General features: G+C 42.6%; 1 protein-coding gene across 1 annotated transcript; it reads left to right on the forward strand.

The window, feature by feature from the left end:
* The first annotated feature begins 15,660 nt into the window (after nucleotides 1–15,660).
* On the forward strand, nucleotides 15,661–152,525 carry Lmx1a (LIM homeobox transcription factor 1 alpha). Its single transcript, XM_042677367.1, has 8 exons — nucleotides 15,661–15,736; nucleotides 17,928–18,114; nucleotides 108,188–108,420; nucleotides 142,896–143,068; nucleotides 145,096–145,173; nucleotides 147,149–147,218; nucleotides 150,358–150,528; nucleotides 152,365–152,525. The coding sequence occupies exons 1-8, from the start codon at nucleotides 15,661–15,663 to the stop codon at nucleotides 152,523–152,525; spliced, it is 1,149 nt and encodes a 382-aa protein (XP_042533301.1).
* The last annotated feature ends 135,833 nt before the right edge of the window (nucleotides 152,526–288,358 follow it).

The following is a 288,358-nucleotide window of genomic DNA, read 5'->3' on the forward strand; positions in this document are numbered from 1 at the left end:
CTAAACCTGGCACTGGTGGCTTACACCTTTAATCTTAGTTACTTAGAAGGCTGAGATCTGAGGATCAGGGTTTAAAGCTAGCCAGGGCAGAAAAGTACCTGTGAGACTACCTCCAATTAACCACTTTAAAACTGGAAGTACAGCTGTGGTTCAAAGTAGCAGAGGTCTAGCCTTGAACAAAGGAGTCCAGAGACAGTGCCCAGGCCCTGAGTTCAAGCCTCACAACTGACCAAACTTCCCCCCCCCTCCAAAAAAAAAACCAGTCCCAGGCAGGGAAGAAGGTTGTGTTTTGTTTGTTAACTCCAACTGGGTTAAGGTGGCTGCTTGGTGTTCATGTGGAGCAGCAATCTGTTGAGATATTCAGGAGCAGGAGTGAGAGAGAGCAAGAAAGAGAGAAAGAGAGAGGAGGGAAGGGAGAGAGAAGTTAGGGGGAGAGGAAGAAAGAGTAAAAGAGAGCATGAGAATGCACATGAAGGCTGTAGGACAAAATAATTTATATGGAGATTTCCAAAAGTCGTTATGTTTGCTGACCCAGGAACAAGAATCTGGGAGAGAAGATTCTGCAGTTTTTCTTTAGCTCTGTGTCCACTCACTTTGATTCAGTTTCCTACATACCCACACTGTCTGCTTTGACAGCTAGAATAAAGTAGGGTATTTGAGAACTACAGTCATTCCCTTCAAGTTTCTTGGGAACGGGACTAAAACATAGAAATTGAGTCGCATTGTTTATTAGAAACCAAAATAAATTCTTGAAGCAGGAATCCATACTTAAGTCATCCAGGGCTGGATTGTGTATATCCAGACACACACCATTGTCCTAAGCTTCCAAAAGATCTGACAATGGTTGACCAGTTGGCTATTCTGCTCCAGGGCCCTCCAACCTAACATGTGTTGGGAGAGTGGGCCTTGATTTCTTCAGTGTAGGTTCTGTGTCTTTCTGTAATACTATGAAGTATTTGTTCCATGTGAATGGACCCCATCCTTACCCCATCCATCAAATTCATACAATCACTTCCCTGGCAGCTCTTGAGAAACCAAAGTTTGATATCCTTCCAAAAGAATGATGACTGATGTGGGGTCATGCAGTTCAGGACCCATATGGAAAAAGCTGGATAAAAAAAAGTCAAAAAGAAGAGACAGGCAAAGATGTCTGTTTAACCTCACAGGAGTATGGTCTGAGCATGGGAAGATTTAGGTAAAGCTGCTGCGCACACACTTGGACATCTTGGCAAGAGCGGCCTCATGTCTTTGCAGGTATTGGCCACCAGGGGGCACTCAAGAGCACACTGGTGTCCCAGTGTCCATGGCATTTGGGGAGAGAAAAGACAAAGACTTCGTTAACAGGAATTCCAGTAAAATTATTTAGGATTGTCTGCCCAGGTTGTGTTTCCTGAATGGCGTGACAGGCATGATTTGGTACTGGAGGGAAGGGCTTTAGCTGCATGGCTTGGTTTAGACACATCCTCTTCCTCTCCTTGCTCCTCAGTCTCTGCCAGCCTTCTCTTCCCTGTCCTCCCCCTGACTGCACTGTCCAAATCTGCCATGGAATATTTTTCACCAGGTTCAGCTGCCAGGAAGGTAAATTCTGTGCCCATGTCTTCCATGTTCAGATCCTCAGAGTTAAGAGATACCTGCCTGACCAGAAACATTTTCAAAAAGGTCTGTCTCACTCCTACTCACCAGGCCATCATTTTTTCTGGTTTCTTTTGCCTGGTCCAGCAAGAGTTGGCAGGAGGAATAAAGAAGAATGTGTGCTAGGGAGGGAGAAAACCAGCGGGTCAATAGTGTTCACCATCCCACAGTGCATTCATGAAGCTTCAGTGACCTGGTCATAGGCCTCAAGAGTGTGGTACCCATTCATCAGCTCCAAACCTAGCGCCCTTCATGTGTAGATGTACACTAAGCATCTGTAGACTGAGCTGTCAGAGGGCCTGTGAGCTATTAATCCTAATTAAAATCTCCTTCATTTTAGATCTGAGAAGTTCTCTAGGTGTTATTTATTCTGCTAGGAAACAGAAGCTATTCTGGTGACTTGGACAGAGATAGTTGAATTACTGGGACAGAATGCTGTAAAACAAGGTAACTGATAACGTAGGGAATCCTGGTCCCACAATATGGATCTCAGGTGTTCCTCAAAGGCACCCATCACATAGGTTTGGCTCCCAGCTTGGTGCTATTGGGGGGTCATGGAGACTTAGACAGGTAAGAACTTAAGTCATAGGAGACATGTCTGGTAAGGAGATGGCTAGAGAGGGAGACTCTCCTCAAAGAGAACTCTTTCCTTTAACAGTCTTTCATTTCTGGCCTTGAAGTGAACAGTTTTGCCCCACAATCTGCTCCTAACATGATGGCCTGCCCCTCCTCCACAAGGCCAATGCAAAGAAGTCAGTTGGTCAAGGACAGAAACTTCCGAAATTCCGAGCCAAAATACACCTTTTCTCACTATGAATTGATTTATCCCACCTGACCAACACAATGATGTCCCTACCAATGCAGCAATTGTGGGAGGTCCTCCCACCTCTAGGGCTGGGAGGACAAAAAAAGGAGGTTGGAATGGTGAAGATTAGCGGCTTGGAGGTGAAGTCTTGGGACCCAGATCTCTGGACAAAGATGAAGCCATCTGGTATGTGTCTCTGGTGTGGGTATATGGAGCTTGCTCTGCTCACATGGATTCAGTAGCTGTCAGGGGAATGAGTCATTAATTCTGAGGTGAAGAACATGCCTGGATATTGCTCAGAGCAATAGGTAGAAGTAAGATGGCCCAAAGAAGCAAACTTCTAGGAAAAGGTAAATCCCTTTGTCCACCCTGATGTTGCCGATCCTACCACAGAGTTACATTGTAAAGTAGAGGTGTGGTTTGCAGAATGCAGGCATGGAATTATAAGGCAGACTACAGAAGAACAAGTCAGAGATGGCAGCGTAACACCTGGTATCATGTGCTTGGCTTGAACAGCAGAAAGGAGTTTAGGAGTGGACAAGAAGAAGGTCTCAACCAGTATCTTTTCCTTTTGTTTTTAAAAATTCTATCGCTTTAAGAATAACAGAATAAGATGCCTTTGTTCTTCATCAAACTGGAGAAAGCTGGGGTGGGGGGGGAGGGGCGGGGAGAGGCTGCAAAGCACTCAGGTCTGCAGGCAGCCCTCCAAAGCAGGAAGGCCACCAGAAAAACTACAAACAGGACAGCGGCTGCCCTCTTGTGGACACCTGTGGTTCTACAGGGTGGTTATGCCCTGCCACAGGCAGGTGATGGTTGGCCTATTCATGTGCCCTTCTTGAACTCCTGGAAGGACCAGAAAAGAAAGGTCAGTTTGGTCCTCAGGCAGATGATGGAGCTCTTAGAGCTGGTTCATGGCCTGAAGAAGCCATGGACCTTCCTGCAAAAAAAAAAAAAAGGATGAAATTCTCATTGCTGAATCCTATTTGGCCAGTTACAGACACCTAAAGCAGAGAAGAAAATCCATCTCATAACCTTAGAATATCCTATGGAACAGAGTTTGGCTTTTTTTTTTTTCTGTAAAGGACCAGTCATTAGATATTTTAGGCTCTTGGCTGCATAATTCCATCTACTCTGCTCTGTAGATCAATGGCAGTTCTAGACTGTAGATAAATAGAATATGATTGTTTTTTGTACTACAAATGCTAACATTTACATTTTAAATAATTCTCACATGTCATGAAGTATTATCTTTTGATTTTTAAACATCGTGAGTGTGCAGGGTGTTCAGAAAGAGGCTACGGGCTGGAGTGGCCTAGGGCTGTGGTTGAAGGAACCTGACTGACAGCTGTCCTCAGGTAAGCCCATGGTGATCGGCAACCATAAGGCAGCTTCTCTGCTTCTCTGCCAAGCCCTGTGAATTGCACATGCACACACAGAATCTGGCTCTCTAGAGTCTGTGGAAGCTCCTGGCACTAAGTTTTACCTTTTTCTCTCACCGTTCAGAGAACCTGTTTTAACCAATTTGAGGTGGAAACAAATCTGAGCTTCATCAATAGTAGGGAAATAGATATAATTCCTCACTGATGAGAGAAATCCCTCCTAGAAGTCTTTAAGGTGCACCCGCTCTGCAATGCCCTAAAAATAGGACCAGTTTAATTTTTTTATGTGACTTTTTATTGTGCACAATTTCTGAGGAACTCGATTAGTTTTTAAAAACAAGCTGCGTTGAATGTGTAGTCGTACGTGTCTCATAGATAGACGTGCAAGCTGGTAATTTAAATGGAGAGGATGAATTAGGAATTTGAAGGTTTTAATGAATGTATATGTATGATTTTATTGTTATTGTTAAGGTTTTGTACAGAGGGGCTATCATTTCAGAAGGCAGGTAATGAGTATATTTCTTTTTTTGACAATACCACCCCTTCGTTTTCCCTGTCTAACTGGAAGATGGTGTTATCTTTTGGTTTATAAAGGGGGGATGTAAAGGGCTTATACTTACGTTTGCTCAGAGGTAGATAATAAACGGCAGAGTAGGGGGGATACCTAGGAACCCAGAACCAGGTACATATTATGTTGGAGAGAGGCACCCCTCTTTACTCCCCGATTTTGTACCCTATCTCTCTTGGCCTTTCACTACCTCTTTCCCAGTCTGACACCAGTGCCTGACTCTCCAGGCTGAGGACACAAAGCTGTTAGGACAGAGACCTATGTAGTTTTTTTTTTTTTTCTAAAGGGAAATCTGCAAATACTGTGTCATACCTGCTGACCAGCCTCTGAATGGATCAACAACCAAGCCAAACCAAACAGAAGAGGTACTAATGGCCTGAGGGCCGACTGACAAAGAGAAGGAAGACTGCAGGCTGCAGATATAGGACCTGCACCCAAGCACAGAGCTACATCTGGGAAGTGGCAGGAGAGTGGCCCTGGTGAGGGTAGAGTGCTGAGTGATTGGACAATAGGAGAGAGGAGATGGGAGATGAGGCTGAAAATGTTATTTGGGGTTAGTTGTACAGAAAAAAAAGTATTGGACACAGGGATTTATTGGTCCCTGGCTTGGATGTCTGGACCACCTGGGATCAGCTTATTGGTCCACCTGGGATCAGCTTTTCATGACTACCCCTTTCTTCTGTTTTGCGATCTGTCTATCCAAGGAAGGACAGGAGGCAAAGGCCGGGCCCTTTCATTAATGCCCTGTGGTGTAAGGAGATAAGAAGTGTCTTTCTTTGATACCCGGGGAAGCAGATGCGGCCTGGGCCATGGCCTGGGCCTGGGAAGAAGGATGAACTGTGGAAGTAACTCTGATAGTGGTGCTCTCCCCCCACATCCAGATGTTCAAGGAGTCTCTGGCTGAACTCTGGGCCACACCCATCCCTATTCCTGGCAAGCGCAGGAGGCACACAATGTTTTCACTACCCAGCCTGTACCCATACTGGTCTAGCCCCCTGGAGAGGGGCTGGGCTGCCCGGTGTGGGCACTTGCAGGTGGGCACCCCGTTGCTTGCCGCCAGGGTCTTCAGGGAGGTTTGATCACTGGAACTTGGCAATTGTACACAGGGCAGAGCAGTTCTCAGCTCACATTCAGGGTGGACCTCACTCCACTTGCATATGAAATCAATGAGATAATGGATGTGAAAACATTTGGAAATGTCACCAAGCTTCTTAACTGCACCCACTGTGTCTTTGCATCTTCTTACTCCTGTGATCCCACATCTGACACTGCCCTGCCATTCCTAGCCGGCTTCCATGGTGCCTTTTCCTTCTTCTTCCTCTGCTCCTAACTAAGCTGTCTCATTTGCAACTCTCAGTTTTGCTTCTGATGTTCTTGTTGTGAATTTCTTTTAAAACAGGGCCAGTGTATGTAGCCCAGCTAGCAATGAACTAGAGATTCCTCTGTCTCAGCCTCTCAAATGCTGGGATTATAGGTATGTCACCAAGTTCTCAAACTCTAGGTGGTCTAACTTATTCTAGAGTAAGTTTATCTCTTCTACTTCTTCCTTTGACATCATCAGTCTCTGACACTATACTCATGGTTCTTTTTACTTTTATTTTTCCAACCTAAAACTTCCAATTGCTTTTTCTTATCTCCAGAACAATAAACTCCATTGTCTGGTTGCTCTACTTCCTTATGTCTGTTGCCATCCTGTAGCTCACTCAACCATTCTATCTGCCTGGACATTTTACCTCTACCACACTTCTGACCATTGTCCTCTTTGAAATTTAAGGTTCCAAAAGGCTATAGATAAATTATTGATGCTAAAAAGGGAGAAATGAAATCATGTAGTGTGTGTGTGTGTGTGTGTGTGTGTGTGTGTGCTGGTCTTGGGGCCTGAACTCATGGCCTGAGTTTAAGCTTTTATGTTCAAGGCTGGTGCTCTACCACTTGAGCCACAGCTCCACTTCTGGATTTTTGTTGGTTAACTGGAGATAAAAGAGTCTCACGGATTTTCCTGCCTGAGCTGGCTTTAGACCATGATCCTCAGATCTCAGTCCCTTGAGTAGCTAGGAATACAGGCACGAGCCAATGGCTAAATCGTATTTTTTAAATGATATTGCGGTTTGAACTTAGAACCTTGCATTTATTGGGCAGATGCTCTACCACTTGAGCCACACACCCCCAGCCCTGCAATGGAATTACACTTCAGATGCAGCAAAGAATGAAGGTTTTAAATGTTATTAATATGCTCATGAAAAAAATATACAGGTTTTACAAGGTCCTATGTGGGGACTGGGGCAGAGCCTGAGTAGGACTCAGTTTATATCCATGCAGGCCCAGAAATCTAGAGCTATGAGAATAAGGGGTACTTCCCCCCTTCCTTTCTTTTCTCTTTCCTTCCTTCTTCACTCCCTCCCTTCCTCTTTTCCCCCCATCTCTCTCTCACACACACAAACATAAACATACATAGGCCCCGAAATCTAGAACTGTGGAGCTAAGGGTCTTCCCCCACCCCTCATTGTTTTGTGCTAGTAGCATGGCTTGAACTCAGGGCCTTATACTTTGCTTAGCTTTTGTGCTCAAGGCTAGTGCTCTACCTTGTGTACCATACCTCCATGTCTACCTTTTTGTTGGCTAATGGGAGATTAAAGTCTTTTGGATTTGTTTTCCTCAGTTGGCTTCAATATGAGATCTTCAGATCTCAACCTCTTGAGTTGCTAGAATTACAGGCATGAATGATCAGCCAGCCCCTGGTTGGGGACTCTTCTTTTTTTTTAAAATTTGTTCATTCAAATTCAGTTACAGCTCCAATATCTGTAGACTATTTCCCTTTTTTAAAATGTAATTACCAGGAAGCTCAGAGGCAAATTTGATACTGTGGAATACCTTGCTAAGTTAAAATATTCTCTATCACAGGGACCAATTATGTACACAGAACTATGTTAGACAAAAAATTGTTTAACTCCTAGTTCCCATCAACAGAAAGAACTCAGTTATATCTTCATTATCCACTTAAATCTATTCTTCATTTTGTAGTTGTGTGGATTTGTTGCATATATTGTTAGCTTTATGCTTACTAAAATTCTTCTTAAAAAGAGATGAGATATAGTCAGTATGTCAATTAAAAATATTTGAACACTGTTAATGAGGTCATAGATGGAATGTCCATTGTTGCAAGATGTATTTGTGTTCTTTTATTACAGACTATCTCCTGAAGGCTACTAGATATGGTCATTATGTTACAGGGCTTTATTTTATTTTATTTGTGTTTCACCTTGTAAACACACAGTGACATTTAACCTTGATCAGTATTCAAATGTCACTCTCAGGTTATGATTAGTGGTGTGGGGGAGAAGGCGGTGATTTGCATTTCTGCTCCTAGAATGTAACTTTAATTAAAAAAATTCAATATCGGTAGTATTTATCTCAAATCCTATTTGGAAACCAGATGAGATGTATTGTCTATATAAATGAACCACTGAGTAGCATAGCCATCAGAGGAATGTGAGTGTGTGTTCACAGGAAGGGTCTCCATGATCCCCGCAAAGCAGAACCTCTAGTCTCAGGGCGAAAAGGAAGAGGAATAAGGAAAGGGCTGAGCTCCATAAATCGCTTCAAGTGTGCACCCAATGACCTAAAGACCTCCCGGTAGGCCCCAACTTTTAAAAAAAACTTATAATTTTATTGTTATTATAAAGGTGTTGTACAGAGGGGTTACCATTTCATAAGTCAGATAATGAGCATTTCTTTTTTTTTTCTTGGACAATGTCACACCCTCCTTTGCTTTCCACTAGTTCCCCCCCCTCCTTTCCCTTCTGACAGATTACATAGGTCATTTTCCACATAGTGTCTACTGAATAGCATGATTGAATTTGTTTACCCTCCCTCCAGGCCCTGTCTTTTAAAGGTTCTACCAATAATGACTGCAAGTAAAATCTTCACCCCACGGGTCTTGGGGGGATATTATAGATCGAAACTACAGCAGCTGCTTTACCCCATCAGTGGACACCTCAGCTACTCAAAAGGCTTTAGCCAGGAAGCCACAGCTACGCCACTGGACTTTGTGTCCGGGGATAGTGCCTCATCCACTTGACACATTCACTTTGCAGTAACTGAGGTGTGGCAGGTACGTCAGGCCCTGGAGCTAACAGACCTTAACTGTTCCCAGATCTTTCCTCAATGAATCAGGGCCTGGAGATGTCATTCTTTGTGTTTCTCCTTTTTCTGCAGTTATTTCCAGATTTCTGGTGTGAAGATTCAGGTGTGGAAGCCAAAGGCAGTGTCTGTCATTCAGAAGTAATGAGTTCATGTAGGATGGCAGGATACCTGAGCTATGGGAACTCCTTATAAGAACATGGGGTGTTTTTTTTTTTTAAATAATAGGAATAATAAAATCTCAGGTTGCTAATGGAAATTAGAGCCAGACAAAATACCACCTTACTTAGTGCCAGTGACTATTTTCATTTTAGTTTAATTCAAGATACATTCTCTTAACAGTTATGTCCAACTGCTGGGTATCAGGACTACAAATTTAAACAGCACATGATCCTGGAGGAGCTACTACCCCATATGATGATGATAATGACGATGGTCTCAAGTCAAAATGCATTAAATTCTTACTATGTCCTGTCACTGTTTTGGGAATTTTGTATGCCATTCCATTAACTGCCCCCTCCCCTCCACACTACTGCAAGTTTCCTCAATTACTAAATTTGGGAAATTGAAGCTCGTCAAGATTAAGAAACTTGCCTAAGACCATTGCAAGTGAGAGAATCAAGGACTAGTTCCTGGTCAGCTTGACCCCAGGGCCCATCCTCTTAACCTCCTGCAGTGTCTCCAGCACTGGCCCGCCCAGTCTCAGTTACACACATAGTGACAACTGCTGCTGTTAGACACATGGACTTTGAATGCTGGCATCATTCCTGTTTGCACACTGGAGGCCGGCAAAGCCAGAGTGGTCTCCTTTAATATCTATACCCTCCTTTTCGTGGGAAGGTTAGAGGGAAGTATGGAAGACATGTGAATATTAAGTTGACCAGATTAAGAGATATTTCATATCCATCATCTCTATTAACTGCCACCACAACTCTCCAGGGATATCTTCTCCCTTTCCTTGTACAGATAAGGAGACCGAAACATGGAGAAGTTAAATAATTTGAGGTTAAAAAGCTTACCAATAGCAGGCGGGTGTTTGACCTCAGGCCTCTCTGTTTCCAAAGCCCACCTCTGCTCCTTCTAGTGTACCACATTCTGCTATAGTAGACACATCGTCAAGGCATTCACTATTTGAAGGGAACAAATAAATGTTCAGCAGTTCTCTTTGGTGTGTGAGGCATTGCGCTGCTCACAGGAGAATCGTAGGAGACTCTGATCTGGGTGTTTTTCTTAAGGCACTCATGGTCCAGCAGGAAGAAAGAGTGGGAATGTAGATCATTCCACTATAAGTTTCCTGAACAATGGTGCTTTAAATGGCACCTTTGTGCGCTTTTTTTTTTTTTTTTTTTTGCATAGGGCTGTTCCTTGCTGCTCTGGAAGAAGAATCTCATGAATGTTAGGAAAGTATTTCACATTTTCTTTGCCTGGTTTCCTTCCTATTCCAGAGGCTGATTTAGGATATTCCCTTTTCATCTCAAAGTTTTGGGGCAGCTGTTCCTCTGGCTCCATTAAGAGACCTGAATGTTAGCACAAGACCTGGGGATTCATGGGAAAGTAATGAGAGGTGAGGGGAGAGCACAGTTCAAGGGTGTCCTCCTTCCCCTCCCCAGGCTCTGGCTGACCCCCATTACAGCATTGCTGTCTCTGTCTAGGCAGCAATGTTTCTGTTTCTTTTCCTCTTCCTTGAAATGCACATTGACATTTTTTAACAAATAACACAATTTTCCCTTTGTGTTTCCCTTAATAAAATACAGAAATGAGAGCAAGAAAAGGAAAGTAAAAAAATATGTTCCTGTCATCTTCACTCTATAGTAGGACATCTGTCCCCCCCCCCCCCCCCCCCGTGCCCCTCCTCCCTCTCACTGAACATTGGTCTCTGACTTCTCTAACATCACTCCTCTCTCCAAAGCTAAGCCACAAAGATTCACCACTCTGGTACTTTTATTTCTTTATTTCCTACCTTAGATGGGTAACTCTACAGCTGATCTACAAGTCTCAGCTCATCTACAATTCGCTGTCTGAAGACAGATCATGGCAAAGGACCACAATAGGATGAGGAGAAAATCCCATGTGCAGAAGTACCTTCAGGTTACAAGGTCCCTGCACAGAGAGCCTGGTGAACAGTCCTTCACTGCTCCTTGTCTCCAGGGAGAGCTGCTTCCAGATCACCCTGGAAAGGGTGGGATTTAGAATGTCTCCCAGAGGCTCAGGTGTTGATTGCTCAGTTGCTCAGACCACAGTGCTCAGACCACCAGAGTTAAATCTCATCAGTGGATTGACAGTTAATGAATGGGCACAGCTTAATGGGAATTTAGAAGCATGATCTAATTAGAGGAAGTAGGTCACTAAGGCCTGATGTAGAAGCATCCTCTCCTCCTCTTCCTCCTTCTCCTATCCTTCTCTAGGCTCCCTTCTGTTACCATGAGGTGAGCAGCTTTGCTCAGTATATCATGGTATGATATACTGTCTTACCATAGGCCTAGAAATAGTAAGGGTCAGCAACCATATATGGAAGCCTTTGCAACTGTGAGCCAACACAAACCTTTCGCTTTTTCTATTGTTTTTCCTCACGTATTTTGTCATAGCAACAGCTGCCTCCCTGCCCCCCTCCCCCCAAAAAAACCAACCCTAACACAGACCTATATTTCTTCCTAAGGGCACATTGCTAGGCCAAGACAGAATCCCCGGATCTCTTGGAATCTGCCTGAAGTGCCAATATTCCCTGTGTTTAAGATGCTGCCCATGCCTTAGCAGGGAAAATTGTAGGTTTCACATTAGGATCCAAACACCAATTGTACAGTAACTCCAACTTTATGATGATACAATGTGGCAAAGATATGCCTTACTAGTACTCTGTAGTACAGAAAAGGACTCATGAGGTTTTTCTATGAGACTCGGCTTAGCTAGAAAGAGGACAAGACAGTGAGGGCAGCTCTGCCTTCATCTGAAGGTGTTTGGGAGCAGGTTTTCACTTTCTGAATCACTAGCCCCAGATGAATCCAGGCCTGCCTTGAGGGCAGGTCTATGTAAACAAATTGTGACCCACCACAAAACCAAACCATTGGACCAGATGAACTTACCCATTACCTCCAACTCTGAAAATATAATTTTTTTGTGTCCTTTCTGAAGCCTGTCTACCTCCCACAATTTCTCAGAAAGTATTTTTTATTTTTACTGTCAAGGTAATGTACAAACAGGTTACCGTTACATAAGGTAGTAAGTACGTTTTTGTCAAACTTGGTACCCATTCCTTCATTTTTCTCCCACTTTCCCTCCCTCCATCAGAAAATATTTTTAAAGGTGAATATAGCCTATCTCTCATAAAGGCTTCTGATAGTGGCTCTGTGGCATCTTGTTCTCTCATTAAAAAGGCAAATATCACTATTGGAACTTAAAATGGGAAGTCAGAAGGTGTGTTCTCCCTGTCCATCTACCATCCATCCAAGTCTGTGAGGTAGCTACAATTGAATTGATGCAGTCCTGGGGTAGGAGTGAGATACATGATTCCCAATTCATAGGGAGAAGCCAAATGTTCAATCAAGATGTTGTACCTTTATTGGTCAACATACAACACTTAGATCCATCAGTGAAGATTATACCTAGCCAGCTGCTGGTCAGCATACTCCAAGGATCTGCTGGTGCTATTAGACCCACTGGCATGTTGATTTTCACAATGCTTAGACTCAAGGGACCTTGCAGACTGAATAGCACAACAGCCCTTTTACTCCAAAGAGGAAGGTGTGTGTGTGTGTGTGTGTGTGTGTGTGTGCTGGTCCTGGGGCTTGAACTCAGGGCCTAGTTACTGTCCCTGAGCTTTTGTGCTCAAAACTAGAAAGTCTACCTTTTGAGCCACACTTCCACTTTGGCCTTTTTGGTGGTTAATAGGAGATAAGTGTCTGATGGACTTTCTTGCCCCAGCTGGCTTTGAACCTCAATTCTCAGATCTCAGACTTCTGAATAGCTAGGTTACCGGTTTGAGCCACCATGGATGGTGCCTGGATAAACAGGAGGTTTTGATTCCTGGGAACAGGGCATAGTCCTTCAGCACTTCCTATCTCTCCTGAGAGGTCCACTCACCCTTGGGCAAATGAATTCTACTGCCAATCACTTCTCTGTGCCTAATTCTGCACTAAGATGGTAGGGCTTGTCATAGTCCTTATCCTTAAGTTCCCAAGCCTGATGGGAGAAGACAGTCCCAACACAAACTTGTGTAATCTATATTAATCAAGCTGCCTTCCACATGCAAAAACTGTTGGGAAGAGTCTGGTCTCAGATCACTCAGATCAAATGAGACTCTATTAATTTTTGAAGTATACACACACACATCTGCTAGGTAAATATATTTCTTATGTTCAAGGCTTTTAGTGAAACTAAAAGTCTGTTGGCCACTTAAAAGTATTCCTTATGGTTGGATTTTCTCTGCTCATTCTTTTGCTCGCTGTCAAACTTCTATTTTTTTCCCCATCCTGTCTATCTGGGGGTTGGCAGAGAGGACAAAGGCCAGGCCTTGGGAGATATGCCACTAGCACCTGAGTAACATCAGAAAAATCTCCCACATGTCCTGCCCCTCACAGATTCATCTGGAACAATGGATAAAACTATTTGCTCTGCCTGCCTCACAGGTTTGTTGTAAAGATCAAGCAAAATCACACATGTGAAACTATCCTGAAAAGAATAAAGCAGCATTCAAATCTACGGTATTAAACGATGCTCTTCTACCCTTACTTTTCTCAAGTTGTGCTCTGTGTTTGTGCCTATTGGTGGAAAGCACTTATAATGGTAGGAGGGAGTCATTGCTCCCAAAGCACACTGGAGCAATTTGCTGCCAGTGTTTTTTCTTTAAAATTCGGACGTGGTCCTGTCCTTAGAAAAAGTAATGGAAAACTCTTGCTTCAGGGAATCTCCTCGGCCTGGATTCACCTGGCCAGCAGGCCTGCCAGTTCCGACTCAATGTTCAGAGTTCAGTGTAGTTACCGAGAAGGTCCCAGGGAATCCCATTGAATTGGGCCTTCTTAGAGTATTCAGATGTCCAGCATGATACGCAGCCTGTTTCCTTCACTAGTAATAAGGAGCCAAGAATTGTAAAGATTGAATGAGTTAACTTGTATAACCAAAGCTGGCACAGAGTAAGTATCTAATCAACGTTAGTCAGTGCTATGATCGATTTATCGAACCACCTGGGGTCAGGCACTTCTTGGAATTCAGAGTTCTGTGAACCCGGTTCCTGCTCCTGGAGAGACAGAAGCTGGCATTATCAGCTCAAGTTAGGAGAGTACTGGGAGTTAGCATTTCACTCTTCTCTCCGGTCCCTGCCCTTCCCCCCCACCCCCAACTTCTTCCCCTTAGCTAAATTTCTCCTCATTGCTATTGTCAGTTTACGGTCTAGGGATGGGATCCTACCTAGTCTCTCCGGAGAGTCTGATTCAAGATGCGGCCGTGGGTCTTGGTAGAGCCGCACATCCCATCAGTGAACTGGCTACGTTCGGTGCAAAACGGTGAACAGGTTTTGGAACCTAAAGGAAGTTGGGACGTTGCAGGAACCCTTGAGTGATGAGGAAAGGTCTGAGCCATTAGAGCTGCGGGGATTTGGGGTGGGGAGGTGGGATGCGCATAATTACCGACGCTGCCCAGGTGAAGACTGGCGCGGAGTGACCGCTTGCAGTCGGGAGTAGAGAGCGACCCCGTTTGCAGCCAGCCCCGCGGCGCGCGGTCCAGGCGGCGGGCGCGCAGATCTCCGCGAACTCTCAGGCGCGGCTCCCCAAGGTACCAGCTCCACTCGGCCGGGAGGAAAGTTCGTGTGCCCCGGAGGTCACAGCAGCAGAGGGGCGCACCAGGCGGCGGCCACGAGGTGGGCTGAGCAGCCACACTGGGAAACCCAGCACCTCGGCCCCGCCACGGGACGCGCTCCCAGTCCCCCGCCCTGCGCACCCCACCCCCTTCGCTCTGCGGCGCACGCAGCCCTGCGGCCCCTGTCAGAAACCGCGGGATCCGCCTCGGAGAAGCAGAGCCGACTTGCACCCAGGACCCCAGGCCTCTGTCTTCCCGAACTGCCAGCCTCGGAGTTGCATCCGGCCTTCTCTTCTCCCCGCACAGCAAAGCGGGCTGGCCGGACGTCCCGAGCAGGCCACGTCCCGGCCCGGCCCCTGCGCGCTGAGGAGTGGAACCGGGGGCCGGCGTTCACTCCTGCTCTCTCCCCAACGCGCCAGAATCGGGGCTTCTGCTGGGGTTTGCAGCCGCGGGGGTGACGCCTTCCTCCGCCGGAGCTTCCCGCGGCAGCCCGCAACTTCCCTCTGCTCCGGAGCCGGGGAGCTGGCTCGCCCATCAGGTAAGGAAGGCTGCGGGCTCCTAAGCTCCGGCTCGGGCGGGCGTGTTTTTTGAAAGTTGATTTGAAATGCATCCAAGAGTGAGCCGGGCCAGTCGCGGCTCCTCCCCGAGGCGACTTCTTTGCTCCTGCAGACATTCCCGGCCCTGGCCGACCCGCGCGAGGACCTCCCCGCGCGCCCCGCACGCCCACTCCCGCGCGCCCCCCAGCAGCGCGCGCGCCAGCACGACGGAAGCGGGCGGGACGTCCCTCCGCTTCATTACGCTGCCTCTCTCCCAGCCCAGGCAGGTGAGGGCCGCGACACGGGGTGACCCGGACCTCGGGGTATGTCCTGGTGTGCTTGGGCCCAGACAGGCGGGGAAGAGCACCCCCTCTTGTTTTAAAAATTGTTTTTATTGCTGTCGTACCCAGTAGCTGAGTCCCAGAAGAGACATCCCCAGGGCCCACATTACTACAAGTTGGGCGGAGTCGATCTCAGGATGGGAAACCTGCGGACCGGCAGGGTAGGGGTGGGGGTGGGGGGCAGGAGAAACACCGAGGGGGTGGGGGGAGGAGGGAGGCCTAGGTACTTAACGCGTTGACTTCAAGTGAAATCAGATCAGTCAGAGCAGTGCGCTGTGCGACTCGTCTCTCCCCTCCCGCCCCGTGTTTCTCTAGGCGGGACTCGATCCTCCCGGTTCATTCGGGTCACCCTGGACACTCCCTTCGTCCTTTCCCAGGAGTGCGGTCCCCCGAGAGCGCCGAGTCCCTTCGGGCACGGAAGTCAGTCACATCCTTCCCTCTCCTCTACAGGTCCTCCTGGCGCGGTCCGAACATGCTGGACGGCCTGAAGATGGAGGAGAACTTCCAAAGCGCCATCGAAACCTCAGCCTCCTTCTCCTCATTGCTGGGTGAGTGATGAGGCCCTGTGCCCTGGGGCGCACCCAGGCCCAGGCGGCTCTGGAAACCCTGACAGCGACCTCGGGAGCTAGCATCCCGCGCCCCGTGCACCGCACTCCTAGTCTGTCGATGTCCGTCAGTCCTCTTGAGTCGTCCCCGTCTAAACAAAACCAGTAAACCTCCCTCAGGCTTCACAAGCCGGGCATCGAATTCCCTAAAGCCGCGAGGGGCGGGCAAGCGTGTTCGCCGGCGCTTGAGTGGCAAGTGATTAAAAACTACCCAGGGCTGGATTTTTTAATCACGGAGCTGATCGACGGCTCATAAATGCCACCCGTTTCTCTGCGGCCTCAGAGCAAGTACCCGAGGCCTGGAGCACCCAAGTTCGAGGCGGTTTCTTGCCCCCACCAACTCTAACCCCCTTTCCAGTCTTGGGCAAGGCCGAGGGACTTTTTTTTTCCGGGCGGGTGGGCAGCGCAACGCGGGGATTAGGCATCCCTGCGGGGCACTCGCCCAGGCTTTAATTAACTGAAGCCGGATCCTAGGTTCCGCGGGTCCTTTCCACCCCAGGCCCTTCTCGCCCAAGCGGAGCAACGGCGGGTCCACAGACCCCAAGAATACAGGTCTTTCTGAAAATCCGTGTAGACATTCTTGTTAGAGATCTTACCCACTTTACTCTTAGTCCTTTTCAGATTTGAATAAAAGGTGTGCTTCTTTCTTTCTTTTCTTTCTTTCTTCCTTTCTCTCTTTTTTTCTTTCTTTGAGAAACTTTTCGTTTTGTCATCTAAGCCCCTCTCCCCTTTACTTCTTTGAAACCGCTACAGCGGATTGAAGGCAGGGGATGGGACGCTTGGACTGGAGAAAAATTCCCACCCCCCATCCCCCAAACGAAATCACGCACTCTGGGCTCAGCTTTTCAGCCTCGGTTCCTAGAGTGTCCAGACACCCCCACCCCCACCCCTGTCCAGCTTCCGAAGAGTAGGCGGGCCAGAGCCCGCACTGCGCAGGCTGATAGCGGGTTCGGACTGAAGTCTACACGGCTGGCGTAGCGTTTTGCCCTGTGTGGGGCCCGGCCTACATCCGCTCAAACGCCTGGAGGTATGGCCTGGGATGCCGATCAACCCAGAAAACAAACAGAACTTTAAAAATTGAGAACCATCTCGCTGCTTTACCCAGCCCTTCCAGCCTCTTTCCTAAAGCGACTCAGGGGAAACTGAGTATCGCAGGGACACGGAAGAGGGCCAGTCCTTTGGGACACCGCGCTCAAGCGTGTGATCGTGGGAACGGGACTTCTTTAAATAGTTATGAAATGTGCCAACAAAGGCAACCAGGCGTCATCCATGAAAAAAAATGGACGCTTAGGTCTGCAAACTAAAGGGGCAAAAAAAAAAAAATACATAAAGGCCCAAGGGTATGATGGAGCGGGTTCCCCGATGTTGTTGAGTAGTTGGGGGAGATCTTTCTCCGCGCACCGCTCCTGGGCGCGCGTCGAGTACCCAGGCCTCAGCATTGAGTACTCAGTGCCCACTGTCTCCTTGGCGCTGCGATTTTAAATTCCGTCTGTTTTGACACTTCTTAATTATGAAAAGCCCATCTGCGATTTGCACGCAAGCCAAAAGATAGTATGGGTTCATTGGTTTAACCAATACTACGTTTGCCCAGGGTGAGACTTTACCCATGGGACTTTTTAGGAAAAGAGAAAATTTCAAGTTTCCCTCTTAAAAAAATGAAAACAAAACAGTATGATTGTGTTTTAACAAAGAAAAAAGCAGACCTGGTTTTTGCTCGTTCTGTTTTTAAACGTTTTATCATTCGTTTTAAACAGCGTTTTGCTGCTTAATTGGAACGTAATAAACTCAGAAACACCCTTTTATTTACAACCTTAATTTTACAGAATGTAAATCCGCTTGCGCTCCTACTTGACTATATTTGATAACTAAATGCCACCCGAAGATTTCTGCCTCCTCCTCTAGAATTTAAATTTCCATATACAGTCCCTGTTTATGAGAAAACGTCACCACTTATTTCTGTCACTTGGCTTGATTCCCCCTCCCCCCCTCAGGGCTGATGATGGCTGGTGTCAGGGTGCTTCTTCCTGGGGTGGAGGGTCCCCTGGAAATCGATGGGTGTGGAGCGATCGCAAGCGGGTTTGACAGGGTTGACCTGCGCCAGCGGCTCACTGGCGTCTGTCTGTTGCGGCTGCAGGCAGAACAGTGAGCGCAAAGTCTGTCTGCGAGGGCTGTCAGCGGGTCATCTCCGACCGGTTCCTACTTCGGCTCAACGACAGCTTCTGGCACGAACAGTGTGTGCAGTGTGCTTCCTGCAAGGAGCCCCTGGAGACCACCTGCTTCTACCGGGACAAAAAGCTCTACTGCAAGTATGACTACGAGAAGTAAGTGGCCGCGCTGCTGGTGCGCTCCCTTGCCCCCGCGCGCACTGGCCTCGGTGTGCTCGGGGGACTTTTCTTCCTTCATCCGCATCCTCTTCTGGAAGGCGTAGAAGGTACCCACCCGGAAGCCCACAGATTCTGGTTCACCCGGGGGTGGGTCTTCCGCACTTTCCCCAGGCGGTCGGCTTCTGCGCCTGTGCGCAATACCAAACCAGAAGCGCGCGGGAAATTATTTCTTTCTTGATTTTGTTCCCAGTTTTAGTCTTCCCAGCCCCCTTCCCTAAACCTGGCCATTCCCAGGGACCACTCTCTGTGGGCCTGTGACGTCCTCCGAGCTTGGTGCCTGTCCTCTGGGCTGTCAGCGACCACTGGGCTGTCAGTGACCGATGTGGCTTTTTTTGGTTCCCATACAATTTTACCCAGGTGTGTTGAGCCTTTCTCGTGCGTGTGCCTGGGCTATGAGGTTGGATGGAGCCACGGTTTATGTTTCCTGCTTGGGTTTGTACACTGGCGACAGATTGGGCTTGGAAATGGAACTGCTGCTGCTCCAAGTTGGCACACAAGTTGGCCTTTTCTCTTCCAGTATGCTTGGCTTTTGATAAGCCCTCCAGTGAAGGAGTTAGGGGGCCAGAAATTGGGGCCTGACTTTCCTAAAGCATATCCTCACTTAAGTCTAGTCTTGAATATGCTTTCTGCTACACAGCAGGTTCGATTCTCCTCCTGTCGGCCCGAATCTTCTGTTTTCTGGGAGTTGGGCGGCAAGTATTTAAGCGACTGGTTTATTTTGAAGCTAGATTTCTGTAATTCCCAAGTGAATGTGAGTTTTCCTTATTTTTGCTGGGCTGGGCAGACCTGGAGGAGTTCAGGGAAGTAAGGAGAATCAATTGCTTTCCCTCAGGAAAGTGGCTAACTTAGGAGCATTAGCTTCACAGTACTGTGGAGGGTTTGGGGAGAGAAAAATGGTACAAAAGAGTGCTCTGTCTCTGTACATTAAAACTGGTATTTATATTGACTGTGTGGGTGTATGCATCTGAGAATTCTGCATTGGTCATTGGTGAATAAAGTGGACAGCATTATTTGAAGCTAATCCAAAAAGGGTTTGATGTGCCTAAAAATGTAGTTTCTATGATGTTTTTAAAAACAAAATGAAAGGGGACGTACTGAAGAGGACTAAGCACCACACTAAGAAATGCCAGCGATATCTTGGTGGTCATGTTGTCTGACAAATGATTAGACTTAGTAAACACACACACACACACACACACACACACACACACACACACACACACACACACACACACACACACACACACACACACACACACACACACACACACTCTCTGCTAGTCCATGTTTCCTTATCTTAGAGAGAACAGGACACATATTTGTTGTTTTAAAAAATACATTTTCACAACCTTATGGATACTCAGTTTTAGATGAGTTGACCAATACAGAATTATACCAAAAAATGAACATCCTGACCACTGCAGGAAATGACCCTTATGATTAACATTTGGAAACACGTTTGTCTCTGTTCTGGGTTTTTGTTTATGGCCACAAATGTCTGAGTAAAAAGTAACAATTTTTAGGAAATTAAGCAGATTTGGTCTACACAATTTTAAGTATTACCTTGAGTTAAATGGTCTGGTTGATTGCTTGTCCTCGCCCTCCCCTCCCCCTGCTCTCTTTCTTGATTTTGGTATTGTATGGATCCAATCTTTATCTTTCTGTTTATAGATTACTGAAATGTCCACATCCTTCAGCCACAACACTAGCACATTTCAAAAGTATTGGAGCTTAAGAGAGGATTTGGGTTGTGAATTTCTATTCTGTTTGTTAAAAAAAAAAAATCAGGAATCAAAGAAGGCTTAAGGGTCAACACAGCTGTCTGGCCAGTCAAATCTTCTTTAAGGAAGTCAGGCTGTGTCAAGAGGAGAAGAAACAGTTGTTGTAAAGTACTTAACACCACAATGTGCCTTCCATTTCAGCCCTCCAGGTTTGGTGGGGTTTGGGCTTATTAGCTGGTGAGGGTCAGTTCTCCCCTCACAAAGCTATTTCTGCAAAGAGAAAATTGCAGGGATCAACTTGCCAGCTGTTGGCCAGAACCAAGGAGATTTTGCAGAGGAGGGGGTGTGTGTGAACTGTATGTATTGTTCAGAGAGGTGTTGGTAGAACCATGGAGGTTTTTAATTTAAAAATATCTATTGAAACACAGATATTTACAATCAGTATGCTGTGCTCTTTAGTTTCTAGCGTGTTCTCAGTATTGGTCAGCTCAAGGGTTGCGTTTTAGATTCATGTATTCTTTTTTCCCCCCCAAAATCCTCTGTTCCACATTTCAAACATACTCTTAGAACAAAGCATACATATATATATATATGTCATATATACATATGTATATTTATCTGAAACTCTTGATGCTATTACTCTGTAGAATACTTATGGTAGGAGAAAGTGAACTGATGATTTAAAAAAGTAGGCTTAAGGACAATTTCTTTATTCAAGACACTGGACAAAGTAAGGGAAAAATGGCCAGAAGAATCTCCCAGCCTGCCTTCAGGAGGCTTATAGCCTAAAACTTTCCATCTGTAATCTTACCATCAAGAATTCCTTGAAAACTTGCACACCTGAAGTGCAGGACTTGATATTGATCAGAAACTGTTTGGAATGACCAGATATTTATCACTCAGGATAGAACTCTTATTTGGAGAGTAGTACTGAAAGAATTAGAGAACACTTTCTATTACATTAGTAAACATGACTTTGCTTTCTTGCTTTTTTTTGGTGGAGTTGTGGTCCCTTAAAAATTGAGATGCAGAGAAGGTAAATTGTGGAACATTTCATGAGGGAATGTTCAGGCAGTACTTTTTCTTCAAAAGTCATGAAGTTCAAATGCTGTTTCCACATGTCTAAGTACAATGCAACAGTCACACACATTCATGAAGTTGGGGTTGTCCTGCTTATTTTAGCCACTTGTATGCATCCATGGCTGATGAGGAGATTTTTGTCTTTGAATTATTAGCTGTGAATAGCTTGGGTCAGGCAGCCCCTTAAAAGGTGAAAATACCATCCTGTCCAATAGTGGTTACACTTTCCTTGAGTCAAACACCAACTTTTTTTTTTTTAAAACCAAAATTTTAAACCAAAATTTTCTAATTAAAAAAACTGAAATGATGATGTTTATTTAGGTACAACCATTCATTTGAAATGTCAGGATATTTTACTCTTTGTCCCTAATACTTTGACACCTTGAGGAATACTTGATCTTCTGACTTCCCCCCAAAAGAAATAAGCAACTAAGGTCAGGATGTAAATACTGATTTATGAACATTCCAAAATGAGAAATTTTGTAACTCAGGAGATGTCTCCAAATAAAAACAACTAGTTAGACATTGATCAAGCTGTGTTCTGTGATATCAAACATTAGGGATACCTAATGTGTAGATTTTTATAGACTGGATCCAATTGTCTTCAGGGGTCCTGAAAGCTAGCAGACAACCCACATATTTTCCAGCCTAGAAGATTTCTATTTATATAACTGTTGTTGCTGATTTAACTGAGTCCTCTATGATCTGGTTAGTTTGGAGTTTTCCCTGAATTTGTTCCAAACAAATGCTGTAGTTGGACTTCAGTCAGAGACAGAAGAGACTGCTGAATAACGGGAATGTGGTAATACAATAGATAATTAAGCCTTCTGGAAGGGATCCCACATTTAAATCAAGTTTATATTGTTTCTTTCATGTGCCTGGCGGCTTGTTGGGTCAGGAGGGGCCCTCTCCCTTCACATATGAAGTTTATCATTATCCCTGGGATTGTTCTAGACACCCTAGGAGCAGTGTGGGATAGTTCTGCTGTCATCAGGACTGTTCTCACAGCATCATAACTCCCCACATGTCAGCAAATCGCAGGCCTTGGGAACCCTTCTCTCAGAGGGTCAGTTGGTGTTCTCTTCCCTTCTTTTTGGAGCAGATTGATTTCTAAGGAAAGGGACTGAAATGGGGGAAAGTGGATATGATCACACTTAAAGAGATTTTTTTTTTTATCTTTCTTTTGATCTGCTGATTGGCAGCCCTGAGACAAGAAAACGACTTAGGTAATGCTGTCTATTAGGACCAGTAATGAACTAATTCTGCATTTTATCAAGGGTAGTATAGGAGGTGGTGTTGTGTGTGTGTGTGTGTGTGTGTGTGTGTGTGTGTGTGTGTAGGAGGGGTTAGTTTGATTTTATGACTGTGACATTACTTGGGCATGCAGTTCCTCATAAAAGGAGCCCCTAGATGAAATTAGAGGCAATTGTTAGATTTTTTTTCTCTCTACTTTAACTTTTGTTGGCCCCAATCCTGGCACAATAAAATTTAAGGAATATAAAAATCAAACACAGCTAGGTAATAAATTGATGTCTGCGTTAAATTATAGGGGCTTAGCCTGAAATTAGCAGTCTAAGGGCTGTGGCTATGTTTACCCAGGCGGACTACCTTATTTATTTACTTTTCTGTTTTAATTTTCAAGGGTGGTTGAAAACATACCCTGCTCAGAGGTGTTTTCTCTTTGTATAAGTATCCAACCTTGGACATGACTTTCTTGGATTCTAGGAGTTTTTGAAAAATAGTTAGATAGCGGGAGTGGATGCTAGTAGTATTTTGGGAATTAGAATACTAGATATGAACATTGCCCTAAAAACAGAGAAAGGTTATGGGGTTATTTTGGTCTTTAACTAATTGGGACATAATTTAAAGAGTTAACGTATCCAGTCTGGTTTTAGGTTCTGAACAATCCTAGTGCTTGTGTTTTCTAACTGGCTAGAAAATAGCTTTTGATATTCTGATTTCAGAGACAAGAACTATCTGGGTAGGTTGTTATTTATCTTGCTGTTTAGTTTCATTTTTATTTATAACTTTTGTATTAATGAAAAGACGGTTACTAATTTCAGAGAAGTCTTTTCACTGTTTAAATTATGAGAAAGTTTTTGAGGATAATGAGCAGGAACTATTTCTCTAATAAGTACAGCTTTGATTATTAAATCATTAGCCAATTATCTTCATTTTCATCACCATCATCATCATCATCAGCCAATGAAATTACTTGGGCTTTAAAACTTAGAATAAATAAGACTTTAAACTATTCATTACAGGACCAGAAATTGCAAAGCATCTTAGAGTGAATGTGTATTAATAAAATGTGGTTGTTGAATGTTATCAATGCCAAAATATCAAATATCTAATTACTTAAAGCTGATTACAAAGTACAGTTGTACAATACTGGGAAATAAATTATGGAAGAAATTATGGAAGAATAGCTACAGGAGAAAGATTTAAAAATCATTTCTGCCTAAGCTATAAAATCTTAGTTGTATTTTACTGATGTTTGCTTTTTATTATTTTTCAATAAACTCTTTGGGATCTCGATTTTTAAATGCTCTTTCACATCTTTAGAGAGGGGTTCTGAGACAAGCCACTTCAGGGTAAGATAAAGAGGATGAGGCACCCTGGGGGGTGGGGAGAGTCTCTCTTACTCCTACAGAGCAGAAAGGTTTCTTTGTGTGAAGGGTGTCTTATACCCATCATGCCTGCAACTCTTCCTTGGGAACACCTGATGTGTTTTTCTGAAGTTAATTGGGGACTTAGAACAGTGTGGTTGCCAGGTACATTTGCAGATTTGGTTTGGGGAAGTTGGTAATTTTGTAGGAAAGATTCTGGAACAAATATCACAAGGGATGGAGAAAAGATCCCCTTGTGTCCCTTCCAGTGGTATATTTTCCATTCATCGTGGAAAGAGAATCTGTCCTGGGGCTCCTTAGGTTTTACATTTTCTCCTTAGTCTCTAACTGGCATGACATAGGCATTTAGTGTATTTATCACAATTAAAATTAGTCATGTTATCTCTGGCCGCTGCTGACTGCAGCTTTGTGTCTCTTTGTTATATCTTAAATGAAACCTAAATCAACCATCTTGCAAGCATCTTCCAAATGTCAGATTGTTATTTTAGTAAAGCACAATGATCCGTCTCTATATTTTTAACCAAGGTGAAATTAATAAAATCACCATGGCCCTGGCATTAATTAGCAGGAGGATTAGAGCAGTAGCGGCTAAAAAGGAGGTGTAAACACTGTAATCTTGCTACATGTTTGTTTTCACACTACTGAAAATAAATAAAATGAGACTTAGGAAAAGGATTAAGTTTCTTTTGGCATTAGATAGCAGATGCTATTGGAATGCAGCAGAAGTACTGAAGTATTAATGAAGATATTATATAAGGAATAAAAACAAACCTCTGTTTCTTTGCTACCTTATGGGAATAACTTGGTCTCCTCACTAGTAGTAGCCCCTGTCTGCATAGTTAAAAAAGGATTTAAAAAAAAATCTCCCCTTGTGCTGTTCTTATCAGTGGTGAGTAAGGCCCACCAAATCATCTGTAGAGCTTGTCACCTGGCTGGCATGCACAGATAACCTAGAATTTAACATCATTAGGTTCTCCATTATTGCATCCAAAATGTCATAACAACTAAAAATACAAAGTAGACTGTGCTTTTCCTAGTCCTGCAACTGAAGTCACACGGAAATCTCTTCTAGCCTTTCAAGGTTCCAGTTTGGGAATACTATTTTTGGATAACAGCAAATATGTCTGGCTCTCCTGACTCTCTAGGCCTCCAGGGTTCCTCTACACTATTAGATACGTGTCTTGTCATATAACAGATGAGTCCTGATAGGTTTCTGGCCATTATGGATTGGAATGTGTTTGTTTGACCTTCCTAATAAACTCTGTCCATATAAAAAATGGACTCTGTGCTGTATTGGACTTCACATCTAGCCCTGTCCTACTCTGCCTCCCCTCAATCCCCTTTTCCCCATGGAACTCTATTAAATAATGTGACGCGTATGCATCTTATCGACTGCCTCTTCTTCATCCTTAGGTATTCTTGTGATCTGTTAGTATGCTCTCCATTTCCATACATGGAGGGACCTTTTGGATACACAAAATAATAGCTCTGCCACGTGACCATCAAATTGTGGTGTGGGGCTCAGGTAAATGGTTGGCAAAGGACATTGGTCGCAGAGTTGCATGGTTCTGTGATCATTACTCTTTGGTGACTGTTATTGGACCTCTGGAAACCTCTGAGTATGCTGGCACCCTGGTAGAGGCTGGGTTATATCTTACTACTAAAAGGGGATGTCTTTTGGTGCAACAGAGAAATACCTGAGTCTGGTGCTGCACAAGTCCATGGGGAGAAGGAGGAGTGTGGTGAGTATTCTGACAGGCTATTATGCCTTACCCCACTCTCACCCTTTGCAGCTTCCCTGGATATAGCATTTCTCCATCCTGGAAGGACCCATCTCGTATCTCTTGAGTGCCAGTTCTGCTGCAGGAGGGACTGGTGTCCTTTGGAGCAATATCCTGTCTTCATTCCTCTCTACCCCTGCAGTTACAAGCAGCTACTCCTTGACTCACAACTGGATTGACTCCTCCCTATCAAGCCTCAGGAGTCTTTAAAAGGATTTTTCAAAACAAAACAAAACAAAACACCCCCTCCTGAACTCCAGATTAGCCTCTTAAGCTCATTAAAGTTCCTTTAAATACCAAAATGTTGGGCTCCTGGGGACTATCCCCCCAAACCATATTTTCATTCTTAACATTGTTGTCATTCACTGTGCAGCAGATTAGGCCCAATCCCTCTGGACCCAAGAAGCAGCCCCCCACCTCCTCTCTGCAGGAGGGTCCCAATATGTCTTTGTTTCAGCATCTAGGATAGCCTGAGGCTGAGTAGGAGCTGATGCCAGCTTGGGCTAGGCCTGTCAGCTTCAGAGTAGAGAAGTGGACATCTCTCCTCAGGATGGGGCCCAGAGTGGAGAAAGGTGTAGCTTTTGCAGTTGCTCTGGAGCTTTACAGCTATTGAGTCTCAGTCACTGGACAGAACTAGGAATGGGCTTGGATTTATAGAACTCAGGAAGGCTTTGGGGGTTCTTTTATCTGGGATGGGCAACAACACCGGAGCTCAATGTTAGTGTGTGCCTGGTCCATCCCTGATCAGAGGGGGATTATGCCGGTTCTCCTCTCCCATATTTCATGGCATCTACCTCCTCTTTGAGCCTTCCTCCCCTAATGCTAACTCTTGGGGAGAGTTTTCTGGCTTTGACAGTGGAACAAATCCTTTTTAACATAACCATCTAGAGTTCCCTCCCCTGCTGCTGGCCTCCCCTCTACTTTCTCCTCCTGATGCTCCTCCTCAAGTGATCGCAGGAGTTCTCTTTGTGCATGTGTCCCCTATAATGACAGCCACCATCTTCCCAGGGATTCAGACACAGCTCTTCAGTGCCAGGAGACCCTTTCCCTGCCTCTCTGGCTGGAAGTTGTGGTCCATTGCATCACTGGCTTTCTAATTCATTGTTGGATCTCAGCTGAGCTACGCCTTCTTACTTGTCTTGTGCTCTAAACCCATCTTGTGACCTTTTGCATTCCAAGTTGTTCAGTGCCTAGACTAGAGCCTCATTCTGAATAGTTGTCAGATTGGAGAAAATGTTGTGATATAATTCACCCTGGTGTGTGTGGGGGTATGTGCATGGCAAGGAGCTGTTCTTCTGAAGAGTCTTCTTAATTGGAAGGATATTCAGTCAAAAGAATGATCATCTTATTGTCAAATTTTAAACCCTAGAATGGGTAGAGGGGATAATTTTAGGGTCTTCTTTGATTGCCTGTATGTGAGGTTAGCTGTGAGTTTTCACCTACTCCCTTTCTTATAGGTTTTAATTTCTTTGTGTTTAATTATTGGTTAGGGTCTTTTATTTCAAAAATCCATAGCCATAGGTGCAAGAGGATGGACAGATGAGTATGAATGGTTTGGGCATTAAATGACTCTGTATAACTGAAAAAGATAGTTTGAAACATGTGTCTTATTGTCAAGGGATATGTAAATGACAGTGTTCTTATCAATACAAAGGAGAAAACACTGGTCATGATAGCATAAGGGTTTTGTAAGATAGCAAGCACAAAAAGCCTAAGTAAGTAAAAATGAAAAAGATAAATGAATTAAAAACTAAATGGGAAATGTGGAGTACTAGAGAGGATTGGGTTTTATTTTACTGTTTTTTTCCCCCTTAAATATGAGCAAAAGCCTAAATGCATTCTTAGGAGTATGTAATCCATAGACACATAGACTCAGGGGTCAATGTGTGTATGGTCAAATTTTTGCTGTGTTGCTTATTAGCTGTGTTTGCATGGGTAGGTTCTCTTTCTTATTTGACATCTGTTTTTTTCTCCTTTGGAAAGGGGATAATCATAATTGCAACCTACTTGGGTCATTTTGGGTTGGTATTGTAAAACTTGTAGATCCAGTAAGACTGACAGAAAATGCCACATTAGTTATTGTGAAAAAAAAAAAAAACAGCAAAGGAGAAGTTTATGGTTTTCTTCTCTGCATTTGATAGCAGAGGAAATTGAGGCTCAGAGAATTTAAGAACTTGCCCAAGGTCATGCTGCTAGTAAAGAATGAAGCTGGAATACTCTCCTCAGCCCCTGACCACTGGTTCAATGGCCATTCCACTAAATCACACCATCTGCTGCTTGAATTTTGGTGTTCACACCCCAGTGAGATCACAATTCTCAGTTTATCCTGTTGAACAAGCTCTTGGAAAACAAGTCCCCACCTGCTGGATTCTTGAGCTATCAGGCAGCCTTCCCAAGGGCAGCTGTTCCGTTGTAAAGGAAATTTTGTAGGATTTGGGAATTGCCTAAGTGATTGTATGTGTGTAAAAGCTGCTGGTATAAACTCATCACTCCTGCTTGTCAAACTTGCCCATCCCATCCTCTCCAATCATTCCATCTGTGCTACCCCATTGTTCATCTTCCTGTGCCTTACCTGTCTACCCCCCTCCCCCAAGAATAGTAAGAGACAAGCAGCATATATTTGCCTTCCCTTCATCTTCTCAGGCTTTGTTATCAGGGACTCTTATCCTGTGAGCTGGACTTCACATTTGGCAACAGACTGTTAAAAGATCAGATCCAGAGCCTTCCAGACATAGCTTCCATTGGGACCGGCAGCAGCTGTCCATCTATTGCTTGGTTAACTCCCTTTCCAAGTTTCCTTCTGAACTGTGCTGTATTTGCAAACAAGTCCCAGCCTCAACTAGAGAAGATTCCCCTGGGTTCCACGTGAGGCTGTTTTCCAGAACTGACGACACATTCCCCTTCTCTCTTACAGGATGGCACTTGGCCTGGCTGGATTGAAATGGTTCTAGAACCTTTCTCTCTCCCTTTCTCTCTCCTCCCTCTCTGTTTCTCTCTCTCTCCCTCTCTCTCTAGTTAAATATTTTGTATTGTAATCTTTTCTCATCATTGCAAACATGTTGCCCTTTTAACTAGTCCACTTTTAGAGAGATGAAGTGTATGAAGTGTATTTCAGAATGTAATCTGGTTCAACTTTTGTTTAATACAACTAGAGATTTCAGGTAACACATGGACAGTTGGAATGCATTTTACTTAGTTGATATACATTTCTCAAATTTAGTATTAAATTGACTCTTAACAATGGGCTCATTAATTGTCATCAACTTTAATCAACAAATAGACATGAAATTCTTATATATGTCAGATGTTTAAAAAATGAATGAAACAAAGCATTGCTGGATGTATTAGCAATCTAAGATTCTGTTCTGAAATTCCAATTTTTAGACGCTTAAAAAAGCAAAACTGTTCAAAGAGAGGCAGGGACAGAGGGACAGAGAAACACCTTATGCAGGCATTTTGCTATTGGGGTCACTTAGATCATAAACTATGAGGGAAGGGTTTTTTTTTTTTTGTTAGTTGCGGGGCTTGAACTCAGGACCTGGGCACTGTCTCTGAGCTTTTTTTTTTTTTTTTTGGGTTCGGTCGTGGGGCCTGAACTCTGGGCCTGGGCGCTGTCCCTCAGCTCTTCAGCTCAAGGCTAGCATTCTACCACTTGAGCCACAGCACCACTTCCGGCTTTTTTCTTTTTGCTTATGTGGTGCTGAGGAATCGAACCCAAGGCCTCATGCATACAAGGCAAGCGCTCTACCTCTGAGCCACCTTCTCAGCCCCTCTCTGAGTTTTTTTGCTCAAGGATAGTGCTCTACCACTTTGAGCTACAGCGCCACTTCCAGTTTTCTGGTGGTTGATCAAAGATAAGAGTATCCCTGACTTTCCTTCCTGGGCAGGCTTTGAACCTTGATCCTCAGATCTCAGCCTCCTAAGTAGATAGGCTTATGAACAGCTGTTTTGTTTTTAATTTCAAGCATTTTGCACAGTATGTGATCCAAGAGGCACCCAGTAAAGACTTGTTAAATAAATTCAGAAATGGCTTGCTTGGAGTTGTTGAAGAACGTCATAGAATGGGTGACAGATTAGCTGGATCTTGGAGAATGGATGGGAATGTAGGCAAAGGGGACAGGGGAGAGACTTTCAAGTAGAGAAAGAAAGATGTGAAATGGAGTCTTGGAAAGGAAGTGTGGTGGCCCCTGGGGCCACTTGTCACAGAAATGGTGGTGTTCACAGCACGGTAGTCTGGTTGTGGACTACAGTGTAGTGCCAACCAGTGAGGTACACGTTGTGTACCATGTGGACTTCAATCACATCCTGTTTATTACCGTAGAACCATAAGGGGTTTCTCAGCAATGGAAGAATATGACTATTGTTTCTCACAGAGGCAATTCTGGTAGCAAACTGGGGCACCAATAGGAGCCTGGGTAAAGGCTAAGCAGAGGCAGTAATCAGATAGTTGCTACTATAGGCTTTGGGAGATTATAATAAAGATGTGAATTAAGATGGAGACATTGGGACTAGAGAGAATAGAAATGATCTAGAAAATATTCCTGACATAAGTTGAACTTAATGACTTTGGGGAGAGGGAGGATTTGAAGATGATCTAGCAGGGGTAAGGTGACAGTCTTAGCAAGCTATACCTCATACAGGAATTGAAGAAATGGAGCAGAAATTTGGGACAAGCAGAGCTAGAAAATGAGAATAAATGTGGATGTGCGGAGTTCACTGGCGAGATGCTCAGGGGGACTGTCCAGGAGGCAGCTGTGAAAGAACAGCTGAGAGCTAACCTGGATTCAACTCTTTAGGCTACATTATTACAAAAAATATGTAAAGGAGAGAATACCCAAGGTGTTAGTAATACACTGAGAAGATGGTCAAGGATGGAGCTTTGGGAGAGCATTAGCATTCAAAGCCAGGAAAAAACAAATGTTACAGAATGACAGAAGCATGAGAAGACACAAGGGGAGTGGGGCTCTGGAAACATGATGGGGGGTGGGAATTTTCAAGAAGGGCAGCTTCATTGCCTTTGGAATTGTAAGGCAACCATTGGGCAATCTTATAAAGACTAGTTTTATTAAAGGTACAGGGAGTTGGGACAGGATTCTATCGTGAAAAATAGGTCAAGATGAGAGGGAGGGATGGTGGCCAATTTGGAAGGATGAAGATAGCATTTGGGGTGGAGACAGGGAAAAAGGGAAAGTATTTTAGGATTCGGTCATTTGTGTCTACCTGATGGTTAGAGCGAGTTTAGCTAGGAAAAGGGAGGAGGTTGAAGATGGAGTATAGGTGTACACCTACTCAACAGGGAAGTCATTTAGGAAAGGACACAGAGTCTGATCTAGGTTTAAACTTTCCCAACCATTTATTGCCTTTGTTCTCTTGTGCTGAAACTGATCATAATCATACAGAGGCTGGAGAGATAGGTCAGCTTTTCTCCACTCCTCTAAGACACAGAGTCTGATCTAGGTTTAAACTTTCCCAACCATTTATTGCCTTTGTTCTCTTGTGCTGAAACTGATCATAATCATACAGAGGCTGGAGAGATAGGTCAGCTTTTCTCCACTCCTCTAAGACTTTTCCTAGGTGGCTATTGTAGCTCCTCAGTCTTTTCCTAAGGCCACTCCGGTTCATGTCCTGGGAATGGGAGCAGTGAAGACCCAGCCTGTTTTGTTTCCATCTTCAGATAGTCTGTCTGTGTAACAGCACCTTGTCTGTCTTCTTTCATTTCTGCTCCTAATCCATGCAGAGATCTGTGTATTCAAAGGTACACCACTGTGTGGACAATTTCTCAGGACAAGTCTTAGACCAGGCCAGGAACTACTAGTCAACCATGTTTCACTAAAAAGACCATCCACACTGAAGAGTGTTTTCTCTGGCGCTTGAAATATCTCTTAAGACAAAGGAGTTCAAGATTTGGATATCATCCTCTTGTTGGTTACAAAATGGTGGCTGAATCTCTCACTATCTACTGTTTTATAGTTTGGTCAATTTGCTTGTTGTGGTAATCTTCCTTTGGTTGCTATCACAAAGTGTTTGACACTGGGAACTCTATAGAAAAGAGGTTTATTGAGATAATAGTAATAGAGACTGAAAGTGCACAGTCAGGTGATTCCCTGTCAGCGTCTGGTGATGGCAGTACAGTGGTGGAAACCTGTGCAGAAGATGATTTACTGAGATAGGAAGCCAGAGGAATTCAGAGGCCAGGCTTGCTCTCTTGATTACAACTTGCTTTTGTGGGAACTAACTACCTCCCCTCCCCCCCACAAGAACCAAATTCATTGCTTCCAGGGGAAGTGCCCACATGCCTTAATTGCCTCCCACTAGATCTTACTTCTTAAGGGTCCAACCATTCTAAACATCCCTTTACTGAGGACCAAGCTTGCAGCCTTCCCTTTGGGGATCACATGCCAACCAGATGTAAATGATGACAGTTTGTTCATAGGCTTACTTTCTTAGACTGAGGGGTTGGGCGGGGGGTAGAGTGACATTGTAGACGACAGTGTGTTTTCAGAATCCTTGGGGCTTTAATCCTGTCTTTGTCCCTTTGTGGGCTGGGTTGGCCTGGACAAATCACTTAGCCTCTTTGAGCTCATTCCATTTGCCAAAGTGCTTGAGCACTCTGAGGTGTGGAGTGTGATCAGGAACAGTGTGACTTGTGCAGTGCAGTGGTACATGGTAGATAGAAGTTCTTCCTTATGTCTAGGCAGTAGATTTCATTATTATGTAGGGAAGTAGAGGAGACAAGGTTATAAGGGGCCAGACCTCTTAGCTCAGAAAGGAATTAAACTGAACTAGGTGTTGCCAAAGAAGCTGAATATTTTCCAATGGCTCTGCCTCTGTGGCCAGTAAATTCAGTGGAAAATATATTAGTGATGGGTTATTTGATATCATAGACATCCAGCTGATTCATGGAATGAATTTTTCTACTTTTCAACTGGTAGTTAGGGCTTAGTTTAGTAGTGCTAGAAGGGGCATTTGGGCGGAGAACTGTAATACAAATTGTAATACTTAGTGATGTATTATTTTCCAATTTCCCTGTTGACAGTTAAAGAGCAAGGGCCAAATGGAATGCACTCTTTTAAATGGCAACACGGACTCAGTGGGATTGTTGGAAAGCCATTAGTAGCCAAACCTAGTTAATATCAGCTCAGGTAAATGCTCTCCACCACTGGCTCCTTTCCCCAACTCAATTATTAAAGGATTAAAAGACTTCCCCAATGAACTCCCTTAAAAATTTAATGACATTCAGTCTTGTAGAGGTCAAACTATTATGGTGAAGTGATTTCAGCTTTGCCCTGACCTTGCTGGTTAATCAGAGACGAAAGAGGTTCTGAAGCTCACATTACCTGTAATAGGGTCAGACTATCAATAAAATCACTTGCTGTGGAATCCAGGGAACTCAGGTTCTTGATTTTACCAGGTCGTGCAAACTTCTAGTAGAAAAATAGAGGGGAGGGTATGTCTTACTTCAAGCCTTTTAATCAGTGTGTGTCGGTCTAGATGGTACTCTGTCTTCCTTAGAACTGGAAGGTTCTGTGTCCATATCTTGCTTTGATGTTGTAGCTGTATGTAAGAGTCACTCAGTCCTTAGCAGTCACTTCAAGGCTCCTTGGATATGCAGCATGTATTTCAGTTGTTTCATTGCATAAGCATACACAAATGTGGACACGAGCTTGGGGCTCTCCGTTCTCTGGCGTGACAGAGGATGTTTATGTGAGATCAGTAAGGAAAAAAGCTGGGATGCAACCTGTGGCTAGGGAACCAAGTCAACTCCTCTTGGTTTCCATGGGAACCAACCTAGGTTCTTAGATCCACCAGCTCCAGGGGATTAGTAACTGAGCCAGTCACTCTCAAACAAGTCAAGGACAAGTAAGTCTCAAGTCTCAAGGACAGCTGTGCACACTGGTGCTCTGCAAATCTAAGTGAGTAGTGGAAAGATGCGGTGAAGGATGAGGGTGTTATAGCACACCAACCGGTACCATCTTTCTAGACTGGTGTCCACAGATAAGCATGAGCCATTATCCCAGCTTTAATTTTTAAATAGGGTCTCACTAAGTCTTTATTTCCCCACATGGTTTAGCCTTGAAGCTTGATCCTCCTACTCTGTATTCATTCTTACTCCTGTAACATCTATATATTTCTTCTGTCCCCAGACCACCAATCACCTCCAGCGTTATGACTTAGCTTCCTTCTCTAGCATGTCAGTATATTGTCACTATTGACAAACTCAGTGAGTGCAGGACCATTGTTGGGTTCATGTTGGGCCATTGGTATTAGTGCAAGGCCTGGAAGAACTGAGTGGAGGAGGAAAGGAAAACAAGCTCTGTAGGATGATTCCAGGATGTTTCATGTGAGCCCGTTGTATGGTAATGGCCATGCTGCTGTCGGCATGAATGCAGCAAGGCTACAGGGGACACTGAGACCCTTTGGGCAGTGGGCAAGATGATAGTTTACTTGTCATTTGTATTATTTATTCTTTGTAGAACTTCCATAGAAGCCACAGAATGGAGGGGAAAATGTGAAGGAATCAACAAGTGAAAAATCCGCTCACTGAAAATAGGTGGGGACTGTCTGGAAGTGTATTTTAAATTTGGGTTTTGCTTTAGCTAATTATAATTCTCTAGAATTGTTTTCGACAAGTGTTATGTGTTTGTGTGTACATGTGTGTGTCCATCTGGAAAGAGAGGATACATAGATTTTTTTTTTTATTAGAACTCAGGAGTTGCTTGTGATCCCCACATGGTTAAGAAGTAGTGATCTGGAAGATGCAGAACACATGAAATATGAGGCAAATCCTTACATGGAGATAATAACATTGTGAGATTAAAAGGCAGGAAGACTCACCAACAGCCCTTGTCTGTTACTTCCCCCCCTCCCTTCCCATTCACACATGGGTTCATATTCCAACTCTGACAAAATTCAAATAATCTAGCTTCTTATTTCTAAAGGTCAGGAACTATCTCTTTACATAGCTTTGTAGGGATTATAGGATATCTGTGTTTATAAAGTACCTAGTGAAGATCATCAACAAATGGTAGCTAACTATTATTATTTTTGTGCTGGTACTAGTGCTTGAACTTGGCCTGGGTGTTGTCCTTTAGCTTTTTTTGCTCAGTGTTGGCTGGTACGCTATCGCTTGAGCCATAGCTACTTTTCTAGTTTTTTGGTGGTGAACTGGAGAGAAAGGTCTTACAAATTTTTCTGTTCGGGCTGATTTTGAACCATGATTCTCAGATCTGACTCCTGAATAGTGAGGATTACAGGTGTGAGCCACTGGTGCAAAAATGGTAGCTAATTATGCTAAGTATTTATTTACTAATGTTTAGCAATATTAGCCTATTGCAGACTATTGCCCACATGGGGAACATTATTCTCTTGGCAATGGTTTGTTTCTTTCATTACATTTAAACCTCAGCAGTATGAAATTCTCAGTGGATATGCCTAATATTTTAAAAGGATATATAAGCAGGTGGATTGCTTTGTAAAGTAACACCACCACACAATCAAATTCAAGATAGAAAAATCAAGAGATACTTGGTTTGAGAGCCAGGAACTTTAACACAGATGGAATTTACTCATTTTGGTTGGTTTATAGGAACTGACAAACCTCAGCTATAATCATGTGTATTTATCTCTTACATGGATCTTAAACTGAAAGTTAATAAGCAGATTTGTTAAGTGGGCTTATGTTTCCTCTTGTTAACTAAATTGTAATCACTTGTTGATAACTGAAGGTTGAAATAAGTTGTACTGTCTTGGTTGTAGCTGTCTTGGTTGTAGCTGTTGGGAAGAAATGGAGCATTTAAGTTTCACAAATGTGTAAACTTTCTAGGTGGGTTACAGAAGATCCTCAGTCTCCATGGGGATATAGTTCAAGGAGACTGCCGATAAGGAAAACCCATGAGTGCTCAGGATGCATAGAGTTCAGTGCTCTAGAATTACTCAAATTTACCCATGTCACGTGTACAGGAGGTCTGAGCAGCCATAAGGTGAAAAAGCACATGAATCAGGCTGTCAAACACTAGCTCTCATTTCAGGCTCTTTATCTTGCATACTGTAGCTATTTGATTCATTTTGTTTCACATAATGCCACCCAACCTCTGTCAGGCATGCCACCTTTCAACAAATTGAAAAATTTCACTTTGTCACTTTAGTTGAGTATATTTGATGCTCTTTTGGGCTTGGTGGGGGGATTACTATAACACTTACCTTGCTTTGGAGTGCACCGCTTGCTTGGGGAAGCATAGCTCACAAAACTAAGGGCAGGAAAACACTGAGTCGATCACACAATAATTTAAACGCAATTGATGATAACTCAGGACTGACTGAGGGGCCCCCCATCAGCCGAGGCACGAGCTCATACCTGCAATTCTAGCGACTCAGGAAACTGAGATCTGAGGCTCAAGGTTTGAAGTCAGCCTGGGCAGAAAAGCCCATGAGTCTCCTATCTCTAGCTAATTATTTACCGAAAAGGTAGAAGCAGTTCTGTGGTTCAAGTGGTAGAATATTAGCTTTGAGGACAGCACCCAGGCCCTGAGTTGAAAAACCTGGTAGTGCCCAAAAGATTCATAAAGACTGTGAAATTTCTCTGGATTCTTTGTTATTTAAATTAATTAGCTTATTAATTAGTTTATTTATTTTGTTTGTTAAAGCTATGTGTAATGAAGCCATAAGACAGGTTTATTGGAAAGGAGATCTTGTCTCTCTCAGAAGGCACACATAGGGTAAGTTCTTTCATCAAAACCACAGAGTGGCTCACTTGACACTATGTTAGATATGAACTTATGTGAGAGGAGGGCTGGGGCAGGGCAGAGTGGGGGAGCTGAGAGAAAATGAGGGAAGAGGCCACACTGTTCAAAAAGAAAACTCCTCATCATCTGACTTACATAACTGTAACCCCTCTGTAATCACCTTTACAATAAAAATAGTAAATAAATTTTAAAATTTAAACAATTTCAATAAAATGCAACCTGTGCCCTAAAAAAGAGAAAAAGATCACAGTGTGGGTCTAATTAGTCCATTTAGATCATTTGGTGAATGGATGTACACCCTGATTTTTGTTTCTAATTTTTTTGTGTGCCAGTCCTGGGCTTGAATTCAGGGTCTGGGTCCTGTCTCTGAGCTTCTTTTGCTTGAAGTGAGTGCTCTACTACGTGAGCCACAACACAACCTCTGGCTTTTTCTGAATAGTTTGTTGGAGGTAAGAGTCTCACAGTCTTACCTGCCTTATGCTGGTGTCGAACTGTGGTCCTTAGATCTCAGTTTCTCGAATAGCTAGGATTACAAGTGTAAGCTACCAATGCTAGCTGCATCCCAATTTTTAAATGTTCCAGTCAAATCATTCATTATGTATTTTCTCTTCTAGAAGAGAGTCCAAAGTCTTTTTAAAGTATTGACTACAGTTCTCTAAGTTGTTCTAGGATTTACTTTGAACATACAATGCAAATTAGGAGTGATCTTTATTGAGTGCCTAAAAGAAAGAAATGTCAAATTTTGGATACACAATGTAAATTTTTGTTCATAATTCACATCCAGTTTTCTGTCTTCTCGGTTCAGAATCCAAAGTAGTTTTCAAAAAAAAGCTTCCGTCCAGATGGGAACATCAGTAGTAAAATCTCTGTCAACCAAAGAATGGAGTGCCAGTGATTCAGTCCAGGTAAAAAAACTCACGACCTGTGGAAGGAATTGGCCTTGGGGTGCGCTGTAGGATGGGATTGCCTTCTTGGCCAGGCACAGAGGCAATGCTGGACCTCCTAGGACCAGCCTGCCCTGTGTGGTCTGCGGCCCCCAGACCCAGTGGCCAATACTGGGCATGCCTGGAGGGGGTTATGCTCCTTTCAGAAGATCAAGAGAAGACCTGGCTGCAACACTGCCTTGTCTTAGACATGCTGGGTACTAGGAAAGAAGAGGGAACTTCTCTTTTCAAGACCAGGACAGCTTCAGCATAAACGGATTTAACTTAAGCATCCCTGCTGTGCTCAGCTTTCCCCATAGCTAGTCATGCAATCTCATGTTTTTTGGGTCTTGATTAATGACAGGCTTTTGGAACTGAGATCTGTGTTTGTTTCCTGGACCTATTATTTATCAATTATGTGATTGTGTGTGTGTGCGTGCTCACGCGTGTGCACTCATGCACATTTACACAATCATTTCTGGCTTTAAGAACTATGAAATTTTGTTTTGGTAGTGATGGTACGTAAAACTAAAGCATGTAGCTGGGCGTAGTGATATAGTTCTGAAATTCCAGGAGGCAGAAACAGTAGAATTGGAATTCTTCACCAGTCTGGCCCCAAAACATGCTAGGTATTATAGTACATACCTATAATTCCAGATAAGAGGATTGTGATCTGAGATCCTCCTGGGTAAACTTGTCTGAAAAACCACTAAAGGCAAAAGGACAAGGGATGTGACTTGGGTGGGTACAGTGATTTCTTAACAAGTGTAAAGCCCTGATTTCAATCCCCAGTAGTTAAAAAAAATATTTTTTAAAAGAGAAAAACTAGAGCCAGGAGCCGGTGGCTCACACCTGTAATCCTAGCTACTCAGGAGGCTGAGATCTGAGACTCTTATCTCCAATAAACCACTAGAAAACCAGAAGTGGTGCTGTGGCTCAAGCGGTAGAGTGCTCGCCTTGAGCTGAAGAGCTGAGGGACAGCACCCAAGCCCAGAGTTCATGCCCCACGAGCGACACCCCCCGTCCCCCCAAAAAAAAGAGAGAGAGAAAAACTAGAACAAATAATTATTGTAATGGAGAAAATTTATTTTGCATTTGATTTTATGAAGAAGAGATGGATCCTTCCTGAAAATGAAAGGAGGATCACCATGAGAAACCAGTGCTAGGACTGAGCCTAACAGTAGTAGTACAAATAGAGAAGAGAGGGCAATCCAGGCAGGGAGGAGAAAAGAAGGCCTGAGGGTCTGAGGAAACTGGTTCATGGAGTCATCACTGTGGTTTTTACTAGAGATAGGAATTGAGCCTCAAAGAGAGGAGAGTTGATGGTCCCAGTGTTTCATGGTTTTGAAGTGGTGAGGGTGGGAATCAGGCCAGGCGTTTTAGTGGCAAGCCAGTGCTCTCTGTACTGTGCCACAGCTGCTTTGTCTCTCAGGCAAAGCCCCAGAGAAGCTGTCTGTTCCAGTCAATAGGCTATGTGGAAAGGTCATGCCAGTCCTTTCCAAAAAAAAGAAAATGCAAGCAGTTCAGGGACAGTTCTGGTGTTGATCAGATAGGTTTAAGTCACTCTTCAACACAGTGACCCCCAGACTCCATATGATTATTTGACAGGATGAATGTTGAGTAAGAAACAAAATAATCCGTGATGACTTAGAAAATAGCCTTTCTAAAGTTTCTTCTGGGTTTAGGCACATACTGATTTCACCATTAATTAGTGTGATTATAGCCTGAGTGTAAAAATATTTATATATTATATTATGTATGTAGCTATGTGTGCATATTCATCTCCACATGGAATCACTGGATTTTAGAGATGTAGGGTATGTCATATATTATATATACATATAGTATACCATTAAATAATGAGAAATATACTCCTTGATTTCTACTCTTTAATTTTGGAAGTACAGGTAGTACGGAACTGAAGTCTTGCTTTAAAAATCCATTGTAACAACCTCTATTTTAAGTTTCTAGTCTGTTAACATTTAGTGTAATCATTGATATAGCCGGACTTAGGTCTACCGTTTTGCTATCTTTTTTTCTGTTTGTATACGTTGTTTTTGATTCTGTTTCTCCTTTTATACCTTCTCTTCATTAATGGATTTTTAACTTGCTGTCTTTTTTTCTTTTTTACTATACTTCTTTATAGTGTTGCATTATTTTTAGTAACTGTTCCCACGATTACAATATATATTCTTAATCACTTGCGTATATCTAGCATTCATGTGTTACCACACATAAGACTGAACACTTCATTCTTACTGAACATATTTATCTTTTTATCCTTGAGCATGCTTATTATTGATGCTTTGAAATCCAACATGGAGGGGATTGGGAGGAGAGGGAAAGAGGGGAACAATGAGGGAGGGGTTAACAAGTTAGACAAGAAATGTACTCACTACCTTACTTATGTAACTGTAACCCCTCTGTACATCACCTTGACAATAAAATTTTAAAAAAAAATCTAACGTAGGTCATTTTCAGGTTGACCTTGGTTGATTACCTTTTCTCTTGAGTATGGATCTCATTAATGATTACTGATTGGATCTTGGGAATAATTCAGTATGAATAACATGAATTTGCATATTCCTGAAAAGACTATTTGGATTTTATCCTTTTAAAGTTCCAATGGTTAGTTAACTTTCCTTAACTCATCTGCAGACTGCTTTCCTGTGGTGGGCTGCTCGAATCTCAGTCCATTCCTTTGGTTCTTAATTGGGCAGCTTGGTGTCTACCCAGCGTGTGTGTGGCTCAGCAGTCAGCTAGATATACCCAGGATTTGGGGTAAAGTTTATACCCAAGATTTGGGGCCTCGCCTCTCTGGGTCTTTCCCCTCACTTTCTAGGTGTTGTAGTGTCCAAATTCTGTCCTCTTGTTTCTTCTAGTCACTAAGGCTTTCATCTCAGTTTCTTGGTTCACAAGACTAAAGGCTATGAAAATGGAAAATCACAAATTCTAATCCTATCTTCCATCCCTATCATCTTTCCTTTAGGCATCTGTCCACAATGTTCACATAGCTGTATTTTGTCTGGAGTTATAGTTATCTGGGAGTGAGAGGGCTGGTCTCATACAGGCTATTCAGCCACTACTGGGGAAACTGTTTCTAAGGTTCACTCAGAAACTGGGAGAGCTTCTTAGTAACCTCTTAAGCCCCAGATCTTCATCTGTGAAATAGGGATAATACCTACCTTATTGAGATGGTTGGGAAATGAATTATAGGTAGAATTTAAGAGTTGTTTCTGGCATGGAGTAATTGTCCTCCATTAGCTGTTGTTACTAGAACTATGAGTTCTATTTTCTCATTTTGCATATTTGGATGTTACTAAAACCCTAGTCCCTAGTGGAACCATCAGAAACTCTTTACATGTATGAAAGAAATCAGTTGGTGTTGGAGATAGCCAGGCCCATTAGTAACCTTTCTGGTTGTTTCATGTGTTATAACTCTGTAAAGTAGTTTGTGTACCATGGTTTTTGATTTCTTGGGAGATGGATGAGAGGACAATTTGTCAAGTTTTACTAGTAGCTGATTTTTTCTTTTTGAAATCTTTTATTTCCTGCCCCTTTTACAATCCTTTATTCACTTGCCTCATCTTAAAGCTTTTATTTGTGTGGCGGGGAAGGGGGGGGCACTTGGTTTTTTTTCCCCCTGCATGGTGGGCACTTTGTTCAGTTTTCCTTTCCAGTGTAGGGACAAATGTTTGCACTCTCTTCATCCCCAAGCCTTGGTGGGTGCCCTTCGCTGAATAGCTTTTGGGGGTTGTTGTCATGTGTTATCTCCTGCTTACAGATTGTTAGTCCATGTTCTGTTGCTGAAACAAACTCGATGAAGCAGAGTTTTACTTAGCTTACGGTTTTGAATGTTGATCACTATGTGTGGTTGGCAGCTTCTGCTTGGCTCTGAGGAGGGCCTTGTGACTGATGGCATCATGGTAGAAGGAACATGGGTGGGAGGGAATGATTACACAACAAGAAAGCCAGAGGGTGCAGAAGTCAGGCAGAGTCTTTTCTAATAACCCACGCTTGCGGGAACTATGTGAGGTTCCAGGAAAACTACATTAAAGAGTTTCAGAAGGCAGCACCCCCAATGACCAAATTACCTTGCATTATATCCCTCCTCTTAAAGGTTCCATCATTTTTTTTTATGGGAGCCAAGCTTCCAACACAGAAGCCATTGAAGGGGGACAAACCACATCTTCATCATAGCAGACACCAAGCCCAAGTATTTCAATATTTTGCATAACATCTCTGCATGACCCACTAGTGCTCAATTCTGTGTTCTCTCTCAATAGAGAAGCAGGCTTTTCCCAGATGTAACTTGGTGTAGTCATGAACATTATTTTGTATTTTGAGATCTCTGCCCCCAGAGATAAAAATACCTTCTTTCTTGACAATTTGATGATCTCTGGAAGCCTTGCTCTTTGCATGTAGAATAAGATCCTTAGCTAAGATTGGAGACTCAAGACAGTGAGGGACTAAGACATGTTGTTGTTCAGGAGGAAACCCAGAGCTCACTGGAAAGCTGTGATTGTCTCATGTTTTATTCTAGTTGTGTTTCTGTGAGTATGACTGAGTTGAATGGGAATGGACGGCTCCCTTGATCCACTTCTCTGAGTCCCATTTACACTGCTGTTGCCTCCAGCAGGATAGCAGCTGTCATGGGCACAGGTGTACAGGTGCCAAGGTAGCCCCACTGAGTGAATCACTTACTTGGATTTTTGCCAGTATTCTGGCCAGGTACCAGGAAGGACTTGCAGGTGTATAGAAGAACTGCAATAGAATAACTGGAGCTTGCTTCTCAGACCTGTAGGACTTGTGTTGGTCATGCTTGTACCTCCGGGTTCTCTTTCCCCATGTGGATGTAGCGCTGGGAGACAACGTTCATGCCCAGGGACAAAATGAGAAGTGTGAACATCTCTGTGACCTGCCTCAGTCACAGGCCAAGAGACTTGCTGGAGCTAGGCTGCGATCTAAATGAGTGGACACACCGTCCTCAGCATGAGCACATACTTGGCCCATAAGCAGCTGATCAAAATATAGAGGTTTCTGTGGGGAAACGGAGAAAGAGCTAAATAAGGATGCAGCGTGGTGCTTTTGTGAGTTTTTTCTTTCTCCTGGTTTGTCTTAGTTTTTCTTCCTTCCATCTCCTTTCTGCTCTCATCACTCTTCCCTCCCCCCTTCCCCTGTTCCAACTCTAGAGACAGCACACAGCTACGCACTGCCCCAGTTTACCTCTTAGATGGAAGGAAATATTTTCCCATTAGTGTTCCTTGGACTCTGTAAGAAGAGGTGGCGACTAGGGCAGCTTTAGTCTCTCTCTACCTCTGAGAATTCCCCAGGAAAGGCCTCTTGGTGAGAAGGATTTACAATTGAGACAATGCTGCTTTCACAGCTCTTAATTACACTTGACTCCTTCTGAAGCCTCCTGCTGGCAGTAGCTACCTTGTTGAAAAGGGACTGGATATGGGCGGAGAGTGTGTGAGACTCTCCCTCCCCAGCTGGACAGTGTGTCCAGACCCTGATTAACTCCACAGTCTGGTCTCACTAAGAAGGAAGTTCTTAGCTACAAAACTTCATGTCTGATAGAGTTTTTCTTGTGGGTTCTGTGTTCTGATTTGGGGTTCAGGACTTGAACTTTAGTAGCCCAGCGCTTGCCTCTTGGTGTTTCTGTATTGTAGGAGCCAACAGGATCATGGCCCAGCTGCTTGTTGTCAGGGTTTGGATGACCTAGGGAAGACTCTGGGAGTTCATATCTGCAGCAGTAGCCCCTAGAAACACCACCTAGGGCTATGGTTGGTTCTGCAATATGTGCTATGGTAAAGTTAGGTTGGACTGGATCTCCTCTCCTTTTGCCACACCTCTGTGGCCCTTTCCTTTCCTCTCTCCTCCATGCTTTTTCTTCTTGTAAACAGAAGTTCCCCACGTTTCAGCAGGCTCTCCTAGGAGAGTGACTTTTGTATGCCAAATCTACCAAGACCATCTTGTATTCTCAGCTGCCCATTGAGGAACGCTGAAGGTAACTGAGTTGACCAGCTAGTGTACTGACTACTCTGTGTAATATAGTATATTTAGCAGCATCCTGGACTTCATCTACTTCACCTGCTAGTTGTGACCTTAGTCATGACAACTGAAATTCTTAGACATTGCTAGATCTCCTTGTTCCTGAATGGGGGAGGCGGGGGTGGGTGGGTAAAAAAATCCCTTCAGTTGAGACCTACTGGGGCTTAGTGACACTAATCACTAAGATAATAACTGCAAGAAAACTGGGCAAGTTTCAGGGATATAGGTGAGTTTTATACTTACAGTGTTGATAGCAAATGGATGAGGAGGAATGGGGACAACTGGGGAAGAAAAAGATGCAGACACGTGTACGTAGAAGCAGTGCTGGAGATCAGAAGGCCAGGACTTTCATCTCAGGGTTCTTTGACTACCTGGTTCAGCCAGATGACTTCATTGGACCTCAGTTTCTCCATCTATTGCATGGGAATTTGGCCTACATGGAACATGAAACTCTGCTGCCTTGTAATTCCTTCCTCCTTGTTTAATAGCATTGAAAAGTTCTAAAAGGCCAGTCTGCATAGACCGAGTGATCCTTTTAAAGGGAAAGCATGCAGGAGAGAGGAACATGCTTGCTGGGACTGTGGAAAGAGGTTATGGTTAATATCATCTTCAATTGTAGTATTCCTAGCTGATCCTGGAGAATGGAGAACCACCCCTTGCCTGGAGGATTCAGAAAATCCCCAGCCTCAGAAGCCATGGTATGGAAATGGATCTCCCTGCCAGTTCTAGCAGGTCCAAAATCCGAATATCTTCCCTCTCATCTCATCTGCCCATCCCTCTCCTCCCTCCTTTCAGTTTCTTTCCTCATTATTCTACCCCCCCCCCCCACCTCCTCCAGCCTATTGGAAAGAGCTGGGAGGCTGGTGATGGATTTGACTGAACAGTGTGTAATATAAAAGGGCAGAGCTGAGCCTGAAGGGACCGGGGGCTGCACAAGCTCCAATATTGCTTCCTCCAACAGGGCAGAGCTGGGGAGTCCCACTGGGATTACTCACACAATATTACTGCCACTGGTGAGGGTGGGGGGGGAGGGGGAGGCAGACAGGCAGGGATGGGGGGTAGGGGAATCAAGGGGAGGGTCTTTAAGATAGCTGCAGATGAGGCCAAACATCAGAACAACAATAATAAGGACAACCTTTTAATAATAGTAAAAATAGCAATAATTGTGTTTTCCAGGTTTATTAACTTTGGGAAGTCTGGTTTATTAACTCTCCTGGCTTATTAACTTTGAGAAGTCTTTGCTTGCTGCTGCAGATGCCTGAGGCTTGCTGGTGTGTTTGAGTTTATCAGTCTCAGGCTCTCAAAGAGAAAGAGGGGCACCGGAGAGAGGGGAGGAGGAGGCGCGGTGATATTTGAAGTAATTAGATGTTATTGAAATCAAATGCACAGGCAAGAAATGGTAATTAACTGGGGGTCGAGGATGCTCTGTTCTTGCCTATCCAAGGACTGTGGGGCTGTCACAGATAATCCTTGTCGTGGGGCACTGGATAGCTTGTGTAAAGGCAGTATTGGAAAGAATATATGTGTATTTTACATAGAGTTCTGAATCAGACAATACATGAAAGCAGGCAGAGCTGTTTACATCTAGTTGTCATTGCTGTAAAATACACAAGGGAGAAAAATTTAAAAAAAAAGATTTAACTCCAAATTGTAGTTCCATCCCCAAACTAGTACAGATAATCCAAGTATGAATAAGAAGGAAAAAAAACCCTCACTATACATGACTAGGGAGAGAGCTTTTGGTAAGAATTATAGTGAAGAGCAGGATCTTAAGGGTAAATTTTATTCTTTTTGAAACTGATTTAATGGTATTGGGATTAAGAATCTGGTATATGGAGTTGTTTTTAGTTCTTTTGGGGGCTATATAGCAAGGGTTTTTGATGGCTCTGGGGGGTACACTTAGAGGAAATGATTCTTTCATTATGATTCTGGTGTAGAAGGCACCTAAGTATTTTTCTTACATTAAACTTACTTAATATCTGCTATAGTTCAGTACAAAGACAAACTCTGGATTAAATGTGTGATGTTGGCAGTCCAAGAGTTCTGGTTTGGCTTTATCAAAACCTGGATGTAATATACCCTTTCAACCCTTTCCATCTCAGTTTCTTCCTTTGTTAAAAAAAAAAGGAAATGGACAAATTGTGTCTTGATATAGGGTTTGATACAAAATTGGTATGGAGGATGAAATTTAGGTAACAGCTGTAGACCTTTTAGGGCTATAGGCTATTTTGTTATGGTAATTATTTATTGCTGTTTTATGACTAGAAGGCACTACCATTCTGCAGCTACATTCTCTTTTTTTGTCCTTGCATCTCTGGTGGTTTTGTTTCACGTCTGCCCTCTCCGAGCTGGACGGTAAAGAGCTGCTCTGTCAACATTGACACAGGGATTGCTCTGTGTCTGGACGTATTCAGTCAAGTAATTTCACTTGCAGCTTCTTTTGTCAGTGCTTTGAGACTCATGGCCAAAATGTACTGCGGACACGCAAAGGCTCTCCTGTATTATAGGGATTTACTTCTAATTAGGAGAAAATCTTAAAGTTGAGGATGAGGCCTCTCATCATAGAGATGCTCTGAGACTTCTGGAAGGAGGCTTTGACCAGAGCTTGGGGTTGAGATGTGCAGTCCAGGCCTTGATAAAACTCTGCCCCAGGCAGACATTAGTTTTCTTTTTTGGCGGGTTCATTACCTTCTGTAAGTGGTCTGTTCATGAAGGGCATAAGAAAACATCCCATCACTCCAACTATCCAACATCCATTGTACAAAATCTCCTGAATGCCTGCCATGTGCTACCAGTGTCAGACTTTAACCTACAATTGCTGTGGTATTCATTTTGGGATGTTGATGTGATGTGGCTGCATGTAGGCTAGAAAATGGAGTATGTGAAAGAAGTTCAGTCTGTCTTTGGAAGTAAGATGAAAAAAGATATCAATAAGTGCATTTAATGTGCACTTCCCATTCATTAAGGCTTTTTATCGGTTCCACAGGTGTCTGATGTACTGCAGTTGGCCCTACAGGGTAATAAAAAGAAAACAGGTCAAGGCACAGATGGGAAAGCACTGAGAACAGTGGCTTCCATGTATGCAAAAGTGATGGGAGTGTGAACTAAATGTGCCAGGGCTTGGCCTGTAGGAGCAAAGAAGTCTCTACAATGGGCTGAAAAGTCGATGAGGGAAGATCAGCTGAGTTCAGGCTAACAGGCAGGAGGAAGTTGTCAGAGACCAATGTTGTATTGGGGTTGTGGCAGCACAGAGGTGTCTTTCTTTGGCATCTAGTGTTTAACATTGTAAGGGCATGTCTTCTTCCTTCTCCTTCTCTTCCTCCGCCTCCTTCACTTTCTTCTTTTTGTGTGTGCCAGTAGTGGGGCTTGAACTCAGGTTCTCTTGGTCTGTTTAGTTTCTCTTCTCAAGGTTGGTGCTCTACTACTCGAGCCACAGCTCCATTTGGGGCTTTTTGCTGGTTTATTGGGGATAAGAGACTCAGGGACTTTCTACCTGGGCCCTTTCAAGCTTGGATCCTGAGTTCTTGGCCTCCTGAGTAGCTCCAATTACTTGAGCCACCAGTTCCAAGCCAGTGACATCTTCATACATACATAGAAAAATGGTAAGATCAAACCAGTTTTATGGGTAGATAATTGATACCTCTGAGAAAATAAGTGAGCTACTACCAGTTGGGTGCAGTTGTGCAGGTGGTAAGACCCTGGCATGCAGTATGTCTGTGGCATCTAAAGTCCCAAAGCCTAAGAACACTGGTATTCCACAATTTTTATTTTATTTTTTAGGTCCAGTCGTGGGGCTTGTACTGTGGGCCTGGGCGCTGTCCCTCAGCTCTTCAGCTTAACGCTAGTGCTCTACCACTTGAGCCATAGTGCCACTTTCAGCTTTTTTCTTTTTGCTTATGTGGTGCTTAGGAATCGAACCCAGGGCCTCAGGCATGCAAGGCAAGCGCTCTACCACTGAGCCAACTTCCCAGCCCAGGACACTGGTATTCACTGCAACACGGTTCCCCATGAGCTTGGTGCTTTGTAGTTTACAAAGCATTCCCACATATTTTACACGTTTTATTATTAGAACTGACCAGTAAGGTGGACTCACTCTTGTACAAGCTGAAGTTTTAATAAGTATGTTTATTCATTGAATTTTGATAACCTGTTTTAATGAAGCTTGGAGAAGTTGATTTACCTAATGTAAGGTAATTCAGGAGTAATTCCTGGCTGGGGACTAAGGCTGGATCTTTTTAGTCTGGAGACATATTCTGTGGTAGAGAAGTAAAGTAGGTATTCCAGGTGATAGGAACATGTTTGAAGGAAACAGGTTTGGAATGAACAAATTGTGTCAGGATCTAAGAGTGTACTGGATCAGGAAATGATTAAAAATGAATTGACAAGTCAGGAAGGACAAGGGTGGGAACAAGAGTTTTAAAGACTAAGTGGTAAAGAACCATGGTGGGTTCTTGTTTTTAATATTGTATATACATTTACCTGAATTAGGGAAGAGATGGAGAACAACAAAATGGTGAGACAAAGGACAAAGGCAACAGTAATACTTATTTTGGAAATGAACTATATATTTTGGAAATGAACTATACAACTTGGAGGGGGATGGGAGGAGGGAACGTGGGAGAAAAGTGAGGGAGGGGGTGGCAAGTTCGATAAGAAGTGTACTCGCTACTTTATGATATAACTGTAACCCCTTGGCAATCACCTTGACAATAAAATTTAAAAAAATGAAAATGATTATTCAGGTAAAAGACATATAACATTGAAAGTCAGCCTTTTAACCATTTCAAAGTACAGAACTCAGTGGCCTTTGAAGTCTTAAGCTTCTAGTAGTTGTATCATGTACTGGCATTTTTTTTGTGGTTGGGGGTTTGAACTCAGGAGTTGTGTGCTTTCATATTTTTAATGGTTGAATAATAGCCTGAGTAGGCATATGCTGCATTTCGTTATTATCAGTTGATGGACATTTGACTTGTTTCCATCTTTATACTATTGTGAACAATGCTATTAGGAACATTTTTATACAAATTTGATTTGAAACTTGTTTTCAGTTCTCTTGAGTATATAACTAGGGGTGGGGTTGATTGGTTATATTTAATCAATACTTAATTTTGGGCTGAGCGGGTACTTGGGATTGAGCTCAGAGCTCTATGCTTCCTAGATAAACAATTTACCAGTGGATCCATACCATAGTTCTTTTCTTTTCTCTTTTCTTCCTTTTTTCTTTTTTTTTTTGGGGGGGGAGCTATTTTTCAGATAAAGTCTCATGTTTTTGCCTGATCTGGCCTCAGGCTGCAATCCTCTTACCTCTATCTCTCAAAAAGCTGGGATTACAGGCATGAATCTCCATGACTAGCCAGATTGACTTCTTGAGGAGCCTTTAGCTAGTTTTTTATAGCAGCCACACCATTGTTTATTCCCCCTAGCAGGGTCTCTCCAGCCTCAGGGACACTTACTTTGCCTGTTTGGATTAAAGTGTTTGTCTGGGTTTTGATTTGCATTTCTCTATTGATGTTGAACTTCTTTTCATATTCTTATACACATTTGTGTTGTAACCTTTGAGGAAAAGTCTATTCAAGTTTTTTGCCTCGTTTCTCTTCCTTATTACCTTTCTGTGATTGAATTGTGAGAATTATTTATATATTCTGGATATTAGAACCTTATTGGTTCTATGATTTATATATTTTCTCCCATTTTGCTTTTTGCTTGTGTCATGTGTGTGTGCGCGCGTGCGCACGCGCACACACACACACACACACACACACACACACACACACACACACACGTGTGCCGGTACTGGGGCTGACCTCAGGACCTGAGCACTGTCTTTTAGCTTTTTCACTCAAATCTTGAAGTCTACCACTTGAAGCATACCTCCATTTTCAACTTTTTGTGATTTTAATTGGAAATGAGTCTCATGAACTTTTCCTGCTTGGTCTGGCTTCAAACCATAATCCTGAGATCTCAGCTTCCTGAGTAACGAGGATTTTACACATGAGCCACTGATGCCGGGCTGGGTCTATGCCTAGGCTAAGATGGACTGAGATCCTCTTACCTAATGCTTCTCTGTGTTGCAGAGAGTAAAGGATTCACAACACTCTGCCCAACCCCTGTAGCTAGCATAACAGGTGCATACCACCATGTGTAGCCATGTGTAGTTGAGAGTCTAACTTTTTTTTTTTTGTTGGTTGTGGGGCTTAAACTCTGGGTCTGGGTGCTGTCCCTCAGCTTTTCAGCTCAAGGCGAGCGCTCTACCACTTGAACCACAGCGCCACTTCTGGCTTTTTCTACTTAGTGGTGCTGAGGAATCGAACCCAGGGCCTCATGCATGCAAGGCAAGCACTCTACCACTGAGCCACCTTCTCAGCCTGAGAGTCTAACTTTAAATGCCCCAAGAATTGTATTGCTACTTTCATGAAGTTTTTTTTTTTTTTTGGGTGGGTCTGGAGGTTAAACTCAGGGCTTTTAGGTATGATGTTGCCCATAGATTTAAGGTTGGCATTCTTCATTGTGTTAGGACTTATTGTATTACCATGCAGGAGTGTTGGCATGTGCGTATATGCAAGAAAGGGAGGGAAGAAGACAGGAAGAAATACAGGAGAAATGGGAAGAGAACAGGGAGAGGGATGTGCGTGTGTGTGTGGGGGGGTGGACAAGAGGCGGGACAGGAGTAGGATCTCAGCTAAGAGATTTGAAGCTTCAAATAACAGGAAAACCCAATTAACCAGGTTTCATCAGAAAGAATGTTTTCCCCACACTACAAGAGTCTGGCTATAGGCATTATAGAGATAGTAGGTGGCTCCTTAGTGCCATCAAGAATCCAAGATCTTTTATTACTTCTTCCTAGACCTAGCATGTAGGCCTCTTTCCATCTAGCCACCAGACTTCTGCTCAAACCTCATAATCATAGTCCAGATGGGAAGAAGTAAAAAAAGTCAAGGGTAATAAGGTCCCAGAATTATACTAGCTGAGTTATGTTTTCATTAAAAAGCTTTTCTGGAAGGTACCCAGAGGCTTCCACTTCCATCTCAATGGGTCGAACCAGCAAACTCTTAACCATGGACCATGGGCGTAAGAGAAGGATGTGTGTTCAACTTTGAGCAGCTACCATGACTTACAAACAAATGGCTTGGAGAGGCCAGAGAAGAGATGTAATCTAACACCTTTCCAATGATCTGAACTTGAAGTCCACTTGTTTGGTTCTGAGTTCTCTTTGCTCACTGCCAGCCATGAGATGAACAAGTCATCCTTGTTCATGGAGTGAAATCTGTCTTAGCTCCTTGTCAGGCTTTTGTAAAGTATGAGGAAATGAGATCCTGAAGGCAAGCTTATTTTTATTCCTTTCTGTTTTCATTTTTGTAGCAGCACAATTTGTTTTGGTTAATGAGTAAATGTCTCTTTCTGGTTTTTATGGTGTTATGGTTACATTATTTTTGCCTGAACAGAACCCTTAAGGTGAACAGGATATCAAAGGAAGGTAGCAAGGTTGGCTGGTAGCTGGTAGCCATGCCTTTGAAAGGACTTGAAATAGAGTGCTGAGAGGAACAAGCCAGAAATTCACCTCCCTTTGTCTCCAACTAAGGATAAGAAAGGGACAGAACATGTAACAAAGTCATGTAGAACTCCTCCCCTCACACCCCCCAGTGTTTGGCTTCCTTCTCTGCCTTAAGGAAAGAAAAGTGACTTGCTTCCAAGTCCTGAATCATGTTGCTTTTGTGGCAACTATTAATTGCTTCCTGAATTTATACAGCATAAATAAAATAGGTTGCCAGGCAGTGAATTACCCAGTGGATAAATGGTGGGTCATTAATGTAGCCTTGACCCTAAACCCAAAGGATGACGTGAGATCCGAGGAGCTCTCAAGAAATTTACCAGAACCTATTTCGGCTGGAGGCGATGTATTTTAAATCCCCCTGTAATGCAGTGAGGGGAATCAAATTAGATAATAGTTTGCAGAAATCTTCTGGGCCCACAGCCTTACTCAGAAGGATTTTGTCCTATATTAGCATGCTCTTACATTCCGGAGCTGTACCTGTGTGACAGAGGTACCCAGCAGGGCTTTATCTTTCCACCAAATAGCAAGAGCCTGAACTAACAAACGTGAAATCTGTTTTGTGTGGCATGCTCTGTGCCTCTGTATTTTTTTGTAGTAGTACTTTTGTGTTAATACCTTACTTTGAGGCCCAAGATTCTAATAGCAAAGAAAGGGTAAACTCAGAATGAGAACTGTCCATCCTACCACCTCCTTTGTCACAAGTATCATTGGAAGAGTTGTTGAAGAGTTGGAGTATTAGTTGTGTTTGTGGATTGTTGCATTGCTGTTGGCTTTAGGAAAAAAAGCTGAGAATTGGAACTATGTGGGGTTTCATTGCTCTGTTGTCTTCAGTCTGGACTGCATGAATTTAGAGCAGTGACCTCAGATGAAGAGAGCAATTACTGGCTGCAGGTTTGCTGTAACATGGCAGCAAAATATGGCATATGGTGGTCCAGGACTCACATGTGTATGAAGGACATCGTACTTTCTTCTTGAGTCATTTACAGTGATCAATTCCATCACTAATCCTATCAGGCCACATTTCTTCCTCTCCAGTCCATCCTTCTGTCACTGCCCCTTCCTTTTATCCTCTTTCTCTCCCTCCTCCACCTCTCCCCTTTTTTCTCTCTACCTGTTTCTTCATCTCTCCCTTCCTTCCCTCCCTTATTCACACTGAACCAGGTCCTGAACACGACAGTACATATACTAGGATGGAAACGTTTGATAATACCATACATTTGCTAAAGCCCAGTGCATGTTGGGACACAGGTGGGGAGAAGATGACACCATAGAATGACAACTGCTGGGCTTAGATTTTGCGTAGATTCCCCATTCCTGTCTCCCTTTTTCTCTTGTCTGTGTTATCTCCATGGTCAGCTTCGTGTGTGTAACTCGATGTTAGTTGGGGTCCCACCGGCATATGCACATACATACAAACAAAGGTATATTAATGATAAAGATTCCTTCCTGGCTCCCCCTCTCCACTCTTACCTCAGTACCTGCAAAGGCTCCCCTTCCCCTAAGTGCTTCTGTGCCTCTCCCTTTCTCTCTTGCTCAGCCCCTCCTTATAGTATTCTCTACCTGAGGAGGTCACAGGCCTTCCTGCCTAGGGTGCCTGCCATGAAGTTCACTAGTGTGATGATGCCAAGACTAAGTGAGTGATGCCAGTGTCACTGTGGCTGCCAGTCCCCAGTGACCAGGGTGCAGGCTCTGCATGAAGCTGGGTGTGGCGCTCGGTCTCCTCCCCTCAGCAGCCATACGGTGCTCTTTACTCTGCCTCACTCATCTCCCTACCAGCCCCAATCAGAAACCGCTCATGAGTCCAGAAGAGGGGGCAGATGATGTGTGACTCCTCCACTGCCTAGTGCCCGTCCACCTGCCTGTCCTTCAGACCCATGTATATTCTCTCCTACACACATACACACATAGTTAAACATACGCAGGATGGAGTATCACCAAGGATGCCTCCTTTTATCAGAGAAATGTGATGCTCTCATGCCCGTTACATCACACAAACAGACTGCAGGTCAAGGTTATCTGTTCACTAGGAGCAGATTGTGTCTCTGAGCAATACTACAGGAGGCCCACAGGAGCAGGCCTAGGTTTCTACTATTGGAACAACAGGTGTCTACCCCCCCTCCCCCCGCCAGTATCTGAAATACTACTCCAGCGAATAAGCTCTTTAGGTCTTTGAGCATTTCAGGTTGAGAACCCTTGGTATAGAGAAGGGCCCATCCTAAACCCCTTTATAGCAGCATCTTGGTGAGCATCAACTCTGAGATGCTGGGAGTGGAAGAATTGGGTGGGTCACTAGTAACAGAAGATGGACCTTTTTAAATCTTCCTTAATGGTTTTGAGGTACCCTCCTCTGTCTAGGTGGTGCTCTCCACATTATCATCTGAAGTTTAGGACTGAAAAGCTCCTCACTCTACACACTAACAAACAGTCATAAGGAAAGGCTTTGCTTGTTACAGTATTGGATCAAGGATCAAATACAACACAACTGGGGTAATTTTCACATTTCCGACTCCTTAGCTACAAGTAGTTTGTTCTAACTGTCTTCCTTAATGCCAGTTACAGCAGTTAGCATATAGTTCAAAGACAGTAGAGTATTCAAAGTACAAAGTTGGGCTTAGGATTTTTGAACTTCCTGTGCTGATGTCCCTAGGGTTTTCAAACAAGGTTGGAGTGAGTGGGTTGAGATGAAAGGAAGTAGATCTAGTCCTGCTCACCTTTGGTTAGTGGGGATTCTGGGAGAGGAGATGTAGGAAAGGTGTGTGTGGCTAGCCCAGAGAAAGTTATGGGGGAGTCGTGGTGTGGGTTGTGATGCTGCATCCTCTGTGAACATAACACTTTGGTTTACTAATACCGTTTTGTGTTGTTTTATTTTGTAATGCTAAGATTGAACCTAGTGCCTTGTACATGTTAGGCAAGCACTCTTACTGAATTGAGCTACAATCCCAGCTCCCCCTTTATTTCTTTTGAGATAACGTCTCTCTGTAAGTTCAGGCTAGCTTCAAACTCTTTATGTAGCCCAAACTGACCTTGAATTTGGAATTTTCCCATCTCTGCCTCCCCAGATTATAGGCATGCACCACCAAATTCAGCACTAATATGGAGAGAGGTGGAGAAAAGAATGTAAGGAAAAGATAAGGAAAGGGAACAGGACCTGGTTAAAGCATAATTGACTGACAAGACAGACAAGGACAGTCAAGAGAGACAAAGAAGAAGCTCCAGACTGTCCTTCCCTTGCAAGGTATTGCTCCTAATAGGGGGGTGGTGACAGATTAACAAACCACATAGCCTGTCTTCCTAGAGCCTTTGAGGAAGTTGACATTCTGGGTTCTACTTTGGGATGAGATTGGGTTGTGTGCACAGTCAGTGTTCCTAACTGATGTACAGTGGACACCATCAACTCTTAGCTGCTAGCTGTGCCCTTAGTGACTCTGTTAATAAATAGAGACATATATTGGGCTACTAAAGGAATAGAATGCTGCTATTTTTTTTCTATAGCGAGAAGGAAAACTCTGGAGCATGGAAGACTTGTAGGTCTGGAGAAAAGTGAGAGACAAAAAAAAATAAGAGGAATCTAGAGTGAGGTGTAAAAAAGAAAGAATATATATATATATATAAAGAGAGAGAGGGAGAGGGAGGAGAGAGAGAGAGAGGGGGGGGTTTGGTAAGGGAAAAGATAGAAGAAATGAAATGAATAAAAAGAGAAGCTAAGTCTCAAAGAAGGAAAAAGATCAACAAGGTGAAGGGCCAAAGCCAGGAAGGGACCAGTTTCTCAGTGGGGCACCCTGCTCCTCTGTCAGAATTTTAAGAAAGTATGACTTAGGAAAATGGTGCCATAGACCTCAAGTTATCCTACCTACCCTGAAACTACCCAGTTATAAAAGCAGAGTGGCTCAAGCCATCTGGGAAATTAGGTTCCTAGAAGCTAGTAGCCATGTCATGCTCCTGTTTTGTCCTGGAGAAGTCTGAAAGTTGGACTGTGTTCTCTGCTCCCCACAAAGGCATCTCCCACTCAGATGCTGAGATGACAGCTATTTCTCAAGGAGGTGTCAGATTGTGGAGATGTTTGCTGCCTGGCCCCCTCTTGTTTTCTCCTAATATTCTTTCATATGGCTATGGGATAAGGTCTGCCCTCTGCTATCTCCATCATTAGCACCTCTTCCTTCATTCCTGCAGCTACTCAGTTTAGCCCTGACTTCTGCCAGTAGCTTGGAGATAGTAACCAAGGGTGCTGCTTAATTCATCCTCAGAGACTAGCAGGATGATCTTGAGATTTTTCTAACACATTCCTTCCAGCTTCTTTCAGAATAGGTGAGGCTTTGATGTACATGCCTGTAAGATCCAGTGCTTGCTTGTCCAGTGGTTTCTCTTTGTTTGGTCAGTAAGAGGCACTGAAAGCTGAGGGAGGAGAATGAGGGTAGATATTTATTCACCTGACTTCTTCTCTATGTGGTCTTTAAGTGTTGGTTTTGTCCTCTCACTAGAAGCCTTAGTTGCTGTCCTGTGTCTTTGTGTAGATGCTCTGGGCTCTGGTGACTGCTTCCTTCCTTCCGTGGCCCTTGTAGGCCTAGTGGTAGAAGCAGCCCCCTGAAGTTCCTAGTCCTGAGGACCAGTCCATTCTTTGTTACTTTCCCTACATTTTGCCCTTACCTTCAAAGGCTTAGATATTATATAATTCCAATAATAATGACAACTGCCAGACAGACAGACAGGTAGATAGATAGATAGATAGATAGATAGATAGATAGATAGATAGATAGATAGATATCATTCACTTCTGAGTGTGGTTCATGACACTGGCTTGTTCTGAATGAAAATATCATAGTGGGCTGGGGCAGAAACAGAAGAGGTGAGTCTTCAGAGTTGAGTATCTGCATATTTATGTTGTAAAATAGTTAGGCCATGAAACTGAGTATTAGGGTCAGCTTCTTAATTTAATATTCTACCAACCCCTCTTAAAATCCTTAATAATTTTATGTAACTATAAATTATAATCCTAGCTGGGTGTTGGTGGTTTTGAAATCTGAGGATTGCCATTTAAAGCCAGCCTAGGCAGAAAAGTCCTTGAGATCCTTACTCCAATTAATCACCCCCCCCAAAATGCCAGAAGTGAATTTGTAGGTCGACTGACAGAGCACTAGTCTCAAACTGAAAAACCTCAAGGACAGTGCCCACGCCCTCAGTTCAAGCACAGGAATGGAAAAAGTAAAATAAAATTATCATTCGTATTTTGAACAAGGGGCTCTGTGTCTTTACTTTGCTATGGGGCTCTGCATTTATAATTTCAGGCAGATTCTGCTGGAACAAACTCTATGAGCTGTGGGTTCTGTATTGTTTCCAGTTAGCACAGGCTGAGCTGAGTGTGACAAACTTAGCCAGTAATGGGATGTAATGTTGACTAGAATGCTACTTCAGGAAAATCTTTTCCCCCCTCATCTTCAGCCTGCTTGTGAGCTACATGCTATTTCAACTATAGTAAGTTGCTCCTTCCAAAAAGTCTAATATAATTTCCTGTTATTTATTGCCACCAAAACCCAGCCCAAACATTAGTGGCTTGAAACAACCACAGCCACTTGTTTGCTAATGAAGCTGCACTTTGGGCAGAGCTCAGCAAGCTTGGGCTTATGGTTCAATACAGTATCAGTGTGTGTGTGGGGTTCTATGAGAGAAAGAGGCTCGGTGTCCATGATGGCGCATTCACATAGCTGGGAGATTGGTCCTGGCCCTTTACCACAGCCATTGGTGGAGAATGGGAGGAGGGGACACATAATTGTTCCCTCTTCATGTGAATTTCTACACATGGAGGGTTGCTTGTGCTTCCTAACAGTATGGAGGCTAGATTCTATGTGTGGATGTTCTCAGAGACACAAGGTGGAAGCTGTTAGTCTATTTTATGCCTGGTCTGAAAAACAAGTACAGTGTTACTTCCACTGTCCCTGCCCTTTCCCTTCCCTTCCCTTCCCTCCCCTCCCCTTCCCTTACCCCTTCCCTCCCCTCCCCATGGGAGAAGAACATACAAAAGAAACAAAAAAAACACATAGCACATTATAAGTACATTAAAAAACAACAGCAAGAAAGATAAAACCACTTGTGTCCCTATCTTGGGGTTCATTTCGCTTAGCATCATAAAAGAAAGCAAATTCTGTTGATTCAAATGATTAGTTCTTAGGATTCCATCACCTCTGTGGATAAGATTCTTAAGATAAATCTTAAGCTCCTTGGATTTTGAGCTAAAGGAGGTAGAAAACTCAGGATAGAAGCAGAACCCCAGTTATGGGAATGTTGTGGTGTAGGTACTGTCATAGTGACAGCTGTTTTCTGTAAAGTTCTTTTGTTGTCCTGGGAATGATCACATCAGCCCAAGGTTGTTATACGAGTCATAATTAAATGCACTGTACTTTCTCAAGGCTAACTCCACACAGCGTCCCTCCAGTGCAAATATGTGAACACTTGTGGGTAAATAGAGAGCTGGCTTGGAATACCTGCATTTACTTTCCAATGTACCCGTCAGTGAGCTACCCCTCACACATTCATTCTCTGGCCTGACACAAATACCTGTACATCTCCCTCAATCATTTGCAAAGAAAAGAAAGACCAAAAATATAGGGGCAGGGAGAAGGCAAGAGGGGAGAAAGAAGGCAACATTTGTACCTCAACTCTATTGGGTATTAAGACTCCTGTATTAAATTCTCACTCTGCTTGAAGACCAAATTGCTTTGGTTACCATTTGGAAAATGCAATGATGTCCAGCTATGCAGGGTAATTCCCTTATTTTGACAGTTCATTCTATCTTGGGTGTCCTATGCCTTTGGATTGAGGCAGTCCTAACTTTATAATGTTGTATCTGGTGACATTCTGTTAAGAATGCAAAGAGGCCCAGATATAGCTCAGTGATAGACTGCTTATCTACTATGTATGAGGCCCTGGCTTTAATCTCCAGCTCTGGGGAAAGCAATCTAAGACAACAAGGAGAATGGGAAAAGAAGGTATTTCTTATTTTCTTATCCTTCTTATTTTATACTTTAATGTCATATCATCCCATCCAGGAAGAGAGCTTGAGAGGAAGGAATAGAAAAGAGGGTGGAAAGAGATTGAATGTGGGTCAGAGAGGAGGTATCATTGTTATCTATTACTGAAACCAATGCAGATTCATATTGTACAAAGCTAGGAAGAGTTCGGGTAGGTTGTCAAGTACCCTGACTTTCAAGGAACTATAAGACCACCACTGTGGGGGACAAGAATTCAGAGAGCTCTGAAGTGTGAAATGAAGTAGAGTTACTAATCTTGAGTTACAAGATTCAAACTGTGCCTGTCATTTGTTAGCATTTGAGAACCAGGTAATGTTCTGTGCTTCCAAGGCTGTCTTCATCTACCTTTATTATGGGGATTGAACTCAGGGCCTGGATATGTTGTCTCTTAGCTTTTTTGCTCAAGGTTAGCACTCTACCTTTTGATCTACTATACTTCTGGCTTTTTGCAGGTTAGCGATAAGAGTCTCACAGATAGTTTTACTTGGGCTGGCTTTGAACTCACAACTTTCAGATCTCAGCCTCTTGAGTAGCTAGGATTACAGAAATTAGCCACTGGTGCTGGCCTATTGGGTTTTTAAGTGGGGAGAATGTTGTATCACAAGGTGGTTGTGAATGTCTAGAAAATGGCACGGAGCAAATGACTGAGTTAAGTGGTTACGCATCTCTCCCATTTTTGTTTTCTTCAAAACATGTCTTCACCCTGGGACTTAGCATGGTAATTTTTTTTCTAGAGTTCATAGTGTCATAAAAGCTGTGATTGTCTGGCACAGACTTCGAACTTGAGACATAGAGGTGATGGTTTTCTCGTGTTGTTAGGCACATGGAGGATTTACTGTTCTTTTTGATCATCCAGCAATAATGGTCCTTAGTGTTCAGCAGCTATTGAGAACCACGAGGACTGTAGATGAATCCAAGCATACACATTAAGCTGAACCTGCAGGGAAAGTTTGGGCAGAACTCATCTGGAGATGGAGGGGCAAGGCTTCTTCCAGGAAAAGGGGAAGAAGATACTCCACAGACAGCAGCTGCTGTTGCTGGATCAGAGGCAGAAGGCCTTGGGAAGGTCACAGGGTGCCCTTGCATCTTCCATCTCCCATCTCTGGCAGGAGGTAACAAATGAGCTGACAGTCTGCCCTGCAGCCCTTCCCCCCCCCCCCCTCCCCAAGACTTCCTTGGTTTTGCCATTGGGAGCTCTTGCTAGGCAGAGGTGCCTTCACTGCCAGGTTTTTGTTATTAAAGTTGATCCCTTGTATCAGAAAATGGAAAGCAAGCCTTGGAAATCAGCATCCAAGTGGGATTCCAGGCTAGCTGTGGAGGAGCTTGTGCCAAGGGCTGGGGGTGGGGAGTGTGCGCAAGCTCCTCGCTCAGCATCCAGGAGCGAGCCCTCAGCATCATTCACTCTGTCAGGGCACCTCGGTGGTAATCACTTCCAAATGGTGGTGGGTGGGAAGGGGGCTCCCCTCCAATCACCCAAGGAATGTCTGGACTCAAGGCGGAAAGGGAGGTTTTCCATAAGTATCTCCCCTTTCCAAGGGGACCAATAACAGAATACAAGATACCCAGGAGCCTCTGTTAGCATCATCTATAATAATATCTATGTCAACAAGATGTAGTGGGACCGACAGTAATCAGGGTGGTGTCAGGTCCCATTGGCTGACCCAGGAGGTACTTTCAGGATACCCAAATGATGTATATCACCTCTCCAGGTGTTTTCTGAGGTAGAAACTGAGAGAGTGTGCACACGGGCTCAAATTCTGCCTCTGAATTGATGGACAGGCAGAGTGAATCACTTCCTTACACACACAAGTGGCCCAAGCTGTCAGACACAGTGTAGGAGAATAAAAATGATCAGACCAGGACCAATCTAACACCATCTCTCACTTGTGCAATTTTTACCAAGTCAGCAAACTCTTCCAAGTGACAAGTCTTAGCTGCAGAATAGGGCTTATAATGTCTTATTTTCAGAATTATTATTAAGTCTAAGTGATATTACTTTATATTTAAGCAATCAGTACAGTTTTTAAAAATTGTATTGAAAGAGCTTAAGTAGCCAGGCAAGCTGATTCAAACCTATAATTCTAATCTCTTGGGAGGTAGAGATTGGAGGATTGTTGATACAGGCCATCTCAACCAATTGCAGAGTGTGATGGCATATGCCTACTAGCCCCAGAGACAGGGAAAGCACAAGTAGATCATACTGGGCATAAGCTGAGGTCAGCTGGACATATAGTGAGCACCTATCTCTCTTTTTTTGTATATGTTTTAAATAAGTTTTTTATGTGAAAATACTGTACAGAGAGGTTACAATCACATGAGCAAGAAAATGAGTACATTTCTTATCAAGCATTGTTGCTTCCTTTGTTTTCCCCCCTACCATCCCTTCCCTCCCATTTCCACAACTACAATCCCTTCACCCTCTGCCCCCGCCTAAATGGTAAAGTTCATTTTTCAGCGTAGCGTCTTGTACATCTCATTGTACAGTGATTCCACCTGTATCCCTATTTAAACAATTTGTTTTTTTCCTTCCGCACCCCAAATTATATCAACATCAAATACAGTGAAAACAGGAGTTATACTATGGGTGAGGACATACAGAGCAACAAAAAATCAATTGGTACCTTATAAATACATTAGAAACAATAGCAAGAAAGAAAAAAAACTACTTGTGTCCTTATCTTGGGGTTCATTTTCCTTATCATCTTATCTGACCGTTTCTGCTTGTCTCAGACATATACTAGTTATTGCAAATAAGGGAAACCTGGGACCTTTATTTCTTTGCTCCTGGCTTGCTCCACTTAATATAATTTTTTCCAAATCTTTCCATTTTCTAACAATTGGGGCAATTCTTTCTGATGGAGGAATAGAATTCCATTGTGTATATGTACCACATTTTCTCGATCATTCATCTACTGAGGGGCATCTGGGTTGGTTCCCATATCTTAGCTATGGTAAATAATGCTGCAATAAACATAGTTGTGCTGGTAGCTTTAGTATGGTCTTGTTTGTGATCATTTGGGTAAATGCCCAAAAGTGGGATTGCTGGGTCATAGGGGAGCTCTATGTGGAGTCTTTCGAGGAACCTCCCTACTACTTTCCAAAGTGGTTGAAGAAGTTTACAGTCCCACCAACAATGCATTAAGGTTCCCTTCTGTCCACGTCCCCTCCAGCATCTGCTGTTATTAAAGTTCTTGATTATGGCCATTCTAACTGGGGTGAGGTGGTTGTTTTGATTTGCATTTCTTTTATGGCTAGAGAGGTTGAGCATTTCTTCATGTGTCTATTGGCCATTCTTATTTCCTCTTCAGAGAATTTTCTCTTTAAGTCTTTAGCCCACTTATTTATTGGTCGATTGTTTCTTTGAAGATTTGTTATTGAGAGATTAAATTTTTGAGTTCCAAGTATATTTTAGATATGAGACCCTTGTCCATTGTATGGCTAGTGAAGATCTTCTCCCAGTCTGTGGGCTTTCTATTGATCTTGCTAGTTATGTCCTTTGCCATGCAGAAGCTCTGCAACTTCATGCAATCCCATTTGTCCAACCTTTCTTTGATTTGTTGTGTTTCTGGTCTCTATTAAGAAAATTTCGGCCTGTGCCAAGGAGACTTAGGGTTTCTCCTATTCTTTCCTGTAATGTTTTCAAGGTGTCTGCTTTGACTCCGAGGTCTTTGACCCATTTGGAGTTGATTCTGGTGCAGGTTGATATATAAGGATCTAGCTTTAATTTTCTACAAGTGATTAGCCAATTTTTCCAGCACCATTTACTGAAGAGACTTCCATTCTGTCTTTTTAGTGAGCACCTATCTCTAAGGCTAACCAATGCTGAAAGCAGTTAGTGGTGTGGCTGAAGTAGTATAGCACTTGCTTTGCAAGCATGAGGACCTAAATTCAAGAGAGGGGTGGGAGAGGGAGGAGGAAGGGAGATATACTTGGGTATCTTCACTTGGTGTTCTTGATGGCTTTTAGCCACTACCAAATACTTTTGCAGAATGACACATAAACATCAAATTTAAGCTTATATTGGGATTTTTGGAATTTAGATTTTATCTGTCTCTTAGTGCAACTCTTATTGTTTCCAATTGGGGATAAGGAACCTGAGTCTGGCACATGACTCATATGTAGAGGGTTTTGACCCCTTCCTCAGCATTCTGATTCTCCTCCTTGCTGTCTGGTTCTCAGAGGGCTTATTCTCTATTCCTTTGGATCTCGAGTGTGCAGCAACAGGTCATGTACTGCTCTCATGTACCATGGCTGCATTGATAGCATTGATGCATCTGCTAATAATTTTTTTTTTTACAAAATTGTTATTTTTTCCTAAGTAGCTATGGGAGAGTAGCATTTGCAATCATGGCTAGTGGCTTTTACAGCCTTTGTGTTAAAAGTCAATAAATTTAAATGTATGGTTGCCCAGAAACGATTTTTGTTTAAATCCTGAATCCCATTTCCAGTTCAAATACAGATATTTGAATGAGGGTTGAGTTAACTAAACCTTTCTCCTTCCCCCTGTGGGTTTCTGTTGGTGGGACTTTTCTGGAGGTATGTGCTGAATGCCTGGATCCTGCTGACCTAGATTAAGGTGGCTGTCTGCATGTAGGTTTGTATGGATCATTTGCTAGGTCTTGAAATCTGGATGTTGTAGGTGAATCTGTGGACATCACGTGCACACATGTAACACATATAACAGCATACACACATCTATGGAGCATGCACAGAGTTTCTTCCATGAGGTCTTGAAGTCTGGATGTTATAGGTGAATCTGTGGATATTGTGTGCACACATGCAACACACATAACAGCATACACACATCTATGGGGCATGCACAGAGTTTCTTCCATGCAGCATGATCTTGGGCACAGGCCCATTTGTAGCCAGTCACTCAAGTTGTACTGTGGCCTTGGGCTTGCTCAAATCAGCCCATTCTCCTTCACCTAGCATCTTAGCAATCTAGATTTATTGTGGGATGTCACACCACAGGACACTTTGACATATCTGGGTGGTAGATACTTTTAAGAACCATGTCTTTTTGAAACTGGATTTGGTAAAGTTTGGGTGGACAGAGTTCAGGAAGGCTAATGATATAAAATAAATTGACTTTTTTCCACACAGGAGTTTTTCTCTTTCTTTGTCTCTTGCTCTCTCTTCTCTTTCTTCTCGCTTTCTTCCCACCTCCAGAGCTGTGCTCTGGCAGTCCTTCCTGTGTTGATCAGCAGAATGAGTTTCCTGCCATTTGTTTCGCTGTCATTTCTGGAACAAGAAGGGAAGTTTGGCTTGCTTTGCCCATACCGCCTGATTCCCTTGCATGAAGCCACAGGGAGTTCTCATTACCAACGTCCATATGCACAGACACAGCATCTGTCTTCTGCCCGCGAGGACAGGCAGAGTAGCTGCCAGCAAGCTCAGGGCTGAACCTTGTCTCCTGCTGACCACTTCACTCTGAGTGCTGCCTGGGCAGGGGGAGGAGGAAGCTAGCATGGCAGTAAGGGCTGGAGTGGAAAAAAAAGCCTATTGGTGGTAAGGAATCAGGCAGAATCATCCATATCACTAGCCAGCTCATCTCTGGATGTGTGTTACTGTTGGTGGGTTTCAGCACCCCTCTACATTTGGGAAGATGCCATCACTCTGATGTAGGTGAATGGAGAAAAACAAGAGGATAGTGTTTGCTTTTAGCAGAGTGTATTGGTTAGCTTTGCCACAGGAATGCTGTGTAACAAAGCATTCTAAAACACAGGGGCCTAAAAACCTAGCATGTTTTCTTACTCATGGACCTCTGCATTGGCAGATGCAACTCTAGTTCAGGATCACCTGGAGTTGGCTCCAGGCTTCATCTGAGTTCAGGTCCATTGTCTTGGAGAATGACAGAAGCTAAACCCTCCACTCATATATAAATTTTGCTACCTTAACAAATCACATGTAAATCCCAATGTCAGTGGAGGAGAGACAAGTACATCAAAGGGAAAAGGATGGAAGGCAGTGAATGTTTAATGATTAAGTACAACTCTAAGCTACCCATCTGAAAATCTCATGAACCCAAGTTCTGAAGACTGAATGAGCAAGTGGAAGAAGATGCTTAAAAAGAGTAAAGGATGTCTGATGGGTGGGTATGAGTTTAGGAATCCTGGTGCAGGCAGGCCTTGAGAGTGAGGAGAAAATGGGCTTTCTCTGTGTGTACCTCTGGGTGAGACTGCTGTTCTGATTTTTCTTTGCAAAGTTTTTTCTTTGGCAAAGTTGGCTAGCCTCTGCCTATAGATACGTCATAAGGAACATACCTGGGTATAGAAATTCCCCTTCCCAGTAGATTCTTGTCTCAGACTGAATGGAGAAACATTTTCAAGGGGGGTGGGCTTGGTCTAGTAGGCCCTCCCAGACTTAAGTTTAGAGGTTTTTGTCATATTCCTTTCATTAGTTTTCTAAAACTTTACAGCCAAAATTGTCCATCCTTTTCTTTTCCCCTACTATTCTTGGCTGAGTTATGAATTTCTAGTAGAGGGGCTCTTTCTCCAGGGCTCTGTCACTGCTGGGTGCCAATGAATTGTTGTTGATCAGATCCCATTACTCAAACATTGTGCTGTTCAGCTAAGTCCCCCTTTCTAGGACCAATCCAACCATGTTTGTCTTACCTTCCTTTACCTGGATTTCCTTTTACAAACACATCCTAGGTACTAGGTGCTTGGATTGTCCCCCCACCCCTCTCCTGTCCCATTTTACTGAAGGACATAGAAACAGTATAGTGATCAATGTAATGCAAGGTGTGCAGATGATAACTGGAGCCTGAGATTACAACTAGCCTGCTGGTAAATAAGCAAAACAGGTAGATAGCCAGTATCCAGAAGGAGGTAATACCAGAGCAGAGCTGGCAAATACTGATGAGAGGACTTTTCAGGCTGGTGGGGAAGCATGAACAAAGACATCTGGGAGGAAGTATTGTCATGTTTCTGATTATAGCAATGGAGACAGGCCAGGTGGAGAAGGCCAGCAGGAGCAGATCACAGAGATGCTTGCATGTCATGGAGGAGCTTGGATCTGGGGATCTTTGGAAAGTCTGAAGCAGAGGAATGACACAGTAATATGCACTGTATTCATGTAAGAGCATTAACCATGTGCAGTTAATTCTTAATTATCTAGGTTGAAGGTGTAGAAATGAGGTATAGAACCAATAACAAATAATAATTTTCAGATGAGTCCTTTATGCTTCTGATTACCAAGTTTAGAGAAGATACATTTGAGTGAATCTCTGAACAGGAAATGCATTATTATTATTATTATTACTATATCATCCTCATCTTTATCATCATGATGTTTGTTTTGGGGATATGTTCTTTATTTTTTTGGGGGGAGGGTCCGGTCGTGGGGCCTGAACTCTGGGCCTGGGCTCTGTCCCTCAGCTCTTCAGCTCAAGGCTAGTGCTCTAGCACTTAAGCCACAGCGCCACTTCTGGCTTTTTTCTTTTTGCTTATGTGGTGCTGGGAATCGAACCCAGGGCCTCAGGCATGCAAGGCAAGCGCTCTACCACCGAGCCACCTTCCCAGCCCTGGGGATATGTTCTTACTAGGTAGTGTAGGCTAGCCACAAACTCGAGATCTTCTTGCCTGGGCCTCTCAAGTGCTGGAATGACAGGCCTAAAACACCATGATTAGCCTAGGAACTGTAATGTTTTATAAAGTAATTGAGAGAACTCTTGTGGTTATTGAGTTCCGTTTACTTTCTGAGCCTGCACTATAATCTTGGAAGGCAATGCCATTTTGGAAGGCAGAGGCTAAACTTTATATGACATTTGCCCTGAGCCCAGCATGTGCCCTGCACTTCCTGATTGCATAAGGTGGGTTCTATTGTTCACATTTTACAGATGAGGAAACTGAGGTATGGAAAGATTAAATAAGAGGTGTCCCAGTCTGACTCTCCTAGTAAAGAGTAGAGGCTGGCTTTCCCAACTCCATTCTGAGTACCTCCAGAATGAATTTCAACCAGTATGTGAAACCCCTCCCCGGGCCCAGGGTCTATGCGCTTGGGATCAAAGGTGTGATATGCTTTAGATTTTAAGAAAGCAACCTGTTGACAGGGATGATCCCACCTCTAAATTAGACATACCACATCCCATGTATAAGATAAAGGAAAGCTGTGTGCTCTATGACTACTGCCTTAAAGCCCATCCCAAGCTCCACAGCTTGGGCCAAGGTTATTTTCAAATGATAATTCATAGGGCAGAGAGCTCTTAAAGTCCACAGGGATTGCAAATGCAGGAAGTGGCTTCCTGTCTTGTCTTAGTCCTACCTTGGCCCCTTACATTCCTGTGCAATACCTACTTCCAATCATGCTCTGGCTCCTCAGGGCCCAGAGGGCTGGAGGTCTGAGTGAAGAATGGCCGCCTGCTGGCCTAGGCAACGTCTGCAAGGAACAAGTCGTTGGGCTGCTGAAGCCAAGTCCGTGATCAGCTCCATCCCAGGAGGGCCAGCAGTTTGTGGTTTCTTGGCCACTCTTCCAGCTGAGGAATGTGCTTCCCTCTTTCCATCTGTCTTGCACTTTTGTAAATTTTCACAAGGATCCATGAACAACCCAAAGCACCAGAATGGGTACAAGGTTAGCCAACCATTAAAGCATCCCCAGCTCCTCTCCCCTACCCCCGAGCACATTTGGAATAAGTTAGATGCCACCTGTGAGCCATAAAGGAAGTGATCACCTTTGTGGATGAAACCAGCAGGGATGACATGGCTGATGGAAAGTTTTGATTTTTGTTTTCTTTATCCTCTCCTCCTTTGATACCAGGAGCTGCCAGGCCCAGATTTACCTTCACATTCGGGAGCTTCTTAGAGTTCTCTGTTTCATGTCATAATTTTGGCACAGAAGGAATGTTCTCACTAGCTTAACAGTCCTGGTTTGAGACCAAGATGCATGGATGGAAATTATACATTTTCCTTTTCTTTAAAGCTCTTAAGTCTCCAGAGTTTTATTGTGATTATTAGTACAATACCCCTTCAAAGAAGACTTGAGACAATTTACAGTAAGAACAAAGAAAAAATAAAATGATTAAAGCCAGAATAAAATAATGAGAGTAACATAATCAGGGCAGTGTCCAACAAGAAATGTTCTTAAAAATACAAGTGCCAGCCACTGGTGTCTCTTGCTTGTAACCCTAGCTACTTAGGAGTCTGAGGATCTCAGTTTGAAGCCAGTCTGGGCAGAAAAGCCTGGGGGATTCTCATATTAACCATCCAAAAGCTGAAAGTGGAGATTTGGCTCAAATGGTGGAACACTGGCCTTGAGCAAAAAAGTAGGAGAACAGTATCCAGGCTCTGAGTTCAAATACCAGTAAGGGCATCAAAAACAAAACAAAATAAAAACAAAAACTCATACAGGCTAAGGTATTGAAATACATGAAGTCAAACTCAGGATTCTAGAATTCAGGGGGAAAGCCACCATACTGACTTATAGGGAGTTCATTTTAGAGCACCTAGTAGCCTTCATATGTATCTGACTGCCCTTTACATTTTTCACTAAGAAGGGAGAGTCATAGTGATGATTTTCTCAAAGTCTTTGGGCAACTTCTCCAAAATTCAGTGATCCTACTGTGTCTGTCATCTTCACCATGGTCAGGTAAAGTGGAAAACAGATATTTTTTTAAATGGAGGGGCAGAAAATCCCAAGGGAACAGACCTAGAATGTCATTATTAAGGGCAAACAGTGGGTAAGGGGACAGGTTTAGACAGCTGCATCATTAGGACAGCATGGAACTTTCTCTTCTTTCTTTCATAGTTTAGAGGGAGAGAAAATCTGAAGGATAGAAGAGGACCCAGTTCTGTGTTGTCCCAGCTGTTTGAATATCTGTCTGTATATGTGCTTTAGTAAAGTGTAGACCTTGGAGTTTCTCCCTGTGTCGCATGACATGGGATAGATCGTCTATGTCCCCCTTTGCACTGCAGTGTTCTGTGATTGGAATCCTCTCTCCTAACTTCACTAAGAGCCTGAACTTAAGTGGAACCAAGTAAGCTAAGTCATCTCACAAAGATGTGGCTCCCCTTGAAAAAGTAGGTGGCTTTCCAGGGATTAAATAATTTGGCAATGGCTGGAAAAAGAAACAAGAAAGGAAAACCCGATTTCATCTTTTCCTGTGTGTGTGAGGATGTCTCTTCTGTGTTGACTATCTTATCGAAGTTTTCTGCCTAAGAGTACATATTGGAACCTGGCTGTCATTTTTGACACTTCAGAGGCATATTTAGCAAAGTGTTCTCACTTTTTTTTTAACGTGTCGTTCCCTCAGGCTGGATGGGTATCTGTGTCAACAGGGAATATTGTGCTTCTTAGGATGCCATTCATGTGCTATGTAGCAGCACATTTTCTAACCCTTCTTGTCCACTATCCATGTATGTTCTAAGTTAACTTTAGGTCTTATAGAAGTCATAGTGTGTTTTAGAATTATGCTGGCAAAAGATCGGGTGTCAGGGGAGGGTATTATCTTGGACTCAGGCTAGATTTGGGGTAAGCAACATGCTGTGTTGGGGTGGGGAGGGGCTTGTTCAGTCATGCATTGGCAGGTGGAATGCCAGGCAGGTGGGTATGACACCCAATCGGAACAGAGCCATAGAGAGTTCACTTGTTAAAGGAGAAAGGGATATTAAAAAGGACCATCAGGGCTTTCTACAGATGGCACGATGCAGCTGCTCCATGGCTTCTCACCAGGTTTGCAATTGCATTAAGCCGGTCCTGCACATTGGTGCTTTTGAGTCAGCACCCTGTGCATTTTCACAGTGGGTAGAGAGGAGAATTTTACTGTGATTTCACATAAGGGAAAGCAGATATCTGGGCTCTGTTTCATCATATACCAGGCGTACTGCCATCCATCTTTATATTCGCTTGCCCATGGGCACTACGAAGTGTGTCTCCAGTTTATCTCTGAGTGTTCAGTCTCTCTGCAATGTACCCGGGTCCACAGGCATCGTGGGAATCATGGATGAGGAGAAAGAAGGTGGGGTGAGAAGGGGATGGGAGAGTTGTGGGCATTTCTACAATACTATATACAAGTGCTCTGCAAATAAAATGCAAATTAAAACCGAGCACTCTAGCACTGAGCAAAGGTGATGCAAATTTGCTTTTAATTTCTCTTCTGTGCATTTGCAAGCACGGTCAGAGCATCCAGAGATCTGATATGGGGCATACAGGAAGCAGGGAACGTCAAGGAGAGACTAAGGCTGTTTTGTGGTCAATTATGAACTTGACCCTTGGGTCTTCCTGCTTGCTGTATGCATAGCGTGCTGCTCTCCAGAGAATAGCTGGAGTGAATCATTTCATGCTGAAGTTTTCTCTGCACTTAGAAACAAAGAATCTTGAAGAAAGAAGGATACTTAACCTGGGTCAGCTTAAGGTTTTGGTGGGGAAGAAGGATGAGTTAGGCACTGTCTTGTAATTCTGCTGAGGAGACTTTGGAAACAGTCCAAGAGAACATTAACCATGAGAAAGTCAGTCAAAGAAGGTGGAAAGTTAAGTAGATGTATGCCCCAGACCCAAGATAATGGAAAACTTTTGGCAACCCTGGACCCAAAATGATTCTGAGAGAGCTCAGAATCAGCTGAGAATTGTGTGAGGGCTCCAAGGATTCTAGTGGTGAGGGTGTTCTGGCTTGGAAGTAGAAAAATGACTATGTGGCTCACTCTTCTCAACAGGTTTGAGGGAGGAGTTTCCTGACCCAATAGCCTTTGTTCCACAGATGCTTCTTTGCTAGCTAGTCCTAAGTATGCAAACCTACAATCTAACAGTCATGCTATATCAAGGCTTACATTTTCTTTTCCTGGGGGGTAGGTCAGAGGGGAAAAGAAAGGTCCAGGAAGAGCCAGTTGCTATCATATGCAAGTTGCTAATGGCGGACTTCCTAAAAGAAGACTTTTCTGTTTCTTTTTCTGAGTGAGTTTCATGGTTGCCCTGTTGTCAGTCATACATGCAGGAGTTTCAAGAGAGAAATATGTTTTTAACATCCTGAAACTGAATTATTAAATGGGGATTAACTTGTTGTTGACTTTTCTTCATGGATGATTTGCAGTATAAACTGGGTTTAAGGCATCTTTTACTAAACCTTCTGGATTTTACTAGATCGCTTTGGATGAGCCATTCATTAAAGATTTCATGCTGATGTTATTTGTTTAGGCTTTGATGCCCTTTTTCTGTTTTCCCTCCCCTTTTATTCAATAATGATATCTTTCAGGCAGAAAATACCTTCCGACCCGTGGTATTAAGGGCTTTCTATGATAGAGAACATGGCCTTGTGGCTAGCATATTTAGGCAGAAATAAGGAAACAGATTCCCTCCCTTTCTATACCAAATAGCCAGGAGGCTGGGCCTGGCTGTAGGAATGGAGTAGGTGTTGCAGTCTTTGTTCTGAGAAATGCTGCTTATTGAACCCACTCAGGTTCATTGATCAGAGAACTCACATTTTACACTTACACACCCAGAGAGACATGATGGCTTAAATCCATACTGACTTGTAGATGTCCATAATCACATCTTGCCAGAGAACCAAGGAAGGATGGGACATTTCAAGCTGATTTATATGTACCAGAAAGACATTGGCTTTGTTCAGCCATGATGAGAAGCATATTGACCTTGGACAAATTATTTAGCCTCTTGAGTTTCTTTTTTTAATCTAGGAAATTGGAAAAGATAAAATGGCTCTTGGCATTGTTATAATGGAAAGTGATTCTTATGAAAGAGCTTAGCATGTAATAGATGGCTAGTATTCTTTCTACATCAGGACACACTTTGTATAGAAATCATACAGTAACATCACTGTACCACTAATATATGCTAACAAAATAAAAAATCATAATGTTAATATTATTTCCATCTGTTAGTCTTACAGAATAAGCTCACAAGACCATCATTTTTGGATACTGTAGCCTGGCCTTTGAGCAATATGATGATGGTAATGGGCAAATTTGTAATTGTTGGTTATTTTGATTGTGTCTAGAAACTACAGTCCTTTCTATGGGCCCGAGAGCGTCTATTTCAAGGGGAAATCAAATCTTGTGTAGACCCATAACAGAAGGTGCTGCCTTAATTTTCTCCTTCCTTCCTTCCTTCCTTCCTTCCTTCCTTCCTTCCTTCCTTCCTTCCTTCCTTCCTTCCTTCCTTCCTTCCTTTCTTCCTTCCTTCCTTCCATTTTTGCCAATCCTGGGGCTTGAACTCAGGGCCTGGGCACTGTCCCTGAGCTTCTTTTGTTCAAGACTAGCACTCTACCACTTGAGCCATAGCACCACCTCTGGCTTTTTCTGTTTATGTGGTGCTGAGGAATCAAACCCAGGCTTCATGCATGCTAGGTAAGCACTCTACCACTAAGCCACATTCCCAACCCTCCTTCCCTCTCTTCCTCTCCCTCTCCCTCCCTCTTTCTTTCTTTCTTTCCTTTTTCTCCTTCCTTCCTTCCTTCCCTCCTTCCTTCCTTCCTTCCTTCCTTCCTTCCTTCCTTCCTTCCTTCCTTCCTTCCTTCCTTCCTTCCTTCCCTCCTCCTCCTCCTCTTCCTCCTTTTCTTCTTCTGAAACTGATTAAATGAGCCAAGGTGATGCAACAGAAAACAGTTCACACAGCCCAGCTGCCAAAGTGGCACATGAAATGTCAGTCCCAGCCCTTGGCCCCATGTTCATTATTTTTGTGTTTACACCCCCCCCCCATATATCTCAATTCTTAGAGCCTGGCCTGCAGCACTGTGGGTGTCTGCTCTCCACTGGAGAGCATGGGGTTGATGTGCCAAGCTCCTCCCTGTGACTCTGTCTCCTGCCCTTGGGCGTTATAGCCACCTTAGCCTCAGGATGGACTTCCTGCCTGGACCCCAAGCCTTTCCATTCTGTTGGAACATCCCAGTCATTTCAGTCTTCAGGTAATGCAGATTCCCACTCTTCCACAACTGGCTGCATAAAAGTCCCGCTAGAGAGAAGCATACCTGCTCTGAGTCCAGATGTGTGAGGCACAGGCACGTCATTCTCAGGTGAGTAGCAAGAACACCAACACCAAGGAGACACTCTCAGGAGAATTTCAGGTTTCAACCCTTATTTCTACTGCTTCAAGAAGGACATTGCATTGGTGTATTTCATGAATCTGCTTTTTGGGGCCTAAAAATAAGTGCCATGATAGGTTCTAATTAAGCAGACATTGGACATGCCCTGTTACACAGAAGATGCAGTAGGCTGCTGCTTTGCCTGAGTTCCCAGGTACAGAGCATTTATGCCAACCATGAGGCTCCATATAGACTCCAAGGCTTTAGTGGCTTTTAGCCTGCTTCTTGGATTACTCTGGAGATGGCTTGGGAAAGGGTCATGTGGGATGTCTCCCTGGAGGCCACATAAGGGCTCCAGGTTGGGTTCTTGAACGTCTTACCATTCTTTTTATTTCTGCCCGTGTCAGCTCATCTAGATGGTTGCCATCTCTATCCAGAGTGGAGAAACTATAAGATCTTTGCCTTCCATCTTCCATTGCAACGTTGTTTATTTTGCTCCTTAATTGCAAATTGGAGCCCTCTAGGGACTTTATTTCAGACAACTTTAGCCTCATGGAAAGTCCTCCTTTTAGCCTGGAATCTGCCTTCTGAGATGAAGGCTACAGCATTCCAGCCTTAGGAAGCTTTATTGATGTACCACTTTTATTTCTGGACCAAATATATCAAAACCTGTAAGGCTATAACATAAGCATCTTTTTAAAACAACTCTCTTAGGAGCGGGCATGGTGAATATTTTGATTTGAAGGAAAGAGAACCTCTATTTCCACAAGGACTGAAGTGGGAAGGGTCTACATGAGCAGAGGTTAGAGATGGGAAGTTCATTCATTCAAGACCTAATGTGCTTCAAACCACTGTGCTGGATACTGTGCTCTAGAGACATATACACCCACCTTCTCAATAGTCTTGATAGTTCAGCTTCAACCAGGGAACCTACCTATGATTTGCAGATCTATCCACTAAATCCCTAAGGAGGTTGTACCAAATGCAGATGTAGTAATTTTGTCTAAAATGTATCTATCAGACCCTCCTGTTAAATTAAGTAAAATGAGTCATCTTCCTTCCTTGAGCCCCCTCTCCCCCACAGTAATAGAAAGGAAGTGGATGTCCTTCAAAACAAAATCAGATACATTGCTTGTAACACTAGCCAGTCCAGGAATCCCTGTTTTTTGAACTGTTTACACATTGGGGCAGCAAAGAGGTGAGTGGGAGGGATAATCTGGAGATGGTCTCAGTGGGAGACTCAGTAAACTTGAGGTGGGCCAGGCATCTCTTGCTCATATTAGTCTGGAGGCAAAGTATTCTAAGGAAAGTGCAGGGAACAAATAGTTCATTTCTAGTGAGGAGTAAAATGTCTCACAGCTGAATTGTTACTTGGAATTAGCTTTCTAAGTACAGGTCTTCTCTTATACCTCCTCATGGCACATTGAACACTTTGTAAGGTATGCCGGCACTTCCTGGAGATAGCAAAATAGCATGTCCCCTGAGAGACCCTACAGACTCTTCTCTTTTAAGATCCTGCCCCACTGTTCAAGCCAGGAGTTGTACCTATGTACTTATGTATGCTTTCCCCAAGTTTCCTCAATGGATTTATTGCCTTTTTTTTTTTTTTGGTGCCAGCACTAAGGATTGAACTCATGGCCTGAGTGCTGTCCCTTAGTTTTTTTCGCCCAAGGTTGATACTCCACCACTTGAGCCACAGCTCTACTTTTGGCTGTTTTGCTAGTTAGAGATAGGGGTCTTGTGGAATTGATTGTCTGGGCTGGTTTTGAACTGGGATCCTCAGATCTTAGTCCACTGAGGAGCTAGGATTATAAGCATGAACCACCAATCCCCAGCTTGATTTATTGCTTTTTGTCATGAAAAGTCAGACCAGGCCTCTTCTTTTATAGGAAGACTTGCTACAGTGGAGACTTGCACTTTTGATAAAACACCTTCTCTACATACCACTGTCTTACCTTATCTTCTGAAGACAGCAAGGAGTGTTGTCTAAGGATGAATAGATCTGATGGGGGGAAGAGTTGGGAAACACCCAGCACATTGTATCTATCAGTTTCTATTCATGTCTATATTTTGTGCAGTGCTGTGAAACTATCAGTTCTCTAAAGGTTACAATTGTTTCCAGCAAACCATAGTTAGTGAGTGAAGAACTATGTTGAGAAAGGCACCCTAAACCTAGCTACAAATTCCAGGCGGCACATCTGTTTGATTTGTTCCTAAGTATTAATCTCATGGGGAAGGTAGTTTTCTCTTCAGCATGTGGCAGAAATCAGACACTCAGAAGTACTTCTCCTTGAACAGCAGGAATAACTTTACCTTTCTGCTCATGGGTAAGCCTCAACACCTTACCTATTGAGGTATAAATGTGCCAAAACTTTTATGTAAAAGTATGTGGAATCCACCCATATGCATGGATCATGGATTTTGATGTTAAGTGACTTTACTTGGATGTCTGTTTTCTTGGAATAGCTGGGAGGTTATATCTGGAGCTGAGAAGAATATAAAATTATTTATTTATTTATCTATTTATTTATTTATTTTTGTGGTACTGGGGCTTGAGTTCCAGACTTCAACACTTGGTTGAAGCTATACTTCTAGCCAAAAAATGAAGCATTAAGTCTTTCAAGGCAGTGCAGTCAGGTTCTCTTTAAAAATAATTGTATCTGATTATAAAAGGACTGCTCCTTTATAATAGCAAAAGAGATACACCAAAAAGTTATAAAGAAGTAACAGAAAATGTTTGGTTGCTAGCCTTCCACATTTTTCTTTTTTTCTGTTCATATATTTTTCTGGGAATTAGAATATACATCTTAATTTTTATAGTCTCTGCCTTTGACAATTTATCATGAACATTTCCCTGTGTCATTAAAAGTTCTTTCATGGTGTTCAATGTCGTGTGTGTGTGTGTGTGTGTGTGTGTGTGTGTGTGTGTGTGTGTGTGGTGTATGTGATGTCAGTACTGGTACTTAAATTCAGGACCTGGAACATTCCTGCTCAGGCTGGCTTCAACTTGTGATTCTTAGATCTCGGCTTCCTGAGTAATGAGGATTACAGGTGTCAGCCACCAGTGCCAGGTTCCAATATCACTTGAACTAGCTTCATAGTATTAAGTTTAATCAATTGATTATACTCTACAGGTAATGGGCATTGCTGCTCTCTTACCCTTTTTTTTAAATTAAATTTTATCTTATTGTAATGATGTTGTACAGAGAGGTTACATTTCTTGTTGAGCATTGTTACCCCCTCTTTTGTTTTTCTTCTACTATCCCTTCCTTCCCCTACCTCCTCTACTCCTCCCTCGCCCAAGTTGTAAACGTCATTTCCAGCATAGTGTCTTGTGAGTATCCTTGTTACAATGGGTCATCCTGTGTCCTTGTTTCAGCATTTTGTTATTCTCCTTCCTCTCCCCAAATTAGACAAATGTATAAACAAGAGGCAGGGTACCAAAATCAAATACAGTGACAGCAGGGGATATATAGGGGGAAGAACATACAAAAGAAACACACACAAAAAAAACACATAGTACATTAAAAACAACAACAACAAAGAAAAACCTCTTGTGTCCATATCTTGGGGTTCATTTTGCTTAGCATCATCTTATATGGTCATTACATAGCTTTTGAGATTTTCTGCTCAATTGATAAGATTATCCTAGACATATAGTAATTATTGCAAATAAGGGAAGCCATGGGACCTATATTTCTTTGGGTCTGGCTTACACATAGAGTTCCCATATGACCCAGCAGTCCCACTTCTGGGCATTTACCCCAGTGATCACAAACAAGGGCATAACTAAAGCTACCAGCACAACTATGCTTATCTCAACATTATTCACAATAGTTAAGATATGGAACCAACCCAGATGCCCCTCAGTAGATGAATGGATCAAGAAAATGTGGTATATATGCAATAGAATTCTATGCCTCCATCAGAAAGAATGACACCACCTCCTTTGTTAGGAAATGTGCTCTTATTCTTTAGGGATTTAGAGCTAAAGCTCATAAATGGACTTAAGATTGACATCTATACAAGCTGTGTAAGTACATGCAAACCTTAATGTGCATTTGAGTTTTATGAAGAAAAGGATCATCACTTTAAGCAGATAAAGGTTTGTTGAAGCATCAAAATGACTAAGAAATTTGCTTAAGTCTCTAGAATAGAAAGTGCTTAGTTTCAATGATATGCACACTTTTGAGGATTTTGATCATATGGCCAGATTGCCTTACTGTGGAGCGGTGGCAGTTTATATTACCATCCAGAATAGTTATTGGTACTTACGTTCTTGTCCCCAGTCAAGTTTGTCTCACCACAACCAACTCTGGCCATTTCCTCATTTGAAATTTGTCATGAAACGTGTCCCATGTTAGTTCCTGTACTTACTTGCTGCATTCCCTTGCACAAGGTGTGTTAGCTCGTTATACCTTGGTTCCTTCATTGCAGCATCAGGAATCTAATAATGATAGTACCCACCCCCTTTACAGGCCTCTAGTAAAAACCAATGAGAAGCCTCTTGTGTGAGACTTAGCTTAGTATCCGGCATATGAGTGCTAGAGCTGGAATGCTACTTCCCCATAAATTCATACATTGAGATCTTAACCTCAGTGGGCTATCATTAGGAGTGGGGCCTTCATACATGTAAAGACAAGAGACAGAGATTTAGAATGTTACGGCCACAAGCTGAGGAACACTGGTATTGGCAGCCACCAGAAGGTGGAGAGACAGAGACCAGATTTCTTCTCGGAGCCTCTAGAGGGAGCAGAGACCTAGTAACTCCTTAATTCTAGCTTAGAGAAACCTCACCTGACCTCTAGATTGGCAAGAGAGCAAACATTTTTATTGTTTTTTTTTTTCCAACTGTGAATTGGAGGTAATTTGGTATAGTTTTCCACACATAAGAAGTGAGTAGATAGTTATTAAACTTTGACAAAATGACAGAGGGAAGTTAGAAGCAGATGCTGAGGTGTCTATTTAACCGATACAGAAATGGAAGGCTTGATATGGCTTACTGATTGGGGCCTGAGTCTGTCTCTTATCTCAGCTTTCTTTCCAGTAGCCTGGTGATTTTAAATCCCCCAATCTCCCCAACTTAGAATTTAGAATAATTAAGCTGGAATCTCTAGCCACTAGGCCCTGTGCTTTATTATTAAGAAGTTCCTCATAGGGATTTCTTGGTGAGAACACAGTAAAATATGCAGGCATTTCATCAGAATTGAGGGGGATGTCACTTCAGTTTGAGTCTCAGGGTTGTAAAAAAAAAAAGGTCAGCTAGTTGAAAAAGTGAAATTCTCATTATACTATATAATAAGATTTTTATAGATTGTATGTTGAAGTAATTTCCATTACCATCTCTTAGATGGAGAATACATTCACATTCTCTATTGAAAGTAAAATAAATGACTTGAAAAAAATTCTCAGCCAGGATGGACACTTCCCTGAGGAGTCTGATTCTAGAAGCTGCCTAATCCTCCCTGGTGACTGTAGTCTGAGAGGAGTTAGATTTGAAGTATTCCCATAAAATTCAGATGGCCTTCTGTGGGAACACCCTGGTTTTTTAGAGGTAAAATAAATCCCAGGAACCTTGCATGACTTGGAGTGTCCAAGACTGGACTGCATATCTAGGTCTTCCTGTGCAATCCATGTGGCTCATTGGCCATGTTGGTAGTGATAAGGGATTGTGTATATGAATCCTATTCATGTGAATTCATTGTCAGTCCTGAGATTTTCAACACTTGGAAACATGGATATGTTACATTTTGTATTTATATTATTCTCTCTCTGTAATATATATATATATATATATATATATATATATATATATATATATATATATATTTGTGATGAGAGAAGAAGTGAGATTCAAGGCTAGGAGCCACAGTGACTCACATGTCTTGGGGAGAGGGTTTATTCTTCATCCCCAGAACCTCAGCCCCTGGGAGTATCAGACTCTTGTCCACAGTGAATCCAGCTATTCCAGCCAGCTAGAAGAAAAAGCAATTTTTTTCTTCTGGGATGGGAAAAAACCCACAAAGGGATTTAAGCTCCCAACACTAACACTTGCTCCTCCTGTAGTGGTGCACTTGACTCTAGGGCTAGGCTTGGGTGACAAGTGGCCTAAACACTTTAGAGTGCTGATGTCAGCCAATCAAGGATTCCTCCTTTGGAGAGGGCCAGCTCTGCAGTGCCATATTGCTTGTGTGACTCTCAGGGCCAGTGTCTTCCCATTCTTGGTCAACAGATCAAAGCACAGCAGTTGAGCACACACTTCAGTGGCTTAGGTCACTGGTTTCTAAGGTGAATCAACAGTACTCTTCCCTACTGCCAACTCCAGATGGACATAGAACCATAACTTCATCAGTGTGACCACAAGAGAGTAACTGAAGGGGACCCATAACTTCATTAATATAACTAGAAAAGATTAGCTGAAGGTGTAGAACAAGGAAGCCAGAGTCTCCACTGTGGTGGTTTATAAGACACCCTATCCCCTGCCTCCAAGCAGAGGCCTGAGGTCTATTTGCTCTGTTCACTTGGCCCAGCTGCTAGCTGCAGTGATTGACTCTGTCAATTGGATATCACCTAGTGATTTTTATGGCGTTGAATCCAAAGGAAATTTGAGGAGGAGAGCACTTCCTCTATTTTAATTAGAATTCTGAAGTCTGTTTACCTCAAGTCCAACTGCACCTCTACACAGATGTAGCAGCCTGGCTGCTGGAGCAGCAGTAAGTCACTGAATTTTAAATATCTGGAGAGGGTTATTGGAAGAGCTGGGTCATGAGAGCTGCTGCCGCCACCTGAGTGGTGTGTGTGTGTGCGTGAGTTTGTGTGTGTGTGTGTGTGTGTGTATGTGTGCACGTGCATGCGCATGCACACACACACACAGTATGCTTCATACGGATGTTTGCATGGTCCCAAAGGAACATATATTTTCTGTTGTAATAAAGGAAAACACAGTCCTCAGCTGTAACCTAGGAGACATGGGATCCCAGCAGAATTGGAATCTTTAACCACCATCGTGCGGCTAGCACGGGAGAGGTCTCCCAGTGTTGTCTTGTCATTCCCAGTAGTAGCAACCTGGGTAGAGGAGACAGCTGCCTGCTGTTCGCTCACACATAAATCCCCAGGGAGAAATAAGAGCTAAGTGGTTGTTAAAAAAGGGGTGAAAGGTTTGACTTCCATGGCCAGTCACAGCGTTTCTGGCTCTTGCAGACCAGATCACATTTTTCTCACCCTAAGAGACCTTTCTGCCCCAAATCTCCGTATGTATTTTGGAACCAGAAGACTAGAAGTAGTTTTAGGACCATTTCTTCTCCATGTCCCTAATGTTTGTCAGTTCTCCATCCAAGCTGGGAGAGCTGTTCATCCCAGTGACTCCATGGGGTAGGCATAAATATTATTACCTCTGTTTAGTAACGTGGCACTACAACATGTTTGTCTCAGGGGAAGTGACAGTGGTTTGCAGCCTAGTGGGCTTAGAGGTGATTTAAGCTCCCTCATCTGGATTTGTTTAACACACTTCAGTTCTATTATTTGGTTTTCATATAGGAAGTTAATGAATAACTCAATCTGTCTCTACAGCTATATAACCAAACAAGAGACTCTGGCTGAGAGGCTCACCCTTAAGGACAGATGTACCTTCACTTACACAATAGTAACATTCCTAGGAAATTGTCTATAAATCAGAGGTTTGAAATCAAATAGTGTTTAGGAGAACATAGTAGTCAGTTGGTTTGCTTTGTTGTGGCTGCTGTTGATTTCTTTTTAAGCAAAGCCAAGATGTATTTTGGCTTGAATAAGATTTATTCCCTCTTTCCCCCTAGATGATGTTTTTGAGAGATACTAGCATAGGGGATTCCCCATCAAGACTTTCCCATAAGCTAGGAAGGGCTCAAGGGTGTGGCTCTTGTAGTGTGTGTTGAATGGAGCAAGACTGCCAGATCCTGGTATGTTGGAGAGAGAAGACCTAGGCAGAGGGACCCACCTTGGCCCTTCCAGCTGAATAACTGGACCATAACAGTGCCCTGTACCACAAAGGAACAAAAGAATTCACAGTTATAATGTACCTGGGGGGCCACAATTAGACCCACTTTTCCCATTTCTTGTCACCCTCTCCCTTTTGGCAAATCACTTGAGCCTCTTTCTTTCAAGAGAAATGCAGTCCATGTTCCAACTTCCTGGACAGGGAGGAGAATAAGAGAGCCATTCCTTTAAATCCCTTAAAGGATTATCTCAGTGTGAAGATGATTTCTAAAATATCTTCTGCCCCCAGAACCATTGGCAGGGGTTGTTGAATGAACTGATCAGTGGCTTGCCCATGGCAGTCATGTGTGTCATTGGCCTGGTATGTGGAGTTGAGGTAACTGAGACTGATGGAGTGCATATCTGAAAGAGAGTCAAAGAGTTGGCAAGGTAGACTCACCCTGGCACTCCACTGGCTTTTGTCTTTCTGGTGGAATTTCTGCAATCTATCAAAACACTTTCTTCCCAGATTCGGGCCTATCCAGAAGTAAGGAAGGAAGCTGATAGTTCAAAGTGTCCGCCTTAGAGGTGTGTTTTATGTAAGTGATCTTGTTTGATCCAAGAAGCTGGAATTATGGAGTATGTTTTCTGATAAAGAAATTAAGGAAAAGAGGTTTTTAAGCACTTTCAACATACCACAAATGTGAAAACAGTGGAGAGAAATCAGCCCAGCTTCATAGACTCTTTCCCTCTGTATGGTGACTATTCTGTGTTGGAAACAGGATTTGCTTCCTGTTGGGAGCTCAGACTTCCAAAGTGGATGTGTTGGACTGTATTCCCTCACTAACCTAAGTGATGTTAATAATTTTACTAATTAAGCTAGAAGACTCTATGTAAGTCAACTTGAGGGAACAGTGTCCCATGGCTTGTAATGATGGGATACCTTATGTTTCTGGCCCATCCTCCTCACTCATACTCAACAACTAAGTCACCTTTCTAATAGAGAGGCATCATTGGGCAGATAAAGGCATTTGGAAAAGAAGCTTACATGTACAGGCTTCCCTTAGAAACCCGTTGCTGTATTTAACAGCTCATCCCAGCTGGGAATGATTCCCTACATCTAGCCTAAGCCCCAATGTACTCCTTTTCATTTGATCATTGGTGGAGACGGTGAACAGCTCTGTAATCACCTTCCCTGAGGAGGCCTAGACCCCTGCGCTCGGCTTAAAGATGGAAGGCTTCTCATCTTCTGTGGAGTAGGGATGTGCTGAGGGTGGATGGGGAAGGATAAGACAGAGAGCAGCTTTTAGGCCAGGTTTGCAGCATCTCTGAGCTGTTCCTGATTTCTTTGAAAACCGTCCCTGAAATAGTGGGTACCATTGGAAGCATGATAGAATCACAGTAGTTAGAACTGGGGTGGGGTGGGGAGATTGTGCTCGGCACGATTCGACTCTCTCATTTTATAGATGTTCATCTTTCTCAGACTTCTCCAATGTGGATGGGTAACGGGTATAGAGCTCTTAAAGACTCTTTCAACCTAAGGGCTTTCTGTGGCTATATGATGAACTGTAACCATGATGTAGAGGTGGGGATTCTTTTATTTCCTCCCAGGATTCTTAGATGCAGTTTTGGAGTTCCTTATGCCTGTTCCAGAATATGTAAACCAGACCTAACTATGAAATCTCTTCTTGAGCACTGTAGATGGATATAGCTAAAGCACATACATAACATTCTTCCAAACATTAAATATTTTCCATCAGAACCTGGCGATTTTCACCCATTTTACAGCTGGACAGACTGAGGTGCTCGATCTGTGCCCGAGGCAGCCGCACGTGGTGATGTTCCTTTGGCTTAGCTTCTGGGTGTCATGTGATTGCAGGCTAGGCAGAGATCTGAAAACCTCCAGCCATGTTTTCACAGGGGAAAACCACACAGGGAGCTGACTTCCCGGGAGATGCTCAGGCGGGTGCTTGGCGGCGAAGGCTTTGTAAATGGGAGGACTTCCATGTTGGCAAACCCTGTTTGTGTGCAGCAGCAGCAGACACTCCCATAAATCTTGCTGAAAACAAATGCTTTAACTGGAGGAGGAAAGTTTAAAAGGCCCTGAGGGCATACTCTAATCACTGCTCACTAATATCAGCCAGCTCAGATTTAGAATGTGGCTGTTCCCAGCGGAGGGGCCCTGGGTAAGCAGCATGTTAAGCCCCGCTGGCTGTAATTAACTCTGACCTCGTGAAGCCTGCTGGCCTCCCTCAGTCTTAATATTAGGTTTGACTCCCAAAATGAGGCTTCACTGTTTGTTGTGAGAATGCGTTCTTCAAAATTTGTCTTTGGCCTCAGCCCTCTTTATCTCCCAGACACACACACACACACACACACACACACACACACACACACACACACACACACACACGAAAGATAATTAAGTGGTATAAAATGAGATCAATGATCAGATAGACTTTTGCAGTCATTGAAAGTCTCCTTATCAATAATGTTAATAAATAGCTACACTTGCAACTCACCTTTTAACAGTGTTAAATGCAAATGTGCATTTGTGTGTTTACTTACTCTTCATTACAGCCCTGTCAGGTCCACAGGGCTGGTAATTGTCATGTATCAGATGAGAAGAGGCTGGTAATGTAGCTTAGTAGTAGAGTGTTTGCCTTGCATGCATGAAGCCTTGAGTCCAATTCCTCAGTACCACATAAATAGAAAAAGCCGGAAGTGGCATTGTGGCTCAAGTAGTAGAGTGCTAGCCTTGAGCAAATAAAGCTCAGAGACAGTGCCCAGGCCCTGAGTTAAAGCCCCAGGACTGGCCAAAAAAACCCCAAAAGAACAACAACAACAAAAAACCCCACAGATGAGAGCAGTACTGAGAGTAGTCCACCTTCACCCCTGTTTAATAAATGACTGAGCTTCAGTTTGAAATTTAGGTTTTCTGACCTCAGCGCTTTGTTTCTTCAATAACCCTATTTGAATAGATCAGGAGAGAGCTTGTAGCAAAGAAGGTTACAGAGAGAAGAACTACAAATCTACTTTCTGCACATTGAAGTAATAATTACAATGATCCTACAGTTTCTTTCTTCTACTTCCTGGCAACAAAAGGGATAGTAGATAAAGTTTTGTTCACCATTGTGAATAATTGGAATGATGCTTTTCCTTCTTAATGTTTGTGGATATGACTGTTTGTATGTATCATTAATTAGAAGAATCTTCCACCTGAAAAATGTTTTGAAAAATTTCCCCATATGGGCTCTGTTCTAATCACTCAGACATGGTTTTCCTGATGATGGAGATACATGAGAGTTAGAGGAAACAAACTAGGAAGAATAAGGGAATGAGGAAAGCAGTGCTACTTAGGTTTATGTAGCAAGAAGATCAGATGGCTTCTGTAGGTTGGAGAGGGAGGACTCAGCAGATACCTGTTGGGGTTAAGAGCCAAATGCCAGCGGCTGGGTGGAGAGGAGGAGGGGTGCATCGAGGGAGAAAGGGAATGTTCTGGGTAGGAAATAGGGCCAGTGGAAAGTCAAGCATGGCAACAAGCTTGCCATATTTGAGGCCCAGAGAAAATTGGGCCATCTGGAGTTCAATGGGAGAGAGAGGAGAGTAGTATGGTTTGGGGTTAGGGGGAGAAGCAAAGATCAAATTGGAGATTTTAAAAAGTGAATCATGATGGTGATTCTAGCTTTTATCCTAAACCCACTGAGATATCACTGGAGGGTTTTCTGCAGGGAAGTGAAGCTGGTTTACATTTTTAAAAGAGCATTGCTGCTGGGTACCCTTAGGAAGGCAAGAGATGGAGGTGGCAGTGGAGGTCCTGAGAAATGGAAGGCTTACGGATATGATTTAGAGGACTGGTTGAGGACTTGGGGGAGGGGGGAAAGGCAGATGGAGACCCCACTAACTGGCTTATGACTAATGTGAGGGGTTGGTGGAAGGCATTCAAAAATCCATGGCTATGACAAGATCTATTATGAATGAATGGACTTACCAAGCTGTAGATGGTATTGAACACCATTGGGTTGAATGTTACCTGGGCAGTGCAGAAAGGGGGCAGTAGCAGAGGTGTGGGCCCAGATTCAATTTCCCACAGGGAGCAGAAGTGACATGACTGTTATGGGATGAGAGCCACTGATCACAAGGGGCCTAAGTGATAGACTGATGTATCAGAGAACAGCAATTGCTGTACTGAAGGAAAAATTCCTTAAGTCACATGGGTAATATGACTTACTGATTGGTTAGCAGGTAACTTACTGGACATTTACTATTGGTTAGACATTATACTAAGCAATGCAAAACTTTATTTCTACAGGTGTATATGTACATATACTCACACGCACATAAGCACATGTAGCTAAGTGGGTGTTCTTATTAAACCGTCAGTGTTTATATATAAATGTCCCCAATTGATTTCCCATGTAACCATTTCAGCCATCCTATGTAAAGCTTGCTTTCCTCATGGCCTATAGTCAGCCTGAAGCCTTTCCTTTCATGCTTATCTCCACAATCTTAGAAGCTCATCAGTCTCCAGAGAATGGAGCTGGATGCTATGGCCAGTCTCTGTGTTTACCGTGTTTTCTGGCCTTTGTGTTTGCTATGGCCACCACTTACATCTACCACACCCAAACTAATAAATACTTAGCTCACAAGTCTGGGCAGACTTCAGCTGCTGATCCTGAGGGAGACCCTGGTCCATTCTTTGGGTGATGGCTGTGCCTTCTCAACTGACTCTTTCAGTGTAGAGAAGGATTAGGACAGCCACGTGCAGCAACCTTCAAGATTGTAGAGAGCCTGACACTTCTGAGAGCTGGATAGCTTGCATTTTGGTATATTTTTCTTTATAGGCACTTCTTGTTCCACTTGTTCTTAAATAGAAGCTCCAAAAGGGATAATTATTAAATTCTTTTTATGGGGGAGAGAAGGTCCCTTACAGAGAATCTTGCTTGGAGTCACAGAATTAGCACATGGGTGTTATTGAGACTTCTGTCATTAGGGTTCATTCGTAGTGTCAGAGAATGGATTGGTGTTTACTTCTGTGGGAGATGTATTAATCTCATTAAATTTGCAGACTATGTTTATGTATGGACCAGAATGTAGTTTCAAGATCCTGTTACAAAGGGCTCATCTAATGCACAGATTCTGGAAACTTGAGGCAGTGTACTACTATGGGGAGGTAAAAAAAAGAAAAGAAAAAAGAATGAACTCTCTATTCAGAAATAACATTTAAGCTGGGCACTGGTGGCTCCTGCCTGTAATCCTAACTACTGAGGAGGCTGCCATCTGAGGATCATGGTTTGAAGCCAACCTGGGCCCGAAAGTCTGTGAGACTTAACTTCAACTCGAGTTGAATTAAAGAGCAAGCCTGAAGTGGCACTGTTGCTCAAGCTAGCCATGAGCAAAAGGAGCTCAGGGACACCACCCAGACCAAGAGTTCAAGCCTCAGGACTTGCAAAAAAATAAGAACATCAAATAATGTAGATGTATAAGGCTACTCACATTCCTGTTGCAATTTCTACATAGCCTTATAAATTCTGCCACAGAAAACCAGACCAAACCACAAAAGTTATCCATCTGGCTTTCTGTGTGGGTACATAGATACTAATAGTACTAGGTAATTATAACCATGATTAAAAAGCAGTACTAATGATAAGCACAATTAAAAATAACAGAAAATGTTACCTCCCCCCCCCAAAAAAAAGAAAAAAATGAGCAGAAGTTGAACTTTCAGGATTATCTTAAACACCATTTACTACAGCAGTGGCTAAATGTGGGAGTGTCCATTGAGGCAAGTGCTAGAACCTGGAGGTAAGGTCCTGAGCTCACACTCGTGTATCATTAACTCACAGGAGAGGACAGGCCTCAGATGATGGCTCACCAGGGTAGGTGCTTTGGGATAGGGGGGACCAGTTGTTTTTAAGGGTAAAGATCAAATTTTACAGCACCATCATTTACCTTGGTTGCTAAGCCCCCCTGAGCTTGAGGTGAGGAATTCTGATTGGCAGAATCTGTAGGAATTCAGACAAGAGGAACAGCACGGAAAAACGGGAAGCTTAGGATGGGGACCCTGGCTGCAGAGCAACTGGGCTCTTCAATAAGCTCGAATCTGCTGAGAATACATTTTACGAACATGCAGCTAAGTTGGCTGCCTTTGTTTGGGGGTTTGTTAAGCATTATCTAAAGAATGCCATGGTTCAGCCTGCTCGGTGTGAAGCCTAATTCTTCCCCTTTCTGGAGCCACGGCCTGGTGTGTTCAATTTTTCTCTCTCCATAGGGCTGCAGGCTCTCTGGTACTCCAGCCAAAAAAACACTCATATTTTAGCAAGCTTAGTCCCAGTCCGGTTGCCAGGCAGTAAAACGAGCACTTGCCTGCCCCAGGGAGAGGGAGACTGTGAGATGGAAAGGGGTCATGTAAACCACTTGCCTGAGCCCTCCCCCCAAATCTTTACTTGGAGATCTGTGGAGCAATTGATATGTTTATTGATGTGGAGAGTTGCTGTCACATAGGCCCCAACATGGTCATTTGTCAGAACTAATACTGTAAGTTATTTTTCAGTATTTTTATTACCTGTTATTAAAGTTTGTCCTAAGCCATTTCTATAGGTTCATGAATATATACTCATTTTATGGTATTGTTCGGAGCAGACGTAATTGACCTTTCTAACTGAAGGGGAAACTGAGGCAGAGCAGCTTCTTGCACTGAGAGAGCAGATAAGTTGAGCATCAGCACCATCTTATCTCTGGAGGGAGGATACATCAGAAGTGGTGTTAATACCAGCTTTTCTCTCATCTCTCAAATCCCCTTGTGATGGAAAAGCCTGTAAGAGAAACAAAGTATGCAGTTTAGTTCTGGAAATGCTTAACTGTGACTGTAATTATGAATAAGGGCCCGAACTGGGCACTTGAGGGCTTCTTGTAACGCGCAGCTGGAGCAGGAAACAAACCCAGGGCCAGCGTTGGCCGCAGTGATGGTTTCTGGGGACCAGGCCTCTTCCCACTGGATGGAGTCTCCACCCGTTATTTCTCACAAACCAGAGTCGCTGTCAGGGGATAACAGATTTCAGTCTCCACTGGACACATCTAGTGAGTTTATAACCCTAAGTTGAAAGGCCCTTAATTCTGTCCTGGAACTCGTTGACAAATGAAAATGTATCGTACTGTCCCAGGATATACAGCTGGGGGTGGAAGTTTTAACTCCTAAGCACTCAAGTGGATATCCTAGGAAAGGCCCTAACATTAACACCAAGACCATCCTGCCTTCTTTGATGTTGGGTAGCTCTTACCTGTGGCCTCTAGGTGAGGTTCCTTCAGGGTAATGATTGACTCTTCTGCTTCTGGTTGCAATGGGATACCTACCTGTCCTTCTTCACAACCTTCAGGGACCTCAGCATTTGGTGCATGGTACCTGGTGTAATGCCACATTTAGGAGAGTCTGCTTGAATAGTGGCCTTTCTCCAGGGAGAGGAAGGCTTTACCATGCTGGGCTCCAGTCCTTGCTGTCCCTTGGATACAGAAGCTAAGGGTATGAAGCCAGTCCTCCCAGAAGCTGCTCCTCAAACCAGGAAGTTGTCCCAAAGCAGGGGACTTGGATGGTCTCTGGAACTTATGGAACAACTGGGATTTTGGGGAGAGAATGCAGCAGGCAAGGGGAAAGGAAAAATCTAGTAGTTTGATTAAGGGCATGGTATCATATAGGTGCCAGAAAGGGAGAGAATGTGAGGAAGTATTCCAAAGGAAAACAGCTGGTCAAGAGAGTGAGCTCGGATTGCAGTAAGAATCCATTCTTGTGCAGTGTAGCTATTGAGTACTTCCTGCGTTCCAGGCACAGGCCTAGCTCCTAAGTGTACAGAATATGTGAGGCAGAGGCATGGATGAGATGTGGCTAAGCAAGGTGCTTTCAAGGTAGCCCATGTGTATAAGCCTGTGGGCTTCATAAAGAATATGAAATAAACTAGGACATCAAGGGATTTTTAGGAACAGGAACTCAAATCAGGTGGCCTGAGTTTGAACACCAACGGGGCTCTATTACTAACTAGCTCTGTGGCCTGGGGCAAATCTTCTTGGATATTTGTATTACCACCTTTAAGTGGAGGTTACAAATGGTTTATATCTCCTAAGAAAAGGATTAAATGAGCTGACATGTTATTTAACTCTCAGGATAGAGACTAGCACTTAGAGTTGACATTATTAGCTAATTGTTTTTACTCCCAGAAATTCACATAAACATACACAAAGGCATACTTATACCTGGACAAGGGAGAGGGGAACTCAGAGATCAACCACAGATACTATTGTAAGAATACCACATTTCTTCCTCCTTCTCTCCTCCCTTCTTTCTCCCTCTCTTCCTCTCCTCTCTCCAGCTCTCCCTCCCTCTCCTTCACTCCCTCTCCTTCATTTCCTCTCCTCTCCCTTTCCTTCCCTCCGTCCTTCCCTCCCTTCCTTCCCTTCTTCCTTCCTTCCTCTGTGCTCTCCACTTGAGCCACACCTCTACTAATGGCTTTTTGCTGGTTAATTGGAGATATGAATCCCACAAACTCTTCTGATTATGCTGGCTTCAAACCATGATTCTCAGATCTCAGAGTAGTTAGGAGTTCAAGAGTCATCCACCAGTGCTTTACTTGAGGCTGGATTCTAACCAGGTCTCTACCTTCCTTCTTTGTTACTGCAGCAGGAGGTATCTTAGTGGGTATAAGGTATTGGGGATTAGGATCATACCTGCTTGTAGCCACAATGAGTGGAGAGTTGAGGATTCCAGGGATCTGAGGTTAGTAGGAAGCTAACAGAGCCTGCTGAGGAGGACTTGCGGTGGCAGCCAGGTTACTATCTGACTATCCCTGATCTTAACTACGCCTGCCCATGGTGGGAGGAAATGTGTGGGGAAGAGATGCAATGGCAGACAGTGTCACAGGCCAGGATGCTTTTGTTTGGGGCCCCTGAGCAGTCTCCAGACACCCGTACATGCCTGGAATTCCCCATCCCCGGGGAGATGGTTTGGCAGAGATGCCTACTTTTAGTTGGCACTCCTGGTAGTGAACTCTGGTGGGTGGAGAAGGGGAGGTGGGAAGATGCCAAGACAACTTCATCGAGTGGACGTGCCACCCACAGTCTTTCTGACCCCCTCCTCCTCCTGTCACCAGGATCTTTCCACTCAGGTTTGCAATCCTACCAACCCCAGCCAACTTGCCACACCCTCCCCACAGGCTCTTCCCACCAAGAGCCCCTACAGACCCCCCTCCCTTGTCATTCACGGTCCCTGCTGCAAGTGATCAAATGTAAGCTCTTGTGCAGTACCCTCCCCGCCCCCCGTCACATTGCTGATAATCACGATGCAGCTATGGCATGCCTTACGCTTAGCTGGCTACAGACCGCAGAGTCCAAATCTTGAGCGCAACCCACTCTTACTCTTTTTTTTTTTTTTTTACCTCACTTTCGATTTACTCTCCAAAGCCTTCTTTCTCCTTTAAGTTGGAATTACCAATGATCACAATAGCATTATACAATTACTTATCTAAGTTCTGCGTATGTTATAAAACGTGTTCATATTTGCTATCTTACTAATACTACCCTTTTATTTTGAGTCTTGTGGTGTAGTCCAAGCTGGCCTCAAACTTAGGGTCCTCCTACCTCAGCCTCTTGCATGCTGAGATGTCCCACTACATCTGGCTTTTCCTTCTTTGTTAATTCAGGAGATGTAAACTTTTTTTGGAAACTATTCTCAAGAGATTATGAATTTATTTAAACCCAGGAAGAATCTCATAAGTTTGTAAATTTTTTTTCTTGGCAAATACTGAGTGACGACATTGCCATAATGTTAGGGTGATTATGTCTCCATGGTTTGGGGTCCTGTGTTTACCATGGGGTAGAGAATAAAGTGGCAGAGCTACTGCTGCCTCCTCAAGTTAAGAAATGGGAATCGCTGTCAGTTATTGAGGCTGCACGTGCCCATCCTTCATGGGACTCACAGAGGCATGATTGTTTGCTAAAGATTGGAACGGGAAGGGTAGAGGGCAGCTGGTTCTTGGGTTGTGCTGTCTGGCTGGAATCTTTTTATGTCCAAAGAACTCTTCACATTAAGGGTGAAATCTCAGCGGGGTCTCAGCACCAGAAAAGGAGGAGCTTGTCACAGTATTTAGATGGATTGCCAGGAAAAGGCAGAGAGGCTATTTCAAAAGGTATCTTGACCTGGGAATATTATGTTTGGCAAGGAAAATCAGAAGAGGCATTGCCAAGGACTGGTCAGGAGGCTTGTAGACAAGGATGATCTTTTCCTTCTCTCTCGAATGCCATTCCTCAAGTCCCTTCTACCTTCCTCCTCCTCCTCCTCCTCCTCCTCAACCTCCTCCTCCTCCTCCTCCTCCTCTTCCTCCTCCTCCTCCCTTTCTCTTCCTCTTCTTCCTTCTCTTCTTCCTCCTCCTAGGTGTATGTTCCATCACTCAAACTCTGGCTTCCCTTTGTGAGAACAATATTTTGTGACTCCCAAATAGTCATGAGTGTCTTCTTGTCTAACTCCAGTCTGTTTACTGTGAGGGTTGGCTTGTGTTTTGACTTACAAGAAGGCAGGTGCGCATGTGCGCACGCACGCACGCACGTGCGCGCACACACACACACACACACACACACACACAGTCACCATGAATGTTTAGAAACTAGAGTTACAGGAGCATTGTCATTCCAGTCACCTTTCCAGCATGCTGTATCTTTTTTTTGTTCCACTTGCCTTCTTATGTCCCATCCATCCTTCCTTCCACTGTCCACTTCCCTCCCATCCCAAGAGCAGTTGGCAGAGCTACCCAAGTTGCAGTTCTGTGGTCCCTGGAGAAAGATTACTTGGCATTTGATGTCAGGACTTGTTGTATAAGGGAGTTGGGCTGAATATGGCATTGTGATACTGGCTGTGGTGGCAGAGACTCAGCAGGGCTATTGGGGAGGGAAGGTATGAGAAGCTACTGGAAGTTACCCGGAAGCAAGTAAACCTCTGTCACGCCAGTCAGATTTAATGTGACATCCTTTGGCATTTTTATTGGGGTTGTTTCTCACAAATGCTAATGAGCAGTTACACAGGGCACCCAGAAAATCCTAGACAGCTTCTTATTGGGGGTATTTTTCACACTTGATAATGAGTAACAGCCATTAGTGTATTAATCAGTGAAGTCAAACAGTGACTGGAGAGAGCCAGATGCAAATTCCTTGCCCAGTAGAGGCCCAGATTAGGACTTAGGGATACTGGTGCTTCAATGTACAGAAGAGTTGAGTTTTGCAGCAATTTTAGGTATTGGATGGCTGTGTCTGACTGGTACAAACTTTCATTTATTCAGAACCATAGATTCCTTCTGTCATTAAACCCAGAGGTTCTACAAATCCTGTATTTAAGTTAAAAGTGAAAAAAAGACTAAAATAATCTTCACTCCACCGAAATGAAATCATGATAGAACTCATAGCCCTAAATAGGAAATAGGAACTGCTCTTAGTTACTGAGGACCTACTATGTGCTAGCCATTGCACTTTATGTGTGTGCGCATGTACTTACAGAAAGATAGAGGATAGACAGGTAGGTAGATATAAATAAATTACATTGAATCCTCTCAACAACCTAGTGAGTGCTGTCATTTCCATTTAACAGAAGGGGAAACTGAGGCTCCAAGAGGTCACGTAACCCACTGTTGCCTGTGAATGAAGTCCTGCTTGGGTTTCACCTCTCAGGGATTTTCATTTTTGGCCTCTATGGTGTGTGACATCCGTGACCACCATGGCAACAATGCCATAAAGTTCTGAGAGACCCAGCAGCCCTGAGGCTGTGTCTGGAGACTGCAACCCACAGCTCTTTATGAGGGTTGCAGCCATCCATCAGCCCTGCTGCCACTTCTGAGTTCTGTAGTAAATATTCACCCAGGAGCTCAGTGCAGGATGTGGGGAAGCTGAGGGCAGTTTGGTCATTCCTTAGCTCCTAGGGGGTGTTAGCAGGAAGTCCCCGCTTCTTTGCCCCCACTCCTAACCCCATATTACTTCAATTTTTAAAAATTCAACCTGACCAATGTTCATTAAGTACCCACCACTGTGTTCTGCAGATACCGAAATGAGTGTAGTCCTTTTAGAGATAATATATCAAAAGTTACAAATATACAATCACATGTATAAGTTTATGGCATAAACCAATTTAGATGGGTAAAATACTCCTAGAACACTGAGCTGAAAGCATGAATATGTATGTAGCAGAGGTGGTGTGGAAATGGAGAAGATGGCCAAGGATGGATGTAACAGGTGGAGAAGAGAGAAAAATGACTGTAGAACCTGGGCAGGTATGCACTGTCAGACCCCAGGATGAGTTTCCATGGCTAAGTGGCTCCATGTACCCAACTTACTTTGTGCAAAGTGTGCATAATTGTTGAAGAGAGATAAGTGACTTTACCTAGCGTTTTAAAGAACATGGCTCAGTGGCTCACACTTGGGAGGCACTTGGGAGCTACTTGGGAGGGAGAGGGCTGAAGGATTGTGGTTTGAGATAGCCAGTGCAAAAAGTTTTTGGGACACCAGCCACTGCAAAAAGGTTTTGAGACAGATACTGTATCAATCAACAAGTTGGGCATGGTGCCTGGCGCTCGCTTGCATTTTCAGCTGCATAGGAAGCAAAAGTAGAAGGCTTTCAGTTCAGGCTAACTTGGTCAAAAACACAAAGTCCTGTCCCCAAAACAACTAAAGCAAAAAGGGCTGGAAGGGCTGGCTCTAGTGGATCAGGTGGTAGAAAAACTGCTTAACAAGTTCTCCAGTATTATTTTTTTAAAGAGCATGTAAGGGTTTAGTGAATGTGGCCCAGTGCTTGTGGTCTCTCTCTCTCTTTCTCTCTCCTTTTTGTTGGTCAGGAGGCTTGAATTGTGGGCCTGGGAACTGTCCCTGAGTTCCTTTTGCTCAAGGCTAGCATTCTACCACTTGAATCACAGATCCACTTCCACATTTTTCTGTCATTAGTTGGAGATAAGAGTCTTAAGGGCTTTCTTGCCTGGGTTGGTTTTGAATGGTGATCCTCAGGTCTCAGCCTCCTGAGTAGCTAGTATTACAGGTGTGAGACATCGGAGCCTGGCACTTGTGGTCTTTTATCCTCCTCTGGCATTATGTTATGGCAGCTCTTGGTGATCTTATTGATGATCTCTTGGTGATGCATTTCTGTGGTACCTGATATGTGAATGACACTATTAGATGTCATCTCATACCTCATCTTGAACTCTTGCTTAACTTCTATATGACCACTTCATTTTTTGCATTATTTATGCTTGTAACTTCCTTCCAGCCAGAGGTGTCACTTATTTTTAGAAAGGGGATGATGTGGGCTGGGAAGGTGGCTCAGTGGTAGAGCTCTTGCTTTGCATGCATGAAGCCCTGGGTTCGATTCCTCAGCACCACATAAGCAGAAAAAAAAGCCGGAAGTGGTGCTGTGGCTCAAGTGGTAGAGCACTAGCCTTGAGCTGAAGAGCTGAGGGACAGCGCCCAGCCCAGAGTTCAGGCCCCACGCCTGGACCCCCCCCACAAAAAAAAAAAAAAAAAAAAACAGAAAGGGGATGATGTTCTTGTGATACTGTTAGCATGGAGTGACAATGCAATACATGCTTCATAAATTGTTTTTATGAATAAGATAGTCTAAAACCAAGTGTCAGAATGTATTTGGTGGAAGTGACGTTCCTATCCCAAAGTGACACAAGAGAATTTGTCACTATCAGGTAAGACGGTGAGAGAGGAGTCATTGGAGAGGCAACAGTCCTGATTTGACTTTCTTGGTAGATGATCCTCTACTCAAATTGACTGTATACTGGAATCAGCTGGCTAAATGGGCCTTGTGTGGATGTATCCTGAGTATCTGGGGAAGGACTGTTAGGATGTGCCCACTGGGTGGTGTTTGGTTCCTGTGAAGCTGACTAAGCAAGCCCACCTCTGTCGATCGCACCTTTTACTCACCCTGGAGTGAGACAATGATGAGTCATTCATTTAGTGACCTGCTGTCCTCACCCATCCCTCCTCTATGCTCAGAGAATTCTCTGCCAGTCACATTCAACTCATTTGACTTGCCTGGATAGTGAGCGCAAGGAACGTCTCTCAAGGCTTCTCGGGGCTGCCCCTTCCTGAGCCAAGATCCTGAATGCCAAGGCTCCTCCTAGTTCGTGTTTCCAGCTCTGTTGGTGCAAATTCAAACCACAAAATGCTTCTCTCAGGATGAGTAGGAATGTGGGTGCATTGCATAGGCTGAGCCCTGGAAACTTCTATTTCCTCTTCCTGCTGCCAGGGAGGTGCTTGTTAATGCCTCTCTGAGCCACAGAAAAGTGTTCACAGGAGATGAACTGTCCACACTGTTGGTGAACTTCCCCCATTCTAAGCTGGGGGCACTGCAGGCCTTCCTTCTAAGCCACAGTGTGCATGACTATGGCTTGTAGATCCTGTGTAGACCTCTAGGAAACCAGCATAACTGTTCTGCGTCCCCAGAGGCTGCCAAGCTTCTCTGTCAGTTCTTGCCAGACAGTGGAACACAGCCAGCCTCTCCTCTGGTCCCTCCTCATTCTTTTCCTCCTGTCATCATTTCTTCCCCATGGTGGTCCCCTCTCGGAGAGAGGCATTGCTCCTAAGGGATACACTTGTCCGAGTCAATGGAAATAGGCTGAAAGGGAGGGTGCGATGAGCCAGGGTCCTTTCCACGACTCGGCTGCACCCTTGCCTTGGCCCTGCTGCTTCCAATGAGCAAACGAGGGTAGTTGATGCTTCAGTCACCGGTGTAACCAGATCTCTGTGGGCTAGTGAAAAATGGAGCTCTCTTCAGCAACAACTGTTTGCAATTAACTTTAACATATGGTGGAATTTGTTTTTGTGTCCATAAAGCATGATAGGCAGGGAGGATCTGGCAGGGAATGGACCCTGCTTGTCACGCCCCAGCTTGGCTGGTGGGAGGGAATCTTTCTACTCAATGTGGAACACTGAGATTCTTGGTGAGTTGAATGGTTGTAGATGATTCAGTCAGGGTCTGAGATCTCGCTCTGACAGCCTGATTCTGCCAGACGTTTCTCCCTCCCCAGCAGCAAAAGTAAAGCTTTTAGGAGGGTAGCCTTAACTGCTCTTTCTTCTCAACCTTGGCCATTCGTTTCCATTTCTGTGCTGTTGGGGTTCTGTGCCTTTTATTGAGGGCTGCCCAGTGGGAACTGTATGTCATGATGGGTCATATCAACAGAAGTCACAGGTCAGCTCTGAGACCAAATCGTAGGTGAATGGGATGAGTTAGGGAGTATTGAGCTGCAAGTAACTGGGGCTTAAATGCCGTAGGTGAGCTCTGCTCATCAAGCCTGCAGTCTGGAGGCAAGTGTAACTGTGTTTGCTTGGCAGTACACAGGGTCATTGGGGATAAGAGCTATTTTCAGTTCCTACTTCTATCCTCAGGATGTTGCTGATGTCATCCAGATTGTACCCTGTGCCTGCAGATAGCTTTCCATCTTCCCTTGACAAGAGTCCAAGACTGAAGGAGCTGAGGCTATAGATTTCTTCGTTGTTTGCCTGATCGTAGGAAGTAAAATCCACCTCGAACTTCCCTTGGTTCTCCTTATAGCTCTTCAGCCACAATGGGTCTGCATGCCCTCTGTGGGACCAGTCATTTACAAAGGGGACAGAAGTCTCCCTGGCTTGGATAGATCATGGGTTGTCCATGGGAAGGGAGCGTTGCCCAACATAGTGAGTATTCTCAGTGAAGGAGAAGCAATGACCAGGGAAAGGCTGTGGGAGGCAGCCAGCAATGATGCTGAAAGACAGAAGGCATGCTGGGAAGCGGGGCTGGGCTGGCAGCACGGTGGCCCCCCTCCTCTGCGCTCCTCTCACGCCTCTTCGGTGTGCTGGCCCCAGCGGTGCCCTTCCATCAGCATTCTTCCCTTCTGTAGAGCCTCTGCTCTACGTGGCATGACTTCTCATTTCCTGTGAAGGCTGACGTCAGTCTAATGTCTGAGAACCTCCTCCATCTCACTCAAAACATCGTACCCACCAGGAAGCTCCGGTGTCCTGGGTTACCTCCGGCCCCTGGCTGGTGTGTACACTGGCCATTCTGCCTCCTGGTCATGCCATTTTCACCCAGTTTCTACTTATTTGTGTCAGTGTAAATTCTCAGGTATACATTTTCTTGGGTTAGAACTAGCTTGTGTGTTGGTCTCAGAGGCTAGGCTTTCTTTGTAGAAGTGGGGGGCAACCTCTTTAGTAAAACATTTCAGCATGGTTTGATAATCTCACTTAGCTCTGCCTCTTAGGAGCTTGGGTTTGGCAATGACGGTAGGGTTACCTTGGACTCAGCATGGAGCTTACATGTAGTTTACAAAGTCCCATCCTACTATCTGACTGGCAGAATCCTCAGAGGCAAGCTGGGCAATGATATAATGGTGGCAGTACTTCAATTCTTGACACCTTTGTAAGTCTGTTTTCTCATGTGTAAAATGAGAATGAATTTTGAGCAGATGAGGGGCACGATCTGGTCTAGTTCTTTGTGGGATAACCAGGTTGTGTATCACAAAGGAAGGAAGGAGGAAAGGAGAAAGAAGAAAAGGAGGAAGGAGGAGAGAAGGAGAAAGCTAGTGGACCTATCAGGAGGCTGTTGTGGTCATTTGGGGCTGATGCTGAGCAGCAGTGAGATGAGAAGCAGCAAGTTTGACTGCGGCATGGGAGTGGCTTGCTGACCAAGGGGATCTGAGATGTGAGGAGAGAAGCAGGAAAGATTCCAGATACTTGTCTTGAACAACAGGAGAGATCTAGATGTCATTGGGTACATCGCAGGAGAGGCTGTGGTTGGAGCAGATCTGAGCCAGGAGGAAATGAGAGGGATACCCACAAGCTCTATGTTTGATTTTATTAAGTTAGAGATCATGAAATATCACACTGTACCCCACATGTATATGTACAGTTATGTATTTAATAAAAAATAAATACAAATGCTTAAAGAATTGGAAATAGCAATGCTGATCAGAATATTACACATTGTATTCATGTATCAAATTATCACACGGTACTACATAAATCTATATAATTAGAAGAATAACTTAAACCAAACCTGAGGCTAGGTGTGGTGACACATGTTTATGATCCTAGGTACTTAGAAGGCAGAATAGGAAGATAGCTTCAAGGCCAGCTTAGAAAAAGTTTAAGGAGATCCTATATTAAAAATAAGTCACTAGGTATGGTGACTCACACTTATAATACTAGCTACTTGGGACGCAGAAGTAGGAATATCATGTTGAGGGACAGGCCCAGGCAAAAGTGCAAGCCTTTATCTAAAATGTAAACTAAAAGCAAAATTATCTCAGAGTTGTGGTATAGTGATAGAGTGCTAGCCCAGCAAATATGAGGCCCCAAGTTCAATCCCTAGCACTGCCTCCCTGCTGAAAGAAAGAAAGTAAGAGAGAGAGAGAGAGAGAGAGAAAGAAAGAAAGAAAGAAAGAAAGCAGGAAAGAAAAAGAAAGGAAGGAAGAAAATATAAAAAAGAAAAAACGAAATCTAAGTGACGGTATTCATTATCAAGTTCAATTTAGAATACAAGGTCGGGTAGAAATAGAAATGTGAAAGTCATTCAGCATATGCATGATATTTAAAGTAATAGTTCTGGGTAAGACAACCAAAGGGTAATCATGGCCTTTATTAGAGAGCTGTATTAGAAAGGAAGGGACTGGATTTGCCTTAAAGTAGAGGAACTGGGGAATAGCAAACAAAAGTAATTTCTCAAAGTGTCTTTTCTACAAATGTTATCAGACACAGAGAAGTAGGTGGTGAAGGAACGAAATAGATCAATAGAAAGGCATTTTTGTCCAAAATGGGAAGACCCACCCCAATATATGTTATCCACATTGGAAAGAGGGACAACATAGGATAGTTTTGAGTAAGCATGAACTTACCAAGCCTAGTGGCTGAGCGGAGGAGTTGGCCCTAGATAGGAGGGCAAACGGGACTGTTCTGCAAACAGGACATTTAGCAAGCCAGAATGAAGAACTTGGAGGGGGTTGCATTTCCTATTACCATCCATCCTGCTAACTTTGGACTAGCTAGTGATAGCTGTTATTTTTCTCACTAGAAGGAAGTAAAGAATTAGGAGGTTGATGGTTGGTTCAGTTGTTAAAGATAATTTTCAAGGATTCACCTTTCTCTGCATTGGTAGGTTTCATTCTCTAAGTACCAATATGGCTGGGTTGATTCTGGGTATTGGGTATTGCTCTTATTTTTGGTCAGTCATTGAGTTTGAACTCAGGGCCTGGGCACTGTCCCTGAGCTTTTTTGCTCAAAGCTAGAGCTCTACCACTTTTTCCACAGATGCACTTCTGGGTTTCTTGTAGTTAATTGAAGATAAGAGTCTTTGCTGCCCAGGCTGGTTTTGAACAGCAATCCTCAGATCTCAGCCTACCAAGCAGCTAGGATTACAGGTATGAGCCACCAGCAACTGGTTTGGGTCTTGCATTTTAATTCTTGTCAGAAGTAGGAGAAATTTATTAATTGTACTCATCAGCTGAGTCTGTCTCATTTTATCAGAAACAACAGTGTTTTCAGAACGTACTACCTTTTTAAAGGAGTCTCCATACAGTATTCTGTAGTGGTGTCACCATTCAATGTTCCCACTAACAATTTCTTCACATCCTTGCCAATACTTGCTCTTATTCTCTCTTTTTGATTGTAGTCACCTTAGTAGTTGTGGTAGCTTCCAGTTTTTACTGGGAAGCAAGTTGGGTAGTAGGAAGAGAACTGAAGAGTAAGAAAGACTAAGCAACTGGAGTAAAAGTGAACAAACATGGAGAAACAAGAATTGTGTCATTTGTACAGGGTTTTTCTGATCATATGTGCTTCTCAAGAAAACTGAAGTCAGTAAAATTAAAATGAAAAGAACTGTGAAAAAGAAAAAAAAAAACAACTAAAGTCCAGCCAGAAAGTCGAAGGCCACACAGTAGAGAAGGAGGCTTTACCCATTGTGGGCTCCAGGCTGTTGGGTTTGGGGAGTGCATGTGAAGTTAGAAGCCCAGCTGTGGTGTTGCTTTTGCCTGCCATACGATAAGGACAAGGTAGCAGGTAACAGAGTTCGCACTCATCAGAGCTGAGATGTTACTCAAGCCCGCACCTACTTTGAGGTCCTTGAACTAACGGCATTCTGGAAATTCAGTCAACCCAGAGGTGCTCGCCTCTCACATGGAAAGGGAAAGATAGATGCTCAGAGCTGCAATTGACTTTCAGGCCATGGTGGGAGGTTTTAATCAGGTTAGCAGTGGGTATTTTCCTTTCCCTTAGATGTTTTCCATTCTGTGAGAGTGGGCATGATATGTGAGGGAGGAAGATAGGAGTAGTTCTTGAGGTTGGGGTACTGCTCCATATTCAGCAGTGCACCAGATTACTTAGGAATACATCCATTGGACGTCAGAATTAATCTAGTCCTAATACTGTGCTGTTCCTACCAGTTGATTCTATGAGGGGGGTCTTGGGTTGTGACAGTGTGACTTTTCTTCTTCTTTTTTGCTTCTTGACATATAGCACAATAGTAATAATGAATAAAGAGTGATAGTGACCTGAGTCAATAGGATTCATAGAGAGCTCACTGTTGCCCCCTGCTGAGATCCCAAGACTTTCCCATCAAAACATCATCAATAATGAATACCCTGTCCCTCCTAGAGAAACACACACACACACACACACACACACACTTTCACAGATCCCCAGGAAACATACTTTCTTTGCAAGAGTATATGTTGTATTGGCCATAAGCCATGCAGCCAAGCCAAAAAATTGTGGAACAATAGGAATCTGTGCCCAGAATATCAGCTAAAAATACCTCCCTCCTCATCTCTCTTGTTTGCTGGGTATGTTAAGAGTGTCCCATGAGGCTAATGAGGATCAAGAGAAAGAAAAGCTGGCATTTTCAAAGGAAATCAAACCTTTAGCTCCTTAAAAAGAAAATATTTTTCCATATGCCTGTTTTATGTCTGACTGTTTTTGCATGTTTGTGTGACAATATGGAAAGTCTATACTCTTAAGTTGTGCCACCTTGGCTTGTGTTACTGGAATCCACACTTTGACCACAGTCTCTTGCTCTATAGCCCAATTCATAGGCAGAGTTTTAAAGTTTTGGCAAAGAAGCAAAGGTGGAGGGAAGAGTAATCTTCCAAGAAAGGAACACTGACTGTCCTGCCCTCTGTTCACGTATTCAGCTTCTTAAAGTTTGTTGGATCCATTCCCATCCCTAGTTGGACCATATTTTAGCTGCTTTTGTTTCTTCGTCACTGATTGAACCTAAAGCCCTGGCTTTAGTTCTTTTGGTTAGTGTAGCTTTCTTTGTGGTCCAGCTCACTGCTTCTCATTGGTTCTTGCCTTTTGCCCCACCATTTGTAAGATGAGGGATGAAGTCAAACGATTTCTGGGAGCTTGGACAGCTAGAGTAGCAAGGTAGGGATATAGGTACCTTAAGTGCAGGGCCACACATGGTTGGTGACTTTGATAAGAAGTCATCTGAGGACTGAAATGATATGCCCCAAATATTTGCCAGATATATTCAGCATTAACCAAATAGCAACTGATGGCTCAGGCCAACCATTTCTCCATGGAGCTGCTGACTTCCTGAACATATGTTGGCTGTTAGGCAATGGGTGTTACTGAGCAGTAGGTAGCTGGTATCAATATTTGCTGTGGGCTAGGGTAGATCATAGTCATAGTGGTCTGAATGAGATGCACCTTGTCTCCTCTCAAGTGTTTGGCCTCTTCTATTTGTTTGTTGGTCTCTTCCCCAATAACATTATAGTTTATGGAAGTTCGATTTAATTAATTCTAACAACGACGAACAAAGCCTTGTGATAACATAGAAAGTTCTCTTTCTGCCTCATTTGACTATCATAAAATATACCATCTTATACAAATATTTTCATGAGCAGGTGTGTTAAACTGATTTCAGTAATGAGAATAGCTGCTACTGTGTGTCAGATACTTCAAACATATTGTCTTATTTCATCTCTGAAATATAAGATAGACATGATCTCATTTTATAGATAAAGAAGCTAAGGCTCCAAGAGAGTCTGTAACTAGTCAAATTCATAAAAGGTATGACCAAGATTTGCATCCAGGTTATATGAGAGACTGTGGTTTTCCTATAGTCTTGATGACTGGAGCAGAATTCTTGTGATTCCAGGGAAAGATAAAAATCAGCCATTGCTGCCAGCAACCTTTGTGATAGGTAGAGAACCCTGTGTGTTGCCCTGTGCTCTTTCCTAGCATCTGGGGCCATGGGCATCACAGCCTTCCTCTCCCCCACTACTTCATCCCATTGTATGGTCCTCCATGTAACTCCTGAGGAGCTGCAGAGAGACAGAAACTCTGATTGGCTCAGCCCACCACTTATTGAGTCTTTTTTTTTTTATTACTGCAGAATCATGAGACTGTCTCCTATAGAAGATCTTGCCACTTCTATTGTCCCTGCAGACTTTCCCACCGCGCCCACAACCACGTGCTCAGTTGCTTATTGTGGTGGTGTCGGCTCAGCCTCAAGGACAGAGACCTTGGAGCCAGCTGACAAGGTTGCTTGTGTCACTACTTCTAAGGCCACAAGCCATGCTTTTGGTTCCCAAAACTTTTGAATACTTCTCTCTCACCATCTCCCCTTCAGTTTAGCCACATGGTCTCCCAGACTCCCAGCAGCAGATTTTCCAGCAGACAGTTTTGGCTTATGGCCAACCCCTGTCTCTGCCTGGGATGACCTCCGGTTACCAAGTCAACATGGCGCTTAATGAATGCTGCTATGCTGCCCCCTGGTGGAGAGGGTGGAAACTGGGAAGAGATTCCTGCCTTCTGGTTCAAGAATACTCACAACCCTGTCTACTTTCTAAACCAAAGGGTTCACATACCTGATCAAAACTAGTTTCAGGGGGCTGGGAAGGTGGCTCAGTGGTAGAGCACTTGCCTCGCATGCATGAGGTCCTGGGTTCGATTCCTCAGCACCACATAAGCAGAAAAAAAAGCCGGAAGTGGCCCTGTGGCTCAAGTGGTAGAGCGCTAGCCTTGAGCTGAAGAGCTGAGGGACAGCGCTCAGGCCCCACGACCGGACACCCCCCCCCCCCCAAAAAAAAAAAAAAAGACTACAGGACTCTAGTCCAAGGTTCATTTAGGTCTTGTTTTTTATCCAAATGTAGTTCTGGGTCAGGAACTTTTTGGAGGGTTATAACCTGTGCTCCCATTATATTCTTGCCTGTGCCTCAAGAGTCTTGAAGCCCTTGCACTGGAATAGCTGTGAATTGAATGAGGTTGCCATGATTTGTAGCATTCTTGTATGTGAGGGAAGTTGTGTCACCTGCCTGGAGGGTGGAGTTGGGGACAGTAGGTGTCTATGTCTGATGTATTAAGTGGGTCAGAGGATGAAGGAGGAGGCCAAGGGAATTCATGGGTAAAAACATCAGATGTATGGTACCAAGGAAAATTAAGTCCAAGTTTCCTTCCTGGTTTATAGAACAAGAGGGTATGTTCATTAGCCACATTACAACTTTTGCCTGTTTTTTTTTGGGGGGGGGGGAGGGGTGGTCCAGTCATGGGGCCTGAACTCTGGGCCTGGGCGCTGCCCCTTAGCTCTTGAGCTCAAGGCTAACGCTCTTCCACTTGAGCCCCAGGGCCACTTCTGGCTTTTTTCTTTTTGCTTATGTGGTGCTGAGGAATCAAACCCAGGGCTTCATGCATGCAAGGCAAGCGCTCTACCACTGAGCCACCTTCCCAGCCCCACATTACAACTTTTGATTGGCTGTGTTAGCCAGGGTTCGCCAGCAGAAACAAACAAATAAGGTAGAGATATAGGAGAGGGGATTTATTAGGAAAATGGGCTCATGTGATGGTGGAGGCCAGGAGGTCTTGTGACATGCCATCTGTGAGCTGGAAAACCAGGGAAACCAATAATGTACTTGTCAGTCCAAAGACAAAGTCCTGAGAACCGGCAGAACTCCTGCAGTCTCAAGCTAAGAGCCTTGGATGGTATTTACCCCTATTGAATGAAGGTGATTTCTTTTTTACTCAAGTCTCCTGGCTCAGATTCTATTCTCTTCAGGAAACACTTTCACAGAGATGTATAGAAACAATGCATTGCCAGCAACTCAGGCATTTCTAATCCAGTCAAGTCTACACCTAAAATTAACCATAACGAGTAAATCCAGATAAATTCTGTGTGATAGGCAGCCTGCAAGTTCCACTCTTTTCTTGAAGCCCATTTCTCTCCTCCATTCCATTTTTCAGCTTAAAAAAATCCATCATCTTTATCACTGTCATCACCACCATTGGGATAGTTACTTTTTATGAAGGATTTATTATGTATCAAGAACTATGTTTATTGGTTTAGTTGAGTGCCATTGAGACTAGAAGGTAGGTCCTTACACTATTCCTGTTGTATAGATGGTCTACTCAAACCCTCATACTTAGTAAGTGTGAGAATTAGATTTTAACTGATTTGATTCCACATGGTTGTCTCCTTGTAGCTGTGATTTCTACAACACAGTCTTTCTCTAGCTGAACTTCCTTGTGTCCTTGTCAATGCAAACCCTTCCTCATTGGCCTGAATTTCTGATTATACCTTGAAAACTCAGTGATTTCAGTTCTAACAAAAACAATCTCATTTCCCATCTCTGTGGAGTCAGAGTAGACTCTCACGTGATGGTGCTGGGTCAATAACTCTTCGTTCCTAACCTTGATTGAAAGAGGACAGGCCTCTTTCAGTAATGCTTTAGGTGCTTTACGGTGTTTGAGATGAGGAGTCAAAAGGAATCAACTTCGTTTTTAACTCCTGAGTCTGCAAGAACCTCCTGTAAAACCTAGGATCTACCCAGAGTCCTCCCATGAGCTGAGGCTGCCATTTCAGCAGCTTGATCCTTCTGTTTCTCCTATGAGGACAGTGCTAGAGAGGATGTGAGAGAGAAGTGAGAAAAGGACTCATGAGTTGCCCACCTCAGAGTCTCTCCACTTCCTGTGGAGATAAGGCATCACCAGCCGGGCTGAAGTGAAATAAGGTGATGTCCTCTTTGAGTTCATACAATAGTTCCCTGCCCCTTCTCCTCCACTCACTTAATGCCATAATGAATTGAAGGATCATCACAATTCCTGATGATAATTAGACATTCCATAAAGTTTAAATCCCCTTTTTTCTGGTCCACTGCTTTTCTTTTTGCAGTAGTGTAGTTTGGGAGGACTGAAGTAAGTTCTAGTAATGAGGACCCCAAGGTGTTTGGAATGGTGGGGTGATTGTCCCAAGATCAGACACTAACACCATACCATCTAGCTTCTTAATGTGGCATCATACTACTACTAGGAATCTTGCAATACTGTGGTACACCCTTGCTTCTCAAGTTCTGTGCCTTGCTGTGGGTTACCTTACACTTGCTTCCTGGTAGTGCTCAAGTGTCAGTCCTTTGCACCTATCTGCTCTTAAGACATTGTCTTCTGTGTAGTAAGGTTTCCCAACACATAAAAATGTAGAGTTACGAAATTACCTAGCTCTGTAGTTTCAAACGCATTTTAGGAGCAAACTACTATCTTCCAGAAGACACCTTTTCTGGAAATTTAGAATCTGTTGTGTGCATCGTTATGTCTCTGCATCTCTGTATCTACCTGTCTATCTAATCTTTTTTGGCGATAAGAGATGTAGTCATCTTTGGGTGAATGACATAGTACAGGAAAGGATTTTGCCCGGAGAATCAGTATATCAAGGCAGTGCCCTGCTGAAACACTGTCGGGAGACCTGGATTTAGAGACAGGCAGTATCTTGTTGCAAGATGGGGAATGATGGAGTAGAGACGGGTTTTTCTTCATTCTTGATACAATACTGGTCTAGGACAGTACCTTACATTAAGAAATGCAAGACGAGAAATCAAAGGTCCAGGAAAATGGGTGTCTTTTCTCAGGCCCCCCCAGTAAAGACAGAATCTTTGGGTCCAGGTCTTCTTACTCTTTGGCTTGTGCCCTTTCCCTGAATCAGGTCACCTGTCCTTTGTTCCTTTGCTTTCCTAGCGGCATCTGGGGTAGGGCCTGGCAGTGCCGTACACACAGTGCTTGACTTGGATGATTGAGCTATGGTAGGGAGAGGGTGCCAGGCCCATGGTTTGGTCTCAGGAGCATGCTCTGTCTCACTGTCAGCACAACCAGCAGTTTATCTCCTGGGTTAATTTTTCTGGGTAATATTATGCTCTGGAGATGAAGCCATGCCCATGTGAGTGCTTGGGGGACTCCCAAGAGGGTTCACATTCATGAGGAGGAAGGGAATTCTTGGGGATTATGTCTCAGGAAACTCTTGAGCACTGAGAACCACTTTGGGGAGAGAAGAAAAATCTACAAGCATCAAAAGACAGGTAGGGCCAAGAAAAATGATTAAAACTAGTCTGTCCCTTATAGGTGCTTGAGGACATGTTCTCATTTAACCATTACAGACCCAGGAATATAGGCACCAGGGCTGCCTTAAACATCTGAGCAAGCTGAGGCTGCAAGACATGGCTTGTGAGCCCCAAATCTCTGTGTACTGTCTCACTAAGATTGACAGCCATACACCAAAGTTTGTGGCTGTACAAGAAGTAGAAGCTGGGTACTTGGTGGAATTCTAGCCAGCTCCTTCCTGCCTGGCATGACATGTGGGACAGACAGCAGGAGTAGGGAAGAGAAGAGAAAGTGAAGAAAAAACTTTTGTGACCACTAGTCTAATCCGAGTGGATAAGGTCTCTCCTTTGTGCTCTTCTGTGCTATTCCACGCACACCTGCTGCTTGCTGGAGAATGTGGCTCTCTAAGTATAGGGATCCCTTTCAGACAGAAGGGCATTCGTTGGGGAAGGCTTAGTCTCTGGGACAGGTACTGCACTAGATGCTTTTCTAGGATTCTCATTCTACTGGTAAGGGGATGGGATGGTAAGGGAAGAGGAGTTAAAGGACCATCCCAAGGCGCATTCGGAGTAAGAGAATTTATGATGCTTAGAAGAGCTGGGCAATATGATGTCTGCCTAGATGATCTGGCAGTTCCAGAAGCCTTGACCAGCTTTCCTGGGCACAGCAATCTGCCAGGCTCTGAACCTAGAGCGAAGCCTCATTAGCATTCAGAGGGGGAAGTAACCATGAGGGACACATCCACAGCATTAGGAAGAGACAGACTGTGTTTTAATTATGACCTAGACTTCTGAACAAATCCTTTTCTCTGCTTGTCTGAGCCTTAGAGAAAACAACTTGTGGGAGGTGTGCAATCTGCAGCTGGGTCCACAGTGGCACTCAGTACAGCTGTGTACACATCTGGTACCCAGGTGGTGGACTATATGCTCTTTTTCTCCTTGAATTGCTCTGGGGTTCTAAGAGCCAAGTTAGTAAGGTGAGGAAGACCAGGTTTGGACCCAGCGCAGAAACCTAAGGAGACTGGAAAACAAAAAGCACCACTCTCTTCTGGTCTGTGATCCTCAGTGACCATGAACACGACAAGATCGGAGCCCAGACAACTGTGGGAACTTCCCTTGGCTGCTCCTGATCAACATGGCAGGTCTTCATTGCTGAGCTCACTCCAGCCCTTCCTTCTTTTACTTGGGGCACACTTCTGGAGTAGGGGATGAAATAAAATGGGAAGGAAAGGAGGAGGAGATTAACAGGGTAGAAGTTAGAAAGGCCAAGTACACATGCTACCACCTGCCACTGCAGAGTCTCAAGTGCTTGTTGACTCCTTGTGAGCACTTGCCTTGAGTCTGTTTAACAGTCCATTCCAGGGGACGAGGAGGAGAAGTGGGCTCGGGGACAAAGAGCCTTTGACCAGCTCCTGGAAAAGCTGTGATTCGTTTGCTCAGGTTGGCAAACAGTGGCTGGGGGACTTGGGACTCAGGGATGTGCTGGGTAGACTTTCTATAAAATGGATGTCGTCCAGCAAGGAGGGAGGGAGGAAAGGCAAAGATTTGAGAGACTAGAGTTAGTGTAGAAGTTCAGGAAAGAGAAAATCCAGACTGAGTAGCTGGAAAAAGGACAGAGAAGGGTCTGTTGGTACCTTTCATTCTGGTTTAGGGGCTCTCGTATAGCTTGTTGGTAGTGAAATGGCCTATAACAGCCATTGGACTGTCCCCCAACTTTGCCCCCTTTCTGAGGTTGAGGGCAGATGGGGGGTGTATTAAGATAGGTGTTTCTAAGGTGCTCCTGATGGCCAAGAATAGAGGGATATGTATAGTGATTCAAAGCATGGGTTGAAGATCAGATAGCACACCCACTTCCAATCGTTCAGACTGGCCTCTGTCCTGGGAGGAAGCTGTTTGTGGGCAGCTGGTTGGTTTATAGATGACTTCATTTCCGTCTCTAAGCCTGAACTTGAATGGTCCCTCTCTGTTTTTGCCTCCGTCTCTGTGTATGTGTCTCTTTGTGAGCATCTCATTAGCTTCTCTTCGCTTCACCATCTCAAAATGCTTCCCTTTTCCAGGAAGCTGCCAAGATAAACATATTGTGCATAAATGTTGACTTTGAATCAAACTGGTACCATTTCATGGTTGAGAATTGATTAAATATCATAGTTCCCATATATACTACTGCTACATGTTATTTTATATTTATGGGACATTGCTTTGAATTGTGCTTATATTCTGTTTCCTAACGACAAATCCCTAAGGGTAGGTATGAGCTATTTGTTCTTTTATGTGTGTTTGTTTCTTTAATGTTCTTTCATAAGTATGTGAGGGTGGGTGGATGGGAATGAATTTTGTCTTGTATTCTCGTATGCTTACATTGATGCCTGACACATAACAGATAATATATACTTGACTACAAGAATGCCACTGGGGTGATAGATACTTTTTCAGTCTCCATAGTAAGGCACAGAACGGATGGTGTGCTACAAGGTACACAATGGGTATGTCTGTATAAATGAAAGAAGAATAAATAAGTGTATGAGTGAGTTTTTGAGGTGAGCTTGGCCCAATTTAGGCCATCACAGTAGTTGGCCTGTGGTAGGAAAATGTTTCTTGATACTCATAGTTGCTTAGATCTGTAAAAGTGGGCCTTACTAGCTGATCTCGCTGGTACCTGCTCCCTAAATATACTTTGGGTTAGTGTATTTCTTCCTTTTAAAGAGGGGAATGGTGTATAGCTTTATGTCTTTGCTCTGGCCAGTCTATTCCTACTTGCTATTCTCTCCCTTACCATCTGACCTTTCTACTTCTATTATCTCTGGTATGTGGAGAGAATCAGAAAGTGATTTTGAGTGAGTTCACACACACACACACACACACATTGTACTGCTACTTTTAAAAAGGAAACATCTATTTATTTAAGAGACTGTAAAATGAATTTATAGTTCAGGAATCCCAGAGATATTTGAAGGCATATTATATTCAGGCATATGTTTGAGTTTTTACAAAAGAAATTATTGTGTCATCAGGCTATTAAAAACAAAAACATTGTCTTTGTAACTTTTAGTTTTGCTACAGGCCATCCTGGACTTTATTGATTGGGTATGACTAGGAGGAGATTAAACAACCTGAGTTCCAGCATCTTTGTCCTGAGTCTGGACAATCCTTTTGCTGTTGAGCTGAGGGGAGACTCAGACTCAAGCCTGACCTTCCTCACAGTGTCCTCCCTTTCTCTGCTCCTGCCAGGCTCTTTGCTGTCAAATGTGGAGGCTGCTTTGAGGTCATCGCACCCAATGAGTTTGTTATGCGTGCTCAGAAGAGTGTCTACCACCTGAGCTGCTTCTGCTGCTGTGTTTGTGAGCGACAGCTTCAAAAGGGTGATGAATTTGTCCTGAAGGAGGGGCAGCTGCTCTGCAAAGGGGATTATGAAAAGGAACGGGAGCTTCTCAGCCTGGTGAGCCCAGCAGCTTCTGACTCGGGTGAGTACCAGGAGGTGGGCAGCACCGTAGTGGAATGGTAGAGCAGAGTGGTCATCTGTATGGCTTTGTTCTCTGGAGGGCCAGCTGCCTAGGCAGCTTTTACTCCATGAGAAGTTGATTGTATTTCAGGAACTTTGTTTTAAAGTTCAGAGTCATCTGTTAACAGTCAGCTATTTCTATGCTGCTGCTGCATAACAAATCACCCTGAATTCCAGGGCATCCAACCATGAACAAAAATACATTCACAAATCTTCAGATGAGTTTAGCTTCAGGCTTAGACCAGGTCCAGGTTTCTTCTGTGTGATTTTTTTCTAGAGTACTGGGCATAATCTCCTGGTAGTGGCAGAATAAAAGAAGGAATATTCTATCACACAAGCACACTGTACGTTTTGTCTGCTAATATCCCATGATAAAAATGTATTACAAAGTCTCAGGTTTGGGAAAAATACTCCACTCAGCACAGAGTCTTGCCACATTGTACACGATGTGTCACTATGGAATACTATTAAAGGGATGATGAATTGGAGTCAGTAATTGAGTCTGTGATGATCATTGAATTTCTCCAAAGCTTTGTGGGTCACATAAAGGGGTAAAATGAATTTGTCCTTCCTCCTCGTATATCCAGCCCTCACCTCACACTGACCGGAGAAGAAGGAAGAAAGAAATAGGGGATGTTTGAATTTTTTTAAGTGAATATGCTGATATTGGGGCTGGAATCCAGGAGCTTTTTAGCCTTTTCATTCAAGGTTAGCATTCTGCCGCTTGAGCAACAGTTCAGACTTCTGGCTTTTTGGTGGTGAATTGGAGATGAATCTCATAGCCTGGGCATGGCTTCGAAGCATGATTGATCTTCAGATCTCAGCCTGCTGAATAGCTGGGATTACAGATGTAGGTCACTGGAACCTGGCTCTTGGTTTGAAAATTGTACAGAACAGACTTTGTAGGGTCTAAGAAATGAATAAACATAGGAATGTCATTCCAGAGTATTAGTTCCCACAGGACAGTGTTTGTCTTTACCCATGAATCTTTTGAGATCCGGTAAGGTGATATTCATGTAATTTTGCTTTTTGTTGTTGTTGTTGTTGGTATTTTGGTTTGGTATTTGCGATTGCAATTCCAACTCCCCAGCTTGTGTTTTGGCTTTTGGTAACCTCACTCTGGGATGCTAGGCTCTTCCATCTCTGTGCTTCAGCTGCTGTCAGTGTCTGTCACTCCTGGCCAAATGAAGGGAATCTTCACTCCTAGTCTTGCCCTCTAACTCTTCCATCTTTCTAGCATGTTCTGTATGCTCTAGACTCCACTGCACCAGGGAAGACCTTGAGGCCCTGTGCTGGATGAGCTTACCCCTCCACTTCTCCCATTTGATTGTTGTTGCTTGCAATTGTTTGCCTTTCTTGCCAGGAACTAAGCTCCTTGAGAGACAGTATGTGTTTTCTTTATCTCTTTGTCCCCTGGCACCTAATGTAGGCATGGACCATAGAGGTTTACATAGACTTTTTGTTACAGAATAAATAAACCCATGGAACAGAGCTTAAGTGCCAGAGGGTTGGAGATCAGCAGCTGGGGTGCCTTGTCCTAGCTGCAACATGTATCTCTGGGACCTGAAAAATGTGTCTAAACTCTAAGCCTCCATTTCCACAATTGCAAAATGGTGACAGTCACATTGACCTAAATGGGTTCTTCTTTGGGGAATAAACGAAATAATCATACCCAAAGCCTAGTGTTCAGCTAAGAGCTGCTGGTTGGGTCTTCCCTGTAGTGAGAGTTTTTGCAGTTTCATTTTTTACTTTTGTTTGACTCCTTGCTGACTCTTGCTTGACTGTGCTTATAGCTTTTAAGGGAGCTCTCACCCTGGTCAACTCTTACTGGGATTTGTGTCTCAAGTTTTCCTAGATTTTTTTTAATTTGAGGAAAATTTTTCTTTGTCTGGAACACAGGCTCTGACATATTCAAGTATTTCCTGAGGGTAGTTAGGCCCATGGAGCATCCTGGTGTCTAGTTGGTATAAGGCCAGCTCACCCTGTGGTTTCCCATCAGGTGTCATGTAGTAACTTCCCATCCATAGCCCCTCCTCTCTGCAGAGCAATGCAAAAGCTTCAGATTTTCAAAAGTCTCTCTGCATGGTGGACAGAACACCAGTGTGACTTTAGAAAGATAGGCATGCCCAGAGGGACATAACATTCTCTCCCATGTAGAAATAAACACTATAGTCTAGCCTTTCCTCATATACAGCCGGTTGTATGGGTATTGATCACTCAGTGACCTAGTTGCCCCGTTTTAAAAGTTTACAGATTTTAAGTTAAAATCTGAATGGGACATTGTTCCCTCCCCCCCCCCCACACACACACACACATACAAAAAGAAGGCACAAAGAAGACATTGGATCTTAGCACATATTATTAGTAGAATTATACTGTTCAGAGCAAGGGAACTGTGCTAGGTCTTGTCTGAACACATTTTCAGCAGTATGTTTGGTTGTGAACATTTCTCTTTGAGGCTGATATCAATAAACTGGAGCTTTCCAGATCATTGATTTGTATAGCATTCAGCATGCGTAACTTGAATGTGAGCTCTGTACCAGCCATAGAGTCAAAATATGACTAACAAGAATGGCAAAGGGGTAGGGAGATTGCAAATTGTGTCTAATGAAGAAATTGTAGCTGTGTAGGCTAGGAAAGTAAAGACTAAATGAGGATATACCAGTTGCCTTTAAATAGAACAGACCAGCATTTTGTCTTACTTCACAGAGAGAAATAGAATTCATTCACTCAGTTACCTAACAAAACCTTGGATACTTGCATCGTAAATAGAAAAGTACTAGGAAGTAGTTTTCAACTCAACAAAGGGAATGTGTTGGAATGTCATTTTAATGGTTAGATCCAACAAAGAGTAAACTTACCCAAGGAAAAGACCTTCCATGTGTTGAGATTAATATCGGCAGGTAAAAAGGAGGGTGGTTCCAGGAGGACTCCTGTTGTCTCTGCTCTAAAACTCCATGGTTCATTTTTGCAACATTATATGTAATGACATTAACATCTCAACCTGATTAAAATTGTATTACTCATTTGTCACATATATAAATGCTGCCTTTCTTGCATTATAAATGGTTTGTGTGCTTGCCTCACTAATGAACGGAAAAACGTCCAAGGAACAGAGTTGGGCTTTAAATCCTTTGTTTCCTTAACATAGGTTCTTAATATGATACTAAGAAGATCAAGTGATCAAGAAGTGGCTAATGGGTGGAATTAAGTCCTGAAGGAAAGACATTTACCTCTGACTAGGACTTTATAGAAAGCAGACAAGTAACTATAGCATACATCCCAGCATAAATGTAATTGTTCCTTTGGTTTCTGTCTGGAGTGCCCTACACATTGTAGCTGCTTGATAAATATCTGTTGACTGGATTGCTGACTGCCATCATCTATAATATTATCAGTGACTTAGATGAAGACCCAGAAGGCAGATGACATAAACTGGACAGGGCATACTGGTTCAGCAGCTAATAATCTCCCTAATCAGGACGGTTTTGGTAAACAAACAGAACACTGGTAAGCTGAAATGTAACTAAACATCAGGCTCCCAAATTCAACTATGGTTATATGAAATGAGTCCTGTTGCATGGAATTACACGTAGGGTTGTTAAGTGATGCTAAAAGCAGTGGGATTCAGAAAGACCTATCTTGAACTAAGAGAGCTATAATGTTCATAATTTATCACTCTAGTACCTTTTTGTATAAATCAGAAGATATTTAGGATACTTGGGGTAATTTTATGTGACACATTTTAGGAGATCATTGGCTAGCCTGATAAAGATCCCTTAGGAGAGTTATTAGTTATCTTGTTAAATGATTTAAAAACCTAAGAGGCTCAGAATAGTTTCGTAAAACTAAGGCTTGAGAGTCACATCCCAGGTTGCAGCTGCAGTACAGATGTGAAACATTCAGATTCAACATAGCATAGAACTATGTTTATATGACAGGGTGATGGGCCTTCAGGGAAGTTTATCCCTTAACATTGTAACTACCTAATGGTAATAAGTTGCTTATAGATTTTAGAGCCCATGGCTTTATGATGCTGACTGAGATGACTTAAAGGAACGTATGGGTAAGTTCATAGCTACTTAGAATTCTAACCTTAGGGAGTCTTGTGCTACAGAAAACTTTGATCTAATGTGGTTCCACCTCTTCTGTTCCGGTCCCTGCCTTGTCAGTGGCCTTGAAAAACAACCTCACAAGCAGATGGATAAAATTTGTAGTCAGAAGAAGATCCTGCAACATTTAGGTCTTGAGTTCTTCTTCCAGAAGAACCATGGGCTCTCAGTTGGAGTAGGTTTCTTGGGTCTTGTCCACACTCACCACCAACCCTTGCTTGAATATCTTAGCCACAGGGGCTAAAGAGATATAGGATTACAAGTCAAAGAACCTTTCCTCCCTACTCAGTATAATAGTGACTCTAGACATGGCAGTTTTTCTCTATGTACTCATCAGTTCTCTAGCAGATACTAGCCAGAAGTCCTGAAATTCAGTCCTGAAACTCACCTACTTTTGGAGAGTATCAGATTCCACTGGGCTAATGGTTTGTTTAAACAAGAGAAATCCCCACCCTTCTGCTTTGGATACCAGTTGCAAGTTAGAGGATGTCCCTATACTTCCAACCAATTAGGGTCAGAAATTGGAGTTCCCAGGAGGCTCTGCTCAGATTCAACTAATTGCTCAAAGTAGCTAAGAACTTTCCACCTAGGTTCAGATTTTTTCTATATATATTTTTATTGTAAAAATACTGTGCAGAGGGGTTACAGTTACTTGAGTAGGGTAATGAGTACATTTCCTATCGAGCATTTGTTACCTTCTCCTTTGTTTTTCCCGTACCATCCCTTTCCTCCCCACCTCCCCAACTCCATCCCCCCTGAAATTATAAAGTTCATTTTCAACATAGTGTCTTGTACATCTAGGTTTAGAGTTTTATTACTGAGAATATTTTAAAGACAACCAATGAACAGTGGACAAAGAGATACACAGGCTGAGGTATATGAAAAGGGGAAATATCTATGTCTTGATATGACACCTTCCAGTTGTCTGGAAGCTACCAGGATCTTCTTTTGAATTTCTGTGAGACCTTAATTACAGTGGAATGACTGATCATATCATTGGCCATTCTGAATCCATTCAACCTTTAGCCCCTTTTCCCTTCCCTAAGTTGGAGGTGGGACTGAAAGTCTCAAAAATCTAATCTTGCTTTGGTCTAACTTTGGCAAGCCCCTATCCTAGAAATGTCTGGAAGCACCCAGACACCAACTGTCTTTTTGCATACAAAAGATATTCTTACCACTACAAAAGAAGCCCTTTTGTTTTGGCCAGGAAATTGGACAAAGACCCCATTTATATTTCACAGGTTTGTAGGAACTCTTGACCTCACATTTTGTAGTACGTTGTTGGTTGTATTAGGTCTCAACACCTATCCTAGCCCATGTGTAACCTCAAATTATGTTCTTGGCCTTCCTTTAGCAACTTACAAAATAAGTCAGAGACTGCTTTCCTCCATCTCAAAATGAATTGGAGACAGAAATCCTTGTTAGGATCTATGAGACTCTTTTTTTTTTTGGTTGGTCCTGGGTCTTGAATTCTGGGTCTGGACGCTGTCCCTCAGCTCTTCAGCTCAAGGCTTGTGCTCTACCATTTGAACTGGAGCGCCACTTCCAGGTTTCTAGTGGCTTACTGAGATAAAGAGTTTCTTAGACGTTCCTGTCCAGGCTGGTTTTGAACTACAATCCTCAGATCTCAGCCTCCTGAGTAGCTAGGATTACAGGCATGAGCCACCAGCGCCTTGCTTAGATCTACAAGACTCTTTACTCTTCCTTTTTTCCTTTCTAGTGCTTTTCCATTCTTCCAATTAGCCCTTATAGGAGACATATACTATCTATGAAAATACTACAATCTCTTAAAATGTGGCATCAATATGAGGCTAACATTTTCTGTCTGTGGGTTCAATAGTAGTGTTATGGATAGCTTATTTTATCAGATCCATGGACAGTGTGTACCTACTTTATCACTGTATCCTCAGGGACTACTAGCATAGGCCTGGACACTGAAATGTTAGGTAAAGTCTGTTAAAGGATGAATAAGCTCAAAAAGTACTAGCATCATGAACGCTGTCAGGGCTTTGGAAATAGGTGGTTTCATTAGCTGTTTTGACCCAGGAATGGAAGCAGGAGCTTGTAGACAGGCTAGAGGCAACTACGGTTCCTGGCTGGTTCATGTAGAATTTCTCATCTACTTCTATCTCCATATTTTCTCTTAAAACCAGAGGTTATCTATGTGTCTCATGCAGCAGTTCAAAACATGTTTCCTTAAATATAAAAATTAAGGGTGTGTGTGTGTGTGTGTGTTGTATGTGTGTGTGTGTGTGTTTGTGTGTGCATGCATGAGTGCTCTAGTCTTGGGGCTTGAACTCGGGGCCTGGATGCTATCCTTGAGCTTTTATGCTCAAGGCTAGTGCTCTATTACTTGAGCCACAGATTGATTTCCAGGTTTTTGGTGATTAATTGAAGATGAGTTTCGTAGACTTTGCTGCCCTCGCTTGGCTTTGAACCATAAATCCTCAGATCTCCATCTCCTGAGTAGCTTTGGCATCCGGCAATATTTAAGTTTTGAAATAAAAATTTAAATTTACACACAATGGGATTTCTCAGGGAAATGGATAGACCTGGAATGAATTGTGTAAAGTGAGGTTAGCTAAGCTTAGAGAGACCAGTTGGTATTTGTTTTCTCTCCTATGCAAAGCTAGATCTAAAATATACTAGGACATGATAAATCATACAGGATGATAGACTTTCACACACAGTGAGACTAAAGGAGATAATTTTAGGGGAAGAACACAAAGATACAATGCCTCTGTGCCTCTGATAATGTAAAGAATATTTATCTAAATGAATTCTAGGAAATGGAAAAAAATTAAATTTATGAAGCACTTGAAAAATAGGACAGAAGTTCTCACATATCCTTCATCCAGCTTCCTCTAATGCTAACATTGTGTGTGGCCATAGGACCTTTATCAAATTAAGAAGGTAACATTGCATAGCATTATATATAAACTATAATAGCCCTATTCAATTTCATGAGATTTTTCCATCAATATTTCTTTTTGTCAGTCATGAGGCTTGAACTCAGGACCCAGGTGCTATCCCTGAGCTTTTTTGTTGAAGGTTAGCACTCTACCACTTAGAGCCACAGTGCCACTTCCAGTTTTCCAGTGGTTAATTGGAGATAGGAGTTTCATGGACTTTCCTGCCAAGGCTAGCTTTGAACCTCGATCCTCAGATCTCAGTCTTCTAAGTAGTTAGGATTACAGGCTTCAGCCATCAGCACCTGGCTTTCATTGTTTTTACCCTTCCAAGATCCAATCCAGGATAAGAGGTTGTATTTATTTAGTTAGTTACTTACATGCTGGTCCTGGAACTTGAAATCAGGGCCTGGGGACTGTCCCTGGTTGTTTTTGCTCAGAGCTAGCACTCTCTGACTTGATCCACAGCTCTACTTCCAGTTTTTGGGTTTTTTTTTTGTAATTTATTGGAAATAAGAGTCTCAAGGACTTTTCTGACCAGGCTGGTTTTGAACTGAGCCTCACATTGCAGCCCCCTGATTAGTTAGGCTTACCCCAGCTATTTTGGATTATTTTAAAGTGTGATTGTCTATTTTCATTTTTTGATTACTAAAAATGGCTATGATCCAAATTTTAGTTTTCGTTTGTCATCCCAACATGTTTTTTAAATTTTATTTTTTTATTGCATTTTATTTTTTTTTCAATTTTACTGTAAAGGTGATATACAGAGGGTTACAATTGCACAAATAAGGTAATGAGTAAATTTCTTTTCCATCAGTGTTAACCTCTCCCTTGTTTTCTCCCTCTTTCCCTCCCTCCTCCCTCCCCTCCTTCCCAAGTTGTAAAATTCATTTCCAACCTTGTGGCTAGTGAGTATAATTGTTGACTTGGTTCACGGTTTGTCCCACCATTTCTATGATTAACATCTTATTTTCTTTTAGCACCTCTAGCCACAGAATCAGATTTTATTTTTGTTGTTGTTGTTGCTTATTTTGGGGTTTTGTTTCAACCTGGCTTCTGCTTACTGGGGAATCTGGACTGCAGTGGGGGTCTTGATGTGCTTCTCCTAGTTGTGCATCAACTGGACCATCACAGGGCCTGGCATGCAATAGGCACTCAGTAATGTGTGCATCTATATAAACAAATTAACTTTCTCCTGATCATGTTAAACTCAAGTCTTTTGTAAATAAGGACAAATCTTTAGTATTTTTTCCCCACTGGAGTTAGGAAGAAGATTTCTTGCACCCACTGGAGTTTTGAGTCCTTTGTTCTTATTTTTCTTGGGATAATATGGGATGTTGTCACTTTCTAGGGCCCAAAAGTTTGAGAATTACTGCTACAAAGGTGATTATTCACACACTGTTTCCTAGAGTTTGCAATTGGTGTGCATTCCTGAAATTTTAAGCCTGTAAATATATTTTAATTATATGTACTATGTCAGGTGCTGTGAATTAGACAAAAGACACAAATGTATCACCTGTGGCCCTGAAGATTTTGGTACAGTGTCTGCATAGAGAGACATAAGAAGAATGCTATCTCTTCTTATTGTGGCTGTTATTATCAAAGTGACAGGAAGAGCGCACATGTTTATATCATGTCTAACACAAGGGGCTTCAAGGACATTTTCTGGTTTATTAATCTGGCATCTCTGGATGATAGGCAAGAGGCAGTAATAATCATTGGGTCTTTCGGGTTATTTTCAAAATCAACAGTTATATCTCTTGTTAGTATCACAGCCATAAAATTCACTACCAGAATTATTTGTTGCCCTCTGTCTGGGTTCGGCACTTCTGCTCTGTACTGAAGTTTGGTCTTTTACTGCATTTATTTTGTCTTCGTAAAATAGATGGTGAAATAAAAGACACAGGATACTCAAGTCAGGGATAAGCCAGAATAAGAACTTAATTCTACCAATTATGAAGTCAGGACATTTGATACTGAAACAGAGGTGATCAACTCTTGCTGTAATTATGAGTTGGGTTGAGGCTGTCTTTGGCATTCATAGGCTGTCTGCAGATTCAGACAATATATGATCTCTCTTCCACTGAATGTTATTTAATTTTGGAACTATGTGCACCCTTAATGGTTTTGACGAAAACAAATTACAGAAACCACAATTTAAAATGAGCACGATTGTTTCACAGTACATTTCACTCTCAGTAGTGTTTATGCATTTTCATATCTCCTGTACAACCTTCATAAGAAAAGAAACTGGCCAAAAGAGCAATTCATCCTTGTCATTTTTTTCATGATAGCGAGGATGACAACATTCACAATACTGAACCGAGATCATTATCTTAAGTGATTTTCGTGAATTAGTGAATTCAATCTTATATCATGATGATGAAGAAAGCAGTCCTAGTAGTATTCTAGTTCTATAGATGAAGATAAACATGGAGAAGGTAGGAATGTGTCCCCAGGCACTATAGTTAGTCATTGGAAAAGCCAGAGTTGAAACCAGGCTGATTCTAGCACCTGTATCACTAAGCCCTTTCCTCCGTGGCCTAGTCACTAGAGATGTGTCTGTATAGTGACATGGGCCTTCATATTTTCTTCTCACATTTCAAGAAGCTCCATGGGTAGCCCTGGCAGTGTTTCAGGTGCTCAGTGGGACCTCCTCACTGAGAGAACCCCATGGAAGAATCTTGCTCACGTATAGTTAGAGCAACAGAGAGGAAGTGATCCGAACTGAGTTTCACTCCCTTCCAGCACCAGTCACAAATACACATGCTGTTCTAACATCTAGCTTCTCAATCATCACTGTCCTGTACTTCTTATGGCCCCCTCCTACAAAGCAGGAATAATAGACTTGGGAGGGTCCAAAACTATGGTATATGAATATGGGAAGCCTTTTCAAAGTGGTTGTGAGGGAGGGACCATTATTATTATTGTCGTCATCTTCTTCTCCTTCTCCTCTTCCTCCTCCTCCTCCCCTCTGCTCCTCCTCCTCCTCCTCCCTCCTTCTCCTCCTCCTCCCATCTCCTCCTCCTCCTTTTTGGTTTGATTTTGTTTGGTTTTACAATTACTCAACATATGTCTGGTTTTGCTCCTGTGTAGCTTATCTGATAGTAGAAACACAATAAAAAATGGACCTTTATTAGTTTTTACCCAGATGAGAGGTATTAGCTGCACAAACTGCACCCCTCATTAATTAAATAAATCAAAGCCTAACAGTGGAGTTAAATCCACACAGAGCAAAACTTCCAGTAAGCTCCTTCTACAAGTGGACCTGTGATGTCCTACCTTGTGTCCTAGACCTATCTCAGCAAAATGAACTCAGATTTGCCTTCCTTTGGCAGTGATGACATAGACTTTGTCCACCTTTACACAGAATCCTTTTTGGCTATGGTGACAGGGCTTAGCACAATGAGTAGAGAATTTAGCATGATAGCCTCTGTACAGGCAGAGGCTACTTTATGAGTCAGTCCCCTCATTACCGGTGGTGAATACTCCAGGCTCCTTTCCATCCTGTTACCTATCCGGGAAGATGGTACAGGGAGGATGTTGGATTTTCTTGCCTTGACATTACAGCCACACCCATCCACTCCCATGTCCAGCCAAAGGATTTCAAGGTAGATCTGAAGATGCTTTCCATAGTTCACTGAGCAAACTGGAAATCACTTACAATATTTCCTTTCCTGTGACCAAGGAAAGCCACCAGAGTTCCATTTATTAGGGATTGCTGGCAAGACTAGGCATGACATCCTGAGTACTTTGGTGTTTGTGTTGTATAAGCATATGGAAAGCACCCTGAGATCTTCTGCCATGAACCTGGCTCTGACTTTTCTTTCTCTGATCCTGGAAACAGCCTAAGACTTACTGGTATAAAGGAACTTATATAAGATGTCTTGTCATCTTTTTAGAAGCATATGAAAAACAGGGTAATTTAAGAATCATCTGAAGCTGGGTACCAGTGGCTCCCACCTGTAATCCTAGCTACTCAGGAGGCTGAAATCTGAGGATGGTTATTCAAAGCCAGCCAGAGTGGAGAGTGTGAGACTTTTATATGCAGTTAACCATAAAAAAAAAAAAGCCATCAGCACAGAAATGGAGGGAAGAAGGGTGAACAAATGCATTCATGGCGCTTAGTAGACACTGTGGAAAGTGATCTATGCAACTCGGAAGAACTGGGAGGGGGAAACTGGGAAAAAGAAAGGGAAGAGGTAATATTGTCAGAAAAAGAGCAATGTACTCATTACCTGACTCATTGCTGTTCAACACCTTAATAATAGCAATAAAATTATATTTTAAAAAGTAAGCTATAAAAATGAGAGGTATTTAGTGATAGAGTATCAGCCTTGCACACACTAGCATGTGGCCCTGAGATCAAGCCTTAGGCTTGGCATTAAAAAGACAATTGAATTAGCAGTGGCCCAAATCCAGATTTGCATGCTGGCAACCAGGGGCAGGGGCATGCTTGGACCCTTGTTTTTAGGATGGCCATGGAATTGAGTGAATTGAGTGTTGTATGCATTTGTGTGTGAGGTGGGCTCAGGTGATTGTTCTAGGTAAAATGTCCATGCCTCCCTTTGGAATCTATGAGGGCAGAAAAGCTGTGACATCTGTATTTCCTCTAGGAACTTTCTGAATGCTTCATCAGGCAAGGACTGAGCTTCGGATGTGAAGCATATAGAAGTATATGCTCCATATAGGTGGCTCAGTGGTAGAGCGCTTGCCTTGCATGCATGAGGCCCTGGGTTCGATTCCTCAGCACCACATAAGCAGAAAAAAAAAAAACAGAAGTGGTGCTGTGGCTCATGTGGTAGAGCACTAACCTTGAGCTGAAGAGCTGAGGGACAGCGCCCAGGCGCAGAGTTCAGGCCCCATGACCGGACCCCCTGCCCCTCCCCCCCCCAAAAAAAGAAGTATTTGAAAATTGGACTGCTGAGCATATTTTTTTAAAGCACAGAATATGTAACAGGCCTATGAAAGTGCTGCTGGAGTAACTGCTCTTGTGAAATGTGCTTTCAAATGGAGAAAGACCGTTGATTAATAATAACACTAGATAGATAACACTATAGGGTGCTCTTTAAAGTAGTCACCCCCTAAAAATTACTCTTCAGACACACACACACACACACACACACACACACACACACACACACACACACACACACACACACACACACACACACACACACACACACACACACACACCCTTTTAAGTGTTAGATTCCTGTGATAAGGGCCTTAGGAGATTTAGTCTGTCTGGGCTTCAGCCCATGATCGTGCAGTTTGCAGAGCTCCTTAGGAGAGCTTAACATGCACAGCAGCCAGGATTGGAGACCACTGGCCCAGGTGGTGGGACTCAGGATGGAGTAGTAGAGCTTTGATCAGCTGTTCTTCCCTGTTGAGGAGTTTGGTGCGGGGCCAGGGCAATTCTGGAGTATGACAGAAGGCAGTATTTCCCCTGGAGTGAGCAGGTGTAGTTAGGGTTGTGAGATGTAACAAACAAAAATCCAGGGTGTGTGCGGTGATATATGAAGTTTGGTTAAACAGGGAATAATGTTTTTAATCAGTCTTTTCAGTGTGATATAAAAATTGTTTATCAGAAATTCTAATTCAACTGTGTGGCTTGTATTTTCCACGGCAGCTCTGGATACAGGAAGGATGTGGCAGAGCTGGTTGATGCCAGAGCCTGCAAAGGTGTGTGGATGATGTTGCACCGATTGATCGATCGATTGATGATTGACAGGGAGAAAATAATGTAATTCTGTCCCAAGACATCTGTGTGCCCGCATCTCTTGTGTACAAGGCTTGGCTTCAACCAAGCAGCACAAGGCGCTTTTCCTTTCCTGGACCCTGAGTGGGAGTCTCCAGTTACCTTGGCAACTCCCTCCTGCCGCTGCTCACAACAGTTTGAATTGCACCCCTGCCAGGCAATCACCCTTCTGCTTCCTTTTCTTCCCAGCTCTCATTTTCCCTGGAGCAGCAGCACTTGCACTGAAGGCCGCCTAGGTGCGGTTCTTGTTCCAGGTAAACTACCAGGATCTGGTGAGCTCCAGGATGCGTTGCAAGAGAGCGCAAGGAACTGGGGGCTCCCCATTCCCCGCGCGCAGTGGGCGCCCCCTTACCCACCAGCCCACCCCCGCCTCCGCTCTGCCTCCGCTCTTCAAAGACCCTTTAGAAATGTGAGAGGCCGGGCGGACGCTGAAACACACACGGACGGCAGTTTTATGAGAAAATGCAGATAAAGAGCCCGGCGGTAGGGCCATATGTTCCCCATAATCTCCAAAGCCGTCACTTCAATTAGAGCCTCCCCTGAGTTCTAATGCCCAATCCTGAGTAAACAAGCCGCTCTGAAAGAAGACCTCGGTTTCCAATTAAAAGTGTACTAACATTTCTCCTTCCCTTAATTCCCGCGGAGCAAAGCCCCCGCGCGCGGGCGGAGGCCCGGTCGGGTCGCGGTGAGGTCGTCTGCGGCCCCGCGCTGCCCCGCGCTGCTGCGCGTTCCCAGGTGACGTCAGGCGGGCCCGGGATTAGTGCCCACCCCACGCTCCCGCGCCGCGCCGCGCCGCAGAGTTAATTAAAAGTAATGCCACGGTAAATCCGCCGGCTCTGGGCTGGCGGAGCCGCGCCTTCGGGCTCGCCTGCGAGTGAGCAAGAGGGGGCTTTCCAAAGCAGGTGCGCGCTGTGTGTGTGTGTGTGTGTGTGTGTGTGTGTGTGTGTGTGTGTACGCGCGCGCACGCTCAATATAAAGGATCATGCCAACATTTTGGAGACAGATTACCAACCTCTTACTCTCAGGTTTTGCACCTTTATTCCTACAGACACACTTGACACCTAACTCCCAGGGCCAAGTTCTGCGTTGGTTTTAGCCACCAGGTCTCCTGAATGGTAACCGAACCACAGATAGAATTTTCTACCTTGTCTTCCCTCCGGCCTCACTCTTTTTCTTCCTGCCCCAACCTTGAGACTTGTAAGGACATAAATAAATGGGGGCCAGATGTGAGGCTATTTAAATATCAGGAAAGCAATTTAGCACCTCCTGGCATTTCCCTAAGCGCTCTTTAGTGGGCTGAATTGGAACATAGCGGGCCCTTCAGCCTCTGCATTAGGGCATTCATTCTAAAACCTTGGTTTCTATGGATGTTTTCTGTTCGGCCAGCACTGGTTGAAAGGTGCCTGGTTTCAGATGGGAGTGTGATTGATAGATTAACTTTCTGGCCTACTCTCTCTACCATGAAAGAATGAAAGAATTGAAGCCATTATCTGAAAAATTCCAGAAACATCAATAAGCAGAAAATCCTCACTAGATCATTCAAATGCAAATGGTTCCCCTCCTTTCATGAAATATCTGCCCAAGTAATTACTTTAGTTTTTAGTGTGGCCTTGGCGGTGAAGACTTCAGAGAATTAGTCTCACTAAGTCCACCACTGTTTGTTTATTCCTTACTCTCTGATTGATGCTAACTAAATTAAATTGAGGCCTGTTCAACAAACATTTGCGGTACTATCTGTCCGACACTGGGCTAGACACTAGCAGTTGGTTACCAGAGGCAGGGAAAATGCCTCTGGGTGGCAGGCACTAGCCTCCTCAGAGGGGAAGAAACTTCTGTTAGAAGATGATTACAATAAAATACACACAAATGGTATGCTACAGGTACATCGAGCTGTGGACCCTACTGATGGGAGCAGTAATTCTCCAGGCGTATTTGTATTCACCCAGAAGATGGTTTGGGAAATGGTTTACAAAGGGTATGACATTGTCACTTGGACTTGACGGTTGGTCATTTGCAGGTGATGCATGGTAAATGAATATGCTATTAGGAAAGCGGGTGCTGTGTAGCATGACTGTATCCGGTAGGGGAGGAAGGGCTGGAATATAGGGCTCCTTGGGATGCTCAGACCCTAATATAGATGAATGGTAAGGTTAATACTCAGACATGAAGTGTTCTGAGCAGCTTTTTTGAATACATTCTTAAGGCTTTGAGAAGTCCAGTCCAAAGTTTGTAAACAGGGTTATGGGGCTTAGTCCATTCTTTCAAAAGAGAACTGAGGTCTGGAGTTTGGAGGATGTTGTTAGGCAGGCAAGATGGGAAGGAGGCTGTTGTGTGAGAGATGTGTAAGAGATGCCAGACAGAATTCATCTATTTTCAAACTCATCCAATTCTCGGTGAATGCTGTATGTCAGGCATGGTAGTGAGTGTTGCTAAGGGTACAATGCTGAACAAAACCTGATGCACATCTGCCATCCAGGAATTTAAATTCTAGAGATTATGGGACTAGTATTACATAAAGGAAGTTGAGGGTGGTGACTTGAAGATTCCTAAATTGTATTACTAGTGACCTCACAAGAAGAAAGTTCAGGGGAAAGGGGCAGATGAATTAAGAGCAGAGGAGGGGGAGAATGCAGTCAAGAATGCAGTATGTATCCTATAAAATTACGCAGAATGAGAGGAGGCATGGATAGGAGAAGGATGGGTAAAAATGTTGAAAGGAGTGACAATGATCAAGATGCACTGTATTCATAAACTTTGTTCGATGGCAACTCCTTTGTACAACCACTCAAAGATAATAAAAGAAAACTGAAAAGGAAAGGAAAAGCACAGGAAAGAGGGCTTTGGATAGTGAATTTGGATGGGCATGCTGTTTGAAGGGTTTAATGTCCCAAGTGAATGTAGACTGTTAGTGGGTAGTGGGCACATGGATCTAGGGTTCAAACAAAAGGTCAAACATGGATTTGAAATAACCGAAGCAGAGAGTCTAAAACCAGATAATTTTTCACTGATGTGTTCACTGACTCCGCTGTTTGGGATGGCATGGCCATTGGAAATGGGCAGACATACACAATGACAGTACACCAAATATCAGTAGAGCAGTGGTTCTCATAATATATCCTAGAACCAGAAGGTCAGCATTTTCTAGAATCTTGTTTAAAATCTTGTTTAAAATATTTAGCTTTCTGGGTTGGGGGTCAGAAGTCTGTTGGCTGGAAAGTTTCAGTTTAGAGCCCATCAAATATAGGGCATAAAGACTGTAAGCACAAGCTTATTATACCTGCATATCTTAGTGAGTGTTGTCTGCAGATCTATCCACTGCAATGCTATCTCTGGGTAGCTGTGAGTTATTCTGTCTGACTACTAGGAAGCACATGGGCTCAAATGTTCATTGACCCCTGAACTATTAGGAAAGTGATCTTTAACCCTTTCCCCTTTTTCTTTTTTGGTACTATAAATCTCCTGCGATGCTGCTTTTCTCCCTCCCCCACACTGTCACTGATTCCATCTTCTGTCTGTCTACATTTTTGCTGCATCCCAGCCCCACACAGCATGAGAATACATGTAAGAGAATGCAGGTATATGGCTTGGATGAGTTGCTAAAATCACTTTCCCTCGAAGTACGTGGTATAATGGTGTGTGCACACAGATACACACTCATGCCTACATATTCCACATGACCTTCCTTGTTCCCATGACCTCCAGTGTCATTCAGTCTGCACCTGAGTCACGTCATCTCTGTGACCAGCTCCCTGGCAATGGAGGCAATATGAAATATATGAGAAATAGTCCAAATGGACTTCAGTATAATGAGCAATAACTTATTGTCTGTGAATAAACTGGCAACAATTTGATGTGTGTGGACGCGATTTGGTGAAATAGGAGAGTGTAGGAAGGCAGAGAACACATTGTTTTAAAACAAAAGCTTTGGGGTTGTGGATATTTGTATTAAACTTCCAGTTCCTCCACCCTCATAGCTGCTGACCTTGGGTAAGTGTTGCAAGCTTCCCTTTCTATCCTGTTAAAGTAGACCATTGTGAGCCTTGGAGAAGAGATGTGTATTGTGGTTCCTGGCTCTAAGTAACTGCTCAACAAAGGGCACTCATTATTATCTACATCTATTCCGGGTTTCTGCTGGTTCTTTCAGCAATCCCATTCTACACTGGCAAAAGAGTGAGGAAATCCAAGAAGTGGCAACCCGCCAAGGACATCTTCCTGACCCACCAAAGTGCTCTTTTCATATGGTTAGGGAGCTGCACATTTGGTTGCTTGACAGGGACACAAGAAGCCACAGCTGGCATCACCTAATCTAGCAGCTGGGGTGTGACCAGGGGGATTTGGGGTTCTTTAAGGAAGGACAAAGGATACCAGGCACCGCCGCTGAAAAGTGGAACATGTCAAGGGGAATGTGACATTGATTCTAGCACTTTCTCCAAGAATTGGTTTATACCTGCATGCACAGGTAATCAGTTTAGTCTCTTCTTGAACAATCAGCTACACCTGGGAAACACTTCTGCTTTGGAGAAAGTGGGTTCGCCCCTCTAACTAAACCCGGAAAAGATGGCAGAAGCTTCCTCTGAAAAATACCTTGGGAAGTGTTCACTCTCCACCACACTCTTCTCTGTTAGTGTCTCCTAGCACTCCAGAAGACTGCAAACCTACTCTATATTGTATGTACAGGAGACCCACGAAGACCTGGCTTTTCCCTTCGATAGGTTGGTAGAACGAGGTACTGGCACATTCTCATGCTTTTCTGGGTATTGAAGAAAAGAATGGAAAAATATCTTCCTTTCTTTGAACCTTAAGTCTCTGAGCCTGGATGCCAGATCTACCAATAAGAAGGAGTCATGGGGAGGGGGTGGAGATTTTACCCAAGGTGTAAGGTTTCCCTGAGCTGTTCCACACCTCTCTCTGGGGCATCTTGTTGCTCCAGCACAGCCTTCCCCACTCTTTGGGGACTTTGAAGACTGGTTTTACTGAACCCAACTTCTCACCCCCCCACCCCCCGTTTTCTTAGACCCGAGGCTCAGTGGGGCAACATTTGTTAACAGAGGGAACTGCCTTAAAAACACTTCTTTTTCAGATGCAATGAACTATTCTCATCTCAGCCACCATGGTGCCCTAAATGCTTTTGCATAGATGTAGCATTTGTGGCAGGATACAGCTTTCCACTTTGCATCTCTGGCCCTCATCTACTAACAACTGGAAACGTCCACTGTGTATATAAACCACATTGTATTAATCCACTCATCTGTTGTAGAGCATCTGGCTGTTTCTATAACTTGGCTATTATGAATAATGCAGCAGTGGACATGGATGTCCAAGTGTCTTTTCCTTATCTTGATTTGTAATGATTGGGGTAGATGCCCAAGAATGGTATGTGTGGGTAATAGGGAAGTTTAATTTTTTTTGAAGAACCTTCAGATTTCCTTCCAGAATTGTTCTAGTTTACATTCCCACCAACAGTGCAATAGGGTTCTCTTTTCCTCACATCCCTGACAGCATCTGTTGTTTGAATTCTTAATGGTGGCTAATCTAGCTGGGGTGAGATGAAATCTTAAAGATGCTTTGATTTGCATTTTCTTTATGGCCAGGGATGTTGAGCATTTCCTCCTTCTATTTCCTGAATTTTTAATTTAAATTTTATTGTAAAGGTAATATACAGAGGGGTTTCAGCTACATAAGTCAGGCAATGTGTGCATTTCATTTTGAACAGTGTTATCCCCTCCCTCATTTTCTCCCACTTTTTTCCCTCCTGACTCCCCCTATTTGCCATTCTTACTTCTTCTTGCTCTGAGAAGTCTTTAAGTTCTGTTGCCTATTTATTGATTGGCTTAGGAGTTTTGTGAGCTCCTTGTATATTTTGGATATTAGGCCTTTGTTGGATGATTGTTTGTGAAGATTTTTCCACATCTGTTAACTTTTTCTAGTTTAGTAACGATGTCCTTTTCTGTGCAGAAACCTTTTATTTTGATGCAACCCCATTTGTCAAATCTCTCTCCTAATTGCTATGCTCCTCGGACTCTTCTCTAAAAGTTCCTACCTATGCCTATAAGTTCTAATGTTTCTCCTATTCCATCTTGCAGTAGTTTCAAAGTTTCAGGTCTGACATTTAGGTCTTCGATCCACTTTGAGTTGAGATGAGTGCATGGTGACAAACAGGGATCCAATTTTAGTTTTCTATATATGGATGTCCAGTTTTCCCAAAACCAATGATTGAAGAGGCTGTCTTTTTTCCACCTTATATCTTTGGATCTCTTATCAAATAACTTCTGTGTATGGCTTTATTTCTGGATCTTCTAGTCTATTCCTTTGATCTTTGGGCCTGTTTTTGTCCCAGTACCAAACTGTTTTTGTTATAGCTTTGCAGTAGAGCTTGAGGTCTGTGATTGTGATACTACCAGCATTGCTTTTTTTTGGGGGGGGGGGTGTCTGATCGTGGGGCCTGAACTCTGGGCCTGGGCGCTGTCCCTCAGTTCTTCAGCTCAAGGCTAGTGCTCTACCATTTGAGCCACAGCACCACTTCCAGCTTTTTTCTTTTTGCTTATGTGGTGCTGAGGAATCGAAGCCAGGGCCTCAGGCATGCAAGGCAAGCAATCTACCACTGAGCCACCTTCCCAGCCTTGCTTTTTTTTTTTTTTTTTTGTGTACAATTGGTTTGATTAGTTGAGGTTTTCTGTGAATTTTTGAATTGTTTACTCTATCTCATTGAGATTTTGATGGGGATTACATTAAATTTGTAGATGGCCTTTGGCAGTATGTATAATGACTATTTCTTTATAAACAGCCTATCTGGCTTAAGAAGACTTGAGTATCTGAAGCCATGTCTTGCCTTTGTTTTTTATTCTAAAACACTACTTTTGGTTCCATTTTTTAACATATATAAAAGTGGAAATGAACTAGCATAATCATAAAATACTACAGCAAAAGTTTTGTCAGCTACATTTTTCTTTTTTCTTTTCTTCCTTGGTGGTCCATAAAATAAAGACATAGTTTTACAATTAAAGCCAGCCTATTTTTGATGAAACATTTCTAGAACAGATTACAGAGATCATTTCAATTTTTTCTATTCCTAGAAGTTATGTGGGATTTAGTTAAAGCATGTGTTTTTAACTGCTTGGGCTGTATGTGACATAGAAGTACAGCTGTTGGACAAATTGGAGGGCGTTTTTGCAAGCAGAAATGACATTCTGTCCATTGTCCATTTTATCTCTCCTGTCTGGAGTAAGATTTTTTTTGAAGCTCTTACTGGCCTTTTAGCCTTTTGTCTTTGGCCTCTGGGATCTGGCCATGGTGCTGATTGCCCCTAGAACTCTAGTCCTCACTTCCAGCAGGTCCAGGACTTAAAGTCTGTATCCGGGAGTAAATGTTTGCATCCATACTGTAATTTCTTCTGATGTATAAGCTTAGCAAACTAGCTGCAAGGAAGATAAAGAAGTTAGGGAGTGAATAACTTAGTTTCCAGAATGGCTCGTGAAATGCAGGCCTGGAAATCCTGGGCAAATGCAGGGACAGTTTCACCACACCTGTGCACTCCTTTGTCACTCAGTAATTAAGTCGGCAAAGGCCAACCTGGTGGGGAAGAGCAACTGTCAACATTTAAAAAAGAGTTTAGTTCAGAGAATTGCTGATGCTCTGCAGCTGAGATTTTTTTTGAGATTATTGAGATGCAAACAGATTGGGATGGCAAGACAATGTACAAATTAGCATCAAAGGGACAGAGCAGAGGGACAGACGGGCAGGCGAGATAGCTGCTGGTGCCGAAGCTGAAGCGTCCATGGCTTGTCAGGTGTGAGCTGGCAAGATGCGAAGACGTGAAGATTCAGCAGCTGCCAGGGTCATAGCACCTGAGGCAGAAGGAGGTCAAGGAAATACCTTGCTTTCTGTAGCTCCTCTGACTTCCCATTTCTCTTTTCCAGTGACTAGCTAAGGCCTCTCATGCTACTTAAATTAAATCTAAACACCCTGTCACAGCTTCGGTTAAACCTGTCATGATCTGGCACCTGCCTCTTACCTCATCTCATACTATTTTCCTCTTTATGGACTATGACCTAGCCTGGGACATGACCTCTGCCTGGGGGCATTCTGCCCTAAGTTGACCAATCAATTTGCTTGCTCTTTTCACCTTCAAATGCCACTGTTTCATCAGGATCTTAACCCATGAGATTACTAAATACTCCATTTGAAATAGCATCCTTCACCATCACAGACATCATTGTCCTATAGCCGCATCAATGCCCTATAGCCATTTAAATCTGACTTATATTCTAAAATGATTTGGCTTATTACTTATTGAGTATGTCCTTCCCCCTCAAAAAAGGTGACTCCTACTTGAAATAAGGGAGTTGTATGTATTATTCACTACTGTACTGTACTGTCAGGACCTGAACCCAAGGCTTCAGCATTATGGGTGATCAGTAAATGTTCACTGCAGGTATGACCTGAAATTCCCTTTAAAGGGTATAATTATAATACCCAGATAATTATAATCTGCTGATGAATGATTCTTTCCTTAATTGTGACTACAGTTTTTCTCTCCTCTTTTTTTCTAACAATTGTTTCCCTCCTCCCTCTCTTCTTCTTTCTCCTCCTCGTCTTCCTCTTCCTCTTCCACCTCAACCCTTCCTCCTCCTCTTTCCTCCTACTTTTTCTTCTCTCCCTCATCCTCCTTCTCCTCTCTTTCTTTCTCTCACCTTTCATTTTGTCATTTTTAACAAAGTCTCACTATGTGTCCCATGCTAGTTTGTCAATATGTAGTCTAGGCTGCTCTTGAATTTATGATCATTTTGCTACCATAACTGTATGCTACCATAACTGGCATTTCTCTCATCTGATACCACTTCAAAACTGTAGTACACTGGTGGTTTGAATTTCGACGCTTACTGTGTACCCAGTATTGGAAGCTGAGAGATTTGGAAAAAATTAATTTGCTTCCAAAAGAATCAGCTTCAAATCCAGGTCTCTGCAATGCTTCTGGCCTTCTCTTAACAGTTCATGCTGCTGACTCTGTATTATAGGAAATGGAAACAAGGCACTTCTGAGTCAGCACAGCTTACTCTTCTTTACTGTCAATGCCCCAGCTTTCTCTTGTGTGCTAGAATACCCTTGCTTTTGCCTCCTTTGTGTTATATTTATTTGTTATACATATCCTGCTGTCTACAGATCTTCTTGCAGAAGCCTGCACCACCTCCCATGATCACATTAGATCTCTCTTTATTGGAGGCTCCAGAATCTTATACTTTATCAAAACATGTCTCCTCCAGTTTTGTAAAAGCCTGCTCATCTTCTCCACTTCGCTGTGTTCTCTGGGACTCTTTCTTTTGGAAGGGTGTGTTAGGCATAAAATAAATGAATAGGTGGATAAGAGGATCATGTATCCTTTGTATATGAAAAATATTTATCCTTGAAGATAAAATTTCTGTAAAATTAAGAATTTTTTCAGTGGGAAAGTCTAATTCAGCAGATGGAAGTGTAGTCTATATACAGCTTCTAAAGTACAGGTCTATTACACAGAGCAGGTATGTGAGAGAAAAAAATTTACGCAGACTTAACCACCTGATAGCAAGGTGAAGCCACAGCTGCTGTTAAGAGTCTATCAGCTACCTACATTTTCCACATTTCAAGTTACTTCTCCTTGGTCAGGCTTTCTGATAATCTCTTGCTCCAGCTCTTACCTGTATCAGCAAAGATGAAACAGCTGGCCCTCCAATGGAGGACATTTTTAAAGTTTGATCTAGGATACCACAAAACAGGCACATTGGGTAACTTTGATGTTTTGTGAGAGATGCACAGCTCTGAAATCATCAGGGTCTGGCAAACAGAAGGGCTGCTCAGCACTTCACCTCAGCCCTGAAAGAGGTGATAATGAAAGGGAGGTGAGAAGGGGGATGCAGAGAAACTTGAACATGAGGTGGATACAGATGCCTTTCAAGGGCTTGCTACTCTCCTACTAGCTTGGATGCCCGTGGAGCTGGTGTTTAGTAGCCACTGCATTGACAGGGGAGGGAGAACTACTTGTGCTTGGCAGAGTATTTGAGGCAATGCTTACCAATCTCAGCCCTGTTCATATCAACCTTAGGTCACTGCTCTATACCATATTCACCTTTTCCTCCAGTCATTCCCATTATTTTAAAGTAGAAAACAGGGTTTTTAAAAACATAGTTTAAATTCTCCTTAATTATCAAATCTAGCACGAATCATTGAGGATTTGAAATAATTGGAAAGGGATCAAAAACTCAGCCGGGCTGAAAATACAAAGGTGTTAAGATTCCAACACTACAAAAAAATAGAAGGGGTTATAATTGCTCATTACTTCTTCAGAGGATCTTGCAAATGGCCTTCTGTGCATATTCAGAAGGTGCATATTCAGAAGGAAGAGGAAGGAATATTCTGTTCTGCATCAGTGATTTTCAAGCATGGTTCCTGGATCAGTATCATTGTCATCTCCTGGGAAAACATTAAGGCTAGGAAGGCTCAGACCCCATCCCAAACCCATCAAAAGGCAAGTTCTGTGGGATGTCCCAGCAATCTGCTTTAAGCAGCTTTCAGACGCTGCTTCTGACGTGTAGTTAATTTGACAGCGGCTATTCTAGGTTCTAGACTCTAGATAGTCTTTTAGGTTCAGAGTAACAGTAATTTTCCTCCTACTCTGATTTCTATGGTACACTGTGCCTTACAAATAATAACAGGATTGAGAAGAAGATTGTTTAGTGGTAGAAAGTCAAGGCTAGCTAAAACTGGTGATGTAGCGATGTGCTGTTTGCGAAGATTTCACCAAAGGGCTATCTTGGGACACCCAATTTCACTCAAGGATAACAGCAACAGTTTCCAAAGTTTGTTGCACACTATACTGAATTTAAACTACATTTAGAGAGAAGTCTCCTGTGAAGCATATTTATGCTTTCCTTACCTAATCTTGTATTCATGTCCATTAAGAATTATAGCTATCAAAATCTCTAGGCAGCACTGAAGGTTTCCTAGCCTCATGCTTCTGCCTTTCTAGAGAGCTGTCTTTGAAGACTACATGTCTTAGTCCACACCACAAGTTGTGCCATTGTACCTACTCTGGAGTGTTGCCCTCCCTTTCTGCTTGGTTCTCTTTCCTTTTCTTCAGTTTCCTCTAGCCATCATTATCATAGTTACGGAATTCGTTGTCATAGCCTTTTCTCCTGTGCTTACTGCAACATAGTTTATGGGTACTAGTGAAACAGTAGATGATTGGTGGAATCAATATCAAGGAAAGAGATATTTAGGTTGTAGTTTGAGTGAAATAAATGTCATCCAAGCTAAGTCATAGCAATAGTCATAGCAATAGCTAAGTCATAATAATGACCTGCTCTGTCTTTGTCTTATGGAATAGACTGGAATATAAAGACACCAAAGTTGGCTGGATATTGGTGGTTTCTGTTTCTGCTCACCTTACCAAACCAGCAGAGTGCCTGATCAGAACCAGAGTATTTTGGCCAGGGGTTCAAGAAATCTGGTCAGTTGTGGTTATCCAAGCAACTTCGTGTGTGTGTGTGTGTGTGTGTGTGTGTGTGCGTGCGTGCGCGCACACACACACACACACACACACACACACACACACACACGCCAGTCCTGGGGCTTTAACTCAGGACTTGAGCACTGACCCTAAGCTGTTTTGCTCAAGGCTAATACTCTACCACTTGAGCCACAGTTTCACTTGCAGCTTTTTTGTGGATCATTGGAGAAAAGAGTCTTAAGGACTTTACTGCCTGTCTAGGCTGGCTTTTGAAAGACAATTCTGAGATCTCAGCCACCTTGAGAGCAGCTAGGATTACAGGCATGACTCATCAGTGCACATTTGTCTATGTTTGCTTTGAGTACAATGGGGTTGGTGTGGAAGAATCTTCGGACACTGGTATTTGTAGTATGTGACAGTTTGAAGCATATACCTTGCTTACTGTATATATATATATATATATATATATATATATATATATATATATATATATATATATATACCATGTTTTGTGTATACCATATATAATCATGTTTTACTTTTAATCAGATATGAAGGAAAAAGATGTAAACTTTCAAAGGGAAAGACTCAGTGTATGTGTGAGTATATGCATATGTGTGTTTGTGTGTAGGGAAAGAGAGACAGGAGCAGTGTTAGTGTAGCCCTACTCAAATGTGAAAAGACCTGAAACCGTTGCAAATCATTAGTCATCATTCCACCACTCTGGACCAATACCATTCTGTTTGCCTACAAACCTCCCAAGCACAAGGTCTCCCTTCATGCACAACTAGCCAGCTGAGGAAGGCAGAAGGAAAGACATCCAGCTGTGGCCAGCTGCCAGAACTGAGGAGTGGAGAGGCACAGCCCCAGAGGGGCCTGCGTGGCTGCTTGAGCAGGATGCCCTGGGGCTGACCTGCCTGGCCCCTCCCCCACCTGGCACAGAAGCCCCGTCCACAGGGGACATCGCAAAACAAAGGTGTCTTTCTTGGAACCTTTTACCTGTAACCTCACTCAGGAGTGCAACTTGGCTTTTGTCTGTTCTGTTCTGCTCTTGATACGCTTAGTGCACTATGACTGGAGAGCATCCCTGAACTTGGCCCTGCAAGAGGTTTGCAGAGGCTGGGCAGGTAGTGTGCAGAGGGAGGGGGAGGACGGAGGGAGGTGGGGAAGGAGGGAGAGAGGGGAAAAAGCAGGACCAGGGTGGGGCAGAAGGTAGAGGATGTGAATAAGTTCTGTCCCTTTGGGACTGAAAAGAATGGTTTTTCCAGCCATGTTCGTTTCCTGGGAAGCCTCTCCTTCCAGCCCTTTCTTTCTGCACTCTTTAATAAAAGCAGCAGGGCCTGAAATTGTGCAGCACCTGACATTTTGCAAGCACCAAATATCCATGGATCTTTGGCGGGGAGGGGGTAGTGTGGAGGCAGGCAGGTGAGGAGTAGAATAAAAGAGTGTCCCAGCTGTGTGCCCTTCAGCAAGAGATCATACCATCCCCGCTGTCACCACACTTTTCCACACACCCCACCCTCAGTTAGTCATCTATTAAAAAGGATGAGGATAGCTGGGCACTGGTGGTTCATGCATGTAAATCCTAGCTACTCAGGAAGCTGAAATCTCACAATTGCCTTTTAAAGCCAGCGAGGCTGGTAGAAAAGTCCCTGACTCTCATCTCCAGTTAACCCTCCAAAGCTGGAAGCTGAGGTGTGGTTCAAGTGGTACACTGGTGGCCTAGAGCAAAAAACCTCAGGAACAGCATCCAGGCCCAAAGCTCAAGTGCCAGAACCAGCACATAAACAGGGTTGAGGATATATTTATGTCTTTCCTGCCTTGTACAATGGTAGCAGAGGCAGTTTTTTTTTTAAAAAGAAGCAATTGTAAAGTGATACATTTCAAGTATTAGGTAAGCATCTAAGAATCTTTAAATCATCTTGGAGATGATTCTCAGGGTGTGAGAAGTTTTATCCTTAAGTATACAGCTTACTAATAAAAATTTCGTGGTCTGTTACTTCTGTCACTCCATATGCTCTTTGAACCTAGAGAATGAACATTCAGTGTCTGTGGAGATAAAGTATTCAGATATTCAGATTCTCCTCCCCCAACACACACACACACACACACACACACACACACACACACACACACACACACACACACACAAACACACCGCTACACTACACTTTGGCCAGAAAATTCATGTCATTTACTTATGCCTGATTTACTGGTTAGAAAGCTAGGTTCCTTTCTCCCTACAGGGGTGTCTCTGAGAATGGGTTTGAGACTATAAATAAACCTCACTTGAAACATAGCCCTGCCATCTGGGTCCTTTGTGTGCTAGGGCAGGCTCCTGAAGCTCCCAGAGGCAATGTTTAGCTGGGGGGAGAGTATAAGACCTTCTATACTGTGCAGCAAAGATGAATTGAGATGAAATTTGTACTGGTCCATGAAACATAGACATCTTATTTTTCTTCCTCAGAGTCTTTGTCTACTGCTTGGACTGTAGAAACTTTCTCAGGATCACCCGCACACTAGCACAGCAATTCAAGGCCTGATACTTGTGCCTTCTCTGGTCTGCCATGTTCTGTGCTCATGCTTTTCCCATGTAGCTCCAGCCACAGAGCCCCATGTCCATCATGCAAGCCTCATTATTACAATCACAACAGCACTGGAACATCAGGACCCTGCCAATGGAGAGGTGGCCTCTCCATACTGAGTTCCTCTCTCCCCCAGAGGTGCACCCTCTGCTGGAGACCCTAACGACCTTCTGTTCATCTCTGCACATATTCTCATCTGTCTTCCAGTCCCAAGTAGGATGATCCCTTCTGTGGAATACCTACTTGACTTTCCGAACCCATGCCTCCCTTACCTCTTCATTCACTGCCTCTCTGGTTAATCGACACTTCTAAATGCTCAATATTTTTATTTCTAGTTTTTACCATATGTACTTAACCAGATACTATTTTACATTCTTTTGGTCTCTTGCATTTTAACCTCCCCAACTTATTTTTCTTTTTCTTAAGAACAAGAGGTTATTCTTACACTTCTTATTCATCTTCACAGTGCCTTGGACAAAGCTGGGTGCTCTATGGCAGGTTAGGAGGGTTTATTTGAGGAACTTTCCCTTTTCCCAGGTTATTATCTGGCTGTCAGACCTCTGGTCTCTCAGCATCCCATTTCCTCTCAACTCTTTTTTTTTTTTTAATGCTGCTAGTAAGGCTTGAACTCAGGGCCTCTGGCTGTTACTTGGCTTATTTTTTTTTGCTCAAGGGTAGTACTCTACCACTTGAGCCATACCTCAACTTCTGGCTTTTTGAAGATGAATTGGAGATAAGACTCATAGACTCTTCTGCTTGGGCTGTCTTCCAACCTCTGTCCTCAGATCTCAACCTCCTGAGTAGCTAATAGTATGAGTGTGAGCTACCAGTGCCTGGCAGCCCTCTACTTTTTTTTAATCTGGCAAATTGTTCATCTTTTGTGTTCATTTTCAGTACAGGTGACACCCACACTGCACCGTGTATTCTTCACCAGTTTCCTCCCTCCACTGGGGCTTGGGTCCCTCTCATCTACCCCGGCTCTCAGCTTTCCATTGTGCAGAGCCTCACAATAGTGTGGGTACGAGCCCTCACCAAATGGTGACCAAGTGCATCATTAAATTAGCAAGTTCCTGCTCACATCTTTTACTGGAGTTGTATTTAGTCTGAGTTGGGATCTTCTTGAAAAACAATATGGAAGATGGATTCAAAACAGTAGCTGCACAGACTTTGTTTTCCCAAAGACCCATACTGCTGTCTCTTGGATTTTGAAATGCCCCTCTCAGTTCACCCTACCCAGAGGTGACCACCTCTGTTCACAGGAAGAATGGAATTCCAATCCGATAGTTCAGGGCAGCAACTGAAATATCTTCCTGTATTTCCTGGCTTCATAAATTCCTCCCTTATTTCTTTCCCTCCTCCCTTCGCCCTCAACAAACCCCAGACCCTTCCTCTACTCCCTTGGCCTGAAAGACATTTATGAGGCTCATCACTGGGGAAGCATCTGAGACTATCCCTGCTTCTCTCTCTCCCCTCGCATGAGGGTCTCTCAATCCTTTCCCTTGCCCTCACCTCCTGAGCCAAGCTTAGATATCTCATGCCCCTGTTTATGGGTCCCTGGGATTTGTCCAACAACCTGCAATGAATCTTACGGCCCCACAGGTAGTGCAGCTCCATCTCCCAGCCATAAAGCATGGCTGGGTCTTTCATCTGCGATTGCTTATGTCATAAGCCAGTGGGAGGAACAGAAGTGGGGGAGCCACAGCCTTGAACTATTCCAGACTTTCCCCCCTCTTTTTTTTTACAAGAAAGGGGAAAGAAAGGCCTTGAGAAACATGCTCAAACTTTATGCCAAGCCTATTCATTTCATTCTGGTAGGTTGTGCGAGGAGACTTGATCTCTGGACTTCCCCACTAGCAGTCAGATTTATGCTGTGCTTGTGTCTAAATGGCCTCCAGGGATGCTGACATTTGTTGTCGGCGAGCAGCACGTGGAGTGGTGTTTCTTTCATCTCTGCTGAGGGGTGTCAGCTTAAATTATGAGGGATTGCTCCAGCCTGCATCTGGGTGTGGGAGTCTCTGGCAAGGGAGAGGGGCCGCCCCTCTGCTCTGCTTCTCTGCTGTTTGAAGCTTTTCCTTCGTAATTCTGCTCCTCGGTGTTCCTGCTGGCTCTGGGAAAAATCTCCTGACTCTGTTAGACTTTTCCTTGCCTTTGGGCAAATTGACAAGTATGTATTTCAAATGCTACATCCCCCTCCCTCCCCTCCCCACCCATCCCCTCTTCTCCCCTTTCCTCTCTCCCTTTCTTTTCTTTTTCTTCTCTCTCCCTCTCTTTCCTCTCTCCCTCTCCCTGCCACCCTCTTCCTCCTCTTTCTCTCTCTCTCTCTCTCCCTCTCTTTCATCAGTACAGAGGCTTGAACTGAGGGCCTGGTGTTCTTAGTACTATACCACTTGAGCCACAGCTCTACTTTCGAGTTTTAGGTGGTTAATTAGGGATAAGAGTCTCCTGGGCTTTCCTGCCTGGGCTAGCCTTGAACAGCAATCCTTAGAGCTCAGCCTTCTGAATGGCTGGGTGTATAGTGGCAAGCCAACAGTATCCAGCCAACACTGCATGTTTTCATGGAGAAGTTGGAACTCTAATCCAGCAGGTCTTCCTTGCTGAAAGAGGATACTGGGGCGTCATTGAACATCCAAGGAGCAGCTTTGGAATTACCCAAAGAAAATCAAAAGATAATGTTATGCCCCTGACATATCTATATCCATATATCAATTCAGCAACTGGAGCCTGGTGATAGATAGCCATGTCAGTTCCTATTGGCAGCTAGGTGGTGACATGTGTCTCTGTACTTTGTGACTTGCCAAGGTGCTGCTCTTTTCTTCCATCTTTGGCTTCTCTCTTACCCAGACCTGCCTAGGACACCTGAGAAGGGTAGAAGCATTTCTTGTTAAATATGTGTGTTGTTGACCATGGAAGAGAACACATTAGATCATGCAAGCCATTGATTCCACCATGTATCCCATGAGCAGCACTTTCTGTTCCTAGAATCAGAACCCCCAAAATCGGAACATGTAAGTTTTGATGGAGAACAGGATTGTGAGGTCTAGGGCCAGGAGTCAGCACACTTTGGCATGAGGCCAAACCTAGCCTCCTGCCTGCTTAGGAAATGCAGCTTGATTGGAGTACACCTATTCTATTCATATCACCTGGGGCTACCCTCTGCCCTCTAGGATGGAAGACATAAGGAAACGCAAAAGAAAACACAGAGCCTATGAAGATGAAAAATGTTATTCTCTGTAATTCTACAGAGAAGTTCTATTCCAGAGCATAAAGTACTTCAGGGAAGACAAAATGAGGGACCTGAAGAAAGAATAAAGGTGATTGTAGGTAGCAGAAAGGAGGAATCAGGGGAAAATGAACCATACAAGTGACAGGAACACTATAGAGACAAACCAGTATGACTATTGCTCCCTCCTCCTCCTCCTCCTTCTCCTCTTCCTCCTCCTCCTCCTCCTTCTCCTCCTCCTCATTCTCCTCCTCATCCTGTTTTCTTCCCTGTCTTCTGTATAGGGGTGAGAGAGAAAGAATAAGCAGTTCCCTGTAGGGCTGTCTAGCCTTGGAGATGGTTCTCTTCCCCTTCTCCTTGTTGGGGTAGCAGCTCTTTGGAAACGTGCAGGTGTCCTAGGGAAGGCTGGGTACAGTGACAGCAATGGGAGGATCCCCCAGGCCCTGTCTGGGAACATACTCCAGCAATCACACCCTCTCCAGAACCAGCCCCACTCCCACACTTGCTTTCCGCTGACTTGGTCTGTTGTTGAGAATCCATGTCTGCAGAAAAAGAGATAAATGAACATTGGTAACACAAAATCTTAGCACAGACCTCTGATCAATAGGAGACTATTACTGATTGACAGTATGTGTCTTGGATCAAGAATAGTTTTTAGGATGAAATGATGGCCATCATTTATTTGTTCAACACCTATCACATCCTAAACAATGCTTAAACCCTGTACATCTATCAGCTCATTTTAATTCTCACAACACAATTACTTTTCCTCATGAGTATCTGAGGATGAGTCTTTATGAGTACATTCAGAATCTAGCACAGTAACCAGTAGGGCCAGAATTCAAGCATGAGTGTAGATGAGTCCAAAAGCCCATGCTTGTAGACACAATGCCTCTTTTCCTGGATAGTGTCAGCCTATGGGCCACTCTTATTTTTTATTTTAATTTTTCCAGTCCTGGAGCTTGAACTCAGGGCCTGGACACTGTCCCTGAGCTTAATTTGCTCAACGCTAGCACTTTACCACTTGAGCCTCGGTGCCACTTCCAACTTTTCTGTTTATGTGATTCTAAGGAATCAAACCCAGGGCTTCATGCATGCTGGGCAAGCACTCTACCACTAAGCCACATTCCCAGCCCTGGGCCACTATTATTATTTTAGGCTTTACATTTTCATTAGTTACCTTATCTAACTTATTAAGCATTTACACGAAACTGTATTTGGTACAACAGTGACAGTAAAAGAATCTTTGGACTGGGGGGGGTGGGGAGAGAAGATGGGAAGGGGTAACAAAGGAGGGGGTAACAATGCTTGATAAGAAACGTACTCATTACCTTGTCCATGTAATCGTTAACCCCTCTGTACAGTATTTTCACAATAAAAAAAAGAATCTTTGGACTCCATAAGACATGCAAATATTATTTTGTTGACCACAGTGATAGAAGACTTGAGGTGTTTGAAGGTAACATAGTTTCATTTTAAAATGTGTTGTGTTCAAGTTGTCCTGCCCTTTTTTTTTGTTTTTTGTTTTTTTTTTTAATTGTGAAAATACCGTACAGAGGGGTTACAATTACATGGGCAAGATAATGAGTGCATTTCTTATCAAGCATTGTAGCCTCCTTCTTTGTTTCCCCTCCCCATCCCTTCCCATCTGCCCCTCCACCTCCCCGCCAAAGTTGTGAAGTTTGTAAAGTTCGACATAACGACATAACGTCTTATAAATCTCATTGTTGCAATGGGCCCACCTGTATCCCTATTTAAACAATTTGTTTTTTTCCTTCCCCTCCACAAAGTATACCAACAGTGAAAACAGGTTATACTGTGGGGGAGGGACATACAAAGCAACAAAGAAATCATCTTATAAATATGTTAGAAACAATTGCAAGAAAGAAAAACCATTTGAATACTTATCTTAGGGTTCATTTCGCCTAACATCAACTTATCTGACCGTTTCTGCTTGTCCTGCTTCTCATTTTTAAGGCTGGCCTTCAGCCCTGGACCCTTTGGAGTCACCTGTCTTGCTAATCTGCATGAAGCTTGGGTAGGATGTCTGCCTGGTAACACCAGAGAAGTGTCTTCTTCACCCGACTGCAGAAACTCCTTGGCTGAAACATGGGGGCCGGGAGAATTTCTTTCTTTTTTTAATTTAATTTTTATTTTTTTTTATTGTGAAAATACTGTACAGAGGGGTTACAATTACATGGGCAAGATAATGAGTACATTTCTTATCAAACATTGTAGCCTCCTCCTTTGTTTCCCCTTCCCATCCCTTCCCATGCTCCTCCCCACCCCCCCACTCCCGCCCAATCCTCCCCCCCCACCAAAGTTGTAAAGTTCGTTTTTCTACCTAATGACTTGTACATCTCATTGTTGCAATGGATCCACCTATATCCCTATTTAAACGATTTGTTTTTCCCCTTCCCCTCCACAAATTATACCAACATCAAATACAGTGAAAGCACTGTTATACTGTGGGAGAAGGACATACAAAGCAACAAAGAAATTGCCTTATAAATGCATTAGAAACAATCGCATGAAGAAAAAAAAACATTTAAATACATATCTTAGGGTTCATTTCCTTAACATCACCTTATCTGACCTTTTCTGCTTGACTCAGACATATACTAGATATTGCAAATAAGGGAAACCATGGGACCTATGTTTTTTGGGCTTGGCTTACTTCACTTAATATAATTTTTTCCAGGCCTTTCCATTTCCTAACAAATGGGGCAATGTCATTCTTTCTGATGGAGGCATAGAATTCCCCTTGTGTATATATACCACATTTTCTTAATCCATTCCTCTACTGAGGGGCATCTGGGTTGGTTCCATATCTTAGCTATAGTAAATAATGCTGCAATAAACATAGTCGTGCTGGTAGCTCTAGTGTGGTCTTGTTTGTAAGCATTTGGGTAAATGCCCAAAAGTGGGATTACTGGGTCATAGGGGAGCTCTATGTGGAGTCTTTTGAGGAACCTCCATACTGCTTCCAGAGTGGTTGAACAAGTTTACACTCCCACCAACAATTCAGTAAGGTTCCCTTCTGTCCACATCCCCTCCAGCATCTGTTGTTATTAGAGTTATTGAATTTTGCCATTCTAACTGGGGTGAGGTGATATCTTACGGGAGAATTTCTAAGCCATGGAAGAGTAGGATGAAGGGTGAATCTGTCCTATCTTTTGTCCTCTTGGGAGTTCTCCTTATTTCCCTGAGGTTTTTAGTTCTTCATTGTTTGCTTCCTCTTATCAGTTTTTGCTTCTCCTTCTGGGTTGTCTGGGACCTCCCCTTTCTGTGAAGTTAGAATTACAGGTGTGACCTACCTACTTGATACCAAAGGCTTTAGTGCCCAACTTAGAACAGAATCTCTCTTACATAGTCTTTTCCTAAACCTTGGCTGCACTTTTTTAGGATTGAAGTCTCTGTATGTGAGTGCCCAGGAAAGAAGGTGATGGATGTTCAAAGCTTGATTTTCCTTACAAATCCTTGTATTCCTCACTGCTTACAGAATGGAATTATTTCACAAAGCCTTGTAGTTACTTTAGTAGGGAGTTGCTTATTTTATAGGTACATATGTTTGAGGCATTGCTGGTCTTAGCTGGTCACTTGGTGTTAGTCATCTGTGCTTATAAGTAGTCCAGTGCTATCCTTCCATGCCATTTTGAACAATAATGTTTTTGTCTCCTGTGGCAGCTAGAATTCCTGACACAGTGTCTAAGAAGTGGCATGAGACTTCTACAGATATATTTTGGAAAAACATTATTTAGGAAATCATATTAATAACTTACACATACTAAGCACTTATCATGTGCTGGGCAGCATTCAGATGCCTTCCAGGGATGGGGACCATCCTGCCTTTGGGCTGTATAAAGTCCACAAAATCATGTGGTACATGATAGACACATGTGCTTTGCAGATGCTTCTTTTCAGTTGCCCCTGGATGTCTGAATTGAGGATCATTTTTATGTCCCTTGAATAATGTTGTAATTATCCAAATGGCCCTTGGCTGAAAACAAATTCTCTGCCTCTGATCTTTACAACAGCCCCTTAAAGCCTCTTACATCACAGTTTTGAACCTGAAGAAATTGGGTCATAGAAAGATGTCTAACTTGCTACACTGGGAGATTCAGAGACAGGACATAACTCCGGTAAACTCCTGAGGTGTCATAGTGGACTTTCTGCTTCCTGCCTTGGGGTTTAGAAGAGCTTTGCTTAGCCTCTTCCTAAAAGTTATCAAAACCATAGCTCACAGCTTATTCTACTCACATGGCAAGCCATCCTCCTGGGAGTGTGGCATCCAAGAGTCTTGTTACTTAATAATATACAGCTCCAAGAAGTAACTGAAGGACTCACCACATTGTTTTCTATTTTGTCTAGGCAAAAGTGATGATGAAGAAAGTCTTTGCAAGTCATCCCATGGGGCAGGAAAAGGAGCCACGGAGGATGGCAAGGATCACAAGCGTCCTAAACGTCCCAGAACCATCTTGACAACTCAGCAGAGGAGAGCATTCAAGGCCTCATTTGAGGTTTCTTCCAAGCCCTGCAGAAAGGTATTAGGGGAAAGGGGCAGAAAAGGAAGAGCGCTCCATTCTCCTGTGTGTACCTGGATGACTGGGTGGCACTGGGCAGCTGGGGTCCAAGATGTGGGGAAGGAAAATCAGACAATGAATGAAAGAGAACAGAAGCTCTATTGCAGACTACAGGGACAGTTAAGCTATGGCTCTGGGACTAATATAATCACTTCATGCCTTTTTATAAGTATACCGAGTCCAAAAGGCTCTGGTTCACATCTTTAATTTTATTTCCTGGCAAGCAATAGGATTACATGGCAAGCCAAGTAGACTCCTCCTCCTCCTTGTGTTAGTATCAGCTGTAGTACTCTTTTTTTTGAGAGGAGGGGATAGAGTTTGATATGGTAATGGGGACTCATTCATATAGTAGTCCATCTTGCTGTTAATTGGTGTTCCACTGTGTGCATAGGCCATGGCTTATTTGTTCCTTCATCTATCGAGGAATACAGTGTTTACTTTGGGGATGATATGAGTGAGGCTGCTGTGAATATGTGTGCAAAACACTCAGTGGCATTGATACTTATAAACCAACATGTCGATGGTAACCCCTTGGTACAACTACGTAAAGATAAGAAGTTAAATATTATCTACCCCCCCAAAAAAAAACCCCTCACAATGTTTTGATCGTTTATTTATTTTTACATCTCAGAATCCAAAGGAAAAAGCAGGGGAGGGGGCACTTAATGTGTGTTGAACAGTTAATACATTTGGCCACACTCTGACATGAGAAAAAGATTAAACTTCGAAACTCTTTCTTCCCTGTCATTGGCTCCAAGTGAAGTACTGCTAGAAAGTGAGAGGCCCTCAAACTAGGTGTGCAGAGACCAACCATTCCAGTACAAACTCTTAGCCTCCATAGAGTCTCATGATGATGCTTGTGTGCCGATGAAGATACATGAGTGCACACACAACGGAAGCACCAGCGAGCGAGCTGTGGTGATGTCAAGGAGGGATTACTGGGAGATGTGAGGAAGGTCTCTTCTGTCTGGGGAATCTGCAAGGCTTTGTAGAGCAGGTGGTTTCTGAGCTGGGCCCCTAAGGCAGGGATAGGATTTCAGCAGGTGCAGGGTCCCCTCTGTGTCCTTCTGTTGTAGCTGGCTTAGCAGAAGGATGTTTCTTGGATATCTAGTCTATTCTTTCTTCTTCTCCTAAGCCTTACCCAAAGTAGCAGGGTCAAGATGAAGTATTTTCTAAGTCCTCAATTTGCAGGACTTACATGTTTATTTAAGGGGTTCTTTCCAGCCTATCATCTCTGGACACTTATCAAGAAGGTTTGCATCTCTCAGTCCTGCTCTAGAAATCGGTGTTTCCTGGTCTTATCCTTTCTCACAGTTTTTCCAGTCTCTTGCTGTGGCCCAGATAGCTGGAAGATATTTAAACGCATTTCTTTATCACCTGCATCTCCAGGTGCACCCAATGTGTGCTCCTGCATCAGTGTTGTCTCCTGGGCCCTACCAGGTTGCAGATGGCTCTTGTTTTATGTCTTGTTCTCTCTGAGTAAGGCTCACTCAGGACAACAGTAAATAGGAACCTTTGAACAACATCCAAAGTCCCTTAGAGCTAGGGAGAGAAAACCAAAAGTTTTAGGTCAATGAATTTAAGCAAGAGAAGAAAACTGTTTGTTTTTGCAAAGTTATTTTCACTTTACTTCTCTTTAAATAAGTTAAACATATGAGCATAGCCTACAGCTAAAATGCAATAGAGTTTTATCATGTCTCAGAATCATGTGAAGGCCTAATTTCAGAATAAGAAAAACCCAGAAACACTTCCTGGGAATGTGCATTTAAATTGAGTGTTCCTTGCTTTTACCTGGTGAAGTACGCCCCCTCTGCCTGCAGGAAAGCATGTGCTTCTGTCCTGGTTTATACTGAACGTGAATCAGGAGCTCAGAAGCTAACCTCTGCAGCCAGCCCACTGGCCTCCTTGCTGGGACCTTGTCTATGGACTGCACAGGAGATGTTCTGCCTCCTACCCTGAGATGCTAGTAATGCTCAATTCTTTTCAAGGTGAGGGAGACGCTGGCTGCAGAAACCGGGCTGAGTGTCCGTGTCGTCCAGGTGTGGTTCCAGAACCAGAGAGCTAAGGTAATCTGCTTTTCACTTGTGTCTGATGTTGTGCTGCTGGCTTTCTGAAGTAGCAGCAGTAGGGCATTTCATTTGCTGCCAAGCAAAGTTTTGTTTTCTTTCCTGAATTCCTGCACAAAGTAGCTTCTCTCTCTCTCTCTCTCTCTCTCTCTCTCTCTCTCTCTCTCTCTCTCTCTCTCTCTCTTCCACCCATGTCTACTTCCATCGCTCTCTTCTCCATCTCTCTCCCCATTTCTCTGTCTCTCAGCAGTATTGGGGTTTGAACTCAGAGCCCCACACTTGTTAGACAGGCATTCTACCACTTTAGCCCTGCCTCTAGCTCTTTTTCCTTTATTTCTTTTTAAATTTTAGATTAATAATACGTTTTGTTCTCTCAATTTGTTCATTAAAATATACTGAAAAGCACTGTGGCTCTCTCCTACTCACAGAACAATAACTATCATTTGCTTGGAGTTGCTGAATTCTTCCTCAGTTTGTTTTACCAGATACTTCGGTTAGTTTTAGGATACAGTCTGATTTTTTCATGGCCTGTGTCACAATACTCTTATTTATGCCTCTTGCTGTAATTGAGACAACAGGTTCATGGCACCATGCTCATCTTCCAAGTAGTTTTCTTGATTAAAAATTATGTTGTCCATGATTATTGAAGATATAGTGTCCCTGAAAAAGGAAAGAGAAAAGGGTTTTCTCTTTTCTTTTTTTTCCCCCAAAGTGGCTTCTGTATTCTTAGTGGCCATGACTATGAATCTGACTGCCATCTATATGAATAAATGTCTTTCTGTGTCTTTCAGTAAAACTATATTTTTGGGGGAAACAGGTAGGGATTGAGAGAGGGTCTCTTCCTACTCCAGCTTCATGAGGTCTGGGATTATAGGTGTGCATCATGTCTAGCTTAATACCATATTATTTAATTTTGCTTATTAATTTTATTCTTTAATTGTTATTTATTCTAAATTGTAAAGTTCTTTGAAAATTTCAAAGAAACACCCCCAAACACCCATGACTGATGAGCAGGATAAATACCTCTACTCCCGTTTTCCAGCATCTGCCTCTCACCAGCACAGCCCCAATCACCAGTGTCCTCAAACTCTATAAAGGCTCGAGTGCTCCCATTATGGGTTTCATTTGAGAGTTTTCACTCATTTATCCTCCTACCCCTAAAAATGCATGTGGCATGGTCTGTTTTTGCCAAGATCCTGGTCATTAGTGGGTGGTAACTTGCTCTCTCCTTACCTGATTATGACTGGTTAAGTTAGTATTTCCATCACTGAATCCTCAGAACAGGGCTGTTGTATTTTTTTCATTAGAAGAGGATGCCATGATGCAGTAAGTTTAGAAGCTCCCATAATCATAGATTCACTAAGCAGAAGTACACATTTAAAATTCTGAGAAATCTTGCAATAAAGAAATTGATTAAAAAAAAAATCTCACATTCCCCAGCTTTCTCAAAGTACATGTTAACATCCTGTGGAATCCCAGTGTTCCCTCCCCAGAACACAATTTGACACAGAAGTGGGATAAGTATTTGCTTTGGTACCTCCAGAGACATGAATCTCTCTGGAGGTGTTTCAGAGACAAGGGCCAGTAGATGTGGAGTGAAGGGCATTTTCTTGGAACATCCTTAATCCCACCTCATCAGCAGCCACCATTCCACATCTATCCCGGCTGCAAAGCCCACACCCAGGTACTTCTTATTGTCTTACACGAAACTGGTGAAGGATTAGCAGTGACTGGTTCTTGCAGAGAGGAATTCCTTGTTCTTTGAAGACAAGCTTTGCATTGCTTCTCTGCCAGCTGCATTTGACTTGAGGCACTACTCCTTCACAGGGCTCCTGGACTGTGAAAAAGCTGGAGAAGCACTTCCTCGACTTTACAAATACCATCTCTCACCAGAGGGCCCTGGCCCTTCGGTTTCTCTCTCACCGAGTGAACCTCTGCAGGCTCCTGACTAATCCTGTGTTTCTTATCTCCCCAGATGAAGAAGCTGGCCAGGCGGCAGCAGCAGCAGCAGCAAGACCAGCAGAACACCCAGAGGCTGAGTTCTGGTAAGCTGGTGGCTCTTTCAGGCAAAGCCCTTTGGTGTCTAGGCCTCTCCAACCAGAGGCCTCCAACTGCCCAGCATTTTGAGTGAAGGCCAGCCCACACACCCACTTGAGAGAGATTAGTTTTAGATGAGGACTGAAGCATGGAGAACTTGCAAGAGTGTGGAGGACATGTGAATTACACCTCTAGAAGTGGTCATTGGAGGTGATGTTAGCCTTGTGCATATCCCCCTTGCTTAGATCCTGCCAGTGTCAGGAGGATGTGCCAGGACCATGTACAAAGTCAAAGCCATGTCCAGTTTCCCCTCTCACCCAGTTCTCCTCCTTCTCATCAAATCCAGTTATCTCACCTCTTGGCTTCCTGTTATTGTGACAAAATACCTGAGAGAATCAACTTGAAAGGTTTAGTTTTGGCTTATGGTTTCAATAGCTTTCTGTCCATTGGTTGCTTGGCCCTGCTGAAAGGCAGAACATCATGACAGAGCATGCAATGGAGGATGCTGCTCGTCTTCTTGCATCCAGGAAGTGAAAGAAAAGAGGAAGACGCGAAGGTCCCAATATCTCTTTTCAGGAGCACATATCCAGTGACCTAATCTCCTCCTCCAAAGGTTCATCAACTCCCAATAATGTCACAGGCTTTACCATATGAGCTTTGGGGACAGTATTTTAAGATCCAAACTGTAGAACCCTTCTCCCTCCAAAATGATGTAAAATAATGAAGATAATGAGCGTTAGATGATAATTCCATCCTTTTTCAAACACAGTTCACAAAGAGTCTTCACACAGGTTGCTGACTTACTTTTGTCATAAGCACTTTTCTGAGGTGAAGAGAATGCTAGCCCCCCCATTTTACATATGCACAAAGGTGCTCTGCAAGTTAGAATGGGTTCCACACGGGTAAGGGATGCTGGTGAGATTAGAAAGCATCTCTGTAATTCTTTGTCCACTAGGCTGAGCTGCCTAAGTCAACCTTACTTGATGTTTCCTCGTCTTTCTCCTCTTTCGTCTTCTTCTTCCAGAGCTGGTAGGAGGGTTGGGAACAAGAATTATCAGAGGCCATGAAGCTCAAAGAAAATATCAGCAGTCTCACTAAATTTAAAAACATGATCATTCTTTCTTTTAATGTTTTTATCTTTAATTATGATTTTCTGTGTCATGCAGAATTCAAGATTAATAATGGCACAGGCAGATAAGATAGTCTCTAGAGTTTCTGTAGTTTTGCCGCATAAGGATACACTCTTTCTTTCTTTCTTTTTTTTGCCAGTCCTGGGTCTGGTCCCTGTCCCTCAGCTTCTTTTGTTCAAGGCTAGAATTCTACCACTTCCAGCTTCTTCTGTGTATGTGGTACTGAGGAATCGAACCCAAGGCTTCATGCTAGGCAAGCCTTGTACCACTAAGCCACATTCCCAGCCCCAAAGACATATTCTTTAGGCCAAATCATTCAAAGACACATTGGAAATCATTTGAAAGAGCTCAGTTATAATTTGGGTTTAAAAAATTCAACTGGGACAGGATTTGACAGCTAAGAGAGCATAGTTATAATCAAAATAGTCACAAAGAACATGATCATTCTTAAAGGGATATACATCCATATCCACCAACACAGCCATTCCTGAAAGTAAGGGTTCCTTTAAGGATTTATATCTTTTTTTGTTGTTGTTGGTCATGGGGCTTGAACTCTGGATCTGGGCGCTGACCCTCAGCTCTTCAGCTCAAGGCTAGCACTCTACTACTTGAGCCACAGTGCCACTTCCGGCTTTTTCTGTTTATGTGGTGCTGAGGAATTGAACCCAGGGCCTCATGTATGCAAGACAAGCACTCTACCACTGAGCTACCTTCTCAACCTCTAAGGGTTTATATCTTAAGAGCAGATCTCTCACACTTGAATGTGCATATAAATTGCCTGCAATCTTGATAAAATGTAGATTCTGACTCATAAGGAAAGTCTGTGTAGACCCCAAGAAGTCTGTATTTTCACAAAATGTTACTTAAAATAAAAAATCCTATTGCCAATGCAATGTAATGCTGTCAGTAGAGATTCTTGTCTTTCCATGGACTGAGTTGTGCTATCACATGGCTAGCCTTGATCCAGAATTTGATTCTTGCAACCTAAGAGTTTCTTTAGCTTCTTACCATTTAAACTTAGGGCTACTCTTTTATGAGAGAGAAAACTGATAACAAGATCACAGTGTTGGAAAAGATGAACAGCAAGCTGGTCAAGAGAGTTGAATTCTGTTTTCAACTCTTACTTTATTTGGGACTAACTTTTCTATCTCTTTGTAGCTGAGACCATACATCTCTGTAGGTCGGGGTAATCAGACCTGTGACCTCTGTCTCATGGGGGCCCCTGTAATTTTTAAAAAGGGTCACAGATAGGAGGGGGGCTTTAGTTAGAGCATACATAGTTGTCTGTCTAAACTAACAAGCTCATAGGGAGAAGAATTCTGCCAAGGCATTGTGGGAACACAAACTCTTAGTGTCTTGGACTTTGTTTAAAGGATTCTCAAGGCACATCCTATCATAGACTTAGTAAACAGTAGTAATTGACTCTTCTCATGAACTTCTGTGCACAAGTGCAGCTAGCTATAGTCAAAGTACACATGACTTCACAGCATCTTCATATTAGCCCTAGGAGACCAGTTGTTCCAATAGCCTAACTTGGCCAATGGGCTCATAGGAGGTTATTACCGAAAGGATCTTTAGGTTCATCTACTCAATTGTTGCCAAACCTGTGCCCAAACCCCTTATTTACATGGGAGACTCTCAGGTGATGGCCTTTCATAGGTGTAGGCTTGGAATCACGGATGTCACTTGGTCATCTGTTGTAAGTGAGGAAACTAAAGCCTAGCGAGGGAAATGGTTCTCAGCACCTGTGCTCATGCCCGTTTGTGGCCCAGCCAGCACGGAATAAGTCTGAGGGAGAATATGGCTTCCGAAGCTAGGTCACAAAAGGTGTGGTGTTTGTGCTTTGTACTCACTTGGGTCACTTGTTCTGGGTTATCAGGCTGGCATGCCATGAGGACACTTCAGCACTTAAGAGAGGGCTACGTAGTGGAGCAACAGTAGTAGTAAAGGATGTGAAGTCTGGTGGGGTGCTAAGCTGCGAGTGAAGAATTGACCTGCTTCCTTCTTTGCCACACAGCCCAGACAAATGGTGGCAGCAGTGCTGGGATGGAAGGGATCATGAACCCCTACACAGCTCTGCCCACCCCACAGCAGCTGCTGGCCATCGAGCAGAGTGTCTACAGTTCGGATCCCTTCCGACAAGGGCTCACCCCACCCCAGATGCCTGGAGATCACATGCACCCTTATGGTGAGAGGGACTCAAGCCCCAACTTGCTTGGCTGGGTTTCTCATTCCTTCCCCAAACACATTCACAATGAAACTTCAAAACAGAGTACATGTCCCACAAGATGCTGCTTGGATGCTACCCATTGGTTACAGAAGAAAGACTCATGCACATTCATCAGTGATGCTTCCATTGCCCTTTATTTTTAGTCCTTCCTAGTGACCCTCCCTTACTACACTCTCCTTTCCACTTAACCCAGTGTTAGTGACAGATTACCCTTGGAGACTAGTGGGCAGAGGTGAGCTCTGGAGCAGAAGGCTAACGTCTGGCCTTAGGATACAACTCAGCGTATATCTTTTCTCATTACTTTTAGTACTGCTATTGTTACTATTATTACCATTAAAGTGGTAGTATTATTACTGGTAGTACTGAGATTTGGGCTCAAGGCCTTGTGGTGGCTATGAAAGCACTTTACCACTTTTATTGTTATTTTTATTGTTATTATAAAGCTGATGTACAGAGGGTTAGTTAGTTTCTTCAGAAAAAGTGTATTTCTTTTGGATAATGTCACCCCTGTCCTCTCTGCTGCCACTATTTAATGCTCCTGCCACCATTTGATTCTGCTTTTTGGGGGAGGGGGGTGGTGTCTCCTATTTTGCCCAGGTTTAGAGTCAGATTATGTCCCTCCTATCTCTGCCTCCTACTAGTTGAGATTGCAGGCCTTTTTAAAGGTTTTTTTAATTGTAAAAATAGTGTACAGAGGGGTTACAGTTACATGAGTAAGGTAAGATGGACATTTCCTATCAACATTGCTACCTCCTCCTTTGTTTATCCCCTGCCATCCCTTCCTTTCCCACCTCACCCTAACTCCCCCATCCCTCCCCAAGTTGTAAAGTTCGTTTTCAACATAGTGTCTTACACATCTCTTTGTTACAATGGGTCAACCTGTATCCTTGTTTCAACATTTTGTTATTTCCCTTCCCCTCCCCAAAGCATCGCCTTTTGAGAAGGAGTCTTGATAACTTTTTGCCTGGGTTATAGGAACTATGCCTTTACACAGAGAAAATCCATTGAGAATGTTATGCACTGTTCTAATCTATGACATAATCTGTAATGAATTACCCTGATAAACTAATAATTAAAGTTTTGTCCAGCAAGTTTTTAAAATATTAATACTACAGACATAAAAGGTCACACAAATTTTGTCAACATTCCCCCTTAATTAGAATAGTACATTAACAACCCTGAATGCCATCCATTTTGCAAATGCTTTTGGGGAGAACAAAACAATTCAGGGCCTTTGTTGGCCCATCTTACGCACATACACATCCATAGATGTGTGTGTGCACTGTTCAGTAATGGCCATACTACATCCATTTTGCTTCTTTAGTAGACGTCTGTGACACCTGGACCAGTCTTCACTTCATGGCTATGGGAAACCAGGGCACATGGGTTTTATGCACATTCTTACTTGTTCAGAGTTTCAGGGGTCTTATTACATGAAGACCCTGTGACATGTCCTTTAGAAAAATGAACAATTAATACCCCATGACCAATTTTATAAGCTCTAGTTTCCAGCTTTTCAGTGACTAGGAATGCAGATGAAGCAGGCCTTTCCTCAGGCTCTGGCGCAGAGATGCTGAGGATAGGCACCTGGCCTTCCTCTCCTCTGTCCTACAAATCTGGGGAGACAAAAGGCACTCAATAAAACTTACTGTTTGAAAAGACAAGTGTCTATCCCTGGGTGGTATCGTTAGCCTCTCTTGAAGAAGCTGTGTTTTTAAGTTTGGCTGGATTTCCCAGCACTGAAGTGACTCACTTTTTGAAGAACCTCATGCCTGTGTTTCATCTCCATTTCAGGTGCGGAGCCCCTTTTCCATGACCTGGATAGTGATGACACTTCCCTCAGTAACCTGGGTGACTGTTTCCTAGCAACCTCAGAAGCTGGTCCCCTGCAGTCCAGAGTGGGAAACCCTATTGACCACCTGTACTCCATGCAGAATTCTTATTTCACCTCTTGAGTCTTCCCCTAGGGTTTGCTGGTTAGCCTCCATATGGAACACCCATATTATATGAGGGGTCACTGGCTTTAGGATGGGGAGCCCAGAGAAGAGATGGGTTGGGGAGGGAGTTTTGTTGGGGATGCTGTTGTAAATTGACACGGTGTAGCTCAGCATTTCCAAAGACTGAATACATTATGGATTGCATAGTTTAATGTTTTTAATAGGAGTGTTAGCTTTAGATTTGAAGATGTGTTTATCATTAAGGACAGGGACTTTTAATATAAGCATTCTCATGAAAACTAGATACTTAGGGACTCCTAACAACTTCCCACCATTTTGGGGAAGCACTTGTCAAGAGGTGCATACATCTATCCATCCACACACCATAGGAAGACAGTCAGACAGACAGACAGACAGATAGATGTGTGTGTATGCGCGCGCGCGTGCGAGTGTATAATCCTTCATACTTTATCATCAAAGTTTATTCTTAATTATAACAGACACCAACTGTACAGCAAAAGTAACTTTATTTTCAGTGTGAACTATATTTAAGGAAATGCTTGATGCACTTAAGTTATAAAACGAGATAATTTACTTTTATAAACTTTATTTTTAGTTTGAAAAGATTTGTCAGCAGGACAGAGGGGCTGTTCCAACTGTCCCTACAGTGTTGAGTGTTTGAGTTTATTCTGTTTCTTAGAGTGTCCTTGTGATCTGGAAAGCAGCTCTGTAGCTGGCAGTATTTGCTAGTGGACTTGTACTCTTGTTCTCATTGAGGTTGAATCACTGGGCTTGCTTGAGTGGGACAGAATAATCCCTAACCAGGATCTTAGAAAATACAAAATCTAGACTCTTGCAGTTTCTGTTCAGTTCTCACACAGGATGATTGGGCAGCATCTGGAAAGATAGTTCTGCTCTTGAGCTCCTGCATCCGGTGTGGGGCTGATCACATGTTCCTACCTCCCTAGGGGACACTGAGGCGTCATTCCCCATAACACATGATCCGGACTGAGGTGGTATTTGTTTAAAGTTACAGCCAAACCATCCACGTGCTAAGGGAGGATACCTGGGAGTGCAGAATAGGAGGCTGCCGCACCTGAGCCCTGTGGGCAGCTCTGCCAGTCAGAGTTCCTCTGCCAAGCCTACACAGGCAGACAACAGCAGCTCATAGTGGGCCAGAGTCCTTCAAAGGGGAAAGGTTTGGGGTTTGGGCTGAGGGCGCAGAAGAAGGCATGGCATGGTAGTGTTCTAGAACAGAGGTTGACAGAGTAGTGCCTGCAGATCTGGTGTTTTCAAAGATTTTAAAGCATTCTTAAAAGAAAGACGTTGGGATAGACTGAATACAAAAAGTGTGAAATATTTGCTATTTCGATTTGGCTCTTTACTGGAAAAAATGTTGAGAGTCCATGTTCCAGAGGTCTATCTCTAAACAGCCTTGTGAAGCTCAGAGGGAGAGAAGAGCTGGCAGAGAACTGGGGCTCCTTCTTCCAGTTCACCCTACTGGAGGTGAACATAGAAGACCCCATAGCCACCGAAGACCAGGAGAGTGCCACACGCTGGTTTCTAACTGTGGTGCTAGGATGGGATCTTTCTGTACCAGAAACCTCCTGGGAAACTAAAAAAGGCAGGGGAAAAGACAGAAGATAACTTAGACTCCTTTTAAAGGGACTGTGTGGCAGGCTTGGCCTCACTCCTGGAGTTGTCATTGGAGCCAATGTACACGGCTACATGTTCTCTTTATGCTCTGCCAGTCCAGAGGAAAAAGTCCCCTTTTGGTAGAGTCTGTGTTGTGTGATTTTTGTGTACTCTTGCTTATAATGTATGCAAACCAGGAAGAACCCCAAAGCCGTCTGATGAGTGAGAACAAAGCAGATTTTGGTAGGGAGGCTCTGTAAGTGTCTGTGGTACAGACACGTTGGAGAATGTAGCAGATACTGTGTGAGTGAAAACAAATAGAGACCTTTAATTCCACTCTTCAATGGCATACCAAGGTGAAATTAAAAACAAAACAAAACCTCTTACAAATGAGCTGTTGTTTATTCTGGGGCAGAATGCTGGGCAATACACCAGGAGAACATGGGAATTTGAAATCCAGAGCCTTGGGGACAGGCTTAAGGTGCAATTCTAAATGAGGGAAAAGAGGGAATACTGCAAAATCTAAGAAAGGGGTCTTCAGTCTCTTGACCAAGTGGACAAAAATCCCAGTCTTACTGAAATCTACACAGCAGCCAGCACTGAGAACATTCTACTTTCACCATAAAGCTCACTCATGTCAGGGACGTTTGTACTATGTGTTGTGTGAACATTTGCTTGGGAATCAAGTCAGTCATCAAACAGGAAGAAGATTTCTCATAAAGGACTGACAGCAAATGCTTAGAATGGGAGAGCAAAGCAGCAGATAATGGATTGCTGATAGCTTCTCCCAAAACTTGCAACGATTTAAAGAGTGATAGATGAAAAGATGGGCAATTATTATGTGACTTTAAGAAAGGAGTACAGAAACAGTGTGAATGAGAAGCCAGGAGACATGAAAAAGAACATTGTTCCATGTCTGTTTTCTTACTCATCTGCCATTGTTCAGATCCTCTCACCCTTTGTTCATCTACCCCATGCTGGAGGCTGGTTTGGCCTCTTGCTGATGGTTTGGAAGAGGAGAGGTGAATTACAAGGCCATGTTGGTGGGGGAGGATCCCACTAAAGAAGCCTGTATTCCAAATTGGCCTCCTTTGGGCTGGATGTGGCTCCCAGCTTCAGTATCCATCGAGATCCAAGGAGTGAGACATTTTCCCCTGTGTTCATTCATCTTTCAAAATCAGGAATTTGAAGAAACATCAGTGTTTGCCTTTCTTAAGTCTGTAGCCAGGTGCCAGTGGCTCATGCCTATAATCCTAGCTATTCAGGAGGCTGAGATCTGAGGATCACAGTTCAAAGCCAGCCCAGGCAGAAAAGTCCTTGAGACTCTTATCTCTAATAAACCACTAGAAAATCAGAAGTGGCGTTGTGGCTCAAGCAGTAGAGTGCTCGCCTTGAGCTAAAGAGCTCAGGGACAGCGCCTAAGCCCAGAGTTCAAGCCCCACAACCGACTGAAAAAAAAATAAAAGAAACCTGCAAAGCTGGGATGGGTACCTATATCAGGTAGGGGCTGGTGAATGCTGCCATTTCCTCAAATAGACTCCAGATTTCATAACAGTCCAAACACAGTGGAAATGTGGGTATTTGTTCATGTAGATGACCCAAGAGAGAGGTATCTTCAAAGACATCTTTTCTTCCAGTCACAATGAAGGTTTTACTTATTTGTCTGAATCTTTTAGTAGGATCTGAATATATCTTTTTTTTCTTTCCAACTCTAATAAGACATGTAGATCTTAACTCCAGCTTCTTCTCTATGGAGGAGCTGCCCTCTACTGAGCTGATGGCATGTGGTAGCTACAGGGATGACATTTGTCTCTGCCTCATAGGAAGGGAATGAAAGCAGGCAGAGGCATGAGATGTACAAAGAAGTTAGTTCTGCCTCTGACATATAGAAAGGGCAGGTGTGTATTAGCTGTTGTCCTGTGAGTCGGATCTACTTTCAGGACTTGGTCATTGATGACTAGCTTGGAAATCTTGGAAGTCTGAGACTCCAAAGAAGTCTTTCAAGAAGTCTCAGAGCATCTTTTAAAGAAAATGGAGATAACGTTGGTTCCTCTGAGCTGAACAGGTGCACCCTCATTTCTTACCATCAGTTTGCTGAACCTCAAGGTGGGTCTCACTCATCTGACCAGCTATGTGGGGGAGTGACTTATGTCATGTTTGGTTTAAGGCATGAAAACAAAATTCCAATTAGGAAGATACTTTAAGATTTCACCCCCAGAAGTGATCATGACACAGGAGAATTCTCCAACTATCGCATCACTTTCTTTTCATGACTATGTCCAGGAAAAGATGTGAGGGTTGGTATCAGAACAGAGAGCCTGGAGCCCAGGGCACAGCTTTCACTGCCTGGGAGAAAATGGAGTTGGTGTGACATCAACCAAAAGTGGAAAGAAGATGGAATTAATCTCTTCAGTTTTCAAACTAAATTTTTAACCAAGTTGTAAATGAAACCAAAGTCAGTTTCTCTAAGTCAATCCAAACTAGAAAGAAAATGATATTAGTGCAATGAAACTGTACTACCAAGAGTCACAGTTGAATCAGAATAAAATTAATAAACTTTTATTGAATCCCTTTGATTTACCATGGCATACTATGTTCAGTGATAGGAAGAAGAGAGCTATCATTGGGCTCAAAGGAAGACCTGAGGCCTTCATGTTCTCTGAATGAAAAGGAAAGCTCAAAGTTATTACCTTAAGGTTTGTGCCACATAGGAAGTTTCCTAGTTCCCTAAACATGACCATGAGCAAGGTTCTCAGCTTTCACGCCTTCATCTATGAAATAGAGCCAGTAACTGGTCTGTCGGCCATGTTGGTCATTGTGAACACCAAAGAAATAAGAATAAGCACTACAGACTACTGTGCTATACAGACTGGAAGGCAACTCAGTGTATGATCCCAGGGGACATGCACAGACAAGTTCCTTGAACATAGTATATGAATGATGCTCAGCTTGGTCAGATGACCACAGCATAGAAAGAATGCTCAGGTCAGAGTGTGAGCAAATTTACTCTGCCAGTAGTTGCAGGTCACTGATATGGTTGCCATCCACCCCCAGGGCAGGATTCTGGCAAAGGAGCCAGGTGGCCACACTCTTGTGGGTCGTCAGTTTGCTTGTGCTTTTTAACCTTCCATGCTCTTTGTGCATTTTTTGTTGTTGTGGTTGGTGGTGGGCCTGAACTCTGAATGTGGGTGCTGTCCCTCAGCTCTTCAGCTCAAGGCTAGCGCTCTACCACTTGAGCCACAGCATCATTTCCAGCTTTTTTCTGCTTATGTGGTGCTGAGGAATCAAACCCAGGGCCTCATGCATGCAAGGCAAACACTCTATCATTGAGCCACCTTCCCAACCCCTGCTATTTGTGCTTTTAAGAGGTGAGTAGAGCCTGCCCCTAATCTATAGTGAGAAGGACATGTCTAGGTAGTTTTACATCTGACTGATTCATTTGCCCCTTTAGCAACTTACTCATTTATTTACTCCTTTCATTTTCTCAACAAGTTGGAATGTATTAGGTTTTGAGATGGGTAATAGAAGAATTGGATAGAAATAGATATTGACTCTGCCCAATTAGAGATTGCAACTTAATAGGGGAAATAACCATTAATCTAAATACTACTAGAACTTGCATTGACTTAAGAGTCATAAAGGAGGAGACAGTCTAATTTCTGTGATTAAATGGATCTGATAAACTAATTTTCTCTAAAGGGAGATCATTGGTCTGCTCTGAAGATGCATTTTATAGTGTCTTATACTGCAAAATATCTTCAAACCAAAGGAATGGGCCACTGTCCTTCAATCAAGTAAGCACTGACGTGGGCTTTCAATGCTTTCTCGTCACACTGCATTCATTCATCTATTTCTGATAATATCTGATAGCAAGTTAGGTTCAGAACTGAGTTAATTTCTGGCTCTGAGTCTGACTTTTAAATACCAAGGTACAGAGCAGTCTTAGGATCACATGCAAGCCCAGACACTGTAAGTGGTTTGAAGAAGTCATGGTATCTATCTTACACTCAAGGAGCTTATATTCTAGTTGAAGGTAAAGAGACACAAGTGGATTTAACATATATGCCTACACCTGCCAAGTATCTGACTACTGGTACAGATGAAGTGTCTAAGAGAGTTTAGAAAACAAATTGATTATTGGAACAAGGAAATGACAAAAGAGTCTTGCCAAGAAGGAGGCGGGGGGAGAGTCTCAGCCTTCAAAGGCAGGTAGAATTTAGATGGTTGGAGAAGAAGAAGAAGGCATTTGTAAGAAAAGCCTTAGAAGGCAGGGCCCCAGGCACCCACATGGGTGAAGGCATGGGGAGTAAATGTGAGGTTCTGAGTGAGACTGGTGGTGAGACTTGGGGACAGGAACTCATTGCGAAGTCACCCTAATTCAGATCAAAGACACTCTACCTCAAGGTGTGGCTAGGGCTGCTAGCCATCCCATGTAAACAACACACTTCTTAGCTGGCAAAGCTGACCTGGAATAAATCCTGCATTTCTCAGTCTTCATTACAGCATTTCTAACCATGAGATAAGCCCAAGTGTCACATGACTTTCTTTAAAAGGCAATTGGTATGTGCCTATGGTGTAGCAGCAGGTGGAGGAGGCCCAGGTTCCTGAGGACTCCCAGAGCCACCCTGTCACTGCTACAGCTATGTCTTGACCTACATGAATATGAGAAATAAACATCTTTCTTTTTTTAAAAAACACTGTTGTTTGGACTTTTTTTGATTCAAGGCCAAACCTAATCTTAACTAATACATGATGACAAATCCAGATAAGAAATCTAAGCATTAAAAGAAAATCTACTACTAAGGTAAAGTATAAAAGACCCAGAGACAATATATAGTCAAGGATGAGAAGAGACAAGAGAGGAGGAGAAATGGCTACTTTAATTCTAGAATCTATAGATGGTTTGAAGACCCCAAACTTTAGAGTTGCCTCCCTTAAAGAAAAGGCAGCTAGGGGCTGGGAAGGTGGCTCAGTGGTAGAGCGCTTGCCTTGCATGCCTGAGGCCCTGGGTTCGATTCCCCAGCACCACATAAGCAAAAAGAAAAAAGCCAGAAATGGTGCTGTGGCTCAAGTGGTAGAGCACCAGCCTTGAGCTGAAGAGCTGAGGGACAGAGCCCAGGCCCAGAGTTCAGGCCCCACGACTGGACCTCTCCCCCCCCCCCCCCAAAAAAAAAAAAGAAAAGGCAGCTCATTTTCTTGACACTCCTCATCCTAAGCTTCTCTAAACACCATATATATATATATATATATATATATATATATATATATATGTGTGTATATATATGTATATATATACTCACACACATGTATATGTTTGTGAATGTGTGTGTGTGTGTATATATATATATATATATATATATGTATATATATATATGTGACTATAACCAATATGGAATTTAATTAGATTGTCCAGATTCCCAAAGGAGAGTGAGCAGTGTTAGGAAATAGTGCATCCATCCAACCCATTCTAGCCCTTACTGGACCTGAAAAATAAAAATGTTTTATTTGCAAACACTTCCTTGTATACATGCTTGCATACACGTGTACAAATATGCTTACTCACAAGGATGTACAGAAATTACAGTCCCAAGGCTAGCCAGTTATTTACCCTTAACCTTAACTCTGAATCATTATTTGGGCCAAAATAAAGTTCTGGTTATATGTATATGTGTTGGGGATTCAGGAAAGTGGAGGTTATAGAGGATCAAATACACCTTTCAAGTTCTATAAGAGGAAGATGCTTCTTTCTGCCATGCATAATTTGGAGGCGAAGTTAATTTTTTTAAGGATGTAAGGACACCAAAGCATCAGACCTGCCCCTTCTCCTTTGGACATGCCAAAAATCTATCCAATAGTATCTGAAGGAGATTGTCATGGGGGGAGAGCAGGTAGAATCAAATTTATCACAAAGCATACATTATATGGATAGCAAGTTATTTATTGATCTTAGTGAAGAGCCCACTGGATATTAAGCTTAGCTTAGTAAATATCTTTGAAATGTCTGGCACATGCCAGCACAATGCCAGGGACTAGAGGGAGAAAGAAAGGTGGGCATGGAGGAAATAACTAATCACCTTACATCTGTGCTTAGTCTGCATTCCCTGGTCAAGGACATCCAGGGGTAGTTTCCATTAAGCAGTTGGATGTATCCAAATTTTGTTTTTAATCTTAGGACACAAATAAGCAATTACCCAGTGAATAACAAAAATGTAGACAGTAGGTAATGAAATGTAGCTGATACTTAATGTAGGCTGATGGTCAGAGATACCCTGATTCAACACTTGGTCAAGATTCTCTTTGAATAACGGTTAACAAATATGACCAAGTCCTTGTTTCATTATTCTGTTAGCACTTCCTTGCTGACAAGGCATTGGATTAAAAGGTGATGGTAAGTAAATAGAGAAAGTGCAAGAAAAATTTGAGAATTCTACTAGTGGTGTGCTTACTCAGTAAAAGATAAGTAAAAAAGAATATATTTTTGTAACCACTAAGCATCTTGTTTGCATATTTCAGACTAATGCTAGAACTTCTATATTTGCTAATGCTAGAACTTCCTATTTGGTGACCCAGTGTTTGCATTTGTATTTTTTCTTCTTTTAATATTTTTAAATTATATATATTTTATTGTAAAGATACTATACAGAGGGGTTATAGTTACATGAGTAAGGTAATGAATACATTTCCTATCGAGCATTGTTATCTCCTCCTTCGTTTTTCCCCAACCATCCCTTCCCTCATCACCTCCCTAACTCCTCCCTCGCCTCCCAGTTGTAAATTCGTTTTCAACATAGTGTCTTGTACATCTCATTGTTACAATGGGTCAACTTGTATCCTTGTTTCAAGATTTTCTTATTTCCCTTCCCCTTCCCAAATTAGAAAAATGTATATACAAGATGCAGGACACTGGAATCAAATACACTGACAACAGGGGTTATACCATGGGGGAAGAACATAGAAAAGAAACCAAAAAATCACATAGTACATTAAAAACAACAGTGACAAAGATAAAACCTCCTGTGTCCTTATCTTGGGATTCATTTTACTTAGCATTATTTTATATGGTCATTTTATATGGTCATTTGTACATAGCTTTTGACCTTTTCTGCTTGTCTAGTAAGATTATCCTAGACAAGCAGTATGGAGGTTCCTCAAAAGACTACACAAAGAGCTCCTCTATGTCCCAACAACCCCATTTTTGGGCCAAAGAGTCACAAATAAGGCCTTACTAAAGATATTTGCATTTTTTTTTGCCAGTTGTGGGGCCTGAACTCTGGGCCTGGGCATTGTCCCTCAGCCCTTCAGTTCAAGGCTAGCACTCTACCACTTGAGCTATAGCGCCACTTCCAGCTTTTTCTGCTTATGTGGTGCTGAGGAATCGAACCTCATGCATGCAAGGCAAGTGCTCTACCACTGAGCCACCTTCCTAGCCCCCTTGCATTTGTTTTTTATGGCCCAAATTGCTCAAATGTTCAGTGTACAGCACTGTAACCACAATCCACCCGATGCCACTGGGAACTTGCTATATGGCTAGTGATACATGTTGAATTGAAACCCCCTTGTACTGCCATTTTTACCCCTTTAAACATGATCACTGGAAAATTAAAAATTCTGTTGGTGTTGCTATCATATTCTTTTAAGAGAGCATAAACCTGGACCACAGCTTAGTTCACCCTCTGACTTTCAACTCAGCAGAGAGTGCTAAGCGGAGAGCTCCAAGTCGACTCTGCTCTGCTCTGCCTGGTCCAGTGCCCAGAGCCCCTTCACCTACTGCAAGCCACAGGCCTTTGCCTGCCTTTGCAAACTACAGTCATGAGCGTCAGGTCACTCAGAGCCAGCCCTTTCCCTCTCCTGATAATATCACAAGCAGCTCTCCTTCTGAAAGGCAATCTCTCACCAAATCTCAGACTGTTCATCATGCAATATGAGGACAAAGAGGGGTTGTTGATGGAATGTTCTAGTACCCACAGGAAGGTCAGTTCTAATCCAGCCTTTCTCTACTCCTCACCTTCCTCCATCAGGCCAAACCTCTCTTCTCTGAGCAAACCCCCTTTTCTAGAAGGGTCCCTCATCTCTGCACCCCTCTAGCCTACTGCCATCTTAGAGTTCTCATCAGCAGGCCTGGGCTAATGGCAGGCACAGCACCAGCTCACCTCACCAGGTTGAATCCCAAACACATGCCTGACATCTCACAATGGCTGGTTCAAACCCACTTCCAAGCTCCACTTGATTTGTCAAAATAATCCTTTTAGACAAGAGGAAGATGGGTTGTGGAAAGATTTATCCAGGATTCCCTTTGGGTTTTTGGCAGCACCAGGGCACTCTACCACTTGAACCATGATTCCAGCTCTTTTTGCCTAAGTCTTTCAGGTAGGGTCTCATGCCTTTGTCTGGGGACAGCCTCAGACTTTCCTCCTCCTAGCTTTGCCTTCCATTTAATTGGAATTATGGATGTGCACCATCATATCCAAGCTTGGTCCCTAACTTTTGCAGGGGCTAGCCTCAACCCATAATCTTCCCCATCTTTGCCTCCCAAGTAGCTAGGATTAAAGGCACGGGCCATTGCATCTGGTCAGTGTTCCCTATTTTATTTTATTTTTTTTGGGTCCGGTTGTGGGGCCTGAACTCTGGGCCTGGGCGCTGTCCCTCAGCTCTTCAGGTCAAGGCTAGCGCTCTACCACTTGAGCCACAGCTCCACTTCTGGCTTTTTTCTTTTTGCTTATGTGGTGCTGAGGAATCGAACCCAGGGCCTCATGCATGCAAGGCAAGCGCTCTACCACTGAGCCACCTTCCCAGCCCTAGTGTTCCCTATTTTAAAGTCACCCCCATGTTATCAGCTTTTCAGGCTTTAGCTTTCCCCTTGTCCCTTTGTCTAATCCATCATCATATCCAGTGACTTGTGCCACCAAAGCATTCCTAAAACTACTATTTTTTAAAAAAATCTATCCCCATTGTCCTATTCTATACCATTGCTTTACATGGAGAACAAGTAGAATCTTTGCCACCGCATCCCATGCAACACCGGATATTGCCCTTCTATGCCTCAAGTCAATGTAGTAGGTTTGTGCTAAGGGATCCAGAATGTATGGGAGGAGAATAAATGGCTAGTCAGTGGCAGAATCACAACAAAGTGGGTTTCCCAACCCATGTGCTGAAATGGGACAGATACCAGCTGGTGGATAGGAGGCCTCCATGCCCGGGACCTGTTGTCAGCTGGGGTGGCCCCGCTGTGACGTGAGTTTCTTCTACCAGTGAAGTACAGAGAGGGCTGACCCAATTTTTCTGCCTTATGAATGGAAAGACATGAGCCAGGAGAGGGTTCTTTGGTGCCCAGGTACTAGCAGCTCACCTGCTTGCACCTTGCAGCTAGGCTCAGACTGCATGACATTCCTCCATACCCAATCTGATGGACAGGGGACAGGTAGGAGGGAATGGACAGGAGATACGAGTCAGCCAGTGCACAGCACAGGTGGAGGCCTTTCTCTTAAGGTGAAGAATAGGTTTGGATTGCAGGTGATCCCCTTAACCTCCAGGGCCCTCTCAGTTTCGTGACCTGAGCCACTCCTGACCTGGCTCTGCCCCCTGAAGCGGGGCAATTAATCTTCACCCCTTCACAGTCGTCATTCACACTCATTCAGCGGCATAGGACCTGTGCTGCTCTCAGGAGGCAGACGAAGCTTATTGTCAACACCCTTTCTCTATCCTTATCTCTGATTGCTGGAGAGAGAGATGCTACCATTTACAGGGTTTCAGGCAGTGTCCAGCAGGAGGGGGAGGGGATTATAGCCTTGGGGACCAGTGATCCAGAAACTTGTTTACAGGGAGGTCTAAGACCTTAGGCCAAAACATCTGAATAACAACTAACATTTGTGTAGACCAGCCACTTTTTTCAAGAGTATTGCCCTTGATTCTCAGTGTTAGGGGCACACTCCATCCAATACCAGAGGAAATGGGTTCCCAGCACTTAGTTAATTTGCCAAAAGTTATTAAACTTGCATCCGTTGAAATTGGTTTGTTTGTTGTTGTTTACTTGGTTTTGGTGCTGGTTTGGGGGCTTGAACTCAAGGCCTGGCCACTGTCCCTGAGTTTTTCTTTCTTTTTTGTTTTTGCATGGGGCTAGTGCTCTATTACTTAAGCCACAGCTCCACTTCTGGCTTTTGGTAGTTAATTGGAGATAAGAGTGTCATGGACTTTCCTGTTTGGGATGGCTTTGAACAGCAATCCTCAGATCCCAGTCTCCTGGGTAGCTGGGATTATAGGTATGAGATACTAATGCCAAACTTATTGAAATCATTTTAAGAAGAGGGACAGGAGAATAGAGAGAGAAAGAATGAGTTTTATCAGGGTACATTGTATGCATGTATGGAAATGTCACCATGAAATCCCCTTGTGCAATATATGCTGCTAAAAATGACAAAAGCAACAACAAAAACTCAGTGCTTTGACTGAGTCTCAGAACAGAATGGGGATGTAAAGGTCCCAAATTTAATACAAAGCCTGTACTCTGTATGTCTTCTTTCTCTCCTTCCCTCCCTCCTTTCCAACTCTCCCTCCCTTCACCCCTCCCTTCTTCTGTCCTTTCCTGCATTCCTTTTTAATTTAATGATGGTCTCTAATGTAGAATGGTTTTATTTATGATTTTTCAACCTTACAATGCTGCATACATTTTGAGTAGAACCCTACTTTGAATTTTGATGTTTTTCTGCTGGGAATAGGTGCTCCAACACTCTCCTGAGTGTCTGGGTGAGTGGCAGCTGTCAGGGGCAGGACAGCAGCCTGTTTTCAAATCACAATGGATTTATCAAGACATAGATCCATTGAAAACTGAAGGACATCTGTATATGTCAGGCACCAAGCATTGTATGTGCGGAGCCATCCCTCTCATGGAGTTTTGCCAGGCAAAACTTTTGCATGCTGGAGCAAACCTTCAGTTTCCTTGGACATCTTAGTTCTTCTGTAGCTTTTAACTTCGTACATAGAATATTTTCCATTTAGTCACTTCTTTGTGATCTAAATTAATTGAGGCCAATAGGCAGTAAATTAAGCACAGACCATGTTATGACATTTACAATTTACTTTAAAATAATTCTACATGGACAGTGTAATACTACCCCGGGTGTGTGTGTGTTTGTGTGTGTGTGTGTGTGTGTGTGTCTGTGTCTGTGTTTTCTCCTAAGACTTTTTTCCCCCTCAACAATGATTGTCTCGAGATTCATCCCTAGAGTCACACATCGCTGTAGCTTATTCATACTATTGAGGAATATTACACTATAAAAATAAAGCACATTTCTTATGGGCGAATGCAGGGAGGGTTACAATGTATAAAGAGAAAGGGTCTTGGAGAATGAGTGTGCCCCCGAGGGGGATAAAGCAGATGGAGTGTGGGGCTTGTAGTCAGACCAGGATCAACATTGGCAGGGATGATAAGCTTCAGACATGGTTTCTCATTCAAGGTTGATAGCACTGTTGTGAAAATTCATCTAACAAGTTCTTTCAGAGTACAGGCATCATCTACAGGGTAATGCCTAATTTTAAGAGAAGAAGAAATGAACTCACATATACCGATTCCTTTCTCTGAAGAGTTGTTGTACCCCTTTATGAACTCACACATACCTCGACTGCTCAAGCATGAAGAGCAGCAGATGAGAAGGTGACTAGCTGTTTGGCCCAGAGAAGTGTATTACAGGCAGTATTTTAGGGTTCATCCTCAATTGTTTTCTCTGTTCACTCATGTTATGAATTCTTTTTGACTGAGTGAATCTGGGCTGAGTCCTTATAGGCACTGTTAGTACAAAGTGGGATAGTGACTTTCTCTAGAAAGTCACAAATAACCACTAAGAAGATTTGCTTTGAAGTGTGACATGTGTTCCACAGGACCAACACAAAAGACAGGAGAGGAAAGTGTTCCATTTTAGCAGATAGGAAAATGACAGTAGGACTAGCATATCAAATCACTAGTATTGCATTTCTTTCCTGTTGGTGCTATAATGAACAACCACAAAGTTAGTGACTTAAAATCAATCACATAAGGCAGTTTTTTTCTTTCAGTTTCATGGTCAGAAGTCTGGGGAGCCTCATAGGACTCAAACAAGTATGCTCACAGGCCTGGCTCCTTCTTGAGGCAGCTCCTATGTCATCTGACCTACAAAGGTTGCCATTATTCCTGGCTCACTACATCACTGTTGCCCCTTCTGATATCACCTCTCTTGCTGCTGTAGCTAGACCCTCCTCTTATAAGGACACCCGTATATATTTAGGTTCCACCTAGATAACTCAGGATAAGATCTGTGTCTCAAGATCCTTAACTTATTCAAAGTCCCTTTTGCCCTATTCGGTAACATACACAGACTCTAAGCATTGTGACATGTGTATCGGGGGGCTATGCAACCTCTTGCCTCAGTGCATTGTCTTCTGGCCGTGACTAGGTATCATGACATCACCCCTGCACCTTGTTCACTATATACAAGAGAAGTGTAGATCAAAGAGGAACAGTGTCTTGTTCATTGTCACATCACTGTCAGGAATCTTGAAGCAGAGTCTGGAGTCCATCTTCCATAACTACAGCAAGCTGAATCTGGTCTACATCCTCCAAAACTTCCAGAGTGACAGCCAGGACCCCTCCCCTCACTAGATCCAATGTGTGACTGGAACAGTGCTCCAATGTCACTGGTTCTCAGAACTAAGGGAAAATGACAGGTTCTTGGGCCTAATGACTTTCATCAGATTAGGAAAGAAATTATGAGTAGTTCTATTCCAAGTTCTTACATTTGATCTTTCCACATGCCTATGGTCCTAGATGACTGAATCACAGCTGAAGTAGAACATAAGCTGGGCATGGTGATTCACAGCTGTAATCCCACCAATGGGATGCAGGAGGATCACGGGTTTATGGCCAGCCTGGACTGTATGGTGAGATTCTGTCTCAAAACAAGCAAAACAAAAGAAACAAGAAAGAGATTTAGAACATAGTTTGCATAGGACATCAACTTTCTAAGGGCTGTTGTTTCTCAAAGAAAAGAAAATTATTTCCAAAAGGTAGTTAACAGAGATTGATAACATTTTGGAATAAGATATGAAGGGTGGACTTTTTGTTCAGTTCTGTGCAGCTTATGTCACTATGTAATAGTTTTGGAGCATTTAAGATAGGAAACTGAGATAAATTATGCATAGGCATTGATAGGTACCTGCATCTCACTCAAGACAAATAGTAGGTCAAAATATGAAAAGGATGGGTAGGAACTCTCAAAAATGGGTTGATCCTTGTTCAAAGCCAACCAGGGAAAGAAAGTCTATGAACTCTATTACCAGTGAACCACAAGAAGCTGGAAGTGGAACTGTGGCTCAGGTAGTAGAGTGCTAGCCTTGAGCAAAAAAGCTAAGGCACAGTGCCCAGACCCCAAGTTAAAGCTCCATTACTGGCACACACACACACACACACACACACACACACACACAGAGCACACTGGTGTTTTTTTAAAATTGTACTTAGTACTTAAAACACCTGGATAAAAAGCTCAAAAGCCAGGTGTTTTGACACTGCACAGAAAAGCCTTGTGAAGCAGTATGCCATCAAACCGATAAATGTGTATTTTTTTCCATTAGTAGATGTAGGTCTGAAACAAATCCACAGTTCTTGCCTCATTGTGAGTTAAAGCATCTGTTATGTTAAGTTGCTATGCCCAGCTCAGTACAGCTGATAAGAGTTTGGATTCCAGCTGAGCTCATATTAATATTCTTCTTTCTTGATGGGGCCAGAATCCCCACCTTCCCATTCCAGTGTACTGTGCCCTGGGCCTCTGGGTCTCATTGATAGACAGTTGTGAGGGCTTCACCCCCTGCCCCATCTGCTATGCTGCTGGGATCCAGCCAAGCCCCTCCCACATGGAGCACACTCTGCCACAGCACTGTGCCAGCATCTCATGATGGAGAATGATGTGCCCAGCATGACCCTCTGCTCAGGTGCTGACATGTATGACATTCCTTCCCACCTCTGGGCCACTCTACAGATGTGCTGCCTCCATTTGAAGTGCCCTCCTATGCTCTTGTACTTCATGAACCAGCTGCCTGCTCTAAGTTCCATGATGTTGCTGTACACCTACCCACCACGCAACCACCCACTACATCATGACCCACCACACAATAACCCACCACCCAACAATCTACCCTGAAAACTCCACTATGCAATGACCTACCTATCACAAACCACACACCATGCAACCATCCACCACTACACAGCAACCAACCATGCAAGCTTCACCACACAATGACCTACCACAAACCACCCACCACACGATGAACCACTACACAACAACCCACCATGCAACCATCTACCATGCAATCACCCACCACACAAGGACATCATACCACACAATCGCCCACCATACAATGACCTACCACACAATTATCCACCATGAAACCACCTACCATGCAATCATCCACCACATAAGGAGCCTTCCCTTTCTCCAACATCAGGCAACTGTGATCTGTATAAAGTTTCTACCTCTGCCGGTCAAAAAAAGACTCTTCCATTTCAAAAACCAAAAACCTGATTTGTAGCATTTTCTGATTTCCAAGTGATATCCCACAATGGCCAATTCCAAGCTGTCAAAGTTTAACAAGTAGTTTTCACATTTCCTGAATATTTATCAATGGACTCTGCAGAGTATGTCACTGATTTATTTCCCTGGCAGAGCTGATCACTACTATTTTTAAAAATCACCCACACTGATTATTATTCTTGGTGGGGTATACCGTGGGTTTTCAAACACCAGCCTAGTTTCCTGCTAGAGGGCAAAACATAGTGTAAAGCACATATACTCTGAATTGGATACCTTGTACTCTCAGCCCTGCCTTGGTGCTTGCCTGCTGCTCATTACTCATCTTTCTGCTTGCTTTCTAATCTACAAAATGGGGCTCATTAGGTTTTTATTGCTATTTTCAGTAGTTGGAGTATGGCGTGTCTCCTGCAAAATTCATGCTGAAATTTGATTGCCACTGTGAAAACATTGTGAGATACAGCCTTTAAAAGTCATGGCTCAAGTGGGAGAGAGCTTGGCTAGCAAGTGCAAGGCATGGATTTCAAACCCCAGTGTACTAAAAAAAGGAGGTAGCGGAGAGGAGGAAGAGAAGACAAGAGATTATTAGACTGTTAGAATAATTGCTTATAGCCTTTCTCAGATGGCTGGGGTAGTTAGCATGAGAGCGAGACATTGTAAAGCAGAGCCACGCTTTGTGTTTTGTCTCCTCCACACACGTGCACCTGCCCTTCCCCTTTCTTACCAAGTTTTGACACAAGACCCTTGCTGGATATGGCTATCCAATATGATGCTTTTAGCCTTCAGAACCATGGGCTGAACAAATTTCTTTCTTTTTCAAATACAAATTACCTAGCCTTGGCTATTCTGTTACAGCAGCAGAAACTGACCAAGACACTCTACCACAAATCAGCATAAATGGCACACATTTCTTTGCTTGTGGTTCTGTAAGTGGAAAATCTGAGCACAATAAAAATGGGTTCTGGGTCAGGAGACTGAAATCAAGGTGTTTGCCATTCTGTGTGCTCATATTGAGGCTTAACTAAGGCAAATCTGCTTCTGACTCACACACATGGTTGTCAGAGTCCGGTTTCTTAGGCTGTAGGCTGAACTTGCTTGCCTTCTTGCTTCCTACTGGTTGGTGTTGCTCTTTGTACCTCGCCCCTTTTCATGGTCCCCTACTGCCTCTTCCATTATCTAAGCTGGCCAGGCATATCTCCCTTCCATTAAGTACTTCTCACCCCCTTTAATCTCTTCAGGAAGAGTCCAGTCCCTAGTAAAGTCTCATCTGGTTAAGTTAGGCTCACCAGGACAATCTTCAGATCAATTGATTAGTGTCTTAAATTATATCTGTGAAATCTCCTTGGCATATGACATAGCACAATCCCTGAAGTGACATTTCATCTAATTCATGGGTACTGCTCATATTCAGCAGAAGGTCATTATCCACAGGTGAGAGATATCCAGGTTTCTTAGAATTCTGCCTTCCAAAATACAGCTAATAATAGTATCGACCCCAAAAGGTTGTGAATTATGTATGAAATGAATTCAGAATAGTTTTTGGTGCATAGTAAATGCTCAGTAAATGTTAGCCAAAGGTATTACTAAATGAGAGAGAGGGTTTTTTTCAGTGAATAGTTCTTGGATTATTTATCTTGGCTCTAGAGCCAGATACCCTTGGGAACCCAAGAGGTATTTGTTAAATCAATGAATGAATCTCACTCACACAAATATATATAACACAATGTCTCTTCAATATTAGCAGATTCAGATGCCATCTAGTCCAGTGTCCTTATTTTAAGTATCATAAAATAAAAGTCTAATTTGACAGTGACAGCCATTGATTAGGGGAAGAACATTCACTAGGTAACAAACCTTATGTTTCTTGGTCAAGTATCATTGTGTGCTGCATTCTATACATATTGCCATGCAGTTGACATTGACCTCTAATTGTTTCTTGTTTATGTTACCTGGCAAATCTCTCAGTTGTCTAGGATATGGGGATGGTTGAACCTTTAGCTTATCTCCTTACAGCACCTAGTTAGCTAGATCTGGGCCCAGGATGAGTGGACTGAGTTATACTAAGTCATGACATTATGTTCTGTTTATCATTCAATTGTATGACCAATTAGGATGCCAGAGATGTGATCAGCAAGATGCTTGTGTGATGATTCTGAAGGAAGCTGATTTTAGAAATAGTCAAGCCCGGGCTGGGAAGGTGGCTCAGTGGTAGAGCGCTTGCTTTGCATACATGAGGCTCAGGGTTCGATTCCTCAGCACCACATAAGCAGAAAAAAAAGCCAGAAGTGGTACTATGGCTCAAGTGGTAGAGCACTACCTTGAGCTGAAGAGCTGAGGACAGCGCCCAGGCCCAGAGTTCAGGCCCCACAACTGGACCCCTCCCCCCAAAAAAAAGAAATAGTCAAGCCCTCTGGCATTTTCCATGTCTTATTGATGTACAAGTTCTAAAGAACTGTTCTTAGAGAATATTGGCTATGCACATGTCCCTTCTAGCCTCAAACTCTTCCATGATTCATTGTCTTCCATCACTCTTATCATTTGGTGGGGATATTGAGATGGTGTCTAGCTATGCAGTTCAGATTGGTCTTGAATTTGTGATCCTCATGCCTCAGCCTCCTCAGGGTTGGGTTAACAGGTGTGATCAGTCATATTTGTTTTTATTATCATTTAAAAAGCTATTATAATTATTTTTGCGTGTGAGATCTTTTTTTCCCCACTGACATATAAGGTCCTGGAGTTTTGTTCTTGTAAATCTCAGCCCCTGGATATAACACAGTGCCCGGTATAGCATAGCTTCTGAATAAATACTTTTTTATTGTATTTTATTTTATTGTCAGTCTTGGGGCTTGAACTCTGGGTCTGGGCACTGTCCCTGAGCACTTCAGCTCAAGGCGAGTGCTCTACCACTTGAGCCACAGTGCCACTTCTGGTTTTCTGGTGTTAGTTGGAGATAAGAGTCTCATGGACTTTCCTGACTGGCTGGCTTTGAACTGCGATCCTCAGAGCTCAGCCTTCTGAGTAGCTAGGATTACAGGTGTAAGCCACTGGCACCCTGCCCTCAATAAATACTTTTGAGTGGGAAAATGAAGTGGACTTGGATTCTGCCCCTCAGAATCACCCAGAATAGTTTTTTAATTGTTTTGTGTAGTGGATATACAAAGGGGTAATAATTACATGAATCTAGTACAATCAGTACAATTTTCCCCTTCTGTCTCTCTCTCTCCCATTTCTCCCTGAATATTAACATATGGATGGCTTCTCCCTTGAGAGAGCACTAGTGTATCAAGGAAAAGCTATTCTGTAGGTTAGAAGATTCTCTCAGATTCCTTCTAATGGCAACTGAGGCCCAGGGAAGAGGAGCAGCCTAATTAGGTTCAGCATTTATTGTTTGGGCTGGAACCTCAAATCTGTTCATGGTCAGACCATGGCTCTTTTAACTACACTCTCCCTGAAGAAGTATCATTAAATTCATTTCTCTTCCAGGTAATGGCTAATGTTTTAAGTGATTACCTTGGTCCAAAAATCTTTTATCAGGTAGAAGCATGAAACCTGATAGAACAGCCACCGACTGTAAGGAAGCACACAAAGTATCTAAATGGATATGCAGATCAGATTTCAGTATTAAAAATCATCTAAATTCCTTCCCTGTAATGGAATTTAATTATGATTACCCTCACCGGAAGCTGAATTTCCAGGAATTAAAAGAGAATATTTCAGGTATCTGACCTCTCTGATGAGTAAATGAACACAGAAAGAAAAGAGGAAGATCTGTCTTTGTCTCTGCCTTTCTGGGACACATGCGTTTACACTCAGGGTTAAGGGCTGGGAGAGAAAGAGAACTGAATCTGGATGCATCCAACTTAGGTTTCCCTGTCTCTCTCTACTGGTACCAGCTAGGGGCACTGGCGCAAGTCATTGCCTTGAGTCTCAGTGGTCACTTTGAAGAAGATCATGTTACTGTTTTCCTGTACTCTGCTGCAACTGGCAAGTGAGGTCCCACACTCCTACATGGCACTCAGTCTCAGACTTCAGCGCACACCAGAGTCCCTTGAGTCCTGGACAAACATTTGGATTGCAGAGATTCCAGGGTCCAAGAGTCTTCATGGAGATTGTATCCCAGCCAAAAACCATGCTTTTAGAGAAATGTTCTAAAATTGCAGGATTTCTACTTAACTTTGGTGAACTGGCCCCCAGAAGCATTTACATTTTCTAATCAAGCTCAGATGTATTGTAACGTCACTGAGGATATTGTTATGGAAGAGAAGATGAAGACTAAGGGAAAGAAAAAAGAGATTGCCCAAGTAGAAAAATAAACAACTTCCAGTCTGTATAGCTGTGTAAATCTCATGGGGCTCACTGCGTGCACTCGCTCATCAGGCCCAGCTGGGGACAGAAGGGAGAAGAAGAGGGTTTGGTGGACTTCAAAGCCTTGACTTTTCATTGAAGAGTTTCCATGAACTCACATATATATGCATTTACAGACATGGGGCTGAAGAAGAAGCAGCAGCAACAGAGGAAATTGAATGAAAGAGAAAAAGAATTATTAGAGGGAGGCACATAGACAATGCAGAGAAGAATAGAAGTAATGGCATGTCTGCAGTGAGGAGGTTCACAGGATTGCTAATATTTACCAAGGATACTACTTGAGGCTAGAGCAGTAACACATAGAAAGATTGAGGGGGTGGACATTAACAGTAGGACTTGAAATCCTCTGCAGACAGCTGCTGTCTCCTCTGACTCAGTTACAAATTCTGAGATGAGGAGTGCATGGCCACAGTCAATGCACAATATGGTCAGGTTCAAAGCATAGGCTGCCAGAATGTATTCTAATAGAGGAGATAGACTGAGCCAAACGAATGCATACTTTGTGTCATTGTGGAATTTGGAACGGGTAAAGTGGGCCTCCATTACTCCTTCAGAAAATTAAAAACAAAAGAACCAATCAGTAATGGAATATGTGATGCTTCTTGCGCGGCTTTGGTGTACTGCAGGGCAAAGCCTACGTCATCATTCCATCTAGATTAGACCTTTTTCCAGGGGCAGGATGATTCTAAGCTACATCCTGAACTTTAAAGATGTATTCTCATGAGGTCTCATGATGAATTCTCCCGTTGAAAGCAGGCTGACCCCAGGCTATTGTTTTCTGATTAATGACCCATTTGTTCCCTTCCATTCCTGTCTTCCCACAGTGAGCAGAATCTTCCTTCCTGTTCTGAGTAGCCCCAGGGCGAGCCACTGAGTGAACACTACACCTGTTGCAGCCACCTGAAGTTCTTTTGTATGGCTGGTCACGCAGCAGTCAAGGAGGCCCGTGTTATCAGGAAAGCATCCATGACCTGTACAAGCTTCCTTCATTCAGTCCAACAACCTTTGCAAGCCCTTTGAGGTCTGGGGTCAATGCTTTCCACAAACGGTGTCCATAGTCCTTGAGGGTCACTCTATGGGAGAGAGCATTATATCCTCAGTCATCTAATAGGAGAAAGTATCCTCCGCCTTCTGGTTAAATCTGGTGTCCAAAGGATCAGTCTGGGTGAGGGGAGGGTGTCTTCATCTTTATTTGGCCTCCAGGGGATTGCAGTGGGGACCCTTTCTTCTATTTTCATATATTCATGATTGAAGAAATAGTTGCGAAACACTAGTTGTTTGCCAGTTACTACACTACGTACTTCTCGCCTCAAGAGCTCCCAGCTAGTGGAGGAGACAGACAGAACAAGCCATCAATCAAAGGTGTGAGTTATCCAATGTGTAATCTAGTTAAAGGCGAGGAAGGACAGGATGCTAAATAAAGCAAGTTTATTCAGACTAGAGTGTGTATGAGAGGGAACTTCCTGGAGGAATTCTGTGGGCTATGTTGTACAGAAGGTGCCCAAGCTAAGAGAGATACTATGATATCTGAGTCTTCATGATGAGAAACCAGAATGTGAGAAGGCTGGGGGAGGGGCGCAGTTGGCCCATAGACATCCTAGAGAAATCCCCAGGGGCTAGGTAGCAAGAATGGGGGTGGAGGATTGTTGAAGGCATAAGGAGAAGGATTTTATCGGCCTTGTTTAAAATTTAATTATTACCCTGAGTGCAGTCCCTGAGGTACTTGCTCAATTCCTTGCTCCAATTGCATAACCACAAAAGTCACCTCCATTGCCACTTCATCACCAAACCCATGATGTACATGGGAACTGTATGTTGACTTTCTGGAACCTTCCATTCCATCACACTGTTATCCCAATAGCCCCAGGAACCTATGTGGGCATTCTGTATCTCCTAGCCCCTTTTACAGATGTTCAAACTGGAATTTAGTAAGGTTAACAGATTTGACTCCTATTACACAGGTCATCAGTATAAAGACAGGACATAAATGCAGGCAGCCTGGGCCTGCAGTGCCCACGTGTGCCATGCAAATCCAAGTTAGCCCAGTCTGGAGGGGCTAAAAGTGATCTGGCTGAGGAAATGTACTTGGAGCAGTGTATTGATGAAGAATGAAATCTCCATGAACTGTCCTAGCCAGAGATGAACCAGCAACCTTTAGTCATAAGAAAACTATAAAATCTGATATGGACCATACATTGCAGGGAAAGGAATTCCTACAGCCAAGGGGCACAGTGCAGTCACGCAGTCATGCAGTCACGGGAAGACACAGCCACGTCTTCTGTCCCCAGTGGTAGAAATGTAAATCTCTCCTCAGAGAGGACAGGGAGCACAAGCTGCTTTTCAGCCAGAATTCTGCACTCTAACCCAAGTAGGAAAAGTGGCTTAAGGCTCCTCTGAAGGGAAATCAAACCCAAAGCACAGTAGGGCTTCCCAAACCAAGGCCGTGAGATTCCTCCCTTCATAAAATGTCTCTGCCCTAGCCAGCCCAGCACCCTAGGAGAATGGAGCCCTGATCCTGTTCTACCATCCCAGTTTTACCAAACAACACAGTACACTCACTGTGGTTTAAAAAAAATAATTCTATTTTATGGTAAAGGTGATATACAGAGGGATTACAGTTACATAAGTACAGTAATGAGTATATTTTTTGTCCAACATGGTTACCCCTCCCTCATTTTCTCCCGCTTCCCCCCAACTCTCCTCCCTGCAAAGCTGTAAAGTTCATTTCCAACATGGTGTCTCGTGAGTATCACTGTTGCATTGTGTCACCATTTGTCTTTTGTCTCACTGTTTTATGATTCCCCTTCCCTTCCCCAAATCAGATAAACGTATATATATATGATACAGAGCATCAAAATAAAAAAATAGTGACAACAATGGATAAACCAAAGGAAAAACAAGAAACAAAAAAAGTAACTCACAGTACATAAAAAAAACCAACAACTCTTGTTGCACATCTTAGAGTTCATTTCGTTTAGCATCATTTTATATGGTTATAGGTTCACAGCTACTGAGCTATTGTGGTCCTCTGCTAGGACTATCCTAGACATATACTAATTATTATAAATGAGGGAAACCATGGAACTTACTGTGTTTTAATCTGAATACTTTCAGAATTCACTTGTTTTTCTCCAGATGTTTTCTGGAGTCCACAGAAAGGTGGACATCTTTAAGGATAGAATTCCATTATTCTCCTTTTTTTTTCTTTTGCTCAGTGACTACTGTAGAGCTTACTGATGAGAACTATTAAATAGATAGATGTTATTGATTTCAGAAAGGCATGGGGAGGAAGTGAGGATGGAGGGGAAAAGAAAGGGACAGAAAGAATAGAAATTGCCTAGCTAGCTATTTACATCGATGCTATCTATTATAAATGAAAATTAGGAACTCTCTAAATGATCAACAGTAAAGGAGAAGTTTAAACACATTATGGCTCTCCTACTATTGAAAAATATTTTTATAACAAATGAAAATTATTGTAAAGCTTATGAAGAAACATGAGGGTAGAGGGCAGGAATACAATGTATTGATATCTATTGATCAAATGAAATAAATTGTATCTAGTCTAAGATTTTGGCTATAGAGAGGAAATAGCTTGTAAAGAACATATAAAACCTTCTCAGTCTGATGCCTATGGCTCATGCCTATAATCCTAGCTATTCAAGAAGGCTGAGATCTGAGGATCACGGTTCAAATCCAGCTAGGGGAGAACAGTCCTTGTGAGACTCTCATCTCTAATCAACCACTCAAAAAGTGGAAGTGGAGCTGTGACACACAGTAGTAGAACTTTAGCTTTGAGCAAAAGAGCTCAGGGACAGCACACAGGTCCTGAGTTCTAGCCCACAACCAACCCCTGCTCCAAACCCAAACAAAAAAAAACCAGTCATGGCTGGTTCCACCCTCCTGAACATAATTCTTGTTATATTATTTCTTCAAGCAGGGGGCAGAAGGTAGTGAGCTGGTTAGGGTGCCCAGATAAGCTCCCCAGAGGTCTACTAGCTTCAATTCTTACCCCATCACGGCCTCCAGGCTTGGCACAGAAAGTATGACCTTAGCATGGTGTGAGGACCGTTTTCTTCAGAATGTGCCCCAAGAGATTGGAAGACAATCTGGAGTAGGAGTGGGATGGGTAAGAAAACTCCACACAGCTGGTGAAGTGAGTCTCCAGCCTTGCCATATGCACAATGCCCTGTGAAACGTTTACAAAACACATCAACGTTTATCCAGACCATACAGGGTCTGATTCAGTAGGCACTAGGAATGGGGCTGATACTCTAAAGTGTCCAAGATGCTCTGACAGGTGATTCTGATGTCTGTAAAAATGTGGGTCTTGATGGATGGCAGACTGTGTGAGAGAAGAAAGTATATCGGTAAGGGATATGAAGGTTCCAGCTTTCAATCTGAGATGCTTCTCCCTAACTGCTAAACTACAGTAAGTTATACACGTCTTTTGTCCTATACTTTCTTGTTTCCAAAAGGAGAATTTAAAATATTTTATTGGGCCTTTAGACTCATTAAAAGAAATAATGCCTTGAAAATAATGAATAGATTACACAATATATGTGCAATAATTATTTCTTAATATTCCTATCTCTAAGACTCAGTTTTTTTTGTCTTTCAATAGGGATTTAAAGAAGCTAGTAGGGCTGGATGCTAGTGGCTCATGCCTGTAATCCTAGATATTCAGGAGGCTGAGGTCTAAGGATCATGGTTCAAAGCCAGCTCAGGCAGGGAAGTCCATGAGACTCTTATCTCTGGTTAACCACTAAAAAGTCAGAAGTAGAGCTTTGCTTCAAGTGCCAGAGCACTAGCCTGTAGCAAAGGAGATTAAGGACAACTCCCAGGCCCTGAGTTTAACTTCTACAACCAACAACAGCAACAAAAAGAAACTAGTAGGGTGGGTTTGAGAATTAAACATTGTAGTCTACATAAAGTCCTAGCACTTGTCTAAACACAGCAGGCAATAAACAAAAGCTTCCCTTTTTACCCCCTGTTTGTAACCAAGTTTTTGCCCCAATCTCTGAGCTTTTGGCTCATTGTCCACACTTGGGCAAGCGTACTCTCCTCCCACCCACCCACCCAACAAGATCAGAGGGTGTCGCGGAAGATCTCCTGTTCCCAATTATCTCCATCACTGACCCTTCTCTTTGTCTAGCCTAACATGCTTGCCAGTAAGTCATAATTTAGCAAATACTTACAAAAATCAATGTTACCATGCCCTTTACATACTCACTACTCGAGACAGGTAGTTTTGCTACTGTCATTTTACTGAGGAGGGCTCTGGGTAAAGAAGTGACAGAATATGCTCAAAACACAGCTGGCTGGAGTAGCCAAGCCAAGATGGTCACCTTGGTACCTGGTTGACTGCTTTCCTAAGCTGAACTCTTCATTGCCTACCTGGCCTGCCTACTTTACTCCAAGCCATGCTGGGCTCCCTGGTACTAGCATTTGTCAGTGGTGTCCATCAGACTTTGTCTCAGGAGCCTCGTCAATCATAGGATTGTTTTAGTACAATTTTTAAAAGCTTTGGAATTGAAATTTTAACCTTTTGTACCCTTGTAGCTTTATTGCTTATTTTCTCTTGACTTGAGCTAAGGTCTACACTGTCCAATGTAAAGCCCTTAGGGTGTGTATCTGTCTGAAAGGGTTGTTGAAACCCATCTTAAAAGAGTTCAAGGTCTGGGGTGAGGGAGAGACAGAGAATCTGTCCTACCATGTATACCACAGTTGTTTGCTACTTGTAATCATCACACCAATTTCACCCAGTAGGGTCTATCAGAGGTGAGGACCCCAAGGCTTGGAAAGGTCAAGAGACTTATCCAAAGCTACACGGCTGGTTTGTGCTCGGGTGCAAATAAACATCTAAGGTGACATGGTATCAAAAGCTGCAATGTCTCCTGTAAAAGACACTAATTTCCCCCCATGCTGGCTATCAAGCTTCCAATCAGGCTTCGTGGTTTGGCCACAAGGTCTGCTGCTCCTTCTGCTTTATAGTGCACTCAGTGTTCTGGTGAGCCCTGAAGCCCGAAGCTGAGGAGGAATACATAGTTCGTCCCATCCAATGTCAACTCCAAGGCCGATCCAAACCCTTACAGAAGCCTATACAGGGTTTTGGAGCTTGAAGTCAGGAAAGAAAATGTGCCGATGACTGCAATGTTAATAAGGAACGCGCCTCACTATGAGGTGTCCTTCACAATGGCTTGTCTGTTCCCGGTCGGCGGCCTGGGGGTCCTGTTTCAGCTCTGGGTCTGGCCACCCTGGCTCAGCCGCTGCTTACCGCGTGGAGCAGGCCAGGCTCGTCTGATAACATCACCTGGACATAGAGCTGCTTTTGTGTACATTCAGGGCTCTGGTTACCTGGGGCAGGCAGGATGCAGGCTCTGGTGCCCAAGGCCAGGAGGGAGTCGGTGAGTAAGGAAAAACAAGCATGAAAGGGGAGTGTTTTGGAAACCCCAAAGGAAGCTTTCTTCTCCCCTGTATCCTCAAGGTGCTTCCCAAGGAGGCTGCTTGATCACTGGCTTCCCTTTCGGCCCCAGATTGTGTGTGTGTTCCTTCTTATAGCTGGATGGGCGCCAACCTGCTAGTTCAGACACTTCTCCGTCCTAGGGGGCTTTTTCTGTGTGAAAAGTCAGAGGCAAACTGTCTTCCAAACCAGGTTTGGTTGCCTGCAACTTCTTCATCTGGAGCCAAAAGCTGTGAATTTGCCTGGGAGCACAGATCCGATGGGTCTCCAGGTTTGCACCTCAGAGAAACACAGGCTGACAAAGCTTGTGACCAGTCTTGGCTTCTGCCCATTGCCTGTGCTAGACACTGAGTTGGATTGGCCGCTTCTTTAGGGAAGAGCTGGTCCTTTCTGGAAAGGAATGGATTCTTGGGGTTTGCATCTTTCAAGTGCTCTGCTGTGGTCCTTCCTGGCCACACTTATCCCGGTTGCCTATATATTCTAGTGTGGTCCATCTGCCCCATCCCAAGTCCTCCACAGTCCCTTCTTCAACATTCCCTTCTGCACTCAAGAGCCCACAACTTTGAGGTCTAAGAAGAAAGTCAAAACTAATATGATAAGTGCTGCTGTGGTGCTATAGTAGTGTCCTGAGGCCACAAACTCAGTGACTTAAGATAATGGAAATATATTCATCTATAGGTCCAGGTGACAGAAGCTTGAAATTGGGATGTTGGCAGGGAGGACCTAAGGGAAGACTTCTAGATAAGGTTCCTTTTTTGTCTTTTCCAGCTTCTGGCAGTTTGGGGGGCATTCCTTGGCCCTTGGCTGTATCTTTCTCTTCTTTTCTTCTCTCAGTGGATGGTCCTGGCCCTCTAAATATGTTTTTCTTCTTTTCTCATGTATTAGGACATGGGCATGAGTTTACATATTTGAGAGTTAGAATATGGATACATGTTCTGAAGTGTTATGAGCCAATCCACTAGAAGGGTTAAAAGCAGACAGCATCCTGATATAGTATTGGCACCATACCATATTTGTGGGTTTTATAGGTTTTTGTTTTGTTTTCTGGGTCTTTTTTATTGTGAAAATACTGTACAGAGGGGTTATAATTACATGGGCAAGACAATGAGTACATTTCTTATCAAACATTGTAGCCTCCTCCTTTGTTTCCCCTTCCCATCCCATCTTGGGGAGGGGTAAGATTGGGTAGGGGGATGGGGGGAGGATGGGATGTTTTCTGGGTCTTGAACTCAAAGCTTGGGTGCTGTTTCTGACCTTCTTCCAGGCCAACACTATCATTTGAACCACAGCTCCACTTATGGCTATTTTGGTACTTCATTGGAGATAAGCCTCTCATGGAATTTCCTGCCTGAGCTGGCTTTCAACCGCAATCCTCAGATCTCAGCATCCTGAGTAGCTAAGACCTCAGGTACGAGCCATATATGCCCAGCTATTTATATGTTTAAAAATTGAAACCTCACTTTAAATTGGTAATGTAGCTACCACACGTAATATATAAAATTAGGGGAAATGATTGCTCAGAATCTTTGTCAAACTCAGTTGTAAAATGGGGTTGATGCCTAACTTGCCTGACTCACAGTTTTAATGTCACCAAGTAAATGGTGGCAGTAGTGTCGGTCACAGGGACAACTCAAGGACAGAGGCAAAAGAAAGGCAATTATCTCCCTACCTCTCTGTCCTTCTTCTCCCAAGAATGTTACATAGTGGAGATTATGGACATTGTCTAGCAGAAGTTTTTGCTTTTTTCATTGGTTTATTTCTTTCTAGTCATACCAAGTGCCTTGCCTTGTAAGTACCAAGCAAGGAGATAAACCTCAGATGTCCCAATAATAAAATTTTTAAAAAATAATGTGTTACCTGAACCAAGATGAGAACAAATCGGTGGTGTTTCTCCCCCTACCCTCCACCCTGCCCCGCGTTTCTGTGTAAGAAATGTTGTTATCCTCTATGGAGATGGAAGGGGCTGATGATGGAGCTGTCCCCGGGGCCCCTTGAATTAGAAACTTGCTGGAACAAAGAGGGTTCCTTTGTAGCTGGGATGTGGGAAAATCCCTGCCAATAGACAGGTAGATACATTGGTCCTACAAGGTGTGGGAGGAGAAGGAGATGTTCTTTCCTCTGATGCTCACAACTGAGTCCTTAGCTGGATGGTCCCTTAAGGTTCCCTTAAGAGTACAGCGTTTGTGCAGACCCCTTAGCTCTTTTGGAAGTGTTCATGGAGTGGAACCCAAAACATCAGAGAAGTTACGTGTGTGTGTGTGTGTGTGTGTGTGTGTGTGTGTGTGTGTGTAGCAAGAGGCAGGGGGTGAACACAAGTGCATATCTGTGTGTTGGGAGGAGAAATCAGTGTGGGCAAATGTTTTCAGAGTAGGCTAGTGGTTTTTATTGGGCCTTCTGTCTATCTTATCTTTGCCAGGATCGCTTTTTTCCCTTAAGCAGCTCTATTCCTTGGGCTTTTTGGAAATTAGGGTTTTATTTTACTTTTCTACTCCCCCAGGTTGCCCAGATCCTCATAACCCCCAGCCAGCGGAAGTGGCCATTACCCTGTCCCTCTCATGGCTTCAAAGCTGCCCACCAGCAGAGGTGCTTGCTTTCTTTCTGGATACAAGAATTATTCTTCATAGGAACAGGCTGCTTAGTTGGGTTTCAGAGATTTTTAAAGACAAACAACAAACAAGAGAAGGCTGTGGACAAAGGCTCAAATAAGTGTCCACAAGAAAATATGAAGGACTAGTGCTTTTTGAGCCAGATAGGGGAACTGAGGGCGTGATCCTATACTTGGTGGGTGAAGTGGAGATAATGGTGGTCCAGGCTTAGTTCTAGCCCACTGTCTTTCGTGATCCTTGGTTTCCTTATTTATTTATATCTTATTTAGTGTGTGTGTGTGTGTGTGTGTGTGTGTGTGTGTGTATGTGTGTGTATGTGTGTGTGCTGGTACTATGGCAATTAGGTCAATGACTCAGGGTCTGGCCCTGAGCTTTTATGCTCAAGGCTGGTATGTTGCCCTTGAACCATATCTCCACTTGCAGCTTTTTGGTGGCTAATTGGAGAAAAGAGTCTCACAAACTTTCTTGCCTGAGCTGGCTTTGAACCACAACCTTCAGATCTCAGCCTCCTGAGTAGTTAGGATTGCAAGTATGAGCCTCTGGTGCCCAAAGCTCTCCTTGTTTTTAAGGTCTATTATTATGCTCATTGCTCTCTCTGTGACTTTAAACATGTGTTTATTTTCTTTTCAAAGTAGAAGCAGAGAAAACTTTTGCAAAATCTTCTATTCCATAGACATATCATGTCATAGGCAGTGCTTGAAAGGTCTGAGTCAAAATGAGGTTCAATGTTGTGACATGGGCTATTGTATTAGAAACTAGACAAAACTCTTACCCCATATTGGGTCAAGAAACATGGCACCCTGGACTTGCTTTTCTCATCTCAAATGAACACAGTGGTGTCTCTGATTAAGCTTGCTGGGGGAATTAAATGAGATACACATTTACAGTTAGGATTTATTGTACCAACTTGGATGCCAGCCTAAATGCTTTTCGTGGGTTTCCTCACTTAATCTCATGCATTATAGGTTTTATGGACAAGGGGACAGTTGTACAGTGAAAACAAATGGTAGAAGCAGAAACTTGCCTCCTCCTTGATCTCAAACCTGAATTCATTACCACTAACCTTTTCCTTCTAGGAATCTGTCAGAAACATACATAACCTGGCTTTGTTAGGTACCTAACAGATACAAAATACTTCTGAGTGTGGCTGTGAAGGATGTTTCCAGAGAAGGTTGGCACTTGGGTAAACAAAGTGAGTGGGAAGAATCTGCCCTCCATGTCTCTCTGATTGGTGGGAACTGTCCAATCAGATGGGACCCAGGGTGAGCAGGGAAACAGGAGGAAGCTTTCATTTGACTCTTCCTTTCCCATGGGGTATGTTTCTCCTGCTGTTGTCTCTGGACATCAGTTTTGGGCTTTGGAATGTGTGCAAGTTGTTCCCTGGAGGCTGTACCAGTAACCTTCCTGGTCTGTAGCTCCCTGTTGGTGTTCGAACTTTTGGCCTCTGTGGTCAGATGACACAATTCTCTGATATTCATTCTGTCTCTGTCTCTTTACCTTTCTCTCTCTCTTTCTCTCTCTCTCTGTCTCTCCCCCCCACAACTTCTCTCTCTTTTCTGCTTCCATAGAGAACCTTGACTACTAATACAATATATCATGTATATGTATTAAAATGTTATGTTCTTGTTAAATGTATAGGGTATGTTTTACAGTCAGGAGAATGTACTGAAAGATCGGGAAAATATTTGGAGGAGGGAGGGATCATTTGAGACGAATGCTGTTGATAAGTCTGTTATTATGATGAATGAGGACTGAGGACGTGGCCCATGAATTGATTCTAGAGCGAGAGGGCAAAGGAGCCGCCAAGAGCTGCTCCCATGTGAGTTATACTTGATGGTTATGACCCGATATTATTATTGAATTGAATGACTGAAGGTTCTAGATTTGGACATCACGAACTTGCTGGATCCTCTGTCATTTTAACTGGCCCATGTTTATCTTGAAGCACTTCTTTCTTTATTTCTCTTTTTCTCTCTTTATTTCCTTCCTTGTTCCTTTTTTCTTTTCCTTTCCTTCTCCCTTCTTTCCTTCTCTCTTTTTTTTATTTTCTTCTCTCTCTCTTTCTCTTGCCAGTACTGGGGCTTGAGCTTAAGGTTTATGCTCACTCAGTTTTCTTGCTCACAGATGGCACTTAATCAATTAAGCCACACCTCCAGACAGTTTTTTTTTTTTTTTTTTTGCTGGCCAATTGGAGATAGAGTTTAGAGATCCTTCTGCCCAAGTTTGGCTTTAAACCTTGATTCTCTAGGTCTCAGCATTTTGAGTAGCTAGGATTACAAGTATGAGCTATTGGTGTCCAGCAAATCATTTTCAGATGTACATTTTCATATTTTTCTCTACCTGATCCCCTGAATATGTTGGGTGTTTTATATGAGGGCACTTTCCAAACTTACTTGTATTTTAGAATATGAATTGCTTCTGTTTTAAGATTCCTCCATGTATTCTTTAGTAGTATTGTCTACTTTATCCTTTCATAACAAGAATCTGCATATTATTTTCTCAAAATAGAAGTTATCTGTTTCTGAATGTCACACTTACTGAAAGTGTGTCAAGCTGACACCGGTGGCTCACGCCTATAATCCTACCTACTCAGGAAGCTGAGATCTGAGGATCCTGGTTCAAAGCTAGCCTGGGCAGGAAAGTCCAGGAGATTCTTATCTCCAATTATCTATCTCAGATTAGATAGATAGATACCCAAATCAAAACATCAGAAAGAATGACATCGCCCCATTTGTTAGGAAATGGAAAGACTTGGAAAAAATTATATTAAGTGAAGTAAGCCAGGCCCAAAGAAACATAGGTTTCCCTTATTTGCAATAACTAGTATATGTCTGGGACAAGTAGAAAAGGGCAAAAACTATGTACCTATGACCAGATAAGATGAAGTTAAGCAAAATGAACCCCAAGATAGGGACACAAGTGGTTGTATCTTTCTTGCTATTGTTAGGTACTATGAGATTTTTTTTGTTTCGTTGTATGTTCCTCCCCCATGGTATAACCCCTGTTTTCATTGCATACTTTGGTATTCACAGTATAATTTGGGGAGGGGAAGGGAAAAAACAAAATGTTTAAATAGGGATACAGGTTGACCCATTGTAACAATGAGATGTACAAGACACTATGTTGAAAATGAACTTTACAATTTAGTGGGAGGAGGGGGTAGGGAGGGGAGCTACTGTAGTTGTGGAGATGGGAGGGAAGGGATGGTAGGGGAAAACAAAGGAGGAGGCAACAATGCTTGATAAGAAATGTACTCATTACCTTGCTCATGTAACTGTAACCCCTCTGTACAGTATTTTCACAATAAAAAACTTATTAAAAATAAAAAGAAATGAAATCCTTTAAAATAAAAAATATATCTAAAGCAAACACATCTGCTTCTGCCTTTCTCTTCCTGATGGTCTCAATGTTCCTGTTAAGCCAGATGCCTTCCCCGCTCCACAGCTGTAAGTTCACCACCCAGCTGCCATTTACTCATGGAACTTGTTTTTCCAAACCCACAACCAGACTTTGTCCTCATTAGATGCTGCCATGGGCTCTTGTTAGTTACAGCGGCACTGCAAACATGTGCACTGACATCAGTTTAAAGGATCTCAATGCCCTCTTGTACCCATGAGGCCACAAATGCTTCAGATTCACCTTGCATCTTGGTAGAGACCGCCAGTCTAAAAATGATCAAGATTGCTACATTCAGTGAAGGTTGTGTTTGAGCTTCCGCAGGGCAGGAATCGCATCTTGCCTTTGTATTTCCAGGGGCCCGTATGATCTCTGACATATAGGAAACTTCAGTCAATACTGCTGTGAGTTTTCTTCATACCACACTTGACCATGCTTTTTTTCCCTCTACCAGACTCTGTGTTTAGGTCAAATTATCATGTCCCATCCATACATTGTCAGCCTGGTAGAACAGAGACAAGTGGTAAAGGCAGCATATCTGGTATTCAGCAGAACAAATGAGAAAGTCTCTTAGAAGGCAGGTGCAAGGAAGCAAATTAATAGCTAAACATGACCAGTCAGGATAAGACAGCATGCTGCAGTAACAACCCACTATCTACCTATCATTTACTTCTTCCCCTTCTCTGCTTGCACTTTTCATGGTCTCCGCAGGGAGCTGAAGAAATGGATTTCTCCATATCCTGGCAGCATTTTACATAACGCTTCCCACTTGAAAACAACTAAAATTGTTAATAGATTAAAATGAATAGATGATAGGTCCAAGCAAGACTAGAATTGGAACATTGTCAACTGACCTATAGAAAAAGAATCCTGGCGTGAGAAGAAGACATTTCCCTCCTGTGTGCTGTGGCTGGCATTGAGGACAAGGCTCTGCCTTGCCCCTCAGCTGTGGGTCTGCCCTCCTGAGCTGTACAGCTGTCCCTGTGGTCTTAGAAGACACTTGCTCCAAGGGCAAAGGGTAACAGTAAACAATAGTTCTGAGTTTCTTAGTTTCTCCAAGATGAGAAAACCGAGGAATTGTAGTCAGAATCACCTGCAAAGGAGAAGGTTATGGGAAATCATGAGATTAGCAGCTACTGAAAGATGGGTTAATGGAAGGACAAATGGACTTTACATAAAATGTTCAAGTATGGTGTCTAATATTGGAAAAGTGGTGAATTCCAGTGCTCTTTTTGTCCTTTTGCCCAGAGGTGGAGTAAGGACCATGATGTGGAAATTGTAGGAAAGAAGACAGAATCTCAATTGGAGAGTGCGTTTTCTAATGAGTACACTGTTCAAGTATGCCTTGGGAAGTGCTCTTTGGAGAATGTGCTCATCCACATGTTCAGTGAATGTTGGAACACTATCTAAGAGTCAGGTGTTGTGCTGAGAGTTAGAATACAGCTGAGTGATGGTGGTTCACACCTGCAAATCTAGCTACTCAGGAGGCTGAGATCTGAGGATCAGAGTTCAAAGCCAGTCAGGAGAGGAAAGATTGTGAGACTCTTACCTCCAATGAACTACCAAAAAGACAGAAGTGTAGGCCTGGTTTAAGTGGTAGAGAGCCAGCCTTGAAAGAAAAAGTTAAAGAGCAGTGCCCAGGTCCTGAATTTCAAGTTCTAACATTGGCCCGTGAGCGGGTGCACACGTGCGAGCGCATGCGCACACACAGACACAGACACACACACACACACACACACACACACACACACACACACACAGAAAGAGGAAACAAAGATGAATAAAACTCAAGGACTGATAGGGAGATACAGGTGGATGTAAAGAGATAAACCCAGGGCAATATGCTACGATGCAGTGAGAGCAAAGTGCTGAGAGACCACAAAAGACAGAGTAACCGATCTGCCTGGGTCAATTGGGAGAAGCCTTATAGAGTAGATGACAATTGATACGGGTCTTGAAGGATGAGCAGAAGTCTGCCATTCAGTGTTGCGGAGTTCCTTATCACTGGAAGCATTCAGACAGACACAGAATGGCCACCTGTCAAAGTTATGGCAGAGGGACTGCTGGGAAGGCATGACACTGGCCACTTCAGTGACCTCTACAGTCTTTCCAACCCCAAGATCGTAGAACAGAGCCACAGTAATGGGATGTGATTGTGCCAGCATATATGTTACCATCTGTCAACACACTATTCCCAATGCTTTGACTCACGGGGGAAGAGGAGGCCGCTGTCAACCCAAAGCATGTTTAAGTTGGGATCAGGAAGGGGGATAATTTATCTTCTCTTTGCCCTTAAGGTGAGTATCTCTTTACATGTCTCAACTGAGTAGATGGAACTGGGAAGGGGAGAGACTTGAGAAATCACTGTGAGCTGGGCCTGGGAGAGAAGCTTGTGTCTCTTCTGTATTTGGGAGGGTCGGGTGGAAGGGCGTCTTTGTTGTCCAGGTGGGCACAGATTGCTCCTGGCTGTTTGAAACAGCTACACCTCCTTCCTTTGCTGTGGCCCTGCTTGCCTGAGCCAAGGCAGCCATCTGAGGTTGTCTGTCTGCCAGGCCACAGGGCCAGAGTGCCTTTCTGCCAAGAAAGCAATGGAGACAAAGGAGAAATACCCAGGGAGAAAAAACCAGCCAGAGTCTCTCGGCTATCACAGCTGAGCGTCTGGGCTGGAGAATACGTGAATTGTTTGCATTCTTGACTCTGCTCAGGTGAGCGCAGGTGCACCCAGGTGAAACCCCCCTCTTTCTTCCTCACCTGTGGGGCTGAGCGCTTCCACTGACAGGCAGGCAGGCAGGCAGACAGACTTGCTATTGTCGCCCTGCATTGGGGTGGTATATCAAATGCTCCTTAAGAAGGGCTCAGGGCTTGAGGCTCTTGGTTCTCCTAAATACAGACTTATGGGAAAGGAATGAAGAAATGAAGAAATCCAAAAAAATAATGTAGGCTATTCTCTTTGGAGAGCACTGGGGGAGGGGAGAATAGATCATTTGGACAATGGAGACTAGCGACTAACTTGATCACTTCTCACCATCAGTAGAAGGTAGAAGGAAGGCACCAGCCTGCAAAACACAAACCTTGGCTTTCACACTCGTTAAACTCTGGAACTAGTTAACACATCAAGTTTCTTCTGGGATGTCTGTCAAGAAGGATTAGCAGCAGGTTGATGGATGTGGGTTGAGGCTGCAGTGAACTTGTAATATCCACTCTGCTCAGGAGAGCTGGCTCAGCGTCCCCTGCTGACCCCTACAGGCTCCTTCTAGTCAGTGGGAAATGCAACCTGATGCTGCTGACTGAGCCCCCCTGACTATGGGATTCTTAAGGGACCCAGTGGGCCTTTTCTGTAAACTGGTGAAACCCTCATATTAACTAAATTCATGTCTCTGCTGAATTTTGTCCAAAGAAACACAGGAAGGGGCAAATCAAAGACAGTGAGACTGGTTATTTGCTGGGTATGTTGGGAATGGCTTAAAAGAATTATGAAGGGTAAAAGAAGGATGCTTCTTCAAAAAAATATCTTTTTGTACTATTTTGACTTTTGGAACCATGTTAACATTTTACTATTGGAAGAATTGAAATCAATAAAACTGAGGGAAAACAGGAAATGAAAAGCAAACAGAAACAATTGGCTCTATTTGCATTTCATAAGGGAAATGTAATCATACTGGAGGAAATGAGGCCAATCTAAGTAATTCCTGAATGCAGTGATTTTTTTCTATATATATTTCCATCTTTAACAAACAAGAATTATAAAATATTACACTCAGTAAGTAGTTTGTTTTTCATGCTGGTGTGGGTGAGCAGTTCTGATAGTACTTCAGTGAATGTCTCAAGTAATAATTATATGTGGATAGGAAGGAGGTTTCTCTCTAGGAGAAGGAAGGCAAATATCCAGGAAAGGGTTAGAGAAAATGAAAGTACTATTGAATAGTCATTCTTTCCTTATATGTATGTTAGATTCATATAATGTATAAAGACATGTGAGCTGTCATAGGACAATAAACATGTCTATGTGACTGTCAATCATGATTAGAAAGCCTTTCAAAGTGATGGTATCTGTTCACTCAGAGGGCCCCAAAACAGCAGTGAGCAAGATCATAATCTCTGGAGACCATTTTGCACTAAAAGTCCCTGATCAGGGTGCTTTAGAGAAATGAAGAGTTACAGGGCAGAAAAGGTACAAGACAAGAAGGGACGTGGACCAGCATGTAGAAAGTAAGGAAGTGCTACAAACACAGAGAACAAGAATCAAGTCCTGGGGCTGGGAAGGTGGCTCAGTGGTAGAGTGCTTTCCTTGCATGCCTGAGGCCCTGGGTTCGATTCCTCAGCACCACATAAGCAAAAAGAAAAAAAAACTGGAAGTGGCGCTGTGGCTCAAGTGGTAGAGTACTAGCCTTGAGCTAGTGGGACAGCGCCCAGGCCCAGAGTTCAGGCCCCACGACCAGACCCCCCCTCCCCCAAAAAAGAATAAAGTCCTCAGATGAAGGTATCTTGAGATAAGGAAGATAGAGGTTGAAGTTGTCTCCACCATCCAAATCTGGGAAAAGGTGCCAACAAAGCTGGAGGGCAGAGATGGGTGGAATCTAGGCTATGGGACATGGACCATTGGCTCAGACAGTTACATTTGTGTGTCAATGTATACAGAATTCTGCTTCATTCATGAGCCTGCATGAGGGTACCTGTATGTCCATTTTCTCTACTAAAACTCCATCTTTCACTGACATACAATATGTACTGCTGCTTGAATTCAAATATTCTTCCAATCCACTAAATTCAGAGAGGACTGAGACCTTATTTAGCTAAGAAAGAAAATTTCCCCAAACTATGACCAATCTCACAAGAGAATGGGAGAGTTCACACTGAGTCTACCATTAGGTTTCCTTTCCACAGAACTCTGCTTCTTCATGCTAAAAGTACATGAGGATCTCTCCTAGCCTCGACTACCCATCTGCTTCCTGTTTTCAGAAGTTTGGAGTGCCCTCTGGTGGACATTTTCTGGAACTGCAGAGCTTGAGGAGGCTTCTTTTGCTCTACCACTTGAGCCAAAGTGCCACTTTTACCTTTTTCTGTTTATGTGGTACTGAGGAATTGAACCCAGGTCTTCATGCATGCTAGGCAAGCACTCTACCACTAAGCCACATTCCCAGCCCTAATAGAACTTTTTATTGTGACAGGAAAGACCTACATCTGTGTGGGGCAATATGTTAGCCGTTGCCTACTGAACATTGGAAGTATAGCTTGTGAGGCTGTGAAGAAGTGAATAGTTGTGTGTGTGCACACACATGTGTGCACCAGTATTGGGCTTAAACTCAGAACCAGTCTTGCTTGACTTTTTTTCTCTGGAGACTGGCACTCTACCACTTAAACCATACACCTTCTGTGATTTTTTTGGTGACGAATTGGAGATAAGAGTCTTGTGGATTTTTATACTCCTGCTGGCTTTGAACGGTGAAACTCAGATCTCAACCTCCTGAGTCGCTAGGATTACAGGTGTGAGCCACTAGCACCCAGCAAGAAGTGAACACATTTTTAGTGAGGTATAATTTAGATAAGTTTAGCCATTTAAAGTTGTGCAAGGTTACAAAGGTGGGGTGTGTTTCGTATACTCATATTCATGTAACTAGTATCCCTACCATGTTCCAAAATATTTTTTTGCCTCCAGAGGAAATCTGAAGCTATTGTGTAGTTTCTCATTTCCACTCTCTCCTTTATTCCCTGGCTATACCACTCTGTCTGTCCCTCTGAGATGTCTGTTCTGGAGAGTTCATATCGTTGGAATCATACAATATGTGAACTTAAGTGCCATTCATTTAGCAAAATGATTTTGAGTGTCATCCATATCATATATATCTGTACTTTATTTCTCTTTATGACTGCATCATATTTCACTTTATTCATTTTGTCTACCCATTCAATTGTGGGTGGACATCTGGTTTAGCTTCTGTAAATAGCGCTATTATGAATATTTGTATGCAAGAAATATATTCAAGCTCCCATCTATTTTCTATTATTTTGATTACATATCTTGGGGTAGACTTGTAGGTCATCTGATAGTTGTGATTAGCTTTGTGAGGAACCACTGAACTCTTTTCCAAGGAAGTAAGTTTAAATTTTTATATCATTTTAGTTTACTTAATACAATTGCTACAAGATGTTGTGATATTGTATCATGACCTAATGACTCAAGTCCCTTGATTCTTTCTGAGTAATAAAATAGTGTACTAAAAATTGTCAAGGCAATGTTTAAAAATGTATATTCTCACAGGGGAGAGCTAAAAATCTGCTATGATAATTTCACCTTTTCTCCTGTATCATAAAAAATTCACAGTTCAAAGAAAATCAGAGTTAAAAAGTAGCCTAAGAGGACATTCATCTCTATCCTAACATTTTTTTAATTTAATTTTATTGTCAAGATGATATACAGAGGGTTACAGTTACATATGTAAAGTAGTGAGAACATTTTTTGTCAAGCATTGTTACTCACCCCTCATTTTTCTGCCACTTCTAACATTTTGTAGATGAAAATATGTTAAGTGAAGTAAGTCAGGCCCAGAGAGACAGAAGATGCGTGCTTTACTTTTTCGTAGAAGCTAGATTTAGTTTATAAACTTATAAATAAATAAATATATCGAGTGGAATGCAAGTGCAAACAAATGTATTAGCTGAAATATGGTGGACTCAAGGGAGAACTCAAATAGTGTAATTCCTTAGAAAGTCAAAGTCAAAGTTCAGCAAAATAAAACACCAGGAAGTGAGTACTTGAAAGGGATGAGGTCAAGGGAGAAGAGGTAGACAAATGAAGAGGAGAAGAGGTGGGAAAATGTCATCAAGAATTTACTGTGTGGAAGTGGCGCTGTAGCTCAAGTGGTAGAGCACTCGCCTTGAGCTGAAGAGCTGAGGGACAGCGCCCAGGCCCAGAGTTCAGGCCCCACGACCGACAAAAAAAAAAAGAATTACTGTGTATCCTACAAAATGACGGAGGAAGAGGGAAGGGATCTTTTGTATGACTACTAAGATAATTCATAAAAATAGACAAAGAAAGTAAAAAGCAGAGGAATAGTGTTTTCTTTATTCTGGATGGACTGCAAAGATGCTAGGTTGCACTGAGCCACCAGGTGGCATCATAGAGCACAGGGTAATCAGAGGAAAAGGAGGCTTGAGAGGTATTAGACTACCATAGTGGCTAGAGGAAAAGTAGAGCTGCCCCTGGCCTGCTCAGGTTTAGATCAAGATTTTGCTGTGTCCTAAGATAAATCCTGTTGGTGCTACCTCTAGATAGATCCCGAACCTACTCAGTTTTCACTGCCTATGTGTTCTCAGACTGCTGCATAACTGGGTTTGAACCACCAACCTTCCTTTGCCAGTGGCCCTCCATCGGCCTTGCTGTCTCCAGCGTGCTCTAGGCTGGCAGCCGGATCAGTTCCCCAGATCCCTTGTTGGGGCTGCTGTGTGCGCTGGCTTCTCCAGCCTTGCCTGTCACTGTCTCTTCTGTTCTCCTCTCCAGGAACAGCCGCCTCCCTGTCCTAAGCACTTTGAGCTTGTTTCTCTCTTTGTCTAAGATACTCCTTCCAAAGATGTTTGAATGATTCTCTCCTGCCTGTCATCCGGGTCTCTGTTCAAATTCTACCTTACCAGCCTCAGAGCATCTGTATCCCGCAGAAGCCCTTCATTGCTACTCTCCTCTCTGTCTTTGCCTTTTGTTGTCCAGGCTGTTCTCAAACATATCCTACTGTTTAAGCTTCCCCAGGAACCTGGGATTACAGGCATGTGTCACCATACCAGTCATAGCTTTGCAAAACATGTGAGCTTCCTGAGGCTGAGGCTTTGTGTCTTTTGCTCTTTGTTGTGCCTGTAGTAGTGCATAAAGTACAAAGAAAAATAGGAAGGAAGGAAAGGAAGAGAAGGAAGGAGAGAGGAAGGGAGGAGGGAGAGGCAAGGAGAACACAGTAAGCCTTTCTAGAGCCACCGTTTTAGGGGTAAGTGTTGAAGTCACTGTTTGAGGTGGAGCTTGGATATATTGTGAAGTAGATGGTAATGGTCTCATCAATGTTTAAGATAGAATATTAATCTTCAAGGAAAGGTCTTGTGAGGAGAGCTGGCTCAGTCTACATGGCCAGCAACATCGCAAGTCCCCTTTGTCTTCTACTTTCTGGCTGCTTTGATGGAATAATGGCCTGCGGTGATTACTCTTTGGTGAGGCTGAGATTCTCATGCTTTTCATGCTTAGATGAGTGCAGCCTACTGCCAGTGATTTTATCTGATTAGTGCGGTTTTCATAAATAGTGTCTACTCATTCTTAAACCTGAATTCTCACCTCTCAAGAGCAATCAAGTTCATCAGTCCCACACTGATACAGGATTTTGTAGGGGATGGGGATGCTCTAATAATCGACTGGAAAGAAAACATGTTGTGGACAGTGATGACTCATAACTGTCATCTCAGCTACTTGGGAGGCTCAGGATGGCAGGATTGTAGTTTGAGGTCAGTCTAGGCAGGAAAAGCTCAGGAGACTCCTTCTCAACCCACAGCTGGGCACAGTGGCACATACCTGTCATCCAAGCTACATGATGTTGGGATGGGGGGAGGGAGGAAGGGTGGGAGGAGCTGAGATTGGGAGGATTGTGGTTTCAAGCCAGCCTGGGCAGGAAAGTTTGGGTGGATTCATCTTCATGGAGGAAGCTGGATGTACTAGCATGCATGTGTGCCCCCAGTTATAACGAGAAGCCTGAAGTAGGAGGCTTGTAACTCAAGTGTACACCTGGGCCCCAGGGGAGACCTCATCTAAACAAAAAGTAGCTGGTGAAACCATGGCTGGCAGCTTGGCTTTGTCATATTAGGCCCACTTAACAAGTGGGAGACCCTGAGTTCAAACCCCAGTTCCCCCACTAAAATAAATAAATAAATACCCATGTCAAGTGAAATGCATTCCCATTGTTTTTAAGTATGGTATGGATACACTTTGCTTTTATGTTTCTAAAGATGAGTGTGTTATATTCTGTAAGACCCTATCAAGGTCTTTTGGCATTTGAACCCACCTTGACCCAGTGATCACCCACAGATTTGTCACCTTTCCATTGCTAAGGTGGCTGTCCGAGGAAGCACACAGTGTCCCTGGGCGATGCCTACAGCAGCAGGCCCGGGTCCCCTGTGCCCGGGGCTGGTAATTAGACTTAATCATAAGGTTTGGTTCAGGGATTGGATAGTCAAAAGTAGTCTGGAGAGTTCAAAAATTCATCTTGTGGCTGCCTTCCTGTTCTTCATTCCTGGACCGGCTTTCTCAAGTTACTCTCCTTTTGACCAAATAAAGTCATAATCACAGGGAAGGGACTTGAGCAAAACATCTGCAGGGGGAACAAGCAAAGCCATTCACCTGCGTAATCAAAGGGGCTCCTAAATTACACAGGGCGCAGTGGTGACCCGGCATCCAACCATGGGGCAGCCATACTGGATATTCCCCCATTAATAAGATGGAACTGATTGACAGGAAAAAATACCGCTCGTGGAGCCCCATTGCTCCCAATTCAACTCAACTCCTAGTCCCAAGCCCTCTCTTAGGTGGACGTACTCTGAGGCTGGGTTGGGGGGAGGGCAGTGGCAAGAGATCAAAGGATGGGTGGTGCCCAGTGCAAGTTGCAAATGGACAAAATTGCAATCTACCCCCAAGCCGGAAGCATCCTGTGATGGAGCTGATTGATCAGTTTTTTCCCTTTCTTTCTTTCTTTCTTTCTTTCTTTCTTTCTTTCTTTCTTTCTTTCTTTCTTTCTTTCTTTCTTTCTTTCTTTCTTTCTTTCTTTCTTCCTTCCTTCCTTCCTTCCTTTCTTCCTTTCTTCCTTTCTTTCTTTCTTTCTTTCTTTCTTTCTTTCTTTCTTTCTTTCTTTCTTTCTTTCTTTCTTTCTTTCTTTCTTTCTTTCTTTCTCTCTCTCTCTTTCTCTCTTTCTCTCTCTCTTCCTTCCTTCCTTCCTTCCTCCATCCCTTCTTCCCTCCCTCCCTCCCTCCCTTCTTCCCTCCCTCCCTTCTTCCCTCCCTCCCTTCCTCCCTCCCTCCCTTCCTTCCTTCCTCCCTCTCTTCCTTCCTTCCTTCCTTCCTTCCACAGAAATGAGCTGTGCAAATAGATTGTTCGTTGGGCATTAAGACCTTAGTTACTTTGAAAACACATTAATCTTCCTATTACTTATTTGTAGAATGGTCCTAGGCTGGCTTTTATAGCAAGATACCTTTTCTTTTGGAGCTAACTTTTAAAGCTCATTCTGTTTCCCCCTAGTAGTATCCTATTAATATACCCCAGAGCCAGGACTACAGCACTTCTGAGTTCTAGGTGCATCTCTGGCTCATGGTCCTCTGCACCCAGCGAACTCAGCTTGTTCCTAAACCAGGGGTGCAACTAGCTATGGCATGGTGAGGTTGGGTCTTGGGGATCCTGACAACCTGGGAGGGTGCCACTGTGCCACTGAGGGGCTTTGGGTAGCCATCAAGCCACAGCAAGGACCACGCACCTGTTCTTTTTCCTGAATAGGGAATATGTATCCCTGATCAGAGAACCGGGAACACATCAGAGTTATACATAGTGTGAGGAATGATCAAGGATATATTCTCTCTGCAGTTCCTGCTGGCTGCTAGGTGTGCAGTGGTTGGCATGACCCCACGTGGTCCTGCCAGGCCACTGTAGTGTGCTTCTCACAGGACTCCACAGAACTCTTTGCCGTCTCTTCTAAATGTCCTTCCACCATTCCCCCGTGTTAGTCTTTTCTATCCCTTCCCTTCTTTCTTCTCTCCTCTCCCCTCTCTTCTCCGTTTCTTCCTTCCTTTGTTCCCCCTTCCTTAATCCACTCACCACAAGATCGGTGGAGAGCAGGCGGTGGATTCATCTTGCATGATATAGAAAACAGCCACAGATCTTCTCTAGAGGTGTCAACCCCATTTCTAGTCTCAGTTTGAGAAGCCCAGCTTTTGGACATTTTCTCTTAGTGTCCCAAGGGTTGCTAATTGCAACCTTTCCTGGTCCTCGTTTTTGTTGTCCAGAGTGCCAGCCCAGCATTTGGTTCTTGTGTTATAGCCTGATTCCCTGGTGTCTCTATCCTAGACAGGGAAAGCTTAATGGGCAAGGAACGATCTTATTGACTGACCTCCGAGCCTGCAACTGACCTGTGCTTAGTCTATAGTACCTGCTCTGAAAGTGGGGGTTAGGCACATGAATGAATATAGTGCATGACTGGTTTCCTGTGGCCTGAAGAGTAACATCAGAGCTCCGTGGGCTGGCCTTCAGCATTTGGTCTGTTCTGGCTCTGCTCCATGTGGTTCAAACTTTCTAGTCCAGTCAAGAGAAGCTATTGCTCACCCCATTGACATACTGCGTACACTCTTACCTTCTCTCCCTCTCCGTCCCTCTATTTCCCCCTCCTTTCTTCCTGTTGCAATATCTCTTTCTCCTCTTCAGTGATATAATACCTGCTCACTTGTTCACTGCACATTTCCATCACTCTTGGGGAGAGAGTCCCAACAGACTTGGAAATATTCGAGGGCTCTTAGTCATTCGTGCCTCATACCACCTCTTAGCATGGTTTTGGAGTTGCTAGTTGGTGGTAATCAACTACTTGAGAGACTTTCTTATCTCTTGGAAGCCTCCTGAAGGCTGATATGATGTCACATGCCACAAGGCTAGCACGTTATAAGGAGAATGCTCAGTGCACAGAGGAAGGGAGGCTCAGCACAGGATGTCTATGAGCAACCAAGTCATTGGCAAACGGAGAGTGAATTTTCTTCTTCCATCCTGAATATCTGAGGGAAACCAGTGGCATATGCAGCATACTGAAGGGAAAGTGAGGAAGATGACCTAGCCCCAGAAAAGAATGGTGGAGGGCCTCCCCAGCCTTCCACCAGGGCCAATGTCTGTCTCCAAAGGAACGTGGGATTAGAATTCCATCATCTGTTTCCCTCACCTAGCTGTGGATGGATGGCTCTGCCCCTTTGTCCTTACAGACATTTCTTCAATCTCAGCAACCTGCCTTTCCACGCAGCAGCAGAGATCTCCTCAGGACATGGAGAGTTGATCTTACTCTGCCCTAAAAAAATATTATTTTTTAAAGCAAAGTAAAAGTATGTTTCTGCCAATTTTTTTCTTTCAACTATGTATTTCACCAATTCTTGATGATACCCAAAGGTATCTTTACCTCTATTTTTTTTTGGTTAAAATTACAAATCCACTCTTATTTTATATTTCCCAGATGCTCTGTTTAGGAACAAAATAATTCAGGGGGCTTATTTGATAGCAGCTGGCTATATCGGGCCCCTTTTTGTTTGAGAGAGAGCTTAAGTTTTATTAAGCCATCGGGCTACAATCTGTCACTCTTCTTTGAATCCTCAGCTCTGTGCATAACATGTGACTGTGTTGTACTGACCTGAGCTCAAGGGCACTTCACTTAAAATAGTGGGGTTCAAGTCAGACTGATCTTTACCCTAAGGGTCACCTGCAAGTGCAGGTCCCAGGATACTGCTTGGGGAGCATCTGTACTGGTCAGAAGAGGCCAGTGATCTGATCAGCAAGTGGGTGGGATGGGAGGATCACTGCTGGACCATCTTAGTAGCTGAACTCATTGAGTAGGCCTTCCTTTTACATTAAGAGATGTAAGAGCTCAACTCAATGTTCGTGTGAATCCCTCCTGCTAGAGCGTGGCGTTTGTGCATTGTGTGTAAACGGGCGCGGTAGCAGCTGGGCTCACTTTCGGTCTTTGATGTTCTTTCGGCAGGAGAGGGAGCTACCTGTCTGTCAGCACTCATGCCCTGCTCTTTAGTTGCTGCCCTCGATTTGCACTTAGCTGCCCTGTCCCAAGCATCCAAGGGATAAGAAGAATAATAAAGACACCACTTCATGCAAGCAAGCCCTCCTCTGGCCCCCTGTGCTATGCGTGGCATGCCCGTAACCTCGCCCAGCCACCCAAGCCTCTGTTCTGCTGAGATTCACCTGCGGCCAGGTAGACAGTAAGGGATTGTTCAGAGCAAAACACTGTGCAATCAGTTGAAGATAACCGAGGCCCAGGGGTCAGGCGGGCTGCCTGGAGCATCTTTCATCTTTGACTTATATTGGTAGGGCGTGAAGTGTGGCATCGGCTTGGCCCGCCTGGCGGTCAATGGCTGCCTTGTTCTGTTCCCCATTTATCTGCCATCTCTCTCTGATGTCACAAGTTTCATTTGGATAGCTGACTTCAAAGGTGCTTTTCAAATTTTTTTAATTTTTCTATTTCAGGGATAATAGCCCAGCTTTTCAAAAGCATTTTGCTCTGCAATCAAATCAAATATGCTTAAATGGACTGGGCCCAGTTAACCCAGCCCAGGCACTGAGGTTCCCTGGAGGTTGCCAAAAACCTAGTGCCAGTTCTGACAGCGGCACAAAGGGAAGCTGTGTTTTTCTGTCCTCCTCAATTGTAGTCTTCTTGTCTTAAACCCATCCCTGTGCTGAGACTTAAAACACAAAGAAGATCTCTCAGCATGCCCTGCTTCCTGTGCAAACTAAGTCAAAAGAAGACCTTCCCCGTGGGTCTGAAGTTCTACCCCCAGTAACTGAGCAGTGGAGTCAAGTAACGGGCTCATTGAGTTTTCTCATGGATTGACTTTCAGGTCCATAAAAACTGAAGTTGAGCTCTGGACCTCCTGTGATGATTGTTTAGACTTTAAGTCTCAGTCTGCTACACAGATTACAGGAATTACCTACTACTCTGTGGTCTGTCCTTTTCTTTCTTTCTATTATTACCTTAATGGAGAATGCTATGTTGTGGTTAATAGGTGCATTTGGTGGCCTGCTCAGGGGTGTGTGTGTGTGTATGTGTGTGTGTGTGTGTGTGTGTGTGTATGTGTGTGTGTGTGTGTGTGTGTGTGTGTGTGTGTGTGTGTGTGTACGTGCCTGTCAGTCCTGGGGCTTGAATTCAGGGCCTGGGTGCTATCCTTGAGCTTTTCAGTTCAAGGCTCAACCACTTGAGCCATAGCTCCACTTCCAGCTTTTCTGTGATAAATTGGAGATAAGGGTCTCATGGGCTTTTCTGTCCTGGCTGTGTGAACTGTGATCTTCAGATCTCAGCCTCCTGAGTAGTTAGGGACAGCATGAGCCACTGGTGCCCAGCTGGATCAGATTTTTAGGAAGGCTGAATGCTGATAAAGTCCTGAGTGTTTACATTAGAGAGGTATATTTCTAGTGAATAATGACTAATATTTTTTTATTATGTGCTGGTCCTAGAGCTTGAATTCAGGGCAGCAGCTTTTCCTTAGATGTTTTGCTCCAGGCTAGCATTCTACCACTTGAGCCATGGCTCTACTTCTGACTTTTTGCTGCTTAATTGGAGATAAGATTCTCAAGGACTTTTCTGCTTAGGTTGGTTTCAAACTAAGATCTTCAGATCTCAGCCTCCTGAGTAGCTAGGATTAAAAGTGAGAGCCACCAGTGCCAAGCTGATAATGGCTAATCCTAATTGGAATATACTGCTTTCTAGATATCAAAATTAGCCATTTCATAGGCTTTATCTCATTTAATTTTCACTCAGTTGTTATGCCATTATTAGATGGCAAGTTTTTTTTGACATCACCATGTTTTGAAGGCTAGAAAATTAAGGCTCAGAGGGCCGGGGATTCAAGCTCAGGTCATTTGCCTCCAGAGCCAAAGTCTGAGCCACAGTGTTTTGGTATTTGCCAGTGATATAAATAAAATAATTACAGAGAAGACAAAGTGGAGGCACTATGTTTTTTTTAACTAGAAAATATTTCTTTCTGGATGTCAGAGAATGGATTGAGAGGACCCATCCCTTTCTGCTTTGAATCCTCTCCTGCAGCTCAGGGTCTGTCTTCTCCAATTTACTCAGTGGGCTAGGAACACATTCCATTGCTTCTCTAGGTGATAGGTCTGAGAAGTACAAAGCCATGTCTGGAGAGCAGGGAACAAGCTCAACTTCACAAGCTCCACGTCTTCAGCACTGGACTAATTGTTCATACGCTTGAGTGCAGGGCAGAGTTAGATATATACCTTATACCACAGGAATACAATTTCAGCAATTGGAAAAAAATTGGTGGGAAAATTCACAGGATAGGAAAAATTCCACACACGGAGATCAAGAGATGACTTATCTACACAGATGTCCAGAGAAATAGACATACTAGTTCTCCATGAAATGAATCTGTAAGTTCAGATATAAAAGAAGCAAAGAGAGAGGTAACTGCATAGAGCCATGCTGGGCAGCGCGGACCTCGGCTGGGAGGACAATTTACAAGTAACCAAAAGGGGTCAGATGACAAAAAGATTCGATTTTTTTTGTCTGCTTATAGTTCAGGTTTGTGGCAAGAGAAAAAGGGAGGAAAAACCCAACAACTACAGGGTTATCACTCTGCTGAAGTTCAATATTGAAATTGTAACAGATCATCAAGTAAGCAGAACTTCCCAGTACATATTTTGCATCTTTTTTTAAATGAGAGGGACTATACATCTATCATGGCTAGCCTTAGGGGTTTAAGCCCTAGAGGGGGGAGAGGAAAAGGAGGAGACACGTGCTCTAGACCTGTAAGTCTCTTGGAAGATAATGGTCTGCTTCCAGGGCAGGAGAGAATATGCACCTAAGCTGGCTATAAAGACCCTCAGTAACTTTGGAGAGTCTTTGAATCCTGAGATTAGTAGTCTTGAGAATCTGACTTGTGTACACTTGGACATGCAGCTCAGCATGATTATGGTAAGCACAAGTGAGATCAAGAAAGCACCACAGATATTTAATGAGGCGTTTGACACATTCACATGGTTTGAGGCTGGGCATGCTATGATGCTGGATAAGTATTCCAATCCACATGGTACCAAAAGATAAAAATATGATAAAACCAACAACTGCCCCAGTGCAGAATAAAGGTAGATAGGCACACCTTACAAAAAAGAAAAAGGCTTGTGACAAGATCCTGGGATGTCATATAGCCTGAGGAGTTAACTGAACACTTTGCCTGCATAAATAAAAACATGAAGTTTAGAATTTGGAAAGTAGGAAACCAATGTATTTTATTAATGATTTTCTTCTACAAATACTTTCAAACATATCATCACATCCTTTATTCATGGATGGGCCATAAATCTCAGGTTTTGCAATTAAGACAGACAATCCAAGGCAGACAATCATCATTAATTTTCTCAAGATCCTACATCCCGGAAGTAGAAATGTTCGAGTTCAGACTCAGGTCGGTTCCCTTTCAAAGCCTTCTCCTTTCCAGTGGCCCACAATGAAGCTCTGTTAGCACCACAGGGTCAGGCTGGGTGGCAGAAGCTGCTCTCCAGGACAGGTGTCAGTGATGGAAGGTATTTTTAGCAGCTGATTTCTCTGCATCACACTCTGGAATTGGCTCAGAGCACCAACTTTTCTTGGGTGATGGTGAAGGCAAAAATATAATGTCCTTACAAATGATGAGAGATATCTGGAAGCTGTTATAAAAAAAAAGCAATAACTAGTAATGAACTAAAGATGAAGGAGGTGGATTCTAAAGTCTGAATGCCAAAGAAGGAAGCTGGTGTGTGTGTGTGTGGGGGGGGGAGGAGGCGTGTCTTTTGTGTATTCCAGACAGACCACAGCCAATGGGGGAAAGCTACAAGGATGGTAACTTCTGCTGTGTATTAGTTGTTACTGCTGCTATAACAAATCACCCAATGTTTGTGGCTTCAAGAACACAGATTCATTATCTTGCATTTCTACAGTTCAGAAGTCTGACATGTATTTCATTGGACTAAAGGTGTCACCATGGCTATACCTCTTCTACTGGCATATACTTTCTTTGATTATCCATCATCTAGAGGTTACCTGGTTATTCTGACCAACAATTTCCTTTGTCCAGAATAGTAATATTACATCTCTCTGACTACTTTGTATAGTCACATTTCTCTTATACGCAAACTAGACTCTCATTTAGAGTGTAGGTTATTACATTGGGCTCCCACACATAAAACCTATGACAAGATAATTAAACTATGCATCACATCTACAAACATACATTTGCCAGGCATAGAAAAATATGACAAGTCATAGATGGCATTGAGAGACCATTATTGCTCCTGTCACACTTTCATGGTAAGGGTGGATTCCTAGTAGAGTTGGCTTTATTATTCTTCAGCTATAAGGATTCTGTCACAAGCATATTGAATAAAGTCCCTCCAAAACTGATGCCCGGATTTTCACAAAGTGACCTTATTTGAAAATGGGGTCTTTGCAAATGTAACTAGTTTCAGTGGGGCTGGATTAGAGTTGGCCTTAAATCAAGGGATAGAGGTGCTTGTAACACACGAGAGGCCCACAGAGTGAAGAAGGCCATGTAAAGACAGAGCAGAGTCTGGAGTGGGAAAGAGACAAGTTAGGGAACACCAAGGATTGTTGAAAGCCACAAGAAAAAAGGGGGAGCCAAGGACGGACTCTTTGAAGAGTCTTATAAGGAACCTGGCTCTGTTGACACCTTGATTTCAGACTTCAGGCTCAAGGCATCAGAGAGAAACAGTTTTGTTTTAAATAACTGTAATTTGTTCTCGTAGGCTTAGGAATCGATAGCCCATGGGAAGAGTTAGAGCTCCTAGGAGCTCCTCCTTCAGCACACCTGTTATCTAGCTTTTTAACTCTGGTTCTTTTTAGCATGCAGTTTGCAGTTTCCTGTGTTTCCTCCCTACCTTGGAGCCTTGGAGTCAGAGGTGAGAAATGAGCTCCTCTATAACTTAAATCTCATATTTGTAAAACATGGATAATAACCTTACCTATCTTATGTAGTTGTGGCAAGTAGTAAACAAAATATCCATGGTAAAGAAAATTCTCAATGAGGTCTACCTACTCTGTGTGTGTGTGTGTGTGTGTGTGTGTGTGTGTGTGTGTGCATACCCACACACAAGTGTGTGCACATGGGTGCTCACATGTGTTGATACTGGGGCTTGAACTCACGGCCTTGCTTTGCTTTTCTATTCAAGGCTGGTGTGCTACCACTTGAACCACATCTCCACTTCTGGCTTTTTGGCTGGTTAATTAGAGATGGGTCTCTCAGATTTGTCTGCCTCAAATTTCAGCTTCCTGAGTAGCTAGTATTGTGAGCATGAGTTACTGGTGTCAAGCTTCTATTCATTCTTTCTATGATTGTTTATGGTGCCTGTGGCATGGAATGGAAGTGATATGAGATATCTCATTAATATCTGAGATATCTCAATGGACAACACAGACCAGAAACCACTTCATCATGAGGCTTATATTCCACTAAGGAACAGAACATAATGGGCAGCAGACATAATAATTATTCAATAAAACAGAAGAGCTATAGAAAATATAAATCAAAATGAAGTTCATAGGAGTTCATGTGGGGAATTAGACACTGGAACTTTAAAAACAGAGTGAAAGATGGTTGGGAAGAAGAACATTTAAGGCAGAGAGAGCAGGAGGTGTACAGACCTCAAGACAGAGCTACTGTTGTAGAAGAGAAGTAGGAGAGAAGTAGAAAGAACTGAGATGGATCACTGGAAGAGATGGGGCCATACAGATAAAGGAAAGCAGAGTTATACAAGAATAATCAGAATGGAGACAATGTAAGGAATTGGTAGTATTTGAAGGGTTTGCTAGAGAGCTTGATCATGTTAAATTCAAGCAGAACCTCTGGACTGTCTAGAAGAGAGCTTTGTAAAGTAATTGTTCAATAATTGTGGAAGATATGGTTCAATGCTTACATTCTATAGGGCTTTTTGTACCTATGCACCATATATGTATGACCACCATGGTTCAGACATGGTGGAGATGACTTCTCTGCTGCTAATCATTACTTAATGGCAGCTACAAATTGTAGATTACGTAGCTTGCTTGCAAACAAAATATGCCCATCCTCCTTAGATTTCTTCCTTTGAAACACTGTGAAGAATACCTTACCTAAATGCATATAGTGGGAAAAACTTAAGATGTGAACTATTTAAGCGTGCCAGGCAAATTCTCTATTGGTTCCCTTTAACTATAGGGACATTCTGATACTTATCTCTTAAATTTCTCTATGCCCTTTGTTTCTCACTATTATTTTTATCTTAAGGTTTAATCCTGTCTTCTTTTCTTGCCTCCCAGCATCTGCTCTGGGCCACTGAGGGCCTTTTCATCTCAGAATCTCAGAGAGAGAATGAACTCCTGATCCCTTTAGCTCGTGGCTTAAACCTACTTTATAACCTCAAATATTTAAAACCAGAGGAATTGGCCAATTGCTCAACATTTTATTTCATCTTGAGCTTTCACAAAGCAGGCTTCTCTGATGACAGAGAAGGACTTATTTTCAAATCAGACCAGCCTGAACTCACCCTGAACTTGACAATGGTCTCCTAATCTAGCAATTCCTAAAATTAGAGCTCTCCTGGAGTCACCTATGAGACTGTGTATTACTACCACATTGAGGGCCACATCCCAAATCATTAAGTCAGAAACCTCCAGGAATTTGGTTGAGGAATCTGCAGTTTCCAAAGTCTCCTTGTTCTTTGTGACAGGGACATTCCACGGACTTAGTGCATACAACACTTTGCTTTTTCCTTTTGGCACTACTGACATTTCTACTCAGGGCCTTGCTCTTGCTAGGAAGATAATATACCACTTGAGCCATGCCAGTAGCCCTTTTAATTTTAGTTATTTTATATTAAACTACTTTTGTAGCATAAATTAATTGTACAATAGGGTTTTCCTATAATGTTTACATAGTTATACTTTATACTTTGATTAAATCCTGCCGCCATCCACATTATTCTTTCTTTTGGGGGAGGAGAGAAGCCAGTACTGTCTTTGAACTAAGGGCACTACCTTATGCTTTGGCTCCAGTTTTTCACTCACTGTTAGTGTTCTACCACTTGAGCCATGCCTCTAGTCTGGAATTTTGCTGATTAGTTGGACACAAGTCTCTTAGACTTTTCTGCCTGGCTGTCTTTGAACTGAGATCCTTAGGTCTCAGCCTCCTGAGTAGCTAGAATTATAGCCACCAATGCCTGTTTATATAACTTTTTCTTTCCTCTCTTTTTAATAGTAGTTTAGTGGATGTTATTGTTATTTTCATAAATGCATATCTTGTACTTATATAATGTTCATCTTTATTACACTCTCCTTTCTTTCTCCACCTCCCTTTCTGTTTGGGTTCCTCTAAAAAAGCCAGTCATGTTTTTATGGACAAATTTCACATTTGGGCTGTGATCCTCCTATTTTTGACTTCTGTGTAGCTGGGGTGACAGTTGTGGCCACACTCAACTTCCTGATTGACATGAGGATCTTGCTAACTTTTTGTCTTGGCTGGTCTTGAACACTGATCTTATCTCCACCACCTAGGGAGCTGGTTTATATTGTGGGCTTCCTCTCCTGGCCCACATGGACTTCCTTCTAAGAAGGTGGAACCAATACCATCATAGTATCTCTACGGTTTTAAAAAGTCACCTCCAGAAAAGTTGTCCAGAGCACTCGTGCAATTCATTCAATTTTTTCAAAAAAAAAAAAAGTGTTAAAATTGTAAAGATTTAGCAAATCCTTTTAGGATAACTGGGAGTGGACATGCTCACTACTTACTTTGATAATCATTTTTAGGTGAAGTAGTTTACTAGCCACTAATAGGAAAAATATAAACCTAACCTTTTAGTATTCTGTAATGAGGGAGAGAGACATGCAGGCAATGCATTGTGGAAATAGATATGTGATTTGTAACGCAAAGGTAGGTTCCCAGGTAGATATTTCACAAAAGACACATGTGTTGCATGTGCAAGGAAAAGTGTTCACAAAGGTTCATGTAATTTGCTCATGATGCAGCCTTCAGGCTGGGATGAGTAAGCTTGAATGTTGTTCTCTTTTGAAGATATCTTGTGAGTCTATATAACATCTGTAGCTATGTGTGCACAGGTGACAAAGTCAAGGAACTAGTAAATTAGAGATATAAAGAAGGTCTGAGAGAAGGAGAGCATTTGGGGATGAGAAATGATGTTCTATGTAAATAAAGTGTTGTGCTAAAAAGCTAACAATTGTTCCAAAATGGAAATGGAACAAGTGGGAAAGGGCAAAACCAGAAGACTAAAATCACGTTCCAAAGAGACTATGATAGGGTTTACAGTGAAATACAATTATTAAAAAATCTTAAACTTGTTCAACCACTTTGGAAAGTAGTATGGAGGTTCCTCAAAAAACTCCACATAGAGCTCCCCTATGACCCAGCAATCCCACTTTTGGGCATCTACCCAAATGATCACAAACAAGACCATACTAAAGCTAGCAGCATATCTATGTTTATTGCAGCATTATTTACCATAGCCAAGATATGGAACCAACCCAGATGCCCCTCAGTAGATGAATGGATCAAGAAGATGTGGTATATATACACAATGGAATTCTATGCCTCCATCAGAAAGAATGACATTGCCCCATTTGTTAGGAAATAGAAAGACTTGGAAAAAATTCTATTAAGTGAAGTAAGTTAGGCCCAAAGAAACATAGGCCCCATGGTTTCCCTTATTTGCAATAACTAGTATATGTCTGAGACAAGCAGAAACGATTAGATAAGTTGATGTTAGGTGAAATGAACCCCAAGATAAGTATTCAAATGTTTTTTCTTTCATGCAATTGTTTCTAACATATTTATAAGATGATTTCTTTGTTGCTTTGTATGTCCCTCCCCCATGGTATAACCCCTGCTTTCATTGTATTTGATGTTGGTATAATTTGTGGAGGGAAAGGGAAAAAACAAATCGTTTAAATAGGGATACAGGTGGACCCATTGCAACAATAAGATGTACTAATCGTTATGTTGAAAAACGAACTTTACAACTTTGGTGGGAGTAAGGGGGGTCGGAGGGGGAAGATGGGAAGGGATGGGGAGAGGAAACAAAGGAGGAGGCAACAGTGCTTGATTAGAAATGTACTCACTATCTTGCCCATGTAATTGTAACCCCTCTGTACTGTATTTTCACAATTTAAAAAAATGTGTCTTAATAATAAACCAATCACAGATTCTCCAGAAACTTCTCCTAATTTCCCAGAAATTTTGGCACCAAAAAGTCCATTACTCATCTCCTTTTTAGGTGAACACACTTTCTCCTGCTTCTTTGAATAATGGTTACCAATTTCTTTCACTTCAAACAAATTCTCTGAATACCTGTATCAAACCATAGCTTTCAGGAAGCTCCTGAGATGTGCGGATGCAGAAAGCTACACAGAGCAGAAGAGCCTTCATAACCTGTGGTTCCTTGGGCCGAAGCAACTGGAATCCTTAGCAGAAACGTGACATTTTTCCTTGCAGTTTATAAGATGTGATTCCAGTTCTTTACTCTGGGATTCGTAGCACTCATTCCATACATCAGAGCCAACATTCTGCATAACTTTGCAATGTAGGTGCCCCCTGTCCTGCCCAGCTCATATAGTGTGAAGCGATTTCCTGTGTGTAACTTTATTTCAGCTGTGTTAAGGTGCTAATGACTCTGCACTTCCTGCTTCTTGCACTTCATAGAATTTTTGTGTAGGGCAGGCAAAAGTGACCCTGAAGATGTTTAATGATGAAATTAATAACAGTGCTTTGCCTGGTGTGTGTGTGTGTGTGTGTTCACTTGTGACTATATACATGGACCAGTATCTGAGGCTGCAGTATGTACTCAGCTGTTTCTTTATACTTCCAGAGCTTTTATTTCCTCTCATCCTTACAACTTCTTAAAGAAAACAGAAGCAGTTTATGTTTTATTCAAGTCTCGAGGCTAGTAACATGAGAGGGGGAGCCTGAATTTCAAGCAGAGCTTTCAGCTCCAAATCTAACTCTCTCTAATATACAGAATCCACACACTTAATGGTGCATTCTTTGCACGAACAGCCTGTAGTGCTTCTAAAGCAGAGATATTGTTTTTACCCACTTGCCACATTCAGAATTTTCCTTCCATAGTATGGAGTGCAAACAGGGTGCCCTGTTATTTTCTCCTTAAAGGCTCTGTATTGGTTCTGGGTAGACACCCACCTGGCTATTCATTAGTGCCCTAACATGCCAGTTTGCAAGTGCCACCATTAATGCTGCTGCATCTCCCTGTATGGTCACTATTGGCAAAGCCTCCTTGCTGGCGTGTAGAATGACTTTGTAAATTGCTTCTGTATATACAGAAGTCTTGTCTTGCCTATCACCAAGAAAAGGGATTTGAATTGCAATAGAAATGGACTTTGGGATAAAGCAGAAAATGACAAGAGAAGGACTCTAAGTCCATCATGGTAGCTATTGTCATTTACAGTAATGATTTACATGGATTAACTCTGATAGCTTCAAAGGTACAGGGGTTGAGATAATTTTATGAAATATCACCCTGAGGTCAGAGAATAAATGTCAGAGGCACTTAGAAAAGCAAGTTGAAAAGGTGAGAGGCATGGAGACCTGCCCCAGGGTGGCCGAGGGTTTTCCCAGCGCACACTGACAATGGTTGGCCCCGTTTGTCCTCATCTGTGGGGTGGAGCAGGGGCATACATTCCCTGGAGCCCTGTGGTTATTAATGTGGCACCAGCTGCTCCGACTTTATTGCTGTCAGTCACGGTGTTTGCCTCTGCCAGTCTGCTGAGATGTGGCTCCCGTGGTCATGGTGTATGGTGACCAGGCCCTCCCTGACTGCAGGCTCTCTGCCCTTTCTACCTTCCGACCAGCGCGAAGACTTGGGTTACCAAGTTTTCCCTTCTTCAGGGACAACTAATGTCAGACAGCGCCACCTGCTGAGCAGAGGAGGGATATTGGAAAATCGGGGTGTTGTGAACATCTGTGGAATTAGCCCCTAGCTAGTTCCCTACCCATCTGCTTACTAGCCCAGGTGTAAGTTTCAGTTCTTGACGTAGCTACTAATGAAGGGCACGTGACAATCCAAATGTACTTAACAATCTGAACTGTACACTTAAAAATGGTTACGGTTGTATGTTACACGTTTACCACAATAACAAAAATCCATAGAACTCTATGAGGGATTTTTATTTTATTTGATCACTAGAAATAAATAAATGAGCTGCCTATAATTCTAGCTACTCAGGACGCTGAGACCTGAGGATTGTGGGTCAAAGCCAGCCCGGGCAGGAAAGTCTGTGAAAACTGGGGGACAGTGCCCAGGCCCTGAGTTCAAGAGCTAAATTATAGGCACAATACACAAACAAACAGACAAATAAACAAGTAAGTAAAAAAAAAAATCTGAGGACATTCAAGGTAAACACCTTCCTAAAACTCTTTCCATTTCTTTCATGAATCTTCAAGTTGATAACCAGAGAATTCAATGCACTTATTTAAAGAAATGGCAGGGTATTAATTAGATATGATTCCATATTCAGATACTCAAGTTCTGGTCCCTAACTATTCTAGCCAACTGTGCTGAGCACTTGATCTTTCTGAGCTGACCTATTAACTCATCTATTAAAAGAAAAAGATTTTTTTAACTCCAAGGGTAAAAATTCACGTATTACCTTATTTCTCAAAATGACAGGGATGCCTGAGCAGGTCCTTTCTTTAGCTCAGCTTTTATTTAATAAGGAGAGAACACAAAGGGAAAGTACATGTGTCAGTTTTCAAGATGAGAATTTTTAATGCTTTAGTGAGTTGTGTGAAAGCATTTTATAAACATTTAACCAGTATTTTATGAAAGGAAATAGAGCATAAGATGTTTGGCTATGTTTCACATCAGTGTTGCTTTGTGCAATGTTTCTTTGTATTGTTTCTATGAATTGTCCCCATCTTCTAGTTTTTCTAGTTTGTATATCTTTGTAGAACAAAGCAGGTCATGACTCTTCATTTTGAGAACCCATTCCCCCAAGCCATATTTGATGACTGTGGGTGTCATTGTTTGAGATATTGCATGTTGTATCACAGAGTGTCTGGTTGGCATCACCTTTCACAAATCAAACATATTTGAAGGCCTGGCAACCTGGTCTGGAAAGGACTAAACAGAGAGCCTAATCATTGATATTAAAATTTCTAGACTCTGAAGCTTGTTCCGACCAACAATGCCTATGCGCTCATTTTTTATCTTCTTCAACATTCTATTCAGTGACTGAGCAATTGTCTATGAGAGACTTTATATGTGTAAAATGCTTGCCAAAATGCAATTAATTTGGGGGAGGGGTGTTCTCATTCTTCCCTGAGAGTCTGTTGAGGAAGGCATTTTAAGATTCCCAGAGGGGTTTCACAAATCCCCAGTATTTCTTACTAGAAGTGGAATACTATCTTAACGATGGGATAAAATCATCCTAATAATTGAGGGACCAGTGGCTTCCAATAAATGAAAAATTTATAATCCCCAATTCTCAATCCTTTGGAACTAAATTAGTCAAGTTAGGTTAAATGCTATAGCAAAGCAACACCAAAACTCAAATACATACATATATATATATATACATACATATATACATGCATGCATATTTGTGTATCATTTTGCTGCCTGCCTAGGAAGCACTATAGAGCTGTGATGAATACACTCCAGATTCCTTCTACTTTGGACCTTGATAAAGCTATGCAAGCTTTACTTTAGCACTGGCCATAACCAAGCATAGTCAACAACATATTCTCTTGAAGTAATTTTAGTTCAGTTAATTGTGGAACTTGGATAATGAAGTCAGTGTCATAATGGTAGGCAGCATAGAAGAGAATGATCTATGCCTATTAAAAAGACCAATTAAATCTCAAACCATTCTTTTTTTAATGGAACTTGCATCACATTATACATTGGACTCCTGGTGACTTTAAAAGTCAGACTTGGGAATGAAAAAAATATCAGCAGTTTTCAGTACCACCGAAGAATACAAAATGATTCATTCAATGGTTACATGAACTAGGATCACAAGAGAAGTGTATTTTAAGGTGGATAGAGATATTCATTAAAACTTTCTTTGACTAGGAAGAAAACACCTTGTGGAAACCTTCTAACTTCCTTTGTTCTCTTTCATTCCTGATTGTGTTTACTCAGCAAAATCTGCTGATGGATTACTCCTTAATCAGTGCCCTGGATCTACCCTCCATCACCATTCCTTGCATTAAACTTACTTTTTTGCCAGACCAGGGGCTTGGACTAAGGGTCTGTCCCTGAACTTCTTTTGCTAGCACTCTAACACTTGAGCCACAGTCTCACTTCCAGCTTTTTCTGCTTATGTGGTATTGAGGAATCAAACCCAGGGCTTCATGCATGCAGGGTAAGCACTCTACCACTAAGCCAAGTTTCCAGCCTACATAAAACTTACAGACTGATGCCCACAGTGTCTTTCATGGATTGGAAGACTGGAATAATCAAGTCCACATGATAGTTCCATGAGGTTGATAAGGGTCTAGCTCTCTAATTTTCTGTTCCAACATTCCTGGAAAGTGACTTATACCCTCATGGTCTAGGATAGTCCCCAGTGTAGCAGTCATTGACAGAGGATGAAGAGCTCAGTAAATTTATGGCTTAAATATGCCTGGATATATTTTACAGGATTTTCCACTTGAACCGACTTATCTAGATTACAACCAACTATCAATTCAACGTACTTGATAAAAAAAAAAAAGAGCTTTTAGTTTAGTTTCCCATGGTTCTGGATAGACAATAGGAAGGATATACTCTATAAATTGAATTAAACATTCCTTTTATGGACGGGGAAGGGTTGAGAAATTGGCATTTTGTTTACTCAATCTTGTATACATGGCAGTTTAGTTAGTATCCAGTCTATGGTACTATGACAAAGAGATCTCAAAATGCAGTAGCTTAAATATGATTACTATTATTTTTATGTAATGATGTGGCTATCTTGGGGCTAGTGGGCCTTCTCTGTCCTTTTAAAAGGTGTGACTCATTTGTGGGCAAAGGTGTTTTTCTCCAGTAATGAACTCTGTAATCTAATGGGAAGAATTAAAAAAAAAATAGTGGGGCAACATGTCCAGAGGTGGCGTCCCACAACTCTTCTCAACTTCTGTTGGTCAGAACTTAATCATAGTTCCACACCCAGCTGTTGAAGAAAAGGAGAGCAAATGTTCTCTACTGACTGGCATCTCTCACAGCTATTTTTGGCTAGTGAGTTTAATTGACTCTAAATAACCTGTTGGGATTTAGTTTTTGCAACAAATGTGAAACTGAGGGGAACTGGATGAATGAATAGTGGGAAATGAAGGGCAAGTAAAGCCATTGGCTCTGATTGCTAAGTAGTTTTTCCCAGAGGCAGTTAACCCACTGTGAGGATCAAGAACCAAATCAGGTGCATCCTGCAGGACTTCTATGTCATATGGACTTAGCACTTCAGTCATTCACTTAGGTTTCTATTTTCCCATAGCTGTGTAGTTATATCCAAATACTTCCTAAAAAAGAGTTGAATCTCAATTATTAGTCATCATAATTATCAAACCAACTTTTACTGAATATTAGATTTTGGAGAACAAGGAACTTGTTCTGCTCCTGTGAAATATACCAGTGAAGCTCCTTTATGCTCTCCCTCTCTTTCCCTGCCTTCCTTCTTTCCATTCTTCCCTCCTTCCCTCCTTCCAAATCCTTCCTCCCTTACTTCCTTCTTTTTTTTCTTTCTTTCATTCCCCAGGCAGATTTACTGAGATACAATTAACATAGCACAACGTTTATCTTTAAAGCACAAAGGTCTATTGCTTTTAGTGTATTCAGAATTGCACAACCATCATTATAATCAATTCTAGATCAATTAATCACCCACCCCAAACCTCATTCTATTAGCAGTGACCCCTCAGGTCCCTCTCCTTTCATGGCTCAAAATGCTAATTTATTTTCTGGATATTAGACTCAATGTGTGCATGTGTGACAGATTTCTATCATTTAGCATGTTTTCAAGAATCATGCTAGTTGGTATATTTTGTTTTGTTCCTTCTTATAGTCAAATGATATTTCTTCTGTATATGTTGGTATATCTATCTGTTCATCAGTAGTTAGACATTTGAGATGTTCCATGTTTGGCTATTTTTTTTTTAACACTACTGGGGCTTGAACTCAGAGCCTTGGGCTTGTTAGGCAAGCTATCTACCAAGGGAACTTTGTCTCTCGCACCAGATTGGGCTATTACAAATAATGTTACTATCAGCATTTATGTACAAGTTTTTGTGTGGAGATAGGCTTTCATGTCTTTTACATTCATACCTAGCATTTTAAATGCTCAATCACATGGCTACGGTTTTTACCTGTCAGATTATTTTACTATTTTATAATCCCACTAATCATATGTGAGGTTTTGTTTCTCTACAAGCTTGTCAGTAGGAGTTATCTATCCATTTTATTCCAACCATTCTAGTGGCTATGATGAGATGTCTCACTGAAGTTTTGATTTGCATTTTTCTGATAGAGATGTGGACGTCTTCTCATGGAATTACTGATCATTTGTACATTTTCATGGGAGAAATGTCTCTCTTTGGAGAAATATATGCTTATGACCTTTATCTATTTTAACATCGAGTTATTTGTCTTTTTATTATTGAGTTGGCAGATATTCTTTATATATGGACAAGATCCCTAGTCAGTTAAATGATTTGAAAATATTATTCCTTTTATTTAGAGGACACTGCAATTATATTCTCAATTCTATAACTGTCCTGTTTTTATTTTATTTTTTTTTTTATGCCAACGACAAGCTTCTTATCTTCAAATACTTTTTCAGGCAATGGCATTACATAAGGACAAATTTTATTGCAAACAACTTAAAAAAATCTTTCCAGTAGAAGAGTAGGGATGCATGGCCTTGTGTGAGTCCGCTTGGGTGTGGAATCACTGGTTTGGCCCATCAAGTGAATCAAATAGTCCATGGAAAATAAAAGAAAAAAGAAAAGGCCAATGTGGCTGGATCTTCCTTTTTTAAGAAGGTTTAAAGAATTTTTGACTCAATCAACAGCGTATTCAGTAATGAAACATTGTTTAAGAAGCTCTCTCTCATTCATTCAACTGACTGATCACCTAAGTCCATACTTTTGGGTTAGAATAATAAAATCACATCAGCTTGGAACCAAGAAATCCCTTCAGTTTATATACAAGGTAGTCAAAGAACTTATCTAAAGATTCCCGCTGCCTGGTAGACCTGTGGACCAGAAATGCCATCCCTTAAAATCTAGGCCAATTTTCGTTCTGCTACATAACTCTATTATTGCCCTGCTGCTTTCCCTTCCTGGTTGCCTGTTGAACACTGCCACTTGCCTTTCTGTAAAGCAAGATTGAAAAGTGAGAATTCCTAAACGGCATTTCATGTCTGAGTTGAAGCAAAGTGGATCGAGTGTTGGCGCCCAGGATTAGGAGAGCTGGGCATGTAGATGCAGGCTATTTTTCTTCTCATTTAGCAGACAGAACCTGGCCTCCCTGGTTGCAAAGGGCTTCCGTGTGCAGAATCTGTCAGTGAGGCATTTTGGCTGAGGGTGGCTCTAGCACAAGGACAGATGACAGGACGGCAGGCAGTCTGTCCCCTTCTAGGGAATAAGGCAAGGATTCCCTTAACACAATGTGACAACTAATCTCTCTATAGCATCTGACTAAGAGGTTTTAATTACTACTGTGAGGTACACACATGATTTCTCTATACACACAAACAGCCGGGGCTTCCGTGTGATTCTTCAATATGTTGTAGAATGTCAATCAGCATAGTGAGTTGATTCTGCATCTTTCTTTTGTTCTGCTTTTTCCACCTCTACCTCATCCCCCTCCCCTCTTCATTTATTCTGGGTATGTATGAACATGCTTATTGATGTGCTTTGAACATAAGGCTGGATTCTCCAGCTCTCCTTCCCCTCATTCTGTCAGCCTGCTGGGCACGGAAGGAGGTGTTTATGCAGCTTCTCTGCCATTCACATGAAGACCCCTTTGGGGGAGCTGGGAAGGAATGGCATCAGGCAGGAATGACAGCAATCACAAGAATGAGCTTAGTGGGGTGGCAGACCCAGGATCACAGCTTTTACCAGCAACGAACTAAACTGGGTCTCATTTCTGAACCTGTGTTGCCCAAACTCCAACAATGGGTACCATTTGCCATGTAAACATAAATCAACACCTTCACTCTACAATGACAAATGTCTGATGATTTGGAGACATGAGGATATTTGATTGAGAGTAATTGTGTATATTTGAATATGATCTGGTTGAGAAAATATTTGAAATATCAGTTTATAAATGCTCCAACCTCTAGGCAAAATAGCATTGCAAAAGATGTTGAGAAGATTTTTAGAAAACACAACCAGGTATGGCTGGAGCGCTAAGGTCTTCCACAGTGAAGTAGTTTTCAGAAGTTCACATTTCTTTGGAATTCTTGTATGATTTAGAGAGAAAGGGTATGAAATAAGGAGAAGGAAGTAGACATAATCATGTGTCTATGACCAGAGTGAGGTCAGGACTCACTGCTCTTTTCAGATTCTGGTAATTCCTGCCTTACTGGAGGCAAATTCTCTTCAAAGTCTCCATCATCTCCCCCTTTCAGTTTTTGATTCTCCCTAGCCACAGATGGCACTTCACCTGCCACTGAAGATTCTGAGGGAACCGTCCCTCTAGGTAAGATTGTTCACTGTTTGGATAGGCAATTCAATACATTATGTTTCCCTCTGCTGAATCCTCTAAGTCTCTAGCATGTAGGCCCTTATTCCCTGCTGTGCTGGCCTTTTCCTTCAGCAGGCTTTGCTTTAGCTTAGGAGGAATAATGACCTGTCCTCTCAAACGGTGTGGCCACTTCATGCTAACCAGATCTGGCTTTACCTGTATTTTTGTCAGTATTGGGGAGTGGAAGCTGAGAGCCTCACACTTGAAAGGCAGGTGCTCTCCCATTTGAGCTATACCCTCAGTCCTTTGGCTTTTAGTTTGTTGTTCAGTTTTGGTCTCATAGCTTTGCTACAGAAAAGGCCTTAACTGTGTTCTTCAGTCTCCGTGACCCTCTGCCTCTCCATGCATCGGTTGGATGACCGCATTGGAGCTCTGGAAGGGACCTTCCCTTTAGTTGCCCAGTGGCTCCATGGTTATACTTTTAGTGTCTATATATTAAGGCTTCAAACTTGCTAACCTTTTTAGGGCAAGAATGATAACCTAGTCACCTAAGAACATACTATATAAATACTTGTTCAATGAAAGAATGGATAAAGTAAAATCTATTGCTGCAGTTGGTCTCTCTTATTTTCCTCTCAAACTTGACACAGAAAAGGGCAGCTGCACACTGTTCATTTAACAATGACTTTACTACTTCTTTGTTTCAGAGTAAAAGAACAGTGGCTTTCCCATCTGTCTCTGCTCAATTGACTTTTGTGTGTGTGTAGGAGTGTGTGTGGGTGTGTGCATGTGCATATGGATTTTTTTTCCCCTGAATAAACTGTAAAGATCAGTAATAATTCATGTGAGTGTGTGCTTCAACTTTCCTTTTTCTGCTACCAGAGCTATGTGATTCTTGTCTTAAAAGAGAAGTGTAGGGGCTGGGAAGGTGGCTCAGTGGTAGAGTGCTTGCCTTGAGCTGAAGAGCTGAGGGATAGCGCCCAGGCCCAGAGTTCAGGCCCCACAACCGTACCCCCCCCCCCAAAAAAAAGAGAAGTGTAGGGCTTCTTTTGTACCCTTTGATTACAGAGATATCAGGCTGGTTGGCAGCATGGAAGATGTGATTACTCATGTGATGTGCTTTCAGAAATACCAGTGGGGCTGCCATCTGCCTACCTTTTGTTATGAAATAGTTCCTCTGTTGCTTCTAGAAAGCTTTAAATCTTCAAGAGTAGCCTGGTAAAATGGCACACCTCAAAGTCTCCAGGATGACCTTATAAGATGATAGCATTTATCCCCAGTGTGTTCAGCAAAACCCAGGTTCTAGAATATGCTAATAGATATAGTATAAAACATCGATGTCTGTGCTGTGATTAGTTCACCAGCTTTACAATAAGTAAAGCCACACATAGTTTCCTGTGTGCAGGACTCCTCAGAACCTTGCATGGACTAATGTGAATGGGCTAATAGTGAATCCTCAAAGGAGAATAAGGAGGTCACATTTTCAAGCTTTTTATAACAATAGAACTAGAACTAGAACCTTCACAGCATTTATTGTTTCTTCTTATTAAATTATGTATCATGCATCCCAAGGGGTTAGATTTTTCTCTGACCATATTTTAGGAAATGCTGCTGTAGGAGGATGGACTATAGAAGCTAGCTGAATACAAGAACTCAGAGAGGCCAGGAAGACCAAGATGAAACAAAAGACCAAGCTGCCTCCGGCAGCTCAGCAAAGTTTGGACAGCTTTGCCCCAGCCTCCACCATCACCTTCTCTTTCTTTCAGCTTTGTGGGATTTCCTAGCAGGTCCAGAAAAGGTCACTTGCCTACTCAATGACCTTGAACAGTGCTACCATCTCACCAACACACCTGTTGAATGCTAGGCTCTGCATGTGGAATAGGGAGCCATGAGGATTCTGTCCCAGAGATGTAAGAAGGCCATATGTCTATCAGGTGCCCAAGTGATCACTTAACATTAAATTAAAGGAAATTAGGCTGCTCTGGTAGGTGGCTATCAGTGGTAAGAAAGGAATGATTGGAAATCAGTGCCCATTTTCAGGGTTAGAAACGTAAATAATTGGAGCTGGGTACTGGTGGCTCATGCCAGTTAATTCTAGCTACTCAGGAAGCTGAGTATCCTACTCTGAGGATTGCATTTTGAAGCCAGCCCAGGAAGGAAAGTTCCTGAGACTCTTTTTTTTTAAATTTTTTTTGGATCCGGTTGTGGGGCCTGAACTCTGGGCCTGGGCGCTGTCCCTCAGCTCTTCAGCTCAAGACTAGCCCTCTACCACTTGAGCCACAGTGCCACTTCCGGCTTTTTTCTTTTTGCTTATGTGGTGCTGAGGAATTGAACTCAGGGCCTCAGGCATGCAAGGCAAACGCTCTACCACTGAGCCACCTTCTCAGTCCCACCCCTGAGACTCTTATCTTCAATTAACAGCAGAAAGCTGGAAGTAGAGCTGTGCCTCAAGTGGTACCTAACCAACCTTGAGTAGATAAAGCTAAGGGAGGGTTACTGAATTCAAGTCCCAGTAACCAACCCCAAACACAAAACCAAACAACTCAACTCAAATCATTTGTTATTTCCCCTGGGATATCTAAAAGCTTCTTGACTCTTTCTGGATTCAAAGACCTTTACAGGTTGTCACCAGAAAAACCACCACGATGCAGCTAGATGATACCTTCTTGCAAGATTGTTTGGGCTTTGGAGCAGGATATGAAGGAAAGCCACTGTGGGAGACAGGTGGGAAGAAGAGAAGTAGCAGGATCTGCTGTAGCTCAAAGAAGTCCAGGACAGAGGCTGCCGATCACAGTCCCTAAGAGAAGAGCACATGAAAGCTGCAGGCACCCACCAGAGCAAGCCCATCCTTGCTCCTTGGCTAGCATTTTCCTTCTCTCGCAGCCCCATCCCACCCTGTCCTCCTCTCATCCACGACCCCTATATCTCTGCTAGTTCTCTCCATCCTGCTCAGCCTGCCCTCTAACAAGTGTTCCTCTTCCCTCTGCTCTGCCTGGGATATCCCAGACTTCCGTCTCCATGCCCCTGCTGGACTGAGACTTCCCCCTGCACACCGTCCAGACCAGTCTCTCTCTAGCTCATCCCACACTGGAGGTTGAAATTCTGAGTGTTAACTCAAAAAATTAAATCCCCCAACAACAAATCCTCAAAGAAACAACTGCCCAATAAATAAGTGGGCTAAAGACTTAAAGAGAAACTTCTCTGAAGAGGAAAGAAGGATGGCCAATAGACACATGAAGAAATGCTCAACCTCCCTAGCCATAAAAGAAATGCAAATCAAAACAACATTAAGCCCCAGTTAGAATGGCAAAACTCAAGAACTCTCATAACAACAGATGCTGGAGGGGATGTGGATAGAAGGGAACCTTACTGCATTGTTGGTGGGAGTGTAAACTTGTTCAACCACTTTGGAAAGTAGTATGGAGGTTCCTCAAAAGACTCCACATAGAGCTCCCCTATGACCCAGCAATCCCACTTTTGGGCATTTACCCAAATGTTTACAAACAAGACCACACTAAAGCTACCAGCACAACTGTTTATTGCAGCATTATTTCCCATAGGTAAGATATGGAACCAACCCAGATGCCCCTCAGTAGATGAATGGATCAAGAAAATGTGGTATATATACACAATGGAATTCTATGCCTCCATCAGAAAGAATGACATTGCCCCATTTGTTAGGAAATGGAAAGGCTTGGAAAAAATTATATTAAGTGAAGTAAGCCAAGCCCAAAGAAACATAGGTCCCATGGTTTCCCTTAATTGCAATATCTAGTATATGTTTGAGTCAAGCAGAAAAGGTCAGATAAGGTGATGTTAGGGAAATGAACCCTAAGGTATGTATGCAAATTTTTTTCTTTCAGGTGATTGTTTCTAACGCATTTATAAAATTATTTCTTTGTGGCTTTGTATGTCCCTCCCCCACAGTATAACCCCTGCTTTCACTGTATTTGATGTCGGTATAATTTGTGGAGGGGAAGTGGAAAAACAAGTCGTTTAAATAAGGATACAGGTGGACCTGTTGCAACAATGAGATATACAAGTCATTATGTTGAAAACGAACTTTACAACTTTGGGGGGGGGCAGGGAGGATTGGGGGGGCAGGAGAGGATGGGAAGGGATGGGAAGGGGAAACAAAGGAGGAGGCTACAATGCTTGATAAGAAATGTACTCATTATCTTGCCCATGTAATTGTAACCCCTATGTACAGTATTTTCACAATAAAAAATAAATAAAAATTTAAAAAAAAGAAATTCTGAGTGTTGAAATTCTACTGCATTTCCTGTATGCATTCCATTTGTCACAGGTGCTACTCATCCAGGATCAGGACCCCTCTGGCTGTTACTTTCCTTGATGCCTTGTGCATGCCTTCCTGGGGCAGAAACGCAGCTTCCAAAGGAAGGAGCACCTTAGCTGCCCATCAAGGTGTGGAGGTGGAGCACCTTGCAGGGTCCAGACACTGGCCATCTGAGCCAGTGAGCAACAGCCTCTACTTCCCCAACAGGAAAAGATCCCCTGTGCTCAGCTGTGGGGCTGGAAGGCAGGCAGAGAGTAGTTCCCTCCTGTCTAGAGAGGATGTCAGAAGGGTTTGGACCCTAGGGATGATGCTGAGTTCTTGTTTTCTCACCTTTAGCTCCTTGTTTCAAGGGCTGGAGGGCCAAGGATGAGAGGACAAAGTGTTGGTCCTAGTGGTTAGAGAAGGAGAGGGGTGGGGGCCATCAGCAGGTGCACCAGGAGGTGGAGCTGGGCTCAGTTCAAGTCCTCATCTGCCAGGGTGGCAGCCCAGCAGGGGGCTAATGAGAGGAGAGGTGTGAGGCAGGAGCTTCAGCTACCCAGGCAATTACTGCTGCTCAAAGTGCTGACAGCACGTGGTCAGCTGCTGGGAAGCTGGCAGGGTGGCTGCCTCTACCTGGCCAGCAAAGCCCCTACCTCCTAATGAGGTTATTACTGCCCCACTGGCTGATGGGACCCCAGCCATTCTGTCTCCCCTCCTGTGGGCCCAGGGTGCCCTGCAGTTCTCAAGGAGGAGGGCAGCCTATACCAGGGAAGGGAGGAAATGCCCACATGTGCCCAGCTGACAGATTCCATGATTGGCCTCTGCTGGTTCCAGGCTGAGGGGAGTGGAGCAGGTTGATTGCTGGGCTGTCCTCCTCCCTCAGCATTCGCTTGTGCTTTCAAGGTTGAAGCTTGTGGAGTTCCTTGCAGGAACTCAGTGACTCCTGACAATGCCTGAGCTTCCCTCAATGCTTAACTCAAGGGTGCCTTTCTTGGGAGACTTCCCTTGGGCCCTGACCCTGATATTGTGTTCCCATCCCTGACACCTAGATGGTAATGCATTTTCCTTCTCCCTTTTGTGTTTCTCCTGGTGGATTCGGGGTGAACTCTTCTCTAGCTCATGGCTTATCTCAGGGTCTGTTCCAGAATGGAAGCTTACAAAAGTTGGGGAGGGGGAGGTGAATGAAGCCAATAAACCAATCACTGGAGTTGGCTCCTACAACTTTGCACATCAGGATACAGTGAAGCTCAGGAATCTGTCCCAACTTCCCAAGGGGTTGGACTGCTCAGCTCTTCGTCTGGAGGCTCAGGAAATAGGGAGGTCCCTCCCCTCTGCTCCCACCTCCTTCCAGGCAGATGCAGCTCGAATTTGCTAGACAATCACCATCAGGATGGAATTCAGGACACTTCTGATGCAGGGTGGGGAGTGGAGAGGGGGCCGGTCCTTGAGCAGCACTGCAGGACCTTTAGAAGACTGTTCCTTTTGAATGCTTTGCCGGTACCAGGCTTTCCTTCACTCCTGCAACCTTTCTCCCTCCGTCAGTGACAGAGTTCTTTGGGGGAACTAGACCTCCTGAATGCTCGTGGAACTTCCGTCCTTCTTTGTATGTCAACGTCCTGGCGGTGGCCAGGATGAGCTCCAGAAAGAAGAGCAGGAGGCCCAAAGCTACCCCATCCTGCCCAGGTCTTGGAACAGAGTCTCTGTGGCTGGCAAGAAGCAGCCCCTCTCTCCCCAGCCCGGCAACCTGCCCTGGCAAAAAAGTCCTGCGGAGAGCTCCACCTCTCCAAACAGCTGGCCTGTGTGTCACAGCCAATTAGGCTTCGGAGGGAGCGAGAGAGAGAAAGGAGTGACATCGCATACTGACCCCCGCTGTCCCGGGGCAGATGTGGAGGCCAGCACGTGTCTCATGCACAGCCACGCCGCTAATTAATCACCTCGGCCATGGAGTCGTGACAGCGCTTTGCGCACCGCAAGGCGCCTGCGGAGCGAGCTGCAGGCGGGGGCTCTTTGCCACAGGCCGCCCCCCTCTCTCTGCTGGCCCTGCAGGCCCGCTATGGGCACGTCGTTCTCATCGAAGCGGTTGGGGTTTAAAAAGAGGCATGAAAAAGGCAGAGGAAACTAAAAACAAACGGACAAATTCCACATAGCTGCAAGTAAGAGCTAGCAAGGTGGGCGCAGAGTGGGGACCAGATAGGACTCAACTCTGGATGTGTATGGATGGCTGGTGTGGTGTGCATAGATTCGCATGGGAAAGGACTGAGCCAGTTAGCACTGGAAGGAATCTAGTCTTATTTCTCCTTCCATCCATTTCTCTGTTCCCCCCTTCCCCCCGCCCCCGCCCGTGTACTGTTGCTTCTTCAGTCACGTAGACGAAGGTCAGGACCTGAGCTAAATGGCTATTTGCCGATCTTTGGAGGCCTGACTTAATCTGGGACCTGATTTGGACTTTACTGACTCCAGTCATGTCTGCCGTGAACTCCCATGCATGGTGGATTTCCCCAGGCTTGGCACCCCACACACTGAATCCAATCAATGGATCACCACGATCTGGCCAGTCCAGATGGTACCAGTCCAGTTCCCAGCACAGTGTGGTGTGACAAATTCTTACCTACCAGTATCTGTGTGATGATGCATTCATGAGGCACGATTCCTTACCTTCCAGGCATGGGTGGTCTGCTGGGGAGATAGGGTAACTTGTCAAATATTGGAGGTATTGTTCAGCAGGGTATCAGGGGAGGGGAGGGAGCAGAGGGAAGGAAAGGTAGCCTCAGCCTCAGTGACAAGCACACATGTTGTAATCTTGTATGCTTTTGTGGAAATGTTGTGAGTTCCGTTCTGCTTCTGTTAAAGAACATTAATTGGTGAAACGGTCAAGTCCATCAGTCTGTGATTTAATAATGTTTTAATTCTTTCCAGCTTCCAGATAAAGCTTGCCCCAAGCTACTCACAAACTAACTTCAGGCAGGACTTCAGGCCAACGCATAAAGCTCGACATTGGAGTCCGGGGTGTGCACGCAAGACGCAGGTCATGAACACTTTGCTCTGACATGGACACTTAGCATCCATTGACATCTGTCAGATCATGTCCATATTTTTCGTGTGGGGGAGGGAAGCTTTAAGGATCTGGCCTCGACAACCCTGACTTCATCGCCTGCCCTCTCACCTCAAATACAAGGCTTACAGCAACTTTGCGTGCTCTTCTCTCTGCGTTCATTCAGTTAGTAAATGTTGAACCTCCCAAAGTTGTCTTTGCTCAGACTGCCTTTTCATAAGAGGGCCTAAAGTCAGACAGAAAGCCTGTAGGATGCACTGTCAGGGGCAGTTAACCCCAGTGATTCTGAGAAATATTCCTTTCCATGTATCAACTGGTTGAGTGGATGAAAGAATCCAGACATGAGCAAGCAAGGAAACTTTCGAATTGTTTTGCGCAACCTCTGTTTAAATAACAGATAATTTTATTTGATGATTTGATCTCTTATAAAGGCATTCGTTTAGCAATGTCTCTGAAACAATTAAAAATGCTTAGAAAAAATACTTTGGCAATAATATTTCTATCTATCCATGAAGTTCCTAGGATACCTTAAAAGCATTTCTGGTTTCAGTGAAAGATCTGAAAAAGATGTAGCATACATTTTTAAGTGGTGAAGCAAAGATTGATAAATCCTACTTTACCTATGTCAAAAAATGGAATGTGTAGCTTAAGCTTTGTGGGGAAAAAAAGTATTAAAAGAAGAAAATCACACAACAGGAGTGGCTACTCAACACGTAAGCTGGCCAAACAAAGTGTGGCGGAGACCTCCAGTTGGCTCCATGCACACTGGTATTGTGAAGACAAGAGAATAGCCGTCTACCCCATTCCAAAGACATTTGGCCTTGAGACAGTTGTGTGCTATACCTTTTGCTGTGTATTCGCTAAGGCTAGTGATTGTACTAGAAAAGATATGCCTGATAAACAAAGGCAGGAGTTGAATTCAATTGTACTTTTAACTCGTGTGACTTTAAGTTGAATTGATCTTTAGATCTCAGCCTCCTGGGTAAGCTAGGATCACAGGTGTGAGCCCCCAGCACACAGTTTTATGTTGATTTTTGATACTTGTTTTTCTCATATGCTATACCTGTTTTTCTGCTTTTTGACATTTATAACTTAAAACTTTGGTGAATAATAGATGGGTGAACATTTCTTCTTTCAAAATTAGTTTCCTATTACTTGGTCCATTACATATTTTCTTCTTTCTATTGAAAACTCTGTTTTTTGTTTCTCTCCTTTTGCTTGATGCCCAGGGCTGAGCAAGGACCATTGGGAATGGAGAGAAATGTTTTAAAACATTCTGTTTTCTTGTTAGGGATATACATGTGAATATAGAGTTTAAGTGTGTGTATGGATATACATATGTGTGTGTTTATGCATGTATATATGAGACAGAGCATATGGAAGTGTGTGTGCATGTGCACACACCTAGGATGAGTATGTCTGCATGTGTCTGCATATGTGGTGGATTGTGTGCATGTTTTTGTAGAAGTATGTATAAATATAGATGACGTGTAACAATGAATGTGTGAGTACCCATAAGTATTAAGTACCTGTGTGTTCACATACGTAGGAGGATGATGTGTGGATATATGTGTAAATGTGTATGGGAGCAAGTATGAGTATAATGGGTATCACTGGCATGTGACATGTGTATGTGTTGTGTGCACACATGCGTGAATGACCATGCTACATGTAAGCATGAATGTGGTTCTGTGTTTTTATATGTCGGGCTGTACGTTCATGTGCTGTATGTCTTTGAAGCCAGTCTTCTACTCATGAGAAAGAAAGCCGGGACATCTAACTGAAAAGTTGAAAGGACAATTAGTCAACTTGCTCCCGTCCTAATGACTCTTCCTTCCTTCCTTCCTTCCTTCCTTCCTTCCTTCCTTTCTTTCTTTCTTTCTTTCTTTGAAAAATAGAGTGAGGAATTGATCTGGAAATAAAGGAAGATGAAATTGGGTTGAAAAATAAAAAGAAAGCTTTCCTAGAGAACAAAACCCGAGCAGGGATAATGAAGAACCCTGGATACTGCCATGGAGCAAACTCAGCTAACTAGCTGCTTTAGCAGCTCTGCTCGGCTTCAGCAAAACGCACTGGACCTTTAACACTTCACTCCAGCCTTTGGCTAGCTTCTTTTTTTTTTTTTGGCGGTGGAAGGTTTCCTATTCAAAAGGCAAAGTCTCCATCTTGTGGTTAAATGCAAACTTGCAGCTCCTCAGAAGCATTTAAAAAACAAGTTAACACACCAGTCAAGAGCCCAAGACCTCCAAGCAAACTTGCCAGACAGTACATGCCTGGCTCTGAGTCACAAAGGACTTCTCTTTCTGCAGCCCCTGCCTTGCGAACCTCTTCTGCCTCTTTTCAAAGGCTCCTCGCTTTCCCACTATCCCAACCACCCAAGCTGGCAAAATACCAATTACTCATTGGCATATTTCCCTTCATGTTTTTTTTTAAATTTTCCCTAATAAGACTGTGTGACCACATTACGAAAGAGAAAAAGAACCTAAGATAAGTTGTCAGATGTCTGATTTATGGATTTTCATTAAAAAAGAAAGATGAGAGTTGAGTTTTCCCTGAAAGCATGAGAGAGAATATAAGGAGTCACTTCTGTGGCAGAAACTTGGAGAAATTTGCCAACATGGACACCCCTGCAGGTAGGATGGCAGGCTGCAGGTGGGAGTGGTCCCCAGTGAGGACGTAGTAAAGGTGACAGGCAGGCCGGCCATGCCTTTCATCTGCTGGTCCGGTCCGTGGGCATTTTTGTTTGTTTTTGTTGTTGTATACCAACAATACCAAGAGAACCCTGGCTTTTATCCCAGGAGATGTAGCTAAATAAAACCTCTTATAAAGGAGTTGCAGGGTATGCCCCGTGGAATAGAAGACTGCCCCCATTTGAGATGACTTTATGAGAATGTAGTAGGGACTATAATGTTGAAGTGCTTTTAATAGTACCTGAAAGCTGCTCAATAAATATTAGCCAGTATTACTATCTAGAAGGTTGTGAGGTTTTTTTCCCCTTTATGATTTCTCTCTGTAGCCCAGGCTAACCTGGACCTTGCCGTCTCCTGTGCAATCACACCAAGAAATGGAAGGTCTTTCTTAATGTCAGTGCAGTTTTTCATACCCTACTAGAAACTAGCATTATCCTTGTTTTCCAGACAGAAAAATAAAGCTTTGGGGAGTCAACGACTCTAATTTTACTCTAGTTAACCTGGAGCTCCACTGTCAGTTTGTCTGGCTCCAAAAATTAGGTTTTCAAGCAATAGGCCAAACTATTTTTAGGAAAATAAGCCAGATGCTAATGGCTCATGCCTATAAACAAAGATGCTTGAGAGGCTGAGGCCAAGAAGACCTCAGTTCCAGGCTAGCCTGGGCAGGAAAAAAATCCCCAAGATTCCATCTCTAGTGGCAATTGATTGAGGGCTATGTGTAAGTGTTCCAATCACAGCTGATAGGTTCTGACAGAAAGTCTACTAAGAGCTTCTAGAAGCTCTTTTTGTTCTAATAGATAATGAGAGCTGCTCTCTCCTTCTTTAGACTAGAATTGTGTGTATGAAGGTATGTATGGAGCATCAGCAGGTATCTTGTGTCATGAAGACAGACATCCTTAACACATGGAATATGGTTGTTTGGCCTTAGAGAAAGAGCTTAAATCCCTCAGGAACAGGATTTCCTCTTGTGAGAGGACACTGCCATTAGACACAGTGACTCTCCAGCTGATGGATAACACCAATCATGGTGTTATATGGTATAATGACAGAGTTGGGGCAGTCTGTGTTCCAAGGTCTCTTCATTTGGGGATGATATTCAACTTTACATGGAGAAATTTGGCGAGAATGGCTTAATTAAATTTGGGCTTTACTCCCCACCGATCCTGGGGCTTGAACTCAGGGCCTGGGTGCTGTCCCTGAGTCCCTTTGTGCTCAAGGTGAGCCCTCTACCACTTGAGCCACAGTGCCACTTCGGATTTTTTTTCTGAGTAGTTTATTGGAGATAAGAATCTCTCAGGTGTTCTTGCCCGGGCAGCCTTTGAACCACAATCCTCAGATCTCAGCATCCTGAGTAACTAGGATTACAGGTATTAGCCACTGGTGCTGGGCTATTTGGGCATATGTTTTACTTCACCATGAAGCCTTGAGGTGAAGAATGTAGGGCTCCTGCAGCAGCCAGTGCACAAGTGATTTCATCTCTGCTGCTTTGCCACCTGCAGGACTTGCAGGACTCCTCTGGCTGCTGCTTCAGCCTTTTGCACCTGTAGACTTGTTCTTGCAACGTTAGGGGGAAGAAAAGACAAGCACAAATTAAAAAAGCTACTCAGGAGGCAGAGGTAAGATGATCTTGATTCCACACATTTTAGCTGGGGCTAAAAAAATACAAGACTGGTTCTGAAAAAAAACAAACAAATCCACAAAGGTCTGAGGATGTGACTCAAGTGGCAGAGCGCTTGAGCCCTCGGCCCTGACTTCAACCCTGAGTACTGACAAAACAAACAAGCAGAACATAATCAATAATAAGATAAAATAAATAGTGGATGTTTCCCAGTAACTGGACAGCACTGCCTCATGGCCAACTGTAAGGGAGGCTGGGTGCACACTGCCATTCCAAGGAGAAGTGAGTGTCGGTGAGGAAGGGCGAGGCAGTGAGGAAGGTAGGCAGAAACATTGTCCAGAAGTGGCAATGACTTGGCCAGGCACTCTTGCTGAAATGGACACAGCTTCTTCCAGGTGAGCAAGAAGGAGCCACAAGTCAGCCTCATACTTGCCACCCACCAGGCTTGAGCCATATTTGATAAAGCAATACCACCACTCTCATCCCCCAGCACCACGAAAAAGAGCGTCCATTGTGAAGTCCAGAAGGAAGAACAACGTGTTTCAAAGGCTTTGGGCTGTGGTTGTTGCTGTTCTTTTCATTCCTTCCCTGCTCCGGAAGCCCCATGGATGCTATTATTACCTGGAGTGCTTCAGCAATGCCTGATGCCCAGCTCTCCCTCAAGACCAATTTGATTGGGATCTTTGGAGATGGGACCTAGGTCTCCGTACTTTTACAATCTCCCTGGTAATGCTTCGGTGCAGCCAAGGCTGAGCATCCCTGCACAAGAGTGACAGTTTGTAATCCTGGCCACACACCAGAATCATCTGGGGGGCTTTAAAAAAATGCTGATGCCAAGAGGTACTCCCAGAGAGTCTGGCTTAATTGGATTGGGGTGGGGCCTAGACAGGGATAGATTTTAAGGGTCCCCAGGTAGTTCTAATGTGCAGCCAGGTTTGAGAAAGCCAGCATGAGGACCCCAAAATGCAGAGAGAGGGAGGGAGGAGTCTGCTTTTCTCTCTCTCTCTCTCTCTCTCTGTGTCTCTCTCTTGCTCTCCTTCCTTCCTTCCTTCCTTCCTTCCTTCCTTCCTTCCTTCCTTCCTTCCTTCCTTCCTTCCTTCTTTCCTGGATAGTAAAGTTACTAAAGTGCTGTCACCTGGGATTTGATCTGTACAACATGAACAATTCTCAAGCTAGGTGGCACATTAAAATGACCTGGGGGAGTTTAAACTTCGGGGACTTAAAGATACTGACTCCATAGTTCCTAGCCTTGCATCATTCCATTTGTCAATTTGAAAAGCTTCTCTATGATTTGTTATTTTGTGTTAGTGCTGGAGCTTGAACACAGGCTGCCAGCTCTCATTTGGCATTTTTTTTTTTTGCACGAGAATGGCACTCTACCGCTCGATCCACACCTCCACTGCTGTTTTTCTGCTGGATGATTGGAGATAAGAGTCTCACAGACATTTTTGTTCAGGCTGGCTTTGAATGTTGATCCTCAGACTGCAGTCTCTGGAGTAGGCATAATTACAGGCATAAGTCACTGGTGCCCAGCTTCTATGATTACTAAATAAAGCCATGGCAGGAAGCCACCCAGAGACTGTAGCATACTAATAGTAATAATGGCAATAATAACAATCCATCAAAAGTTATACCCTTGCCAGCCAGCAGCCATGTCAGGTCCAGAGAGGACAGGTTCCTTATTGCTAGGGACGTGATCACCAGTGTTAGATCTTTCCTTCTTGTTCTAGTGAACTCTGGGGACTTTTTGCATCCATAAAGAGCGATCTTGTGTAAACATAGGGCCTGCTCCTCCCTTGCCTGCTCTTACTCTCACGGGGCTGTCTGGGAAGTCCCTGGAAGCATTACACACCCTCTGAGAGAGTGGTTTAAGACCGCAGTGTCTGGAGTTGCCTGTGAGGCAGGGTCCAGTTCTCTGTTTTTAAAGGTGTCAGCCTTTTCTGTTTCTTCCCTGCCCTAGGGCACCCAGGCACCCATCCTCTCCTGTAAATCTTCCTCACACTGGTTGTTTGGAGTTGTATAAACAAAACAACCAACTTCTCCATGCTGTGACTGTGACAGATGTTCCTGGAGATACAAGTGTGCCCTGCACATCAGGGATCATGGCTGCCACACGATTCCCCCTTCTCTCCCCTTCCAAAGTAGCAGGTAGCCCGAGGTCATGAGCCTCTTCCTTCCAGTGCTCTCAGCATGGGGGACTGAGAGCTGCTGAGAGAAGGCAAAATACAAACACACTATCCTGTGGGATCCTGCTCCTGGCTGGACAGAGGCTGGGTACTGGCTGCAAAGACCCTCATCTGCCTCCTTGCAGACCCCAGGCCTGGCTAAGTTTTTTTTTTTTTTTTTTTGTGGGAGAGGTGGTTTTGGATTTTGTTGGTCATAGGATGTGAACTCAGGGCCTGGGCGCTGTCTCTGAGCTCCTCTGCTCAAGGTTAAGTTAGCACTTTACCACTTGTAGCCACAGCCTCACTTCCAGTTTTCTGGTGGTTAATTGGAGATAAGATTCTCACAGAAAGCCGGGCGCCAGTGGCGCACGCCTGTAATCCTAGCTACTCAGGAGGCTGAGAGCTGAGGATCACGGTTCAAAGCCAGCTCAGGCAGGAAAGTCCGTGAGACTCTTATGGCCAATAAACTACTAGAAAACCGGAAGTGGCCCTGTAGCTCAAGTGGTAGAGTGCTCTCCTTGAGCTGAAGAGCTGAGGGACAGCGCCCAGGCCCAGAGTTCAAGACCCCAGGGCTGTCTTTGAACCACAATCTTCAGATCTCAGGCTGCTGAGTAGCCAGGTTACAGGTGGGAGCCACCGTGCCCACTTCCATTTCAGCATGAGCACTCTCCTCCCGAGCACTTCCCAGCTCGCCCTAGTGGCTATGAGGGGAGTTACACCAGCACCATCTGTGTGCTTCTCAAACTACGTGTGTGACTCATTGAGACCATGACCCATTCATACTTCTTTTAGAGTGGCTCTCCACCTTTCTTTGGGCTTTTTTTTCCCCACAACCATTTCTCTAGGCTGAATCTAAGCTAAAGGTCAGGGATATATAGGGTTGGAAACAGAACTCTGGTTGAGCAGTGAGCTCTCCAAACACCTATGTGGCCCAATACATTATTATTATTATTATTATTTTTGAGCAGCCAACATCTCTATTGACTTCCTTGGCCAGTTCACAGGAGCGTGTAACTTCCTGGTGACCCTCTGGCATACGATGAAGGATGATGACCAGAATTTAGGTGGCCCAGGGTGGCTCTGGGTACCTTGGACCCAGCTTCCATTCCTTCTGAGCAACAAAGCAGGGAAGTTTGAAGGCTTCCTGTGTGCCAAAGGGGCATTTCGGACAAGAAAGGAAACCTTTCCTACCTCTGCAGTCTCACGCGGAAGACATGCAGAAACACGCAGGTGGCAGGACCATACATACCGCCAAGATAAGGACGTCTCCAATATCTTTGCTCAGACCGCGGATGTCTATGGTTTTCCCAGGGCCACTGGACACTGGGAAAGTAGCTGCTAAATATAAGTCGGTGGTATGGAGAATGGTCATTGACAAGAACGAAAAAACAAGGCCAGAAATGGAAGAAAACGGATCTCTTCCTTTTTGTTCTCTGCCATGATCACAGAACAAGACGACCCTGTTCCGTTTCTGAGGGGGAGTTTCTTAAGGGGGCCCTGCTGGCCTTCAGGGCAGGCATGTTGGTTGCTATGAGGCTGATCTGGGTATCAGAGGATGTTCACAGCTTCCATGTTCTCCTCCCACAAGATCCTAGTAGTGTCTTCTCACAAAATTGTCCCCAACACTGTCTCCTGCTCCCTGACAGGCAAAGTTACGGGGTTATTGCTGAAACCAGCTGACCAAGACCTGAGGACTGTCCTTCAAGCCCACTCCGTCCCAGTCTAGGAAGCAGGAGTCCCTGTCAGAGACAGAGAAGGGCCTGACGGGAGAACTTCAGTGGCAGCTGCAGTGTGCCTTTCTAAGGAGGGAGGTGCTGTCCCATTTCCCCCTGGTTGAGCTCAGCCCATGGTGGGGGGCAATTTGGAGGAAGGGGTGGTAGGAATCTTAGTAAGTCAGGGGGTTCCAAAAGAGGGGACTCTGGACCTCAATCCAGTGTGTGCAACCATCCCCAGGCACTGTGGGACCTGGGCTTCACATGGGAGAGAGAGAGAGAGAGACAGAGAGAGAGACAGACAGAGAGAGACAGAGAGACAGAGACAGAGAGAGACAGAGAGAGACACAGAGAGAGACAGAGACAGAGAGACAGAGACAAAGACAGAGACAGAGAGAGACAGAGACAGAGACAGAGAGACACAGAGACAGAGAGAGACAGAGACAGAGACAGAGAGACACAGAGACAGAGAGAGACAGAGAGAGACAGAGAGACAGAGACACACAGAGACACAGAGAGACAGAGACAGAGACAAAGACAGAGAGGCAGAGACAGAGAGAGACAGAGACAGAGACAGAGACAGAGAGAGACAGAGACAGAGATAGAGATAGACAGAGACAGACAGACAGAGACAGACAGAGACAGACAGAGACAGACAGACAGAGATGACAGACAGAGACAGAGACAGAGAGAGACAGAGAGACAGACACAGATAGACACAGAGACAGACACAGACACTGAGAGAAACACAGAGAGACAGAGAAAGAGAGACAGAGACAGACAGACAGAGGGAGAAGAGATGAAAGAAAAGATGGAGGGAGGGAGGGAGGGATGAGAGAAGGGAGAGAGAAAGGGAGGAAAGGAGAGAGGAAGGGAAGGAGGGAGGGATGGAGCGAGAGCTGGAAGACCCAGAGAAAGGAGGCTGGGGAGGACAGGAGCTGGCAGAGACGGAAGCCTTGGCTTGTCCTCTCCCCAAACTCTGCACAAGGAAGCCCCGGGCACCGTCTGTCACCCAGAAGCGGTGGAAGAACGGAGGGGAAATCCTGAATTGAGGGAGAATGTGGGACACAGCACTTCTGCATTCCTAGGGTGGGTATTTCCTCCTTCCCCCAAGGCATCACAGAAGATGACTTTGAAAAGTTAATGCTCCTATTTTTAAAAATAGTTGAAATTTGGCACCTCTAATTTTGTGAAATTCTTGTCTGCTGCAATTTAGCCCTATTTTCTGATCTTGTTGAATAGAGTACTCTTTCTTTGTGTGTATGTATGATTATCTGTGATTAGACATTAGTGCGAGCAGTCTTCTTCAAGCAACATTTCAGAAAGTTGGCTTGGACTCTCAACCATCTGTACCATTCCTGTAAAGCAAACAAACTCTGTCTTCTTAGATCCATCACACATTACCAAGGGCAAGTTACCTCTGTGGGGTAGATGCTTGTGTTTATTTGACACAAGAAATATATGTTCTATTCCTAAATTCTATAAGAAAAAACTCCTAAGACCTCTCCATATTTGTAATCATGAGACTTTTCGAGAGGATCATGAAGGGGAAAGGGACAGATACTAGAGAGTGAACAAAAGCAAACATACATCCCATTTGTGAATGGAGATAAACCAAACTCACAGGAAGCTGTTGAAGAATAGGGTTGGTGGGTTGGTGGGGATGGGAAGAGTGAAAGTGAATGACATTATTCTGATTAAAATACTAAACCTGTGTGTGTGTGTGTGTGTGTGTGTGTGTGTGTGTGTGTGTGTAATACCATATCCTTCTGAACAATTAACATACACTTAAAAACAAAGAATGGCAGGAATGTAACACACGCAGGTCCTATCTAGGGTGTGGGTGTTAGTGGGATAGGGAAGGGTAAATGGAGAGAAGAAGAAGGGTAAATGTGGCCCAAATACTTAATATGCATGTGTGAAAATGGAACAATAAAGCTTGGAGTCAGGGGATGAGGTAGAGTGACAGGGGGTGAGTCTGGCTCAGGCTATAATACATGTCCAAGTAAAACTCCCTTGTGAAACAAATTGTCATAAACAAAAATATTGAGGAAGTCAGGTGCCAGTGACTCACACCTGTAATCCTAGCTACTCAGGAGGCTGAGATCTGAGGATCACTGTTCAAAGCCAGCCCAGGCAGCAAAGTACATGAGTCTCTTGGCTCTAATAAACCAGCAGAAAACCGGAAGTGGCGCTGTGGCTCAAGTGGTAGAGCACTCACTTTGAGCTGAAGAGCTGAGGGACAGTGCCCAGGCCCAGAGTTCAAACCCCATGACTGAAAACAAACAAACAAACACACAACCAACAAACAAAAAAAACCCAGCGGAGGAAATACTAACAATAAAATGAGAAGAGAAGAAAAATAGAAGAGAAAAATCTGAAGATATCTAGCCAGATGAGACTAATTCTCCCTCTCTGTCACTGAACGCAACGTACCCAGGGAACCATGGGCACAGGCAGAAAGACACAAGCCCCTGTGGTCAGCAGGCCTGGCTTCAGAGCTCAGCACTCCACTTCTGTGCTGCTGGGGTGGACGGGAAGGGCTGTGCCCTGCAGCTGGGCAGGCCCAGCACCTTGTCTGTTCTACTCTCTCCAGCTCTCACCTTCCCCTGTCAAGTTCTCTCCCTGATGCCACAGACACCTAGGATTTCCAGCATCCCCCAAGTAGGAGAACAAGATCGACAGCCAACAACTACCAGTCCCAGAGTTAGTCGTGGCTAGAAGATGCTCATGTGACAGGAACTCTTCTGTGCTTAGTGGAAAGCCCAGGCAGCAGTGTTCCATGCTCTTAAGACCATCTTGTATTTTGATTCTTACACTTCTATGATTGGTATGTTATATTTAATTCACATAGTAAACAGAGCTTGAGAGTCCTCTCAGTCCTCTCAGTCCTCTCAGTTCTCTCTCTCTCTCTTTCTCTCTGTACCAGTCCTGGGCTTGAACTCAGGGCACTATCCCTGAGCATTTTAATTCAAGGCCTGTATTTTACCACTTGAGCCACATTTTCCATGGACTTTCCTGTCCAGACTAGCTTTGAAACATGATCCTCTGATATCAGCCTCCTAATTAGCTAGGATTACAAATGTGAGCCACTGGTGCTCAGTCAGAAAGGGTTTTTTTTGAGGGGGGGGAGAGGGAAAGGGAGAGTTGTAATACACTTTGAATCTTTTTAGGGATCCACCTGGAGGTTATTCTTTATCTTGTTTAGGATTTTACCAGCTAATTTTTTTCTTTTTACTTATTTCAAAAACTTGCATCATCTGTAGCAATGCAGCTGGTATTGCTTGAAATACCAACACACACCATCCCTGACTCAACAATAGCTGGACATGGAAGTACTTCGCTTTACAACAGTGTGAAAGTGATACACAATCAATAGAAATGGTTTTGTTTGTTTCCAAGTTTGTTTGTTTCCTGAGCTGATGCCAGCATTACAGTCCTCTCTGGAGGACAGGAAGTGTTGGCAAGCCTCTGTTTCCCACCAGCCACCCCATCAAGAGGAGAAACAGCCAGGCTCCACAGTGTGCCATTACATTCCCTTTGGACTTAGGATACTTCCGTGCTGATAAGTTTATTGGGACATAAAAAAATCTCTGCCTGGAAACTTCCCACTGTTTGCCTGTCACGTGTCTGGTGCATCTGTGACCAGGTGCAGGTTTCAAAAAAAAAAAAGGTACCTTCCAGAGCATTCACAGGTGGAAAGTCATGTATTTAAGTACAGATTGCCTTGCTTTTGCTGATCTATTCTATTCTATTTCTTAATTTAATTAAAATTCCCCTCAGACTTTGCTGCCGAAATTGGGGTCTTGCTGGTTATTTTGAAATTATATCAACAGCTACACCATATTTAATTCAAATGGTAAGCAGAACGACCTAATTTTGAGGGCTGGGAGTTTGGTGAGAAGTTTTAAAGCTCCCAGCGAACTCTAAGAAATGGAAAAGAGATGTTTTTATTTTATTTATTTTATTTTTATTTTGCTTCTTTTTTCTCCTTTGCTATTGTTTTTGATTTCAGAGCTTTTCATCTTGCCTGTAAGTTTATTTGAGGAGGGTAAAAGGGAGCACAAAATGGTGGGACCAGGGTGAACACATGCAGCAATGATACTCACTAGACACTATGTTGAAAATGAACCGTACATTGTGGGGGAGAGGGGTCGGAGGGAAAAACCTGGAAGAACATGAGGGAAGAGGTGACAGTGTTCAAAAAGAAATGCAGCTCTTACCTGACTTATGTAACTGTAACTCTTCTGTAGTCACCTTTACAATGACAGTGGAAAAAAAATAAAATAAAAAGTGCATGTAATTCTTCTATACGTACACTGGAGGGCGCTAGACTCTCACAAAAACGCATCAGGGACAGATAAAGGAGAATTCCAACAACCGCGTGCAAATTGCTATTAACAGTGGTCTGCGTCTCTCCTTCCTCCCTCCCTTTCCCCAAAGGTTTGTTGTTCTGTGTCTTCTCTTTTACATCTTGTCTTTGACAAGTGTCTTGGCATACACTCCCTTTATTTAGATTGGGTGGCCAGCCTGTGTGTCTGTCTTCCCTGAGGTTCAGTTTTAAGCACACTGAGTGATGTCACACTGCATGGGAGCCTGACTGCTGTATCTCCTCGCTTTGATAAAAATCAGATAAATCGGCATCTTGAAGAATTTAAAATTATACTATACATTACACGCTGCATTGACATTTACCATACCAGCATGGCAGCCCCAGGGGCAAATAGATGGACTTGTCTTCCACAGAGCTGTATAGATGACACGACTCTTTCCACATTATAAGAGAGAAATGGCCGAGGAAGGCAAACAGTCGCAATAATTTTAAAAAACGTATTTGTCTATGAGACGGAAAGCATTTTTCAACACAGTCCATCTCCTTAGCCTTCACATACTGTGAAGGCCTTCAGATCTCTCCCGAGGAACCACCTTAAACGTCCATTGAGCTATCTCCATTTTCTGATTTGCCTAGGTCTCTGTCTCTATTTAGAGAGGTGGGACATATATGCACGGCACGATTTCTGAGGCTTGTCAGAGAAAATAAAAGTTGGTTTGAGAACCAAAGAGATCCAGGTGTCTGCTCGTGAGCTTCTTCTTACCTTAAAACGTGACAAATGACCTCCTGTGATACAAAGTGAGAAGAGGAAGGTAAGATTCGGGGCCTGGTCTCCTCATGGGAGGGGAGGAGAGGTACAGGATGAGGGTGGAAGACCTCACGATGCACCAATGAGTGACCATATTCTATTATTTGTGTAGAGCAAGAGCAGAGAAACAAACACTATCCGAAGTGGGCTTTGCTCAGGGTAGAGAGGAGGAAAGATCAGGAACCGAAATTGAGATGCACTGAGAGACCCAACGTGGAGGGAGAAGGGAGAACAAAAGGAGGGAGTTAGTAAGGAGAAAAGGAAGGATGCAGAATGGAAGGAAAAAGACAAGGATGAAGAAACAAAGGAAAAAGGGAAGGAAGGAATGAAGGAGGGAAGACGTGAAGAAGGGAGAAAGAGTCCCATTTCTAGCTCTCAGACTTGATCCCTAGCCCTAAGCTGCATCGGCCCTGCTGTTTCTTACTATACCTTCAGCTGTTGAGTTCCCTTTTGACACACGTTTTGTTAAAAACTGATTTTTAACTGGAGGCTGGTGGCTCATGCCTGTAATCCTAGCTACTAAGGAGGTTGAGATCTGAGGATCGTGGTTCAAAGCCAGCCGGGGAAGGAAAGTCCGTGAGACTCTTATCTCCAATAAACCACTAGAAAACTGGAAGTGGCGCTGTGGCTCAAGTGGTAGAGTGCTAGCCTTGAGCTGAAGAGCTCAGGGATAGTGCCTAGGTGCAGAGTTCGAGCCCCATGACTGACAAAACAAAACAAAAACAAAACAAAACCAACAATAAAAAACAGAAACCTAATTTTTAGAGAAACTTATAAAAATAATCAAAGTTACTTTATGGGTCCAACTGGGGGGAGGATCCATTTGTTACACATGGAGCCAAAATCATCTGCTTAAGGAGGTAAACTTTACACAGGCTGAGATCAGTCTTGCCTGCTTTGCCAGGGCTACACCCCCTGCCCTTCACAGGTTTACCTGCTTCTAAGGAAGAAAGTATTCACAGAGCCCTTTACCCTAAGGAGAGGAGCTAGACAGAGAGGAAACTAGATCTAGCAGCTTTTCCAGTGATAGAACACCATTAAGGAACTTCCTAATTTTCTTCTTTTGTTTCTGCCAGGTGGCACATGGAACTTGAGTGCTGTGTTTGGAAAGCTTTAAGCAATGGCTTCAACCAGGCTGATCTCTGCAGAGTGCATTTGGTAAAGCCTGGACACACGTTTAGCTATCACTGCAGGATGGAGGCACTATTGTTACTTAGTGGGTCAAGTCCAAAGGTAGTGTTAATGATTCTGCACCTAGTAGGCCCACAATAAAGAATGATTACTTCCAAAGGTCAATAGTATGGAAATTAAGGGCCCCTGGTTTGATTGAATCCTAGCCTTATTAAGGGTCCCTGGTTTGATTGGATCCTAGCCTTATTTACCAGTTTCTCTACTGTCTCTGGCCTTTTTTTTTTTTTTTAATTGTCAGTTGTGGGGCTTGAACTCTGGGCTTGGGCACTGTCCCTGCACTCTTCAGCTCAAGGCGAGTGCTCTACCTCTTGAGCCACAGTGTCACTTCTGGTTTTCTAGTGGGTTATTGGAGATAGAGTCTCACGGACTTTCCTGCTCGGGCTGGCTTTGAACCATGATCCTCAGATCTCAGCCTCCTGAGTAGCTAGGACGACAGGCATGAGCCACCAGCACCCGGCTGTCTCTGGCTTTTTTACCACACCTTACAATAACAATGCTGAAAGACAGAATATATGGCCTGTTAAGGCAAAACAATTTTTCTATCTGTCCTTATATAGGAAAGCTTTGCTGAGTTGTATCTAGATCAATGTGCAAATAAGAAAATGTGCATCATTTGGGGGGAAAAGAAAGAGAAAAGATGACATTTTCTCTACAAAGAGACATTCTCTTGGTTTTGACCCTTTCTGGCTATGTTTTAATTCTGTATCTTTCTGATTAACCCCTCATTGGATCTCTCTCTTTATCTCTTTCTCATCTGTCTGTCTGTCTCTCTAGCCTTGCTTACACTCTAGGCACTGTGCTGAGCCCTGTACCACTTAAATGCAAGCATACTTCCTGCTCTTTGGGGGTCCTGAGCCCAGTGGGAGAGACAGACATTAATTAAACCATCACCCTAATGAATGCATGATGACAAACTGCAATCAGAGCCTGGAAGCTAGAGACAGCTTCAGTGACAGTTGACTAGGGGCTCAGCGTGACCCCCCAAGGAGGTGAGGTTTGAACAGAGACTTCTACACAAGTTCTCTCATCTGTTAGCTGGACACAGGTAAAGAGTGGGGGAGAACACTAATGAAAATGAAGACAGCATTAGTGCAATTGTGAGAAGTTGGTGGACACCCAGCAAAACCACGTGGGCCAGATCTGGTGTGGGGCCTCATTCCCAACAAGAGCAAGAACAGTAGAAGGGTCTGGGAGGGGCCATAATCAGATTTGCATATCAAGGTTGGTCATAAATTGTCAGATGCCTAAGATTGAAAGATGAACTCATTAAAAACTCAGCCATTTTGAAAACAGCTGGCTGATTAACTTTTAAAAACCTAATTAAACTGTTCTCTCTCCCCCCTCCCCACCGACCACAGACCCAGACACTGAAAAAACCAAATTAAAACATGATCATTTGCCTTTTTTTCCCCAAACAGGTGTGTATGTGTGGACCCAGTTGGGATTTCTCCTGCAGTGATTTCTTAGGTCATACTTCTTCAGAAGAGCAGTTGAATATTTATGTAGGAGTGTGGGTTTTTTTTTTTTCCTTTTCCAATACTGTTAAAATTTTCAATTCTCACTGTGCCTCCTTAGTTTTCTAGAACTTTCAAAAATATGCTCACTAGAGAGTCAGTAAAATCAATAGCTCATTGTATAAATTTCCTGTGATGTGGGCCATTTGGTTTTCCTGTGTAAAATGTGGTTTTGAAGCCATTTGAAAATTTTCCTTTTCATCTCATCTACATGGCTGATCTTATGTATCCTATTACTATTATTTGCAATGTGTACATTATGTATTCGAAGTACTTTTTGGAAATTTAGGCTGCAAACCCTCTTTGTGACCAAGATCCACCAAATATTCCTTAGTATCTGTTGTTGTGCCCTTTGAATTTTTCATCACTGGTCTTTATTAAACAATTATTTCTATTCCTGACCAATGGTTGGTTGCCAAGCCACCAGTTGAGCTAGTTGGCTGGTTTGTGGATAAGGTTCTACATGAAGACAGCCACATTGGCTTGTTTACATGCTGTCTATGACTAGATACAGTGGGTGGGCCTTTCTGAACCCTGGTCTACTTGTTCCCAGGTGTCCAACTTGCTTTGCTGCCTATTACATGTTGTTTCATTATGATAGAATGAAAAAGTTGCTTCAGAGAGCGGATGGGTACAAGCCTAAAATATTCACCATCTGGTTCATGATGGGGAAAGTGTGTAAGCTTTCTTCTAGAGAAAATAAATGAAACTCTTTGTATATTCTTTTCATGGGAGAGCATTTAGCGTCAAGCTGTACATGGTCTTTGCATGCGCATTGTTGCTCTGAGCATCTTGTATCTTCTCACAGCTAGGTGAGAACCCGTAAGAACTGAATCCAGCCCTCAGCCCAGACATACTATAAGCAATGTTCACTAAGCATTTCATATGCCCTGACTCACAACATTCTCTTCACAGTTCTGTGAATGCAGTCTTATGACTCTCATTTGGCAAGAGAGTATTTAGAGAACTCAAAGAACGTGTCCGAGTTCACAAAACTTATGGGCAGGCAGCAAAATTGAGAATTTTATTCCATGTCTAACCCTTTTGGGCTGCGAACCAATCCACACTCTTGTACTGAGCGCTGTGCACAATTCTCATCCTAACCAGGCAACAAAGGGGGAAATGGCTATTGATTTCCCCAAAGACAATCACAGTACCTACAATGGACCTACAGTTGTCCATTCTGTGTTCAAGGTAATCCCAAGAACACATAGTTAGATTCCTTCCAGAAAAGCAGGCTGACATTGTCCTTGAAGTGGGAGCTGGGCCCACATGGGTATCATACTGCATTCATACCATCAGGCCTGCTTTCTGGGATTTGTTTTTTCAGAGAGATTTTAATTTCATCTTGACGTACTCTTGGGGAAAGAACTCTGCATAGCAACATCTTTTGACCACTGCGGGTTTCGATATATGCCACATTCAAGTCTCTTATTTGCCTATAACCTGAACATTTGATGGGAACTGCAGAATTATTAAAGAAACGCTCCTTCCCGGCCCCATCTGTCAGCCCTGGAATATTTGCATTTCACAAGCAGAATGTAGCGCCCGAAGAGAACGCGACCGCTGACATCACAGAGCTGCTGTGGTGGAAGACCAGCACGGAGATCCTGGGGACATCTTCCCCAACGCTGTGGTGGCATTGCCTGCAGCAAGCCCCAACCCTTGATCTGCTAGTCAAACTGACTCCCCAGTGATAGTACACACTGGATGGACCTTTCAGAGCCCTGGGTCCACTTGTTCCCAGGTGCCCGACTTGCTTTGTAATAACCAACTCATGTCAACCCCCAGCTTTTTGAATCCAACAGGTTATTTTTCAAAAGACCCAGGTATTTGATGTCATTCAAACCTCTCCTTTTGCCTTGAAGCAATTTGTTTGAAAAAATAATAATAATATATTTTTCAAGACTCTTCAAAATGGAATAAAATTATACTTCACTCTGGGGACTTTCCCCTTGCTCTAGGATAAATCGAATACTACTTTAAATCTCTTATGAAAATCGTAATATCTATTCAGCTCCCTGGCTTAGAGACAGGTCACGCAGATTGAAAAAACAGATTTTTTTTTTTAAAAGTCCCCAACTATAAACTAGATTACTCAACAGATGTAGTAGACTCTGAAGGAATCATTAAGAGCTGTTTAGCTAAATAATATCTGTGTTAACAAGTCCCACAAAACAGATTTCTGTGACAACGTGCATTCAACATCGGCCCTAACCACACACCACACCATACGGCCTCTATCAGCTAATTAATATAGGGGAGAACATTGAAAAAATGAAGTTAACCAAAACAAGATGCCATTAGTTGATCTTATTACATGAAAAAAGAGGAGAACATCGCATTTGACTTTGACCGCTGAGGACAGCAATGGTGCTGTCTGTCGAGGCCATTCAGCTGCCCTCCCAGAAAACGTGCTTTGTCCATGTTACTGTGGCAGCATGGGTGATGAGGAGTCTTAGCTCATGAAAGTCAGTCCCAGTCTTCTGTGGAGATGCTTATGCTTTCTCTCAACGTATTTTGAATTCCCAGTGGGTACCGCTCGGCACATGTTGCCTTGGCCACCTCCCTTTCTTTGTGATGTTGGCTTTAGATACTTTTCACAGTGTGTGCTGGTCTGTATAGCTCTACTTTGGAAGTTCACGTAAATGGATCTCAGCGGCTTTTCTTTCTTTCTTTCCTTCCTTCCTTCCTTCTTTCTTTCTTTCTTTCTTTCTTTCTTTCTTTCTTTCTTTCTTTCTTTCTTTCTTTCTTTCTTTCTTTCTTTCTTTCCGTCTTCCTTCCTTCCTTCCTTCCTTCCTTCCTTCCTTCCTTCCTTCCTTCCTTCCTTTCCTCTTGGTTGGTTTCTTGCGAGGCTTGAACTCAGTGCCTCGTCTCTATCTCTGAGCCTTTTCCTTCAAGGCTAGTGCTCTACTACTTTGAGTTACAGCACCACTTCCTGTTTTCTAGTGATTAATTGGAAATAAGAGTCTCAAGGACTTTCCTGTCTAGACTGGCTTCGAACTGGGATTCTCAGATCTCAGCCTCTTGAGTAGTAGGTAGGATGATAGGCGTGAGCTACTGGCCCTGGGCTCAGCTGCTTCTTAGCTTTAAGCTGCTGTTTTAGGAATAATTTATCCCGTGGTGGCCTTTTATGGCTAGTGGAAGTAGTGCTGACACTTCCTAACTCTCACAAAATCAAGATTGGATTAGATCTTGTATATGTATGTGAGCAAGTACCTGTCCATCCATCCAAGACAGAGATGTCTTGGGAAGTAGTCTGGCCTGATCTTGAAAGTTAAAATGTTAAAATTAATTTCCCTCATAAAGTTGTGAGGTGTTTCAAGTCCTTCTTCCTTTGAGGATTGGATAAGGGAATGCTGTTACTGGGAGTTTGGTCTTTAATAAAAATGCATCCTCCAACTCTAGATATGTACATGCTCTTTAAATTATTCATTACTTACTAAAAGAAATAGCCAGCAAAATAATTGCTATCTAGTCCCAAAAGAACTATGTATAAGGCCTACTATTTGCATAAAGCATAGACTGGCTATTGTTTTCTTGGCTGGAGAATTAGACATGACTTCTCAGAGGAAGAGATGGAACACTGAGCCTTGAAAACGCTTTCACCTGGGGCTGGGAAGGTGGCTCAGTGGTAAGGCGCTTGCCTCGCATGCATGAGGCCCTGGGTTCGATTCCTCAGCACCACATAAACAGAAACCTCGCATGCATGAGGCCCTGGGTTCGATTCCTCAGCACCACATAAGCAGAAAAAGCCGGAAGTGGGACTGTGGCTCAAGTGGTAGAACGCTAGTCTTGAGCTGAAGAACTGAGGAATGGTGCCCAGGCCCAGAGTTCAGGCCCCACGACCAACAAACAAAATGAAAATGCTTTCACCTTGGAGGGCAAAAGTTATGCAAGGGTCAGGAATGGACATTGTAGGCAAAGGAACCAACCTGGTAAAGCACCCAAGTGAAGCAGATGGCAAGATCAGGATTACATGTATAGGATAATATTGTTGAGGCATCTGGTCTGTGAGAAAATGGTGTTTTACTAGGTAAGCATTTTGCTCTTTGAATAGCAAAGAGCTGAAGTTGTGTTTTTACAGTATAAGAAGTGTGTTGTTTGCAGCCCTCATTTAGTGGCATGGTTATAGCATCAACATCATAGGTGCCATGCTTCTTGTTTGTGGAATGGAATAGCTGTACAATGCTTTCAACCATTGATTGATCCATTTCTGTTCAATTAGCTGGTTCATCAGTAGGCTAAATAGAATCAGAACAGGCATTACTTCTAACACATATGTGAAGCAAGACATCTGAGAATAAGGTTATGCTTGAAAAAAATTAAGGGGAAGCACAGAAACAGTGCGACAAAAGATAGACCAATTCAGCAGTGATAGTCACTAGACACTATGTTGGCAATGAACTATACAACTTGGGGGGGATGGAGGTTGGGAGGTGATAAACTGGGAGAAAATTAGGGAGGAGGTGACACTGTTCAAAAAGGAATGTATTGATTACCTGACTTATGTAACTGTAACCCCTCTGCACATCACCTTTACAATAAAATTTTTAAAAAAATTAAAAAAGAAAAAAAAGGTTACCAATCACTGATTTTGTGGGCTAATGTATAGAAAAGGGGTGTGCGATTGGAACTCTAGCAGGCAAGCTACATGAAGGGCCAGGGGTGGCAGGTGATTGTTTGCCAAAGAGCAGGAGACAAGAACGTGACGGAACAGTATGTGCGTGAGTGGTAGACCCTCGCTGCTCTGCCGAGAGGTAATGTGAGCCCCGTATGTAATATAATGAAGTAACTACACCAGAAAGCTGGAAGAAATGGATGAAATTAACTCTCATGCTAAATTTCAGTTATTCTTTTATAACCACTTGAGGCTTGAACTCTGGGCCTGGGCACTGTCCCTGAGCTCTTCAAGCTCAAGGCAAGCACTCTACCACTTGAGCCACAGCACCACTTCCAGTTTTTTAGTGGTTAATTGGAGATAAGAGTCTCAGGGACTTTCCTACCTGGTCTGGCTTTGAACTGTGATTCTCAGATCTCAGCCTCCTGAGTAGCTAGGATTACAGGCGTAAGCCTGTATACGGGTGCCTGGTATATAACCTTTCTTTCTCTTCCTTCCTTCCTTCCTTCCTTCCTTCCTTCCTTCCTTCCTTCCTTCCTTCCTTCCTTCCTTCCTTCCTTCCTTCCTTCCTTCCTTCCTTCTTTCCTTCCTTTCTTTCCTTCTTTCTTTCTTTTTTAAAAATACATTTCAGTAAATAAATGCTCCTTGACTGATGAAGTTATGAGTGATAAAGTTGTGGCCTGATGAAGTTATGACCTGATAAATCCATCATAAAATGAAAAATCCTAAGTTGAAATGCAATATGCTATCTTCACTACGCTACACTGACATCTTCACTACTCTATACTGTGGCCTAGTGGCTCAGTCCATGGCAGAGGATCAGTGGTTCACTGGGCTGAGTGGGAGGAGTGTCTCACTGCCAATGCCCACCGTGCAACCTTGTGGAGAGTATCGTGCTGCGTATCACTAACTTGGGTGGAAAGGCCAAAATGTCAAATTCAATGTAGACTTTCTACTGAATGTCTACTGCTTTTGCACTACCATTAACATGTAAATTGGGCATGTGCAAAAGTAGAAATGGTCATCAAGCCTTTGTAATTGGACACTTGCCACATAATTGATACAAAACTCATAATAAAAAGTTTATATAATTTTTACAAATTGAGAATTCAAAGCTAGCCCCAGTGGTTCATAACTATAATCCTAGCTCCTTGAGAGGCTGAGATTTGGTAGGATCACAGTTTGAAGCCAGCCTTGGCATAAAGTTAAGGAAATCTCATTTGAAAAGAGAAAAGTTAAATATGGCAGCACATACCTGTCACCTAACTGTTATAGGAAGGATAAGTAGACAGGTCTCAGTCCTATATTAACAAAACAAAGAGAATCAAAAGGACTGGAGAGGTGGAACAAGTGGTAGATTTCCAATTTTGCAAGCACAAGGAAGAATCTGACCTAAAACCATTGTAACTTCCAAAAAGAAAGAGAGGAAGGAAGGAAGGAAGGGATGGAGGAAGGAAGGAAGGAAGAGAGAGACTTCAAACTCCAGTGTATTTTATACTGACAGGGTTTAAATTTTAACTAGCAGCATTTTTGTTGTTGTTGTTGGTGGTGGTTGTGGGGCTTGAATGCAGGGCCTGGCCACTGTCCCTGAGCTCTTTTGCTCAAGGGTAGAACTCTACCACTTTAAGCCACAGCACCACTTTCATTTTTCTAGTGGTTAATTGAAGAGAAGAGTCTCAACAGTCTTTCCTTCTCAGGGTGGCTCAGCTCTCAGCCTCCTGAGTAGCTAGAATTAGTCAACTAGCAGCATTTTGAAAGCTTTATACGAAGAAGGGGGTGACTCTATTAGACAGTGAAGCTTTAGTCTCATCAAATAGCCCCAGGTTAGAGATCACCAAAACTGTGAGATCATCACAACTGTGGATGATCAGCAGTGAAAGCCGAGTGATTTCCAGATTCATAAAGCAAAGTCCAAGTGTTACTTTTCTGTCTCCCAGGAGCAGTGGTAACTGTTTCATGCTGACTGTCATGATGCTTGCTCATTAATAAGGCACCATGGAGGGACACAGAAACAGTTACTGACATTTATTGCACTCTTACTATGCGTTGCTTCCTGTGGATTACTGCATGCAATTCACATAACAGTCCTCCAAAATAAGTGTGCGTCCTATTTGCCCTTAACCAATAAAGGGACAGAAACACCAGTGAGTTGGTGCCCAAGCAGGTGCCCAAGCTGTGAGTGGAACAGGACAGGATTCCAATGCCACATATGAAGCTATGTCCCTGCTCTGCCTTTGGCCAACCCAAGGGCCTTTGGTGAACAAGTGTTTGCATCCCTGACATATATATTCTTGGCTTTGTTTAGTCAAATGCAATCTAGAAAAGTTTCCTACATATAAACCCAATAAACAACAGGCATTAAGTGCCCCAGCTTTAGGAAAAAAAGAGACTAACAAACACCAGCCATGAATTGCAAACTGTTTAATACATTAATAGTAATAAAGAGTGGGATTCACAGACCATGGGGAAAAGGGTGGTCAGTTCAGCCAGAAGACATTGCAGAAGGCTTTGCAAAAAAGAGTCCTGGGGTTGCCCCCGTGAGGATGAGCTCCCCACAGTTAGATTCTAGTCCTCAGGGTTTCATTATGGAACCAAATGATCCATTTACCTGACAGACACATGAAGAAAATAGGACCCAGAAGATGGTCCCTCCTTCTCCTTTCACAGTCTTTCAGGAAATTAATTAGGTAAATTAAGACCAGCCCTTACCTTAGTGGAAGGAATAAAAAGTAATAAACGATGTAAGAGATCATGATTATCTCTGGCTTGGAGATTCCTACCCTTCTTGGTAGCCAGGTATTTTCTTGGTATGTTCTTCTAGTCATGTGCAAGAAGTCCAATGATGATTCCTGATGGTTCTGTGTGCTTTGTACAAAATAAGGGTAAGTGTCATTATATAAGACTTTTATATAACTATACACATATAATATACATGTGTATATATGCCATCCATATATTTATACATGCATATATATATATATATATATATATAGTATATGGTGTAAAGTAATGTCCAGTGATGATTCTGTCTGCTTTGTGCAAAGTTAAAGTGTCAGTTCATGAGCCTTTGCTATGCATACATCAAATATATATGCATATATGTGTATATGATACCATATATTGTCATATGTATATATATGTATATATATGCCCAATGATGAGTCTGTGTGCCATGTTCAACATTAAGGTGTGTCATTTTATGAGATTTTTAGTTTAACGTGTGTACATATAGACCAAACATGTATGTGTATGTATGTTGAGATACAATATAAAGTGAGTTAAAGTGAACATTCCATTCTGTGGACCCAGTCATAAGGCTTGAAAACCATGGCTCTGCATGCATGTATGGTGGGGCGGAGGTGCCTGCATCCTGCTGGACACTGCCCCAGCACTCTGGCTGTCTTTCAGTTTGGTGCTGTCTGTCATGTTGTGCTCCTGGACTCAGCTCTCTCAGCAATAAGCACAGTGTCCTCTTTGCTAGGATGCTGGGAGTGGGGGATAGGTCTGGGGAGGCCACACAACCCTAATTGCACCACTCATTCTCTATAGTTCCTCTTCCCAAGACTCGTTGACCATTCTTACCTGAAGAATTGAGTTTCTCATGCAAACAAGAAAATCTTGACTTTCCCTTTAGTCTATAGAAAAGCAGCTTCTATACTAAAACACTTATATTAGGCTCATTCACTAACAATTGTATGTTTTGGTCCACTATGCCAGTTGGCATGCCATCATTCAGGGATCTCATGGGAGTGGCCTTACCTGGGACTCAGAGTCTTGTTAGCAGCTGGATCTTCTGTCAATCCTAAGGTCCTAAGGAATCATACCCCAACTGCACTGTTTGTGTGTGTGTGTGTGTGTGTGTGTGTGTATGTGCGTACGCATATGTGTGTGTGCATACATATATGAGTGTGTGTGGGTGTACATGCTTGTACACAAAGACTTGCCTTTGGCAGGGAGAGATTTTGGTATTTTATATCCTGTGAATAACTCAGGACAACATACATTGGCTAAATTCCATCAATTTTGAGTTGTCTACATGCCTCAACATACTCATAATTTTAATTACAGATGATACTGTTGGATCAAACAGGCTCTCTCTCTCTTTCTCCCCCCCTTTCACATACACACATACACACACACACTCACACACACATGCACACACTTCCCAAAGGCCAACATTAATCACCTAAACACTATTTATACCAGTGCTTCTGGAGTTTGTTAAAATTTAAATTCCTGGGCCCTCTTCCAAGTAATTTGTTTCTGGAGGCCTGGACAGGGCCTAGCGATGGAAATAATAACAAACACTTCAAGTGATTCTCAGGCTATCTTAGGATTGTCATTTGAAAAATTTTGCTACACTAACTTGAAGCATTTTCTCAATGCCACCTCTCTACAAGGGCCTCACGTTATTATGTAATGACTCTTATCCATTTCTTTTTTTTTGTCGGTTGTGGGGCTTGAACTCTGGGCTTGAGCACTGTCCCTCAGCTCTTCAGCTCAAAGCTAGCACGCTACCACTCGAGCTACAGTGTCACTTCCGATTTTCTGGTAGTTTATTGGAGATAAGAGTTTCACGGACTTTCCTGCCTGGGCTGGCTACTTCCAGTTTTCTGGTGGTTTATTGAAGATAAGAGTTTCATGGACTTTCCTGTCCGGGCTGGCTTTGAACCATGATCCTCAGATCTCAGTCTCCTGAGTAGCTAGGATTACAGGCGTGAGCCACAGGTGCCCGGCTCTCTTATCCATTTCTTATCTCTAGTTACTGTTTCCTCTTCCTACTTCCAACCACCACAAAGCCCACCAAGAAGAACCAAATGATCCCTTAGTAGAACTATAATCTAGCCACTTACCACATTGAAATCTGGAAGTGAACACCTCTGAAGATATGATTAGATATGCACACACTTTTTGTCCCCTGTATCTGTTTCTAGGGATAGCAGTGAGCTGTATTAGGCAGAGGGTGCCTGATGTTCCAGTCAGACTTACATACCTTACACAAGTTACTGGAGTAACTCACTCTTACATAGAGACTTCCATGACTTGAGAAGAGCTTTAGGCCCCACTGATTAAAACAATATTCAGAAAGGAGTGTGGTCCACGTGAGGCGTATGGCTGCTGGGGGTGGTACTATTCTTGGGGACGTAGAGAGTATAAGCAATTCCTGACACTCAGTGGTTGTTGTAAATCATTTTTTAAAAAAAGATGAGTAAACGCAAGTTGAGGCTGAAAGGAAGGTGTAAAATCTTCCTTCCTTGTTCTTCTATTCTACTCACTCCTGTTCTCTTGCTGGTAGGCAGAAGTTGCTTCACTTGCATTTTTCACCTCCTTCCTTAGTCCTGGGTAATAGATGGGCTCCAGATCTCTATAATCGTTTGTTTTTTTTAAACCATTTCATGTGATGGGTTTTTACTTTGCTCCAAACTCCCTTATTCTTCTTTAGCATCCAGTTTTTTTTTTCTTTTTGGTGTCTGGTTGAGAACAGCATTACTCCTCTTTCTAGACAACTTTCTTTTGGGGTTATCCTCGACCCTCAATTCAGTTCTTGCTCCAAGTGGCTTCATGTTCTTGTGACTTCCTGTATTTATGGCATGACATCCTGTAATTAAACATCATTGGAGACAGATGATCCGGAGCATGGAGCACACTTTCTTTCCTCATCATTAGATGTAATCATCTAAGTCAAGTGCCTGTAAGATTTTGAGACTGTGAACTACCTAGGCAGAGTCCAGAGACCTAGGAAACTGGTGGACATACTTTCACTCACCAGTCTGAACTCAACCCAGACAATTCTTGAATATACAAGACATGAGAAGATATGATACCTGGAGGCAATGTTTGGACCTCATAGAGTATTGGACAAACCAGAAAACAAACACTGATTATTCCCTGTTCACAAAACCCATTGTTAGCTTTTCCTCCACCATCTTCCTACCCGGTCCGCCACCTTAGACCTTTAGCAAAAACAAAACTGCCTTTCCCTGAAATCAGGTGACATAGATTTTTACTTGATAACAGGTGATGCAGGTAGCTGCAATCTCAAATGGCAGCCCCTCCCCAAAGTTCAATTTCCCTCTCCCTTGTTTGTGCAGCTACAACTGTAAATGTTAACCCTTTCTACAATGCAGTTTCCCACTCTCATGTTCTGTATGGACCCAGCCATATAAAACTGTGTTTATAGCCCTGCCCAGCTGCTACTCTCTGTCTGTGAGGTAGCCTGTCAGGTTACTGACATTAAAACTTCTTTTCCTATACCCCACTTTAAGAAATAGGATCGATAATGCTTCTATACATTAAACAGTATGGTATTAATGCACAAACATACCAGCAGACCAATGGAATATAGACTACCTCAAAAATGACCCAGGCTCATCTAGAACTTGAACAGATGTTTCTATGGTATTTGAAATCAGTGACAGAAGTTGGATAATTCAACAAATGGTGTTGTGGCAATTAGGAAGCCATCTTGAAAAGAACTGAATGAGAGCTATATCCCACAGATCATGAGAATAAATGCCAAAAAACAAAAAAAAACTCCTTTTCCTTTACATGTGACCCTGTGTCCGAGTGATTTTCTTGGGGAAGCCTTTCACCCATGACACTTGAAAGAGCTAAATGGAAGCTTGGAACACCTAATATTTAAGAGCCATAAAATGGCAGGAAATCATCACATTTATGTTTGGGGGAGCTCTCATCTAAGTCTCTGGGTCACATTCCACAGACATTTGTGGGAAGTAGACTCAGCAGAGAGTCATGGTTAGAGAACTGAAGACTCAAATGAGATTTTAAGTTTGAATCCCTCCTCTGCCATTTACTGGCTGTAAGACTTCAGGAAATAACAAAACATCTTTGTGACTCAGTTTCCTCCTCTGTTGGATGGAAATAATAGTATCTACCTTGCAGGTTTGCTCTGAGGACTAAGTACAATAACAGGAATATTTTAAAAGTGATTTACTTGGTACTGCACATATGCTATGCACTACATAGTTTTGGCAATAATGGTTACAACGTGTCTGCATCTCCAGAACACTCCAAGGGCCCAGAAAATACAATCTAGGACAATAGCAGGAGTTCCATGAGAGAAATGAGAAAAATGATGTGGCTGGATTACCATAATCACACTGACAGGCGGAACTTACCTGTGCCTGGGCCTACAATTCACCATGAAAACAGATCAGTGCAGTGGGGGAAACATTAGATTGGTTGTTTAGTGCTGTGTAGATCTAGCCCCCGAAGTGTTACTTGCGCTTAATAGTGAGTATGGCTTAATTAATTGTGACTGCAGGGATATCTTTTAAATCACCCTCATGCAAACAATTACAATGGTTAATTCTCACTTCTCTGGAAAGCTATTGGAATTCCTGATAGAGCAACTGATGAAGTTCAAAATAAGGTCCTACCCATGTGCCTATTAGCCACATATACCCGATTCCACTGAGCAATGAGAGAAACATTCTCAAATTAATGCTGTCTAGGGGAAGATCCTTTCAATATTTTTGTATAGAGTGTTCCTTCTGTTATTTAAGCATCAGCTGGGAAACAGCATCTTGATCTAAGCATGCTTTCATGATGTAGGAATTTACAGCTCTGAGCGGGGAAGATCCATTTTCTTCAACAAATTTGGTAGAAGCAGAAAAACATGCAGTAAATTAAATCTGATTTGCATGACATTGTGCACACATGCAGTCCTTTCTAGGAGGCAGCGCATGCTCTTTGATTGACTTTCTTTATTTCTCTAGGTTCCTATGGCATTCTGGGAACAATCGAGCAGTCCTCTGTTGGCTAATTAACACCTGTAAATTCACATTGCCTGGCGTCTTCCTTATATTGCAGAGGTAATGAGTCCAAGTCCTTGTAGGGTTGTATTTTTATTAAAAATTCTTCGTATCTCTTTCTTTTCATGTCAAACAGATTGCTACACATTTAACCCCTTAATGCCTTCCATGTTCTGTCTTTATCCTGGGAAATAATGCAGAAGTTAAAGAACCATCACTGGGCTGCTAAAAGGGAGAAATAAAACCCCAGAGAAGTGACGTGTAAAATAACAGATCCTAACTATACAGAGACATGGTAGTTGGGGATGAAAATTCCAGCTAATTAGTCTTGTTTCGTTTATACAATATCAAATATGTGCTCATTAATTTATTAATAGATATTTCTCAGTTGACATATGATGATAAAGTGGTTTTCAAGAGAAAAGATACAACCATGGCCTCTAATCACAGTCTGTGAGAGAGATAGCAAAACACAAATTTGAAACTGACTAATGCACAGAATATACTTATGGCATTCTAGAGAAACAGAGAAGGGAGAACAAACCCATTTTGAGAGATCATAGACTTCTTAACATAGCCAAAACTTGGCATGAATATTTAAGGATGCAAGAATCAGCTGAGGGGTCTGGTGGCCCACTTTAGAGGGAAGAAGTAGCATGGATGAATGCTCTGTTAATAGATAATGCAGTTGTATATATGTGTGCAACTCCAGGGATAGTTTTAGTTCTTTCCACAAGACGCTGGCTCCAGTGATAAAGTCTGGCTTGGTAGGTGAGGCTGAAAGGCCATTTAGCTCTGATTCCTATGTAGTCAGTATGTAAAGGATAGCAGTCTTCCTGATCACCACTTATTGCTATAATTGCCTGCAAGTCATGTGACTATAATCTCCACCCTTTCAATTGCTAGCCAGGGTAATGTGGCTGTTGGCCAAGATCATAAAAGTAAGAGTTGGAGAAGCTTTCCCTGTGATCTCATGCCTGGAGATCTACATTATTTTACAAAGATAGAATCTGAAGCTTTTTGTCTGTTTTATTTGTTATGAGTTATGAATAACATCGTAACTGAACCAAGAGTTCAGATAAACACAAAATTTTGAAAATAGCTGGGCAAGATTTCTAAATTATTTTCAGTGACTCTTAGAAATGAGTTGTGTTAGAGGAATTACCTTAAAAGCTGTGATTGAATAGTCAGCTAGTCATACAAGATAATTAGGATTCCCATCTTAAGAGATTCAAAAGTATATGAAATGAGTGCAAGATTCTAATAGGTCCACAGGTTTTGGTGTTAACTAGAAAGTGCATTCGTGTATTCTAAGACATAGGAAATATAAATTGCGACTGTGCAAGCTTGGCTTGGGTGTGTGGAGCAATTATGCAGTATATAGCCTGATCACAATTCTGTGGACCAGTCTATGAACCCATCCTGTTAAAGGATTTTGGCATGGCCATGACAGGAGAAACTGGACAGGTTCTATCAGCACTGCAGGTGGACATTCAGCCACTATCACAGCTGGAACCTTCTGCCAGGTTAGATAATCTCCACTTAAACTGTGTGGGCAACATAATTGTTTCTTTATGGTGTATCCTTCAAACAGAAAGATTTCATATGAATTCTTCTTGAAATATTCACAAGATCTGAATCATAGTATTAATGTTCTAGCATTGAGAATCTAGAAAAAACTGTAATTTTAATAACTAGTTTTGTTTAAAAGTCCATAACAACAAATTAGAACACTAACACTAAAGACTCCAACATTAAATACATAATTGAGTAATTGATTTAATCTTCTGATTATGAAATAGTATTAATTTTATACAAAGATTCAAATATATAAAAGAAATTAAGATTCACTATACTTAAAAGTCTAAAGAGTTCGACTGAAACTAATTATGTAAGTAGAAGAAAAATTTTCAGTCAGATAAAGAATTGGGGAAATCAATATATTATCTTTATAAGTGTATTTTAAAATCTGTGAAGAGTTCAACTGAGCTTGTAAGTGAGATCGAACATCCATGAAAACTCTTCTTTGCCCATACCAATGATCATTTGACTTCCTTCATTTAAGTGTAAATAATAATACTCTAAATTGAGTTAAACAATTTAAGGAAGGCTTAAATTTTATTGGTTAATAATTCTAGTAAAACTAGTATTAACTAGAACAACCAAAGAAACTATCTGATTGGAATTTTTGGCACAGAAAAACCAATTTCAAGAACATGCACGCACACATGAATGGCAGATTTTATTATTTAGATTTTATATAAAGTTTCAGTGTATCTGTAGCAAAGAAAAAACCAATAAGGTGTATAACGGAATTGGTCAGTGTTGAGTTAATTTTTGGCAATACTAGAGATTGAATTCAGGGTATTTTGTGTTCTAGGGAGGCACCACTTAAGCCACACCTATTTTTTTGCTTTAGTTTCTTTTTAATAATGTTACACTTTGACCTGGACTGTGGTCCTTCCAACTCTGCCTCCTGAGTACCAAACAGATCAAACTACAGGCATGTACCACCATGCTGGCTTATGTCTTCAGATTCCTCATCTGAAGGTTTCCCTAGAGCAAACACAGTAGGTGCACTGTACATACTGTGCATGTCCCTCAAAACTGATTAATATACTTTTTATTAAAGCACAAAAATATTTAATCATTAAATCAATTTTACATCACTTAGATTTGTTGAACATAAAACTAAACATAAAGTGTTCATGGTAAGGGCTCTAATAGCCATAAAGCAATCTCACCACCTAAACACAAACTCAAATACACACAGACAATAAATTGCAAACAAGCAAACAAATGTGTGGTGGTAGATCATGTTTGGCTGAAACTCAGTCATGGCACCATGAACATGGAATGGGTAGCTGCAGCCCTGGTTCCTTGGAGTCCTGTAAGCCCATGTTCCTATCTTTTGTTGTTGTTGTTGGTGGTGGTGGTGATGGGGCTTGAGCTCTGGGCCTGGATGCTGTCCCTGAGCTCTTTAGCTCAAGGCGACCGCTCTACCTCTTGAGCCACAGCACCACTTCTGGTTTTCTGGTGGTTTACTGGAGATAAGAGTTTCATGTACCTTCCTGCCCGGGCTGGCTTTGTACTGCAATCCTCAGATCTCAGCCTCCTGAGTAGCTAGGATTACAGGTGTGAGCCACCAGCGCCCAGCTCCATGTTACTATCTTGTGTGCTGACTCTGTTTGCACCCCAGCTTCCTCTCTTAACTATTTTGCATAGCCTGCTGTGATGTCATTTGGCCTTCATTTGGCACGAACGCATCATTTACTATTCAGTTCACCTCTGTTCTTTTCTCATTTGTAGGAGCCATTAAAGTAGTGCCACTTGGCAACTACATAATTGCTAAGAAAAGGCAGACAAGGAAGAGCACTGAAATCTCAGGACTGCACCCTGTTCTAAGGAAGTCTCTGAGAGGATCAGAGATATTCTCACAATAAGGCTTTTGGATCGTGAAAAAAATTGTAAAAAAAATTGAATTTAAATGTATTATACAAACACCATAGACTTCCTGGGTATCCATCTATTTTGAAACATGTGTGGTAAAGTGGAGAGTTTAAGCTCTGAAGAAAGACTAACTTGGTTCAAATCCTAGCTTTACCACTAATTTGATAGCTACGTCATATCCTTGTATCCCTTTACCACCCAATGACTAAGGACGATAGTATCAATCACAGAGTGAAAAAGAGATTAGGGATAGCATGGGTCAAGTTCTGAGTGAGTGGGTGAGCAATCAATAAAAGACAGTTGTCACCATTATGAGCAATTCACTGTAAGCACTCTGTAGATCTACCAAATATTTGGTTCTTTCATTTTAATGTGTGTGTGTGTGTGTGAGAGAGAGAGAGAGAGAGAGAGAGAGAGAAGGAGAGAAAGAGACAGAGAGAGAGAGAGAGAGGTAGCATCAGGGGGTTATGCAGTAGACAACTTACCTATATAAGATACAAATATAACATGATAAAAAGCTCTGTCAAGTTAGGGATATAGTTCAGTGGTAGAGTGCATGTCTAAGAGGTACAAGGTTCTGTGTTCAATTCTCAGCACCCTAAAAACCCAAAACATGCTCTGTAGAGTGCAGACAGAGATAAGACTGGAGTTGGGAGGTCTGGTGGGGTTTAGTCTTCTACTCTTTTTTCAACCAAGGATATTTTATTTTACACCCATGTTTAACACAGGAGCTTCCATTTAAGACAATATTTTCATGTTGAATTTTATGACTAAACACCAAAAAGATTTTAGACAGTATATTTTATTGTGGTGATGATGATGATGCGTATTAGCAAGACTACAGGGGTTAGATATTATCATTATCTTCACTACACCAGTACAAATTAAATTACACGCACACACACACACACACACACACACATTTTTTTTTGCCTGCTGTAGTGCTGCTGAGTACTATAAATTCTTGATAATGCTGTAAGAGCCTGAATTCTTCCTCAATTTCAAAAGCCTTCATAAATGGACCTTTGAGGTCTAAGCTTCAGATGTGATTCCTTGAACATTAAGTGAGATCATTTTCTCACCTTTTCCAAATGCTGACCTCTATCTCCACATAGCCAGCAGCTAGGAACTCACACCTCTTACTACAATGTCTTAATGAGTCAGCATCCTTCATTGGATTCCTATTAAAATGAAGAAGCGTGAAACCAGTTTGAGGCAAGTTCAGAAAAATAGAACTGCTTCAGAATTTTTCACTGTAATTTCATCCCAGGGGTTCCAGAAATGCAGACACAGGCACACACACACTCTCTCTCTCTCTCTCTCTCTCTCTCTCTCTCTCTCTCTCTCTCTCTCTCTCTTTCTTTCTCTCTCTCTCTCTCCTGGAGGAGTTTATTATTGTTATGTAAATGGATCTGTTGGATAGACTGAGATGTCAATTGTGAATAAAATACAGGATGAGAATGAGAGAACAATGAGAAAAAATAGGACTGAAATTTCGTATCAGATAATCTATGCTGTTCCTGATGTTTGGAACTCCAGAGCTTTTGTCGTTTCTCACATTTATTTCATTTTTGTTTAGCAAAACCAGACCTCTTCTTGCTTCAGAAACTCATCTCATTTATTGGCCAAAGGATCTCTGTCGACGCAGCAGTGTTGGTGGAAATTTGGAAGGCTCAAAACGGAGACCCAATGAGGCTCTCACCCTGCTCTTCCCTTCGGCTCCCAGCACAAGGACTGTGTAGTTACAGTGTGTTATACTTGAGGATGGTTCTCTTCACACCCACTAATGACCTCTGAACTGACTTCTTTCTTTCCTTTGCAAAGAAATCATTATTTTCACCAATCTTGTAAACAGTTTAGTTGATTGAACCAACCATATCATTATTTTAATAGGTCATTAAAATAAATGAAAAAAATCAAATGATTACAAAACCTGGGTTTTCTGCAATATAATCACAGCCAGAAGCTCTGTGCACATAGTAAAATAAGGCCATGATACAACTGTCACCTAATGTTACCCAAGTATTCTTTAAATCCAGAGAGATGTAAATAAATAAATTAGTAGAAAAAGAAATGTGTAGCTAACAGAGCCAAGGGTTGAGAGCATGCTGTGAGTGAGACACATTAAACTAACATAGAGGAAAAAAAGGCTTCTGTTTCTAATCTCCAGTAGCTAGCTCGATTGTATTGGGGAGCGTTACTAAATCTTTGAGTTGAAACTCTTCCTGTGCTAAATAAAACAATTTCAAGCCCTCCTTCTGGTAAGCCCTGAATGAGATAATATGTATGCAGAAGTTCATAGTTCAGAAAGTATTTCTGGCTCTCCTTTTGATGAACCATAGAGTTGCAATCCTCTCCTCTTCCCTCTTGCTTGACATAAAGTTACGTAGGAAGTGATTTGCCCAATGGATTTTTGAGCAGAAGTGCTATGCCTCACTCAGGTAAAACTTGAAAGAAACTAGTGATTGCTTTGTCATGCGATAGTTTGTGGAAGTTTGTAGAATTTTTTTTATTATGTTGGGCTTTTGAAATTGTGAAGTTGTTGGGCTGGGATGTAGCTCAGTGGCAAAGTGCTTGCCACTGAGTCCTGGCTTTGATCCCAGTACCAAAAAAAAAGAAAACAAAAGACAGAAATTGTGGAGTTGTTTAGCATAACCTAGAACATTCTAACTGATAAAACCTATGCAATAAAATTAAAACAACATTGAGATACCACCTCATCCCAGTTAGAGTGGCTATAATCAAGAACTCTGATAACAACAGATGCTGGAGGGGATGTGGACAGAAGGGAACCTTACTACATTGTTGGTGGGAATGTAAACTTGTTCAACCACTTTGGAAAGTAGTATGGAGGTTCCTCAAAAGACTCCACATAGAGCTCCCCTATGACCCAGCAATCCCACTTTTGGGCATTTACCCAAATGATCACAAACAAGACCATACTAAAGCTACCAGCACAACTATGTTTATTGCAGCATTATTTACCATAGCTAAGATATGGACCCCCCGACCCAGATGCCCCTCAGTAGATGAATGGATCAAGCAAATGTGGTATATATACACAATGGAATTCTCTGCCTCCATCAGAAAGAATGACATTGCCCCATTTGTTAGGAAATGGAAAGACTTGGAAAAAATTATATTAAGTGAAGTAAGCCAAGCCCAAAGAAACATAGGTCCCATGGTTTCCCTTATTTGCAATAACTAGTATATGTCTGAGTCAAACAGAAACAGTCAGATAAGGTGATGTTAGGGAAATGAACCCCAAGATATGTATTCAAATGTTTTTTCTTTCGTGCGATTGTTTCTAACATATTTATAAGATGATTTCTTTGTTGCTTTGTATGTCCCTCCCCCACAATGTAACCCCTGCTTTCACTGTATTTGGTGTTGGTATAATTTGTGGAGGGGAAGGGAAAAAACAAATTGTTTAACTAGGGATACAGGTGTACGCATTATCCTGCCCATGTAACTGTAACTCCTCTGTACAGTATGTTCACAAATAAAATTAAATTAAAAAAAAAAAAACAATGAAATGTACAAGTCGTTATGTCGAAAAAACGAACTTTAGAAAAGATGGGAAGGGATAGGAAGTGGAACCAAAGCAGAAGGAAACAATGCTTGATAAGAAATGTACTCATTATCTTGCCCATGTAATTGTAACCCCTCTGTACAGTATTTTCACAATTAAAAAAAGAAAAAAAACCTATGCAATAACCTTGAAAAGTTATATTAGGAAAAGTATATTAGGATTACCCAGAGATAAGAACCAGGAAAGGACTAATTTTGAAAGCCTGGAAATATCTCAGTTCTATTCAGATTTTTTTTTTTTTTGGTCTGTTGTGAGCCTTGAACTCTGGGCCTGCGCAGTATCCCTGCTAGCACTCTACCACTTGAACCATGTAGCCACTTCTGGTTTTTGAGTGGTTAATTAGAGATGAGTCTCATAGGGACTTTTCTTCCTGGTCTGGCTTTGAACCATAATCCTCAGATCTCAGCCTCCTGAGTAGCTAGGATTACAGGAGTGAGCCACCAGCATCTAGCTCTATTTAGATTTTTAAAGAACTCCAGAAGGAGATAATATTGTCTAATATATATATAATATATTATTTATATTTTTAAAATTTTTTACTTTATTGTTATTGTAAAGGTGATGTACAGAAGGGTTACAATTATATAGGTCAAGTAATGAGTATATTTCTTTTTGAGTAGTGTCACCTCCTCCCTTGTTTTATTTTTTGTCACTAGTGGGGCTTGAACTTAGGGCCTGGGCACTGTCCCTGAATTCTTTTGTTCAAGGCTAGTGCTCTATCACTTTGAGCCACAGATCCACTTCCAGTTTTTGAGAGGTTATTTGGAGAAAAGAGTCTCGTGGGCACTTTTCTGCCCAGGCTGACTTTGAACTGCAATCATCAGATTTCAGCCTCCTGAGTAGCTAGGGTTACAAGCATAAGCTACTGGCACCTGGCAAGAATATATTTTTGATAGTGTAAAATCAAGTTATAAGTGCATAATAAATTAGTAAGCTCATTTAAGAGGAATATGTGTTCACAGGAGAGGTAGTTGCAGTATTTAGTACTCTTGCTAAGCAAGCTAAAGATGCTGCTTTTGTTCTTCTGCCTTCCCCTTCCTTCTTTCCCCTTCCCTTGTCTTTGTTTGGGCATATTTTTTTTAAATTTAATTTAATTTTATTTGAGAACATACTGTACAGAGGGGTTACAATTACATGGGCAGGATAATGCATACATTTCTTACCAAGCATTGCCGCCTCCTCCTTTGTTTATCCTTCACTTCCCTTCCCAGCCTCCCCCCTCCCCAAACCCAATCCTCCCCCCCCCCCACCGACATTGTAAAGCTCATTTTTGACATGACATTTTGTACTTCTCATTGTTGCAACAGGTCCACCTGAGTCCTTAAACGACTTGTTTGTCCCCATCTCCTCCACGTGTTATACTGACATCAAATATAGTGAAAGCGGGGGTTACACTGTGGGGGAGGGACATACAAAGCAACAAAGAAATAATCTTATAAATGCGTTAGAAACACATGCATGAAAGAAAAAAACATTAAAGTACATATTTAAGGGTTCGTTTTCCTAACATCATATTATCTGACCTTTTCCGCTTGACTCATACATATACTAGATATTGCAAATAAGGGAAACCATGGGACCTATGTTTCTTTGGGCCTGGCTTACTTCACTTAATATAATTTTTTCCAAGCCTTTCTGTTTCCTAACAAATGGGGAAATGTCATTCTTTCTGATGGAGGCATAGAATTCCATTGTGTATATATATCACATTTTCTTGATCCATTCATCTACTGAGGGGCATCTGGGTTGGTTCCATATCTTAGTTATGGTAAATAATGCTGCAATAAACATAGTTGTGCTGGTAGCTTTAGTGTGGTCTTGTTTGTAAACATTTGGGTAAATGCCCAAAAGTGGGATTGCTGGGTCATAGGGGAGTTCTATGTGAAGTCTTTTGAGGAACCTCCATACTGCTTTCCAAAGTGGTTGAACAAGTTTACATTCCCACCAACAATGAAGTAAGGTTCCTTTCTGTCCACATCCCCTCCAGCATCTGTTGTTGTTAGAGTTTTTGATTTTTGCTGTTCTAACTGGAGTGAGGTGATATCTCAATGTTGTTTTGATTTGCATTTCTTTTATGGCTAGGGATGTTGAACATTTCTTCATGTGTCTATTGGCTGTTTGGGCATATTTTCATATCTGTATTTTACTGATGAGGAGAATATAGGCTTGGAGTCTAAGATAAAATATTATTTCATGCAATCAGGAGAGATAATCTCAGGAGGGGGTCCTATGAATTTGTTTTGTCAGCATGGTGGTTATTCTTTTACCTTTTTTGAAATGGAATGTTCTGTGGGTGGGAACCTTCACATTCTCCAGAGCATCCATTATGCCCCACGCACCTAGCCCCTAACCAGCTGCTACCTGCCTGATCTCTCAGCTCATTTAGACTTCAAAGTCCTTTTTTTTTTTTTATAACACTGAGATTGTGGAGAGCAATGGCAGTTTACAGGAGCAGCTAAAAAATGAATACAGCTATATACAGTGCACATCTTCTCGGAACTTGAATGTGAAAACCATGAGAATCTATCAGAGCAGGCAATGTGAGGAGTCACTAAAAAACTGGGCTAGACAACACCTGGAGGCTGTGTGGATACCTTTGGTTTCCTATAACCCCGAAAGGAAATTTAAGAACCAAGCAATGATTATAAATTAAGCTGGGATTAGATTAGTTGAGAAAACAACTGACTTAAAAGTGACATATCCTTAAAAATCTCTCCCTATTTCTTTATATTATCACAGTGATTCTTATCTCTGGTAAGTTCAGATTCAGATATAAGTCAATAGGAATAAACTTATCTAATATAATTGGCTCTTTGTCTATGCCAGTGGGCCTTCAAAGATACTTTGAGGAATAGTACACTATAGGTGCTTTTCTGGTGTTAGCTTGTAAATCTATCCCATTAAGGATACTTAAAGGTATTTGACCAGGTCCTATGGTCAAGTACCTTGTAGAATCTGAAAATCCAGGTACATCTGTCAGGAAGATTACTGCTGATCCAGACACACTCTTTCTCTTGGGGACAGGACCAGTCCTAGTTGAAACTACCTGGAAATTCAAAACCCTGTCTTTTTTTTCCATGAGGATGTACTCCATCAAGACATCTTACTGCTTGAGTTTTCATAACATATCTCAGATATAATCACCTCCTACCCAGGTCAAAATTAGTGTGTTTGCCTGTTTCTGCTCATGGGCCTCTGCTGTGGTCAACAGTCTATTTTAAACACGAAGGCCATCTGGCCTTTTTCTCACCCCACTCAGGTACAGCTGACCTGCTGTGTCAAACCTACCAGTCATTCCTCATCTGGTTAAATGTATCTACATACTTTCTCCCACCTAGAAGCCTACATACTACAATCTCTTCCCAACATCCTCCCTTCTGTCCAACCAGCTTACCATGCTCCTGCACAGCCACGCTAACCCACGAAACCAAGCCCACACCCTTGGAGTTTTCTACTTCTGGCATGCTCTGCCTGGACATTTCTCGGGGCCCCTCCCAATCCCTGTTCCACTGTCATCTCTTCAAGAATCACTGCTGCCACTGCCTTACATTGCATCATATATTGGTAATAGGAAGCTCGGATGAGACTTTCCCTGACTTTGAGGTCTCACAGCTGAGAAGAATTGGTGGGCCAGTACTTATGTAGGATGAAACAACTGTTGCTTCAAAAGAAGATTCTAAGATTCAATTGTGAGAGGAGGTTGACAGAGTTTTAGAGGAGAGAGAGACACAGACAGAGACAGAGAGAGGAAGTGCGAGCGGTGAGCAAGATCTGAATATGCTGTCAGTGAGAGCCTAGAGTTTGAGGGTAGCTGATGTCTCGGGCCTGGCTTGAAAGTCAAGAATAAAAAGATCATTCAGAAGGTAGGTTGTTGCAGTGGGAGCTAAGAACCATGGAGGAGAGATTGGTGAGGGCAAGTCTATATGTAGACCACTGGCCTGGAAAGTCAAGTATATATGAAGGCGGTTGAAACAGAGATTAAGGACAAGAACAGAGCTGTACATGGGAGTCCCTTGAGAAGGAAGCATCTCCAAGTGCAGGCTATGGGTGAGACATTCAGAAGGCCTGGCCCTGGAGGAATGCTCACCAAGTTAGCACTAGTTTTTGTCACCCTTGCCTCCATTTGGAAGGGACTTCAGAGAGGTCCTGCATCAGCCTTCATATCTGAATCAGTCCTGAGCTGCAGGAGGCAATAAAAGAAATTGAACACACACACACACACACACACACACACACACACACACACACACACACACACACACACACACACACACACACACACACACACACACACACACACAATCCCAGAGCCCTTTGTTGACATGGAAGAGTCTTGAAATGAGACACTGACAGGGCCAGAGTGCTAGCCAGAGCCAGAGGTCAGCTGTCTCCTATGTGTCTCTACAACTCCCTTGAACTCCTCCCTCTATTAGCACCAGGGATCCTAGAAGATTTAAAAGGAAACATGCAAAAGTAGTCCTCGCTGAAGATTGAATTAATGCCTGCCAGGGGGTGGAAGGGAATAAAAGGAGAATTTACAAATCCATCAGGGTAAAGGGAGCATTACAGCGAAAGGAGAGCAAGTTATAAATGAAAAGGGGTGGGAAATTAATGGGGACTAAAATAGATTAGAATTTTATGTGCTCCACGGGGTTTACAACACTTCACATGCAATTAGGAATAAAATCACGGACTCCCCAAGCCCCTGCTCCCTGGAGGCAAAGAAGGGAAGTGCTAGTTGGGAGGGAGTGAAGAAATCCAGAGGCCCTTTGTTACATAGACATGGGCCAGGCAGCAGGTGGACTGCTGGACACAATTCTGGTTTTACCTCGGTCCCCTGTGGAGCCATTTTTTTGGAATGAGAGCAAAGGAGAAGAAGGCAAAGGAGTAAAGGTAACTCATCCCAGGCCTACTATCCTTTCTCCCTTCCTTGCTGGTCACAGGAAATCACAGTGGGAAGATTGCCAAATCACAGTGTGAGTGATTTCTCATGGGAACACACTGCTAATGCTGGTGACAACTGACTGATGTACAGAATTTCCAGTCTGCAAAGTACTTTTCAAATATCTCCCTGTGGGGGACACAAATCCTTGGAGAAAGGTAGAAGGAGCAAGCATCTCCCCTACCCTACAAAACATTTAGCTAAATGGCCCAAGGCACACAAAATTCTAGTTATTGGAGCCTAGACTCAAAATGAGATCTTAAAATCTTACTAGACCTGCTGTTTTCCTCAGATAACAAGAGAATTAGGGAAGTCAGGCTTTGTTTTTGATGGGGACAGCGTCAGTCAAATGGCAAAACCATCACCTTGGAGTTTTCCTGCTTCTAGAAACTTTTCATCAGCTTCTGCAGTGTTCAAAGGTTCACATTTTGATATTCTTCATTTGTGTGCAGATGTTTTCAGAGGTGTTCTGGGAAGTTTGTGCAGAGCAGGTGTGTGTGGTTCAGCATTAGATGTTTAGCATTGTTCCCTTCTGTCTCATAGGAACCTTGTTGCTTCCCAGTCTTACACATCACAAGATAACAATGTCCCTAAGTCATTTTCAAATGCTCCTTAGAGGTTGGTGTTGTGTTCCACTGAGGACCAAGTCTCCTAAAAGCTAGACTCAGATCTGAATTGTAGTGGAGCCCAACAATTTATACCAAGGAAAGTAAAGCACAGAACCAAGACTCAGCAATGCATAGTCTATCAACTACAGGGGAAAGGAGAGTGGCTCACTGTGGACCATGAATGATATTGCCTGATACAGGCTTCTATTGTTCTTCCCTCTAGAGAGATCCAGGGATGGTGTGCACATAGTCATTTTGCCTCAGTAAATTCAGCTATGACTGGAAATTCTTGATTCTTAATTTGTAGATACAGCTTTTCTCTCTTTTTTTTTCTGGGGATGAGCCTAGTTCATTTCATTTTTGTTTGGCATTATTATCAGTATTTCCCCCTTTTATGTTCTGGAATATGTTCTGGTTTGGATAATAAGAAATACGTTTCCCTAGTACAGGAGAACACATCCTGTTTCTGAGAAGCTGGGAGATGAGTAGCCTGTAGGGCTAATTCATTAGAATTAACATGTGTAACTATTTGGGATGTGTTGTACTTCCTCAGAATTCATACACTGAAGCTAGAAATCCTCAATACTTTAGGGTGTGATTATACCTGGAGGCATTATATCTATAAAGATGCACTTAAGTGAAAATGATGTAGAAGGGGCTGGGCAGTAATCAAATATGACCAGTGCCCTTATAAAAAGAGGAGATTAGGTCACAGACATGGACAGAGGGAAGGTCATGGGAATGCAAGCTTAAAAGGCTGCCTGCTACCTTTAAGCTAAAGAGAGAGGCCTCAGAAGAAATCAGCTCATAGACTTCTAGCTTTCATAAGAGGAAATACATTTCAGTTGTTTTGAGAGAGCCATCTATAGATCTTGCTCATGGTAGCCTTGTACATAAATGCAGCCTCTCTCTACGATTTATACAATAGTACTTGGTGACTAGCAAATAAAAACACTTTGAGGGTAGCGTGCCTGGGAGTTGATGCCCAAACAGCTTTAAGTCTTTTAATCTTCAAGAGCAAGTGGAATGGGCCAACTTTGGAGGGAAGGCTTTAATCCGGGAGAAATAGGCAGAGGAGTTAGTGGTCTAGCCTCTGGGAACTCCACCCTATACAAAGCCTTGCAAACCAACCCAGAAGCCTGGCCATTCTTCCTCTCTTGCAGTCAACAATGTCACCCCAAGGCTTTGCAGTGGGGAAGAAGACAGGGCTGTGGTCTCCATTACCCACTGCTTGTGCTTCCTCCTGGTCTTGGACTTGTTCTGAGTACCAGCCTGTGGATTCATGGTTGGGAATACCTGGGCTCCATTTTTCACCTTCAAATTCTTCTTCTAGCCTGGTTTACAAGTTCCCTATGACTCTGATTTACTCCATCCCCATTCTGGGAGTGTGGAGGAGCTGATCCTCCAACTGGAGTAAAATACAATCATGATCGAGATACCAGATTACTGGCTTTGTGGAGCTACTGAAAACTTCCACTGCCCACCCTCAGCAGAAAGATCATAGGCTACTTATCTAAGGACAAGGAAAAATTCCACTGGGGGTTCTTACAGGACCAGGGTCTCCAATCAGTCACTATGATAGGTTATTCACTATATTCTCCTTCTGAATCTTTTTTTTTTTTTTTTTTTTTTAGAATTCTAAGTCTTCAGCTAATGGTCCAGACTGTGTTAGAGAAGGTGACAACACTCAGATGAATGAGTTAAAATCACTAAAGATAAAGATGTCCAAGTCTATAGAACTTTAACATCATCAGGTTGCTATTTACAACACAATAAAAAAGTGATCTCTAACATCACCTATATAATTGTCAGACCTTCTAAATATTCATGGTTGTTTTCTCTGGAGCATAGATTCCTGACTAACCTCTCTGGAATGTGCATTCATTTTTACGGGACTCTAAATGTTGTCTGTATTTGTCCAGAGGGTGTAGATTAAAAGGAATGCATACCTTCATGCTGCTACCTGTGAATGACTTGAAAGCAAACTATACATGATTTAGCACCTGCATTTTTCATTGTAAAAATACTGTACAGAGGGTTTACAGTTACATGAGAAGGGTAATGAGTACATTTCCTATGGAGCATTGTTACCTCCTCCTCTGTTTATCCCCTATCATTTCTGCCTTCCCCACCTCCCCATGTTGTAAAGTTCGTTTTCAACATAGTGTCTTGTACATCTCATTGTTACAATGGGTCAACCTGTATTCTTATTTCAGCATTTTGTTATTTCCCTTTCCCTACCCAAATTAGAAAAATGTATATACAAAATGCAGGGCACCGACATCAAATACAGTGAAAAAAGGGGTTATACTGTAGCACCTACATTTTTATACATAGTCTTTTATAACATAGTTTTCATAAGTGATACTCAAACAAAGAGTTTCTGTATGGGGATACAGTATTTGATGCATGTATGTCTGATGCATGACACTTGCAATGCCATAAGGTCACAGACAGTAGATATTTCAATGAATGCTCATATGTGCAGCCAGTTAAAGAAGTATTTGCTAATTTATAGATGAAAGTAATACTTGGTTTTAACTTTGGCAACTTTCAAAATTGGGAAACATTTTTAATGTATTAATTTATTATCACCGCTTTATCTCTTTGTAAATTATTTTGTACAATTACCTTTTAGTGTTCCATCATTTTTCTCATCAACTGGCAAAAGCCTTGGGGTAGAGTTGCTAGACCTTTGTCTGATGCATTTTCTGCAGAGGCGACAATATGCCCAAGGTCACATAACTAGTGGTGCATATCAAATACAAACTGAGGTTTGACTGTAGAGCTTATTCTCTTCTTTATTACGTTGCATTTCTTCCCAGGGATTGGGCCAGGGATTGGGGAATTACACATCTGTATTGGGTCTGAGGCAACTCTGAGCCAAGACCTACATAAATATGGAACTTAATTACTGCAGTACAGGTCTTGGAACTGTCTCATAAATAATTTCTCATTTAACCTCAAAATACTCTTATTAAATGAGAATCAAGTATAATTATGATATTGACATTTTACAGATGAAGCTGCTAGGGTAAAGTAATATCCATGTGCATTAGGTCAAGTAGAGGTTATATGGAGTCTTAGACTCAAAACTATTATTTTATGATAATACTGTAACACTCCATTTATCTGTCACCATCAGAAGGAAGAGGCAGGTCATGTAAGTTAATTTTCAGTTAAATAAAAATTACCCTGTTAAATACCAATTTCTAAAATATCTTTTATAAAACTTTCACCAAAATATGAATGTTCACACACATTTCTCTACTCTTTCTCTTAAGGAGCCACTCAAATGATAGTACATAAATTAAAAGATATAAAATAAAACATCAAAGAAAGCATCATAGATGAAATATGTTAATGAATTTGGGAATTTGTAAGTGTTGCAGGCGGTGTCTACCAAGCAATGCTATTTCGTTCTGGCCCATGAATTAGCAATAACAACAACAGCTCACAAATCTTAATGGGAAGTAAATCTATGAGTTCCTTGACAGAGTTACTGAATCAGACTATATGGGTAGGGCCACCAATTGAAGTTTAGCAAATGCAGTTCTGATTCTTAAGCCACTTAAGATCCCTTATTTTTTAAAAAAATGCTTGGGATCAGATGTGTTTCAGAGTTCTGATTTTTTTGAATAATTACATTCACCTGCAGAGGTACTATGGACAGAGAACCCCAGTGTAAACATGAACTTTATTAATATCTCATATGTACTTAAGACATTTTAAAATAACTGTGTCCATCAGACAAAGTTTCATGGTTTGGAGTTTTCCCTTGTGATATCATATTGGCATTTAAAAGAATTCTGATTTTGGAGCATTGGGGATTTTGGATTTTCAGATGAGGGGTGACCCATGAGCATATGGGTAGACTTGAGAAGCATGAATTCAGAAACAGTTGGGTGATACAAATGGGAAAGCCATGCCTTACTCTGCCCACAAAGGTTTGGGATGGACAAACACCAAGTATGAGGAGGACTGAGGCTTGTGAACTCTCTCTTGTTATTCTCAGAGCCAGGGTGTGCTGGCCCAAACAGGAAGTCCCTTTTCCATTCCCACATCTGCTCTGTTCCCCAAGAGGCCAGCCTTCTGTCTGCCTGCCTAGTCAGCCCAGTTTCCCCATTGCAGCTTCAGCAGCAACCCAAAGATAGAAGCTGTTGACAACCTTTGGAGGCCCGCACAGTCCCCAGAACCAGGAAGAGGTGGGGTGGATCAGGCAGAGATCTCTGAGGCCCCAGTCATCCAAAGCATAATTTAGAAGGGGAGCGGTGACCATTGGATGGGTCCTTCCTTGATTTCCTGATTCCTTGAACTCCTTTCCCCTTGGAAAGGGCAAAGGTCCCTAGAAGGCAAAGCAGAAGTCTTACCACATCAGAACCAAAGGAGTGCTGTAGGCAAGTGGCTCAAAGGGTAAGAGCACGAAGTTAAAAAAAAAGGACTAAAGAACAGGGGGAGATATAGTGAAGAATCCATTGTATATCCTACAAAATCAAGAAAAGTGAGGGAAAGGATGGATAAGGGAGTGATGGGTGAGAATATTGAAAGGGGGTGACATTGAGCATGATATAGTATATTTATAAACTGCTTTGTTAAATGGCAATTGCTTTGTACAACTACTTAAGGATAATAAAAAGAAGGACTGATTGGAGATACATATATTGAACACCTGGTTTTCTTTACATGCTCCATTGCCATTTACTTTCTAAATAGAGAACTTGAATGTCCTTTAGGAAAAATACTTTAAAAAATTTTAAATTATATATATTAATTACATCAATATATTTTAAATTATTCAAGAAAAAATTTAAAAGTCTTCTTGCAACTTATTCAATTTCATTACTTAATTTTGATTCATTGAAAACAGTCTCCATTGTCTCCATTTTGGCTGAGGATGAAAGTACCTTTTCACTAGAAGGTGGCTCTAGAATAAATCTGATTATCTTCTCCATGATATAGTGGCACAACTGCTCTGTCGATTCATGTAATACAATGACTTATGGTAGCATAAATTATGTATTTTTATTATATTTAAGTAGTTGTACAAAGGACTTACCATTCAACATGTCAATTTATGAGTATAATGTATTTTGGTCAATACTACCCTTTTATCATCCCTCATCCTCTTAACTCCACCCATCCCTTCAGTTTTCTTAATTTCATAAAATATACATTGAATGTTATAACTGCGTTCCCCTCTTTTCCTTTCTTCATTCATCTATCACCCCATTCACTCTCCATCTCAAGTATCAGCTTCCTGGAGTTGAATCTGATTGAGTTGGTTGTTCTAAGGAATTACAGCATTTCAGTTTTCCTTTGCCTGCATATACCATACTTAGATTAATATGTTTGTGTACATGTACGTATATATGTTTATTTACATAGATCTAACTTCCACATATGAGGGAATTATTCCCCCCCCCCTCTAGGAACCTCCCTGAAAGTAGCTTCATATGTCTGATCTTATTGTATTGGTCCATAGGCTAAAAGATAGATAAACCCACAGATGTCAAGTCCTTTTATCTTTTCTTTAATTTGAATTTTATTGTAAAGGTGATGTACGGAGGGGTTACAGTACTTAAGCAGGTAATGAGTACATTTCTTTTTGAACAATGTTACCCCCTTCCTCATTTTCTCCCACTTTCCCCCCTTTATCTTAAATGCGATTAACAAGACTTATTTGTTCAATGTATGGTGAATGCATATGACCTAGAACTCGTGGGTCAATGAACTTTACAGCTTAGGAGAGGGGAGAGTGGGGGGAGGGAAAGTGGGAGAAAACTAGGGAGGGGATAACACTTGGCTCTACCATTAGCAATATTTATAGGCTTTATCTATTTAACAAAAATAATGATTTACATCAGGAGTCCACATTCATTTTCCTTCACATCAGCAGCTGTTTTGACATAATTTGCTATTTTTGTCTTTTCATTGAATCATCTTGGTTTATCTACTAAAAAACAAGTGACTCTGTGCAGAGGAGAATGCTTCTTAACCCTAAACACTGCATCATCATGTCAATATCACACTCATTTGATTGCTTTATAGCAGCTCTTGAAAGTAGCGCTGGGAGTTCAACTTTGGTCATTCTGAGTCATTCCAGTCCCATGAATTTGTTACAATCAACTTGTCAGATTTTGTTTAATATGCCTATAGATATATGATTGGGAATGTGTTTAACTTATAGATCAGTTTAGGGAGAACTGACATATTACCAATGTTGAGACTTCCAACTGAGAGCAATAGTCACTACCTATTGAGGTCTTTACATATCTTGCTAGTTTGAGATTTTAAAGTCTTTCATGGTTTTTGTTGAATGTGATTTTGCTTTTCTATGTTTGTTAATGGTGCCATATGTGGCACTTTCAAAGTTTTATTTTCCAATTCCTTACTGTTTTATTTTATATTGACCTCATGTCTGGCAAGTTTTCTAACTCCATTGATTATATCTAATAGATTTTTAAAAGATGCTATAAGGTTATCTATATAAACAATTATTTCATGTATGAATACCGCTTCTTTTTGATACGTGCACATTTTTAACTTATTATCTCAGATAGCCAAATAAAAAGATCAGAGGATCCTGCCTTGCTCCCAGTCTTCAGGAGAGAGTACTCACTATATTACTATTATTGTCATTGAAAAAAATGATCACATTTTCTAATAAGAATCTTTATCAAGTTGAAGTTTTTTCTCTTCTCATCACCTAAGAAGTTTCATCATAAATGTATTTTACTGTAAATTTTCATTGAATGTTGACAAATTTTCCTGCCTCTACTGAGATGATCAGATTTTTTTCTGGTATTCCCATGAATTACTTTAGTTGATTTTCATTTGTTAAGCCCCTGTTGCATTTCTAGGATAAGTTCCACTCAGGTTTGAGGAGATTTACTACACCTTGTTCAGTACATTTTGTGCTCATGTAATAATAGCTTTGTGTAACTTTCTTTAGTTGTGATAATTTCTTTGAGAGCATCTCACTATGTTGCCTGGGGTAGCCTTGAACTCACAATTCTCCTGCCTTATCCTCCTTAGTACAGGTGGTTATAGGAATGTATGTGATGCTGGGATACCACATCCAGATCGTCATTGAAACTCCTTTTTAAAATTTAATTTTATTGTCAAGGTGATGTACCAATGGGCTACAGTTATATACATAAGGTAGTGAGTACATTTCTTGTCAAACATTGTTACCCACTCCCTTGTTTTTCTCCCACTTTCCCTCCCACCCAATGCCCCACCAAGTTGTAAATTAGAATTTTTGTATTTTGTCAGATTTTTATATTTTAATATTAAGATTATGCAAGCTTTATAAAGAAATTCATTCATACATTTTCTTTTTTTAAAGTTTTTTTTTTTTTACTGTGAAAATACTGTAAGAGGGGTTAGAATTACATGAGCAAGGTAATAAGTACATTTCTTATCAAGCATTGTTGCCTCCTCCTTTGTTTTTCCCTTGCGATCCCTGCCCTCCCATCTCCACGACTACACTCCCCGCTTCCCCTGCCTCCCAGGCCCCCACCAATGTTATAAAGTTCATTTTTCAACATAGCATTTTTCACATCTCATTGTTGCAATGGGCCCACCTGTATCCCTATTTAAACATTTGTTTTTTTCCCTTCCCTACCCCAAATTATACCAACATCAAATACAGTGAAAATAGGAGTTATACTGTGGGGGAAGAACATACAAAGCAACAAAACAATCACCTTATAAATATGTTAGAAACAATAGTAAGAAAGAAAAAATCACTTGTGTCCTTATCTTGGGGTTCATTTTGCCTAACACCATCTTATTTGAACTTTTCCACTTGTCTCAGACATATACTAGCTATTGCAAATAAGGGAAACCATGGGCCCTATGCTTCTTTGGGCCTGGCTTACTTCACTTAATATAATTTTTTCCAAATCTTTCCATTTCCTAACAAATGGGGCAATGTCATTCTTTCTGATGGAGGCATAGAATTGCATTGTGTATATACATACCACATTTTCTTGATCCATTCATCTACTGAGGGGCATCTGGGTTGGTTCCATATCTTAGCTATGGTAAATAATGCTGCAATAAACATAGTTGTGCTGCTAGCTTTAGTATAGTCTTGTTTGTGATCATTCAAGTAAATGCCCAAAAGTGGGATTGCTGGGTCATAGGGGGCTCTATGTGGAGTCTTTTGAGGAACCTCCATACTACTTTCCAAAGTGGTTGAACAAGTTTACACTCCCACCAACAATGCAGTAAGGTTCCCTTCTGTATACATCCCCTCCAGCATCTGTTGTTATTAGAGTTCTTGATTATAGCCATTCTAACTGGGATGAGGTGGTATCTCACTGTTGTTTTGATTTGCATTTCTTTTATGGCTAGAGAGGTTGAACATTTCTTCATGTGTCTATTGGCCATTCTTTCCTTTTCAGAGAAGTTTCATTCATCCATTTTCTAAAACTATATTTAAGATTGATATTATTTCTTCTTTTGTATATTTGACAAAATTCACCACTAAAGCATCTTAACATGGAATTTTCTCTGTGAGAAAGTGTTTCTAAGTTTATCAATTTGTGTGTGTGTGGTGGGGGGAAGGGTTGTGGGGCTTGAACTCAAGGTCTGGTGCTGTCCCTGAGCTTTTGCGTCAAGGCTAATGCGCTACCACTTTGAGCCACAGAGCTATTTCTGGTTTTCCCATGGTTAATTGTAGAGAAAAGCTCACAGATTTTCCTGCCTGGGCTGGTTCCAGGTACAGTCCTCAGATCTCAACCTCCTGAGTAGCTAGGATTACAGGTGTGAGCCATAGGTGCCTGGCTTGGTTGTTTATTTATTTTTAGGTGGGAGACTAGGACTCAAACCCCTGTACCTGATGCTTTGTCTCATTGGTTAGCACTTTACCAACTCAGCCATGCCTCCAGCCCCATTTATGGAACTTTTTTGCCACACCTAGGGCTTAAACTCGGTGCCTGGGCACTGTTCCCTGAGCTTCATTTGCTCAAGGCTAGCACTCAGCCATTTGAGCCACAGCACCACTTCTGGCTTTTTTGGTTATGTGGTACTGAGGAATTGAACCCAGGGCTTCATGCATGCTAGGTAAGCACTCCACCACTAAGCCACCTTCCCAGCCAGATTTATGGAATTTTTAAAACAGATACGATAGCTTGTACTTTCTGAATCTTCTGTGTCAGTTTTGATATGTTGTAATTTTAGTGAATATGTTTTTTTCATCTAAGTTAAATTTATCAGTCTGAAATTTCACCTTATTACTTTAATATCTATAATGTGAATTATACTTTGGGATCTTAACATTTTATTTTTAGCAAATTGAACTGATGAAAGCAATCTGTAAGGCTTAAAAGTAATAAGCTGTACATAACATCATTAACCACCTTTCTTAACTTTTTTTTCTTTCTTTCTTTCTTAACTTTTATAGAACACTATACCCAATATAAAAATTAGGTACACACTCCTTGAAAAAATGCAGATATTTTGTGGAGTTTTGAATGTCTTACTAGATTTTATTGAGTCATGAATATGTTACTAAATAACTGATATTCTACAGCAAGAAATTTTAATGCAGTTGTAAGTATGCTTGAAGTAACTCGCATAAGATAGCATACAATTGGAAATTAATTTTTGCGTAAACACTTAGAGTTTCTCTGTTACCTGAACTAACACATTGAATTCACAACCTTTGTTTATTACACTTTTGTCTGTAAAGTTATCAAAGTCAAATATTCTGTCTCTTTCACCCATACCTAAATCCTTATGAACCTTCTCCATATATATAACCTGAATATCTTATCATACAGTTTTAGAGTCTTATCGTTCATTCTCTGTATGTGATGCTTCACGACTGACTGTAGTTTTCCTCATTCCTTGCAGTCTTCTGGGACTTGAGTTTGGGTATAGTTTTAAGAGTAATAGGAAATTGCAGGGATCCGAACTTCTTTACAAAGCCGATGTCAGGGAAGAGGAGACTAAGCTCCTAGGCAGGGGGCTCAAGGTGCTGTTCAGTAAACAAATGGGTCTTGGCACAATATGGGAATTCAAGGTCCATAGCTTCATTCAAATGTGCTCATGGATCTTAGACATTGGCTTTTCTCCTCATTACCAATGAATGCCCTGACTTTAATATAAAGAGATTCTGCAAACTTATGAATTGAACTTGCATGATAATTCCATGCCACCCATTAGATTATCACAAGCAGAAGTTAGATGAGTTAAGAGTTACTTTCCCAGAAACCAGAGTTGTTTTATAGTCATCGTTTTGGAACTGGAAATGTAAAGTTATAAACTTGTTTCCTTTCTTCTTCTGAAGTAGTTGAATGCTCCATAGTTCAGTACTCTTTATTCCACTGAAGTGTTTCATGACAGCAGCTACATTGTCATTCTAAGCCTTGGTTTCTGCAGGCACTTGAGTCCGAGTGGCCAATATAATGATTTAAACAGCTGTTATGCTATGACATGCCATGAACTACTGTTTACTCATGTCTTCCTTTTACCATGAAAAAACAGGCTCTTATAAGAAATGTACTCATTATCTTGCCCATGTAATTGTAACCCCTCTGTATAGTATGTTCACAAAAAATCAAAATTAAAATTAAAAAAAAAAAACAACAGGCTCTTCTCAGAGATTCTTGTTCTTTAGATTCGATTCACCAGGATCCATTTCTGAAACAAATACTTGTCACTCAGGCTTTATCCAGAGAAGCAGACACTCAGAATTTAATGGGACAAGACATTTACCAAGCAAACAGTACTTTATGTAATGGTGCAAAAAGTTTAAGAGATGAAAGTGTGACATAGGAAATTAGAGAGTAAAAGACAAGACCCTGGTGTTGGTAGAAAATGAATTCTTGTTGTTCTTTTTAATGTATTTGCAATGTACTATGTTTTGTTTTTTTTTGTTTCTTTGGATGTACTTCCCCCATGGTACAACCCCTGTTTTCACTGTATTTGATTTCACTGTCCTGCATCTTGTATATAAATTTTTCTAATCTGTGGAGGGGAAGGGAAATAACAAAAAGCTGATATAAGGATACAGGTTGAACCATTGTAATAATGAGATGTACAAGACATTATGTTGAAAACAAACTTTACAAGTTGGGGAGGTAAGGGGGGAAGGGATGGTAGGGAAAAACAAAGGAGGGGATAACAATGCTCTATAGGAAATTTACTCATTACCTTATTCATGTAACTGTAACCCTTCTGTACAGTATCTTTACAATAAAAATATATATTAAAAAATAAATTTAAAGGGACACTAAGAAGCAAAGCATGCTGGGTGGACAAAATGGGACCACAGAGGGAAACTTACAGAGATGAGCTTGGAGAACTGAGGCTTCTATGTACTTCTCCCTGTGGGTCTGCTGTGGAGAAACTGCGAGTAGACTAGAATGTTGTTATTCAAAAAGTTTGGACCAAAAGTTCAAACAGCTAACTATGGATATGGAATGAAAGGAGAATAAGACCTAACTCAATCTTGCTAGGCACCTTTGCATCTGTTTGCCAGTGTACCAATATACAGAGTGAGGCTGATTTACTCACACTTCCAATACCCCATGAAAATTCTCCTCCTGGCCACTCAGAGTTATGCAGGAAGGATTCTGGGAAATGCATTCTTCTTAGAAGAACAGCCTTAAACACATATCTTAAATGCACTCATTTTCTCATCTCAAAATGATTTCAGAAATTAATAGGCATGACATCAAATCTACTCCTGTTGCTCTTGATAATGAATTGTTATGTGCTAAGTAAATACTTCTGGATCTCTCTGGGTGAATATTAAAATGAAATTATGGATGCATGTATCATTGTCTGAACTGAGAAATTTCAAAGTTAATTATGTCAAGACAGTAGGATCTATATAAAGATGCCAATCAGAAACATAGTTGAAAGAAAAAAATTCTTAGTGTTTATCTGAGGTTATAAATATGTATAATTTTTATTTTTTAGTTGTTTTCTATTGCACACGTATTATTTTCTAATCATAAATTCCCTAAGTTTCTAATCATAAGTTCCTAAAGCAAATTAGTACTTTCTTTTTCCTTGATTTGGAATTAAGTCTAAATAGTACATGTGCAGAGAGCCAACATTGTATTTTATCTTCAAATTTATGATTTGGAATTTCTAGCATCCTAGACAGTCCTGGCTGAGTTCTTAGTTTTGAATTCCACAAATGGAACAATAACTCCTTTTTGTACTTCTTGACTTCCACTTTCTAAACTGCCATGAAGAAAAGGCATTTTTTTTCATCTGGCTGCACCCACCCTCACAATTATCTCTTACCCTGTGAAAACATTAACCTTCTCATTTAATGAAAATCATGACTGGAGGCTCTGACATTGGACAGAGGCACAGGCTGCCTTAGGAAGAGATAAGTTAGGATTGATGCTTTTTTCTTAGCTGGGCCTGGGTATCCTGAATCGTCACAAATTGGAATTGAGAGTCTGAATTTGTCTACTAGGAAGGAAGGGTAAAACAAAACAAAACAAAACAAAAAAAAAACCCCAAAAAACTAACAACTGTGTCTTAGTTTCATCTTTGGGTTGGGGCTAAGAATATGGGTTTCTGTGCCCCTCAGGGAACAAAGGAGCTGGGCTGGCATTTAATTTCATGATGGGAATCATCCACTATGACCATCTCGAGGATGTGCCCGCCAGACCCATTCCTCTTACTATATTTAGTCCATTATGAATATGGAAGAACACTGAAAATGATTCACATCGACATCCCTCTGTCTAGCCTAATAACGTCAAAGTCATTAACAGCAAACGTAAGTTCACCCTGACAGGGTGATTTGGAAATCTCAGCCCTCCACAGTGTCCTCCCTGCCTGTCCAGATAGATAGTCTCACACAATAACACAAAACGCATGCACTTCCACTTCTAGTCTCCTCCCCTTCTAAGGGGGGTAGATAGAAAGGCCAGGGAGAGAACTCATTACAGTTGGCTACATGGACTTTTGATCAAACATGGAGCCAGCTGGAGTTAGGCCCTCATCAAGCAGAGTGAGAGGTGAGGGTAAAATCAAAGTTAGTTGAGGGTCTACCTGACCTTTCTTCTTCCTTTTTATTTTTCTAGCCTTTCTCTTTGTAGGGCTCATTGTCTCTACACATCCTTTAAGCTGCTCTTGTTCTACAGTGTCAATGGTCACTCTCTCATGTTGCAACCCTAACACTCTCATTATTGTTGTTTCTGCTCAGGCTTTTCCCACACAGGAATTTTCCACACATTGTTGCATAGGTTGCTCCATCAAGAGACGAGTCATTGACTCTAGCCATTATAGTATGTAGTAGATTATTTAAACAGATATTTGAATGAATATGAGCTTCTCATTAACCAATGGGCTCTCTGAGGAAAGAGACTTTATTTTTACCACCATTTTGTGACCTGAGCAGAGAGATAGATGTTATGAAATAGCAATTAAATCAAGGAATAGAAGAGAGAGGGGAGAGTCTCAAGTAGTAGATACTCTGAGGGGATTGTCTTTACAAAAATGCAGGCAGGTATTTGATAGCACAGGAATCAAGGCAGACAGCAGCAAAGCAATTAGCCACATGGAGCTCACGTCACACGGACAGAGAGATGACCAGAATCAAGAAAGGGAGGCATGTAAAATAGCTATCCTGGGAAGGAAGAGTAGTCTTTGGTGAAGGACACAGTCACCTTGAAGCAATTCCATAGGGTAGAAGCCAGAGAAGTAAGTATTCTGACCTTACCTTCTTCCTTTCTGAAAGAAAAAAAAAACCCACCATTATTATTTTTCTTTGTAGTCTCTGTTCTCTTATACTTACTTTCTGTACTTTACTTCAAATACCGAAAATGTTCAAGATTATTTTCCCAACTCCGAGTAATTCTCTCTTCCTTAGCGAACACCATTTATGGGTGTCTATGATTTAACTCAATTCCTCTATGTGCCTGGATATTCATGGGATCCAGGGATTCAGGGCTCAGCCCTGCCCAGCTGGTTGCCTCCACCTCCCATGCCAGCCCCAGGTCCCTGTACTTCTTGCTGATGGTTGTGCATCTGGAGCTTCCTACATCTTTCTTGTCAGGTAAATCATTTGCTAGAAAGCTCACTGAACTCGGGAAAACAGTTTTGTTGTTAGCTTAATGGGTTATTGCAAAAGGATCCAGCTCAGGAATAGCCAGATGGGAGAGAGACGTCAGCCAAGAGATGGGAAAGGAGTGTGGAACTTTCATGCCCTCTCCAGGGACACCATACTCCTCCTTCCTCTGTGTGTTAACCAACCCCGTGAAGCCCATCTTTCTGAGTTTTTCCAGAAGCTTCAGTAGCAGGCATAGTTGGTTAAGTCATTGGCTATTAGTGTTGAAGTGATTTTCCAGTCTCTCTCTCCTCCTTGCAGGTGAGGTGGTGGAGTGGTGCTTGAACTTTCTTCTTTCTAATCATGTGGCTGTTTTCCCCTGGCAACATGTCCCTGTCATATGGGATTTCTAAAACTCACCTCATTAACATAAATTCAGAGTATGGTGAAAGGGGCTTGTTATGAATAATGTAAAATGTTCCATTCACCTTTCTGTTCATTCTACTTAGGAAATTAAAAGAGTTTTAGAAACCCTGTGTCAGAATGTGAAGATTACATATGCATATATACATTATATATTACTTAATATATTATATAAAGTATACATAGTTTGTAAATTATCACATATTATAGATATATTAGGTACAATTTATACATTTAATAAATACATATATAATATATAATAAATATACAAATTATATATAATCTATAATATATTAAATAATATATAATGCTTGTATAATCTCTCTTTACATTTGTAATATGTAATTTTTATATATCATTACTTATATACTTATTTTATGTCTTATTTATATATTTATTATTATTATTTATTACAAATAGCACACCCCTAGAAGTCTTCCACTAAGTAGGAGCTGGAGGCTTGAAAGCACTCTTTAATGTGATACATACATATTGGACTGCTGTGGGAGAGAACAGGTGAAGAGAGATGAATGCCAGATCTAGATAAATAAATAGAAACTAATCAGCACCAGCATCCCTTCTTCCCCTTAGCTTTCCAAAGAGAGGACTCGGAAAGGCTGTTGACAATTTTATGATCATAGGAGATGCCAGATTAGTTACAATTTACCTCTGAAACAAACATCAGCCACCACTTAGTTTTTCATCAGTTTCTAAGGGCAAATGTGGAGGAAGAAAAATGTTTTAAGGGACATAAAACTAACCATTATGGTTTTTGCCTTTGGAACATCCTTAGCTCCACACTGTTGTTCATAGCAATTTTCTTCCATCACTAACTTCTGCTCCTCTTACCCTGGGCCGGCATCTTAGTTGAATAGTTTTTACTTTGTTTTTTGTTTTTGTTTTTGTTTTTTTCTTTTTACTTTGTAGGGATAGTTACACTTGATTTTGTGCAGAATCAAGTGTACAAGTAAGTTGTGCACTTGAACTTGTGCCAATTTTAGGGTCAAATCTGTTGCAGATCTCCATTGACCAGGATTATGGAGAAAAGAGTACTGAGAAGTAATTCAGTGAATTCTAAGTAGATGTTTTGTTTTTCCTCTGAAATTTGTTGAGCTCCTCCTCCACCATCTCCTCCTCCTCCCCCACTGCCTCCTCCTCCTCCCCCTCTTCCTCCTCCTCCTCTGGCTGCTTCTGCTGCTTCTGTTTCTGCTTCTGCTTCTTCCTTCTCTTCCTTCTCTTCCTACTTCCTCCTCTCTTCTTTTGAGCCAGGGCCTCACTATATAGCTCAGTTCAGACCTGAACTAGATGATCCCCATCCCTGTGTGGGGAGGCAGAAATGACAGAGGTTCCTTTCGATTTGTTTGGAGGAGGATATGGCTCCTGGGTGGAAGCTTTCCTCCAGTGGGCTCTGGAACCTCCAAACACATGAAGCTTGTGTTCATGGAAGAGGGAGGAAAGAAAATATTCCTGGTAGACACTAGATGTAAGCTTGAGAGGGACCGCTCCCACTTCCTATTCTTGGTGAGCCACGCTCCTGATCATGGTGAAAGATCAGTCTAAGGCACACATCAAACGCTTCAGAAGTTGTCTCCCAGTGGAAGCTATAACTAAACTCATGCTTTCTTTCTTTTATTTTTCAGCACTGAAGATTTAATGCAGGGCCTAATGCTTGCTAGGCAATGCTCTACAGCTTGAGTTTTATCTCCAGTCCTTTTGTTTTTAGTTTGTTTTTCAGAAAGGATTTAGTGCTAATTTTGCCTTGGTAGCCTCAAACTGCAAGTATCCTGTCCCCATGTCCTCCCCGGTCTGGGATTACAGGTGTGTGCCAAAACTTGCTCTTTTGTAAAAATATGCTTACGGTTTAGAGGCACTATCATGTGAGATATCACAGTGATGGATGAGGCATTTTTAAAGTGTTTCTCCCTGTGATGGTAAGATGCACAGTCCAATACAACCCTTTTGTAAGTTGATAGATCCTTCTGGGGAATGGTGCCATGTTTGGAGCAGAATCTGTCCATGGCTACTGTGTACCTTGGGCTATTGGAATACACACTGTGGTAGCTGGGGAAAGAGATTGATTGGCATCTTATTCATTGGTTTGTTTGGAGTCTCCTTGGCTGTGTATGCCCTCTGCTGGGCATTTGCTACAATAATCTTCTCACTAGCTGTTCTGAGAGCTCAGTTTAACTATTCCTTGTCATCCATTTTCCAACTTTGTCCTCTCCAAATTCCCAATCAGCCAGTGAACTCATTAATCATCGCCCGTGAATGAGCATGGATCTATAACCCAGGCCATCTCTTCTTCCATATGAAGCCTACAGTAGAACACACTGCATAAAATCCTACCCTGCTACAGAGTTCTTCTTTGCCATATATAGCACAGGATCTGTAGACTTGTACAGCATGCAGCATATGTCTGTGCATATACCAACCATGTTGTGTTGTCTTTATAGTTCAATATTGGATAATACAGCACTTCTATGTGTTTCTAGCTTTATATTGTATAGATAATACCCATTATGGGACATGCAGGCTGTGTTGTTCCTCAGAGACCCATCATCAGGTAGTTAGCTTCTAACCATGCCAGGTCATAAGCTACTTTCCAATACGGAAAAGATGTTGATGTGGGACCATGCTTCACTGAGGTCATGCATTTATGGCCTTATTGATGATGGCACACTTATCCTGTTTTCTTGACTGAGATTTTCAGAAACTCCACATTCTACTTCTTCCTAACATAAGCACTTTGGTGCAAATGGATCTCCTGTGTCATAAAAATTTAAGCAGAATGACAATTTTCATTCACTTTCCAAACCTGCCATAAAGCTCTTGTTTGGGGATTTACTCAAGGTAGTCAGACTTGTGTCAGTAATTGAGCCAGAATATTTTGTACTTTATTATACTTTGGCTCCATGATGGATGCTATAAACTAGTGTAACACTTTATAAGGGGTATCTCCATGTGTTGGATCACTATTGGATGCTAAGACACTACACTCCAACTTGCACACGTTTTAAAAAGGCACCTACTAGGCGTATTACCCCATATGGCTAGTTCTAAATGGCTTATCACCAATGCACCAGTGTGTGGTGCATTATGGAAATTCATGATAGGGCAAGAGAGTTATTACAGCTCTGCAGAAAAATTGTGAAAATGTATTATTGACACTACCATGTCAATGCAAACTGCTATGGATTTTTCTTAAAGATAAAAAAGATTAAAATGGCTTGATGGACTTCCACTTGAAATATTTAGAGAAATTTGTCTTTACTAAATATTTCTTTTTTTTTATTGTGAAAATACCATACAGAAGGGTTACAATTACATGGGCAAAGTAATGAGCACATTTCTTATCAAGCATTGTTGCCTCCTCCTTTGTTTCCCCTTCCCATCCCCTCCCATCCCCCACCTTTTACTGAATATTTCTACAACAGTGACCAGTAAAACAATTCAAGAATGAATCAGCATGCTTCCATTGGAAGATGATCTTAGGCAAAAGCTTAATTTATTGCTAATCTCCATTGTAACAAGGAGATCTTACTTAAGACTCCTTCCTCGATCTCATCTCATTATGCCTTCATTCAACAAGAGGACCATGGTGGCATTTTGAACTTCTGGTCATATAGTTATTTTGGTGTATAGGTTGTCTTCTTATAAAATAGGTATCATGCCTCTTTAAATGGGTTGCTCTTTTCGTTGGCTGGAGGCAATGAAAAATGATGGGCCAAGGGCCTACAGAGAGCTGGTAGCCACTTGAGGCAAGTTCCTCTAAGTAAAGCCATTGAGAAAGCATTCTATTCAGAGAAGGGTGGAAGAGAACGCTATCCCCTCTGACAAAAGCAGTTTAGGATTTGGGGAATTCAATGTTTTCAGCCTCATATGTGTCTTTCCAAACACTCCCACAGCACATTTCACGCTTCCTTTTCTTTTCCTCAGAACACTTGTCATGGAAAACAATTAATTGCACAGCCACACTTGTGCCTCAGTGTGACATATCTTGAGCTTGTACTGAGCCATTCTCTCCTTTATAACTCTTCAGGATGAGGGAGTCTTCAAAGCTGCCACAGAGGCCTTTTGATTTCATACATTGCTCCTAGTCATAGCTTCTGATTGGTCTTCCCAGTTTTTTTTAAAAATACAGACCTTTATTAGTATATATTAATTGTACAAAATAACAAGTTTCATTATGGCATTTTTATACCTGTATTTAAGGTATTTTAATCATCAGCCTCCTCGCTTCTCCCACTAGTACCCCTGCTACATGTACCCATTCAGTTTATTCTAGGGCAATACACAAGCATATGTTAACTTGGTCTGAGCAGAGCTCTTCCTTTCTCTAAGCCTTACTCCTTTCCTGTTTCATTAGATGATATTAGTATCTACCTAGTTCGAAATCTAAGACTTCTCTTCACTTACTCTGCATGTCCACTTCTTTAGAAAGTCCGCTTGTGCTTCTGTCTGTTCAAAGCTCTGTCTCAATTGCTATAACTCTAGTCTAAGCCAGCACCATCTGTTCCCAGTCTCCAGCTAACAGGTCCTCTGGACATTCTATTGTTTATTTTCCAGCTGTCCTCTGAGTGGTCCTTAAGGAACTGTCAATGGAATGGTATAGATGCATGAAAATGGCACAGTGAGACCCACAAAAAAACTATGCAAAAGAAGGGAGGAAAAAAGGTGGGCAAGAAAGAGTAACATAGGTGGAATGAATTTGATCAAGGCATTATATGCCTGTTGTAACTATTACAGTGAAACTCTTCAATTAGTTGATGCTAATAAAATGTTTATGAAATGTCTTCATTGCTTTCCTTGTATTTAAAATAAGAAAATAATCTTTTAGTCTTGTTAAACAGCTACACACCCTCTCATTGCTGCTTATTTTCTTGATTTCCTCTCCCACCTCTCCCTTCTTCCCCTCTCACCCCTGTTCATGCAGTTTCAGTTCTTGACTAGGCCAGCTTCTTCCCATTTTGGGCTTTAGCCCTGTCTGGTACCTTTGCCCGGAATATTCTTCTTTCTGATCTTTGACTAGCTGGTTCCGTGTCATTCAGGTTTCAACATAAATGTCTCCTTCTTAGAGATCTCAGATAGCACTTTTTAACCACTTACGTGGTTTTCAGTTGTTTTTTTCTTCCTATGCATTCTCTTTAGAATATAAGGGGAAATTTTATAAGGACATATAAAGGCTTTTAATAAATTACTAGCAAAATTAAATTAAAAAAAATAAATTACTAGCAAAGGAGAAACCAAAACAAAGCCAAGGAAGAAATGAAATGAAGGGGATACAGAAATTCAAAATAAAGGGTGTATGAATTCCAGTAAACACTATTTCACTGAAATGCATAGGTTATTCATATAAAAGGAAAACCTAAAGCTGCCTATAGGAAATAGCAGGGACTAGGTTTTCAAGTGGATAATGATCAGGCTCTGTCTAAGAATAAGACTTGCATCCCAATGTAGCAGTGACCTACTGAGTGAGCCAACCTCTTATCTTTAATAACAAGTTTAAGAGGTCAACTTCAGATATGTAGCAAACCAACTCAGGAACCAGGCAGTTGTCCCCACTGGCTAGGACTTTGACTGCTTGGCTAAATTTTCCATTTGTTGCCAATTTAAGACTGATGAGTCAATATCAAATATGCCTCGCTATCCAATCACATAAGATTCTCTGATTCTAGTTAGTCACCCTCACGTAAAATGATAGGTCAACACCTCTGATACATGTCATGGCATACCTGAACTCTCCTCTTTCCTCCTTTATAAAGCTCTGACACTTCTTCACTTGTACTTCAGTCTCTACCAAATGAATGCAGTGGTGGCTGACTCATTTGCTACCAAGCTCTGAATAAATAGGTTTTGATTGCTGTTATTTGGATGGTCTTCATTTCTTCCTACAATTGCACCAACACATCTAATATCTAGATAATTCTGGATAATAAAGGCTTTCAGCAACGATTTTTCAGGCAAATATACCTTGTGGATCAGACCTCTTGGGTTTCAGGTAGATTTGCACATTTAAATGCTATGTACTGAGCACCATGTAATGTGAGAATTGTCTGATAAGGTTGCATAGTATTGTGTGATATATATTCCCCAGGAGTATTGACTTGATAGATCATTATGCAGTCACATTGCCTTTTCTCTTCCTAAAGAAAGAACAGAAGAAATAGGGAAGGGTAGTTGAGTTTGGAAATAGTACAAAGTTTCTTTCCTTTAAGAAATGCCTACCAAATTAAATATATAGTATGTATATATATAATCGTGTATGGTCATTTACCTTTAATGGACATTTCAGAAACAGGATAATAAGGGAAATTACCCTACTGTTGTGGTTGCCTATTTGGATATTGTGAGCAAGAAAGAAATTGCTTTATTCAAACCATTAATGAAATGTCACTGTCAATCCACTTCTAACTGCATCATGTGCTTTTCATTCTTTGTGTTAAAAATAAAGAAGAGAACATTTCCAGACATTATCTTGTTCCTATAAAAGTGAACACTATTCCAACCTCAAGCTTTATCTAGATTTCTTGCTTGCTTATAAATTTTACCATAAAAACAGACATCTAAATTTCAATACATAGGCAATTATGATAAAGATTTTTTGGGAGGAAATCATGATGTTAAGCAATATCTGTTAATTTCTATAATGATTTAGTGGAATGGTTTCTTCTTCCCTTCATTTTATTTTTGCAGGAAGAGAAGACTTTCTTTCTAATTAACTCTTTTTCCTTGTGACCTTATACTTTTCTTACTTAGTGCCTGATATATGAATGGGAATCCCAAGCTTTGAAAAGATTTTTTTTCTTTTTTGAAAAGAAATATTCTTAAGACATAACAAGTTAGCTGGAGACCTTGTCCTGGATTCCAAGTATTAGCATATGTCTGGGTGAGTTAGGACATGCTGGGATCATATTGAACTGAATGTTTATTACTGAAGATGTGTTTTTTCTCCATGATAGCTTCACATCAAAACATCCATACTCCACCTTGATCTGCTCCTTCAAAATCTTCAATCCCCTCAGAAACTGGTGGAAGCAAACCCAGGCAGCTTTGGGAGAGACTGTATTGTTAGGGTTAAGAGATTGCCTGCCATGTATGAGCGTGTCCATCCAAATTTTGATCCTGATCTTTGGATACCATTACTTGAGGGTGTATCTGCCCTGTCCATTTTGGAAGGGAGGATGGAATAGGAGGAAACATTGAGTTGGGAACAAAACGGTGTTTTATCTGTGATATCTTTCTTGGAAATTTTTATTTATTCCATTATATTGGATGGTCAGGAGTAGAGAGGATAGTCTTATCACTTGGTCTATCAGTCCCTTCTTTCTAGACAGTGAGCTGATGACAGGTGGCACAAATGTCATTGGTGGGAGTTCTGGGTGTGGCCTGGCACAGAATTTAGCTTTGTTTTTGCCAAGGCTCTCAGCTGCCTTCAACAGTAATAGAAGCAAAACTAGTGGGGGGTGTTTGGGCCAACAAGGAAGGTGAAAAGGGATGAACATGCTCGAAGTAGATTGTTTGCATATATAAAAATAAACATTAAAAACCCGTTGAAACTCTTTTAGAAAGGGCTAGAGGGGTAAGGAAGAATGGTGGGAAGGGTAACATTTATTGGAATACATTATATGCGTGCATATAAATGTCACAGTGAAATTCCCCCCATAACATGAATGTATGCTTAAAACAACAGCAACAAAAGAAGCAGCAATAGCAACACCCAGAACTATAGACATGAGTAAATTTTGGAAGTTAATTATCAATGATGTTGTTATTTTAAGTGTTTAGTAAATACAACACAAACAACAGTAGTATTAGCTAGCCTACTTAATACTATCATTATAGGTTAACTATAGTGTTATTATAATTTAGCTAATACTACATACATGTTAATGTGCAGGCAGAGTACAAAGTATATTATATACATGCTTTCAGTCTTTAAAACTTCTTAATGAAGTGGCCACACTTAACCTCTCCTTTCTCATAAGAGAGATAGTGAGGTCTAGAGAGCCTATGTGCCTTTCCCAAGCCGCTGTTGAGAATGCAGGAACGGAAAATTCCTTGTGAGTACATCCATTACAGTTTTGACACTATTTGAGCTAAATGAAACCTACTAAATTAGCCCTTACTCTTTTCTCTTCTTTCCTTTATTATTTCCTCTTACTGGGAGAAGAAATAAGAGCACTTTTCAGTCTTTGGAATGGGGCTAGAATAAAATGGAGCCCACATTGGCTTTAGCATTGAGGCCCAAATCTCGTAGTTTTGCCTTTAAGTATATTCTAGTTTGGATATTTTAGTTTCATTTACGTTTTCCTTTTCCAGACTGAACAATTAGACTGACTTGTCACCCATTTTAGGCCCCTTGCCATTCCCCAGTCTCTGTTTATGCTAAGACCATGTGATTTATTTACTTCTCTTTTTTCATCTATTTTCTTAATGTGTTATACGCTGCCTGCTCTTTGTTTGCTTCTGGCCAGCCCTAGTCCTCACGGGTCTTTATCCTCCAACCCAATTTTGGAACAATCATCTATAGCCATTAACTGACTTAACAAATCTTTCTGTCACTGGGGTTCTTTATGGAAATTGAAGACCAATTAAAGTTTATCTCAGTGGCTAATCACATAAAATCTACTGCCTTCCCATTGCAGGTTTTAAAATAATGATTGTTCATGAACTGAACAAGATCTTGATAGGTCCTGACAAGGCACAGACTGGGATGAGAGGGAATCGGTAGACTTCAGTCTCTTCTGCTAATGAGAACCATGGGCCCACAACAGCTGAGGGTTTCTAGGCAAAGGTGGCCTCACCACTAGGGCAGTTAGTCACCAAGACACAGCATACCACCAGAGAGAGATGGGGGTGGGGGAGAGATTTTATACATCCAAATGTTAACTTCAATGAAAAAAAAGTGATCTAGTTTTTTTTTTAAACAACCTTTGTTCATGCATGCATTTGTTCAGTAAACATTTATTTATTGATCTTATGCAGGTTTAAAAATATGTATTTATTTTATTTAGTAGTTGTATAAAGAGGTTTTTAATTCCAGAAGTCAGGTTATATGTACAATTTGTGATTATCTATCAACTTTCCATCATTCTCTCCAATCTTTCCTATCTCACTCGAGCCTCAAGTCATATAGCTCTATGCAGTGTTTCTTTTTTGGTTAGGAAATGAGGAGGAAAAGGTACATAAGATATGGTCCTGTGTTCTTTGACCTAAATTATAAGCAATAGAAACTTAGTGGCTCTAGAAAAGGGAATGTCTAGGGACATGTCTTAAGCAGAAAAAGATTAATTAACTGCAGCATGTAACTACAAAAAATGAAAGAAAAATCTGGTTTTCTTTTGATTTAGAGAAATGTCAAGCTGTGCTTTCTGAGTTGGCCAGGTTTCTTTATTGCAGAGATTTTTAAAGATTTTAATACAGTAATGTGTGATGCTCATTTCTAATGGACTTTGCTGTTTTTCTCAAGTTTACATGACAAAACGCTTGTATGCATGTGTGATATTTCTCACATAGGATAAAGTTTCCTAGAATATATTTTGTGAAATTGGAGCCTAGAGCAAAATCTTTCAAGAAGAAAGAGAATTCTG

Source organism: Dipodomys spectabilis, unplaced genomic scaffold, assembly GCF_019054845.1.
Source record: "Dipodomys spectabilis isolate Male_0828 unplaced genomic scaffold, ASM1905484v1 ptg000036l, whole genome shotgun sequence".
NCBI classification, from domain to species: Eukaryota; Metazoa; Chordata; class Mammalia; order Rodentia; family Heteromyidae; genus Dipodomys; species Dipodomys spectabilis.

What these genes read in the sequence shown, in the direction of transcription:
- Lmx1a (XM_042677367.1), top strand. Translation starts at nt 15,661, where the DNA reads ATGCTGGACGGCCTGAAGATGGAGGAGAACTTCCAAAGCGCCATCGAA. An exon ending in CTTCCAAGCCCTGCAGAAAG is followed by an intron (nt 143,069 to 145,095) that starts GTATTAGGGGAA and finishes ATTCTTTTCAAG; the next exon opens with GTGAGGGAGACGCTGGCTGC. An exon ending in CACCCAGAGGCTGAGTTCTG is followed by an intron (nt 147,219 to 150,357) that starts GTAAGCTGGTGG and finishes TTTGCCACACAG; the next exon opens with CCCAGACAAATGGTGGCAGC.